The sequence below is a fragment of the Aptenodytes patagonicus genome, chromosome 8 (genome assembly GCF_965638725.1).
Source record: "Aptenodytes patagonicus chromosome 8, bAptPat1.pri.cur, whole genome shotgun sequence".
Lineage (NCBI taxonomy): Eukaryota > Metazoa > Chordata > Aves > Sphenisciformes > Spheniscidae > Aptenodytes > Aptenodytes patagonicus.
Window position 1 is genome coordinate 24,991,593 of NC_134956.1, and position 205,679 is coordinate 25,197,271.

The 205,679-nt window shown below is 48.7% G+C and overlaps 9 protein-coding genes and 1 non-coding gene across 17 annotated transcripts; 4 read left to right on the forward strand and 6 right to left on the reverse strand.

The window, feature by feature from the left end:
• Positions 1-10,819: 10,819 nt before the first annotated feature.
• SEC13 (SEC13 homolog, nuclear pore and COPII component) lies at positions 10,820-18,374 on the reverse strand. Of its 2 annotated transcripts, none has more exons than XM_076346738.1 (9): positions 18,351-18,374; positions 17,002-17,046; positions 16,094-16,209; positions 15,479-15,630; positions 14,586-14,719; positions 13,621-13,754; positions 12,993-13,113; positions 12,034-12,180; positions 10,820-11,671 (listed from the first exon to the last, which is right to left on the reverse strand). In XM_076346738.1, exons 2-9 carry the CDS (start codon positions 17,005-17,007, stop codon positions 11,561-11,563), a joined length of 921 nt encoding a protein of 306 aa, XP_076202853.1. In that variant the 5' UTR covers positions 17,008-17,046; positions 18,351-18,374; the 3' UTR covers positions 10,820-11,560. The 2 variants fall into 2 exon arrangements, with proteins under 2 accessions (XP_076202853.1, XP_076202852.1); XM_076346737.1 differs by lacking the exon at positions 18,351-18,374 and adding an exon at positions 17,505-17,586.
• Positions 18,276-43,846, forward strand: LOC143164290 (cullin-associated NEDD8-dissociated protein 1-like). 3 transcript variants are annotated; one of them, XM_076346734.1, is made up of 15 exons: positions 18,276-18,400; positions 21,357-21,500; positions 28,786-28,940; positions 30,702-30,873; positions 31,456-31,712; positions 32,307-32,412; positions 33,103-33,251; positions 35,386-35,678; positions 37,033-37,174; positions 38,433-39,938; positions 40,314-40,409; positions 40,860-41,029; positions 41,149-41,313; positions 42,066-42,173; positions 42,393-43,846. In XM_076346734.1, exons 1-15 carry the CDS (start codon positions 18,333-18,335, stop codon positions 42,618-42,620), a joined length of 3,759 nt encoding a protein of 1,252 aa, XP_076202849.1. In that variant the 5' UTR covers positions 18,276-18,332; the 3' UTR covers positions 42,621-43,846. The 3 variants fall into 3 exon arrangements, with proteins under 3 accessions (XP_076202849.1, XP_076202850.1, XP_076202851.1); XM_076346735.1 differs by having other exon boundaries at positions 30,702-30,825; XM_076346736.1 differs by lacking the exons at positions 18,276-18,400; positions 21,357-21,500 and adding an exon at positions 22,193-22,239 and having other exon boundaries at positions 30,702-30,825.
• Positions 43,847-44,533: 687 nt separating this feature from the next.
• RPL32 (ribosomal protein L32) lies at positions 44,534-47,026 on the reverse strand. Its single transcript, XM_076346739.1, has 4 exons — positions 46,943-47,026; positions 45,815-45,915; positions 45,392-45,573; positions 44,534-44,709 (listed from the first exon to the last, which is right to left on the reverse strand). Exons 2-4 carry the CDS (start codon positions 45,908-45,910, stop codon positions 44,580-44,582), a joined length of 408 nt encoding a protein of 135 aa, XP_076202854.1. The 5' UTR covers positions 45,911-45,915; positions 46,943-47,026; the 3' UTR covers positions 44,534-44,579.
• On the reverse strand, positions 45,985-46,123 carry LOC143164339 (small nucleolar RNA SNORA7). Its single transcript, XR_012996050.1, has one exon. It is a non-coding gene; the product is annotated as a small nucleolar RNA SNORA7 (small nucleolar RNA).
• Positions 47,027-49,699: 2,673 nt separating the features above from the next.
• Positions 49,700-53,998, reverse strand: EFCAB12 (EF-hand calcium binding domain 12). The gene is made up of 5 exons (XM_076346799.1): positions 53,948-53,998; positions 52,434-52,722; positions 51,456-51,682; positions 50,714-50,955; positions 49,700-49,908 (listed from the first exon to the last, which is right to left on the reverse strand). Exons 1-4 carry the CDS (start codon positions 53,996-53,998, stop codon positions 50,719-50,721), a joined length of 804 nt encoding a protein of 267 aa, XP_076202914.1. The 3' UTR covers positions 49,700-49,908; positions 50,714-50,718.
• A 931-nt stretch (positions 53,999-54,929) lies between these two features.
• Positions 54,930-59,801, reverse strand: MBD4 (methyl-CpG binding domain 4, DNA glycosylase). Its single transcript, XM_076346800.1, has 9 exons — positions 59,776-59,801; positions 59,405-59,599; positions 58,256-59,010; positions 57,545-57,619; positions 57,002-57,136; positions 56,601-56,750; positions 55,839-55,942; positions 55,275-55,321; positions 54,930-55,171 (listed from the first exon to the last, which is right to left on the reverse strand). The coding sequence occupies exons 1-9, from the start codon at positions 59,799-59,801 to the stop codon at positions 55,147-55,149; spliced, it is 1,512 nt and encodes a 503-aa protein (XP_076202915.1). The 3' UTR covers positions 54,930-55,146.
• Positions 59,802-60,045: 244 nt separating this feature from the next.
• On the forward strand, positions 60,046-93,797 carry IFT122 (intraflagellar transport 122). Of its 5 annotated transcripts, XM_076346741.1 has the most exons (29): positions 60,046-60,109; positions 60,890-60,956; positions 61,924-62,008; positions 62,840-62,918; positions 63,720-63,796; positions 64,239-64,305; positions 65,338-65,484; positions 67,448-67,523; positions 68,054-68,245; positions 68,984-69,122; positions 69,747-69,949; positions 70,438-70,575; positions 71,343-71,507; positions 72,372-72,569; positions 74,189-74,329; positions 76,046-76,099; positions 78,373-78,534; positions 81,487-81,653; positions 82,559-82,730; positions 83,887-83,989; positions 85,538-85,678; positions 86,727-86,824; positions 87,769-87,869; positions 89,059-89,224; positions 90,199-90,310; positions 90,760-90,888; positions 91,763-91,842; positions 92,473-92,637; positions 93,355-93,797. In XM_076346741.1, exons 1-29 carry the CDS (start codon positions 60,069-60,071, stop codon positions 93,442-93,444), a joined length of 3,555 nt encoding a protein of 1,184 aa, XP_076202856.1. In that variant the 5' UTR covers positions 60,046-60,068; the 3' UTR covers positions 93,445-93,797. The 5 variants fall into 5 exon arrangements, with proteins under 5 accessions (XP_076202856.1, XP_076202855.1, XP_076202859.1 ...); XM_076346740.1 differs by lacking the exon at positions 60,046-60,109 and having other exon boundaries at positions 60,806-60,956; XM_076346744.1 differs by lacking the exons at positions 60,046-60,109; positions 60,890-60,956 and adding an exon at positions 61,424-61,457.
• Positions 93,798-98,675: 4,878 nt separating this feature from the next.
• Positions 98,676-101,437, forward strand: RHO (rhodopsin). The gene is made up of 5 exons (XM_076345881.1): positions 98,676-99,036; positions 99,969-100,137; positions 100,255-100,420; positions 100,643-100,882; positions 101,312-101,437. The coding sequence occupies exons 1-5, from the start codon at positions 98,676-98,678 to the stop codon at positions 101,435-101,437; spliced, it is 1,062 nt and encodes a 353-aa protein (XP_076201996.1).
• Positions 101,438-104,748: 3,311 nt separating this feature from the next.
• H1-8 (H1.8 linker histone) lies at positions 104,749-106,073 on the forward strand. The gene is made up of 5 exons (XM_076345882.1): positions 104,749-104,764; positions 104,989-105,272; positions 105,360-105,492; positions 105,588-105,646; positions 105,720-106,073. The coding sequence occupies exons 1-5, from the start codon at positions 104,749-104,751 to the stop codon at positions 106,071-106,073; spliced, it is 846 nt and encodes a 281-aa protein (XP_076201997.1).
• A 2,784-nt stretch (positions 106,074-108,857) lies between these two features.
• On the reverse strand, positions 108,858-194,916 carry PLXND1 (plexin D1). The gene is made up of 36 exons (XM_076346745.1): positions 193,570-194,916; positions 173,615-173,791; positions 170,574-170,705; positions 168,659-168,759; positions 167,867-167,996; positions 166,399-166,573; positions 164,778-164,886; positions 163,692-163,794; positions 158,509-158,613; positions 156,041-156,130; positions 155,056-155,149; positions 152,470-152,633; positions 150,510-150,661; positions 150,085-150,184; positions 146,582-146,721; positions 145,603-145,770; positions 143,183-143,273; positions 142,725-143,000; positions 141,650-141,799; positions 137,608-137,722; positions 136,423-136,530; positions 135,594-135,706; positions 134,235-134,342; positions 133,541-133,671; positions 132,920-133,118; positions 126,926-127,072; positions 124,695-124,851; positions 123,504-123,607; positions 122,388-122,451; positions 120,442-120,476; positions 118,565-118,669; positions 117,578-117,741; positions 115,980-116,127; positions 112,692-112,832; positions 111,658-111,732; positions 108,858-110,976 (listed from the first exon to the last, which is right to left on the reverse strand). The coding sequence occupies exons 1-36, from the start codon at positions 194,914-194,916 to the stop codon at positions 110,860-110,862; spliced, it is 5,835 nt and encodes a 1,944-aa protein (XP_076202860.1). The 3' UTR covers positions 108,858-110,859.
• Positions 194,917-205,679: the final 10,763 nt, after the last annotated feature.

Genomic DNA, 205,679 nt, shown 5'->3' on the forward strand with positions numbered 1-205,679 from the left:
AGGTTTCTGCCATCATTTCCTTTTTTGCCAGTCAATAACTCTTGGAGGGAAATCTAATGTCATCTGTTCACTTACTTGAAAGACTTCTAGTGTTGTTCCTGTCACTCCTATTTTTAGTTATGAAGTAATGTTTCTTTGTGGAAGTCTTTCAAATCTTGACTTCCTGTTCTTGCAACAAGCTGCGAGAATGAACATAATGGATTGAGAAAGTACTTCACTTTAATTACAAAGCTGAGGTAAAAATCCTTTGTTGCAGCAGAGCTACTTTATTTTTTTGTTTCGCTTACTGTAGTTGGTTGCTTTCTATAGACCCTCAGGCTTTCTAAAAGGCAGATTATCTTAACAAGTCAGGCAATGAAACCATGACATACATCAAGTTTGCATTTTGTGTTGGCCGGTTGTATTCTCTTGAATTATTTACCCTTTTTGTTATCTGTATAATTCGGTAATGTTGTCTGAACCTCATTTAGTATCCTGTAATGTCTGATGGTCATTTAATACTTCCACTCAGGTAGACAAATACTGATGTGTGTTATTGTAAGCATAAGCGTGATGTAAGCAAAACTGCAGGGACTCAGACTGCTCCATTTCCAGTTATCGCCCTGGCTAGACGCAGAGTTCTATAGCACCTTCCCCTTTCTTGGGAGGGAGGGAAAACTTCTCATCCTTTAGGTTGTTCTTCTCCCCTAGGTCACATGCTATCTGTTTAGTCGTTCATAACCGCTTAAACATGTTACTAACAAATACACTTTTTCATTTATTATCCAGCTTGAAAATAAACCTGAGTGTGACGAGGTAAATATTGTGCAACTAACAGAAAATAAGTGCGACTTGAGAGAACAACAGACTGAAGATCACAGGAAGAAGAAAAAAAGCATCGGTGATCCACAGTAACGTGCCTTGAGGCACTCAGAGTGTGTTCAGAAAGCCAGCGGGGGAATGGTCAGAAAGGAGGTATCTCCACCAGGTGAAGTTCAGGCTGATAGCACAGTCACTGGAGGAGCCTCTCCAAAGTCTGCATTTGTGGACGAACCAAGTCTGAGTTTTGTTGTTTGGTTTTATTTTAAAAAAGGTGGTGAGTATTTCTTTTTTGAATGGATGTGTTGAAATATTTTTTGGGATCTTAATGGTTAGCAACTTTCTGAAAAATTTTAAATTAAGAGGATGAAATGTTTTTAGTCTGTTTCTTACTCTAGGAATTTCCTGGTTTTGAAAAGCCCAGTCTAGTGATGTACCATTATGGGGGGGGGGGGAAGCATTAGATCATTCTTTAGATTGGGGAACTATTACAACTGAAGTGACTGGATATTTTCCACTTACCTAATCTATAAAGAATTAAACAAGTAAAGTCATGATAAAATAGTAGCTGCTTATTTTGAGAGACTCTTGATTGTTATTTCTTTAATGTGAAGTTACTATCAATTTTTTTTTTAATAGGAACTGGATTGATTATAGCTTAATTAGTTACTTTATTTCCTTTTCACAATTGAATAACCATCTCAAATTAGTGGAAGAAGACAACTTTTACTTCTCCTAAGGGTTTTGGAAAACAAAAGTAATACTGCATCCTCTTCAATTTAGGGAGATTGATTACAGCTGAAGGTGAGTCCCGTGGTGGCTGCATTTGCCTTTTCCTAATGTGATATATATGTTATTTTAATATATATATCAATTTCATCCATTATCTCAAATCATTAGTAAGAACGAAATGCAAAGAAATAAGTATATTCAGCTGCAGCATGAAAACAATCTTAATTGTGGGCACTTAAGTAATACTGGAATGGTGCCCGACCCCAAGATAGCTTCTGGTTAGGGAAGTCTGGGTGAATGACTTGGGACTAACACAGAAATGCATTCTTCCTTTTCCTCCTCCCCTGCTGCCCTCCCATCCAAATAATACTTAAGGATGTAATCAAATACTTGTGTAACTTTGTGGATGGCTCCAGGTCACGTAAGAGTGCTTTGTCATACTGCTACCGAGTGCATAAAGGAACATTGTTTTAGGGGTTCTTTTGCTTTTCAACCCTGTGAGAATCCATTCCTTTTGGTTGCTGAAATCTGAGGAGAAAGATGAGTTTGGTGAAGTTCTTGACTTGATTTGAAACATTATTACCAAGTGAATAGACACTGGATCTGGGTTGGCAGAGAAAAAAAACATGCTTTTACTTTGACTTTTGATTGTGGGGGTTTTGTTGTTGTTGAATAATTCCTCGTGTCTTGGCTAGATCACCTTCTTGGCATTTGTTGTATGCAGTATTTGGCTTAGGACAACCAGTTGTAGTGAATACCCAGGTAATTACCCAGCTTCTATTAGATGTTTTTTACCTCAATGTCATTGCTCAGAAATAAGATAACAAGAATGCCAGTTTTGAAATTATCTGTACTGTGTCAGAGGGTAGAGATCTAGCTTTTTTTTTTTTTCAAATAGATTGCATAATTGTTTTGGAAAAATCCTAGAGCAGATGTCGTAGGAGTAACATAGGATATTCTGTTTTTCTGTACCAGTCCAAATTGTACCACACGAGCACTTCCTGAGCAGTATGATCGCAGTGAGAGTTGAGGTTGCCTTTTTTAAAACTCATGTCAATATGGGCAAAAAGAAGAATTTTAGGAATTTTTCAGTTATTGATGCTAGCTTAGTTCACTGATGCCAACCCAAATATCTGTGTGCCAGCTCATTCTGATAATCATGCAACTTACTGTTCTTGAAAGTGTTCTATCGACATTTTGGTTCTTTTTTCCATTTGGTTTGCAACTCAAATGGAAAGAGATGCTAGAGCAAATCAAATTTAGTATAAAGTTTTAATTGAAAAAAGTCTCCTGAATTGTTGGTACTTAAGAATGAGTTTTGCATTGAAAATGGCATGTATTCCGTGATGTACACACGCTTTTAAGAGAAGTCTAGAGATGGGCAAATAATGATACACCAGAAATACTGAACTAAATCACTTCTGCCTCAGTATGCAAGGAACCTTTAATATATTAGACAGTTTAAACTGTTGAAATTGTGAGTCAGGTGCTAACTGCCTTCTGTGGATGTGGTGATAGGACAAGTGGTAATGGTTTTAAACTAAAAGAGGGGAGATTTACATTAGATACAAGGAAGAAATTTTTTGTGATGAGGGTGGTGAGAAACTGCAACAGGTTGCCCAGAGAAGTTGTGGATGCAGTCAAATTGTAATCATGCTAGTCCAGTGCTTTGCTCTTCAGGCATTGCTTTACTGGCAGCTACAGTGTCGTAGAACTGTTCCTGGAGCACTTCTGTGGAATTTACTGCTTTGCTTACTTATTTTTCTGCCTCCAAAGCAAGAGAGACTGTACAAAAAATCTCTCTGAGCAGAATACTTGGAACAAAATAGGGAGCATCCGTTTCTACTAGGCAGGTTAGAAAGCACCCGAGACCTGTTTTGTCCTACTTGTCCTCTTGTGCACTACTAGGTTATACTACCCTCTTGAGGTTGATGTCGTATTTGCAAAGGAGAAAATACTGCACACATTGATAGGTCCAAAGTTTTTTCTCTAGATCACCAGGAAACATTGTTGGGGGGTTTTTGTGTTGCCTTTTTTGTTTGTTTGTTTGTTTGTTTTTTTTTTTTTAAAAAAAACCTTAGAATGTTCTGCTCAATAAGCTGAATAAGCAACACAGCATAATAGCCTGTGCCTCAATTTTTATTCTGTAGACTAGCTTAGCCATATTTTTTCTTCTTGGTGAGTAGACTGTACCCTGCACAACTCTGTCAGAATTCTAGAAATAGCGATCCTAACTACAGTGCTTCTTATTTTAAGAAAGGATTTATGCAGTATCTCTGGCTGACAGTTTCCTTCCTGTACTGTTGGGCAGCTTATTGGCTGACTGTTTCCATGGAATATGCTTGGAAAACAAGTGTAAAAATAACACAAGCAGTAGATCTGTTGTGGAAGTGAGGATTAGAGTTCAGCGTAATAAATGCAACTTCAGTGCTCTTTCTGACTCTCCCCTTTCATAACACTTCTGCAGGTTTCAAAAAGTACGTGTCTACATCCTTACCCTGGGCTAGTCTTGTTTTAGTCTAGAACTGTTTACTCTTTTCCACTCTGCTTCCCCCTTCACTTATAATTCTCATTTGCCTTCTGGTGGAGTATAGCACAAGATGGGGCTAGTGGCATCAAAGGGATCACTTCATTTAGGTGATTAATTCTGTGACAGGAAAAGGGAACATGTCTAATAAAACTTGCCGTTGTATTTACATGTATCACATTAGCCTGTTAAAGAGTACTTTATAGAATGTCTTCAGGAGGAAATTCTAGAAAATGTTCATGGATTATCAGATGTCCATCTGGGCTGAGGTACAGAAAAGAACATCTACTACATTGGAGCATACTGGTTTAGGCATTTGAAGGCATGAAAAATTACCTTGTACCTCTGATGTATGCACCAGTATGGATATGGTTCTGAATCCAAACAAGCTAACTGGAAACATTATTTTCTTTTTTTCTTTTTTTAACTGGAAGAGATATTAGATGCTTTCCTTGATATGATTCATATTAACAAATCCCTTGGCAATTAAGCTAATTTGGCAACTGAAAGTTGAGTCCTTGTCCATCTAGTTTGTGTAGTTTATTACATGAACTATCTAGTTTGAGCTACTCTTAAAAACCAAAAAACAATGCCACAAGTAATTGCAGTTTCAGCATAAGCTTTATTCTCTATTATAGATGTGTATAGAAGTGTAAGAAGAGGTTTCCACCAGTTTTAGAAAGGATTCATATAGCCTTCAAACACATCATTTGGAATAATCACTATATTTACTAAGGAAAAGAGAGAAAATAAGAGAATAAGCCTACATGTCGGCCTGTGATTAACCTTGCCCTTTTATTATTTTTGGCTCTAGGTCATATTCTTCCTTAAAAGACAATCTGTTCCAGTGTCTGTCAGGGCAAACTGCTCAGGTTCGCATACTTCTTTCTTCTTTAGACTTGTGAAATGAGTAATAATTTCATTTTTAAATAAAATTTTAAACAAAACAGGCCATCTAGTGCTATCTTTGTCCTTCATTTCCTTCAAAAAATGAAACTCATTTTTTCATCTGAGTTTCTAAAAAGACAAAAGATAAAGATTATTTTGACAGATTATTTTGATAGTCTTAATATTTTTCTGAAAATCCTGTTTTGATAATCTGTCTAGAAGTTCTACAAGTGCTCAACCGAAGGTAGAAGATAAGGTGGCTTTCACGTAGTTACATTCTATAAGGACACATACGCATAAGACTTATTTGTGTAATGGCCATAGAAGTAGCCCTTCAGAAGGAATTCAGAGGAAAACGGAAAGAGGAGCTTGGGGGAAGACTTGGGAGCCTGAAAAGCAGGGTGAAAGTAGAAGCATGAAGTGATTTGTAGTTGGAATGTGTAATGCAGATATTAAAACTGACATAAACATTAAAACAGAAGATTCATAAAGATCAGCTTAACATGGGTGAGTGCAAATAAAGTATGACAGGCTATAAAGGTAAAAAACAGGCAGCATGCAGTGGGAGTTGGTCACTAGAACTTTAGTTATCAGTGAATCTGCTAGAACTATCTTAGTTACAATTATGTTTTTAATACTTTGCACCATGAAAATTGTGAAGGTCTTAGCTGAGAAAACAGGGAAATGCTGGGATTTGAGGGAAGGGGGGAAAAAAAGATTGGTAGTGTAAGGAAAGGAAGCCTTCCCCTTCTGCCTAATATACTTGAATGTGATTCTTCAAAATTCAACTAGCAGTTTCTGAACATCAGATACTTAAGTGGTTCTCTTAGTGGTAACTTAGTCCCAATCACTTGTGAAATGCTGCCCCGAATGTCTTGCATGACAAATTAGATGACAGAAGTTGTTTGGTTTATGGTGTTGGTGTTTTTGTTTGGGTTATTTTGTTTGTTTGTCTTTTTTAAAAGCTCTGCTTTAATGACTTGGTTGGCAGTACCTTTAGCATTCTCTTCAAGCACGTTCCCTAGCATCTTCTCCAGGGCTTGTCCACATTCTTGACACTCTTTTTCTGTTATCTTGACTCTGATTTCAAAGGGAACATTAAACTATAAAAACATTAAAAGGCAGAGTTTAACAGACAAGTTCTGGACAAGGACAACTTAATTTTATTCACGGAAATGATGATAAGCAAGAGGTATAAAACGTTATTCCATCTATTTGCTTATTAGTGCTGAGATGTAATCAAAATCTCAGAAACAGGGTGTATAGCTACTGCAGACCAAACTACACAATAAACTGGAGGAAGGAAAACTTTACAAGGAACTCGCATTATTATATGTTCGTTCTGAAATGTAAGTGAATCCTAAATAGGAGATTGTGATCTGAATCACTGCTGCTAATTTTCAATTATTTCATACTATCAATGCTGGCAGTTTTCATGTGCCCTTTCCTAGTTGTCTTTCAAGTTAAAAATGACTGCAGTTTTAATTTGTACTGCCTCCTGTGACAGAAATTGTATTACCCAACCCCATCCCTTAAATGTGTATGTGAGCAAGAAGAAAAAATACAAACCTTAATTTCAATACTGTTACTGTCGTCTTCTGCCCCTGCTTCATCTGTATCCCAAAAGCCTTCTGTGCCTCGACGATGTAATTGTGCTGTGGGTTTCTTTGGACCATTTTGTTGCTAGAAAGAAAGCAAAATAACATTTATATACTCTTTCCATAGTCAAACTAGTGTGTAGTGGGGAAAATAGAACCCCTAATTAACACAGATGCAGCAAATTAGCTGAAGGCATTACACACTTATGTATGTATGATATGTAGGTCTATAATAATTGTACTACCATTGCTGCATGCACTTTAATAGGAATTTGGTTTAAGGGTTCCTTAAAGAACAAGCACCTTACAGTTAATTTCCAAAGAAGATGCCAACAAATCATTTAAATGAATGCTTTCTCTTCAGTTGTTCTTTTTTTCCAGATTATTAATTCTTAGTGAATGAGATTAGATACATATTCTCATAGCATGAATACAATGCTAATCGTTTGTTACAGAAGTTCTCTGGAATAACTCCTTCCTCTTCCAGAAAATCAATCTTCTAAAAGCTTCTCTGAACACTGTAAAGAATATTGGTTTTAAGGACTTATAGATGAGGACAATCTTGAGAAAGTATTTTTCTGAATTTTTTTACCTGCGCTTTTTTATATTCAGGGCTTAAAAAACTAGAGCCAGCCAGAGTAGTTTCTGTCCAGAGGATGCTGTAAAGAATAATTCCCAGCAGAGTACCTCTGAGAAACATGATTATTTTTGTGAGGCAGGATGTCAAACCTGAAAGCATAGGTTGAAAAATTAAATGTATTTTACAATCTTTGTATTTAATTGAATCCAAATCCAGTGAAAATCTGTCTCCTGACTTGAATGACTTGAAATTATTTCTAAAGATGGATGTATAAAGCAAACATAATCTTTATATGCTAAAGGTAAAAATATCCTGTCCAAAAGAGATTATTGTTTACAGTGTTTTCTTCTCTAACTAAGATATAGTAACTGGAACAGACAGGTTAGTGGAGAGGAATTACACAGGAAAACCGGCAAAAGCTGAAAATGCTGTAAAACTTTACCTGGTTAGTTTCGTGGCTTCACCAAACAGCTGCTTTCTGAAGCACTTTATATATTGAGTGGAGTATTTGTTCTGCATTACAATATTCCTGGAAATGCAATATCTGGTATGTATTTAAATTCCTTGGAAACTTGGCCTGCTTCTAAGATAACAAAATTAAAAAAAAAGTGAAAACAGTGCATAGATCCATTGCTGCACTTATTTTTATGTATAGTGAAATTGTGTAGGGAATGAAGTGAGAGTTTCCTTTTTTCCTGTGGCATTAACATTGTTCCTTTTAAAAATTAATTCATAGCTGTAACATTTATTTTTCAAAAAGGAAAAGCCCCAAACCGTTTTTATTATCTGAGGTGGTGTAACAGAAATGGAGAAGTTGAGCTTTATTCCTGACCTGCGGTGGCAGCTGTGTTTCTCATTTTCACCTTTAAGTGCATTCCCTCACTTCTGTATTCTCTCCCAGGTTCTGTTTTATCAGATTTTGTTGTCTTTTGCTGGAAGACCGAAACTGAAAATGATACCTAGGAAACTTGGCTTCCATTACTCTAAAAACAGAATATTAACAAATTTTTAAAACTTCAGTGAAAATTAGTAGCAATGGCTGAGGGTCTATAAAAATCCCATGAAGAGAAATTGGGAATTTTTTTTTTTTCAACTTGAGAGAGAGTAAGAGAAAAGGAATATATGATGAAGGATGACAAATTTGCAACTTCTGTTGCTCGTGTTCTACTGTAACTTGAATGACATAGCTGATTTGTAGGATCCATTTTACACCGCAGCCTCACAAACTTCCAGTAGTAGGATTGAGGTAGGCATGGGAAATGTGCAAAGATGGGAAGATGAGGAGGAATTTAGTTAATCAGATTTGCTATTGGAGAAAATGTAACATGGAGCCATTTATAACCATCTTAACTGTGCTCTGGCCAAATAAGACTCTGTATCTTTAGCCCATCTGTGGAGTTGGAAAACTAGTTTTATTTCGGGATGCACTTCCATTTGTTTTCTTCTGCAAACATGATTTAAGAGCTTTCCTCTTTCCGTGTCTCATGTTGTGGCTTTCTGGTTGATTATTTCAAATATTGTGCAGTCATGCTGTAAATCAGATTTGTGAAATGATCCAAATTTTAAAAGAAAATCACTTCTTAAATGTGACTGGTATCAACTGAATTGGTAAAACTGAGGAAGCTAGTAACTGTGATAAGGGAGCTGAAAACAAATGGAGGTGATGGGTCAAAAACCCCGCTAGCAACAAAGCTAGGTTAAAAAACTGATAGAGTTAATCTTCATCTTGGCTTTTATCTGAGGGCTTGTTAATAAAAATACCCAATAGCACAAAGAAAGCAGGCAGAGCTTCTGGATCCTACCAGAAACCACAAGGAGGCAGAAGGCCCTTGCATTTTCATAGCACACTTGTGTTTTGTTCTGGGCTGGCCCCAGAATCAAGCTATTTCTGGATTCCAAACACGACAGGGAGATGTGTTCCCTGTAGCTTCCGGGAGCTTGGTCTTTGGCTCAGCATCTTCTGCTTTATTAAGGCCTGTCAGGACTCCAAAGTAGTGAGGAAAACAGAAGTGTAGGATATGAATTTAGATAGGCTGTTGTACAAAACAGTGTGGTAACTCCTGTGGTTTTGTTTGTTTTCTAAGTTTCAAGTGACCACATTTGCCATTAAAGACAGCCTAGTTACCGGTGTATTAGTAGGAGACATGCCAGAAACCATAAACTTAACAATGCAGATTGAAAGACAGAACTTTATTTCTTCTGTGGAAACTCCTTTCAGTCATCACAAGACACAAACTTTTCTTCTTCTCAGGCTAGATAGTGAAAGAGAAGAACGATGGTGCACTCTGGGCACAGGAAAGACCACGCTGGCGTTCATCAGACTGAGTAGCAATTTTAAGTTCTTCAGTGTGAAACTTATGTTGAGTCTATTCTCTTTCTCTCTTTCTTTTCCCCAATCCTGACCCCAAGTATGAGAAGGAGGGGATTAGAGATCCAAAAACATGAAGGCTATTCTCAAGAGCAACTGAAAAACTTTCACCTAATGCTTATATTTGCAATGAATAAACTGTATAACTCTTAAATAATCTTTTATCAATTGTAATTGTTGGGGATACTTTGATCATTACTTGAAACAATTTTAATACATTTCATCTTAAGTATGAAGGGATAACAGGCTCAACTGGGCCTTGCTGCTAAGTAGGTTTGAATTCTTAAGTATTAAAACTCATAAAATATAAGGATAACTTTTAATAGGGTGAATTGTGGAACCTAATACCCCCACAGGCAAAAACTTTTCTTGTGTACTTAAGGAGTTAGTGCTCTTTTTCCTTAGAATGAGGTGTGGTAAAAGCTAACTAAGAATGAGGTTTCATTTTTGAGCTTTTTTATTGGAGGTGATGTGCTTGATTTCAAGTTTGTATAGTTTCCATAGCAGCTAAAGCCAACCCAAAACCCTCTTAGATGACCAGGTACTCTGTATCAAAGAAGAACAAGTGGGTATGGCACTGGGAATGAAAGGCTGCCTGTTCAGCTTTGCAGTTATGATTATGAGCTTAGTAGAAATGGAAAACAGCTTGAAAGAAAATAGTGCTTTGCTGTATAATTTGAAATGGAACTGTTTGAATGTAATGCTAATTTCTAGAGGAGTTGATTCTTTTTTTGGGGGGGTAAGGCTACAGTGCATTTAAACAAGAACAGGAATGTTGCATACTTCTGTTGGTATACAGAAAGATAATTCATGTACGTGTTTCTGTGAGAGCAACTAGGATATTATTTGGCTAGTACAGATAACTATCATAACATTAGGTTTGTTTTTCTAGAAAAGAGGGTATATTATCTTGACTATGCCAAAACAAAGACTGTGTCTAGGAACCACTACCTTGGAGAAGGAGGAAGGCTGTGAATTGTTCACTTGTGTTGCTTCAGCGCAACTGAAGAATAAAGGGAAAATGTGACGTTTAAGTACTTTCTCTCTTGGAGGGGAAGAGTGCTTCAGCTTTTAGCTGAAGACATACTGAAATGTGGTTTGTTTGAGCCTAATATGTTTGCCTGAAGTGCAATGGCACATAAGTTTAACAAGGCAAAAATTTGTTTTCTTACACTATATACAGTGTTAGTCTCTAGTGGACTAATACCTTCCCAGCTATTACAAAACCAATACCATGGATGGGAGGACACCACAACTGTGGCTTGACTGAAGGCAGACAGCTTTGACAAGTCCCCTGTGAAAAGATTATTAAATACAGCACACCAGGCTTTAACCAATAGGACTTTATTCTGTTGGTAGCTCAACAAAAACAACTGAGGTACAGTACAGAAGTGTGTCTAAAAGAAAGAAATCTTCAAATTATGGTTTGATTTATTGATGTTGGTTAAATAACCAAGTTTGAGATTATTGCAAAGCAAAAGACGTATGCATTCCACTACTCCTTTTCATCTTCAGGAAAGCACAGAGACTTTCACATATCCAAGCACATTATTTTCAGGAAGATCTAAGCACTACTTCACTACTACTAGAAGGGCTAGCTGTCATCTAATGCTGAGAACTCCACCAGCCCTTCCCCTTACTTGAAACAAAGTTCTGGCCTTTGAAGGGACAGAGTATTTGTCCCCTCGCACAAAGGAGTTCACCCCTCACCACTATGATAGCCTCCTCCTGTTCCTACTCGAGTGCCTGAAGTCTGACCACAGCATATCCAATTAAATTTGACCCCTAAACCAGAAAAGCAGGGGACAGTTTCTACAGCATCAAGGAGTAGTATAAGGCACAGCACTTTGCTATGCACTTTACCTTAAATTTAAGGGAATGTCAATTAAGGCTGATTATCAACATATTGTAGCCTCCCAGTAATAGTTATAGAGCGCTCATAAAATTGGATAATTGTTGTTTCCCATGTTCATGTCCAGTTTAGATAAAATCAGTTCTCATCTGGTTCAAGAAACATTGCAAATCAGGTATAGTGATCACTTGTTGCAGCTGGAACATTCACTCATGCATCACTGCTCATTCTGCTGCCCCTCTGTAACGGCAGACACCCCTCCTTGGCCCTTGTTGACATCACTGATACACGCCCACAGTCCGTCTACTGATTCCTTCCATAGCGTCACCTCAAAAACAGATCAGGAAGAAGTTTCAGCCTTAATACATTCTCAGTTTCCCATTTCCTTGCAACCACCATGTCACTAGTTGGTGATAGTCTACAGTTACAGAAGTCAAGTGTCGCAGCATTGTTCTAAGTATCAAGTTAGTTGTTGCTGTATACTGAATAATCATCCAGTGGTAAAGGGAGAGCATGTGAATTCTGCTGTTAGTACCCTACAAAATGAAGTTAAGCCTGCATTTCTAATCTCCAGTAAGGACTAAGAACGCAGTGCAAACAGTTTGCCAAAGGTTAGGGTCTTCCTCCCCTTTTGATAAGTCAAAAGAAAAAGTGGCATGAGGGAGTAAAAGCCAAGGCAACAGTACTCACTTTATTGTCTCCTCCAGACACTGCAAGAATATTTGCAGTAATGGACCAACTCACATGCCAGACAACATCATTGAACTTGTGCAGCAACTTTGGTGACCATGAATTTCCAGAGGCATCATCACATGTCCATATAAACACTCTGCCATCCTACAAAAGCAAGCAGACCGAGGTGGTTGGACCACTAGTTATAACACAAAAAAACCAACCTTGATTGCACTTAATGGCTACACTTCCAAATCACAGCTCTGATATGAACCCCACATGTGTTTACATGCATTTTTGCTCAACACAGCAAAGGGGCTGTTTTCTTACTATAGCTGTAAGCAAGACAGGAGTACAGCTTTCTGATGAGAAAAGCTACATGCAAAAGGTGACTTGTAAACACCAGGGAAGAGCTCCCAAAATCCATATGTATCAGCTGAATGGTTCCGCAGAATGAGATTTTGCTTTCCAGTCACATGACAGCAAGTTAGCAGCTTACTCAGTAGTCTTCCTGCTATTAAAAAAAGCATTTACAGAATTATTAGCAGCAAGAACGCTACAGTCAATAAGGTGGTTGAGGACACCAGAGCTGATTAAGAATGCCAGTTATTAGAAAACAGTATTTTTAGCTGGAAGTTAAGGAATTTGATCCAGAGACATTAAAATACAACTTTAGTTTGAAGGTCATCCTCATAGTGAGACCATCCTGCTCATGATTTTCAAAATAAAAGATAGTCTTTGGTACAGAGCCACACACACAAACCTTTGTCCAGAAATGCTTCCACTGGGCTTCTGAGTTTGGGAGGAACAGGAATCAAAGGCTCTTATGCACAGACCCAGGTATAGCAAAGGGTTGCCAAGAGGACCTGTTACAGCAGTTCTATCCTTACTATTCCTTTACTTCCTTCCCCTTTTCTCTAGTAAATTGAAGCGAGGGCATTGAGAGCCTGCCTCTGCCACTCCAACAGAAGCCTCACCTGTGAGCAGCTAGCAATGGTACTTGTTGGCAAACCTATGGATGGAGCCCAGGCTACATCTCGAACCCAGTCACTATGAGCCTCCAGCTTCTGCTCTTCTTTCCACTGACCATCTTCCTCCCTGAAAACACATTTATACAGTCAGAAGGGTGGCAGCAGCAGCCAGTCATATTTCTCATCTCCTGTTCTGGAAGGCTTTGGTTTTGTAGCTTTCAGACTCCTGATTATCCAGATAGTACAAAGCACAAGTGTTCCCCACTCTTCTCCAAAAAGCTCTATGGCTTAAACTGACAAAACCCCTTTCAGGGGAGAGAAAGCAGCATAGGCAAAGAGTATTTGATCTTCAGTGACCGTACAGAAATCTGCGATTGTCCAAGTGACAGAGGTAATCAAAGACAATTAGAAAGCAACTTTCCAAGACAAGATTAAGCAGGGCTGACACAAATTGCTATAATCATGTGAGAGATAGTACATCACTAAGTTGTCTCAATTTTTAAAGCACTTCTCTATAACAATAATTCAAAGATGAAAGCACAGAGGTGCCGAAAATATTACTAACAGGGACATTCAAAGACTATAAAGGATATCACGTTTTCTAAGTTCTTAAGTCTGGCAATAGAGCACTTACTTCCAGATCTTGACAAGGTTGTCACAGCCACCAGATGCAAATCTTTTGATGTAGTTTGGTTTTTGACCAGACGGTTGTTCTATAAGGCTTCCTGGTACAACAGCAGGAGCCCAGCTAACTGCATTACATCCAATCTATTTAATGAAGAAAAAAAATCATTATTAGAAGTTGCTTACGTTAAATAAATAAAAACTGCTGAGGGGGCAAAGGACACCTAGCATACTCTCTATTGGGGGTGGGGTGGGGGGGTGGGTGTTGGAAATAAGCCCATCTTAGGAAAATCGGAGTCTTGCACAATGCTGGATGGATACAGGATGAGTAAGAAATCCAGATACAGTCTAGTCTCAATAAGGCACTTATTCAGAAAGCCTTAGGTAGCTAAGTAACTGTTTTATGTGCAAATATTGTCTTGGATATGTAAACAGTGGGGACAGAGATATAAACTGAAAAGACCCAAGACATACGCAGTTGCTAAGATTTAGGAATGCAGGAGTAGAAGCAACCTGTGGGTCCGGAGCCCAATTTCCTTTTATTGAGAGCCACTGCCATTACCTTATCAAGTTCTGCGTAAGCAAAAATCTCCACTATTTTGGGAAAAACATGAGTCCTGCAGTTTTTCCAGCTTCAGTTTATTCAGTCGGTTGGTACAGGTGTTCTTAGTACCAAAGCCATTTCCTACCAGGTAATTTCCAGAACTGGGTTTAACAATAACGCTTAACAAGCAAGTATTATCAGTGCTGTTTAGTAACCTTCACCTGTCTTGTTTTCTACTTCATTTTAGTGACTACAAAGTATACCTTCCCACTCTGGATTAATTTAAAACAAGTTAGTCTTGATTCTGGAAAATGTTTCACATCATTTCATTGTATTTCAGTATTTACCTAGTCTACAAGTTCTTTGAGGCATCAACTTGGTGCTATCTGTAGCTCCAAGAACCCTGTACTGCTCCAAAGGAACAGACTTACCGTATGTGCATTGCTGATCTTTTTGACTTCCCATTGCCCGTCACCTGTGTAGCTCAATAACGAAATGGCCCCATCAGAGCTCCCGCAGGCCAGAATCAATCCATAGTCATGTGGTGCCCAGCAGACAGAATTCACTGTGGAGGGTGAGACAGACTGGATTACAACACGGTGACTACCTAAAATTGACTAACCAAATCACTGACTAGTATTAGTGGAATAGTCACTAAAAGTGAGCAGCTTTGCAAGCTAAGAATAAGAGTCTTAGCATTCCTGAATTTCAGCAAAGCCAGTCAATTAACATTGTTTACTGAATGACAGAAAACTGCCTTTATTTTTGGCACCCTTTTAGAAAGAGAACACCAAAAGAGCACTCTTAATGAGAGATTAAAAACTCTTGGCTATCCCCTGCAACAATGAAGAGTATCGCTGACTCCAGAACAAAAGCTGAATGGCAGGCATAGTATTTAAAGTCTAGATTAGCAACAGAACAAAGCTGGAGACTTCTCAGATCCGCATGTAGGAGGACCAATCGTCTGAACAAAACAGTTTCCACCATAAAACAAAACGCAGCATGCTAAAATACACTTTTTTCCTTTCTTCCTGTAGTGGATACACACAGTATTTTCCGCAAGAACCATCTTGTTTATTTGAAAGCTGATTTATTTGTAAAACAGCTCCTACGCAAACATCATATGAATCAGGACAGGAGGTTATCCAGCAATATGACATTATGTGAATGTTCTGTTTATGCTGAATAGACTTACTGTCTCTCCACTAATTTATCCCTGTCTGTTTGATAGAGGCTTTCTTCCGTAACACTGATGGGTTTATTTCAACCTTTCCGAATCCTCTCATATCCCCAGTCTCACTTCCCAGCTCCAGACCCCACATACCTGAGGAATCATGCCCCGTGTACTCATACGTCTTTTCCCAAGTGCCATTTTCTTCCTTCCAGATAATAACCTTCCTGTCATAGGAACAGGAAGCCAAGATATTTCCATACATAGGATGAGCCCAGGCAACCTGCCACACGGGACCTTCGTGCCTGCAAGAAACAACGCTATTTGGAAAAGCTGAGAGAAACCCATTCCAGTTGCGGCTGTTTCGCAGCCATCATTACTGTGAATCGGTGTTCTGCAAGCGATGAATGCAGCGACAGGAAGAATATGAGTAATGCCAAGATGAAAAACAGCATACAGGACGGTCAGACAAAGCCACTGCCATCAAAAACAGTTCCAAACATTTATCCTTGTATCAGCAATTAAGATTGTGAGTTTACTTCTTGAAAATTATAGGTGTCAAGTATTTAACGAATGAAAAAGTCCCAGTGTTATTTCTAACTGGCTCTCTGTCCCCCCCTCACAGCTCTGAAGAGTTGTTTAGCAACAGCCAGCCATAGCAATTATTACCTTGGAGGAATTTAGCACGCATCTTATGTTACCAAAAGGCAAAATGACAAAATATTAAAGATTTCCACAGATTAAAATCTTCTGTTCACGACACTTTACCCTCTCAGGTCCGCAATGAGGATTTGCCCTCCGTTCCGAACATCAAAGATTTTCACGGATCTGTCTGAAGAGCAGGTCGCTAACCGCGTGCCATAGTAATCCATCTGAGCATCATGCTGCAAGGCGACGGAAAAGCTGCTGTCAGCACCCGTGAGTTCTGCTTTGTTAACCAATCTTGTGACATTTTAAAAGTAGCTGTAGGAGTTGGACTGAGTCCCAGCATGGCCAGTTAAAAAGGGTAGTTTTTAAACAACCCAGACAAGCCACGTAAGTCATTATTTCCCCAACTGCTGTTTTCGCAAACCATACAAACGTTACGCGGAAGTAATCTAGGGAATCCCGGGCAGTAATGCACAGCACTTTCAGGAGAGGACAGGAAATTAGTGCCACTGACTGTAAAGCCTCGACCAGTTATGTGGTTTTGTTTAATATGTAAAGTGGATGTAAGAATACTGACCCCTCTTATTTATGTTTGAAACGTCATTATTTAACTGGGCTCCTTGATTCTATGAATTACTTTGAAATGTTTCCTCCTACCCGTACGTACACATCTGCTCCCGGAAACATCCACACAGAGGAAAATCAGTCTCATCTGCTCAAGTTCTGTACCGTTTAGTATATGCATACATATTGTGTCATAGAAACGAGCAGAAACAAGCCTAGGCATGAAAATTAAAGTTTTAAACAATTTCTCCTTCCCCTGGTAGCTACGTTTTCCTGTCTGCACGGCACAAAATAGCGTATCAGAATTTCAGACAGTATCCTCCGTCTGATATCCCCTGTGCCTCGTTTTATACAGGTACGTACATCACGCTCCTCACCCCCCATAACGTAGTTCTGTTAAAATGGGAGAGGGCGCAGGCGGCAGAGCGAGCGGTGCTCCTGTTAAAGCCCCCCAGCACACTTACTATCATGTCCTCGTGAGAGGTGTCCACGGTGTTAATTACCGAGACCTGCGGGGGAGGAGGAGAAACAACGACAAGTACGCCGCACATCAAAGCCTGGCGACTAAAACGGCAACGCGCGGCCGAAGGCGGAGAGCCTGCCTCTCACACCCCGCGCGGCACGCCAGCTCCGGGCCGGGATCGGGACCCCGGAGCTCCCAGGCCGCCTCTGGCCGGCGCGGCCCCCCCGGGGCGCCGGAGGAGCGGGCGCTGGCCGGGGCTGCCGTTAAGCAGCAGCCGGGCGCGTTACGCCTTGGGCCGCGCCCAAGTGCGGCGCGGCCTCCCCGGCCCGGGAGGCCGAACCCGGCTGCGCTCGGACCGAGCACCGGCGACACCGCCACCTCTCCCTCCTGCTCCGACGGGCGCCGCGGGGAGGGGCGGGGCGGCCCGGAGCCCCTCCAGCGGCCGCCCCACGGAGCTGGGCCTGGGCCGGCGCCCCCCCCCTTCGCCCCCCGCCCCGGGCCTACCATGGCGGCGGCGGACCCCGCGCTGCTCCCCGGCGGCGAGCGGCCCGGCCTGGCCTCCGGCCGCGCTCCTTAGACGTGGCGCGGCGGTCCGACGCCCAAACGGCCCCGCCGCGGCGCGCGCCCCGCCCGCCTGCGCGCCGAGGTTCCGCCCGCGCCGAGGTTCCGGGGGCGGGCGGCGCGCTTGCTCCGCCGGCAGCGAGCCGGTGCCTCCGCCCGCGCGTGGGCGCGTACCTCCGCGCGTTCTGCGCTCCGCAGAGCCCCGCCGCAGCGCGCGGGGCCCTGGCCCGCCGAGGGCCTCGCCGCGCCTTGCGGGCAGGGAACGGGCGTCTGGCGGGAGGCGGCCGGCGCCGGCTGTGCCGCACGCCTCCCCGGCGGCCCGCTCCCGCCCGGGGCACCCGGGCCAGCACTTGCGGCCGTCCCGACCCTTCTCCGTGTGCGACCCCTAAGCCGCCCCCGAGCGCCGAGGCGCTCCCCGCGGGGCGCCGCCCCGCCCTGCCTGCCGGTGTGCGGCCCTCGGCCGGGCCGGGCCGAGCCTCGTGCAGCGGGGCAGGCAGCGGGGAGAGGCACCGGCCGAGCACGGAGAGACAACCTGGCGCCGCCGCCGCCCGCAGGGCTCCGGGTTGCCGCGGGCCCCGCCGGCAGCCGCCGCCCCGCCCCGCTCCCGGCCGGCGGGGCCCCTCCAGGCCGCCGCCCTCGGTCCCGGCCCGCCGCCTCGGGGGGGCGCCCGGCCGGCGGCGGTCTCGAGGGGAGCGGGCGGGCGGCGGCGGCGGCGCGACCCCGGCCCCTGCGCCCGCCGCCATCTTCCCGCGCAGCCCCGGCGCCGCCGCGATGGCCAGCGTCTCCTACCACATCTCCAGCCTGCTGGAGAAGATGACCTCCACCGACAAGGACTTCAGGTGCGGGGCCCGCCGCCCCCGGCACGGGACCGGACGGGACGGGACGGGCCGTGCGGGCGGCAGCCGCCCGGGGACGGCGCCTTGGGGCCCTGGGGAGGGCTGCACGGGCGGGGGGCTTCCCGCTGCGGGGGGGAGTCCCTTCCCGCGGGATCCCCCTTGCACTGGGCGACCCCCTGCGTCGGGAGCCGGCGCGGTGCCCCCGACCCTGCTGGCGGGCAAAATCCAACTGCAGGCGTGCAGGACGCTTCTGTATCAGAGGAATTAATCAGTTTTATTTACAATATTTCAAGCCAGCCGCGTTCTTCTGGCTGAGGGGGGAATGTAGAGAAACCAGCAACGTCCCCCTCCCTCGCCTAGATTGCTGCGTAATGGCAGTGAACGAGCAAGCGAAGTGGAAGGGGGAATGAAGGTCTTAACGGCTAGACTTTAAATTCTTATTTGTTTTGCAAATGAAGAACATCGTAGGAAAAATTCTGGAATACTTCTTAGTTTGTTTTTCCGCTAGAAGGTTAGATCGCCGGTGCATTAAAAAGGCTGAGAGACGCCAGTCTGAGCAGCCGTGTCACCCGGGTGATGGGCGCTGCAGATACTGGCTGCGCTCAGGTTGCTTTAAGAACTATTTCTGTGCAATGGGAAAATATTCCTCCCTAGCAGGACTAAGATTCTTTTATTCTCTTTGCTTATGTCAGCAGAAAAAATTGACATCTTTTTAGGGTCGGGGCCGGTGGCTTGATATTTAAGGTGCTCTATTAAAAATTGTTAAAACTAACAAGTATGAAAGATTTCACCCATGAGCATATCGTTCTCTCAGTATCAACCTGGAAGGTAATGTTTGTGCCAGACTCGATATTTTGAGGTCTTTTAGAAGAGAGGGGTTAGTAATATCCTAAAAGTAGGTTGATTTTTGGAGAGGCTGCTGATGTTTTTCTGATGTTAAAATAGGTGCTTCTTAAAGAAGTCAGTGATGGAGTAGTTGCACAAACAGTTTGTTCAAAGAATTCATGGTTAATACTCCAAACAAGATGTGCCCAACACAGGGCATGTGTCATGCTATGGAGATATTCCAGGGCCATTTCCTCCCAGCACACGGTCAAACGTGAGCCCGTTGTCTGTCTTCAGTTGCATGACCAGTTATAGGACCAGGTTTCACGTGCTTCCCTCTCATAAATGGATCCATGTGCCAGTTTCCGAGGTCCTGTGGGCAGGACGGCAGCAGGTAGCGAGTCAAAAGCTGGATGTGTTGCCGCGGAAGACTCTGCTCAGCCTGTGGCCATAATTGGTCATGCTTGTTCTATGCAGACGTTGAACTGCAAGTGCAGCTTAATAGCTCTTGCAGAATCAAAAATAGATTGCATGTCGTTAGCATTATAGGTCAGAGTCCCTCTATTTTTCTCATTTTGGATTTCAGGCTGGCTGTCTAACACCACAGCAGTCCTTCATTCCAGATGTACCTAGTTGCTACTCCAGAGCAGGCTTGCAGGTTGAAAACACAAATGTTGCCCTGGTACGTGAGGACTCTTACATGCTGAATGAATTACGTCAGAGCCTAATTTAAAATGGAGGTGTCATTTCGTAAATGAGAGGGAAGAGCTTCCCTGTGGTTCCTTTCAGACGTCCATCCCTGTGTTGGGGCTAACATTAGAAAGGAACTAATATACGATAACCACACTTACATTTCTCAGAATCTCAGACTTCTATACTAGCACCTTTTACATTTCCTGCTCCCAGGAAAATAGATACTTTCCAGAACTTCTCGATATCCATTTTGACATTGTCCCCGTTAGAAAATTATATTGACTAACAGTCAGCTGGAAGTTTGTTTTTCCTTTAAGCTGGAATGATAAATACTTGCTTGGTTTTGCTCATGGGAGAAAAAAAGTACAATTGGAAATGTTCCTTCATGCCAAATATTATCTTACGTTGTCAATCAAATGTGAGTATAATTAATTGGACAGTGGATAAGGATTGAAGAGCAGACAGGTGCTTCTTAATAAAGGGACACCAGAGAATCAGAAGTAGGAACTGGGGTGGTCAAGGTTGCAAGTATCCTGGAAAAAAGTAGCTTTTGTAGAGGTCTTTTCAGCAATGGAAGCTGTGGCACAGGTGCAGCATCTGTGATTTGTTTTGTACCCAAGTGATAAAAAAGTCTTGCACGCCATTGTCAGCATCGCATCCATCACCAGCAATGCCTCGGTGTAGCAAGATGTTTAGTATCTTTTCTCTAGAACAGAGGAAAAAAACCCAAAACTTTGAGAGGGAGTTAAGCAAGGAAAGAGGTTGAGTGTGTGGATGACACAACTGTTTGGATTAGTAAAGGCTCCCAGGAGCAGAAGGATATAAACAAACTCTGGCTGGGCTGAACAATAGCAATCTAAATATAGCCTAGGGAACTTCTAAGGTATAGTTTGCATGGAGTCTTGACTTTATTTTTCATTTCTGAGCTTGATAGCTTGATCCTCTTCTCCATGTGTGGGATCATACTATCGGTGTTAAATAAGCCAGAAAGAACACAGCCAGGTGCATTCTTGGACCCTAGACTGGTTTTCCTAGGCCTGGCAATTGGTGAAAAAAATCACCATGATTTTTTCTAGCATAGTTAACCATCTTGATTAGTCACTGAGAAAAAATACACAAGCTGGGTGCCAATTTTAGAGTTTTAGTTTACCCCATCCCTGTTACATATTTTGAGGAGGGGAGAGAACATATTTCTCATTTTCACAGATTCCCTAGCTAAAGCCTTTTCAACAGCTACCTCTACCTGAGTTTTCCACCTGTAAAACAGTAATAATTCTTTGTACCTTATTTTTCAGGACAGCGTAAAGGGTTGTAAGTTACTCTTTGAAAGTGTGTTTTCATACAAGCACTAATTGTCAAGTTTCATTGTCCAAAGTGATGCAAAGGAAATGCATTTGTGTCTCTATATCAGCCAATCCACTTTTGCTATATCTTCTTTCAGGTTTATGGCCACTAACGACCTGATGATGGAACTGCAGAAAGATTCGATAAAACTAGATGAAGACAGCGAGAAAAAAGTGGTGAAAATGCTTTTGAAATTGCTGGAGGACAAAAATGGGGAAGTACAGAACCTTGCTGTCAAGTGGTAAGAGCCTCGGCAGTAATTACCATATTCCTTGGCAATAATAAAGCTGTCACAGGCTGCAGAGAGTCCGTTAGAGTGGAGCCTGGCCCTGCAGTGTTGGCACCTTACTCAAACTCCCCGTTGTAGGGGCTTTCCCTCTCATGCCAGGCACAGCGGTTTCTTTCTCTGTTGATATTCGAAACGGGTGAGCATACAGATATCTTTGTAGAAGCAGTAGGTGATTGTGGAAGTAGTTCAGTGTTCGTGTTATAAATCTTGCTGTATTAAAAGTAGCACGCCTAAGATTTTATTTATTCAAAGAGAAGCCCAGTTTAAAATTTTGGTCATCAAGTTCCTCTCCTTTCTCAGGCTTTGAAATCCAGTGCTGACTCTCCCAGTGGTCCTGTCTTTGATAGAGATGGTACTAAACATGTATAGCCCTTCAAAAATGGCATTTGAATTTCAGGTCCGAATCTTACTCTTCAAGGGCATATTCATTAAAGTTTATAATGCACTTGGGTTTTTTCCCTGCTTTGACTCCAAGTGTAGCCTGTGCTGTGGCTTTGCCTTTGACTGTTTCAGTATTTTTTTTAATCCAAATGAAAACGGCAGAAGGTTCCTTTATTACTGAATCATCTGATGAAGTGATCCTACTGCTGACATATCCTTTCCTGTCTCTTCCCCCCAGCATGTCTAAACGGGAGTGTTCACTCTAGAAATGAAATTGAATGGCTCAGTTCACGCACAGGGCTCCAGAAAGGTGGGCCATTTAAAGACAACTTTGGGTTCCTGTATTTTTTCCTGCTGTGGATCTTATTCATATTCCCTTCTTTTTAACCATATATTGCTTCTATCCCTGTACTTCCCTGTGACCTTTGGCCCTTTCTGATTCCCACTGTCCTGACTTTTTCTGGCCCTGTTCCTGGCTCTGCCTGCTTTGGGTTTGTTTACTCTGTTCTTTAAAACAAAACGGTTGGGCAATGAACAGAGTACAAATTTCTTTGCCTGTTTATCTATGGTTGCATTAGCAATAAGTCCATACTCATTACAATCTCTAATTCATACAGAATGTGATAATGAGAAGGCCTCAAAATGGAACTGGTAATGTTTCCTTTTTATACTTACGGAGGTACTTATAATGGTTAATGTCCAGTCAGTTATTCACAGCCAGCTGGCAAGGATCTCTAAGAAGGAGAAATGCGACAGTTTTAAGGACACTGGCAGTTGGATTAGGCCCAAGTGTGGATCTGTGCAGCCCACATCAGGATTCAGGAGCAAGTTAGGAAACTACTGAGAGGTCTTGCAGTTGATTTTATCATCTAAAACTGTGATCTTATTTCTTCAGAGGAATGCTGAAATCACACTTCACACCCAAAAAACTCACAAATTTGAAATCCATATAAAAACTTGTCCTGTTTCTAGTTCTGTGATTTTTGTTTTTCAGTTTAGGTTAGTTCCTTAGCTTCTCTCTGCATCAGTGTCCCTGCCTGTGAAACAGGGATAACCATCGGTTCTCTTCTGCATGTTGAGGTGTAAGATTGAACACTACTTGCTGAATGGAGTTCAATCCAGTTGGCGGCCGGTCACGAGCGGTGTTCCCCAGGGCTCAGTTTTGGGGCCGGTCTTGTTTAATATCTTTATCAATGATCTGGATGAGGGGATCGAGTGCACCCTCAGTCAGTTTGCAGACGACACCAAGTTGGGTGGGAGCGTTGATCTGCTCGAGGGTAGGAAGGCTCTGCAGAGGGACCTGGACAGGCTGGATCGATGGGCCCAGGCCAACTGTATGAGGTTCAACAAGGCCAAGTGCCGGGTCCTGCACTTCGGCCACAACAACCCCATGCAGCGCTACAGGCCTGGGGAAGAGTGGCTGGAAAGCTGCCTGTCGGAAAAGGCCCTGGGGGTGCTGGTCGACAGCCGGCTGAACATGAGCCGGCAGTGTGCCCAGGCGGCCAAGAAGGCCAATGGCATCCTGGCCTGTATCAGAAATAGTGTGGCCAGCAGGAGTAGGGAAGTGATCGTGCCCCTGTACTCGGCCCTGGTGAGGCCGCACCTCGAATACTGTGTTCAGTTTTGGGCCCCTCACTGCAAGAAGGACGTCGAGGTGCTGGAGCGTGTCCAGAGAAGGGCAACGAGGCTGGTGAGGGGTCTGGAGAACAAGTCTGATGAGGAGCGGCTGAGGGAACTGGGGTTGTTTAGCCTGGAGAAGAGGAGGCTGAGGGGAGACCTCGTCGCTCTCTACAACCACCTGAAAGGAGGTTGTAGCGAGGTGGGGTCGGTCTCTTCTCCCAAGTAACAAGCGACAGGACGAGAGGAAATGGCCTCAAGTTGCGCCAGGGGAGGTTTAGATTGGACGTGAGGAAAAATTTCTTTACTGAAAGAGTGGTGAAACATTGGACCAGGCTGCCCAGGGAAGTGGTTGAGTCCCCATCCCTGGAGGTATTTAAAAGACGAGTAGATGAGGCACTTAGGGACATGGTTTAGTGGGTGGTGGTGTTGGGTCGATGGTTGGACTTGATGATCTTAGAGGTCTTTTCCAACCTTAATGATTCTATGATTCTGTACTTGGACTTGCATAAAATCTTATTGTTTAGTATTTCTTTTCTAATTCTTGTCTTTCAGAGTAGCTACTCAGACTCTAAACAGCTATTATTGTCCCGATTGTTGAATTTAGGAATAGTCTTATACAGAACAGGCTACATGTGAGTTTGCTTTGTGTAGTCTGGGAAACACTGCTCATACAGTGTTTGTTAAGCATGCTGTCAGGGGTAATTGTGGTGTGCCAGCAGGGAGACAACTACCTGTGTGTAGGTAGAATCATAGAATAGTTTGGGTTGGAAGGGACCTTTAAAGGTCATCTAGTCCAACCCCCCTGCCGTGGGCAGGGACATCTTCAACTAGATCAGGTTGCTCAGAGCCCCGTCCAACCTGACCTGGAATGTTTCCAGGGATGGGGCATCCACCACCTCTCTGGACAACCTGGGCCAGTGCTTCATCACCCTCAGCGTAAAAAATGTCTTCCTTATATCTAGTCTAAATCTACCCCCCTTTAGTTTAAAGCCGTTCCCCCTTGTCCTGTCGCAACAGGCCCTGCTAAAAAGTTTGCCGCTGTCTTTTTTATAAGCCCCCTTTAAGTACTGATAGGCTGCAATAAGGTCTTCCCAAAGCCTTCTCCTCTCCAGGCTGAACAACCCCAACTCCCTCAGCCTTTCCCCATAGGAGAGGTGTTCCATCCCCCTGATCATTTTCGTGGCCTCCTCTGGACCCGCTCCAACAGGTCCATGTCTTTGTTATGCTGAGGGCTCCAGAGCTGGATGCAGTGCTCCAGGTGGGGTCTCACCAGAGTGGAGTAGATGGGCAGAATCCCCTCCCTCGAGCTGCTGGCCACGCTTCTTTGGATGCAGCCCAGGATACAATTGGCCTTCTGGGCTGCGAGCGCACATTGCTGGCTCATGTCCAGCTTTTCATCCACCAGTACCCCCAAGTCCTTCTCGGCAGGGCTGCTCTCCATCCCTTCATCCCCCAGCCTGTATTGAGACCGGGGATTGCCCCGACCCAGGTGCAGGACCTTGCATTTGGCCTCGCTGAACCTCATGAGGTTCACACAGGCCCACTTCTGGAGCTTGTCCAGGTCCCTCTGGATGGCATCCCGCCCCTCTGGCATGTCGACCGCACCACTCAGCTTGGTGTCATCTGCAAACTTGCTGAGGGTGCCCTCAATCCCACTATGTCACTGATGAAGACATTAAACAGTACCGGTCCCAATACGGACCCCTGCAGGATGCCACTCGTCACCAATCTCCATCTGGACATTGAGCCGTTGACCACTACCCTCTGGATGTGACCATCTAACCAATTCCTCACCCACCGGACAGTCCACCCACCAAATCCATACCTCTCCAGTTTAGAGAGAAGGGTGTTGTGGGGGACCATGTCAAAGGCCTTACAGAGGTCCAGATAGACGACATCCGTAGCCCTTCCCTTGTCCGCTGATGTTGTCACTCCATCATAGAAGGCCACTAGGTTGGTCAGGCAGGACTCACCCTTGGTGAAGCCATGCTGGCTGTCTTGAATCACCTCCCTGTCCTCCATGTGCCTTAGCACAGCTTCCAGGAGGATCTGTTCCATGATCTTCTCAGGCACAGAGGTGAGACTGACTGCCCTGTAGTTCCCTGGGTCTTCCTTACTTTCCTTTTTAAAAATGGGGGTTATGCTTCCGCTTTTCCAGTCAGTAGGAACTTCACCAGACTGCCACGACTTCTCAAATATGATGGATAGTGGCTTAGCAACTTCATCCGCCAGTTCCTTCAGGACCCACGGATGCATCTCATCAGGTCCCGTGGACTTGTGCACCTTCAGGTTCCTCAGATGGTCTCGAACCTGATCTTCTCCCACAGTGGGCAGCTCTTCATTCTCCCAGTCCCCGCCTTTGCCTTCTGCAGCTTGGGCGGTGAGGCTTGAGCACTTGCCGGTGAAGACTGAGGCAAAAAAGTCATTGAGTACCTCCGCCTTCTCCGTGTCCCGGGTAACCAGGTCTCCCGTTTTGTTCCGGAGAGGGCCCACATTTTCCCTTGTCTTCCTTTCATCCCTGACATACCCATAGGATCTTTTCTTGTTGCCCTTGACGTCTGTGGCCAGATTTAATTCTATCAGGGCTTTAGCTTTCCTAACCTGATCCCTGGCTGCTCGGACAATTTCTCTGTATTCCTCCCAGGCTCCCTGTCCTTGCTTCCACCCTCTGTAGGCTTCCTTTTTGTGCTTGAGTTTGTCCAGGAGCTCCTTGTTCATCCATGCAGGCCTCCTGGTGGTTTTGACTGACTTTCTCTTTGTTGGGATGCATCGCTCCTGGGCTTGAAGGAGGTGATCCTTGAAAATTACCCAGCTTTCTTGGGCCCTTCTTCCCTCCAGGGCTTTGTCCCATGGCACTCTACCAAGCAGATCCCTGAAGAAGCCAAAGTCTGCTCTCCTGAAGTCCAGGGTAGTGAGTTTGCTGTGCTCCTCACTGTGCGCCCTCCTCGGTGCCCTAAGGATCTTGAACTCCACCATTTCGTGGTCGCTGCAGCCCAGGCTGCCCTTGAGCTTCACATTCCCCACCAGCCCCTCCTTGTTGGTGAGAACAAGGCCCAGCATAGCACCTCTCCTCGTTGGCTCCTCTACCGCTTGGAGAAGGAAGTTATCATCAGTGCATTCCAGGAACCTCCCAGTGTTCCATACAGTTTGCATTACTGGAGCTATGCCAAAAGGAAGAAAGAAAAAGAAGACAGAAAGTGCATTTTTGTAAACTGTGTCCAGCCATAAACATTGTAGAGTGCTAGCACCATGTCTTCTCACACAAGCACTTAAGAAAATGTAAATCATCAAGGCCAATGTTTTGACAATCCTGTTCAGCTCCCACTGAAGTCAGGGACTTTTACCACTGACTGTTGGGAGCAGAACCTCTCCTGTGTGTAAGCTTCAGTGAAAGAAGTGTATGTTGAAAGCCCTACATGTCTCTCTGTCTCTTTTTGTACTCTATAGGCAACTGGTAGCCTTTCCCTTTGAGCCGTATGGACACGTAGCAATAATGATAGTCCCCAGGGATCAGCGGCTATGCCTTAGTATTATGCAGCATACAGAGCCAAAACCTCTAGTCCCTCTTTTCTGTATAACGTAAAAAAAAGAAAAAACAGAACTCCAAAGAGGCAGATTAGTCCTTTCCTTCACTCTATTTTCACTTGGCTTTGTGAAGGAGAAGAGAGGGGAAAAAAGAACTGTGAAGCCTTCAGGAACTGGTTATTTAAATATATTTTTGCTCTGGAACAGCAGCATGATGGTACTTTTAAAACTCTAGAACCCTGTTTAGAAAAACGGTTGTGCTGCACATGAACCACAGGGAGCTGTTCAATTCTTATATGTTTTTTGAACCCGAAGGAAAAGATCTATCTTACTTGGTTCAAATCATTCAGTTTTGACTAGTCCCCACAAGAAAGGGAACAAGAAAGCAGTGACTAACATTTTGTACCTGGCACAGAAATTGGAGCACAGCCACATCACTGCTACAGCAAGTAGCTTCTTCTCTCCAAGGTGGTATCAACTCATGGGAAATAGAAAAATACCTATAGCATCTGCCAGAAATCTCTGTTCAGGCCCAAATCCTTCCAAAGTCATTTCTAGATTCGAGGCATGAAGAATTGCCTAGCGGTGTTGATCTGCAAGCTAGGGCCCGCAGACCATTCAGTGGGAGAGGAGGGGTGGCAGAACCACGGGGGCTTGGGCGTGGATCTCTGCCACTGGTGGGTTGTGGGCCGTGGGCAAGCTCACTCAGCCGGTAGAAGAGTGATGTGTTGTTAGGATTGAAACTGGGCTCAAAGCATTTTCTGTGGATGTTCACAGAAGATGGAATTTTCTATGTAGTATGATGTTTCCACTCATCTGTGTTTGCTTCTCGTGAAAATTCTAGCAACCAGATTTGCTGTCTGTGAAACAGCGGTTTCTTAGTAAGGGATACAGAATATTCATGGGAAACAAATGCATTTTGAATTCATTAACTTAATTCAAAGAGTTAGGTGCAGCCGGTTAGGGAAGGAAAGACGTAACGTGACTTGCTGAAATACAGTTAATGCTTTATAATTTAGCTAGTTACGTTGTAAAGATAAAAAAATAAATAGTTGCATACAAATGCTGACAAACAGCCTATGCACAATTTTGAATACAAACTTACCAGCAGGAAACATAGGTTATTAACAGAAAGTTTTTCTAATAATAATAATTAAAAAAAAGTGCAGGGGAAAGGGAGCAGTCTTTCCTCTGTTGTAATTCTGAGCCTTGGCTCAGGTAGAGGTTTTCACACACGTGGCAGAGGGCAATAGGTAGCTAATTGTGAAAACCCATTTGGCATTTCCTCCTGAAAGTCAGTTTTTGATGGTTGGTTTAGTTTTGTTTTTTTCCAAAACCTGACTCTAGATTTTACTATTACTCTGTGTAACATGGCTGCTTTGGTTCAAATTCATTGTGTCATAATTTCTGAGCTGCTCCTTCCAGTAAGATATTAACTGGCCTCATGTTTGCAGTAGTTGATGTGAAATGTCCTCCTACAAATCTGATCTAAAATTCACTGAAGTCCGATACAGAGTTAACTGAGGCAACAATGCAGAGTATGTAAACCTAGGGACACGACGCGCTGCAGCATATCGGTACTCGATACTGATGTTTTGGTAATATTTGCACTTGGGGCTGAGCTGCCTTTAAGGAGGAGTGAGCCTGAGCATCCCTTTTGATGGTGGAAAGCATCTCTCTTCCTATTCATTCTGTCTGGCTTCTCCTGCAGTCTGGGCCCGCTGGTTGGCAAAGTGAAGGAGTACCAGGTGGAAACCATTGTGGATACGCTGTGTACAAACATGTTATCTGACAAGGAACAGCTGCGGGATATCTCCAGCATTGGACTGAAAACAGTCATCTCTGAGCTGCCACCAGCTTCTACAGGTAAAATGTCTGTCCCTGTTTGTCAGACTGGGGCAACAGGGAGTCACAGCCTTTGGGAAACAGGAAAACGTGTAATTCAGGGCCTGAAGGATACAGATTCCTTATTCACCTGCTAGAGGACAAGTAATGAAATAAGGAGGAGAGATAGCAGAAGTTGAGACACCGATGTGATTAAAGATGGGATGAAATGAAAACTTGAGCTGGTCACCCTGAGGATACTTACGTCTGAAACTGCATCTGAGTTCCTGGAAAAATCCATTTTTGTTTAGAGCAATCCTAAAGCATTCAGTGTGCATCAAGATATTGCTGTTCGGACAGTCTTGCAGGGCCGTTGGTCTCCACATCAGCAATGCCACTACCCTCTGCGATCTCGGCAGTGCCAGCTCTGCACCACCTCCTGTCTGCAGCCCGGCTGGACCAAGTCTTCTGACTGCCACAGCTACCCTGGCTGCTTCTCCTGCATTTGGAACTACGTGTCCTGAAAATGCAGCAGCTATTCAGGAGATACCTGAGCCTCCCAGCAATTTAAGTTTCCTCTGTGGCCATCTCATGTGTCTGTTCCTTCACGGCAGGTGGCCGTGGCAGTGCTGCCAGGCTGCTGGATTTTAGGTTGGGAGGAGAACTAGAATTAGTATGCAAATACTTGCTGAACTCTCTCAGTTTCTGCAAAATGTTAAGCTCTTGTGAGCCATCCTTTCAGAATTCTTTATTTAACATACATCACATGAACTGAAACTGTTTTAGGGTAGCAACAGATAAGTCATCTCCTTAAGGGTTGGGATTGACACTGTGTGGGTAGAAGGCAGCAAAAGCAGTGTGGGTTTGCTGCAAAATTGAGAGGTTGGACATCTCCCCATGTGCTTTCTTCACCCTAAGCCCCACTCTGTGTGGTTGCTGTTGCTGTAGTGTTGTCTGGAGCAAAGGGAAGGTTTGAAATAATAGTCCAAGAAACAGTGTGGGCCTGAGGCAGGCTCCTTTTTCAGTGTTGTACAGCAGTTAATGATGCTCCAAGGACATTCCATTTCTGCTTTGTCTCTGTTGCATCACGGAGGCTGTTCAGAATGGTGTGGGAAGCAATTGTTCCTTCCTTTGGAAGTTTTGTGAAATTTGAAGTTGCTTATGCTTTGCACTGAACCGACTGGGAAAAAAACCACAACAAAAATTGGTGTTGGAACAGGCACACCCCAGCATGAAGACTAAACTTGTATCTAGACATTGATCTGGACTGTAGGAGATTGAGATTCTAGACTGTGGTTGTAATCTCAACACGTTCTTGAACCTGGGTTATATATTATTTTGTGACAGATTTATCTAGTTCTACCCTTAAATTTCATCTTGGAGCTGAGAAACAGTTTCTGCCAAGACTGCTCTTCCTATGGAGAAAACCTCGATGTGTTGAAACTGAACATTTTCAGGTTAAAAATGGGAAAAAAACATGCCAGAACCTTCCCACCCATTTCTGCTGCCTGCATGGCATGGGCCTGGGAGCTGTCTGTGAGACAGCCAGGCCATTTTAGGGTAAAAGACACTCCCCAAGAAGAGAAGCTTCTTCCAAATAGTTAATGCATCATACTGCAGAGGGAGATACATCGCTGTTTGCAGTATGTATCCACCATCTCAAACAAAAGCTAGTTGACTGCTATTCTGGTTAGGTCTCCCAGCGGTGATTTCTTTTTTTTTAATGTAGGAGGGATTAAATGGTTCTTAGGAGTAAAAAGACTTCTTTGTAACTGACAGTGGGGAAAAATCTCTCTCTTGCAGGCTCCGCTATGACAGCAAATGTGTGCAAAAAGATCACAGCCCAGCTGACAGGAGCCATTGGCAAGCAGGAGGATGTATCTGTGCAGCTGGAGGCTCTTGACATCCTGTCAGATATGCTGAGCAGGTACCAAAGGATTTCCTTCTGGCAGCTGTGTACGGCAGGGGGCTGCGTGTATGTGTTTGCTTTTGATTTCTGTATTTCCATAATCCTACTAAATAAAGGATTTGGGTTGGCTGCCACTGGGGAATATCTCAGCAGAGCAGATTCCTCAGCAGAGATGAGAGACGACATTCTGTGCTTGGGAATGGCAGTAACATTGGTGATGGATCCCACAGAGGCTCAGTTCAAACAAATGTAGGGAGGGAGAGGGCAAAGCAGGGAAGTTTATTTTAGCCCCGTGATATGATCACACACGCATTTTTTTTCCTGGCTGCCTCTTTCTCTTGTTACATAAGTCAGAGTGACAGTGTCATATGTCAACTGCGTGCAGGAAGTTACTGACAAACCCCCAGGTCATCCAGAAGGACACAGTCAAAATCAAACTCCTCCATGATGGAGACAAATAACCTCTCCCTGTGTTATACAGAACAAGTCAGTGTTCAGACCAAAATGCCAAACCCACCCTTTTCCTCTCTCTCCCCACAACATGCGTGAAGTCTTCATAGCTGAAGGATTTTTACATTTTTTGCTAGCAAGAGGGCTTTTTCTCCAAGGCTTTGACTTTCAACTTCTGTCTTGTGCTGTTGATTGCAGACTAGGGGGAACACTCTACTCTTTCCATTCCTCCATTCTGAACTGCCTCCTTCCCCAGCTGACAAGCCCCAGGCTGGCAGTACGCAAAAGGGCCATCATTGCCTTGGGTCATCTTGTCTTGACCTGCAGCGGAAACATCTTCTCAGAGCTCACAGAGCATCTGCTTGCTGAGCTGAAGAGGAATGAGTCTACTTCTACTACCAGGACGTACATTCAGTGTGTCGCTGGCATCAGTAGGCAGGCTGGACACCGCATAGGTAGGACGAGTAGCTTGAAATGACGCTGGGAAACGTGCATGCATTTCAGAGCAGCTCCTTTTAGTGGTAAAAGAAATGTGCTTATTCTGTTCCTAATGTATTAGTGGCTTGTGCTTTGTGATTCCCTCTGTGGTCCTGACCTGGCTCTCTGATCTCCACTTGGAAGGGAGGAGACACCAGAGTAACTCTCTGGCTGCCCTTCTGTAGTGATTTCATCTTGAGGTCTTGCAGCGCTTCCCTGGTCTGAATTAACACCTCTGTGAAATTAGGTCAGTGGCTTCACCCCATTTTAAATGAGAGAAGAAACAGAAGGCAGCATATTGTATTACTTCTCTAAAAGATCTGCCAGAGCTGAGATTAGGTCCTAGAATATTTCTAATCACAGCTCTTTCCGTGACTGAAATGCCAGCAAGGGGCTGAAGACAGGGAGCAGGGGTCGTCTGCTTAAAATCCCTGCGAGGCTGGACCATGAGGTGCAGGGGAGGAATGCTCTCCCAGGCACACCAAGGACGTGGCAGATGGCTGAACTGTTAGCTGCTCGGATGAGTGAAGGCTGGAATGATTTCTCACTGCTGCTTACTTTGCCTTTCCCAGGAGAACATCTGGAGAAGATAATTCCTCTGATTGTTCGGTACTGTAATGTGGAAGACGACGAGCTGAGAGAGTACTGCTTTCAGGCCTTCGAGTCTTTTGTGAGAAGGTGTGTGCCCTTGAGGAACAACTGTGCACCATCCTGTGCATCAGTGTCCTCCTAATGTAATTATCTATCCATTCAGGATCCAGGGTTGAGAACCTTCCTATACGCGTTCCTGTTGGGAAAGACAGTTCACAAATGAAATCCCTTCTTTACATGCAGAGTTGGGCTTGAATTACGAGCTATTTTACCTCAACATGTGAGAGTGTGTTTCTGTATTGGTTTTGCAGGAGTGGGAGTCTTCCTTGTCCTTGGAGGATTCCTCAGCAAGAGGGAACTGCCTCACTCCTGGTGCGTGGAGGGAGTGGGTGGCAGGAAGGGGGCTCAGCCAGAAGAGCTGCTGAGCTGCAGCTCTCCTGTTGTTTGGTCAAACGTTTACTGCTTGTCTTGGAAAAGGAGCCCTGCAGAGCTGCTGAGGTTTTCTCCCATGAAGGGAGGATTCAACCAGGTGGTGAAGGCAATTTATTTTTTTTCCTTATAGAAATAATTGCATCCTCCTCAGGGAAACGTGGTCTTGCTTTGTGCACAGCAGGAAGGAGCGGCTCTGGTTTAACTCAAGTTAACAAAATTAACAAAATGTTCACGTAGTCTGTGAAGCATTTTGGGATCCTTTTGAGATGAATTATGTTATTTGGATATTTAAAATTGCTTAGTCTTTAATTTATTAACTCTTAGGATTTTTATTTGTCACAATAGGTGCCCAAAGGAAATTGATCCTCACATCCCTAATGTGATGGAGTTATGTTTGAAGTACATCACCTTTGACCCAAACTACAACTATGATAATGAGGAGGAGGAAGAGGAAGAGATGATGGAAACTGAAAATGGGGAGGATGAAGAGCAAGGTGCCTGCTTGTGAGGATGACTGTGCTCAGCAGAACACTGGGTTAACATTTCTCCCCTTCCTGCTTTCTCACCCTCTGTGATACTACTTTTCAGATCTGTTTCAAGACAGTCAGTTCTTTTAAATGGGTTATTTTAATTTACCAATGGTGGTAATACAGCTGTGTGTGCAAAGTTCCAGCAGTAGTTCTGAGTTTGTTAGCTTTACTTTTTTCTGACAAAGTCCTCGGATCTCTGCCTGCCTTAGGCGACAGTGAAAACACTGGAACTTCAACTCTGAACTAGCTTAGTGGAAAGCTAGACCAAGGAAGCACTGTTTTTCCTGTGCCTGCTGACTGCAGGAGTTTCTTAGAGCACATCCAGCAAGCAGCCAGGCTTAGCCTGGAAATCCTGAGGAGCAGCCGCTCTGCCATCCTGATTGTTGGAAACGCTCCCTTGTGCTCCCAAAGGTGCCGGTGCTGCTTGCAGCCTGCCAGGCAGACCTCAGACCCCTGCTCCAAGCAGTTGACTTGATACGCATGGGTTGTTCTTCAAGGGAAGGCGTGAACACTGTCGCTCTTGCCTGCTCTCTGGCTTGTCCAAACCTCAGGTGGGGACACCAAGCGTTTGAATGCTGCTGTAACACCAGTTCCTGCCTGTCCTCATAGTTTAGCTCTAGTAGGCTTAGGCTTATGTGAGAGAGATGGCTCCTTACTGGGGTCCTGACAAAACGGTATTTCTTGAAAAGAAAGATGTTACAGGCAGATCTAGAAATTGCAGTTAAACAGTTACCCTCTTACTGCATCTACTAGGGTGTTACGCAGCGTTACCTTTTTTAACCAGGCAGCTAGCCAGCATTTGTAGCTTACTCTGGTTAGACAAGCAATCGGAAATCTTTCATGTAGTCTCACTTATTTACAAGACTGGACAAACTCCTGTTTTCCCTGGTCGCAGGGGAGGTCAGGCAAGCAAGCAGTACTTCCAGGCTGTCGCAGCCAGCACTCCTGCCAGGGTGTGTCAGAACCACGTTGCTTTGTCAGGCTGCAGCTTTTTCTTGGTTTCTGCGTTGCTCCCTCTTATCTCTCCGTCTACTAGGGTGTTTTCCGTACATACACACTGTTCCTGAGCACAACAGCCAGCCAAAGCCGGTCTTTGCAGTCACCTAGAGGCTGCAGAGCCTGTACTTGTGCACTTGTGCCCCTCTTTGTGAGGCTTGTTGCTTTCTTTTGCAGGAAGAGGTATATGCTTAACTGCTATTTTAAATGAAAGCCTGCAATTTTGATTTAACGGTTTCAGGGCAACTTAACTCAGCCTACAAACATAGTAGCCACACAATTATATTTTTTACTATAAGGTAGCTATTTTTCACTACTTTGTAGCAGAAGAAAGCAAAGCTACAATCCTGAACAAAGTGCCACCGTTAAAAACATCTTGGTCCACTACTAAAAACGCCTTAGTCATCAGCGAAAGCAATCTGATACTGTCTTCAAAAGAGACCTTTCACTTATTTTCTGAATCGTGTTTAGTTTGAGGTGGATGTCAAGCCTTGGTCAGATAGGAGGGGTACCTTTAATGCCTGTTAGCTATAGACAACATTTCATAATGCCTCTATTTATAGTTGTATATAGTGTGGCAGCTAAGAGCAAAAGTTAGAACAAGTTCCCTGGCAGAAAGGCATTTTTGTTTACTTTCATACTAATTGGGGTAAGATCCTGGCCGGCTTCCTGGAGAATATGTTAAATGTTCTGCCAATAACATAGTAAATTGTTACGCTGTTTTGTGCCATTCAGGAATTGCTAAGACAAATATTTGCATATTTCTGGCTTTAAAATCTGGGAACCTCATTCTCCCTTCAAAACAAAAGCCTTGATGCTTGAGCTGAAGTGGCCAGTAAGGGTAGTAACATTAAGGTTTATTCTCCATCAGCTTTTACCTGGAACAGAATAATCTGACACAGGGCAGCCCTGGGTCATATTGGCTGGTAACGACATCTGTAGGGACAGGCTATTCTGGACAATTTCATGTTCCCAGATGTGTGTGAGTTACTGGCATCTGTTTGTCTGGTCAGCCTGAGAGGGAAGCTCTGAGGATCAAGTGATCCTCTAGCTCCGGTTCTCTCATAATGGTGCACCTTCTTTTCCCTTGTCTTCTTTCCAGAAAGCGATGATGAGTACAGTGACGATGATGACATCAGCTGGAAAGTCCGCAGGTCTGCAGCGAAGTGCCTGGAGGCCATTGTCAGCAGCAGGCATGATCTCCTTCAGGACTTCTACAAAACTCTTTCCCCGGTTTTGATAAGCAGATTCAAAGAGAGGGAGGAGAATGTCAGAGCTGACATCTTCAGCGCTTATATCTCCTTGCTGAAGCAAACGCTACCCATCCAGAGCTGGCTGCATGCTTCAGATGCCTCTGGCAAAGATGACGTTCCCCTGACAATGCTTCAGAAGCAGGTGCGTGAGGAGATGGAGGGCTGGATTAAATCAGAAAGCAATGAAAAGTACGTACCATGCCACCGATGAATATGCCTAGTAGTTAAGCTTGAGAACATAGCTAGCTGAAGGAGCCCTTGGGCACGCAACCAGAGGGGACAAAATCCCAAGGGCTGACCATTTGCTGTTTGTCTCCCGCCATTCCCAGGGAGAGGGCGCTGAGCCAGTGCAGGAGCACTGAGGTATGACCTGCACTGCCGCCCTCCGCTAGCCTCTGGCACGTGTTTGCAGACTGTGTATGAGACAGGTTAGCCTTTGGGTGAGGTGTCAGTCTGTTGCCTGACAGCTGCTGCTCAGGAAACTCACCGAATACATGGTGGTAGAAGTGTACCAGAGTCAGCCACTGGAAGCTCGATAAGGTTTGGATCTGGTCAGTAGGCGTATGAGAGCATGCAACTCGGTTCATTATGGGAAAACAGCCAGTGGCTTCCAGGGTAGCTTGCTGTGGTTGTGCACACAGTCTGCACATCACCGCTGATCAGAGTGGAAGCGATTTTTCTGATGCACTGCTTTAATTCAGAAATATGCTGGAGTAATTCCAGTGAGAATAATTTAGCCACACATGCTGATCAGGGCTCTGCCTAGCCCAGGATCCTTGCCAACACTGTGGTCCACACATGCCATTTTAGAAGATGACAAAAGAAACATTGGAAATAACCATGTTGTTATAGAGTAGCGTGACTGAGAGCAGCTTTTTCTGGCTGATGCTACTACTGACTGGTGAGTCCTTGAAGCAGAAGGGTTAAAACCCCTGCCAAAATGTAATTACATGACTGATTAATCATCTTATATGTATGAGATATTTATTTAAATAACTTGCACCTCAGCCCTGTGATTTGTTTTTTGGTTTCACTGAAACAACGGCAGGGTATCCAAGTTGAAATATAGTGATGGGACTAGATCCTTAAATAGCAGACCAGGAGGGAATCGTAAAACTCTGAGCTCTTTTAGCAGTGTGTCCTGGTCTGGTCATTTTGTTGTGTTTCTTTAAGCTTCTGTGTTAGGGGATAACACTAACTTCAGGAAGGGCTGCTTGGCAGTCTGTTTGTAGAATATGGAGAAGAAGAATAAAGTCCCCTCCAGCTCTTCTGTTCTTGTATCTTTTCTTCACGTGCACTGTCTTGTAATCTATCCCAAGTCCGTTCTCCTCTGGTGAACAGGTGCTAACTAACTGTTAACTAACCCTGTTAGTTCTCTTGCTGTACTGTTAGTGCCTCTGGCTCAGCTGAGCAAGCTGCTTTGGTAGCATAGCTCTGTGCCCTGGGAGCTGGGATGACTGATGTGTTTCTTTCTGGTTTTCTTCTCCAAACTGCAGGTCCCCAACATCGTCAAGGCCTTGCACAAGCAGCTCAAAGAAAAGAGCATCAAATCAAGACAGGGTTGTTTCAGCCTCCTGACAGAACTGGCCAATGTTCTTCCCGGTTGCCTGGCAGATCACATCCCTGCACTAGTCCCTGGTAAACTTGTCCGTGGTCTGGGGGTGAAGGAGCAGGGTTGGCTCAATCCATTCCTAACATGTATGCTCCTTGCCTGCGTGTTCCAGTTTTATTCCTGTATATTATCTCTGCTCAGCATCAGGACATACACATCGAGTTCTGCTCCATGTTAATGTGCTAAACAGCTCCCAGATCAATCCTGGCTTCTGTCTACCACTGAAAGCCATGATAAGAATATCAAGTTCATTTCTACAGTTCCCTGAAGAGATGCTTTTAGGAGGGCCTGTTCCAGCCTCCTTTGAAACTAGCTGGAATTATGCTGTTAGCCCGCTGAGACACGAGTGACATTTTCTTTTACAAAATGTAGTGGCATTTTAAAAATTATTTGTATTGACTGATTATTTAATTTGCACCGCCACATTTTTCTCTGAGCTTTCCTGCCTATAGGTTCATGAAGCATCCCACACTGCTGAAAGGCTCGCAATACTAAGGTCCTGCCTTTGCTTTTGGTGTGATTGCATAGTAAATATAAAAAAAAGTCTCCTGTGATTGTCTCTGGGCCTGATCCATGCACCTCCCTCTTATGAATTAATAGATTGGAAAAAAAACATTCAAACCAAGAGTCAGGTGTGACTTCAGGGGTGGCAAGCAGTATTGTTGTAAATGTTTCTCATTAAGTCTTCTGGGAAACATAAATATGTGCCACAGAAATTGGACTTGGAAGTACCTCCCTTCTACAAAGGCAGTCCATCTTTAATGGTCCACAGTTATGTTCCAAACAATACTAACAGAAGTTGTAAAACTAGATAAACATAAGAGCCCCTGCTGCTTTTTTTTTTTTTTTTTTTTTTAAAGACGTTCCACGGAAGTATGAAGGGAAAACTCATGAAGAGGCACTCCTGCTGCCTGGAGTGCCTGTTGTTGAGACTAGGCTTTCCCAGTCTTAATTTCATGCCATTTTGTCATACTTATTTGCGCTTGACTAACCATCCCTTCTCGTCTCAGCCCAGGATGACTTTTCGAATTAACTTTTTAAAAAGTTTTCGTAGCCAGCTATCCAGGACCGCTACAAAGAACAGTTATGTCTGAATTGCCACTTCCTGGAAAGCAGAAAGACAGCAAGGAGAGTAGCTCTCTTTAATGGCATGTGTCTTTTGGGTGGGGAGAGGAAAGAAAAAAAGCAGATTCCGATTGTGTCCATTTTTTGAGGGGGTAAGTAGGTTTGATAAAAACCACTTGATGAAATAAGACAGCAGTCATTCTTGTCTCTTCTGCACAGGTATTGTTTTCTCCTTGGCCGATAAATCCAGCTCCTCCAACATGAGGATTGATACACTGTCTTTCCTTCATGTTCTTCTTTGCAACCACCAGCCGGAGGTATTTCATCCTCATATCAAAAGCCTGCTACCTCCTGTTGTGACCTGTATTGGAGACCCCTTTTATAAGATCACTTCAGAAGCTCTGCTGGTTACTCAGCAACTTGTGAAAGTTATCAGGCCTTTGGACAAATCTTGCACTTTTGATGCCAAGCCCTACGTGAAGGACCTTTTCCCTGGTACTCTGAAGCGACTGAAGGCAGCTGACATCGACCAGGAGGTGAAAGAGCGTGCTATCTCCTGCATGGGACAAATCATTTGCAATCTGGGAGACCATTTAAGCACTGATCTCCAGCCAACCTTGAAGATATTTCTGGAGAGGCTCAAAAACGAAATCACCAGATTGACAACAGTCAAAGCGTTAACTTTAATTGCTAGTTCTCCACTTAAAATAAATTTGAGACCCATTCTAGGGGAAGGTTTCCCCATTCTAGCTTCCTTCTTGAGAAAGAATCAACGTGCCTTGAAACTGAGCACTCTGACTGCTCTGGACATCCTGGTGAAGAACTACAGTGACAGCCTCCAGCCTGCCATGATAGAGTCTGTCCTAACGGAGCTCCCCGCTTTAATTACTGAGAATGACATGCATGTTTCCCAGGTGGCTATCATGTTCCTTACTACGTTAGCTAAGGTTTATCCATCCTGCATCTCTAAGATCAGCGGTTCAGTTCTTGCTGAAATCTTTCAGCTTGTCCACTCGCCTTTGCTCCAAGGAGGGGCGCTGAACGCTATCATAGACTTCTTCCAGGCTCTGGTTCTGACGAAGACGGCCACCATGGGTTACTCGGAGCTGATGAAGCAGCTGACTGCGCCTATTTACTCCTCAGGTTCAGCTGAGGCATCAGTGATGTTACACAAACAGGCGTATTACTCTGTCGCGAAGTGCGTGGCAGCCCTTTCCTCAGCCTGCCCAAAGGAAGTCCCTGCAATAGCGAACCAGTTTATCCAGGATGTAAAAAACCCCAAGTCCAGCTCTGCTGTTAAAGTGCTAGCTTTCCTTTCACTGGCAGAGATGGGGCGCACCATGAACCTCAGTGCTCAGAGAGAGCTCAAAACCGTCATCCTGGAAGCATTCAGTTCCCCCAGCGAAGAGGTGAAATCCGCTGCTTCCTATGCGTTGGGGAACATCAGTGTTGGGAATCTTAAGGAGTATCTTCCCTTCATGCTGAAAGAGATTGGAAGCCAGCCCAAGAGACAGTACCTCCTGCTGCACTCTCTAAAAGAAGTCATCAGCTCCTCCCCGGCCAATGGCCTCAAACCTTACGTGGAGGATATTTGGGCTCTGCTTTTCAAGCACTGTGAGTGCACAGAGGAAGGGACGCGCAGTGTGGTGGCTGAATGCTTGGGGAAGCTGACTGTGGTGAACCCCTCTGAGCTGCTGCCCCGGTTGAAAAAACAGCTGTCATCAGGTAATGGGAAGGGCAGTGGTGAGAGTCGGGAAATGCCTTGTTTTGCTGGAAAGTCCTCTTGTAAACTGCTGGTGGTTCAACAGGGAGAAAAGCCAGGCTGCAGAGGCAAGAAGGAAACAGGAGGGATCTCTGCAAGGGGGGATCAGAGGAGCACTGGGTTGCATGGTGTGCAGGAGGGTGTTAGGAGCAGGGACTGCACATGGAGGTTGTGCTGGGACAGGATTTAAACAAGGAGGTTGTTAAGACGAATCCTCTGTTCTCTTATCTCTTGAATGCGTGTGTAATGTGACCAAGAGCAGAATATGCACTTCAAAATTACAGCAATGATTTTGTCTCTTGATCTCCCACTGTTTTTTCTTTCCATCTTCATCGCAGGCTCTCCACATGCCCGGAGCACGGTGGTAACTGCAATCAAATTCACAATTGCAGACCAGCCTCAGCCTATTGATGCTCTCCTGAAAGGCTGCATAGGTAGGCTAGTGTAAATAGCAGTGTGAGCTGGGAACATGAGATGTCTTAGGCGTCATTAGCAGCTTGGGGATTTTTCACACCTATGTGAACCTCATCTAATCCAGTTAGTTTCTGTTTCAGCGAAGTCTGAGCAGATGAGATCTGAGCAAGAAGAAAACAAAAAACAACTTCCTTGAATACCAAAGCTTCTGATTTGACTTTAGGATGAGGTAGCTAGAATCATGTGGTTTGGTTTTATGCCCAAACGCAGGAAAGTCATGCTTCTTCCATTTACTATATCCCAAATGAAGGGAGGGAAAGCATCTCTAATGTCTCTGTTAGACTGCGCCCCTAGAGTTATTTTACTATAGGTGCTTTCATAACCAGGCTCCTTGAAATACGCTGTGATATACTTTTAAAATACTTTTAAAACACTGCAGCAGGACTGACTGGTGTGTTCTTATCCCACAGGTGACTTCTTAAAAACTCTTCAGGATCCAGACCTGAATGTTCGACGTGTGGCTCTAGCCATGTTTAATTCTGCTGCTCACAACAAACCTTCTTTAATCCGAGATTTACTAAATGCAGTTCTCCCCAGCCTGTATAACGAAACGAATGTCAGAAGGGAACTCATCCGGGAGGTATGTCGTTAGTTCGGCTTGGGTGCAATACGGCAGTGACTCAGTGTGTGGGAAGCCGAGATGAAGCTGTCACCCTGTCTGCTGTTAGGTGACAGCTGTATTTTTTTTTCTTGTTTAAGGTAGAAATGGGGCCATTCAAGCACACAGTGGATGATGGCCTTGACGTGAGGAAAGCTGCTTTTGAATGCATGTATACACTGCTGGAAAGCTGCCTTGACCGACTGGATATCTATGAGTACCTGAACCATGTGGAGGATGGACTGAAGGATCACTATGACATTCGGGTAGATGCTGTGCCTTAACTGCTGGAGGGTGGTGACGTCACTGATGTTATTCGTTCTCTGGGGGCCTGGGCTTGAATTGAGCTGGTGTGTCACCACAGCACAGAGTGCCCCTGCCGTGCCGTCTCCTATTCTCTGCAACCGCTGCAGCCTTTCATCTGACATTGTCTAGCTCTAGTTTGACCGTGGTGGCCTTGAAAACACAACCCTGGTATAGCTGGTTTCATAGGAAATTTACCAAAGTCTAAAATAAGTTCCTTCTGCCTTTAAACTTATGATTGTCACTTGCTCAGTGTGGCCAGTGACACTATATTAAAAAAAATTTAGCGTTGTCATTGTTGATGGCTTAATAGGAAGTGCTACATCCTTTTCATACTATCATTTGATTTACCTCCGCTTAGACGTGGGTACAGCAATGGCACAATCCCTGTGCTGAACGTTGCCATTTCTCTCAAAGGTTGTCAGCCCTTTACAGACACCCGAGCGCAGGGCACCACATGCACCTGGGACCAGAGCCCGGCTGGTCTGGTCCCAACTCCTGTACGTTGGCTGCCAGCGGGTCCATTTCTAATACGACCAAAGCTCTTACTAAAAGCCCTTGCACAAGCACCAAGAAACTCACCACCGTGTGGGTACGGCACAACACCACAGGGAGAACGACCACACGGGCTTCAGCAGAGAGGATCCACACTAAGCCTGGGGGATCGGAGGGTGCCGTGAAGCAACGCCTGTTTTATCTTTCCTCCTTTGTCTAGATGCTGACTTTCATAATGTTGGCTCGGCTGTCCACACTCTGTCCCAGTGCCGTGCTGCAACGACTCGAGCGGCTGATTGAGCCACTCCGGGCAACTTGCTCCACAAAGGTAAGATCAGGCAGAGAGTGTGACGCGCTGGGGGTGGGTTCTGCCACAAAGCCACCTGTGCTGTTAGCCTTCTCTGTCACTGCTTCTGAGCAGCCCGCTGCCCACACTCCTCCGGTCAGAAAATAATCTGCTTGTCTCCGTCTCTGCTGGCATGTCTGATTCTTTGTGCCTCTACTGTCTTTCCTAAACGCCAACTAAAGTGGTGCTTTGGATTTGTAGGTAAAAGCTGGTTCCGTGAAACAGGAGTTTGAGAAGCAGGATGAACTGAAGCGATCTGCCATGAGAGCAGTAGCTGCTCTCCTGACCATCCCTGAAGTAGAGAAAAGTCCAGCGATGGCCGAGTTTTCATCTCAGATCAGATCCAATCCCGAGATGGCGTCACTTTTTGAGAGCATTCAGAAAGATTCTGCTTCTCTACCCACCTCGGAGTCGATGGACATGAGCTAAGTAAGATCTGCCTGTTTACTCCGCCACCTTCCTGCCCTTGCAATACATTAACCGAACGGAGACGCCACAGAGAGGCCAAGGAAGAACATCATCGAGCTGGTCTCTACTGCAACAGCCACTTGCAAGTCACTGGGCGCCAACAGGAAAAGATGGCTGGTTCCAGCTGCACTTGCATCAGACACCTCGCTGAATTGTAACGAGACATGTGAGATAAGGGAAATGTGTCCTTATGTAGGGGAGGGGTTGGAAGACGAGTATTCTAATTTTTCAGCAAGTTTTTAAGGGGTGTACAAAGCAATCGAAGTTGAGCGTGGTTCCATGAAAAAGGGAAACTACTTCCTGAAATATTTCCTTACTGCAGTACAAAGAAAAATAGTTTAAAGTTTTTTTTTAACCACTGCACATGCACTTTCTACCCCAAATTGCTTGAAGAATGTATTTATATTGTTTCACTAAATAACATGGCTGAAAACTAGAAGTCACGTCTTTAATTAGTGATGAGCATCATAACCATAGGCCCCGTTTCAAAAAGAGGAGAGTTGCACTAGCCGAGCTGCACGGGGGTGGCTTGTTACCCAGACTCCCCAGGTTTTCCACCTGGGGCTCAATTGACAAAACTGGCACCGATCGGTGTTTCTGCGGTGTTTGGGTGCTATGAAGCTATCTTGCTTGACTTCTGTTTTTACAGTTTCAACTGCAAAATACCTCAACCAGCCGTCTTCCAAAAGAGACGATTACTTGATTGCGTTACAGTAACAAACCTTACGCTAAGCTTTTCTTTGCATTTAACACCGGCTTAACTTTCCCCCTTCGAGCAGCTCGGTGTTTGTGTTGAGCCACCAGCCACGAAGGCACTGATCTACGCTGCAGTCTGGTCACTGAACAGCAGCAGACATTTGCAGGAAAGCTGGTACTCAGTATTTTAGCATCGCAGAAGAGGTGCAAGCACACAAGCGCCACACTAACCCTTCTGTCATTTGAAACTTACTCTGTAGTGGCCATTGCGTTCAAATCCTGCCTCGCAGAGGGGAAAAAAAGCCTTAAGAGACAGAGAGCAAATTAGAGAACAAGGCCACCACGACACACTCCTTGTAGCCATGGAGCTGTAATAAGCTTTCATTTCTCCTTTTTTGATAGAGTGGTTGATGTGAAAAATATTTATAGTGCTGTGTGAAAGAACGTCCATTCTGTTGGAGTGGTATAAAAAATAAAGATATACTTGTCAAGCTGCGTGCACTCCTGAATTCATTTGCACATCACTACCACGAGCAAGTGCGCTGCTGCGAGTCCACCTGTGGACAGCCGGGCTCACGCAGTGGTTGCCCCGGAGCCACACCACTGTCCGATGAACCCCAGCAGCAGGCGCCTGCCCCACCTGCACACAGGCACCAAGCCGAAGTCATAGAATCATAGAATCATAGAGGTTGGAAGAGACCTCTAAGATCATCGAGTCCAACCGTCGACCCAACACCACCATCCCCACTAAACCATGTCCCTAAGCGCCTCATCTACACGTCTTTTAAATACCTCCAGGGATGGGGACTCAACCACTTCCCTGGGCAGCCTGGTCCAATGTTTAACCACTCTTTCAGTAAAGAAATTTTTCCTCACGTCCAATTTAAACCTCCCCTGGCGCAACTTGAGGCCGTTTCCTCTCGTCCTATCGCTTGTTCCTTGGGAGAAGAGACCAACCCCCACCTCGCTACAACCTCCTTTCAGGTGGTTGTAGAGAGCGATGAGGTCTCCCCTCAGCCTCCTTTTCTCCAGGCTAAACAACCCCAGTTCCCTCAGCCGCTCCTCAGCAGACCCCTCACCAGCCTCATTGCCCTTCTCTGGACACGCTCCAGCACCTCGACGTCCTTCTTGTGAGGGGCCCAAGTCTTTCCCTTTTGGCCATTCAAAACATCCACCAGTTTGTTTTTACACTTTATTAAATACATCTCGGATGTAGAAGCCAGTTTATTCATTCTCCTCACTGCGCAGTCTGGCGTTGGGGTTGGTGATCTTGATGGCGAGCTGAGCAGCTCTCTCCACGATTATCTTCCGGTTCTTAGAAGACACGTTGTGAGCGATCTCTGCGCAGTACGACCTGTCGGAAACAGACCGCGCTCAGGCTCGGCCCCAACAGCGCTGTCAGCAGACAAGGCAAAGCACTCCAGAGCCATCCCGCCGGCAGCGCCCGGGTGCACAGAAGCGTCACGGCACAAGAGCTGCACCACCTGACTCCCACCCCCATCGCCACGCCCGACCCGTTCTGGCCCGAAGCAGGAGCTCACCTCCAGAACGGCTCAACCCGTCCACTCGCTTTCTTGCGAATGAGGAGTCAGGAAGAGGTACTTTTAATGGTGTTAACTATTACTCTTATTACCTTGTTAGGTAGTGAGAACGTGCTACAAGTAGATTTAGGCCTGTGTCTGAACAGATGCGAAGCCGCAGTTCTGACGCTGTTTTGTCAAAGTGATGTAGCTACAGTGCTGTTTACCACCGCTATAACGTCATATTTTTGCCAAAGGTGCAAGTTTGCCAGCCCCGAGCTCTGTGCCCTCCCGCCCGCGGCACTGCAGTGCTAAGGAAACCAAGACGACCTTCGTGCTCTTAAAAGCAACAGCTTCCCTCGTCCGCCGCCTACGTCTCGCCCCGACTGCGCTGCCTTTTCGTCTTCCAGCCCCGTGCCGTGAGGGGACAGGCAGCGCACAGCCCCAGCGCAGGTGGCAGAGCTGCCAGCGGCAGCTCCGCTCAAGGCGGGGAGCACACGGGCCCTGCAGACTTACTTGTTGCTCATCATGAGCACTTCCAGCTCTTTGACGTTGTGGACCAGGAACTTCCTGAACCCGGTGGGCAGCATGTGCTTTGTCTTCTTATTGCTGCCATAGCCGATGTTGGGCATCAGGATCTGACCCTTGAACCGCCTGCGAACTCTGTTATCAATACCTCTCGGTTTACGCCAGTTGCGCTGAAGAAACGCAGAAGACATTTAATCGTTACAAAACGAGATCAGTCTGAGAACGCCTGCCTCAGTGTAACAGCTCTAGCCAAAACCGATCTCCAGAAAGATCCCCTGTGCCAGGCTGTTACAGCACGGCCCGCTGTTTCAACACTGACCCTTTACGCTTCAATTCGCCATCAACCCTAAAGGCAGCCATGTCCGACTGTCCCAGAATTCGTTTTCTAATGAACTTCCAGTGACTTTTTACCTTGATCTTGACATAGCGATCAGACTGATGGCGGATGAACTTCTTGGTCCTCTTCTTGACGATTTTAGGTTTCACGAGAGGTCTGAGGGCAGGCATGGTGTCTACGATAAAGAGAACCGGAGTGAGAAGGGAGACCCGACAGAATGGCGACGTGTTATTCCACTTACAGCACGTGTAGCAGACTACCTTCCACTCGCTGGCCACTCTGGAGGCTAGCGAGGGAATGGGTGTTCATCTGCAGTGCCTCTCCCTCCCGCCTCCGAAGCTGGAAGAGCACCGAAAGCTCTCCAGATGCGATCCTGGGAGGTCACGCGTCGCTCAGAGAGCTTCCACGGCCGCCTTCGCAGGCACTACGCTCCCCGCCCGTTACTCTCCCGCCCTAACAACTCGAGAGCCCTTCCAACGCCGGAGAACCAGGCTGCTTCAGCGCAGACGGACAGGCCGGCAGCGCTGCACGTTCTCTTCTTAAAGATTACAAGCGATTGAGACTCACCTCACGCAAACCCGCGGGCTCAGCTGCAGCCGCCTCTCCGGTCAGCGCCCCGCCAGACGGCACAGCCCGCCCCGGCACTAACGCTAAAACCGACGATTTTAGCTCATACCACCCGCTTCAACTTTGCTGCAAACGAATCGCCCAGCGCCGCCCGCGCTCCCTGCCCTGGGCCGGCTCCCGCCCCGCGATCGTCCCGTGACCGAACGCCTGCACCGTGAGCGCGGCCGAGGCGGCTCCCCGCCGCCCGGGAAAGGGGCGCCGGTCAGGCCCCAGCACTCCCCAGCCCACGGACGGCCCCGCTCCGCGGGTGGGAACGCGCAGCCCGCCGGCGGCCGCCCACGCCGCGGCCTCGGAGGAGACCCCGCTACGCGGCCGCGGCTTTCCCTCACCCGCCGCGGGCAGGGCCCCCGCGCCCCGGCGGGCAGCGCCCCCGGCCGCCGCCTCGCCGAGGCCCGCCCGGCCCCGAGAGGCCGCCGGGGAGGCCCCGGCCCTGCGGCCCGCGGGGGGCCGGCTCCCCGCGCCCCGGGGAAAACGGGTGGCGGAGGGGAGGGGGGCGCGCCGGCGGGGGGCGGCCGCGCTGGGCCGGCGGCCCCCGGGGCGCGGATGGAGGCGGATGGAGGCGGACGGGGACTCACCGGCTGCGCGACCGCGCCTTCCGCGGCAGGCCCCGCCGAGAGAGGGAGGCGGCCCCGCGCGCAGGGGCTTATGGGATACGTGGGCGGTCCTGCCAGGTCCGCGCGTCGCCGCGGCTGCGCAGAGCGGACACCGGGCCCTCGCGGGGCATCGGGCCGCCGGCGGGCGGTGGCGCCGGGCGGGCTCTATCCGGCGGGGACGTCCCGAGAGCACGGGTCGGTGCTTCCCCCGGCCCCGAACCGTGCGTTCGATACGAGGCTGCCAGGACCCGGCCGGCGTCACTTCCGCCAGGCTGCGCCCGGGCGCTGCTTCCGCCAGTCCCGCTGGGCGGACGGGCGCCACCTGGCGGGGTGGCGGCGCGCCCCGCTACCGCCGGCTCCGCGGCGGGAGCCCCAGCCCGAGCCGCCCGGGCACGGCGGCGTTCGGGCACGGCGGCAGCGTCGCTCTTAGCCCCCTTTTACCGCCGCCCCCAGCTGGCGCCAAGCATGGCCGGAGCAGAGCGCCCTCGCCTCCGGGCCCACGGCTGCCGCCGGGCTCGAGAGAAACCAAAATGATCTGCCCCAGCCCCTGGGGTTCCACGCCGCGGCGAGGACGGCCAGGACGGCGCTCCCGGACCCGTCTGCCCGGGCACGTGCAGCCACCCAGGGCGGGCGAGAGCCGGGGGAAGAGCGAAGGCTGAGGTTGTGGCGTCCCCGGAGCGGCTGCGGTCGCGGGGCAAGGCTCCCCGAGACGGGCCCGTCCTCAGCCTGAGCCCACCGGCTTGCTTCTCTCCCGCGGCCACGCCTGGGAATGTGTCCCGAGGCGTCCGCGCCAGCCCCCAGGCTGCTGCGCGGTGGAGGCCCCAGGGCCGTCACCGGATGGGGCCAGGGTGGGAGCTGGCAGCACCCGCGGCACCCGGGGAAGAGCAGGAGCCGGAGCCCGGCAGCGGGCGCCGAGCAGGGTCTCCCTCTGCCAGCCGCTCCACGCACACGCCTTGACTGCAGCTCTTGCGCTTAGCTTATGCCCAGGGAGCACGGGGATTGTTGCCTTTCGCAAACACCGAGGCTGTTACTGGAGGAGCCCAGGAGCTCCCAGTTGAGAAGTGTATTTTGTTGCCCGTCCAGCTCCTCCACCTTTAACCTGAACACGTGGTTTGATACCGTCGTTTTCTCCATCAGCGGGGCCCAGATCCCGTGAGCTGACTGACGGGTCACAAAGCCGCGCTCACATCTCCCACTGCCGAGAGAACAACTTCGGAAGAAACGGGCCTGTCCGAATGCAGCACCTCCGTAGGCTGAGCACCCTCCCTGCCCCGAGGCAGCTGCGGTCAGGGCTGTAGAGGCCGGGACAGACGGGCTTGGTTGGACGGATGTAGCTGAACAAGGCACGTGCCCTGCCAGGCTCCATTTCAGGTAGGTAAAGGCGTATCTTGTCCAGAAGATGACCTGGCCAGAAGTTATTGTTATTTGACTTGCTCACGTGCACAAACTGCGTTTGCATTTTATTCCTTTGAAACTGCCTAAAAAAAAAAAAAAGATATAATAATATGTTTTACAGAAATTAAATTCCGGGCAGTTTCACTGCTGCTGCTATGAATGGCAAAACCGAGACTGACAAGAACCAGCTACCAGGGCTTCCAGGCTCTGGGAAGCTCTGCCAGACCCGTGCCCTTTCTGATACTTTCAAGATTAGAGTTACGAATGGTTTTGTTTGAACAGACTGAGATGATGATCCCCAGTATTTCCTCAACGGCATATTCAACCTGCCAACCTTTCAAACTGGGCTGCCAAATGACCTTTTTGAAGATAATTTTAATCCAGCTTTCCTTGTGTTAGAGCCAAATATTTGCTGCATAAATCCAGTATGTCTGTCATTATTATACATTATTTACATTAGAAATGCCAACTTGCAAAGCTATCTTAAGAGTTGATACATTGCCCATCACTGCAGTATCTAAACACTCTTTAACTGAGGTAACAAAGAAAGTTGTGCTCTACTTTGCTCTATTTTTTCCCTCTAAAAGTTTCTCCACGGATCCAGTTTGGCTTGTTCAATTTTTGCAAAGAGAAAGTTCTTTACCGCTTTGGCAGCCCTGGTCTGGTAGGAGGAAGGTGGGATCATGCTGCTTGCCTCTGAGAACCAATTCTTGTACCCCTGTAACATTCAGGGTAAACTCAGAACAAAGGCGTCACTTCTTAAATGGGAGTCCAGTCATTTAAGACCTGGGCAGAGCTTTTGTTTTCAAAGTGCTATTTTACTGCTTTCAAAGTCCTATTTACTGCTTTCTGAAAAAAATCAACCCACGCAAGTGTCCGTGAGAAGTTCTGACGTTAGGTTTAACAACTGAAGTGCAGTGTTGTCAGTATAACAGCAGAAGGGTAGCTGCAGCTGTAAGGCCACCCAAGATCAGAGAGTAAAGCTCGATTCTTTGGGATTGTCTTTCTTCCACAAGAATAAATATTCTCTGAGTGGATTTCAGGCAGTGTAGGGTCAGTCTGAGGAGGACCTTCCGAGGAGAGAAGATTGTCACCTCTGCAGCTCTCTGCAAGTTCAGGGTGCAGAACCAGACCCAACTAGACTGTAGTGCTCCGGCCAGGCACCACAAACTGCTCACTGGCACCGCTGCAACCCGACGCCTCACCGAAATACAGAAGCGGCCGTGGGGAGAATCTGCCTCTTCGCTGTCACTGGCTGCTCCCTTGCAGCATCCTGACGTTTCACTCCAGCACCTCAGTACCACCTCCAATGCGGTGGGGGCCAAGCACAGAGGAGCGACACGCAACAGGGCAGCAGGAGGAGATCCTAAACCCTCTTTGAGCAAACCTATTTTCTGCCTCTTTGGCCTGCTTTCTGGATGCAGTTCTCGATGTGGATGTGCTCACAGGCGATGGAGTGGGATCACGTGCTGAGGCGTAGGATCCTCCAGGCTGCCTGATCTGCCTTATGTTTTCTCCCTCTTTGATGATCTTGTCTCCCGGGTGCAGCAGGGCTGTTGGCAAAGTGCACAGTGAAAAGAAAATGGTCATGCTTCGCCGTGCCCCGCGATGGGGTGAGGACAGAAGGTGCTGAATGTCTTTACCCAAGAAAACCCTCGAATTCTTCTGCTGCCCCAGGCCCATCCCCCAGCTGCCCCCCCATCCAATCCAGATCACCTCTGTTCTAGTCTGCGATGCTGCCCAGGAGGGGATACAGCCACAGTGCAAAGGAGGAAGGTGTGAGGGCCCCAAGTGCACTAATAGGACTTAATGGCCCTGACCAGCTCCCCCCAGGACCCTTCCCACAGGCCCAGGAGCCCCATCTCAGCTCAGCCCTCGCCCTTCAAGTCCCACTGAACTACGCAGTAGGTGTAGTGGTCTCCAGTTCAGCCACAGCCGTGTCTGTGCCTGGCCAGGGACCCCGCTGACCCTGACCCACAGACTGACTTCCCAGCTTGACCTTGGACCTGCCACATCACCACAAACTTGCCTGATGACGTGGACTCTTGGTTGAACCTGGCTACCAACCCAGGGGCAACGGGAGAGGGCCCTGGCTGCCAGGCTCCCGCCCAGCCAGCCGTGGTATCGCACTGGGCCATTGCTGCACCCAGAGGCCGATGTGTAGCGCCCAGAGGCCGATGTGTAGCGCCCAGAGGCCGATGTGTAGCGCCCTTTGCTATCTTAGCGCTGCTCTGCCCGTAATGATTGTTTTCTGATCCTAACCAGCAGCATCCCATTGCCCTGCAGGGCTGCAAACGTGCTTCATCACCAGCCCCTCCTACATGAGCTTGGGAAGAGGCAAGAACATGTCAGATTTACCACGTTCACATCAAGCCTTTGGTCTCTGCTTTACGTTTTTGCAGCATTAGCTCCGTGAGACAGCTGTTGTGTTCTCCGCACAGGCTCTTCAGATAGCTCACGAAGCAATCCCTGTGGTACCAGTCCACCAGTGCTCCCACGTCACCCTCTGCAGTTGATGGCAGGCAGTGCTCATCAACGGCTGCATCCCCAGATCTCACCAGACGACACTTTTCTTTCCATTCTAGCGGGCTGTCTTTGTTCTGCAAGTAAAGGACAGGTCCCCGTTAGCACTGCTGGGCAAATGCATCTGTGCACTTGCCAGGATGCTCCAAATGAAGTGTTTTGGGGCGAATTAATCGGTGTTACATTTTTATTTGTTCATCTTGCACTGACCCCGATAACTGAATAGGACAAAGTGCTTATCAGCATCTTGCAGGACAAATCGTAGTCTGGTGGGCACGTCAACACAGTGATCAGGAAGACTCCATCCCCAGACATAAAAATTGTTTCAAAATCATCTTTTTCTTGCCATTTACCCATAAAAATTGTTAATCTCACCCAAGCATTCAGAAGCTAAACCAATTGTTTTAGAGGGCTTGTAACACCTCAGCTGCAAGTCCCACGTGGTCAAGGGACTACTAAGAGGTTACTATTCACAACAGCTCCCTGCCCCTTCCTTTCCCGCTGTACTGTCCTCTAAACCACCCCACACTTGCCAACGCATGCAGGTGCGCTTGTGTTCCTGCCCCATACACCATACCTTCTTCCATCGCCTCCTGCCTCTGAACCGTTTTCCAGTCTCTTCCATTTCATTGTAGCTTAAATATCTGCGTTCTGGCTCAGTGTCGGCTGGGGGAACTTCTAACAGCGTTAACTGTGTTTCAGGCTTGGTAGGAGCACGAAGCTTCATCTCTTTGGCTTTGCCCCCAGCAGAAGTTACACAACTGACAGTTGTGCGAGCGGTCGTATGGAACTGAGCTTGTACACCTGTGGTAAGTCAAAAATGAAACAAACAAAAAGCCCAGAGAAACTGCGTTAGAAACTAGCAAAAACACCAGGGCTGATCAACATTTAAGACAAAGGGCTTTTGCATTTCATGCAAATTGGAACTCCAGCAGGCTCAGATCTTTGAATGAAAACATCCTTTAGCTTTTGATCCGGACACAAATATTACAGACTGCCCCATCCCTGCTTTGCAGTTTCCTGAAGTGTTTTGCTGTCCACGCTCAGTTCTGTGTTTCATGCTTACAAAGTCTGTTTAATCTGCAAAACAGTTAGTGCAATGCAACGGCAGCAAAATGCCTCTTATCTCACAGATGTGAAAACTGCAGCTTAAGATGACACGGGTACCGTGAGAAGCCTTCAGGTTTGGGTTAGGTTTTAAAAGATAACCTCTTCTGAATCTGTGTTTTCCAGCTGCCACCAACAGCTGGAGGAAGGGTCTGCTTTTGATCAGCTGGATGATCAATGCTAACTGACAAAATCCAGTGCAGTATGTTACACCTCAGGGTTCAGATCTTAAGCCAAACCCAAAAGATTGGATAATCTGTCTCCTGCAGTTGGGATGACTACAGTATTGCACACCTCCTGGACTCCTCAGCTTTTCCCCCAAGAAGTCTCCTTCTGTCCACTCTGCTACAGGGCAGTGGCCTCAGGGAACCGTATTCTGGATGCAGTTCGGCATTTCCTGTCAGTAAGGATACGGAGCCGCTTTCCCAGCACAGTGCTCTCCTCTCACCTGTTTTCATCTCTCTGGATTGTCCTTCCATCATTTCCAGCCACTGCTTTTGACATTCAATCAGATCTTCATTGCTTATAAAATCCCCCCTCTTTGAGGAAGCCAGGAAGATGATCACAGCCTCCAGGTCCTTGTCGCTGATGGAAACTTTGGTCTGGCGACCAAAAGCAAAATGGCAGTGTTGTGGTTTAACCCGGCAGGCAGCTAAACACCACACAGCCGTTCGCTCACTCCCCCCACCTCCCCAGTGGGGTGGGGGAGAGAATCGGGGAAAAAAAAAAAGCAAAATCTGTGGGTTGAGATAAGGACAATTTAACAGGACAGAAAAGGAAATAATAATAATAATAATAATAATATACAAAATAAGTGATGCACAATGCAGTTGCTCACCACCCGCTGACCGATGCCCAGCCAGTTCCCGAGCAGTGGTCACCACCCCCCAGCCAACTCCCCCCAGTTCCTATACTGAGCATGACGTCACATGGTATGGAATATGCCTTTGGACAGTTTGGGTCAGCTGTCCTGGCTGTGCCCCCTCCCAGCTTCTCTGTCCTGGCTGTGCCCCCTCCCAGCTTCTCGCTGGCAGCGCATGAGAAGCTGAAAAGTCCTTGACTAGTGTAAGCACTGCTCAACAACAACTAAAACATCGGTGTGTTATCAACATTACTCTCATCTTAAATCCAAAACACAGCACTATACCAGCTACTAGGAAGAAAATTAACTATCCCAGCCAAAACCAGGACACAGAGTCATCATAAAAACATCAAGGTTTGGCCCAGAGTTAGGAGTGGCAAACTCTGCAGTTGTTCCAGATGCTTTTGCAGGGAAGGATGGCAGAAAGAAAACCTGGTGAGGTTTACTTGGGTTTATCAAGTATTAACAACTTTACCGGACCTTCGCCACCCTCTGCAGAGCTCTCAGCTGTTACCATCCCAAATTTCCCAGCCCTCGGGGTTTCGAGAAGATACCTTTGCTTAGGCTATAACATCAGACTACATCTGAACTGCTAAACCCGAATAGACCTGAAAACGCTCTTCAGTGCTCTGACCTGCTGTAGCCTGTGGACAGCAAGGCTCAGCACGAGCGGTGCTGTACGGACACGCGCTGACAGGCAGTGCAGCGGGGATGTACATGGGACTGGTGGGGACAGGTCAAGTATCGACACCAGGAGACCTGGTGCCAGTTCAGTGCCTACAGCAGGATCCCAACAGCCACGGTACTGAGCAGTGACTCTCTTTAGAGACTCTGAGGCGATAGTTCCACTCCCTCCTGGGGCTCGCTCTAGGTGACATCCAGCTTCTCCGCACCTTTCCCTTCCTTTTTGCCCTTCAGCTTTCCCTAGGGTGTGGGAGCAATTCTCTGAGGGTAAGACAAGAGAAAATGCCCCTTCTTGAAGCTCCGCCATTTGCTCCATGAAAATTAAATAATTTGCCCCATTGAAACCACTCTGAGTTTGCACGCAGGAAAATACGGCAGAGTTGTGCCAGTTCATTCCTTTTCAGCTCCCTCCGTACCACTTTGATGATGTGAATGAAGTCTGATCTCGTGATCTTCCTCCTGTCCATACCAGCCCATCCATACGAGCACATCCACCATTGTCAGCTTCTGCTTGCGCAGCAGGTTACACAGCGTTACAAGAGCCAGGGGAGGGCGACCTCCCTGCCAGGGCTGGCAGCTCGCTAGTGGTGAGCACTGAAAAAGAGTGGAAAATACCCCGAGACCACCATTACCCAGAATCACCATGCCATGCCAGCAGGCGCTGAGGCTGCAGCAGGGCCCCAGGAGACGCAGTGCAATGATCCCAAGGACAGAAGAGCACCACAGACACTTACGCCCAGGCTGTGGGTCACAGCTGATCTGCTTTCAGCCCTCCTGTCTGCTCTGCACGCCTTTATTCTTTCCCAGACTCCTTCTTCCTGACCGCTAAGGGAAGGCTTTCCCATCAGCCATTTTTCTACATCTGCAACGCTCTCCAGCTGAGATCGGAGCTGCTTCCTCTCCTCAATCCAAGCCTCCAGCTTCTGTGGGTCACCTTCTGCATCAGAGGCAATTTCTGGAGACCTGAGGCTGTCTCCTCCCTCCGGGGGCAGCTCCAAGGCAGGCGGGTGGCAGAGTCTGTGGCCCAGGTCGGCTGGGAAAAGGGAGCAGCTGCTTTTGCCATAGGTGGAACAAAAATAATATGCCACTTGGATTTGGGCAGGCAAAGCCTGCTTGCTTTCAACTGAGAGCAGGGATTTGGGTATCTATGTTTTGCATGATGTGGTTTGAAGCAAAGCTCCAAGGCCACCTCCAGCTTGACATTGGTCAAACCCCGGCCGGTCACGCAGGGGCTGTGGATGACAACAGACGCACTCATTACAGCCGCTGGCCCAGACTCAGCCAGACAGCGACAGTGCCGAGACCCCGGCCCCCGTGGAAGGTGAGCTGGTTTACCCCCAGCCACCACCGAGGAGCTCTGGGGCTGGCCTGCGCAGCCTTGAAGGAACAGACGCTACAAAAACTGGGATACATTTATTAAAAGAATACAGAGATTTTAAACATTCCATTACAATGATGACCTGAGCTGGCTATATCACACAAATATTTAAATTAAGAATACATCCACTGCACAGAGAGCAAGTCGGGGAGGACCAAGAGACGAGGTGTATTCACGGCTCTTTTCAGTCTATGCTCAGTCTCTCCCGGTTCTCCCAGAGCCACGCGTGGTATACGTTTAACTTGTGGTCCTGTGGCTGTACCTAAAACATAGCGAAAGCGTTTAACATCTACTAAAAAACCCTCTCTTACAACACCTCACTGCTCTGATGTTATTTCCCCTCCCAGCTCAGGACCTCTTCGTACCTCACAGGGAGCAGTGAAACACCATGCCGCGGCAGGCCGGCCTCCGCCTACGTAAACCAAGGAATACAGTGCTTGGTCAGCCCTGAAACCACCCACCCCCTCGTGAATCGGGAGGGGGGTCCCACACCAGAGAGCAAAATGGCCCCTCGACTGCCCCTCACAGCCATCCGCCACAAGAGGACCCCAGTGTGGCAAAGGCCCCACCAACACCTATCTCGGAGGGATGCCAGGATCTGGCTGGCAGGAAACACAGGAAACCCGGTTCTTAACGAGAGCAGGGAAGAGACTCTCACCCCCACATCAAAGAAATAAGAAAAAGGACACAGTGAAAGTGGAAAATTACAAAAAAAAAAAATCAAGGTGACACAAGTCTTCGTTTACAGATTCAGACTTGTAAAAGGTACATTCTGGGAATTCAACCTACTGAAGATACAAAAATCACTATCTTTTATTTTTTAATCCAAGGGAGTCCATGGGTATGAGCCCAACGATGCCAAAGGACAGAGCCCCGCTGCCGGCAGTGCGCTGCAGAGCAAGCCCTGGCAGCACGGCCGCACCACCCACCTCCTTCCATTCGTTGACGCAGAAGATTCTGTAGGAGTCGTTCCCGTACTTCCCGATCCCGTGCAGCTCGATGGGGTACTTCCACCGCTTGCTCAGGTACTCATCTGCAACGTACGGTCACAGACTTCACTGCCTGCAGGCATGCAGGTCGCAGAAAGCAACTCTGGACAAAATGCTGATTCTCTGCTGTTGTAACACATCTCCACTTTGAACATTTTAAACGAAAAACACAAGTTTTAGCTATTTCCTGGTGAAAGTAGGTGATGAATCCCTACGGGGTGTATCTTAAACGCCTTTTAAACAAATCACTGAGGGCGAGTTTTAATTAAATTTCTCTCCTCATAACCCACAGAGGAATGCTTTTATTCTAAGTATAGAAAATATCAGAATCATAGAAAAATTCTGGCTGGAAGGGCCTTCTGGAGGTCACTTGATGCAAAACAGAGCAGAGCCACCTTATCATAGTGCTGCAAAACACTAAATCAGTCTTGCAGGTGTTCGCATCCCTTTCCACTCAAAGAAGTCTCCCGGACAAAGGTCTCTTGCAGAACTCATTACGTATGTTATTTCATTCTCAGTTAAGACAACAGGATCAGCAGCTTTGCACATGTAAGACCAACATATCCCAAAGTTGCATAAAATAAACCGCCACCAATATTTGCCAAAAAGAAGGAAAAGTCACAGAGCAGCGTTTGAAAATAATGCTGTTTGCCTTGCTAGTATAATTTAGACCATTCCACAGACGTATTCAGGAAAACCTACCGGAGAACTTGATGATAGTTTTCGCTCTGAGCTCGTAGAGTCCGAGAGGTTTGAGCAGCTCTGACATTTCTTTCCAGTCTGCAGTCCTGGTTATTTCAGGAGAAGGATACTTCTTAAGGAACTCCCAGAGCACAGGAATTGCCATTTTACCTAGTGAAAAATCATCTTGAACAGAAGACCACGCAGGTAATTCTCTTTTTTCATTATCTATGCATGCTTTTTGAAGTGAGCTTTTTCTGAGGCAAGAGTTACAAATTAAAAGATTTTTTTTTTTTTTTTACACTGACACAAGTTAATATACATTTATTCTTTCATTAATGCCATTAAAAAATGGCAGCTGTTCTGACCCTACACCACCACCTCAACATTTATACAACATGAAATTGTATTACTCTATTTACCTGAAGTTTTATTGAGAAATATGGTTGCAATGAGAAGTTTCCATGGATCATGGAACAGTGTTTCTTGGACCAAATTAAAAGGAGAACGTGGAGGAGTCCATTTTCTGAAGGCCTTCCTTCTAGGTGGGCTGGGAGCTGTACACAGAGGCAATACAGGAAAATTTATTGGGCAGTAAAGGATAGATTTACCTAATTAAATGAAAATAATTTAAAAAACAAAGACCTTTTGAAGCAGATGCATCTTTGTGGGGGCACTGCAAGTGGATGGAGCAATGGCAATTCACACAGAAATTTTACAGAACTGCAAGGGACTATGCATCCCCTGGCACAGACTGCGGTAAGAGTCAAGGCTGCCTGCGAGTGCCCCCATGTTCCATCTACTTTCTGAGAGGCCCTCCCCAGCTACCGCTAAACTACTTTCTGAGAGGCCCTCCCGCTACCCAGCCTACAACTGGAAGAAATTTTCCGTAGCATCACTTGATCTTGAGCCATCCTACTCCTCCCCCCATAAAAAAGGATTTATTTCCCTAAAGAATATTATACCTTCTTTACTGTATTTACTTGAAAAATATGGACTCGTTTTCCTCCTATCCATTTGTGTTCGTGGGATAGACTCTTCTGTAAAGAAATAATACTCTAGCATTAAAAAGAAAAAAATACAAGTATTTTGCTGTCACGTTTCATACACCATTTCCACTTTATGTTGTGAGGGAAATATAAGGATTTCTTGTAGGTGTACAGAACATAAATGTGCTTTAGATTTGCTCCAGAACTCCTCTGTATTTCAACTCTCTGAAAAATCTTCAGAAGATAGACCACAGTTACTTTGCCACAGTCTGAGGAAACAGATTCTAGCACATGAAACAAGCTAAAACTAGCCTTTTTTATGAATCAAACTGACCAACTGTGCAACAACATTAAGGGAGTTAGTGCAGCGAAGGTAGCAAACGTTATTGTATTATACTATACAGCTAAAGAGCTCAGCAGAGTAAGTTCCAGTTGTGAATAAATCTGCGTTACGTTAAATGCTGTTGGATAAAGAAATGAGACGGATTCAGATGTCAAAGCAGCTTGACCTGAAACAGAATACTTTGCTCATATAGTTAGGAGAAGCCCCGGCAGAACGTCAGGATAATATTCTGCTCAAAAACACACAAATACCTGGCGGCATTTTAACTGCTGCGAAGCTTTTCTTGTCACATGGCTGCAAGAGGTTAGCATCTGTTTCAGTGTCAGATTTAAAATCCTGGTTACCTGGATTCCCTCGATCTGTCTCTTTCCCTATTTTCAATCCATTGGTTTTCTCCTCAGATTTTGCAGAAGATGCGTCACTAGAACCCGTCTCCACACATTCCTCCTCTGCTAGGCTCCCCAACTCCCTTTGCGAGCGAGCCGTCACTGACCTTAGCCGTGTGTCTGACCGTGACCTGGAAATTCTTAACAGAGTTTTTCCTGCATCCACAGGGTCTGCGTTCTGATCATCTACGCCCTGGCTGTCAGCGACACCCAGGTCTCTCTGTCTACAGAATTTCTTGTTTTGAATGCACTCAGTTTCCTGTTTGTTACGTACTCTTCTCTGTCTTTTGTTTTGGGTATTATCTCGGTTCCTCTTTTCTGAGCTCTTTCCAGTTTTCTTATTCTGAGCACTTTTTCCACCTGCCCCCTTTTTTTTGGTTTTCAAACAGTCCTCTGGGTTTATGCCTTTCACGACCAAATCTTTGCTTTCCAGAGTGGATGTAACGCCTTCCGGGTGTTCGTTTCCCGTCTGAATGTTTCGAATTCTATCCTCTTCACCGTTTTGTATACTGAGGCCTTGCACTTGACTGTGACAACCCTCGTTCTCTAGAACGGTTCCCACAGCTTTTGTGCCGTATCTTTTCACCCTCGAACGGGTAATCCTCTGATAAGGAGCTGTAAAACCGAAATCTTCTGCTTTTAGCGTCGTCTCCCCAGTTTTCCGAAAATACTCCGCAAGTGCACTTTTCGATCTCGTCTTGTTTCCTTCAGGACTGCGGTATGAAAGAAAAGTAAATTAGCGATGACTTCTTCATTCTCGCGCTCTTCACTTAAAAAACTGTTCTAGCGTTTAAAAAAAACCCAAATGACAAGAACAGTTGACAGGGCCGCGTCCAGACGGGTTTCTGTGACCCGACCTTACACGAAGAGTTTACAGATAACCCTACACACACGACGCGCTCCACCTCACGGGCTCCGTGTGCGGCGTGCACACCCGCCAGCGCAGCCGCCTGCTACCGGGCGGGGAAGCGGCGCTTTGCCCGAAGGCGGGCGGCGCCCGGCCCTTCCCCTGAAACCCGCCGCCGGCCCCGCTGCGCCCCGGCCTCACCTGACGAAGCACACGCCGACCTTCCCTGCCGCCCTGCCCGACCGCCTCCGCCCGGTCACCTTCTGCCGGCCGCCGGGGACAGCGCTGGGCCCGGCCGCGGCCGGTCTCCTCGCAAGCCCCCTCTCCGCCGCGGCACCGGTGCCCCCGCCGCCGGGGACGGGACGCGCCGCGCCGCCGCCTCCGCTGCCGCCCCGTCGCGGCTGCCGCCCGGGGAAGGAGACGCCCGGGCGGGGCCCTGCTCCGAGCGGGGCGCTCTGCGGCGCGGCGGGGCGGGCCCGGGCCCACACGCTCACAGGGCCCCGGCGGCTGGCCCGGCCTCGGGCCCGCCGCCCCGCGGGCGCCACCTGCCGCCACCAGCCCCGTACCGCTGACCAGCCCTGCGCTTCACCCCCGCCCCGCCGCCATCCCGCCCGCCGCCACAGACGCCCACCCGCCGGCCGCCGCCGCCGCCGCCATCCCGGGCGCCTCGATCACGTGACGCCCCGCGGCACCGCCCCCCGTGCGCCCGGCCGCCGCTCCCGCGTCCGGTGCTGCGCAAGCGCGTCCCGGCCCCGCTAGCGGGCGCCCCCTGCCGCGGCGGCGGGCCGGCAGGCCCCCAGGCGCACGCGCGTTGCCCGTGGCGGCGGCGGGGCGGGTGCAAACAAGCGCTCGGCGGCGGCGGCGCTGAGGCGGGACGGGCTGCGGGGGGCGGCCCGGCCCGGCCCGCTCCGCTCCGCCCGCGGGATGCGGGCCGCGCTCACCTGGCGTGACAGGGCCGAGCAGTGGTGAGCGGCCCCGGGGACGAGCCGGGCCGCCACGGCCCGCTCTGCAGCGAGGCGGCCGGGGGCGCGCCCCCCGCGCGGCCTGCGGAGGAGCCGCGCCTCGGCCCGGCGGTGGGGCTGCGGGCTGGGAGCGGGCCGGGCGGCCGCGGCCCGGCCACCGGGGCGCCGCCGGAGAGCGGCGGCGGCGGCGCCGCCTCCTCCCGGCGGCCGGCGCGGGGGGCGGCCTCCCGGGGCGGCTCGTTCAGGCGGCGCTGTGCCCGGCCTCGCCACCGCCGCACGGCACATGGGCCGCGGGAGGGGACCTGCGCCGAGTGCCCTGTCTCCAGCCGGCCGTTCTCCGTCCCCTTGGCAGGCCAGCCGCGGCCTCCTGGCTGATACCCGTGATCCAGTAACGCAGAGTCTTTTTGGGGGCTGTTTTTGCTTTTTTCGCTTTACGTTTAGCCGAAGGCCAGCAGCCCGCGTCTGCGTTTGTGTGGTTCTGCCGCCAAGGTTCTGGCCACCAAGCCAAGCTTGCTGGCTTCTTCCCAGCCTCCCATCTGCGTATGCTCAGGCCTGGAGCCTGGATGGTGGCCAGTGCTTGGGCTTCTTCCCGCGCGCGGGGAGACCGTCGCAGAGGGTTCTTCTTGTATGGGGAATTTCCTCAGGAATCAGATATACTCTCAAATATGCAATTAACGATTTTTGTTATGTGGCATCTTTGACATTAAAGGAAATATATTTTCTGCCTGCTAATATGGGGTTTTCTTGGGGGGTTTTTTGTTTGTTTTTTTTTTTTCCCTTTAGTATTTATGATCTTGCATTCAAACCGGATGGGACTCAGTTGATAATTGCTGCTGGAAATAGGCTGCTGGTAGGGAAGCTTTTTTTTTCATCTTGCATTTACAGCTCTATGAATATGATTTCTTTCACATTAACTTATGAATATAACCTATCAAAAATCCTCTTATCTCTACTAGTCCAGCCTCATATCTACATACATATTAATGCAGGCTAACTGTAAAGTGTTTGGAAGCTTTTTAACGTTTCTTACCAAGTTTTAAGCTCTATTTCCAAAAGTAATGAGATTTAAGTTACTTGCGTCATCTCATCCTCTCGCACCTCAGCCGGTAGTTTGAAATCCATTAACCTGCATCCAAACTTAGCACAGTAGCATAGTGTACAAATACTGTGTTGTTACAAGTTTCACGCAAATCTCTGTGAAGAGGGGAAAGAAACTCACATTGATGTCCCTGCTTTGTGAGAAGCTTCAGCTGTAACTTTTTGCGGTTCCCTGGGTCTGTTCGCCTGCTGCTAACCCATCAGCAAGAGCAGCTCAGGACCACGCTTCTCACGGTTCCTGCAAAGCTTTCAGGTGGGGCGGGTGTAGAAACTGCAGGGAGGGAGGGATGGATGGATGGATGGCACCATTATGGAGATGTAGCTCAGCACTGCAGGACAGCAGCCTTTACTATTTTCAGCGCTCACAGAACGGTGTATTTAGTGATGGTCCTTTCCAGCAGTTTATTATGTTTAAACATCTAATGCGGGGAAGGAAGTAAAACAAGCTGGCCAAATGAGGTGTTTGGAAATTTCTTTCGTGCATGTAATTTTCTAATACTGAGTCGTCTTTCATTCCGAGAAGTATTAAGGAAAGCTGCTTCTACACTTTGAAACATTTTGTCTTGCATGGACTGTATGCTTTGCAAAAAAGCAGACACAAAAGAAAGTGTATAATACTGTTGGCCTTCGCTAATTTTATATCCTAGTCTTCACTGGAAGATTTTTATGTGTGTTTTTTTCTTTGTATGTTTGTTTTTGTATTCCCTCTGTTTAAATAGGTATATGATACTTCTGATGGAACCTTAATTCAGCCTTTGAAAGGACATAAGGACACTGTATACTGTGTGGCTTATGCTAAAGACGGTAAATATCACTTTGGGGGGCTTTGTTAGTCTGATTGGTAAAGTGAATATCTTCCATTTCTTATTGCCAATTGATAAATAGAGCAATCAGGGCTGTTTCAGTAACAGTATTTTGAACACGTGTGTGAGTGCTGGTGCTTTGTTTGTTTTTTAATGGAGAGTTTGAACTACCATACAAATGCTACATGCAGAAGTACTGTATTTTTACATGTAAGGCTACCTGTTAATCCAAGAACTGTAGTCCCCACTTCCCCTCCCCTTCTACTTCAGTGAGGAGAAGGCTTACCCCAGAGATCCCTCTTTCGAGTACTCCACCGGCCTCTGATTCTGATTTCCATAGTTCCTCTATCCCAAAGCTTCCTGATCTTCTGATCCTTCACACATTACCATGCACGCCACAGGCCTTATTCTGCTTCCAGTTCTTTCGTTGCCTCCAGTTCTCATTCTGTCGGGACTTACTGTGTGGGGACTCAAAGGACTTCCTCTCAAATACTACTGTTTAAGTTATAGGGGATACCTGTGAAAATGTTCCATTTTTCCCTTGACACTGTTAACATAAATCTCCAACCTGTGACTGACGGTGTTGGAAAGACTGTCTACTTGCTTGCATGGCTGGGCTTTAGTGAGGTGCTCTCTATGGGAATAACAAAATAAAGTCATCGGAGTTTCACGTAGTTGGAGAAGCGCAGTCGCATCAAGGCACTTGCAGTGTTAGGCCCTTTATTACTTGAGCCTTGTCAAGTTCAAGAACTTCTTGATCTCTCTTTGATTGAGTATTTGGAGTTAAAGTGATTCTTGTATGTGTGGGATTTAAATTATACTTAATTCCTAGGCAAACGTTTCGCATCTGGCTCGGCTGATAAAAGTGTGATAATTTGGACTTCAAAGTTAGAGGGAATTCTGAAATACACGTAAGTGATGCCTTTCAGTTCTGTGCCTCTCAAAAACGGACTTTGATTATGCACTTCTGCTGTCAAAGAGTACGTGCTGTTAGATTTGGAAGAAGGTTGACTAAGGTCAGAGGAAGTGCTAGTGAGTGGGTAATAGGAGAGGGGAGAGGAAAAGAACAGTCAAAGTATCTGAATGAGGCAGGAAAGCAATTAAAGGCATAAAAGAGGGTGGGAAGTCTAGATAAATCTCTGAATTTAGAGGGCTGGCAGAGAACTGGGGAAACGGTGTAGATTGAAATAAAATTAAATACAATATGGCTCTGATCTTGTATAATAAAATTAATATAATTCTAGTTCAAAGACCAAACTAAAGATAAGGTTTGGTACTTTCAGTATATTTCCGTCTTTCTTCTGGCTTTGTTTTTACGTCATCTCTCTTAAGCAACATCTTCAAATTCTGTTTCTGAATGTATGTGTACATTTATTACTGGTTAGTGTGCACAAGCTAGTGTACTACTAGGAGCATACACAAGCATACTTGTTTTAGAATTTGGATATAACCTTTAATCATATTTCACAAACCACCATCTACATACATTTTTAGCTAATCTTGATGAAATACAGTGAATCCTTCCACTTAGAGACAATTTTTTTAAGGTTTATTACTGATTTAGTTTACAGTAATTGCAGATTAATTTGGTGTAATAGAAACTGATGAAATTATTTCTGGCATCTGGTAAACCTTTCGGCTATCTTGCTGAAAGTCAGAAAAGGGGGCATTTAAGAATGATTTATTGAAATATGATTGTAACTTCATTCTAGGCATAATGACTCTATACAGTGTGTTTCGTACAATCCTCTTACTCATCAGTTGGCATCCTGCTCTTCCAGTGATTTTGGTATGTCTTCTTACTCTTAACTTTTCCATTAAGCCAGTAAATTCTATTAAAGTTGTGTAGCTAAGCTAACTACAGATAGGTACAGTTCTTTATATTTAGAAGAGATGAGATATAAAGCTACCTAAAGTTAAGTAACATTAGATACTTATTTAAATCACTTGAACTTAGTTGGAAAGGACTATGTAGTGAGGTGCCACAGGGTAAAATGTACTACTTCGTTACTATGATTTTTTTGCAGAGACACCCTCTGTATTATTTAGATGGATTTTTTTTTTGCCATTTACTGATAAATAATACATATTTAAATGTCCTTCTAGCAGTGGATGAGACTTTGATCCCTCTGAAGTCCCAACTGAGTTTTCTGACAATATTAGTTTCTAATCTGAACATTGGTAAATGCTTACTTGTAATTTACTTTGGCTTTTTGTTTGCTTAAATCAAGGCTTGTGGTCTCCTGAACAGAAGTCAGTCTCTAAACATAAAACCAGCAGTAAGATTACTTGCTGTAGGTAAGTTTTAAGGATTACCTGTGTCATTTAAGTTACTTTCAATACAAACAATTCAAAATAATATGCAAGCTTAATGAAAAAAAATTCAAGTAAAACAGTTCAACGTATGCAGAGACAGTACCTAGTAGTATGAGATAGGCTGTCCTACCTTGCTGTTCAGTAGCATTGTGTACTTCATGCTGTTTCTCCATTGTCATCATTAAAATACCTGAGTAGCGTTTATAATGCTTCAGTAGGAATATGACTAATATTTATCAAAGATGATTCGTTCTTTCTTGTGTAGTCTTCTCAGAGAGAGCTTTTTTCTTTTTTTCTTCTTTTTTTTAATAGCAAAGGGTTTTGCTTTTTATTTGGTACTGTTTATAACTGAATTATTCTGAAAGTGTCAGAGGTGTTCTGGTCTTGGAACAAGTGTCTTAACTTCTCTCTCCCTCTGTTTAGCGATCTTGTGCAATAACAATAAAACAAGGAAAAATAATTATACTTTTTGTTTGTAGAGCTGTTCGTCTTCTGTGTTGTTGGTATTTTCAGTAGAAGGAGGTACTACCATTATGGGGAACCTGAAGCAAGGGTACATTAATTTGTGTAAAGTTATCCATCTAACTACAGCAGAGACAAGAATAGAAACCAGGTCTCCTCTGTCCCAGCACCATGCAGTTTTATCTGATCAGTGTTCTAAATGTGGCTTTTAAAACAGCCTGGTCTACTGCCAACACTGTCATCCCCAAAATGTATCTGTTACTTAACACGTGTTAGAAGTATTGCAAGCAGATGATAGCTTTAATTTTTTTTAATTTCTACATTTTTTTTATTTCTGTGTATATAATAAAATGTTCTTGCTGTAGTGCATGCTGTTGCCATAAATGTGGATTTAGATGCATAAACAAACTGTAGGATTACTGGCTATCTCCCAGAACTCCCTCTTAGAAGTATATTTCAATCTATCATCTCTATTTGAGTATGCTGTACCATCCTACCTTCCTGCTGCTTGTTTTTAGTAGTTTGCTCTTCAGTATGTGTGTGTTTTATCAGCTGGACAAATGATGGCCAGTACCTTGCTTTGGGGATGTTCAACGGCATTGTCAGCATAAGGAATAAAAATGGCGAAGAGAAAGTTAAAATAGAGTGTACGGGGGGTGCTTCATCTCCAATATGGTCAATTTGTTGGAATCCATCCAGGTAAATAATTTCATCCTTCCTTTTTTCATGCTGAATAGATAATCCTTGGCTTATTGGTTGCAGAAAGGCTTGACTTTTATCCCTGCTGAAACAGATTAATGCCAAGTACGTTACCGCTTTTTAAGTGATTACGTATTGGGGTTTTGGCTTTGCTGCCAGTCTTTAATTGAATGGAGAAACTGGGAACAAGTTCCACTTAGATCATAGAACCGTTTAGGTTGGAAAAGACCTTTAAGATCACCGAGTCCAACCGTTAACCTAACACTGCCAAGTCCTACTAAACCATGTCCCTAAGTGCCACATCTACAAGTCTTTTAAATACTTCCAGGGACGGTGACTCAACCACTTTCCTGGGCAGCCTGTTCCAGTGCTTGACAACCCTTTTGGTGAAGACATTTTTCCCAATATCCAATCTAAACCTCCCCTGGCACAACTTGAGGCCGTTTGCTCTCGTCCTATCACTTGTTACTTGGGAGAAGAGACCGACCCCCACCTCGCTACAACCTCCTTTCAGGTGGTTGTAGAGAGCGATGAGGTCTCCCCTCAGCCTCCTTTTCTCCAGGCTGAACAACCCCAGTTCCCTCAGCCGCTCCTCATAAGACTTGTTCTCCAGACCCCTCACCAGCTTCATTGCCCTTCTCTGGACACGCTCCAGCACCTCAATGTCTTTCTTATAGTGAGGGGCCCAAAACTGAACACAGTATTCGAGGTGTGGCCTCACCAGATCTTAAGAAACATTTCTTTTTTCTTTTGTATTGTTTGGTTTTTTTGTTTGTGGGGTTTTTTTGGGGGGGGGCAGGTTCTGTTTGGATTGCTGGAGAGAGAGGGGAGCTGTTTGTTCACTTCAATTCAGAGAGAATATTGTCCCAAATATGTGAATAAATGATTGCTATTGCAGTAGGTGTGAGAATTTTTGGAGTAGAGGAGATGAACAAGAGGAGTTAGTTCACAGCTATTTAGAGGAGATACCAGCACTGAAATCCAGGCATGGCAGTAGGCAGTATAGTCAGACAGAGGGAGAAGACCATGAGGAAGAAGAGACCTCTATGGATTTCAACTTGTGAGTGAAACTTCAAAGGAACGTATATATCTATATTATCTAGAACAGTAATTTACAAGAAGGACCAAGGGCGGAGAGTATTATGCAGGGTGCAAAATCAGACATTCAAAAGTTAGGAAATTCTAGATTAATAGTTGCCTGTATGGTCTTTAATTTATTCTGCTAGTATGTGTTCATTATGAGATGGTTCTGAAGTACATGATAGCATGTTGCTTTTCCCCACAGGTGCATGCATCATGCATTGAGCAAAGGGAGGATGCTTACTAAACAGTTACCTTTTTATTAGGTTTTTTGTCTGTTTCCTTTTTGTTCAGTTTGTGGCTAGAGGCATTATTTGCAGCAGAATGTTCAGATTACTATCTCCCTTCTTCCTAGGCAAGAAGCTTGGAGAAGGTGACTTTCATGTTTTGCTCCAAGCTGAACCAAAGTTAACAAGTTTGAGACCTGAAGCCTTTCCTTGGTCTGCTGCCGGTCTCACATAAATTACTTTTTTTTTTTTTCTTTCTTCCCTGCCTTACACTGATAATTGTAGTTCACTCTTGCTCAGCTGTATTGACTTTGATGTTATGGTGGCTTTGTACTACTGTAGCTAAGATCGGAATCCGGGCCCAGGTGCTTCTTCTGTTTAAGGGACCATTAGCTTCGCTGTACCCACTGCTTATATAGCTGTATGTGAAGTTTTGCAGTTATTCCTGTAAAGGAGACTGATTTTTCTTTTGTGTCTCCAAGCTGTCTTCCTCAGTTTTAAATGGCAAGATGTATCTGCTGTCCTTTCAGTTTGTGTTTTTTTAAAGAGTAATATGAAGTAAATTCTGCTATCCTATTACTTGGTTCTATTGCTCTAAGAAATTTATTGATAAATTGCTGTAGAATTACTACATAATTCTTTTTTGTTGTTGTTAGAGATGAACGCAATGATATTTTAGCTGTGGCAGACTGGGGTCAGAAACTTTCCTTTTACCAGCTTAGTGGCAAACAGGTATGTTTTAGAAAGTGCATTCAAGAGTGGCAGGGTATTTCTGATTCTATTTTGTGTCCTATATTCAAAGCGTTTGCATACTAGTGCTTTATTAGCTACATTAAATGTTTTCCCAACCTTTTATGAGCCTGCTTTTTTTTTTAACCATCTTTTCCTTCAGCTCTTTTTTCTCCCATGGCAGCTCAGCTGTTGTCTTACAATCCTTGTATTAAAGCCCTTACAAGTTTGCTGACTTTTGTGATATGGTTTACTGGTCTGTAGAGGACATCTTTGTATTTTTTTCAACTGGTTAAAGGGGGTTTTGTGAGTTGCTTGCATTCTGAATAGACTGGAGGGATTCTTGAATGCATTTTATAACTGTCTTTGGGAATCTTAATATAGGCAGTGGTTCTGGGGTATTGAAAAGTTGTGCATGGCCAGAGAGAAGAATGGTATCAGTGATGGCACTTGTTGTCTTGGGAAAATATTAAATGATCCTTTTGTTAATGTTTTGGGGTTGTTTTTTTTTTTTTTTTTATTTTCCCTTGTAGATTGGGAAGGACAGAATGCTCAATTTTGATCCTTGCTGTGTTAGCTATTTTACTAAAGGAGAGTATATTTTACTGGGAGGTTCAGATAAACAAGTTTCCCTCTTCACGAAGGATGGCGTGCGTCTTGGTACCATAGGAGAGCAAAGCAGTTGGGTGTGGACATGCAAAGTTAAACCAGACTCCAACTATGTGGTGAGTAGGAACATTTCTCTGACATTTTCACAGACAATTTGTCATATGAAGTAAGACTGTAAATTTCAAACTCAGCTGCTTAGTCTAGACGTTCTTACTGAGGCAGCAGAACCTAAGCAGTGTCTAGTGAGGTCCTAGAACTACCACCGAAATTAAAAATATCCTGCAGAAATAAAACTTGGGCTGTAAGAAGGCTGTAGATGAGCGTAACACCTGTTTTCAGATGGTAAGGCATTTGCTGCATTTTGATTAAAAAAAGAGAAGGGAAAAGAAGACAAAATGGCAGCTAATAACTTCTAGGTTGACCAAATCTAATTCCATGATGGGAAGAAAATGTTCAGATCTGTTTGAGTTTCTAGCATTACACCTTGTAGCATTACACCTTGTGGAAAATGCCTACAAGGCAACTGTTAGCCATAAATGCTGCACTCTGTGTTATTGTACAAATGTGAAGAGATACACAGTGAATTTAAAAACACACACACCCCTGCCACGCCCCCCCCCCCAAACAACAACAACAAAATAAAACCAACTCTCCCCCCCCAACATGGTGGTCTCCATAGTCTATGATGAGATCAGTCCTCGTTTTGCATTGCACTTTTACCACTGTTTAAGTACAAGTAGGCTGTAATTGGTATCAATCTATACGTTATGCAGGAAAAGGAACATAATGTTGACACATTTTGCCAATTCTCAGCTACGTGTACCAATTAACTAAAATTATTTTCTTATGTTCAGGCAGTAGGATGCCAAGATGGAACAATATCCTTTTATCAGTTGATTTTTAGCACTGTTCATGGCCTTTATAAAGATCGCTACGCTTACAGAGACAGCATGACTGATGTTATTGTCCAACACCTCATCACTGAACAAAAAGGTAATTTCACACTTGCAGTCAGGCCAAAGCTTCACTTTCATTCTGTTTTGTTTTGTTTTTTTTAATTAATATCCATCAGAACACTTGGAATATATGTTGCACGTACCAGACAGATTGTTGTCACTTTGACAGTAAAACAGGAATACTGTTTGCAGGGTGAGTGTGCAAACTTGGATTCTGGAGGATCAGCGCTGACAAGCTTAATGAAAGATGTGGGGATTTGAAAGGACATTGGGAGGGGCAGAGGCTTTTAAGATAAGGTTTTAATCTCTGTGAATGAGATAAGAATACTGTACATCATATTTAGCTTTTTTTTTCCTTACTTGCAGCCTCAAGGGTTTGTGCTGATTTTGTTTCTTCGTATCCACTGGCTTTTTATGGCAAGGAATCAAAAGTATTGCTCCAGAATGTGCTGTTGACAAATAATAGAGGGTGATAAATTGTGACGGGGATAGTAGATTACATAGATGCAGAAAACAAACGTATCTGAGCAGGAATCTGCTTTTAATTTTAGAGGTGCTTTAGAAAGATTCAATTTTAATGTATTAGTAAGTTTTCTGATTTCTGTATCCATTATTTTCATGTCAGCCTATACTGTATTGTTCTTGTGTTTTTTCTCTCTAGTTAGAATAAAAGGCAGAGAGCTTGTAAAGAAAATTGCAATCTACAAAAACAGATTAGCAATCCAGATGCCAGAGAAAATCTTGATTTATGAGTTATACTCGGATGATTCTTCAGATATGTATTATCGGGTGAAGGAAAAGATAGTAAAAAAATTTGAATGCAACTTGCTGGTTGTATGTGCAGATCACATTATTTTATGCCAGGTATGTGCCTTAAAATCTAGAGTAGTCTTGGGGTGCCTTCAGACTTTAAGATAGCTGTCCAAATAGCTGGTAGGAAAAGATTTTACTGTATAATCTATTACAGTTTTTCCCCAAGGTACCAATCTGTAGTGCTGTTGTAATGTGCAGCGCTAACATACTTCTAAGCAATAGCTGTGGCATGCCACAGGTGGCTCTGTTTCAGTAAAACAGTCTCTGTAGTGAATTTGATAAATTAGCACATAATCCAGGGGAACTTTTGGGTGGGGGTGAACTACTAGAAAAAGGTGGGGTTTTTTTGGTTTTGTTTGTTTGTTCATAGCATTGGAAAACCTTAAAGAATTCATCCTGTTAAATTGACTATTTGACATTATGATTTTTAGATGTAAAAGTAGGCACACATGCTAGTACAGGTATAAACATAGCACATCAAAGACACAGGGTTTTATCTTTACCTCCGTGCAGTATTTTGTATGTTATTGTGTCTTTAGGAGAAAAGATTGCAGTGCCTCTCATTTAGTGGCACTAAAGAACGAGAATGGCTGATGGAATCTCTTATTCGTTATATTAAAGTAATTGGAGGACCTCCAGGAAGAGAAGGCCTCTTAGTTGGTCTGAAGAATGGTCAGGTAACACATAATGTCTGGTATGTGTCTTTTCACTGCAAGTAAAATCTGTTCTGTGCTCTTAGGGGGAGACCTTAGGAACAGCATGCTCTTTTACAACCTAGAATTTTATTTGACAGAGTCTCATCTTGCAATTAAAAACTAATTACTTCTACCTTTCTCATTGTCTGGCTGTAAAATTCATGCAAACATGTTTAACTTTGTCTAAAGTCCATAAGGTGTTAGGAACAACTGACAAAAATGGAGTTCTTGGTGAACTGAGAGAGGGTGTCTTTAGTGGGGGTTGGGGTGTGGGTGTGTGTGTGTGTACACTTCTGACGACCACTTGTGAAGGTGTGGATGTTCTAGAGGTGAAATGGCGAATCACAAGCCAGTTAGCAGCTGAAAATTTCAAACTGGAGCCCAGAGGTATTGATATAGAGAACAGGAATAGAGAGGAAGTTGAGATCCTTTGTGTCTTCTGTATCTAGGCTATATATTCCTGTAGTATTATATTAATGTAATTGTTTAACTAGTGGAGCATTAAAAAATCCAGGATGTATAGCATATGATTTACTTGTATAGGCTTGCAACCTAGAGTATGGTGTGGAAACAAGTCTTTTCAAGATACCTCAAACTGAAAGCATTTCCTTAATTTTATGCACAGTTCACATCTCTGAAAAAAATTGCAATTGCATGCTTTAAACAGCATTAAAGTTTGTACCTGCTATGCTATTTCTAGTTTTAGGAACAAAAATGGATGGACTGACTTTGGTTTCAAATATGTCTAGATACTGAAGATATTTGTTGATAATGTCTTCGCAATCGTCCTGTTGAAGCAATCCACAGCTGTGCGCTGTCTGGATATGAGTGCATCCCGAAACAAGCTGGCAGTGGTTGATGAAAACGATACCTGCCTAGTATATGATATTCATACAAAAGAGTTGTTGTTTCAGGTAAAATTCAAAGTTTAAAAAAAAAAGGGGGGGGGGGGCAGGAAGTGATTTGGAGCACAGAACATACCAAAAGTGTTGCTGTGCAGAAATTCATGTAACTGTCATTTAAGCCATTAATCACATTTTGTAGGATTTAACTGTGATCTATTTCTCTATCAAAACTACCCTTTTAGAGATGGTAGACAAGGAATTAGAAGACAGGAGATACATGTGAGCAACAGCTGAATAAAGAGCACTTAAACATGTGACCTTTTGAGTTTAATTTAGAGCTCTGTCCTCGTTCTCTTTGAAGCATTACAGTTAATGAGCATTTTGGCTTTATCATTAGTACGAACAGAATTAAAGCCTAAACTACTTTGTTCGTCGTGTATTCCCAGACTATAAAATGAATAATGATAATTCTTTCTTCATTGGCAGTTAGCAGTCACTCTAAGGGTTTACTCATTAATGTTGATGTAACATTTTCAGAGAACACTGGATAGAAAGTATGAAATGCTACAAAGATAGGGTCTGTAACTTTCTTTTTGTAATGGGCAGAAAAATGATCAATTAAATGTGCTAGCTAACTAACAGTGTATTATTGTGGAATTTTATATTATGTTCTACAGTTTGATAGTACAGATCATTAGTAAACACAAAACAAAGGAAAGATAATTACAGATGTTTATTAAAATGTAAAATATGTCCCTGTAAATCTGTTTAGGAATATACTAGGCTTTAGAATATTACAAACGTAAATAATAAGAGTGTCTGTGTACGTACCCAGCCTATAATAAGTCAAATGTTCTAGCTGAAGGATGCATATTTCTTAGGAAAGACGATGTGATTGCATCTGTTGTAATCATCAGTTATTTTGCTCGTTAGGAACCCAATGCTAATAGTGTGGCTTGGAATACACAGTGTGAGGATATGCTTTGCTTTTCTGGAGGGGGTTACCTCAATATCAAAGCTAGTAACTTCCCTGTCCATCAGCAAAAACTTCAAGGCTTTGTTGTGGGTTACAACGGCTCCAAGATCTTCTGCCTTCATGTTTTTTCTATGTCAGCTGTTGAAGTTCCGCAGGTAATCCTTTAATCTCATTAAGTTTTGCCTTTACATTTCATAAACATCTATGTTTAATAAGTGAAGAAGCTTTTCTGAGATTTTCTCGTATTCCATTACCAAAATGTTTGCAGTCCACACTTTCTTCATTGTTATTTAAGTTACGTTGCATGATCTATCTTATTTTTATTTGGCATTAATTAAGCTAACTTCCTTTTTGCTTTGTTGATTGTTTCTAATTCTCCCTTTCTACTTGCAAATGCACATAATAAAAGCGAAGATGAAGATATGGTGCGGGTGTTACCTCTTTCTGTATTTTTACAGTAGTCTCTCTATGTACCTTTTCTCAAATTGTAATTTCATTTTACTTATGAGTAAATCAAATGCTGTCTTATTGTTGCTTCATCTAGATGTGTTTAGGCAATGTTTAAGCTGTATATTTTAGTCAGAATGTATAGTACATGTGTAGTCTTTACATTCTAAATTTAGAGATTGCCTTCTACAAAATGCTATTTTCTGCGTTATGGGAAGCAATGAAAGAGTCTAAAACAGTCCAAGAAACAAAACAAAAAAAGGAAAAGGAAAAAAAAATATTTTTGACTTCCGCACCCAAGTGTGGGCAGGATTTGAAACTGAGAGTCAACGAAGGTGGCAAAAGTGCCATGTGCTTTTATGAACTGATGGATACCTGTGTTACAGACCCGTGTCTGTTCCTCTGATCCTTAATTAGGCTCTGGGTTGTCCATTGTGGTTGGCAGCCATGAGATCGACCAGGCCTAGTACACCATTTGTCTGGCTTTGGCATGCTGTAGGCACCAGTATGCCACAAAATTATTGTGAAGTATCACAGAGGCAGCTTTTTCAAAGCTACGCTTTTGGAGGGAGGGAGTACCACAAAGCGTACCATTTTCAGATAAATTGATAACATAGAAATCAATCTGCATACTGCCTTTGGTTGCAAACCCAGAGTCAACGGTAATCTAGCTGTAGTGCTCCCTGTTCGTTCAAAGGGTTTGAGCTGTAGCTGCAGATCGTGAGCCTTAGTCTATCTGTGTCAGCCTGCAGTTGACAGTTTTTCTCTTTAATTCCCTTTTAGGGTGGGTCCTTGAGGTCAGTGTCTTTTGGGCTTAATAGTTGCAGTCTTGGTAAAACAGCTTTGTCATCATGGATGGCACAGAAGGGTGTCTCATGATACCCCTTCCTGTTGTGTCTGAACATTTCCAGGGATGCTTCACACTGGGCTGTTGTGCCACTTTTCATGCTTTTAGCCTTTGAGAACAAACTACCCCCTCCCTTGCTCTGCTTCCATAGTATTGAGGGGGAAAAAAAGCTCACTGTACATAATATTTAGCATGTACAATGCTCAGAAAAATTCACATTCTTAACTAGTATGCAAGGAACTGAAGATTTCAAGATGGATTAGTTTGGAATATAATTAACCCAGCTTGTCTAAAGATACAGTAATAATCACCCCAGAATGTTGTTCTGTCTGTTATACAAAAACCATACATTTATTCTCTGTGGAGCTTGTAATGGTTGTGATTGGAATTTTTTTTTTCCCCCCAATGTATGTAGAGAATTTCACTAATATATCTCAGTATTATGCTTTCTAATACATGTTTTTCAATGGAAATCCTCAGTCTGCACCCATGTATCAGTATCTGGAACGAAAAATGTTTAAAGAAGCCTATCAAATTGCGTGTTTAGGAGTGACTGATACTGACTGGAAAGAACTGGCAATGGAAGCCTTAGAAGGGCTGGAGTTTGAAACTGCTAAAAAGGTAAAGCAGACATTTACTTATTTATCAGAAAGCTTGTTTTATATTTTTTAGAGAGAGAGAGAGTGTGTGTATAATGTATGTTTTATGGCTGGAATACAAAGTGGTGTTCCTGGGTTACTATCTTGCTTATCTTTAGTGTATACGTTATTCCACATACCAAAGAAAGTGTTGGTTTGTTACATACTCAGGATCTTGAGATGAGGATTTAAACTGAAATCGAATTTATCTCTCTAGATAAATGCCATGTTCTAAATCAAAGTGTTAAATGCAAAGAAAATGGTTTCTTTCATCTGCTGGAAAATGCGTTAATGAATTTGAGGGAAATAGCACTGGAAAGTTGTTCAGTGGTGCTACTGACCACTGGGTGGCAGCAAAGAATGACTTAGCTGACTTCCCCCCCTTCCTCAATGCTATAAACTTATTTTTTCCCCTAAGTATTTACTATAACCTCAGTTCAAATGTGTAGGTTTCATATTCTTTTGTTATTTACACACTAATGTTCTTTGAAGGCAGTAGTGATGGGATGTCATCATTTTAGTCATTTTCTATCTGGCATGCCTTGTTTTTGGGAGTGGTCTATAAATGGCATATACTGAAGAACGGAGTTTTCTCTGGCATAAAATACTCCCCTATTTTCTTTCACAACCTTTTCTCAAATAAGAGAGGGCGAACTGAGTTCAGTGTCATGAATATTGTATGAAAGACAAAACATTCTAAAAGTATGCAGAGAATGGCCTGTAATGATAGACATCTTTTAATAACAGATTTTTTTTAAAGGAAATTAAATGCTTTATTTTTCTTCTTAAGTGGAGGCATCAGAATAATTCCAGTTTCATAGATGGCTTTATGCAAATAGATATTCTTAAAAAGAAGTTTTCAGTGCCTCCTTGGAATTTTAAAGTAGTGCCCTCTTAGAATTAGAGCGGATTAATTTGAACAAAAGCAGCTTCTTGACATTAAAGGCTCTCATAGTTCCTAGTCCGATCTGGTGTAAGCAGAATATTCTATGCCCTCTTAAGCATTAGGTTGGTTAGAAGTCTTGAACGTGTGGTCTAAAGGGTTAAATTTCTATTTTTTTGATGCATGTCAAGAATAAGTGCTAAGCTGCTGTAACTCGCACGTGACTTTGCCACTTGAGACTTTGGGTTGCACATTTATCTCCATTTGCAAAAGATATTACGCTGTCTTGCAGTAGTTTTATCTTACGTCTTCTTATTTCCTTTTCTCTCCCTGAGCTACTTCCATACTGAATTTTCAGAATGGTATAAAAGCTATAAGCATATACAGTGTGCTTTGGCAATACGATCAATTATATGTCCTACCTTGTAATCGTTTCTGTAAATTTCCTTGTTTGTATCATGCCTCACATCAAAATGGAAAAGCTATAAAACAGCCAGAATAAAAGTATGTAATGTTTTAAATGGTATTTTGCATTTCTTGGGGGACTGCCATACGTACACCTACTAGTCCCTGCCTTTGCTGTTTATTTTCAGTGATAAGCTGTTTGGATTATACCCTTGTTTTACTTACTGTAATGCCTGAGGGACCCCAGTTGTAGTCAGAGCCCATCAGGTGAGGGACTACACAAACACAAACCTCAGCATATTTCTGTCTGTCCTGTTTGCATGAAGGCAGCTTGATTTATGTGTAACAATATTCTGTTGCTTTTTCTGGCTTTTCACGTTAATTCTTTTTATTCTTTTTTCTTTTCAATAGGCATTTACCAGGGTACGAGACCTTAGATATTTAGAATTGATCAGCAGCATAGAGGTAAGACAATGTTAAAGGCAGTGTATTTTCTTACACTTAGTACTATACCAAAATCAGTACTTTCCGTTTTGGAGGGACTTCTGTTCGGATAGTGCTCTGACAGTTGGAGATGTGTTTAGAGTGAAATATCCAGATTAGCAGAGATGACTCAAATTCTAGTCATATGACTGAAACTTCACAGGGGAAAAAAAAAATGGGGATGTGGAACAACAAGAATTTATGAAACTGTCTTCAGGAAAACTGGAAAAACGTTCAATATTAAAATAATAATTGGTAGAATACTACTGTGCTAACAGAGCTTAGTACAGAATACTTCATAAACATGAGTTAATTAAGCCTTTCCTTACCCCCTGGAGGTGGGTAATTACTATTATCTCCCCTTTGCAGAGCCAGAAACAGGCCCAGAGAAGTAAGATGACAGACTCAAGGTCTCATGACAAGTCTGTGGCAACTGGAAATAGAATTTGGGATTCCTTGCTTCCATACTGTGCTCTAATCACTAGTTCTTATTCTTTTCACACTTCTTGATAGAATTTCACTAGACAATAACTGTCTGTCATAAGCACATTAAAAGACATGGTATCACCCTTGTCCTTCTACAAAGACTGCATGATAATACTTAAAGATCTGTGTTGAGATGGCATAAAGGGAATTCCTCTTTCTCACACTAATTAGATTTACACCTTCTCTGAAAGAATACATTCCTTGTCTTCCATTTCTGCAGAGCTGTCCTGGTTCTGTCAAATAGCTAGTTGGTTGCAGTTAACTTTTCTTGGTGTCTAACGTGGGACAAAGTTCTGCATTAGGACATGACACCACCACCCCCCCCCTTTTTTTCAGCCTTTAAAGGGTAGATGAGAGCATTCTCTCACCACTACTAACCTTTCTTTTCCACACATGCTTCTCCAGATCTGTGTCTATTGAGGATATTCTGGAATTGTCATGTTATATTCTGTTTAATGAGAAAGACTCCTTTTGTAAATAGGCATAAACTTACTTTCAGACTGCTTGAAAATGCTCCTTCTGAAGTGAGAGTTCTACATCACTGTTTACTCTTGCTTGTGGTGTATCAGATTACTTTTAAGGCTTGTAAGGGTGTAACTGAGCACACATGTGCCATTAATATGATGGTTTTCTCTCAGTAATGACACATTTTTTTTCTAATTGAGGACAGCAGGAAACATAACTGCCAGATCTCTGTACCTGGCAAGATTCTGTGAAGTCTTTAAAAAATGGTGTAACAATTCCTCTGGCTATCCTTTTAACCAAGTTTTTAGAGGGAACTTTCAACACCAGTCCAGTATCGGCCCAGTCAATAAGTGTGACCAGGAGGAGTGATGGCTGAGTCTCCTTTGGCAGTAGAGAATTGAATTTGTATGCTCATGGAATGCTTTTCCCCCTTTCGTTTAAGTTTTCTTTAAATTCAATTCACATCTATATATTTCCATATGAGATGGGCTAATAGTAGTAATAATTTTATCCAAAGCGGGGTAGTAATGTGTTGCCAAGATATAAGATAAATATAAATACGCACATTAAAGCACATACACGCGCACATACATGCACGTGTGTGTGTGTATGTATGGCATTGGTCCCTTGAAGTCAGCATACCCCTATGGGTCTGATTCACGTAAAGGGTTTCTGTGGCACTGCACACACTTTGCCTCTGTGGTCCCTTCCCACACAATCAGAGCGAGCAGTTCCAGTTACCAGGGGAGCACGTGCAGGTGCTCTGGAAGCAACTGCTGCCTACCTGAAATCGTGAGCCCTTGCATGTGGGGACAGTGGTGGTGACACTGGTTTTTATTCAGAGGCAGGTTAACATACTTTTTGAATCTGCTTATTGCTAGCAATTATTTTCATGTTTGTCATCCCACCCGCACATATTGTTAATTTAGCCAAATTATATGCTAGTGAGTTTCTACAGGAGAAAATAAGGAACCCATCAGATGCCTTTTTTTAAAATAGCATAGCATAATGATAGCATGTGTTCATTTTCCTATGTGAAATCAAGAGAAGTGATTTTTCATCACTGGTTTGTATAGTGACATTTAATTTTGCTCTTCCTAATTTTAATTAAGAAGGGATTTAATCCTTTAATTATAAATTCACCAGAAATGTAGGAGATGCATAATTACCATATCCTGTTACAGGTTTTTATTAACAGTTAAAATCTAAGCCTGAAAATCTAATTCTTCAATGGCTGTTTCTCACCTAGGTCCTGATCACCTAGAATATTTTTCTATATCTCTCTTTGTTTTTTTTTTCTCCAGGAGCGGAAGAAGCATGGAGAAAACAACAATGAGCTGTTCCTAGCAGATGTTTATGCCTACCAGGGAAAATTCCATGAGGCAGCGAAGTTGTACAAAAAGAGCGGACATGAAAACCTGGCTCTCGATATGTACTCTGATTTACGCATGTTTGACTATGCAAAGGTAATAGTTTGCAACTGAATATGTAAATGCAGAAATATTAATGTACCTGTAACTGTTTTCAAAGTATGATCCTACAAAAGGATTGGATGAAATGTGGGCTTTGAATTCCAACTTTATTTTCTCAGTTAATTGGTTGAAGTTTGTTTGGCTTATAAGGGGAAAAATGGCTATTTTCTGTGTCTTGATGTAATGGTAGCCTTTTTCTTCAGAGTCTACTACTGAGGTAGTAGATTGTGCTTTGTGTAGTCTCAAATGTGTCCATGGAATTCATGGCTTTTCAGTGGATTTTTTTGTTGGACACCACCAAAGGTGATTATACAGTATTATCCATAGTAATTTTCCTTTTTTTAAAAACTAAAAATCTCATTTTTATGACTGTTTCTTCCTCATTATCTCACTCAAGAGTCCCTTTTTATCTTTTTGTCTTCCAAAGACAATAAGGTAGTACACATGCAAAGTGGAGGTGAGTGCATCATGCGTTTAATTCACTTCCGTATTATAATAAAAATTTTTCTTTCGGAGTTTGAACTTAAATAGGTAGATTAGTTCTATATTAATGTATTTTATAAAGTGTATAATATACTAACCTAGTATATTTTTGTTTACTGGAGAATTTTCTTCCGAAGATTCAATGTCTTGGCTTTTTTTTTCTTTTTTAAAACTCTGTTTCCATGTAGAAATAAATTGAATATGGTTTTAAAAAGTGATGGTTTTATATGGTGATAAGAAAGCATTACTTGGCTTTTAAGTCTATGGTGTTTTCTTATCAAAATCCCTAAAAATGCATGCACTGTTTAGTCTCATTCATCACTCATCAGAGCCTTATTCTGCCCAATACAGGACAAAGACTTTACCATGACATGCATATAAACTGTTTTAGCATAGATTCCACAAACTGTGCTACAGAGAGATCTTTTTCTTCCAAGAGCTTAACAGAAATACTTTGGGGCTTTGCTGATGTAAGTCTGACTTCCACTATTTTTGGCTGATGAGTCTTTGTTAGCTTCAGTGTTTTGGCTCCTCTTGAACATAAATGTAATTCATAGATGAAAATTTTCCCATAAGTCTTCATAAGAATCTTTTAATTCTTGGCTGTAGTCGTGTCTATATTTAACTAGCAGAGAGCAAAAGGTCTTGTGTCTCCTATCCTTGAGAGTAACTCCATGCAGATGAAATTAAAGGTACTTCATAGCGTATGAAGGAAACTTCTTGTGCAGGGAGTGCACAATACGTGGAAGAATATGTAAAACCCCCTTGTTTGCCAGTTATTTTTCCAAGGAAAGATATATGGGGGGGTGGGGGGTATTTTTGTGTTGGTTTTGTTGTTGTTGTTCATGCTGCCAGAATTATGCAAAGGCGCCCTTACAGAATCTGATTTCTTGTGCTTGTGCTTGACTTTGATTAGCTCTGGCTAGAGAGTCCAGACTGGAGGCAGAGGTCAGGAAGTCCTTTGATATCTGGTCATAGGCTTGTTATCGCAGTACGAGATCACAAATTGCTGAGAACTCACAAAAAACTCTTTATCCTGTAAGAAGCTGAGCTTTTGATTTTGGGCTTATTTTGGTAACCTAAGCTGGAAAACAAGTTGTGTCAAAGATGTTCTTCAACTTGATTCTTTTGCTTCAGTTTTTCATATTCGAAGATTATCGTGACATCTTTATAGTTATTCACTTGAATCAGGGCTGTGTTGCAGTAGATAATGCTAGAGCAAAATCCCACATGGAGCTCATTTAAGAGCTGATGTAGAGGTGGGGTATAGTTCTGTATCTGTTGACTGGCTGCGTCAGGGAAACTGGTGAATTGTGGTAGTGGAACAGATCTGTTGTGTGGGTCCTTTTTGTGGGTTTTTTTGCCTGTTTGTTGTTTTGTTTTTTTTTTTTTTAAACCTCAATCAGAATTTACCAGAAACACAGAGGATAAGGTAATTTTCCACTCTCTTCTCACCTTTCCATTTCTCCTCTGTTCTAATTTTTCAATTGATAGAAGCCGTTTCAATGGACAGTAGCCTGTTCTGTTAACAGACGAAATTGCCCTTAATCGATCTTCCGGTGTTGAAGTATGAAGTGCCTTTTTTTTTTTTTTTCCCCCCTCCCTTCCCTGGCGTATGATGTCAACAGATGTGAACCATATGGTGCCAGGGCTTTGGTATTGGCAGAAGAAGCTGAACAAACTATTAGAAATATTTCCAAAATGGTCGTCGTCACAGCATCCAGGCTTGGTGTTTGCATTCCTTGCAGAAGTCCAACCAGTAGTTCAGAGTCGCTCTCACTTTTGAGCAGCTGTCATTCCGTCATAAAAGAACTTATTTGAGATGATGTAATATAATTATCAGGTGTCTTTGCAGAAAATGAAATTTCAGCCTTCAATTGATTTGTGGCTGGGCATCCTGATGCTAACATATGATTAAGTGGGTATGCTATTGTTAACTAAGCATGGGGTGGGGCTGGGTCATCTTTGAGAATGAAACTGTACCTTCTTGGCTTGCAAAAGAAAACCTGAAGCTTGGAATTGATCTATTACAGTTTTTGAGATTAGTACTATTTTGTTTTGGAAAGACATGTTCCTGAAAAGCATGCAGAAATCATCATTTGTATCCACTTAAACAGGCTCAACAGAGAGCAAGCTTTCCAAGAAATCAAGTGGGGACATACTTACTACTTCTGAGGCATCTGTATCGTCCTTCTCCTGGCCCTCCCAGAATCTCCCACTTTTCTTTTTTTTAATTGAAAACTATCTAAACGGGAGACTTGCCATTGTTTCCGACCAAACATTGGGCCTTGATGATAAGGTGCTGAAGGCTGGATCGGTTCATGTTGCTCTGTATGCACTATTTCTTTTCTTAGGAGGCATAACAATATACATTAAAAAAGCCTTTATGTATTTTAGAATTTGGACTGTAACAATGTTTATGACCAGAAGGTAATACAAACTTTTTGTATTACACTGTTTCAGGATTTTCTGGGATCTGGAGACCCCAAAGACACAAAGATGCTAATAAAAAAACAAGCAGATTGGGCCAAGAATATCAATGAACCAAAAGCAGCAGTGGAGATGTACCTTTCTGCAGGCGAGCACATGAAGGCCATAGAAATCAGTGGGGACCATGGCTGGGTTGATATGTAGGTTTTAGTTCCATCTCAAAGATAATATATAATAAAATCTCAAATGAGTTATTATGAATTATGCATAATTTTAAAGTAAGACAAAACTTGTTTGATGTGTGCCTTTGTTTATATCAGATTGAGTATTTGAAGCACATCTACAATTAAAAATGTTTTAAAAGTTACATATATTTAGAGGGTAGGGACATAAATATGTTACGAAAACAAATGCATTACAGCAGTAAAGAGAATGAATGGGTTCATATGTAGTATGAGACTGTCTTCTAAAATATGCATGCATTAAGCTTTTCAGAGTAATCATCACAGCAGTGCTTATATGTGATAGCCTATTTCTGTTGTTTTAAGCTCTTAAGGATAATCATCTAGTGGGTAGAGAAGACAACTGGAGCACAGAATCCCTAGAAATTCTGGGACTGCTTCTGTCATTGGTCAAATTCTCCTTGATTTGCAATAGGTGACACTTTGGGTCATTTGCGGAGTTGCTGTAAGATCTTGGGCAGGTCACTCAGCCTTCCCTTGCCTCAGTTTTGCTGTGTGGCAAAGGGGGTAATGTTTATTCAGGAGTCTTTTGTTTAGGTCTGGGTTGAGGAAGTGTGTCCCATGTCACTTAGTCATGTAGGACCTACTCCCTCTCTCCGTCTTCATGACTGTGCAAAGAGTCTGAGATACGGAATTGCACGTGTGAGTAAAGATTGAAGGAATGGGTTTTGAGTTTGTAAAAGGGAAAAAAAAAAGAATTTGGAATGTTTACTGAAAACTGTTTAAACAGTGTTGCATGGTACTACTATTATGATATTTATTAAATAATAACTGATTAAAGATGAAGTTATTACAATAATTAAACAAAAGGCAAAACAACAAGGCAGAACCTGAAACATCTGGCTTCTTTTTACTGGGTCTAGGTTAATTGAAATTGCTCGAAAACTGGATAAAGCTGAGCGTGAGCCTTTGTCAAAATGTGCCTTCTATTTTAAGAAACTTGATAACCCTGGTTATGCAGCAGAAACCTACATGAAGGTTGGTGACCTGAAAGCATTGGTCCATCTCCACGTGGAAACTCATCGCTGGGAAGAAGTAAGCATGCCCTTGCTGTCTGTGTTTAAAACCACTACTTCTTATTGTCTCTGGTTGCAAGAAAGGGAGACAAATGTCTGGCTCCCCCACCACTGTAGTGAAGGGAGAGGCAGGGAGGTAGGCTTCTGTAGAATGTGATTCAGAGTATTTAAGTTAATTTTGTATGCTCGGTGTTTCTTTGGTGGTGGGTTTAGGTTTTTTGGGTTTTGGGGGGTGGGGTTTTTTTGTTTGTTTTTTTGTTTTGGTTGGGTTGGGTTGGTTTTTTTTAGTTTCCTGGCTGAATATTTCTTGGTCTCACTTCTGAGCACCTTTTTTGCCTCTTGAGTTATAGTTGCCCACTTCCTATGGTAATCCATGGGGTGCTTCTAGTCCATCAGAATAAATAGTAATTAACATAGTAATTATAGCATGGGAAATTCTGTTTTGAACTGTATTATTTATAATTTGGACAGACCCGAGTGAGAATACCATACACGTAATTTAGATCTGATGAATGTGTGCTGAGTTAATGTGGACCCCACTCTATAACTGGATTTATGCTTCTGATTAGGTAAAGTTCTGACTTCACTGGGTTTTTCCATAAAAACATGGGTCTGCCAGTACCACCCACTTCACACCTGGGGTCACCATTAATTTTGTTCTTGTTTCTTTACATTAAGTTTTTGATAGGTGTAATTTCTTAAGGAAATGTTTTCAAAGTGCTGCTGCAATGGACAAACCCCTTCCCCCAATTATATGGGTACTTTGGAAAATTGTAGACTTAGTCCTTTATTGACCAGTTACCGAGTTTAGAAAGTGAATCTAAACTGTATTTATAGTGTTACTTCAATTTCTTAAAAGATATGTTCAGTAAAAATAAAAATATTTTTTGCCTCTTGCTGTGAAATCTACTAAATTTCCTGGATAATCACTTTCAAGTTTCCCTGTTTCAATAACCAGACTGTTACTATGCTTAGCTTCTTTTCTTTTGTTGATTGCTTTTTATTTTAAAATACATTAGTTTCATACTGGAGAAAATATGGATTACTCTCTCTATTCTGTGTATTTTTACTGTGAATTTACTTAGAGCTAAAGGATTGATCCCATGGAATAGTCTAAACCCTTTAACTGTTTAAACCATGCAGTATTCTAAAAATGAATTTTTTATTTACTTCAGGCATTTGCTTTGAGTGAAAAGCATCCTGAATTCAAAGATGATGTCTATGTCCCTTATGCTCAGTGGCTAGCAGAGAATGATAGATTTGAAGAAGCCCAAAAAGGTAAGAATGTTACTGACAGATCACTGATCACTTGAAATTTACTCCCTACTTTTCCAATACAGAATATGCAGTCTCTGCCCTGGAGAGTTTCTTATCAGTGGGATTCAAAACCAAATAGAGTCCATGTTTTCATACTGGTCTTAAAGTAGCTGGAAGTCTCCTTATTTGATAAGAAAATGTGATGGATCTATCAAAAATGATGGCATCTAAATACAGGTCCAGATTTTCCATCGCATCGTATATCTGAGTGTGGCACGTGGCAACGGTATTTGGCATATAATCTGAACTGTTTTTATTAATATTTGAATTCTATTGTGATAAAAATATGGCGTCCACCTTATAGAGCTGAGTGGAAAGCATAGTTTTTCCTTATATTTAGGTAATGTTGGGTTTGTACAAGTAAAATTTTCATGTATTTTGTTAGGCTTATAAAACTACCTTTAAAGAGAACTGTCAACCTTCCATCATGTGGACAGGCTTCAAAATTTAATTCATAAACTATTCCAGGGACAAGGAGATGTTGAAGCAAGCTTTATGTGGAGCCAGCACATTTTTAGTATAGTTACTTTTCTCAGGTGCAGCTCCATGTGACTGTTGCATCTGCTGTTTCCAGAGCCAGCTCAGATCTAAGTGTATAACTGCATTTGCTTATAAGGGCCAAGCTAGTGAACATGCCAGACGTGATCTGTCTCCACACAAAGTAGTTTGTGTCTCTCAGCACCAAACCTTTGAGCACCTGGTTTTAGGGCAGTTTGGTAATTTGCACACAGAAGTCTGTGAATATAGGAATATTGTTCCCAGTTTGTTCCACAAAGCTCTCTGCTGCTGTGGCTTAGCAAATATAAATACCCCAGAATTGGGCGAGCTAGAGATCATTGTGTAGCTACGTGAGAATTTGGTTATATCTGGGCTAGCTGAAGTCAGGAGGCAACTGTGCTGTTGGGTTGGGCTTTTTTGAGGTTGGTTTTCCCCCTTCCCCATCCCCATTACGCTAGATGAAGACTGTGTTTGCCAAATGCATGTTTACCAAGGGAGAATTCAGGATCTTACTTTACACTGGCTTCTGAGCACCAGATAAAGAAATGCTGTTAACAAACAACAGAAGGATATAGTAAATGCTGTACTCTTTCAAAATATTCAGCATTACAAACCAGAGCACTAACTTCAAACAATAATTTATTGTAGTTTTGAATGAAATTGTGATTTGCAGTGTTTAGATGGCCATTGTTTGTATAGAGATCTAATCATCATAGCATTTTTGCTCTTTTTCTATGTTTAAATGAAAAGCAACCAGTGTTGTACAAAATCTATGAGCTCAAGAGCTGCTGAGACAGTGCAAAAGCCACAAAATACCTACAGATGCTTCTCGTGTTCCATTAGTGTCGCTGCTTTCAAGGAGAAAAATACCAGTGTGTAATCCTTTTTATCCTGCCCTGCGTAGACTATTTGATATTGGCTGAATAGACTGCTCTTAATTTAAAAACATTAATTTCAGTTAATTGATACAATCACACTGTAAAATCCTTGTTGTTTTGGCCTTCTTTGTAGCATTTCACAAGGCTGGCAGGCAGAGTGAAGCTGTAAGAGTGCTGGAGCAGCTAACACACAATGCTGTGGTTGAAAGCCGATTTAACGATGCAGCCTATTATTATTGGATGCTTTCCATGCAGTGTTTGGACATAGCCCAAGGTAAGTAACTGAAAGGAAGTTTATATTTGTTACCTTCTTGTGCACGTAGACAAACAATTACTGAATTGTGATAGCATTGCTGCAACTACTTCACTGTTGTGTGGCTTTGTTTTTGGGGGGTTTTTTAATGCTGTGCATAACTCTGGCTTGTGCTATTTTTGTAGTCCCCCTGGTTTTCCCATGTGCTTATTTAAAACAAATAAGCAAAACAGCAACATCAGCATGCATAGGCCTCCTTTTGAAATCTGACTAGAATCAAAATCGTGTCTCCTAGGACCATGTATCCTCATGTACCTTCCCACAACACACTTTAACTAGTGAAGTGATTGGAGGGTTAAAGTACTAGTAAATAAAAGATGATCTTGGAGTGTAAGATATATCTAGTATTTGAACATTGTTTGGAGAGGTACTTTACAAATTATTTCTGCCAACAGAGATAAAACTGATAGTTCGTTAGCTATCATCTTGTCTTCTGAATGTATTTCACTGGGAGAGAGGTGGAGTCAGTAGTTAATAGGTGTAATTTAGTAATAATGAATACAAAAGATTGATAATACTGCCTTTTGCCTGGTGCTGTAAGTACCTCTTTTTTTTTTAGTTCAGCTGATGCATGATAGTGCTGATCTGTTACCCCTCAGGTATTTTATACAGATGCAAACTTTTCCAATTGGCTTAGTAGTGTATTTAATATTTATGAAATAAATGTTTCAAAACTCATTTTATTTGTAAACTCTGAAGTTATGGATGAGGTTTCCAGTGATGCACACCTACTATTTTCTACCTTTAACTAAGCTATAGCCTCTAGCTATGTTAAAACCATTGCCTCAACTGTTCTGTTTTTTACCATGCTTGTTTTAGACCAGAAATTTGCTCAGAAAAACGGCAAGTCTGTATAATGTGTGGTTTACACAGGTAGGTGGGGGACACCTGAACTGGTACATACCTCTTTTGGAAGCGCTGGCGCTAAAATCATAATACGCTGTTTTCTTCCAGCTGAGTCTCATAGACTCATCTTGGAGACTTGTACTAATGCCTTTGCCTCCCGCAGAGAATGAACAACAGAAGACTGAAATGTTACAGAAGTTTCATCACTTCCAGCATTTGGCAGAAGTTTACCACGTCTATCACTCTATTCAAAGATACACTGTAAGATATTAACTTTAGAAGTTGTGTATTTATGCTTCCTGAGCATTTTTCTTTAGGGAGTCCAGAACTAACTAGGAATAATTAATGACTTTTCAGGCAATTAAATATTGAGTATAGATTAGTGATACTGTATAGTAACTTTATTTCTTTATTTTATTATACAGCCTTCTGCTGTACTGTACATGAACTTCTGTTGTCCTAGCTCCTAAAAACTGCAGTGCAGTTTTAGCAGATCTGTGCTTGTCTCGGTGTGGGTAGAAGATACGATGATGACTGACTTCCCACCCCCAGCCCTTTTTTGCTAGCTGTATTGGTTTGGTTCCACAGTGACCTGAGCCTCTGGTCCTACGCAGGCTATGGTCAGGTTTGCCTTTAATCATGGGAAAACAAGATTGAACAGAAGAAGGCACCCTAGCTTAGGGATTTCCGCAGTGTGGTACGTGTATCAGTAGTGATGTGTGTAAACTACTCCAAAATGATAAGCAGTCATGAGTGAGGAGCTCCTGCTACTTCCAGCAATTATAGTAATGTTGCCACCACTGTTGGTGAAAATATCTTTTGTAAAACAATTGAGAACCCTTGATCTGTGCCCTTGCCCAAAAGAAGACTCTGTGCTATGGAGGTCTTTGCTGGTCAGACTACTTCAGACCTTACAGTGGTGGAGACTCTAAACTATTGCTGGCCAGTCTGCCCTCATTTTTAAATAGCCTGTTAAAGAGTATGTTTTAGCTACATGGATCTCTCTCTCTTTTTCTGCATGTAGTAGGGATGAGCTTTGGTGAGAAAGTCATGCAAAATCCACTTGCTATATTCTGTCAGCACCTCTTCTTTCTGCAACTGTATGAAAGAAACAGTACTTGAGATGCCTAGTGCTGTGATACTTAGTGATACGAGTTGTTGATTTTCCAGCTTAGAAATACGTGTCCGTATTTTTAATACTGCAGGAGGAGCCTTTCAGTTTCCACTTGCCTGAAACACTCTTCAATATTTCCAGGTTTCTGCTTCACAGCTTAACAAAGGAAACTCCTTTGGGGATCTCAAAAGTGTATCCTTCCAATACAGTACAAACTCTAGAAGTTACCTTGTGAGATACATGAAACGAATAATTGATGTTGATCCATAATGCAGAGAACTCCTGTAGGGTGTCTTCAGTTTCAGCTGTTGGCTATAGTTAATGGAAACTGACTTTTGTCCCTAAGGAAACAATCGGCATCTTCAAACCATTGTGTGTTTAACTGCGCTACCTTTTTTTTTTTTAATAGTTTTGGAGAGCTGTACAAATCAACTCACATGTAATTCTCAAAACCACCCACCCAGTCTGGTGTATCACCTTTGTCAGAGAAGCAAGTTCTAGGATACCAGTCACTGCAACAGGATGTTGGCTCTGAATCTTCACAGTGTTGTTGCAGGGAGACTGAACTGAGACAGGAGGGGGAGAAAAAAAAAAACCCAGGAGCTTTTGCTTCACATGAGGCTGGTATAGCTGTGTAGTGTCTGTCAGGCTAACATTTTCACAGCTTTGTTAGTGCATATTGCATCTTTGGAGAGTTCTTCATAAACGCTCTGTGTGAACCCTGTGGAAATGCACCTGCCTGTAAAAGGTAAGAAGAAGGGTCACTGGATGCCACAGGGAGGCCCGATTGTCTGGTTTTCGCTTCATTTATGGCTTTGGATGGGATGTTAGCTTTCCTTTTCATAAGTTCCTCACTTATAAATGTATAATCTTTCATAAAGTCTTTCATAATATGCCTTGTGATCAGTAGCTTTCTAAACAGCAGTTACTGTTACACACTGATGTTTCAAGGGAAAGACAACCCTTGGTCGATGACGCAGAGCATATGCTTTATTTCCAATAAGTTCATGTGTATTTAGTTGGTGTCTGTGGGTTGCTGGTGTTCTAAGAGGTTTTGGGTTAGGTTGGGTTTTTTTTTGGCTGGGGGGAAAATCCATTCACCCTAAAATTACTGAAATTTTGTAAATGGAGTCAGAATATTTAACCAAAGCAATGATTATGTAGGGTCAGTTCCTTACCTTGCTGCTAATTGCCCACAGACATTTTGATAGTTCTTTCACACTTGTTTTTAAATGGAGTTATGTAAATAGATTTCTCTTGTTAAAGCCTGTTTAAAATACCGGTGTTGGATATGCTTTGTTGCACAGCTTCTCTGATTAGAAAGAGTATTACAGTTTTTCCTAAATGCCATTTGTATTTTTATTCCTTAATTAAATTATAGCAATACGTTATTTGCCCTGGCAAAGCAGAGTAAAGCTCTTGGTGCATATAAACTGGCTCGTCATGCCTATGACAAGTTACAGGGACTGCAGATCCCAGCTAGGTTCCAGAAATCAATTGAGCTGGGCAGCCTGACAATCCGATCCAAGCCATTCCATGACAGTGAAGTAAGTTGTGATGTGTTTCATGTTAATCATTAATATGTGGCCTAATCCAAGAATCTGAGTTGCTGTATGCACAAAAAAATCTGAAATATATTATGCATAGCTCTGTGATATAATTACATTTCTGCTGGAAACACAGTCCTTTTATTATTATTCTTCAGGTCAGACTTCCTTTTGCTCCTGAGAACAAATTAAAATCAGTCCTTTCTTTACGGGCAGCTTCCATCCTCCCTCTCCTGTCTTGCATCTACCTTCCTCTCTGCCTATTAATTCTTTCAAGCCTTTTTCTCTCCGATCCACATGCAATTATTCCACAGTCTTTGTCTCTCTCTCCAGCTGGAGGTCACTTTCATTTATCCCACTCCTAGCACTCCTTCCCTCCTCCCCCCATCCCTTGAATGACCTTCCTTCCATAAGTCTTATTTTAACACCTTTTCTTCTTTAACTGAAGTCTGACTTTCTGCAGTGCTCTATAAAGCCATGTCTTACGGAGTACTCACTAAAAATAAATTGCATTGTGCAATGCACCTGGCCACCTGAAATAATAGAAATACAGTCTTAAGAACTGCCTAAAATAACTGTGCTCTTGAAAAGAAGAGAGATGAATTAATTGGAGAACTTGAATTTGACCAAACCTTAGGGCAAAAAACTTTGCTTCGGTAACATTCTCTTTGACTTCTTTTGTCACTGTGTATTTGATGCAGAATTCTGCTCCTGTTACTGCAAAGGCAAGGTAAAAATTTAATTGTTAGAATGGTGAAGACAGCTATTTTTGATGTGAAAACTTGCTGTTTTTTATTAAAAAGGGAAAGCATTTTCAGATGTTAAAGGATCTGATTTTACAGCACTAATTCCCTGATTAGCGCTGATGTAGTATCAGTGGTGTAAACCTAAGGAGCCCATATTTAATTGAAAACAAAGAGTTCAGGATGTGCTGATCTGTCTACGATTACTGTGCTCTGTATGTGTTTTTGCAGGAGCTTGTGCCCTTGTGTTATAGGTGCTCTACCAACAACCCTTTGCTAAATAACTTGGGGAACGTCTGCATTAACTGCAGACAACCTTTCGTCTTCTCTGCTTCCTCCTATGGTGCGTTGGAATATCACGTTTGGTTGTGCTTTTCAAGTAGATAAATGTTAACTGAACAGAGTAGGTTAGTACTTAATTTGTTCACTCTGCAATGTTATTTGGACAAACACTTCTTTCCTTTTAATGTTGTTAGATTTGACTAAGTGGCTGCTTCTTGTCTCAGGGATAGTTGGATTTCATTGCAAGATAGCAGCAGCAGTAAAGCATTGCTTTATTGTGAGACACCGAATTTTTAAAGTGTTTCATTAACACAGATGCAATCCTTTGAGAAGTTGAGGCATTTTTGGTTTGGTTTATTTTATTTAACTTGCTTCATGAGAACATGTGGGCAGAACACCACCATCATAGAAGCCAGAGGGTGTTCATTTCTTGAGGGGCACAGTATCTTCTAGGAGGCATTTTCTGAGTACTTGCAGGTCAAATGCTCCTTGCTCTTCACACCCCTTTAGAAGTACTGCATCTGGTTGAGTTCTATTTGGAAGATGGCATCACAGATGACGAAGCTGTAGCTCTCATTGATCTTGAAGCTCCAACACTGAATAAGAGAGAGAATAAATGGCAAGAGATGATGAGTGACCGTATCCTTTTGATATTGGTTTCCAGCCCTTTTCTTAGGGGGGAAAAAAGCAACAATTTTGAATTTCTTTTTTTCCCCCTTAGGTTTAAAATTTTCTTTTTGTCATATGACTGATGTGAATACGATTGCATTGTGTTTCCTTTTCAAGTTAGGATAACAACCAAAGTGATGTTTTAACTAAACCTAATATTTTCATAAAGCTTTTTCATCAGGAAAATTTGTTTCTAATCATGCAAAATATTTCTTTTTAACAGTGGAATGCCATGCTTTAGCTATTCTGTTTTAATTGCTTTCTGTAAAGAAAGGGGAGAATCTGAAGTGTGTTACTCACTTGCAATGACGGCTTGCTTTAGAGGCTGCCTTCTCTTAGCCGAGGGAAACCAGCGTGGACTTTCTTCATAACCGTTCTTGTTGGAATCTGTTTTGTAATGCTTTGGCATCCAGAGCTCCCAGTTGCTGTGGGGGCCATATAATATTAGGTGCAGAGTAATGCACAAGAAAACACTATCTCTGACTAAAGCAGCTCAAAATGTAATTTAAACAGGTCGCTTCATTTGTTTTTTGTCATCTGTCAGAAGGGGGCAGAGAGGGAAGGAAGGCAGAGCTGATGTCATACTTGGTTGTGGTCAGTTTTGCCATTCTACAGCAGCTGCAATGATAAATTTCCCTAGTCACTGTCAATCGCAGCAAGCCCGTCTCTAGTACTTTCTATAATAATCTAGGCACTGTAGCAGTCTGAGAATACTCTGACCCTCTGGAGCAACAAGGATACCGGTCCTGCTGGTATGCTTTCATATTTATTCTGTGAGTGCTAGCTACTGTGAGGACAGCTAGTTTTATAGGAACTCTGTTTCTTCCTTAAGAAATGCATCTAGATGCACAGAGTTTGAGGCTTGATGACAATACAGATATTACTGAAGATGATGATCCCTTTACAGCAAAACTGAGCTTTGAGGTAAGAGCCTTACCTGCATCTTCCAGTTGTTTGTTTCTTGCTATCAACAGAAATGAATAGAAAATTTTAACTTAAAATCCATGCGCTCTTCTGGTGTGAATGTGTTACAAAGACAAGAGAGATACAAAACAGGGGACTGGAAGAGAGGGATGGAACTTGAGAGGGAAAGGGATTTACCAGTTAACTCTTAAAAAAAAAAGCAAACAAACAAAAAAACCCCACAAAACAGCAAAGATCTTAAAGTAAACATTCCTGGAATTTGGGTTTATCAGCATAAAATGATACAATGGGGCTGTCCCCCAGGGTATTTCTGTGTCGAGGCAGTATACCTATAAAACAGTCGTTACAGTGAGGTTTTAATAAAGGCTGTGGGTATGGGTGTTATTTACAAGGAATTGTGTTAAAATGAAAAATGGAAGCTCACTGAAACCAGGTTAGAGATGCGGCTGGATGCTGCTGTCGCTGAAGGTATTGATAAAACTGACAGTGAGTTTGGTGGGACTAGACTCAGGCCAATTCTATATTAGCTTTTTCCACTGAATTTTACTTCGCTTCTTACAAGATCTTACTAATCCTCAAAGGGCTTTGCAGTTGGTAACAGTAATTCTTTCTAAACCTCCTCTCCTGCAGCAAGGAGGCTCAGAATTTGTTCCAGTGATTGTGAATCGTGCTGTTCTCCAGTCAATGAGCCGGAGGGACGTCCTGATTAAACGCTGGCCAAAGCCATTGCGGTGGCAGTACTACCGTTCCCTGCTACCAGATGCCTCCATTACCATGTGTCCATCATGTTTTCAGGTAGTGTTTTCATGGAGAGGTTTAAAAAAAAAAAACAACAAAACAACCCTAATGAGAACCCTATGCCTGAAACAATTCTAATCATTGAAACCTCATACTTTAAAATGTATTCAACAAATTCCTGAATGATGTAGAGACAGAGAAAGCAATGAAAACCAAAAAGTAAGCTGTGTGATGCACAGAGGAACAGCTGCCTTCTGAAAACTTTGAGGTAGCTGAATTTGAGAAGTTGCACTGACAGCAAGTCAGAGCCTCTCGAGCAAACCTTGGCTGAACAACAAATGCTGATTTGTATTTACTTCTTTTTGCTCTGCCCCTCTGACTTTCAGCCTGGTCTAGCAGGGAAAATCAGTCAGTAACTAAGTTAGCTTGTGGTTCAGTCCCTCTCCCTCTCCTTCCCCTCTCAGGTAATGGCTTTTTGAAATACTGGAATTCAGTCACGTTTGCTTACACAGAAACTGTCTAATTTTTGTCCTTTCTTCTGCAAAAGTAAGTAATTGGTTTGTGCCTCTTCAGCAACATGGCAGTGGTCTGTGAAGTGCTTGCTGCTCTATTCCAGGTTACAGCTCTCTCAAGCAATTGAAAGTAAGAGGACCAATTCTCCTGTAAGGGTAGCTTCAGAATATCTGCACCATAGAGAAGCCGTTGAGCTCAGTTTGCATTTTGTTTGAGCTAGTCACAGTCTAACTTGTCCCTAAATCTGTTCCTAATTAACAGATGTTTCACACAGAAGACTATGAGCTTCTCGTACTCCAGCATAATTGTTGTCCGTTCTGTCGACGGAGAATAGATGAGTCAAACCAATGAAGAAAAACAATCTTATACCTCAACTGACAGACGTGGCTTGGCAAAACACTTCTTAGATTCATAGAGTTTTCCTAACAACTTAGTTAAGTCATCTTGTTCCATTTTGTACGAGTGGAACTGAGTTGAAGAAATGTAACTTTTTTTTTAAATGAAAGTGTCTGTTGTTTGTGAACGTCCTCTACATTTCCCAGGCAAGCAGCTGAAGTGCCACAGATTTTTACAGGAATGTTTCTAGGGTCAAGTTCAGCCTCGAAGTAATCGTTTTTATTCCAACTTGTGTTAGGACTCAATTTGCTCCTTGATATGTACCCGTTATTGACAGATCTTCAAATAAATGGGACTATTTTTCACTACTCTTTGTCTTGGCATTTGCTATAATGCTGCCCCGTCTGAGCTTTTTTTTTTTTCTTTTTATTCCATTTAGGCAAGAACAGCATTAGAGTTTAGAGCTCTTAAAGTATGATCTTAAGAGTTACACCGATCTTGGCATCGAGGACCATCTCACAGCCACATTGAGTGGAGAGGGGTCGAAGCTTTTAATCTGTGTAGAATTCACCCTTGTTAAAATGCAAAATGCCAGGTTGCGCATGGAAGCATGCACTTCATGCTAACCAAGCTACCCAGACATAAGTACCTCAACTGCCCACTGCTGCATATGTCATCCTAGTAACAGTAGCCTGTTTACTACTAATGAAAGAAACACCACTGACCTGATGGGCTAAACTGAATGTATTTGCACGCTTATAAATATGTCAGGGTGCCAGGCAGGAATACCAAAGCAGCTGAGGGCTCACAGTCCGCCAGTGGTTTCCCACAGCGCTGCCTCTGTACTCAAGATAGGAGAGTTCTTCATTGTTGAGAAAATTGTAAGTGATGTAACTTGCTGTGGTACTGAAGTCACGGGATAGTTCCCACGATTCCTGGTGTCCTGTCAATTCTTGCGACATCTGTGATCTGAACGTACCTTTGCTGTGGACGCACGCGCCTGTCTGAGCTCACGCAGATCTCTTGGCCGTCATGCTGACCAGTGGAGTGATGTGCTAAAGGAGTATTTCTGAGCACTATTTCCCCACCATTGTTTCAGTCCAGAGCCATGGGCAAACAATGTGTAGAGGTGAGAGGAGATGGACCTGCCACCTTTTATTTCAGCCTCTTGCTGAGGCTGAGGTGTTTCTAATGATGCAGCTGCTTGACCAAACATGGTGGGTCAGTCCCAGGCAGCCACTAAGCCCCCACACAGTAGTTTGCTCACTCCCCCTGCTCCCTGCAGGACTGGGGAGAAAATCAGAAAAGCAAAAGCAAAAAAGCTTACGGGTTGAGATGAAGACAGTTTAATAAGTGAAGCAAAGCTGTGCGTGCAAGCAAAGCAAAGCAGTAAGGCATTTATTCACTGCTTCCCAGTGGCAGGCAGATGTCCAGCCTGCTTCCTGGAGAGCAGGGCCTCAGCATGAGTAATGGTTACTTGGTAAGGCAAACACACAAACACAACATCCTCCCTTCTTCCTCCTTTCCCTGAGCTTTTATTTCTGAGCACGACATCATCTGGTGTGGAATACCCCTTTGGCCAGCTGTCCTAGCTCTGTCCCCTCCCCACTTCTTGCCCACCTCTGGCCTATCGCTGGGGGGGACAGAGCGGGGAAAAAGAAAACCTCAGTGCTGTGGAAGCACTGCTCAGCTATAGCTACAACCCTGGTGTGTTACCAACACTGGTTTAGACACAAATCCAAAACACAGCACCACACGGCTGCTGTGAGGAAAGTTAACTCCATCCCAGCCAGACCCAGCCCGCCATCGTACTCACGGGTAGTTGACTCTCCTGAGGACAGTCACTGAGTATTTCTCCGACGGCAGGAGAATTTGCGTAGGTAACCAGATGGGCTGGATTTGAGCTGGGAAGCGATAGGTTTCTTGACTTTAATCCAGTATAAATTGTGCCCATGTTACCATGAGTTCTATTGTTGTTATGACATCCCGTCTGTCACAGCCTCCCTTTGTTTTGAGTGGGAAATGATATTCTACTTTACTGTCTTAAGCTATTGGCTGAGGTTGTTGGGTGCTGGTAAAGCAGCCACCATGTAAACAGCACTTTGCACATGAAACTAGTGATGTCTCTCTGTCTGCTTGAGTTCCTCTTGAAAGTGACACTGCAATGGCACTACAGGGTCTCTGAGTCCCTCAGTGGTTCCTGACCAAGTTTGCTTAATTTACCACTTCAAAAACATTCTGTTGTAATTACCACTCGCCTGCTTTTTGACTCATCTGTTACTGTTTGCAATGAAGGCTTCGCGATTGACATGGATAAACAATGCTGTTTGAGATGTGAGCCAGAATGGAATTCGGCTTGTTCTCCTGGAACTGAGCTGGCTTTGCAGAGCTAGTGGGAATGAAAAATTATAAAAATAAATAGATAAGGTTTGTCATGACACAGAGACAAAATGGATCAAGCAAGGAAGCATTTTTCTTTTTTTAAACAGCTCTGTGAATACAGTCTAGGTTTGAAAAGTATATTGGGCTTTTCCAGGCAAAAACATACTCGGCACATCTCGTACATTGTAAAGACGTTCTAGTTCCAGACTGCCCTGTGCCATTGAAACTCTCGGGTAACTTCATGATAAGGAGTCCCTGGACGTACAAGAAGTCCCACCACGGCGCTTTTCTCTGAAGCGACCGTGAGTGATTGACCAACTGTTTTCTTCCATTTGCCCTGTTCTACCTCATGACTTCTTGCCTGTCCTACTGCTGTACTCCAGTGGTGACGCACGCCAGGCCCTAAGCTCGAGCAGCAGCGGCTAACCTCAGCAGTGGCTTATTGCATCAGAGCTTAAGGTGGCATATTTGTGTATTGAGAAGATAAACCTTTAATCCTTCTTGTATGCCCAGGTACAACTATGAACAGCTGCATTTGCAATTAGATAATGGCACTGCTCTGGCCTTGGCAACATGAGTGAAAAGTTAATTGAGAGGGAATTGGGATGAGCGGAGTGTGTGTAAGGACGTGGTATTTTCATGTTGATGTGAAGGAAGACCTTTGGGACTGTCTGGAGAGATTGTGGCCTGCCTTTGGTTACAGCCAGCCAGGTCTTCCTTTGTCTGTGGTGCCAGCACTTTAGCTCCTTTAGACCTTCCCCGCTTAGAGTGAAGGTTTCCCAGCTTGGTATCTTCTTTAAAGAGAGTACAGAGCTTTGTGCTTTTTGCCTTTAAACTTTTTGCATGTGCTAAACTAACCCAGGGGGAACACTGGTAAAAACTAGGCCAGGACTGGAAGAAGTTTATTAAGGCCAAGAGGATGTGAGCTTCTGCCCACCTCAAACCCGTGAGCTCCAGCGGTTCTGGCACATCCTCCTGTGCTGGATGAGGCACTCACAGTTACCCACTCCTCTGCTCCTGGCTGCAAGGAATGCTCAGCTCAGCCCCCAGCTGCAGCCAGAACGGCAAGGGGAGGTGCTCAGGTCCCTTCCAGCCTCTGTCCCCTACCAAGGGGCAGAGCAGACAGTCCTTGCCTAGCCTCTGTGGGGGAACCAGCTGGTACCTGCCTGCCAGCTGGAATGTTACTGACTGCTAATGACAAAGGTGATAAACAGTGGGTGGAAAAAAAGAGAATAGATGGGGAAAATAGCTTTGGAGTGTAAAAGATTAATCACGATGGTGTGAACTGTAAGGAACCACCTTCTCCAGAAGAGACATCCTCTGCAGTTGGCTTCGTTGTGCTCACTCTGCTGTATATGTCTCATTGCCTCTGAAAATTAAGAAAAGATAATGTCTAACTCAGTTGCTGGTTGGCACAAAGAACGTTTTAAGCACAATTGAGTGGGGAGGCAGAGAGACACAGAGGACATGGGAGGCTCCAACGACAGCTTCCCCTGTGGAATCTGATGATTCTGCAAGGTTTCGGGGAGACCGAAGATGTCTGTCAATTGGCATATGAAGTTGAGTGTTGGCTTCAGCTCAGAACCTCTCTTCAGTGCCCTTGTCCAGCAGCCTTCTCAGCACCAGTGCAGAATGATACCTGTCCAGGACAGATGGACTAGGTTATTTGTTAGGTGTTACCAATGTAATTGGCATGACCCAAACCACATACAAAGCCAGGCACAGAGGAGATGGTACAACTGGAAACCTGCCAGCAGGGTCAGTGTTTCACTGTGGTGTTCAAACCTCCCCAGCCAAATCCTGTAGCAGAAAAAGAGGTGGCTGAGAGCATGTGGAAGAAGGGTTGGTGATGCTCGTCCTGCCTGAGAGCACCCTTCTGCAGCCTCCCACAGGGAATGGCAGTTATGGTGGGGACGGCTCTCCGGTGGGGATGGCTCTCCAGTGGGGACTAGCTGGTGTCGTGGACCCGCTTCCCCTTGTAAGAACACGATCACTGATGGACCACACCACACCTGCCCAGCCCAGTCACCTTCTGCAGCCCCCAAACCTACAGTCGTGGGGTTTTGAACCACAGACTTCCCTCCTGTTAGCAGGGGACGGAAAGGAGCTTCTGTTTGTTGGCGAGAGCCGAAAGCTCAGCCTGGGGGCCTTGAGAAAATGCAGCCAAGGGAAGGATCCCCATGTGCCTTGTCTTTCCCTGGCACCCTCCGCCTGGCAACCCGATGGTAATGCATCCTATTCCCAGTATCTCTCTGTGGGGAAACTGAGGCATTTCACACAGATGGGCAGCAGGCCCCTGAGTGCCCATGGAGAGTGGACTGGGGGGGGGGGCAAATGCCTCCCCCTGGGCAACAGCAGCATGAGCTGTGGATGTCCAGCTCTGGATGATGGGGTGCAAAGACTGCCATGGATGCAGGGCCCACCCCAAACCCTTGCTCCCTGGGGAGCACAGCCATGCTGAGGAGTGAGGCTGTGCGAGTGGAGCTGCCATCTGCTTTGGGCCACCCCAAATGAAAGGTGCGGTGCAGAGCTACCTCTTTATGTACGACCGTGAGCCATGGTGTCCAACAATTACAGCGTGGGCCAGAAACAGGTGTCACCTTAATACCTTCCCAGGAAAGCCAATTACCCCTGGATGATTATGATTAATAATTCTCTAAGCCCTAATCGCGCTGACACCAATGCCTGGAGCTTACCCCAGGGGGCACTTTATAAGGGGCGCCCTGCGGAGGTGAGCGTAGCCACCTCTCCTTGGGGTGACAGCGAAGGCTGAGAGGTGGCAGGAGCCCCATTTCAGAGGCAATCCCCCCACGCTCAAAAAACACCCTTGAGTAAGAGCCAAAGGCACCTCACAAACCGCAACCATGAATGGGACAGAAGGCCAAGACTTCTACGTGCCCATGTCCAACAAGACCGGGGTGGTGCGGAGCCCTTTCGAATACCCCCAGTACTACCTGGCTGACCCCTGGAAGTTCTCGGCGCTGGCTGCCTACATGTTTATGCTGATCCTGCTCGGCTTCCCCGTCAACTTCCTCACGCTGTATGTCACCATCCAGCACAAGAAGCTCCGGACGCCTCTAAACTACATCCTTCTGAACCTGGCGGTCGCTGACCTCTTCATGGTCTTGGGAGGCTTCACAACCACCATGTACACTTCGATGAACGGGTACTTTGTCTTTGGAGTAACAGGGTGCTACATCGAAGGCTTCTGTGCTACGCTGGGTGGTAAGTTTTCCAAATATTCAAAAATCTTCTGCCAGGAATTGCCCCAGATTTTAGAAGGGGGAGGGAGGATGCCCAGATGATCTTGAAACAACATGGTATCTGGAAGGTCCTTGGTCTGCTGCTGATGTGGGCCAAGGCAGTTGCAGTGTTTCAGGGTGGGAGGTGAAGAAAGTGACTAATGACCCTTTTTTTTTTTTTTGACCTTATTTTGGTAGCCACCTGCTCAGTACCCTGAGAACAACAGTGCAGTAATGAAAAGCCACCAGCAGCAGATTTTGCAGCTGTTGGATTTGCACATCTTTTTGGCTTGCTTTCTGACCTGAGAGATGACAAATTTGTTCTTCCTGTTCCGTGGGGCTGAGTCTGTCATTCGCTCTGATGCAGTGCATGGTGGTGCAGGCTAGCAAAGCTGGCTTTCCTCCCCATGCCAGCCGGGCTTTGACCAAAACTGATGTTAAATAAAACTTGTGTCTAAAAACGCCCTCCTCCATTCAGCTCAGCCTTCAGCCGCAGGCAACTGTTTTACTGGTTTGGTCCTTGTGGCACAAGTTTCCTGGGAAGCTGTGGGTAGCGAGGGGAAATCCTGGGATGATGGGCACTCACTGTATCTCAGAGTGGGACCGTAGGCTTGCAGGTGCAGGTGCTGTCCGGGATGAGTGGTAGGATCCAGCCATGGATCTCAAAACACAGCAGCAAAGTGGTTAGTGTGGGTCAGCAGTGCAGTGAGGCCGTGTCTTCTCATGCCTCCCTACTGCACCTGCACTTGGCCTTCGTTCATTTCTCTTTCCAAACCCTTGGTGGAAATTTACCTGCTGCCAGGGGTCTTCCTCAGGAACAACAGTCTGAGGAGGCCTTGTGCTGCCATCAGGGCATTTTTCTCCTCCTGTTGCTCAAAGTCTCTGTGTCCCCATCCCTCTCTCTCCCTGGTGTAGGTGAAGTTGGTCTCTGGTCGCTGGTTGTCCTGGCTATCGAGAGATATATAGTGGTCTGCAAGCCCATGAGCAACTTCCGCTTCGGGGAGAACCATGCCATCATGGGCGTTGCCTTCTCCTGGGTCATGGCCTTCGCGTGTGCGACTCCCCCACTGTTTGGCTGGTCCAGGTAGGGAGGGTGCTGTGCCCGGCACCTGAGGCTGCGGGAGCCTGGCTGGCAGCACTCGGCCATGGCTTCCAGCTGGTCTCTTCTGCTGGGCGCTGACCTGCCTCGCTCACCTTGCAGGTACATCCCCGAGGGCATGCAATGCTCGTGTGGGATTGACTATTACACTCCGAAGCCAGAGATCAACAACGAATCCTTTGTCATCTACATGTTTGTGGTTCACTTCACAATCCCGCTGACGATCATTTTCTTCTGCTATGGGAACCTGGTTTGCACTGTCAAGGAGGTGGGTACCTGCCAGTGGTGGTGGGCCAGGGGCCGCCCCCGTCCCCAGTGCTGGGAAGGAGCCCACGCCAGGCTCCAGACTGGTGACAGAAAGGGCCCTCCACGAAGGGGGAAATAGCAAACTCCAGATGGGCAGCTCAACTACCCCAAGCCCTGATCCCACGTGGCATGCCAGCGCAGCCCTCCCCAGCTCCATCACATTTCCATTCCCTTCTGCCCGCAGGCTGCCGCCCAGCAGCAAGAGTCTGCTACCACCCAGAAGGCAGAGAAGGAAGTGACCCGCATGGTCATCATCATGGTCATCTCCTTCCTGATATGCTGGGTCCCCTATGCCAGCGTCGCTATCTACATCTTCACCAACCAGGGGGCGGACTTTGGGCCCATCTTCATGACCATCCCGGCTTTCTTTGCCAAAAGCTCCGCCATCTACAACCCTGTGATTTACATCGTAATGAACAAACAGGTAACTGGCAGGATGCCAGGCGATCTCCTTTTTTGTGTTTCGCTTTATAACAGCTTGCAGAGAGTTACAGCACCTCAAGGTACCAGTGGTCTGGGAGGGGAGTTTGTTTCCAGGTGATGTTGTTCGGCATGCAGGAGGGTGACTGTGCAGCTCATCCTTGGCGTTGCATAAATCTCATAAATGCAAGCCCATCCTGTCTGAAATGACCCAGGCGCTAGGTCGGTGGAGGAGCTGGAGCTGCGTTCACGCCGGCCCTGAGCAGCAGGCAGGGCAGGCAGCAGGCAGCGGGGAAGGAGGCTCCACTGACATGGCACCTCCCGCACTGTGGTGGTGGGGGCTTCCAAGCAGCTCTGCCAGGCTCGGAGGCAGCCCCGCAGCCGGAGCCACCTGGTGTCCACCTGCCTCACCCCGGGCTTCCCTCTCTTCCAGTTCCGTAACTGCATGATCACAACCCTCTGCTGCGGCAAGAACCCGCTGGGCGACGAGGACACGTCTGCTGTCAAGACAGAGACCTCGACCTCCTCCGTCTCCACCAGCCAGGTCTCTCCCGCGTAGGCCCCGCTGGAGCGGCCAGTCCTTGGGGCGTGCGTCGCCGCCCCGGGAGCACGATGCTGCCACCACCCGCCCCCGCTTCACCACGGCCACAGCCCCGCAGGGCGGGCTCCTCTCTCCTGGCACTAGGAACCCTGGGAACAAGGCTGTAAATGTGTACACACGTTTTGTAATTAAAATGCAAAGGCTTAGCTCCTCCACTGGCGTAAATCCATGCTTTTCTTTTGACTTGCTGAGAGCTCGTGCCCCCCCTGCTCCAAGTGCAGACCCCTGGGTCTGATGCCCCCATCACGCCTGCACACCCTGCACCGCCATGCGCGAGCCCCGGGCCGCGGCAGAGCCACCCTCGCCTCCCTCACCCCACTTCGACAGCCCGGCTGGGGCCTGGGCGCATCCCTGCCTCTGCCGCTGTGGGGGCCAGAGGTGGGGCCACCCCCCGGCTCTGCTGCCGGAGACGGAGTCTGGCCAGTGTCACCCAGCTGCTCAGCCCCACCGTGCGCCAGCTGCCCAGGGGCAAGTCTGGCTGCTGCGAGGTGCCCCCAGCCCTGCCAGGTGCTCCCAGCTCCAGCCCTGCCCCACCTCCAGCATGTCAGAAGCCCCGGCAGGCACCATGACCCCTCCAGGGGCAACAGGACAGGGTAGCGGTGTACATGGGCCCCTCCATGCTGCAGAGGTGATGGCTGCAATCCTGCCCAGCAAGCAGGTGGCACAGATGGGACCTGGCGGCACAGCATGGCACGGCATGGCACAGCACAGCCATGTGCAGCCACAGTCGGATGTGCTCAGGGAGGGCTCGGTGCTTGCTGCTGCAGGCACCCGGCACAGCAACATGCACACGGTGTTTGCACCCTCAGCAGCAGCCCCACTTGATGTCCCCCCAGCAGGAAGCACCCCCTCCCCATAGTACCGCCGTTCATCCTTAGGCATCTTTGGGCCCCCTGTGGCCCAGGGCCATGCCCCGAGGCATGCTCCTCCCGGTCCTCCCACACACCTCCCCGGTTCAGATGCAATCAGTTTGGCATCAGCCCAAGTAGGAGGTTTTGGCCAGTGCTTGTGCTTTTGAGGATTGATTGGTGCATCGCTAAGCTTCCCTCCGCGCTGTAGCAGGCAAGACATGGGAGCATATGGCTCAGAGACTTTGACATATGTTTTAAGCACTACAAGATGGCATATTGCAATTGTAGCAGTGTTCTTCATTTTTATTTTTAGCTCAGTTATACAAATAAGATATTTTTCTCGCTGTTCAGTGTTATCAACATTTGAAACTATTTTTGTACATTATTATCCTCTCTGATTTCTAATTCTATGCAGCTTTGCAAGGTCTAATAGGGAATGTATAGAATCCATGCAAGTTAAACCTTTAATAAAGAGCAATTTGCAAGTACAATTCTCTCATTTTTTTTATCGATACTTCTGCATATTCAGTGAAATCTAAAGATTAGAGGTTTATGAATAATTCAGTGTTTAGGCTGATGTCTGATTCATGTACTTCAAATGTGGGAGCTAGTTTTGGAGGGAAGAGGAGGAAGGATTTGGTGTTTATTTGCTGTCCGCGAGGCTGTGCCCCACGGGAGCCGTGCAATGCTTGGCACTGCAGCTTTCCTGCCCACACTGGACCAGCCCCAGCACATGCTAGTGATGTCCTGGCCCCGAGCCCACAGGCTGTCACCCCATGTGATGCCCAGCCCTATGGCTGCTGCTGGCGGTGGTAGGGGCAAGCGAGGGTTTGGGACTGCCCTGCCAGCCCAGGCGGGTGCTGGAGGCATCACGGAGCTGCCGGAGAGGTGATGGCCAGATCCAGGAAGAGCAGATGGTTGGAAGAGATGCACCCATCCCTGCTGTGGTGCCAGCCCCTGCAGCCCCCCCCAGTGTCCCCACTGCCTTCTTCCCGGGGAATTCAGAAATGGACTGGAAGTGGAGCAGGGAACAGGCTGGTGGTGTTGGTCCGGGGGGAGCCGGGCATGCAGGGCTCGGGCAGTGGGTGCCTCTCCCAGCTCCTTGCTCCAGACCTGGCTCCTGCTGGCCCCTCGGTCCCCTGCCAGGGTCTGGACCTCGGACTCAGCAGGTGGGCGCAGACCTTGACGAAGATCTTTCTGGGCAGCGCTTTGCACGTACATTGGCATGGTAACATGTCTGCTAAGTTGGGCGGTGAACCAGCCCTGCCATCACGTAATCCCGTCCCTTGCTCAGGCTTGCAGCTCCCCCACGGCTTTGACAGACGATGTGTACAAAATCCCGGTGCCTCTTGTGTAAAGAGGAAGGGACTGACATGGCACACTGTGGAGAAACACAGTGGTCCCCAAGGTGGGGACATTCGCGCTGTTCCTGCACCAAGGAGCAGCTGGTGAATTACTCAGGCTTGCCTTGCGAGCCCAGGCAGAACAGAAAGTAGCACAAATATCCTACCCCACTGTAACAGCGGGGAAAGTGTCCATAGGGCCACAAGAGGGCTTATTTTTAACACGGCCATGACACAGAAGTGCCCTGGGCGCCTCGGGGACCCCAGATGGTCGAGGGCTCAGCTCACACCTGGCCGATGGGACGATGCTGTCCTTGGCATGGGGCAGTTGCTACGCCAAGAGCCAGCATGGAGGGGACATGGAGGAGCTACCCACGTGTGGGGCTGGGAGTGCTCTCCCCTGAGCATGGTGGGATTCGGCAGGCAGGGGTGAGTGGGGGTCCTGCTCATGAGTGCACACCTGGGGCTACTGTGGGAGAGTCGCTCCTCCTACCTTCGCTGGCCAACAAAGCAGCTCTCCATTTTCCTCCTCTCGTTTGTGGGATCATTTCTGCCCCCCGTATCAGGCTCCCCTGGCAGCGCAGCCCCCAGCTTCCCAGTGGGGCCATCCCCGGCGAAGGGAGCCGGCGGGTCACACCAGCACACCAGGAACGGGTCCCGTGTGGGCCCCATGCCATGGGCTGGCTCCCCATCCGCCCCACAGCGAGCACCGTCAGCAAGCTGCAATCCCAGCACCCCACCACCAACCAAGCAGCGGGTAGGTGCCTTTCCCCTGCATGTTTAGGGCAATCACCCCGCGAACCCCTCATCTCTTGCCCCCCTCCAAACCCTCAGGGCTCGGACATGCCCCTTCTCCCTCCAGCCCCTCGAAAAGCTTTGGCAAAGGGCACTCAGCTTCCCAGCCACCTGCTCCCACCGGGGCAGCAACCAGAGCAATTAGCAGCTGCTAACTGCCCCTGCAGTTAGGGTGCTAATCAGATAAATTAGCTGGAAGTGAAGTGAGCCTGTGAGCAAGAGCTGTGGCTGTCTGGGCCTGGGGCTTTAGGCTGGTGTGCTCAGGTGGGCGTGCGCTGCCATGGAGCCTCAGCTGGGTAAGGGATTTGCCAAGCGCTGTGGGGTCCCGGCAGAGCTGTGGCCCCTGTGGGGCTGGGGCACTGCTCAGGCTCGAGCTCTGGTGGCCATGGTCCCTGTGAGGCTGCAGGGATGAGCAGGGTCGTGGCTGCTCAGCTTCTAGGGGGCTTTGCAGCCCTTGGGGGTGTGAGTGCCTTGGGGCTGAGCCCAGGTCCCAAGGGGTGCCTCTTGCCTCTCCCAGCAGCCGAAGCTGCTGGCGCAGCCCGGCTCCCGGGTCTGCTGGCCCGGGGCCGGCGGCCCCCCCACCCTCCCACCCTGCACATGGTCATCGAGGCTCTGCGGGCCCAGGATGAGAGGAAGGGTGCCTCTGTCATTGCCATCAAGCGGTTCATCCTGGCCAAGTACCCCACCGTGGACCCCGTCCGCCTCAAGTACCTGCTGAAGCAGGCACTGAGCAAGGGGCTGAGCCGTGGGGACCTGGTGCGGCCCCACAACTCCTCCGCCATGGGGGCCACTGGCCGCTTCAAGGTGAGCAGGGGTCTGCTGGCCCTGAAGCAGTGGGGCTGGGGGCTGAGGTGCTGCCTGGCCTCACTTCCACCCCTCTCTCACCCCCAGTTAGCCCCCAAGAAGCTGCAGCACAAGCAGCCACCGGGCCAGGTGGATCCTGATGGAGGACAGGCCCCGAAGCTGGGACGGAAAGGGACCACTAAGCCCCCCCGGGCCCCCGTGGCAGGTGTGCGACAGCAAGGTAAAGGGCTGGTGGTACCACGAGCCACCCCGGGGCTGCCCCGGCCCCATGGAGAGGCCCTTGCTTGGGCTCATCCACTGCCCCTTCTCCCACAGGCGCTGTGGAGGAGAAGCCGACAGCAGCGAAGCAGAAGCCGAGGGCGAAGCCCACAGATGTGAGTAGGGCCCAGCGGTGAGGCTGGGTGGCTCATGGTATGGCGGCAGTCTGAGGTGCTCTTTCCCCTCCAGGCCCGGCCGCCAGCAGCAGTGAAGCCCAGGAGCGATGGAGCGAAGACCCTGCAGGCTGCCAGCCGTGCCCGGGCCCCTGGCAAAGGGCGTTCAGGGCCCCCTGTGGCTCTGGCTGCGGAGGATGCAGGAGGGGGCGATGGTGACAGCCTCGCGGGTGCTGGGGCAAAGGGGCCCCGAAAGGCCCCAATGGGAAAGAGCAAGGGGAAGGCACCCAAGGGAGCACAGCAAGATGCCCCCAAGGGGAAGGGGGGTCAAGGCAAAGCAAGGAAGCCCCAGGCAGCCCGGGGAGCCAGTCAGGGGGAGGCCAGGCTGCAGAAGGCAGCCCCCACACCAGCAGGCAGGAAGGCCCTGTAGGGGGTCCCAGGCAGCCCCGCTCCCTGTGGGAGCCCAGCCCTGCTTCCAGCTGGGCCCGGGCCCTTGGGGTCTGGGTCGGTTTTAGTCCTCAGGACAGGTTTTAATTCTGTGTTCACCTCCTGATAATAAAGCTGCTTCACTCCACTCATGAAATGGTGTGACTACTGCCCTGCTCGTGGGTCTCTGTTGCTGGGAGGTAGGAGTGCAGGGGCAAAATGCCCCCCAGCCCTGGCCTTGTCCCGTGTGGCATGGTGGTGATCTGGTGCTGCAGGCAGCTGCCTGCTGTGCCTGCTGTCATGGAGAGGTGCCCTGTCTGTACCCATGTGTCCCCAGCTGCTGGCTGCAGTGGTACACCTGGCCAGCCAGCAGTGCCAGGCTCTGGGGGGCTGTGTGTGTGTGCAGGCTGGTGGTGAGCCCCAGTGCTGGGTGATGGCCCAGGCAGGGGGCCCTGGGAGCCTTGGGGCGCAGCACGGTGGCACCCCTGGGCACTGCGAAGCTCAGGCTTGGCCAGCCCTGCTGGTGCGGGGCCGTGGCGTCCACAGCCTTGGTGTGGGGTACGTGTCTGGTCCTCTGCCCTCCTGGTTGCCCTTGCGCTAATGCCTGGCTGAGCTGGGATTACAGGAGTGCCAGGGCAGCAGGTCCGGGTGCATGCCATGGGCAAGGGTCCCCAGTGCCAGGGGGAGCTGCCTGTGCTCTAACCATGGTAAGAGGAAGATAGAAGTGTTTTAGGGCTCAAAAAAAGAGTTTGGGGTGTTTGTTGTAGACTGCAGCATTGCTTGTGCTCTTGTTATCTATCAGTGGCACAGTGCCCACCTCTAAACCTGTCTTCCTAGCTCCTGTGGGTCAACATATGAACGCTTTCCTTTAATAGCTTCAAATGCCTGAATTTCTCTCGTTCCGCACAGAACAGAGCCCTTCTGAAGGTCAGCCTGATAATGCAAAGGGTTACAGTCCTCCTGGGCAGCAAAAAATAAGTGGAAGTAAAACTCTCTTCCTAAAGAGGATTTTGTTAATCTTCAGCTGGCTTTGCCAATGCCCTCCAAGGCTCCTGGCCTTGCTTTGGGGCTTAAGCAAGAGCTGAGCAAACTAACTTCTCTTTAAACTTCAGCCTTGGCCATGTTGATCCATCTTTAATGGAGCCGAAACTCATGTCCCCCAGGGACAGGGTGGGGGATGCTGTGGTAATAACTGAGCAGAGGTCACCTGGCCCTTTGGTGATGGTTAACCTCACAAAGCACTGGTCGCTAGCATGGAAATGTCCCGTAACAGAACCGGGCAGGAGCTGTGTCCTCTCTCGCCAGGCACCCAGTGTGAAACACAAGGCTCTTTTGCTTTGAGAGAGGCCAAATAATTTAATGGCTGGATTTAGCTCTACTAAGAATCAACTTTCTAGTGGGAAAAGAAAATCCCTCTGGTGCCTGGAAAGAGCAGCTTTTACTGGGGGAGGTGGAAGAGAGAGGATTGAGCAATGACATGGTTATTAAGACCTATGGGCCACGGCTGGTGTTACGGCACTGAAGCCAGAAGCCTCGAGGGCTGGCAGCAGCTGTGGGGCAGAGCAGGCGCTGGGCTCCCCAGGGCTGGGAGAAGACACCGTCTTGTGGGCTGATGGCACTGGAGATGCAAGGGTGCCCAGCTCCTGTGGTGTTACTGGTTGTGTGTGCAGCACAGCATGCAGTCAGTTCAGGTGCGTGGTTGTGTCCTCACGCAGATCTTCCCCTTTCTGCGCCAGCTCCTTTTCTGGTGGGAGCTGTGGTACCAGGTAGGAGCGGTGCGTGGTCACAGCGTGCTCTGCAGGAAACCAGGGCTCTGCAGCCCAGAGGGGTAAAAGCCCATCTCCTATGGAAACAAGGTGGTTATCGGCTGAGCTGCCAACCCTGAGCATGGTACGTCTTGTACATGCAAAGCTCGCTGTGCGCACCCGACAGCTGCCCTCCTCCTTGTGCTTTGCGCTGGGTGAGTGCGGTGGTCGGCAGGCCAGGGGGGGGACGGCATGGGAGGAGAGGCACCCCGTCCTTGGGCAAGGGACAGCAGCCTGACCTTGTGGGTGGCGCCGGGTGTTTTCCCCAGTGTGTGTCCTCTGTGTGCACACAGGCAGGAACTTCACTACACAGGTTTCAGCACCTTGTTTTATTACAAAGATAGGCTTTTCCAAGAGTCTGCCACTTCCACTACACAGCAGGTAAGGGCACTACACCCACAACACGTGCCAAAGTTTAAAAACATGTTACAAAGGGCTTGGGGGTTCAAGGCAACACTAGAAACCCTCAAGCTTCTGCTCCGTTAAAGTTGTTCCTTTAAAATGGTTGTAGCAACTACTTTCTTTTTTTTTTTTTTTTTTGCTTTGGAAAAAATTAAATAATAAAGCAATAGGCCCCAATACATGGCACCTGGAGGCAAACTATACTGTCGGCTCACCTGTATCCTTTCCTTGTAACAACATGGGGCTATCGCTCCATGGCCCTTTCCCCACCTCCAGCCAAGCTCAACGTTCTCTGCTACCTTGGTCCTTCTCAACCTCGCCTTCCCTGTGCTGGGCCTGCCTATATCTCTGGCAGCTATTCACAGTTTCTAAAAGAAAAAAAAATTCAAGATTTTTTTGTGAAATCACTTTCAAAATAAAATGTAGCCCAGCTACATTCTTAGAGTTTCTATTCTGAAGCCACATCCTCAGTAAAGACATTGAAACCTCCACAGTGTATGTACTTTTTCTGTAGTTCTAAAAAAAAAACCAAACAAACAAACCTCTGTTCTTCCCCTTTCCCTCCCCTCCCTCCCCTCCCTTTTAACATACAGGATAAAGTCTATCATTTGTTTTAAAATAGATATCTATATACACATACACAATTCTGATGTTCCAATTTCTGACAGATGTGGCATTACTGGAAACAATGGGATGGAGGCCACCTGTCCATGGCAGTGAGTCACCCAGGAGGAGTTTTGGTGGACCAAAGTCATCTAATACCAGGTTGCATCCTTGCCAGCTGGATGAGTAACGGAGGCTCACCTTAGACCCTGCCTGGAGTGAGGTAGTAACTTTTTTCTTTTTTTTTTTTTTCTTTTCTATTTGGCAGTTTGACAATGCGGTGGCTACGGCTGGGTTTAGCTTTCATGGGCAGGTTGCCTTTGCCTGCGTGTGAATGCTGGCTTCAAGCACGTGGTGTTAGCTGCAGTCCAGCCTCTACAGAGGGGCCTGTGTGACACTGGAGAAGACCGGAGCAGTCACAGCTCCCCTGGCTGCAGAAAGGACAAAGTTGCCAGCAGAAAGGAGAATGGGCCACCAAGCTGGGACAGGGGGTTTGCCCCAGCGCAGATGCCACAGGACAGCAGTGAAGTTTCTAGGTCTGCGCAGTGGGACCCTGCTCACTGACCCCAGTGTAAGGAGGCATGGGACACTTTCTGCCTTTGTTTGCAGCTTGGGGTGCTGGAGCTGCTCTGCTGGCCTGCGTGAGCGAGAGCATTGTGCTGCCAGGTGGATGGGGTCCAGTCCCTTTGCCTTTATGGGCCGAAAAAAAGACTGGATACACAGCAAAACCGCGCACTCTTGGTTGCTCTCAGGTGACAACCATGGTGGGCTGGGTCCGAAGCAAGCAGAACAAGCTGCTTTAGGAAGACACCTCTGCAGCACTGACCTTGTTTTCAGTGATGATCACAGGGAGATGCTGGAGCATATGGGGCAGAGGGAGGGAAGATGCTACCTGGTGTTTTGCCCTCCACGTGGCTCAAGCCCGCTCTGTCACGGGGCTGTCAGCAGGAGCTAACCCCTGCTGGCATGAGCAGCGTTACCAGGGCTGAGCTGGGGCAGTGCTACAGATGTGTGCACAGCCAGCATAGCAGGGCGACCGGAGTGCGAGGCAGAAGTCCTTCCCCTCACCCACTGCATCTCGTCTTCTGCTTCTAGGCAAAAGCCGTGCCTGTGACCAGCTGGCTGAAAGGTGGGTCGTTAGGGGATATTTGCCTACCCACTGCAACTCCAGCTCACTGTGCATGCAGATCTGGGAACCTGGGGAAGGGGAAGCAGCCCTTCCCACACTGTCTGACATGTAACACGCTCCCTCCAGCTCCGTAACAGCTGTCTCTGTTAGGGGATAAAGTGCTTTCACCATGCCTTAGCTACTTGGGAAGCAACTGCTTTGTCTCAGCCCTGAGTTCCCCGTGTTGCCCAAGACGATCCTCAGATGGAGGAGTGGTTATGTTTACACATACAGCACAAAAATTAAAAGGCACAAAAATACACAGAATGCAGCAGATAGTGAACAGCTGATAGAGTCCCTGGTGTTGGAAAAACAAGGATGTCAGAGGGATGGTGTGGAAGGGAGCTCAGGTGTTGCTCCGATGGCCTTTGCCATCTCTGCTCATTACTCCCTGAGGCTACCCTACTGTTTTGTGTCTATTGTTATGGCTTCTGCAGCCCCGTCTCTCATCCTGAGGAACCACAAACAGGGATGCAGGGAGCTGCTGACCGCTCGGACGCTGATCAGAGGGAAGTGGTGAACTGAGCTTGCCACAAGTGTCTCGTCTCCACTTCTCACTGGCAGCAAATAAATTATGGGTGCCACAGTGCAGACCAGAGGGTTTTTCTGCTGCTCGGAAAGGTGTCTTGTGGCTTCTTGTTAGGTGAGGGAGCCCTTCAGCCACGGGCCAGGCCCACCCCCACCACAAGGCTGGTTTGAGAATGACCCTGGCGGAGATGATCCACGGTGGATCCATGGTGTATCCGCGGCTGAAGGCAGGTTCCCTACGGCACTGCGCTACGGAGGAGGTCACTTCCAGGGCTGCAGTCAGCCTAGGCTTCACTGCAGCACTCGTAGATGTTATCCTCCATGAGCGCAATCACTTGCTCAAACTTGTGCTGGAGCTGGGTGCGCTTCGTCGTGGGGTTGGCATCCAGGGCGGCCACGATCTGCAGAAGACACGGGCAGATGGGTGGCTGAGGCAGTGCAGGCAGGGGTGCCCACCCACCAGCCCAGCTCCCCCCGCCAGCCTGTTGAGCCCAAATCCCAGCCGGACCTCTGACAGGGAGAGCCCACCCTGCCCCACAGCCCCTGTGCTCACACACCCCAGCACCCTCCGGCTGCTCCAGGGCACAGCTGAGTCCCTGGGCAGGGGATGGGAGAGGAGGGGGATGCAACCAAAAACCATTGTAATAATAAAGCTCACAGCGCAGAGCCAGCCCACAGCATGGGAGTGCAGGGGGTCAGGAGCCAGCCAGGGCCAGTGCCTCTGCTGGGGGTGGCGGGTAGCAAGTTATTTTGGGTGTGGACTGTATCAGCGTGCTCTGCCCTACTGAAAGCATCTGTGGGTCTACACATCGGGCAGCCCTGCTTCAGCCCGGCCCAGCCAAAGGCTGTTAAAATCAGTCAGGAATAGCTGGCCTTCTCTTCCAAGAAGTCGTCAGCCAAGGGATAGGAGAGCAGGTGCATCTGTGTGTGCATATATTACATATGTGCGTGGGATTATGCAAAAAACGATAATCCCTTTTCTGTGGGACTGGATGCAAGCGTCTGACCGCTTGGTTACAACATACTGCTTGTTATTCCCTCCACAGGTATGCTGGGGCCTGAGTGCAGCTGAACTCACTTACCTGGGAGCGGTATCTCTTGGCGTATTTGTATATCTCAGCCATGGCGACGTTGGTGTTGAATTCGTTCCGATATTTCTTTATAAAGACAGAACAAAGAGGCGAGGAATATTAACGTGATGCAGCAAGTGAGTTCAAGCCCAATCAGCAGGCATTAACTAGATTAAAAGAAGGTTTTGCCCGGGTATTTTTGTTACTGTTGCATTGATGCAGCTGGACTTTTGACTTACTCCTTTAAGGAAGGTGCATTTGCTTGCATCAGAAACGGTCTTAGTCTTTTTAAAGCCAGCCTTAAATGCCCACACTTGATAACACTGTTTACCCCTCCACGCTCAAAGCCATTTCAAAGGATGGGGCAGCGTGAGAGCTGGGCAGAGGAATGCCAACGGAAAAAAATCCGCTCGGTGGCTGAAGCTAAAATGCCGCAGGGAGATGGTTTGATTTTGAGGAAGCTGTGGCGTATCACTGGCAGGACTCGGATCCGGAGCGTGGCTGCCAGCTCCCGTAGCTGATACCAGGGCCGGCATCCCGCACCCGGGCCAGCTGCCAGGGCTGACTGCCAGCGGGCTGCCTGGGACTTGGGGCCGGCCCTGGCAGTTGGCGCCCGGGGGCCAGCTGGCCAGGGGGCTGCAGGGCTGCGCAGATCCTTTTCTAAACTTCCCGGCTCTTTGGCAATGAATTTCGCTTTCAACTCCCAGTGGTGCCAAAGCTAGTTAGGTTCAAGCTAACTCATGGGTGTTTACTGCAGCTCTGGCAGTAATTGAAGATGCTTGGAATTAGGTCAGATGAAGTTTGTGCGTGGAAGTTTGAGGCAAAATATCCGTTCGTTTGCTCCTTCCAGCATCTAATCAGTAGCTGATTGCAGCCTATCTGCGTTCCCTGCCACTCCCAGACTCCTGCTGTCAGCCAGAGCAGAGCAGGCTTGGTGCTCCTCGCTCTGGCAGGGCACTGAGACTGCAGACCCGACCCCATCCCCGGCACGGGGGCGCGCACCGGCTGAGCCCCCCCTCCACCCGCTGCAGCCCAGCGCGCCTTACCCGCGACTCCTCTGCGAGGTGGGCGTTCATTTCCTGCTCGCTGAGCGGGGGCATGTCGTGGATTTGCTTGTAGTATCGCTGCACTATCTTCCTATACTCGGGGATCTCCTTGGCGTACAGCAGTTTATTGGTCGGGGAGTCCTAGAGTGAGGGCGAGATACCAAAATCAGACACCGTATTGTTCCTGGCTGAAAACTTTTTATCCTGTTTGTCTGACCAAAGTGCTAACCATCAGACACTGACTTCAGCTACAGCTGGGTTCAGGAAACAGCTACGTCTTTGGTCCTGGCTTTACACAGACAGGAGTGCGATGGGACGGCACTGAGGCACAAAACAGCTAATGACAGAGGTGCTTGCTCAAACACATCAAGGTGCTGCAGACAGGTACCACCCGCCTGTGGAGCCACAGCACCATCCCTCTGCCCTTCTTCCTAGCATGAGCTAAACGTTTGTTAGCTACAATGCCAGTGAAGGTGGTCTATGTGAATGTGTTTTGATGTGCAGCAAGGGCAGGCTAAAAAGCATGCACAGGCTCAGGTGAGGTGGCTTGCTGCCAGGTGATGCTCTGCAGATGAGTGTAGCACAACCGTGTTAGATAAAACACTTGTGCTCCATGGCTCTGCGTGTGGAAAGTGGTAACAAGGGAAGGGCTTCTGCATGCCTTTACTCGGGTCTCTTGAGCAGCCAGCTTGATTTAAACTGAAGAACAAAGCTCTCTTACAAGCTGAACTTTGTCAGTTGAAATGTTGCTCTTGGATTTTTCATGTAGCTTTGATTTATTTTGCATTGGCTAACCCAGCCTGCCTGGCCTATATTGAGTGCATGTAAAGTAATTAACAGAAAATACTGAGTTCTCTTGATTAATGTCAGCTTGGACAAAGCAGTCTTAACCTCCCAGCCACACGATCGGGTTGTACCAGTGAAGGCATAACCCCTCCTGCACTCCTTGCAAACACAAGCATGAATGATTTTAACCTCAAGGCAATCCTGCCCCGCTGATATCATTACCCCGGGAATGAACCTGGCTGAGTGGCCTAGCGCTGCATCCCGAAGGGAAACAGCCCCAGGCTCGGGGACACAGAGGGGAGTAAGATCAACGTGTCCTGCCGCCCCGACACTGGAGTGCGGGACTGCTCCCTGATGCTCTGACAGGTGGAGAGGGGAGGGAGGATCTTCAGAAGAGACAAGCGTGGCAGGGCTCTAGCCGTGGAGGCAGCATCTTCAGCTGTATCGGGCAGTAAATAAGGAAGCCCAGGGTAACTGCAATCTGCTGCTGCAATATGTAGCGTGGCTAATGCTGCAGGGGAAATGGGAAATGGGCACCAGGCTGTGGCACCAGATCCCACAGCAGTTTATTTTCAAACCCAATGACAAGGCATTACAGGAATATAGCCAAGTTACAGAGCCTGCTCACAACATTTTTTTTCCCCCTTGGAAACACAAAAGAAACCCATGCTGCCTCTTTTTTAAGTTATTTTTTAATTCGTGTCTGATTTGTCTGTATTATGAAGAGATGGGTACTGGTTTATTAACTGCTTGCGCACTGTAGATGTATGGAGTCTGAGTCTGCTCTCGCATTTGCAGTATCAAGAGCAAAATGCTGAAACCAGGGGAAGAATCCAGCCTGGAAAACATTCAGTGATATACTGGGTGTATATGCAAGCTGATTTTTATGCTGAGGATTTATTCTTCCCACATTACTCAACAATTCCTTCACTTATGCTATTGTATTCCTGAAAAATGTTTCCATCTGCTGTCTGACTCCAGCTGACCCCTCTTCCCCTCATCCACAGCTTGACAAGGACAAATTGTAGGTGTTTCGTAAGACATGCAAAAAAAAGTCCAAAACCCAAACAAACAAAAAATCAAGTGCTCATTAGATCTTCCTCCAGTATTAACCTCTCCCAGTGAAGGCTTCCTGTTGCTCTCAGTCTGGGGGATGCACTGAGCAGCGCCCGCCTCCCGCCCCTCTCTCTGTAGGGTCCCCTCTACATCACACACCGTGCTGCTGCCAGCCCCTGGGGCGGGGGGGTGGCGGGGGACGATTTACAGCATTTCTTAATAAAACTTATGTCGGGAAGTTTCAAATGTCAACGCTGCACTCAGCCAAGCAAGTGGGAGAACAGAAAACATGCGCGCTGGACGTCTTGCTGCCTGCCAGCCCCGCAGGATGGTGTGTGGGAGCCCGATGGCAGAAGAGGAGACCTGGCCCGCGCAGGCTCGCATTTGCTCGGAGCAGGCGTAGCTTCCTAGGCAGGCGTGCCGAGTCCACTGGGCTCTGACCACGCGCCGGAGGTGGCCAGCGTGTGATGGAGACACTACCACCGGAGGGGAGCACCCACCGGAGGGGAGCACCAAGTGCTCCACAGGCAGGGCTACGGCAGTGCCTGCCAAGTGCTTCCCATGTGCTGATGGATGGCGTCAACGGGATGGCCCCAGACAGTCCCCACACCTCCACGTGAGCCGGGCTGGGTCTGTGCTGCCTGGGCAGGCGCAGCCCATGTTCATGAAGGCTCGGCTCGCCTCCCGAGCTTCTCACGGCTCTCCTAGGTGAGAGGCTGTGCAGAAACCACTGACAGCAATGATTAAAGCTTCACCTGAAGCTACGTCATTTTCCATCCTGCCACTGGGAGTTTACATCGTCCCTCAGCTGCTGTTACGGGATTGTTAGACTAATGCCGTCCCCTAAACCAACCCTGACTGAGGGAGCTGGGCTCCCGTGCTGAGTCTGCCTGTGCCCCGTGCCTGTGCCCAGAGCAGAGCTGACACCCACCCGTGCTCGCCTTGGTACGTTACACCCCTGCCCGAGCGAACAACAGAGAATATTCGTCTGCTCATGCACCAGCTCAGCCCCATCAGGAAGCGTTACAGACATTGCGCTAAGCTGGGTGCTCTCCTGGGACTGCAGGACAACTCATACAGCCACTGGGTAACACCGAACACATAAGCCAGCAGCTGGGTCTCCCTCCAACCCCTGAGCCTTCCGGGCTGGGGCCTTGCCCTTTGTCCATCCTGCCTGTGACCGTGTGTTCCCACTCCCTGACCACTGTTTGTGACAGAGGGGGTGCAAATTTCAAGCTCAAGCCTGAACAAAGTGGTGGGGAAGGGAGGCGGAAAACTCATTCTTGGAGACAGCCAAAACTCAACTGCATGAACCTGAGCAAGTGGCTCCCAGCCAGCCCTGCTTCTGGGGGAGGCTGGACTGGGTGACCTCTGACAGTCCCTTCCCGCACTGGTCTGTGTCTATGACTGCCCGAGCAGGAGTGAGATGTCGTCTCTGGACAGTACCTTGCCCAGCTGCAGGTCAGACAGGGAGCAGGCGTCAATGAAGGCCTGGGCTATCACAGAGAGACAGGCGTCAATGTGGTCTGTCTTGTCAATGTCGAAGACGAACTGCGGGTTCTTCAGGATGTTGACCCAAAACCTCAGAGGTAGGCTGCGAAGAAAACAAGCCAGGAACACACACTGGGTGTACTCCAGAGGGAGAGGGGAGGAAATGCAGGAAAGATGATGACAGAAAGTGAATAGTGGAGAGGAAAAAAATGAGGAGCCAGGTTCTGCTATTTAATCACATCCTGGTAGCATATGGCCCTCTGCCTAGCTAGAGGGGCAGGCACACGTCTTCACCCTGAAGAGACATTTCTTCAGGCTGAAGCACGTGGCACGGCCAGGAGACTTCAAGTACAGCCTTGTCTAGGCGAGCATACACCCTTGATCCTTCAGCAGCTCCCTGAGCCACTGGCAGGTTTGCCTGCATGGGGCTACTGAATCAGGCTTCCCCACTTGCTGATTTTTGTAGCAATGGTGTCAGCTCCTTTTCCTTCTTCCCGACAGTAACCATCATCTGGTTCTGTTGGTAAGCCTGGCCCCATGAAATGCATTTCATGTGTCTTTTTTTCTGCTCTCTCATCATTTTCTCCTCCAGTTATTTCACTGCTCATTTGGCCACAACATAGTTTCAGTACATTGCTCGCCCTTCCTACCATCCCTCCTCAGCAGCTGAGGAGTTGAGGAGTGAAAGCTGCTATAAGTCTTTGCTCTACTGGCAATTAAAGGTAATGAAGGGTAGGCAAATCTGTAGCTCAATGGTTGTGTCTGCACACCTGCTATCCCAGCCAAATTTGTTTTGAATTTTCACATGTTGGGCTGGAAACAGTTACTGTACCTGCAGCCTCAGAAGTGCTGAGTGTCTCCTCAACACTCCCTCCAAGCTCCCTGCTCTCCCCGGTTAAATCTTCTGGTTTCTTCCCTGCTCTATTTCCCCCCTTCACTTTGGCTGTCCCACCCCATTCCTGCTGCTCATCACGTCCCTCAGCACCGCTCCTGGCTGGTCCCCAGTGCTGCGGTGCCTGCCAGCCCACTACTGTCACAGCACCAGCTCCTGGAGTCCTGTGAATACCCTGGAGTCTCAGCTTGGTTACAGAGGTAAGTTGGGAAAAGTGCCCCCAAGGGCTGAAAAGCCAGAAAGCAAATGAAAAGGAGCCAAATATGTTGTTTTTAAAATCTCCATGATGTTTTAAGATCTGACATGATTTTGGATTCTGTCTCAGATCTCCAGTGCTTGGAGCTAACGCCATCCCGTCATCCTGTCGCCCTTCTGTTTCTCCTTTAATTATTTGTATTAGTGTGCCAGTTTGTTCTGCCCTTTATCTGCCTATGCCTCCTCTTCCAGCTCGCCGTTCCCCTGAGCTCTGTGTTTGTTCAAAGCTCTCCAAGCCTGTGTTTGGCCTCATCTTTCGCTGCCCCCTCCACCACCCTTCCTATTTTCCAAGTCCCTCTTCTACTTTTAGCAACTTAATGATTAGTCCAGGACACCAAGGCTTTGCAGCTGCTGCTCCTGAGAGATGGGAAGGAAGGAAAGAAAGAAGAAATTTCCTCTTCCAAACCTGTTGGTCTTCCAGATGTGCATAGTGTCAGGGTCTGTGATCCCTCTTTTCTCTGCTTGCTCCTCTAGGAAGTCAAAGAAATACTTCACGGCCACAGGTGGTTTATCATCTCGGATACTGAGAATGGCTTTGAACAAGTCGTCCAGGAACTTCTGCAGCGTGCCCTGTGGGACAAGCACACATGATGGAGACTGGGGAAAGCAGCAGCACCTGAGCCCAGGGAAACAGTGTCAGGGGCTGCGACTGCTGTGCACAAGGGGAAATCCTTTGCTGCCAGTTGGATAAATCAGAAGAGAAAGGGGATGCCGAAGCAGGGAGGGAAAAGTTTGTTTGTGCATAGTGATATAATTAGCTTGCATTTGGGTTTAATTTCTTTTGGCATCAAGATTTTCTTTCTTACTGCTAGGATATCACATCTGTGATTGTTCTGCACAGTAAATACAAAGAAGACTGTAGACTGCTGGCCATTCTTGTGATCTCTGCTCCAGTGAAGCATCATGCTGGGATTAAAGATGGGCTGGGAGCCCAACTGCTGGAGCTGAGCATTCGCGGAGTGGGGAAGTTCAAATCTGAATTAAGATTGCACAGACATTCCCCCTGCTCCCAGAGCTGAGCATCTTCATTTCCTTTCCCAGCAGGATTTCTCGCTGGGGAGATGGGTTCAGCTCTAAACTGTGCCTCATGAGCCCTGAGGTGGTCAACATCCCTTTCATGTGCACAGACCCCAGACCAGCCCAGGGAGATCGTGTGGGGCTTCACGCAGCAGCACTGCTGCTCAGAGGGTGAGCTGGAAAGCTGGAGGGAACCCAAGGAGCTAGTGGTGCCTGGCAGCCTTGCTAAACACGTTCCAGCCGTCCAGGACAGAAGAGTCCCACTGCCTCTCGAGAGCGACCGGCCCTGCAGTGCTCCTTTGCTAGAGTAGGCTTCTTGCTACAGACCACAAACAATAATCCCACCTGCCATGAATGAGGCTGTCCCGTCTCCTACCTTTGTGGAGAGCAGCCTGGTCAGGTAGATCTCCGGTAGGACTTTCTTCCTATGGCTCTGTCTGTGGGACTTCTTATGTTCAACTGATTCATCAGTTGGGAGAACCTGGTCCGATATAAAACACATGTTCAGAGAGCTCCTCTCTGGAAGTGTCACACTGAATTTTCCTTTAAGTACAGAATTTCAACTGTATATAAAATTCAATTAAAAAGCAGTTACTGTGTTATAAATACACCCTTATATGGCTTTAAAAAAGCGATTCATAATACACAGTTTTTCTGACATTTGTTTCTCTTGCGCTCTTCATTGCCTCTCTCAAGCTAGACAAAGAAAATGAAACAATCAATCTCACTTTGCATGTTAGTCTGCTCGCCTTCCTGGGCTCTGTGCAGTACTCCTGTGTGGCTGCAGTTTAGGCTCCCAGAAGCAACACACTAGGCTTCCGTGGAAACCAGCTTTTCTTAGATTTGGAAAAAGTGCAAGAACGATCAGCCAATATTCCTACCCTGGGCTTTTTAAAAACAAAAATAAATATTCCACTGGTCAGGTCAGTTAATTACTGCTCTATAATGACGTAGCAAGCCATTTAAGTCCGTCTTGGCATTGTTTCACATGTCGACATTCAGCTTCCCATCCTTGCTCCCTCCTTGCTCTGCGTGTACGTGTGAGTGCATGCACGCGCGTGCATGCATTGTGTGCTTGTACTCTATTTCAGCATGGAAACTTTAGCAGAGAAAAAAAAAAAATCAGGCTATAAAATATTGTTGTTGTCCATAACACTTTTTTTCATAGCAGCTTTTAGCAACGTTTAGCACTTCGTACTTCTAGCATGGCGCACAAGCAGGAACTAATAAATCTCCCCAGCCCTGGGAAGCAGGCGGCATGCCAGGAGCTGCTGGTAAGTGACTTGACCAAGGCTGTGCAGGGTGCTGCCAGCAGCGCTGCGCCACGCTCCGACTGCGCTTCTGAACTCTCTGTGGCTGCTGACAGCTAGATCAGGCACAACAATTGCTTTGCCATCCTGGTAATTTTTTATTATGTCCCATAGTACTAAAGCTTGTCTACAGATAACCTTTCTGCGCCTCTTTGAGCCCCTCTGAAGAAAACTAACGAGCCCTGATCCAGCTTGTTCATCACATCTGACGTTCCAGCCCACAGAGATGAATTAAGTTAATATCAGCAAGGCTGAGAAGATTTTCTCCTCTTTCATCACATACACTGAAAAAACAGGACCCATAGACTTAAATGCAGGAGAGATGAGAGATCGCTGTGCGCGCACAGCCTGACTGGTCACCTCTTTGCTCCCAGCACTTTCCAGGCTGCTGCCTTCCGGGGGCACGTCCGCCCGACAGCCAGCCTGGCAGCAGAGGACAACCTGACCCCCCTGCCTGGCTGAGGGTTCACCACAGCCCAGGGCCTGCCTGCCCCAGTGCCACAGGGGCCAGCTGCTGCTGGAGACGAAATGGCCTGTTCAGTACCCATTTGCACAGACGAAAGCAACAGCTTCCACTGTTTGCTAATGGGCAGCCGTCATAAAGGTGAAATATGTCGAAATATGCAGGAGATTAGACAGGCACCCCTCCACTGCTGCAAGGAGCCCTACCTCCAGCGCCCCTCTGGCTGCCTGGGCTGGGCCATGCTGCCCGCCTGCACCCTGCCAGCATCCTCACTGTCAGGGCGGCAGGAGGGGTCTGGGGGAGCGGAGCTGCCGCTGTGACCCATCCCCTGGCATGCTGGTGCCGCGCTGCAGAGCAGGCATCCTGGAGCGATGGCTCTGCTCCCCAGCAGCACTCCCCTGGGAGGGCTGGAGGGGAGAGTGGCCCCTGGCCCCCCGCCACGCAGCCACCAGCCTCCACAGCTGGGAGCAGGGTACTTACCAAGTGGAAGTACTTTTCAGTGTCCAAATCCTTCACTGTGAAGCACAAGAGAGAGAGAGACACAGCAGCTCAGCCAGGGGACCCAAACCGAAACCCGCCTCTGCAGATGCCCTCCACGTCAGGAAGCATTTCGCTTTCCCCAAGAATCCCAACACCGAGCTGGCGTTCCCACCCCAAGCAACCTCAGCATTTTTGTGATGGTGGTGTTTATCGCCTTCTGGGGTGCATGGCGAGTACCTCAAGAAGTACTTTAAGGAGGACTCAAAGTCTCCCACGGGGTCTTTTAAGAGGGACCCAAGAGGGTGCAAGAGCAGGATCAGCACAAGGGCACTCCTGCATCATGATGCTCTGCGATGCCCTGTGATGCCCCGCAATGCCCCGTAGCCCCACGCGCCCTGGGCCATCTCCCAGCCTCATTACTGGGGCAGCCGCAGCCCCGAGCAGCTCCTCGCTCCAGCAGGCAAAAGGACTCCCACTGCAGAGACAGGCTCAGTGTGAGCAGCCTGGAGACAGGGTTTGAAACTCCTTGTTCAATGTGAATTTTTGTCTCCCTTGGTCTGTTTTGACTCTCTGCACAGCCTGAAACCTTGAAATACGCCGGCAAGAAACTGAACATGTGTAACTGGGAGGGAAAGGGCTTTTCCAATCAAGTGGTTTTAGATCCTTCTTTTTTTTCACTTTCTTAGCACTGATTGCAAACCCCTAATAAGGATGTGAGATGAAAGGTGCAAACACCTCTAGCTTAAGGGCTGGGAAAGCACTAAGCACCCCAGCAAGTGGAGAGAGCAGGATACTGGATAACACATTTTTAAAGCAAAACCACAAGCATGACACTTGCATCTCCTGCAGTGTATATATCAGCAATCTATACTTCCCAGACCTCCTTCATTTCTCCTACAGAAGGAAAAGTGGGCACAAAACCCCACTTTTTTGCAAGTGACACAGACAAGCCTTAAAGTTAGAAGGGGTGTGGAAGCTGCCCACTCTCCAGGATCAGTCCCAGACTCGGGGATCTATGACCTCTCCAGTGGCCACTGCAGCTTCGACCTGCTGCCCGTCCCCCGAGTCCGTCTGGAGCTCCCCTGCTTGCGCCCGGTGGGGAGCATTTGCTGCGAAGGGGAAGGGGCAGCGCACAGCCCAGCAGCAGCCTTGCACGGATGGGCAGTGACAGGCGGGGCTATTCAGCAGCACTGACATGGATGTCCTCGTGCTGAGGCTATTACAATCCTGGCCACCTGCGGGCCAGCGTGCCTGCTCTGCCCACGCCCTGCAGAAGCCCTGCTCCCAGCTACCCGCATCCCTCTTCCCCCCCGGGTGCTGGCTGTGGTTCAGGCAATGCCACCACACATGGCAGCCATTACAGTGCTAAGTGTCTCCACTCCGCATGTCTGTCTCGCCATCAGTCCCACCTGGGACGGTTGCACTGCCGCTACCTGCATGGCAGGACTCAGACCTTTGGTCCCCGCAGGGAGCACGGGTGCGTTGCTCAGCCATAGCAAGGGGGAGCCCTGCAGGAAGGACGGAGGTACGTCTCCTGCCGCTCCACAGCTATCTCTGCCCCAAACATACGCCACAGCATGGGCGAAGGGGGTTTGCAGAAGAGCAGTGGCGACCCTGCAGCACCCAGAGGGCTTCCTGAGCACGCCCTGGGCTGCTGGCTGGCCAGCTTGCTTGGCGGTGGCAGTCCCAGACCACGCTCAGTGTCTTCCCAGGCACAAAGTTGGCCCGACCGACGCCCAGCTCTGCCCAACATGCCACTGCAAAAGGGTGCTCTACGAGTGTTGGCAACACCAGACCCAGCCCTGCACAGGCTAACACCACACCTCAACATCCAGGCAAGGGGGCTGGTAGATGGCTCTCAGCACCCCTGGCCAGAGACACCCCTCTAAAAACACAAGTGTTTCTGCCCAGTCACCAGCAACAGGGGAAGAGAGGTGAGACATTACCTCTGCTCAGCGTGGTGTCTTTCTTGTCCGACAAACTCATGGCCAATGATGCGCCTTCGGGGATCTGCAGAGGAAGGGAAGAGCAGATGTTGATGACAGGGGGCCTTAATGGTGCCTCCCACGGAGCTGGGGACAGCCCCGGGGAGATCCCAGGAGCTGGGAGACACGGGTGCAATCACTGCTCTGCCATGAACGTCCTCCGTGCCTGCCCTGCCCCTGCTTCCCAGCTTGGAAACGGGCAGTAACAGCACTGCCCTACATGGAAAGGGTTTTTTAAATGCAAATCTGACAGGAATCAGGCAAATACATGTATCCAAGACGATACATTTTTGGATGTCGACACCAGGTAATTTGAAGAGCAAAGAGTGTTACGCTGTGCAGGTGCTGTTTTGCCTTTGCCCAGGAGGGGAGAAGGAACCCAGCTGCAGCCTGGACCTGTGGGGCAGGTACCACATCTCTGTGCTGCAGCTCCGTCTCTCAGTGCAGCAGGGCACCGTGCCAGTAATGGGGCTCCACAGCATGGCTGTTACACAAATAGTAATATTAATAAGTACTCAGCTCCGTTTTTGATTTTCCATGCAGTGTTACAGACCAGTGAGGATTATGCTCCCAGGCATACCAGGGAATATGGAAATCATGTAAGAATTTCTGGTTTCATTTTATTTTAAAAGGTAAAATGGTCAAGAAAACAATTTGTTTTGCCACATTTCCCCACACTTTTGGCCTCCACTCCTTCATGGCATCCCTAGCCCCTGCTCTCAGGGCAGGCAGTGACAATTGTGCCAGTGATTTCAGCAGGAGCACGGATCAAGAGCAGAGTGATACTAATCAGCCAAGCTGGTGGCCGTTGGGAATAGGAGCTTTTTTTTCCTTCTCTTTCTGTTGTCAGTAATAACTTGTTTTGCATGATGAGTGTTTAATTAGTTTCAGTGTGTTGCAATATTAACAAGCTTCTCGCCAGGGCAGATGTCTATTCCCCGGAAGCTCTCACGGAGCTATGGCAACCTCCCTGCTTGTTCCTGATAATCCTGTTTTTGGAGGGGGAACTGCAGCTCGCCCCTGAGGCCAGGCAGGCTCCAAGGAAGCAAAGCTTTCCTGCAGCACTAGCAGGTTTACCTTGTAGTGTGCTAATGTGTTGAGTTTCTTCCTGCCATCCTCCACCACCGAGGTGTCATCAAGGTCCCGGAGGATGTAGCTGTCAGTGCTGGTGGCAAACCACTCTGAACACAGAGAAGGGAGAAGTGAGACACCAGCCCAAAGGAGGCACGTGCAGCAGGGTCTGGGGGTCCAGGGACCAGCCACGCAGCGCTGGGGGGCTGCACAGCCCTGCTGCCAAGGCCTCCGGGGCTCTGTGAAACCAGAGCAGATGTTTAGCAATGGCCTCCAGGGTTAGCCCCTGGAGTGGGGATTTCCAGACTAGAGCAGACTTGGATGGAGCTGGGAGAGGTGACAAAGGCTCTGCTCGGAGAGACAGGGAGGAGCACATCTCCCCCTTCCCCTCTCCCGCTCTTGCCCCTGAGGGTCATGTGGGACCTGCCTTGTGGAGCACCAGGCAGGTGAGATGCTGTGTTGGCCTGCACGTGGCCACCGAAGGTTGGTGGCAGCTCCCCACAGGGCAGAGCTGGTCATGTATCTGTGACCGGGGGACATGCCACATGTGCCAGCTGAAAGGAGTGGGGGCCCATCACTGCTCCAGCCCAGGGCGTTCTTCTACGGAGACTCGCTCTGGCACTGACTACATTGAACATCACACCTTGTGACTGCTGCCAGGTAGGGTGTGTCTCCATGGCCCGCTGCATGGCACGGAGGCACCACAGACAGCATGGGTTTCTCTTGCCAGCACGGGGCTTGGATCCTTCTTAAATTTTGGGATAAGAAGTTGGCCACTGGGTAGATAAATGGCAGATCTGAATCTATGGCAGGACAGGAGTCCATGGGCTCAATTATAGCTGCTTATGGAGAGACATGTATTAACGAGGCATGTGCAGGCTCAGCACTGTTTTAGAGGGTACCTGTTCTGGGGTTAAGACTATAGGCTTTAAAGGGTGCAAGTCCAAACATCCCTCTGCTCAACTTGGGCTTTCCTAAAGCTTCTTTCCAGTTACATGGCTCCCTCCTGCCCACCAGGATCTGGTCCCATCACTCATTCCTGAAGACCGTCCTCAGGAAAAGGCTGCCTTGATGTCTGCCCTCTTGTCAATGCTGCTTCACCCATTGCCCTCTGATAAGACACCAAGAGCTACCATGCAACATCAGGTGCTTCATCTAGTTTTAAGGACTGGGTGGTCCAATGCATCCGGTCCTTACCGAGGTCGACATCTTCCACCCTTGGCCACTGGGAGTAGGGGACGTTCTTGCAGAAGGCCTCCAGAATCTTCTCCTTCACTTGGCTGAGTGTGTCTGTGTCCATGGCCCTGACGCTCAGGGAGTCCATCCCACAGCCTTGGAAGGAGACGTTGAGGTTCTGCGGGCAGAGGCTGGGTTAGGGGTGATCTGCCCAGCTCTGCTGGCTCCCAATGATGCATGGAGGCTGCTGCGCCTGCACAGCTCTCGCTGGTGCGCTCTGGGCCCCGCACTGCTGGAAATCAGGCTGAACAAAGGCAGTTACCTAGGCTTTACCACTAGTGAAGGGCGCTGATTTATAGCCCCTGGAGTCTGAAGGCCCCTGTTTGTTGATGGAGCCAGGAGGACACAGGGAACAATACTGCAACCTCCCTTCATGGCTGCCTTGCTAATGGGCCTTAGCCCTGACATGCAGAGACCACCTCAGGGGTGGGAGGAAAGGTCAGCCCCCGTAACCAGTCATGTCCTCAGCTTCTTGGCTCCGACTGGTGACAAATGGGACTGCCAAGGCTCATTGCTCAGCCTCTCCCTGACGCAATGGGCCGAGCTCCTTTGTTTAAATAAGCTTTAAGCACGCCTCAGGCTGGGTCTGCTGCAACACTGGAGTCCACCACCAGCACCACCCAATAACCTGCTTGAGAACGTACTGAACAGCAGGACAAGCAGCTGCAAGGGGCTGCAGGCTGCCACCAACACCAGCTCAGACCTCAGAGATGCCCAGATACTGCTCCAGTCACAGCAGAAAGCTGCAGGGCAATTAGAGTGACTCTTCCTATAAAAAAACCCACTCCTCTTTTGGGAGCTGCTGCCACACCAGTCAAGCGAGGAGAGGCAGAGTCCAGGTGCCTCCTTCTTTCGCAAGCTGTGGAGACCCAAACGCTACAAGCATGATGTCTTCCTCCTGCCCGGGGGCTTTGCTCTGGGACAGCCTCAGCTCTGCCTCTGCTTGAGTCCTCCACTCCTTGGTGTGCCCGAACCTGAGGGCAACACTGCACCTTCATTTAGTGGTGGATGCAACCCTGAAGCCATCTCACTGCCTGACTGGCAAGCCCAGGGCAGGAAGCTGCAGATGCCAGGAGCATTGCCTGCGCGTAAGCACAGTTGCCTCTTAGACGGACACCTGGTACACGTGAGATTTACGGCTGGGATATTCACAGCCTAGAGGTTCCTTTGCAAACACTGCTTTTAAGTATCAGAATACAGAGTTAGCATCCTTGACTATGAGAACAATGTGAATGCACAGATGAAGTCCAATTTTTTCCACAGCATTAAATGAAGATGTTTTTTCACATTGTATACTGTGCAGGTGTTTTTTAAAGCAGAGGTTCAGTTACCAGCAACGTGGGGGATTGCCTGTGAGTTAGCACTAACCCTGCATTGCTCTCCTTCCTCCAACATACCCTGTTCACTTTTGTTTCTCTTCTTGCAAACGAAGTAGGAAGCAGCCACGCTTCCCCTGCTCAGACTTATGAAGTTACCATTTCTGCCGAGAAAGCTAATACTTTGCGCCCTGCTGCTAACCCCTCTTGGTCTGCACTGTAAATTTACAGGTCAGTTGGTAACAGGAATCTGCAGAGGATGTGGAGCTTGAACCTGCTCTGAGTTACGGTGATGCACATCTGGGGTAACCCACTGAATTCAGTGAAGCTGCTCCAGATTTATGCCAGGTAATTGAAAGCAGGATTTGACCCAGGCTCTGGAAAGGCGTCTGCTGAATTCTGTGTCAGGCACTGGAGGGAACCGAGCCCTTCACACGCACAGCCCTCATCTGCCCTGTTCCCACAGGAGGCATTTTGCAGAACCGCTTTTCAGCACCACTCCTGTAACAGCCTGGGCAAAGCCCTCACCCCGGGACTCAGGTTTGCAGCCAGCACCTTCCCACTGCTTGTGAAGATGCTCTTTTGCCGGGAATGGTAAACCTGTTGCTTTAACTCTCTGAATATGACAGAACAAATTTTCTTACCTCCCTCCACCCCTAATCTGAGGTACTTAGGTGACCCACCAAGGGATGGACAAGAAAACAAACAGTCATTACGAGCCTTGTTCTGTAGTCGTGTGCTTAGGCAGCGGCAAGGTGCCTGTGCAGGTGTATAATTTACGTGGTTATTGCACCTGCACGGGTACCAAATCAGCCACTTGCACAACCACCCCGCCGAGGTACATGTCTGTCAGACACCCGGGGTGTAGGTACTCACCCTTGGCTTTGCCTCGATGTTCTCCCTCAGGAGCCACTCCTCATTGAGGGTGTACCTGGCTTTCCCCGTGATGGCATCGATGGACCCTTTGTTAATTTGCTGTTTGATTGCACAGATCAACAGAAAGAAGGGCTCTCCGACGGTCTCCTGGGGGAAGGAAAGAAGACCAAGTAAGCAAACTGGACCTGGTGGCAGTAACTCCTTCCAGCAGTGTGGGGGACTGGCTCTGCATGGACACTGAAGGCAAGCGAAAACCCTGGTGTGCCTCCGCGCACCTGGAAGCAGGATTGGTCCATGCCAGGTGCTGCGAACCCCTGGCAGGTGCTCAGTGCCATCGCCCACCAGCATCTCCTTGAGGCTGCTCAGGAGTTTTCAGACTTGTGGCAATGTGACAGCGCAGACGAAAAAGAGGACATAACAACGGACAACAGCCACAGGCAATTTCTGGGGAGGGTGAACTGTGATTGTCAGCACCAACATACGCCATCCAACTTCTACAGCAAGTACTGTAGGGCTGTGGATTGCCACCAACAGGCTGTGCCAGCATTTGCTGTCTCACGGACAGAGTGCTCGGGTACTGCTCAGAAGGTAGGGGCATATGTGTAGCTGTGCTGAGTGGGTACGTGCATGCACGATGCTCAGCAAAATACAAATGTGCATTAATTTACATGTGAAATTACACATGAACTTCAGGAAGAATCTGGCATACTCCAGTACAGAGATGTTTCTTGCAATCTGACAGAGCACATACTGTACAATGTACTGCACTCAGCAGGACAAGGATAGGGCTGATGTGCACAAAAATCCAGGTCTGCAGAGATATTTGGGCACCCAGCTTTCTCATGAAGGTATCAGCTGAACCCCTCTTTGCACTGCCTGGTTTGCCATTGAAATCCATGGAAGTGAGCCCACTGCGTGTGCCTGTGGCTCTGGGAACTAGTGTTCATACTTCTCATACCACAGCACAGCCCTCATCACAGCAAAACAGAAAGGATCAGGGTCAACAAGCTGTTCCCATGCGACAGCAAGCAAACACACCATTTAACTCCTTACATTCATCAAACTTCGTCTTACGGGAGAGAGGTGAATTGTGACACTGCTGCAATGAAAACAAAAAACATAACAGGGACCAGCTATTTGTGATGCGGTTCAGCTACATGGTTTAATGCCAGATTTCTGATCCACTTCTGTCTGCTACGCTGATGTGCAAGTAAAACATAAGCTATTTTCTTAAGAAACTTTTCAGTACTGGAGTACATCCCATTCTCCCTAATGTTCATGTGCAATTTCCTTCCAATGAGGCAAGTGCAAATTATTGCACATTTATGTACTTTCTGAGCATCACACACACCCCGCACAAACATTCCTGCCATCTGAAATCCTACTCAAGACAACAGATATCAAATGGTTTTGATATTTCTCAGCTAGGAGCTGCTAAATCCTGTTCACTCTGCTTCTTAATTAAGACTTGGTGATTCTTTTATTCTAATTGCCTTATAATTGCTAAAGCAATTAGTTTGACGTCAGTTTTGATTTGGCTGCATTCATTGCAGTTGATGATAAGACGCTACAGCAGGGCTGTACGTGGGCACACACCATCTGTGCCAATGGTGCACCCACTTTATTTTCTGAGGGCAACTTTTTTTATGAACACAGGGAAGCTCCTTGGGCCTTCTGCTGGGGTTTAATGACTCCCTGCAATGCTCCTTCTGAGCACGCAGCATAAAACGGGCTCAGCAGCAGAGCTGCCGGTGCTGGAATGGAGGAAGGCACGGCTTCCAGAAAGCAGAGAAAGATGTGAAGTCGTGGGATGCGGAGAAGTTGAGGATTGTGAACAAAGTGGAGAAAGCATCAGAAGACATGAAGAAGAGTTAGTTTCTGAGACGAAGGCGGGAGTGTGAGATAAGAGGCAAGGGGATGACACTGACACCAAGACATCCCCAGGCTGCAGTACCTGCTTTCCCCATAAAGTGACGTGAACTGTGGAGCGCTGCCAAGCTGACCCTACACAAGTGCTGACAAATCCTGATGATGGCCCTGCTACGAACAGGAACTCCGTTTACGTTGCATGTGCATGAGCACACAGCGGGGACAAACCCAAGGCTAAATTCAGCACCGGGTTTTGGACCCTGCCCTGTCCCCCCATGGGAAGCTCTGGCCCTGGCCGTGGCTCCGGCCACAGAGAGACATGAGGGGGCTGCCAACGGCTACGTGGCTGCCTCCAAAAACAAAAAAGTGTGACTCCTGCTGATATAGGACCTCTTTATGGCTTGAAACCAGCACAGGCTGCACGGGTCGGGGCTGACTGTGTGGCACCTTCCCACACACATAAAGCTGCACTGGAAAGGGCAGCCTGGGGAAGCGGAGGAGCGGGCGTTTTGGACTCCCCGCAGCATGCATGAGCAGGATCAGCCCCAGGATTGGCCACACGGGAAATAACGACACCGCTCCGCCGGCGAGATCCTATTTCTGTTTGGCTTTTTGGCTTTCAGGCTCAGGAACTGTGGGATGTTATGGAAATCTGCAAAAGTGCTAATCAGACAGCAAATTTCAAAGAGGGGAAAGAAGGGCTGGCAGGCAGGGACTAGAGATAAAATGGCAAACTTGGAAACCTCAAGCATTGTTCAGAAAACTCATCTGGAAACAAATCAAAACTGTCTTTGGACTTGGCTAGTTGGGAGAAAGGAAGTTTAACTAGAAGAGATCAGTGCTGATTCAGGACAAAAAAATACTTAAAAAAACACAGTCTGGGGCCTTTTTTCCTCCTATTGTGAATGTATTTTAATGAGACTTCATTTTCATTTTTGGCTGAACTGTTATGGGCTCTTAAAGCTACCCAGGGCACCGAAATAACTTTGCAGTAATGGAAAGCACAGTTCAGGCTGGCATTACTTGAACTGTTTCATGCACGATGAGCGTGGGAGGGCTTGGTTTTTATATGCTTGGGGGAAAAAAAACAGTTTAGAGCACAGACTGGATTCACATGTTGCTGTCTTATTAACAAGGCTAACAAGTCATTAGAGATGTCCTCCCAGGAACACGTTACAGCCTTTCCAAAACGTCTTGGTGAGGCTGGGGTGGGAAAAGCACAGAAAACAGCTGCTTATCCCAAGTACCTGCTAATTTTGGGATGATTATCTATTTGCATTCTGTGAAGAATCAAACCTCAGCTCCAGCCCACATGCAAAACTTTGGGAAGCTTGGACCCAGACCTAAAAGCTGAATTCCAGGACCTTAATTTTCCTTTAACTCCCAGTCCCCTGATCCTGTTAGGAGCCAGGCACAATGGTACCAAGGTATCTCATGGGGAAGGCCTTTTTCCCAGCATTTTCCACCAAAGCTATAGCAGAAAGTAGAGACATGGACCATTTTATCTACGATTCTCACTCAGTTTGGCAGAAACAGAGGTCTGCACTGATTGTGCAAATGCTGCAAGTTTCCTCTGAATCCAGTCCCAAGCAGCAAGCCTCCTGCTAGTTCTTCATCATCTCTCCTGCATGCACCAAGTCAAACCTCCCCCTGTCAGAGTGGTGACTCCATTGCCTTCAGGTGCCCTCCACATGTTCAGACCACTAGTGACTGTGGCCTGCAACTCCTTCCCAGTTGAAGACAGCTCCTTCAAATCATTTTCCCCCAAAACACAAATGGACGGACTGTTAGGCAGAGCATTAATACGAAACAAATGTTTTGAGCATGTAGCTTTGACTTACAAGGGAAAATACAAGCACTTGGAATTTTTCCACTGCACAACGGCAGGGACCTTTGCAGCAGCTGTTTTGAATAGACAGTGTGATTAATGGGGATAATTCAGGAATGAAAACCAGACCCATCGTCACACGTCTGACAGACCAGTGCTACAGGCAGGCAGGCAGCCTTTTCTTTTAACCAAGAAATGCCGCTCTGAAGGCAACGGAGTTTGATCCAGAGGAACGCAAGGCACATGGGAGGCGTTTGACTATCGCTAGTTTTTAAATCACAGCCCTGAGTTGAAACCAGCCTGTGTGTAAGGAGGTGCCGTCTGTCTGACTGCAGTGGCTCCATGCTCATTTGTGCAGTGGGGAAGGTCCCAGCTCTGCCGATCCGGACTGAGACCCCCCGTCCCTTTGCACAGCTGAGCTCGTGTCCGCCTGGGACAGTCAAAGGGCCTCTCTGGACATTTCTGTCTGATCAATTCTCTTCCTCCTCTGTATTTCAGCAGGCAGCATGGTTTCTCCTCTGATCAGGTCCCCTACCCTCACTGTGGAGCACATGTGATGTGAAAGTCTCTTGGAAATCATCTCTTTGTTGCACTTTAGTATGGAACCGTTTGCTTTTCAGAAATGGGAAATAGGCTGCGGTAGAAGGTGCCACGATGGTCTTCACTGCTATGGCTTCAGGCTGAGCATGTGAAGCAAGGAGGGGACTGCAAACCCAGTGTGCAACATTAGCCCCTGCTGAGGACCCATCCACAGGCGGATGGAAATGCAGGTTCAGCTGGTGGCCTGTCAGCTCTGCGAAGGGCCACCACCCCCTGCAGACCCGCTCCCATCTGTACCCTGTCCTTCCTCCTCCCTCCGTGGGGCAGGCCAGGGCTGCACGGCAAGGGAAAGCCAGCCCACAGCTCGCACCAGCATGGTCTGCACCGCCCCAGCCACAGGACGGCCACCGGCCCTGCCACAGACCCTGGACAAGCCTGCAGTGATGGGCACCTCCCTACCAGGCGCCCCAGGGAAGGGCAGCGTGCCGGCACTCGGGAGCTCCTTACCATTAATTAGCTATGTAACGTTCCCAAGACTTCAGGCCCGCGTGATTAAGACTCGACTTTCTTTCCTCTTCCCCCCCCACCCCCACGAAAAAGCCTTCTTGCACAATGTCCATTTTTAGCACAAACTGGAGTTGGATCAGATGCCTCACATGTGGTCTCCACTCTCTGAAAGGAGAGATCAGCACTTTTTTTCTCTAATGGTTTAACTACAGGCACAAAAACTGAAGATTAAATAAATTCACTAATTCACTGTTTTCTGCTCTTACAGGCTGGATAGTCGTGCTGCATCGACACAGCCATCCTCATTCGCTCCTGTAACTTTTCTTTCATTATACTGGCTAATTATGCGAGCTAAAATGAAAGATTATGAACTACAAATAGTAGTTCTACAAATAGGGACAATACAGCATTGCTTCTGTGGCTATAGCAAACACTTTGGGAAAAGAGATTTTTCAAAGGCTTTTTCAAGGCTCTCCCCTGTGGGTATAATGGGGTGTCCTCCAATTAACTGCCATGGAATCAATTAAGTTATTGCTCAATTCTTCTGGGAAATTCCAACCAGAACTGGCAAACGTTGGAGATAAAGCAGCGAGCAGATGGACTGCTGATGTGCTCTGAGATGCCAAATATATTCCTTTTCGTTACCCTCGGAAGACAGTCAGGCTTCTGGGACAGACATCCCACTTCTCCTGCTAAGATCTGTCTGGCCAGTGTGGAACCACGAGGATGCCTCCCATGCGAGAAGCCCCACATACCAATGGGCATCAACATGGAGCAGCCCCCTGCCCCAGCACCACCATCCCTCCTGACAGCTGGGGCTCTCACGCTCAAGACAGACAACGCTGAACTGGCTGGCAACCATCAGTACGGCTGCACGAGCTGGTCAGAGAAAACAACAAATAACTGGAACGGTTTCCAAAACCTCAAGCCGTTCTGATTGTTTTTTAACTCCCCTATGGCTCTCTTCTCAAGCATGGTGAAAACGTTAGTTTGTGCTCTGGCCTTAGGAAAGGCCTGCCGCGAAGTCTGATCTCACCAAATCCCCAGGCAGAAGTGGAGAAGCAACTGAACTTAAGGTTGCTTTTCCACACTCAAACCTTTCAATATACTGGAGTTTGTCAACCGTTAGTGACCGTTCAAGTGGCAATGCTGGCAGGTATTTAGGTCCTCAGCTGTCCCACGCATCCCTCATTACCGCTGCACACAGTGCTGAACTCGCACCCACAACAGCAGTGATCTGGTTCTCTTACTCTGAGATAGCTGTACATGCAGATGGACATCCAGTTGGTGAGCATCTTCTCCACCACGGATTCCGTTCTCCTCAGCATCAGCTTGGGGTTTTTGGAAGCTGAAGCATCTATTAGATCCACCAAGAGGTCCTTCATGATGCTGGTGTAATACTCCAGTTTCCCATGCAATGCAATAGTAAGCAGAGAGGCCAGGTTACATCTGAAACACAGAATTGTGATGACTCAAGCACCAATCCAACAAGACTGAACTGCCAACTGGCATAAAAAAACTCCAAAACACAAAAGCAGTATTTCAGACAATTTTCATGAGCCTTCTCAACGGTGTTAAAACTTCAAATCCTCTTTCAGTGCTGCAGGACCTTGGGTCAGATCACACCCTCTTACTGGTAAATCTAGTGTTCAGGGATACAAACACTCACGAGTGAGTCACTCATTGTACCTTTTGGTGCTCTTCAGGATAACAGAGGTTTATGGCCGTCCATTTCTAATAGAAAAGTGGGAGGCAAGTGTAACTCAACCTTCAACTGAAATGCACGGCTCCAGACATGGGCTGGATTGCTTACAGGTTAGGAATAAATCAGTCTCCTCCAGCTGCCAGGTCTTTGGTTCTGAAGCTCATACCTGTCTCTAACAGCAAAGTCCTTCTGTTGCTCGAGAGCATGGACAAACACAATGAGAAAGTGCTTGTTGTTGAGTAAGGTGGAGAACAGCGAGATTCCTTCTTCCATATTGGGTCTGCAGTTTTCAGGAATCTAAAGAAAAATTTAGAAAGCAGAGTGAGAAAAACCCTGCTTGTTGTTTTCCTCCAGCTTTTATCCTTCCTGACTGCAAGAATGTCCCTGCTGAACGCAGAGATACTGAGCTGAAGAACCCTTACTCCCTCTGCTTGACACAAGTCAGCAGCATGCTTTCCTGGCAAGGGCATGACTGCATCCAGGGCTGTATCAGAAGCAGCTCGGCCAGCGGGGCAGTGGCAGTGGCCATTCCTCTCTGTTAACCACTTGTGAGGCTACCTGGAGTACGTGGCCAGTTTTGGGCTCCCTGCTACAAGATGGACGTTGGCAAACTGGAGCAAGTGCAAACCAGAGCCGGGGACAATCTCGGGACAGAGCTCCTTTGTGTGACAGCAGATCCACAGGTCTGCCTTCTCTGATCAGCCAAAGCTGATCCGATGCTGGTATGTGTTAATTGTTTTGAGTGATCAAGCATCCCCCACGCACCACAAGAAAACGCATGGCATTGTCAACACACACAAGTATGGTTAGCAACCACTCAAGAGCATTTGTTTTGTTAGTGCTACTAAAGTGTTACTCACTTTCCATTCCCCCACCAGGAGAGGATGGGTTTCTTGGACCTGGGAGCCCACCTGGGAGCTGAGCTGCTGGGACGGGAGGATGTAGCACTCCTCATAGAGCGAGGAACACTGCAACCAAGCACAGTGTTAGGGGAGGGTGGCTGCACCCGGCTGGGGACCTCCTCGTTTGCCGTGCACCGCAAGAGAACAAGATGGAGAGACATGTCATCGGAACTGAAGACCACCCATTATGAAGAAATGCATTGGTATGGTTTACGAAGCCTTTAAACACTTTGCAAGAGTCTCTCGAATGAGCAAACACCACAAGAATGGGGGGAGGCAGATGTCTGCGCAGACACGAGGCTGTTAGGGTAGGGAGACTGCAAATAGACTAATTTGACAGCTAGAAAAATCCCAGAAGAGAAAGCATTATAGAAGACTAAGTCAAAATAGAGGAGTACTGGGTGTTTTAACATATGTAACTTTTGAAACAGATGGGAAAAATGTTTAAATCTCTAATATTCATATAGCAGCCTGATTCTTAAAGACTCTAGTGTGCAGATATATAGAGATTGGATAACTTAAAAACCTGAGTAATAACTACTAATGAAACACTCTGCAGTCATAAATCATCATCTCACTCCTCACCACTGAAATGCAACTGCCTCAGGGGTGAAATACAGCTGCTGTTAAGGGCGCACAGCGACACAGCAGAGCAGCTGGTGACGGGAATTACGGCACCGGCGTGTCTGGTGCGGCCCTGGAGGAGGACTCTGGGTAGACAGACTGGGACTGGGCGCCCAAGGGGTGTCTTACTGGGAGCACCACGTGCCCAGCCTTTGACAGAGAGGAGAGAAAGGGGGAGACAGAGACATCTAACAAGCTCCTGAGGACCGACAGAGCAGCTGGGGATGCTCAGTGGCACGCTGCATGGAACAAAAAGCCTCCTCTCCCTGAATGCCGATGGCAGATATGCCCTTCAGCCACCCTTCAGCCTCAGCCCCTGCCAAACAGAGTGGGGTGACATTGGAGCCCCTGGGGAGAAGGGGGAGTCCCCAGCACTTTCTGCTCATGTGAAAGAGCGCTTTCAGAAGAGGGTGTCCAACGGCATCAAACGGGCGAGCCAGAGCAACTCCCAGGATGGTGCTGCCGCCGGGCTCCTATTGTGTGCGAGCAAGCCCGACCTTACTTCACACCCCAGGAGCTGCGGCTCCACTTTTGACGATAATTGAGGCTGAAATATGTGACAACTAAACATATAACAGTGGAATGATTTTGTTACACTGTAATAACCCTTTAGCAGAGGGAAAGCAGAGCCCTGATCTGGTTAGGAAGGAACTGGGAGCGATTAGATGCCCATGAAATGCGGTATCGCCTTACTTTGGGGAAGAACGTCCGGGTGACAAAGTGCTTGTACTCCAGGAATGGGATCCCCTGGCTGCGGTTTAACTCCTTGGTCAGGTCTGTCATGTCTGTCTGCAGTTCCGCAAAACCTTACACAAAGAGACCCACAGATGGTAAAAGCTCCGATACTCTACCAGCTGAGACAGTAAGCAGGCTGGCACTGAAAAACATGGCATGTCTCATCTCTGCCTCCTCGAGCCTTTCCCTCAAGTGGGCTGAAGCAGGGTTTCTCGAAGAGCAGCAGATTACCATCAGGGTGTAACCATCAGCACTATACATCACATCCCGCAGCACTGGCAGAGAGAACATTTCCCCTGCCTCCAGGAGAGCAGCCCCCAGTCTCGTTCTGCAGGAGGAGGACCTCAGCCTATGCTGCAGAGTCACGTACCGCGGGGACGGCAGATGCAGACGCTTGGATTGCTTCTCCCATTGCTCTAGCAGGAGTGTGCTGCAATTTTTGTTGCACCCAATCATAAAGCACACTAAAGATTAGTGTGGCCTTCACGCAACCCTCTGACATGGCCAAGGGCCATTAACCCCGAGACAGGGAAACCAGTGGCACTGAAGATCAGTGGCTCGCCCAAGTCAGGCAGCAAGTCAGGCAGCAAGACAGTAGCAGAGCCACACTTCTAGCCACTGAGCCTCATTCACAAACCCTGCTGAAGCTCAAAGGTGATGACAGAAATTCTCCTATAAATAATTCTATAAACTTCTACAGAGTAGAAGATGAACAGCTTCAACCCTGCTATTCCAGCATCTCCCTCCTAGTCCTGGCTCCTCCTCGATGCCCAGCACAGCGACTTACCTTTGCGGATTTCCTCCCGGATCTGCGACTCCATCTCCTCCATCTGGAGCAGGGTTTTCTGCCAGTAGCGCTCTGCTCTGCGGCTCTTTGTGCAAAACACAAAGAGAGCTGGAAAAGAGGAAGGGAACAAGCCATTGGGACTAGGGCTTAGGAGCAGCTGCAGCTGGGATCAGAGCAGTCCTCTGCTGACACGGGTGCAGAAAGCTAAACTCGGTGTTGGTTTAACACCTACAACAAGACTGGTATCTGATCAGGCAGTTGTCGATCATCTGTAAATAAGTAAAACCAGCTGGAATTTAATGATCATGCTGTAACTGTCATCTTCAATTTAGGTCTGGTCTGTCTATATTCAGCTTAACTGTATATTAATGTATTCCAGCTGATTAATGAATACAGATTTAAAGACGATTACCACCTGTATTACAGTGTTCATGTCTGACAGTCTTTCCATGCCTCCAGAAATATGTTTCTGATGAAGGGTGGTGCATTTAATAAATAGTGTGCATTATAACCTTTATCAAAAATAAATTAAATCCCTATTAGAAACACCTCATTTGCTGTGAACTGACAGGTTTCTTGCTGCACAGTCATTCTGGGCATGCGATGAGAAGATACCCTAGCCAGAGGACACAGGTGTGTTGCACAGCTTCCAGTGAGGTTAGCAAACTGTTGTGTCTGCTCCAGATCTGCAGCTAAGGATGCTTGCTCTGTTCTTCATACTCTTTGCCAGGTGCCTGTCACTGGCTGTTACTGATGACAGGACCTCGGGCTAGGTGGACCTTTGGGATGGTCTGGGACAGTCATGCCTGTGAGTAAGCCCTGTTTAAATCAGTAAGAGTCCAAGACCAGTTTCTTACACCCTTCTTTATTGTATTGTATTATAGTAGCTACTAAGTGTTTGGGGGAAAAGGGTAAGTTTATAAGTATCACAGGCTCAAGTAACAGAGTTGAACTACGGATTCAGCCAGCAAATGCTCCATGCTGCAGGAAGCTTTGATCCTGGGTACTGGCTTGGTCCCGTACAAAGAAAAGTGGCTACTTGCTGCACCCAGAGCAGTTTCAGATACTGCACAACTGCAGCACTCAGAGGTTTCCTAACGTGTGAGTGAGTCATCTTCACCCCTCCACCTGCAATGAGAAAAAAACCTCGGCACAGCCTGGAAACTCATCGTTCTGTTCCCTTACCTACAACAGAGAGGACCAGCAAGATGCTGCAGATGACAATGGAGACGATGATTGCAGTCTCTCCTCCCCCAAGGTGCAGCATCGCAATTGTGTAGTTGAACTTTCCAACTTGGATCTAGAGAGGGAGAAGGAGGGAGGAAAAGCAGGAGCTGAGCAGCACGTTGCCAAGCAGCTCAGAGGTCGAGCAAGGAGGGAGCACGGGGCAGTGCTCAGCAGACCTTTGCCCAAGGATGTACTGACCACGCTGGCTCAGCCCACCAGGCTTCGTGGGGGGGCTGGGCTGTGCCTTTCACTGCTGGACCTCAGGGACTTTGTGCCTCAGAAGAGCCCAATTCCCTTCCTGCATGCTCTGGCAGAAAGCTGAGGCCAGCTCACAGCAGGCTGCGGTACCTCAATGGTGCCCATCCTAGGGCCACCACAGGGCTTCGGTGGCAGAGTCGCAGGCTCCAGCCCACGTCACGGCCACACCGAACCCACCTCAGAGCATGAGACAACCCTTTCTTAGAGAGCTCACTGTACCATATAGTACTGCCTGTACTACTTTTACTAGAAAACCACTTCCACTAATCATCCGACTTTGTTATGCCTCTGAATGACCTTTGAATCCCAGCTGCACTCTCCTTTCTCCTCCAAAAGCAGAACTGCTGCCACTCAGGAGAAGGAGGGTAAAGAAACTTTAAAGTCTTTGAAATACAAATAAAGTAAGGGAATAAAAATAAATAATAATGAGACCAGAGACGAGTAATGATCTTGGGGCTAAAGCAGTGGACTGGGTGTCAGGAGGTGCTGGCTCTGCTCCCAACCCGTACTTCTTGTGACACCAAGCACAAACCACTTGAGCTCAGTCCTTAGGTATCCTGATCACCAGAAGGGAAGAGGCCGACACACATCACAGGCAGGCTGGCAGGTTTACTCGGCGCTGTTTATAAACAGCTCTCTAGGCCCCTAGGATGAAAGGGTTCAACAGCATCATCTGATAAGGCAAACTCGTGACCACGCCAAGTCTTTCACTTCTGGAAATGTGAGTTTCACTTCTCTCAAGGAATGAGAAGCGAGAGAAACTTGAGCAAAAAAACTGAAACGAGGTAGGGAAGAGATGGAATAATCTTATGATTACATCTGTGTCACGGAGCATCTCCGGGAAAGTTGCACACTGTGATTAAATTACAGCCAGCTCTCAGCAGCTGGGCCAAAGTAGTGCCACAAGCAGGGCCTTCCCACCATGTCCATGCATCAAACACAGCGTAGCACACAGCTCAATGCCTGCCGGGAAATCCAAGCCCTTGCTCTCAGGAGCGCTGGTGAGGGCACTGATGCTGCCAGCTGAAGGCATCCGGACAGGCCTGGAGGTCTGCCCCTGCACTGCTCCCTCCACAGGCAAGAGAGGAAGGACTGCCCTGCCATGGGCAACGCCGGTTGCCATCACCCGGGGTCAGGAAAACCTTCAGCACCTCCGACCATCAGTGCTGGACCACATGGCCAGGCTCCTGTGGCTCCAAGCCCCAGTGTGCCCTTGTACCAGCCCTCAGACAGACTCTGGCGCTGACAGTTTCTGGGGTGCTGCCTCTGGGCAGTGTCCAACACTAAGAGCTTCAGTCTCCTACCCGGTGCATACTGGCTGGGAGCCGAGATGCTGGATGGAGACAGGGAGCCACAAGCGCTGCACAAGCATCTGCGGAGGTTCATTTGACTGTCTGCAGAGCACCCTGCCTAGCCTCAAGATTTCCACCTCTGTGGTCTGAAATGCTGCAAAGTCCTCGATGCGTTTTGAGTCTTTTTTTTTCCCACCAACTCAACCTTTTGCATTTTCCAGAGGAGAAATCCCATGCTTGCTGTTTAATTCAGTGTTTAAACAGTTTGATCATGAACAAAAATGGGTTTGAAGGCCTCAGCAAGCTTCTCTTGTTTATTTGGACAGGTCTACTCAATACAATCTTTTGTAAGGGGAATTAATTAGGCTGCAGGTTAAATGGCAACATTTCCTGTCACCAGCACGTGGGGGGGGGGCAGAAGGGGCCGGGGCTGGAGGACACCCCACTCCCGGGAAGAGCTGTTGGGGCTGGGCAGGACTCCTGGGTCACGGGGCTGCCTCGGGGGTCACTGGGAACCGCGCTCCGGCTTACGGGATGGAGCCGTCTTGCAGCCTCCCAGGGTGTGAATGGGATCCCCTTGGGACTAAACTAGACCAAAATCAAGCTTCAGCTCACCTAAGGCACTCCCAAAAGAGCTACTCGAAAGTGACCCCCAAAACACGGAAGCTCAGGAGCCCCGTCTTCATCACCGTCTCCTTCTCTCTGCAGACAGCTCCTGCTGCCCTGTGCGACTTGCTAACATGGACCTGGCCCGAGAACACCTTCACAGAACAGGCATACCCAAAATCACGGTCAGAATTAAGATCAACAGTGGGACACGTTTTAAAGGGCTGTTTTCCTGTGCTCTGATCACTGCAGATGTGAGCTCTACCATCTAAACAAGAACAAACTGGGCAGTCACAACAACAGGCATCTCAGCTTGCCAGAAGAGAGAATTTGCATCAGCAGGTGAGGCTTCTGCAGCCCCCGATAGCTGTCCTTGATGCAGATCAGACAAGGACCACTGCGCAAGTCTGGCCCCATGTTACCAAAGCTATTACAAGTATGTTAGAAAGGCAGCTGTTGCCTATGAAATGGCCAGCAGGCGATAACTCAAACCACGTATGAAGGTTTAATAAGTGCACACAGACATGAATACAAGTTGATTATTTAGCTGCACTCTCCCTGCTGGTACGCTCTTAATAGCTATGTCATGCTTTAGGGCTGGGTATCATTCTCCTGCTTCCTAGGGACCTACTAGGGCATTGCCCTGAATGTTTTATGTCAAACCAAGACTAGGAAACTCATAAATTCCTTTTCTTCCCCAAAGGGATTTCCCTGTTTCTCAGTTCTCACTAAAACCAAAATTACCCTATTTAAAATTTCCATTAAAATTACTTGGGAAATTCTGCTACTTCCGCATTTCCATGTTTCTAGTTTGCAACAGAATTTCATATACCACAGACTGTAACCAGTAAACTGGACAACCCTGTCAGTGAATTGGTGGTGCATCTTCCTGCCTTTCTTCTGGGCAGCGCAAGTCCACAGCCTCCTCAACTCCCTTCACAGCCTTCCTCCTCCTCCCTGCCCACACCGCAGGCTCCCACCCATTCACTGTTAACACACGGACTGGGAGGGGGGCTGCAGGGTCTCAGACCATGGAGATGGAGGCATTTTCTCTCCAGATACGAAGAGCCGTAGTCACACCCCTGCATGGCAATGGGCTGCATATGACATGAGGGAAACTGAGGGCGAGAAGAGCAGTAAGTCAAGCCCCCTGTGGAAAAAAGGACAGTAACAAAGTATTTTGCAGAGGCAAAGATGAACAACAGCCCTGAACACCAAACTCTTCGCAGCAACAAAATGGCAGCCCCTGGGAAGCTACAAGAAACTTTCCAGCCCTGAGTACTCCTCTTCCCTCCCCGGTCACACACAGGGACCCATCTCCAGTGGCTTATTGGTGCTTTGTAAAGGTCGGATTCTCATGTCCACTTGTAGCTCTTCTGCTGGCAGTAAGAGGCCAGCTGACTGAAAACTGTATGGAAATCCCCAAACATATCTCATGAGGGTCAGAAAGAAAATTACTGCAAGTGACAAAAAATCACATGCCTGGGATTTCACAGTGCCTTACAAGAACTGACAAAATCTCCCCCCCGCCAGCTTACAGCACAGTTAACTCAGCAGGCAGCTGCCGGTGCCCCACGATTCAGAGCGTGGCAGCCCCTCTCCATGACTCAGGGCAGCCTTAGCACTGACTACGCCTGCATCCCGCCAACGAGCCGCCCTGGGGACAGCTGCAAGCGCAGTGTGCTTTGTCCACCCTTCTGTCTGTGCAGCTTTCTGCAAGGCTGCCTGTGAGTGTGCCTGGAGGTCCTGCCCGTGCACACAGCTGACTCCTTCGCACACAGGGTTTGCAACAGGGACCCCTTCTGCCCCACGCACTCAAGAGCCTGGAGGCTCCTGGAACTCACCGTCACGGGTAACTGTCTTTCGGAGGTGCTCAGCGACTCGTTGACAGAACAGTGGATGACTTTGTCCGAAACAATCTGGATCTCACACGAGATAAGGCCAATTTTCACTTGGTACTCATTGCTTTCCAGGCCCAGGCTGTCAGGCTCTTTCTAATGACAGAAATAGAATCAGAATGTCAGTCTTTACAGTAGCAGTCGGAATTGCAACGGATTTTCCTGCTTTACTTTCCGTATTCCCTGCTGTTTTTCAGACCTGGGGGGACTCTCCCTCACCAAGGACATTTTTCCAGCACTCCACAGGAAACCCAGAACCAGGCCATTCCCCATTTTCCTGTTTCCCATTCCTCACTCAGCATGGGGCACGGGATGAGCAAGCCCCTCGTGGAACCTGGAAAAATCTGCTTTTGATCTGCTCTGGCTGTGCACCGCAGATAAGGATCTAAGCGCCCACCTGGGAGGGGAGAAGGACGTACAACAGAGAAGATAGATAGCCAGGGGATGCGTCTGCAGAGCCTGAGAAAGGGGGAGTGCGTTTCTGAAGCACGTTGCAAACAGTGAGGATATCCTGCAGTGAACAATGGCCTTTGAATTACTATTGCACATTGTCCGAGCCACTCAATTGCTGTACCCCGACTTCCTTGTTAACTGAGCTGAATTCAGTAGCCAAAAGAGAAGAATGCGTGACCTGTTTCTGCAGGAATAAATATCTATTGTCAGGACCTTCTGGAGTACCTGCCTGATTTCAGGCCAGTGCATTATCATTCTTTTTCATACGTCCAGTATTTTATTTAGCTTCTTGCTATTACATCCTTCAAACGCAGCTCTCTGTCGTCATGCCTCAGAGGGCAACCTCAGGTCAGGCTGCGTCTCCTGGCGAAGACTGATGCAGGTGCAGCAGGCTGAACAAGAACTGCCTGCTCCTGCACGGCTCCTGCCTCTCCCGTCCTCATCCGCCCCCCTTCTTTCTCCTGCGTTTGTGGACAGTCACTGTGCTGGCACTTAGGACTGAAGAGCTTCCCAGTGGGGAGCAGGCAACACCCCTGAAGGAGCAGAGCTGTAAATGCCACTCTCTTACATGTATAACCAGAGTTAAGGGCTCGCCAGGATGGTGTTTGATCCACTTTTCCTTCTTGGCTGTGAAGAACTGGGGGTCAGCATAGTACTCCAGGCTGAACTTGCTGATGTGCAAGGCCTCCTCAGGGTACATCTCCTCATCCAGAGCCGGACGGTCGTCTGCATAGAGGCGACCGTTGAGGTAGAAATCAACAGGTGCAGGCTTGCTCCCCGCAGTGATGTTGGAGGCAGCTGGAGAGGGGCAGGTGATCACAGTGTCGGTGTGAACCTTACAGCTCTGAAAGCCGGAGAGAGCATGTACATCAAAAAACCGACATCCTGAGTGCTCCCACCCAGCCTTGCTCCCAGCCCAACCTGTAGCACAGGCAAAGGCCTCAGCTTCACACCCCAAACGTCTTCAGGCACCAGGCATGCAGCCCTGCTCCCAGTTACCAGGTGATACCCAGCAGGGACACCCACCGTTTGCTCTCTGCCGATGCCACGGACCACCATGGACACATTCTGGACCAGCTCAAAGCCTCTTCCTTCCAGGATGATGATCCTGCCCCCGCTTCAAGGAGAAGGGAAGAAAGAGAGGGTGATTGCAGAGGACAACACAGAGCAGCGAGGTGCAATGGCTGGGTGTTGCCTGCTGTCATTTTCCCAGGAACTTTTCCCAGCTGCTTGAGCAGAAAATGTAACCCAACAGCCAAAGTCTTCCTCCTACTTGCAGCAAGCACTCACACTTGCTACCAAGATATCAGGGAAGGAAAGAGGAGCAGCAGCTGCTGCGGTGGAAAGGAGGGAGCTCTTCCAGCAGCAGAAAACTGTCCCCCCTGCTCCCACCCCCCAGAGGAGCAGCCTGCCTCTGCATGCCAGGGGTATGCAGCAGGTTGCCCAGGCCACCAGCGGTGTAAGAGGTTAACCTCCAACCCCTCAAAGCAAAAGCCAGGAGATATTCCCTGTCCCTACCCTGCAGCGACCTGCAGAGAACTGTGTCTTGGAGAGGGAAGAGACCCCTTTAAGGCTGACAGGGATCCTGCATCTCCCAGACACTTCTGATTTAGATCAAAATGTGAAAGTTGTTTTGTGTTTTGGATCTGCTGCCTGGGGGATGCGAAACACGGGCCTCTCAATGTGCAGTCAATTAATGATGGTAATGAGGGCCCTGATGCACACAAGGCTGCTAGGCAGAGCAAGGGGTGGAGAACCAGCACTGCTTGTCTGCTCTGGACAGTAGAAGCTATATCCTGGGTTTACCTTCCCTTTCCTCCATATCACATTTGATCTGTTTGGAGTATCTGTCAGGAACAGTCAGGACTTACAAATCCTATTATCTTAAGACCGCTCCAGACACAGTGACTTTGGGTCCAAGGCCCTGCAAGTCAGCTTGTCCGAAATCTTTTACAACGCTGTAGGTATTACCATGTAGTTACGATCCAAGTTTCTAACTAAGAGCCTGTCACATCTGCAGACTAGTTTACAACTTCTGTTTTATTTTAAACTTTGCTTACACAGATTATTTTAGCAATATGGTAAGATAAATCAGATCCAGCTAAATTTTTACACAAGTTATTGAACCCTCATGGTCAACAGCCCAGCAACGCACCGGAGCAGTCAGGCTACATGAGCCACCAAGCAGTCTGAAGAGAGAGACTGCTATCATGTTGTCAATGGTCTGAAATTTGGAAACTGCTGTAAATACTAAGAAAGCAGACTAAGGTGACGGAGAAATACCCTGGTGGTTTCCCTTGTGAACATGGGCAGTGACATTCTTCCACTGTCTCTGTGTTTAGATACCACTCTCGCCACTCAGCATAGTTCGCAAGCCTGCTAAGAGCTGAGGTTGGCTGAGTCACTGCTGTGCCTTGTCATTAACTTTCCCACAGCCTGCCTCTTTGGCGCTGCGCTTGGGAATGCTGAGACACGGCTTTGCTCCAAGGGGAACAGACCAGCAGAGCCTGCTGCGGGCTCGTGCCCAAGTGTGCTGCTTTCAGCGTGGTCCTGCAGGCACAGGCGCTGGACTCTCAGATTTCTTGGTCAGCCCCGGGTTTTCCAGGCCTCACAGCCGAGGAAGGTGGGATTTCACCATGGTATCCAATGGAACAGGAGCCTGAGAGCTCCACGGAGAGACATGAAATTAAAAGCAACACGCTTTAAAAATGAAATACTGTGACCTCAGGGAAAGCTGAAATCCAAAATTACAAATGTCAGCTTATCCTCCAGAAGTTTTACTGCCAAGAAAAATCCTCAGGGTCTCATAGACACCCCCACCTGAACCTCCCTAAAGCACCCACCAGGTGTACACAGTACAGTTACCAAGGCTGACTTTTTTCCATGTCTTAAATGCACTGAAATGAGCTACGGACAGTCCTGGTGTGTGAGACCTCTTCTGCTCCAGTGCTGGGGTACCCCGAAGCACCCTGAGAGCACTCTGCGGTGCCCCTTTTGTACCAGTCTGCAAGGCAATGTGTCAAACCCCAGGGCTGAGAAAGCCCCTTTCTCCCTGCAGGACCCTCTCCCTCCAGCCTGGAGCTGACCCTCTCTTTTGCAGGCAGATGCAGACACGTGCCAGCTCTGAAATGGAAGTCATGATGTTACAACAGTGTGGCACAGGGCCCCGATACCATACGCTCCCTCCTGGCTGTGCTTCAGCGACTCCTGGGGCTCCTTGACATGGGGTTTGCTTAGGATCTACTCTGCGTCTGGATGGCTTTAAGCACAGACAGGGCGAGCTCACGTTGCCTGCAGTGGGCTACACCAGGATACTCCAATTAGCTCTGCGCTTTGATGGAAGAGCATTGTTCACTTTTGCATCCAGCAAAAATTAAGACGCTGATCTCAACAAAGGCCGCAAATCCTGGCAGATTTGGCTGTCTCTGCTGGGGGAGGGATCTCACCTGATCTGGCTCTTTTTGGGGTTGATGTCCGATATAATCGGGTTCTTCTCATACTTGAATGTGATGTTGTAGCTGGCACAAGACTTGTTCTCGAACTGGACACAGACTCGCACGGCCGTGGTGAGCTCCGCGGATGGCATGGTGCAGGTGATGGTGCTGTCGTTGCGGCTGCGCAGGGAAAGGCAGGGTAAGCTGCAGAAAGCCACAGCAGACAGAGCGGCCGGAGCCAGGTACTGTGGACCTGAGCTCCCCCGGGGAAGCGAGGTGGTCAGCAGAGACAAGCAAGAAAGAGCTTCCAGTCACATGCCAATCACCTATTAATTACATTGCCTACTAACAAGCAATTGTGAGCATATACCATCCCAGGCTACCAGACTGATTTCCCAAACAGCCAAAGGAAAAGAGCAGGCTCCTACTTCTTTCCGCTGATGAGATGGGAACGTACAGGAGGAGGGGTTTCTTCCAACCAGCGAGCTGCCGCAGGAGTGGGACCCTGGGCGTGCAGGTGCCTTCTGCCTCCAGCAGATCTGGGAATGAAGCCCATGTCTGCTTCGCTCCCAGGATTTTGGTCCTGGTCCCAGACCACCCAAGGGGCCTGGCAGTGTCCTGCGAACGGTGCATGAGAAGCACTTCGTTTGCTGCTGGTTGCTGCCGCCACGTCACGGCAACACCAACGCCATCACTTTGCCAAAGAAACTCGCCCCATCCTGGTGTCAGGCACCTGCACCGCAGCTCTGCCTCACTCCTCACTACCTCTCCGCTCCGGGGATACCAGGCTGATGGGGTGCTGGAAATGGAGCAGGCAGCAGCTAAGTGGGCCAGTGGGGATGCTACGCTAGCTCCAAGGCTAGCAGCAGCATGCAGTGGTGCCCCCCACCCAAACCCCAGCTCTTCCTGATCTCCTGAGGGACAATATCATCCTTCCTAATGCTTTGGCTCTTGTCACTAGTTCAGTGCCAGTCCCCAGTCCCAGTCCCACCTGAGGTCAGTGCACTGCTTGGAGGTATTGACAAGGACACGGAGCTCAGAGCCGACATCCAGCCTGCTGCCTCTGATGGTCACTCTGGTTCCTCCAGCCTTCGGGCCATTCAGGGGAGCTATGGACTGCACCACGGGAAGCTAAAAACAAAGGGGAAATCTGTTTTCTAGCCTGGCAAATTCACATTTGGATACTCCACACTGCATGGGGGAATTGGTTCAGTAAATTTAAGTATCCAGTATTGTGAGGCTCTGAAACAGCAGCACAACAAAAGCTTTTGCTGGCAGGGTTTCAGAACAAGGAGAGAGGTACAAGTGCTGAGGAGTGAGATCATATAAAACCTCTGTGACTCTCTGCAGTCCCTAAATTCTGGCAATAAATGAGACATAAGTCCAAACTGGAGCCCAGGATCCCACCAGTCCCTTGAGATTTCCAGTGGAGGGTCCAGAGCTGGCGACAGCTCAAGGTCCATCAACAAAAGGAAATTTCTCATTCATTCCAGCTCCCACCACCTCTGTCCTTCCAGATCCCTTTCTTCCTGAATGCGAAGGTAATGCTAAAGCCCTGCTGGATGATGGTCTTGAGATCTGTGAGAACAGCCACCTGGGTCTAGATAATTGAAGATCAAACTCCTTCTTAAGGAAGCTTCAAATCTGAATCTCTTGAGGCGACAGGAACTAAGGGGGAAGTTACTTTGCCTCTCACCATTTTCAGAAGAAATTAGAATGTATGTTATCTGCATTTGCAGCCCCTGGAAATCTTCCTGAGATTGATGAGCTTGAGGCTTTGATAACTAAGGCAGTGCTGAACCCTCATGCCTGCTATGCAGAGCGCCCCAGGAGAGTCTGCTGGGCAACTTCCCTGCTCCGGTTTGAATAGGACACCAAGGGCAGAGCAAATAATTATTTCAAGACCCTTCCATAAGACACTTGGTAATTCCCGGTCAAACACTGCAAACCCTGGAGGCATGAGATCTGCCGGGCTGGGGAGCACGGCTGAAGCCTGCTCACCGCCACAGCCTGCCCCTCGCTGCAGCCGCAGAGCAAAACTGACCGAGGCAGACTGAAGAACATGGGCTAAGCTGCTTCATACCGCATGAAGCGGTATGCCCTTTCCTGTCAATCCCAGCCACACAAACATGCTTATTAATAGCTATCCTTGCCCTTGTCCTACTCTCAGACTGCTTTATTTCTCTACAGCCATTTCCTCTGTTGTTTCTGACCATTACCCACTTCCACAGGATTCATTTTCTTAATTTGTATTTCTCTGCGTGTCTGCAGGCAGCTGTCTCCTGCCCTTGGCCCCTAACCTATGCATTCAAATCTGCAGTTACAACAGCATCAGAGAGGATTATTCATGTTCCCCAAAGACCTCCAGCTCTTCCCCTCAGCAAGAGCCAGTGGTTACTGCTCTCAGTGCATTGCCAGCACTGATTGCCGCCATCGCAACTTTTGCAAATTCAGCTCATTTGGCAAATTCAGCTCATCCATAGCCTGATATAATGTCCTGGAGAACTCTTTCAATCACGTTTCTCCCTCCTCCTCAGCAGAATTACAGCTGAACACTGTCTCTTCTAGATATGTCTAACAGGGGCTTTGAAAGATGTAGCACACAAACAATATTTGGTATTTTACAAAGCACTTTCTTTGGAAGGGCAGTTCTAAAAGTCTTTTAGTCTTTTTCAGGTAAACTGCTATCAAGCTCAAGCTCAGGTCTCACTGAGACCAGCCTTGAATGGTGTAGTCCATCTTCATGCCATTGTATGTGAGAGGAGAATCAAGAAAATGAAACGGCATTGCTTAGTTTGCAAATGGTGCAGAAGCCACTTTTGGTGTGGAACACAGCAGCAGCTACACATCGTGCAGCTTCACTCCCTGACATGCATATGCACAGAGCAGGGCACCGTCTCATCTCTTCTCCAAGCTTTGCTGAGATAGGCACAAGACAGCTTTCTGCTGTGCCACCCAAGCAGAAAACAGCTCCTCTCCTGCTCCTGGGAGGACAGCCTTTGCCATAAAACTGCTCAGGAGCTGCCAGCACAGAGCTGTCACGGACCCAGTCCGAGTTCAGCGACTGGCTTTTGCTCGTCTTGCTTTGTTTAGTGCTGGTGCTTTTACAGGTGTTTCCTGAGAGGGCTTTTCCTTGCACACCGAAAGCTGGTGAAGAAGCTGCCCAGCCCTTTCCCACTCTTCGGGCCCTTCTCCTCTTTGTCAAGAAGACAATTGGCCTGGCAGTGGGCGATGTGGCCGAGACAGCACACACATCCTGATGGCAATGCACCAGAAATCCCAAACCCAAGGTCCGTTACTGGGTCGTACCCCAGCTGTACCTTGCTCCACTCCAGACTGCTGAACCTCCAAGACGTTTCGGATGTGAACACGGATGCCTGGAAATGATGGGAATGGGTCCCAGAGCAAATGTCTAGGAAACTAGACATTTGTTTCCTATGTCTGAAACTGGGAACTACCGCTGAGGCAAGCCTGGCAGTGCCCTCGCCTCACTGCTCCCCTCCTCATGCGCTGCCAGGCCTGGCTCTGCTACAGGGCGCCGGGATGTGCTGTGCCTGCGCTGGCTGCACTCTGTGCAAACCTCTCTGAACTAAATACCTAACACGTGATCAGTTACAGGGTGGGGGATTACACTCCAAGATCCTGCCCTAAATTCCTCACAATGGCTACCAGGAATCAAATGTCGTTTCCTGGGGCTCAAGTCTTCTTTCAAGCCACTAGACTGCAGCACAGTCTATTCTTCTCCAGCACAAGCACAAAGGCCCCGAGTAAACAGCATGCCCTTGGCACCCATCCTGTTGTGTTTGCCCTGGACACATGGGGTTGCCCGTGAATAGCGTCTAGCCAGAGACGAGGGTGCTTGTAGGAAAGAGAAGAGCTGCATGGATTTCTTTCAGGTTTATAGAGATGAAAGTTAACTTTGTGAGATAGTACAGTACAAAGCTATAAAGGGCTTTTCTTTATATAATGGCACAGGGTTAGCTCAAGTCTAATCCCTGCACATTATTCTCATGCAAAAACTAAGACAATCTCTGCAGCAAAGAGTATCAGTTCTAAATAATGTGAGTCCATGGTACACAACTTACATAGCACAAAAAGACTTTGCAAGGTTCAAAAAATCTCACAGGTTGTAACAGCACTTTAGCAAAAGAGGAGGAAGAAAAATGAGCTCCTTTTTATAGCAGAAGAAATGATGATACAGCCAGGATAAGTGATAAACCACTGCAGGAGCTGAGACTGGGAGCGAGGTTGTGTGTGACGACACCTTGGCTGCAGTCCTGCCCCTCGCACTCAAGCCCGGATTTGCCAGACCTTGCTCAGGTAACCACAGGTGAGGAATCATGTCAGCTGCTCCTCAAGGACCCTGACGCTTTTTGTCATAGATCCTCTTTCTAAGCCAGCTAGGGGCACGGGGGGCTGCAGGCTTGTTTTAAAGGGTGCAGGGAATGTCAGCGTGAGAATCACCAAAGAAACATCCAGGAGGCAGCTACTCACCACGTAAGAGTACCGCTCCCTGGACTTCCCTTCCCGGCTCACGTTAACTGTCACCACATCAGAGAACACCTCCTGAGCCTCTCCGGTCTGGCACACAATCCTGTGGACAGGAAAGGGGAGGTTGGCGGTCGTGCCGCCCCACCAGAGCAGAGGGGCAGAGCCCACGGCCTCCTTGTCCTCCCGGCTCTAGCCGGCGCCTGCTGCAGGGGTGGGCCGGGCAGCATCAGCTGCCCCATGCCTGCGGAAGGCACCCGCGCCCCACCTGGGCCAGGTCACCGCCCCGCTCTTGCCCGGGGGCCCGATGCGCCAGGCAGCCCGAGGCCAGCGGGTGGGAACGGGGCGAGCGATGGGGACAGGGAGGGACAGGGACGGGCAGGGGACACGAAGGGAACAGGGACCTCCTCCCCAGCTCTCCCGACACTCACGCCTCAGAGACGACGTATCTGTCCGGCAGTGGCACGCACTGCACGCTGCCTATCCTGACAGCGCCGAGGACATCGCTGAAACGGCGGCCCAGGTTCCTCCCACGGATGGTCAGCAGGGTGCCCCCCTCCAGCGGCCCGCGCAGCGGCTCGATCTGCGGCACCAAGGGAAAGGTTGGAGGAGAACCACCAGGAAGCTTCTTGCCTTCATCCCTGAGCCTGTGCCTGTGTCCACATCCCACTCGGTCCCCCATGAAGAAGACAGAATTGCTCCTCATGCTTCTGCTCCCCCCACAGCGGGCCCACTGCCACACTCCCCTTGCTGCAGCTTTGCAAACAAGAAGTCATCACTGGGTTTGGTACTGGGATTTGGTCAGGGATTACCCCAGCTGCAAACACATCTGGGGTGAAACATCGCTCCTTCCACACCACAGCTTCAAATGGAGTTGGGGCAGAGACAAACCCGGAGACTTGGAAACCCAGAGGATGCCAGTGTGCTGGAAAGAGAGAGTCCTACCACATTTTTAAGGGCTGTCCTGAATACAGTGGGGCCTTTCAGGACAAAAACAAGACAAAAAGTGCCCTGATGCATGGAGCGTGGCCAAGACACCAGTACCGCGGCACCCCAGGGCGCAGGACGAGTCAGGTGCTGCGAGAGGAGAAGGCTGCTCCCCATCCATCTCCTACACCACTTGTTTTTCACCTGGCAGCTGCTGACCCCACCGCTGTGAGGGGACAGGGTGCTGGGCATGATGCCGTTCCAGCGCGCAAGGGGCATCCCGGGCCAGTGTGACTGCATTATTCAGCGGGTGAGACAAATCCCTCCAGTTCAGAAATGGCTCTTTTCCCTTTGCAAAGGCAATGGCACACAAAGCCAGCGCAACGCGCCTGGTGGCACCAGCTGGCCAAGCCAGCCAGGGCTGGTCAGGACCCACCACCAGGCTCAGTGCCCTTCTTCGCCTGCTGCATTGCTCTCCCCTCCAGGAGGGCCCTGTGAGCGTTTGTTTGCTCGCGTGACTCTGGAGGATTTGGATTTACCAGCTACTGTTTGCTAAGGAAATAGCGACAGAGTCCTGTGACGCTCTGTGACCTGAACTGTGGTTTCCTTCCATTATTTTCTGGCAAGGTGCTGATAACACTTGATGTGTGCTGGGGAAGGACAGGCTCACGGGGGAGCACCCCTCTCCCACAGTGACGAGAGGGAAGAGGCAGGCAATGGGGATTCTGCAGTCCCTCCATGCAGTGTTACAGCACCCAGATTTTGAGCAGCTATTGCTACACGCCTCCCTAAGAACAGAAATCCCATATCCTTGACGATTTTGATGTTCACATTAGCTGTTTTGTCTCTCCAGCTTCTCCTTTCCTAGGGAGCTCATTTTAAGATTTGCTTTATATGCTTTCTTTGCTACTTGTCAGGGACAAATTTGTTGGCTCATACCATATCTCTAAGCAGAACCCCAGATCCAAATGCCCCCAACAAACATTCATTCAACTACAATTTAAATAAAACTCATTTCAAAATGCATAATGCCAAAAGTCCCTCTGCCAACTCTCAATCTCAGCAGAACTGCAGAGCACATGTGCCTGGAGATAGGGCTCACATTCACATTTCAGCTATGCTCCATTAAACGCTATTGCTGATAAGAATCCTTCAGCCAACCCTACAAATCTTTCTCGCTTTTACCAATCCCAGGAACTCTGGGACATTTTGATTGTGCTGGCGTTGTTTTTCCCACTAACACGATGCAGACTGGATCTTGTCACTAGCAAAATGTCCTTGGCATCAGGTGACTCAACAGCACAGAAAGTCAGTGAATAATTCAGCACTGGTCTTGACCCTGTCCTGTGCCAGGGACAAAGCGCGGTTCATCCTTGCCCCCAGCTGGGGACTGTGCAGCCAGTTTCAGCCCTCCGCACTGCCTGCCGTGCCATGCACGCCCTCCACATTGCATTCGGGTCTTACCTTCTTAATCTCCGGAGCTGGACAGACATCTGAGATCTGGGGGTGCTCGCTGTGCAGCCTGCAGCTGGAGCTGCTCTCACTCCAGACACAGCGGTGCCCCAGGTCCTCCCTCCCCAGGCACTGAGAACAGTCAGCACTCCCAGTCACACAGTTGTACACCTCCACTAAACCACAAGAGACAACAGAAAATGTGAGCTCCTGGGCCTCAGACTTTCATAGCTTTGCTTAGCTTGAGGCAGTCAAACACCCCTCCGCCACCCCCCAGCTATATTAATCCAAGTTACATCTGAAATCCAGTGGATGAGCAGAGCAGCTTGCACATACAGCAAGATGAGGCAGCGCTTGGCTGCCATCCTGAAGATTTCCCAGAAGGACTGGGTGCTTGTTCTCACTGCAATATAATTTAGCACTTTCTTTTCCTTTTTCCTCCCCTTGAAAAACAAACAACACCCAAACTCGGAACCTTTTGTCAATTTATGCTACATGTTTCCAACTCTCAGCATCCACATGGGAAGCTGCTTTGCAAAGCTGGCTCCATCCTGTTAGTAAAGCAATCACGTTGCTTCCACACTCTGACAAAAATCAGATGGTTACAGTGCTTTGTACAGTGTTTACAGTTCCTTTCCTTCCCCCTGGTGACCACGGGCCCCTTTCATTGACTTCTCCCTTCAGATCTGCCCAGCTCAGCTTCCACATCATTTTCCTACACTGCTTTCACCTCTTCATTAGCTGGTGCCCTAGGTTACATTTCCTCTCCAGCCTAAAGACTTCTGCCGCTGGAGTGTGGGTATCCGCTGAGATAAACAGCCAGAAACACTCAGGAAACGTTGCTTTCACACCCTTTTCCCCAGAGGAGACTTTGCAGGAGAACATAAAACAAAGAAACAGTCACATTTTGCACTTCTGTTCACGAGAGGATCTCAAGGCACTTTATAAGCAACTAATGAATCCCTCAGCCTTCAACGGTCTGCCTGTGCTTGTGCTAATGAAATGTCATTGGCAAAAAAATGAGCAGCTTTCACCTCGTCTTGAGTCCACTCAGTGAGTTACACTGGTTGGTTTTCCGCCCAACAGCAAAGAGCTGGGATTCCTTCAGTGGACTACCAAAACGCAGTTTACAATAAAAGCTAATAAATATTGAAATAATAAACACTAATAACAGTAATTCCATTAAAGACAGTACAAAAGATCCACACATTTATAATTGGCCCGGCAGATCTCTGTCTCTGCTTGCAAGTCAGCCTCTCTAATTTTACTCACACCAATCTGATCAAGGCAAGGAGGAGCCAGAGCAGTCTAACAGTCCCACAGGATCTCCAAATATTCTGGCAAATTCAGATTGATGCAAACACAGTCTGTGTAAGCGAGCTCTTTCTCTGTGCAGGAGGGGAGGGGATTCCACACTCTTTCCGCTGTTGTTCCCGCTCCCAGCACCACCCACACTGAGAACTGAGAGTCTTCTCTTGCACATCAAAATAGCCTTAGCTCATATCTCCCACCCCTCTCCTCGGGGTTACCTCTGTATCTCAAAAATATGGACACCCGCTTCCTTCTGCAAGGAAGTCACGTCTCATGCCTACCCATGCTGGTATTTCAAAGGTTATTTCACCAACGTGGAATGCTTTGCAGGATAAGCCTCCTTTATACACTGGGATTTACTATGGGGAAACCTTTTTATCCTGGGTCAGTGGCTGATGGTGTTAATGTCTCTCTACCTATTACAGCTATCCTCCAAAGAAAATCTCACTTCAGGCATCTAGTTCTCATTTGCATCTAGGGTAAATCAGTTCCTTCTACTGCAATTGCTGACACTACTGAGAGGGAAAAGAGCCCAAAGCTGCTGCCTCCAGTGAGAGCACACAGCTAGGTGCAACACCGAGTCTCCAGCCAGGGCAGGGAGAGGCGGCTGTTGTGCAAACGCTGGCTCTGTTGGCCGACTGGCTGGGCTTGTCCTATCTAAATGCCTTGTCTGAGTGCACTCTTAATCTGACTCTTTGCCTGCCTTCCTTAGTCTGCTGATGTAGCAAGGGCTTTTTTCGGAATCCGAGCGTTCTTCCCAGAGACAGAGAGTGGGCCAGGGGTGAAATGTGTTTACACATTTTATTCTTTCTCAGCACAGGAGGGAAAAAAAAAAAAGACTCAATTTTTACAGCATGCTGAACCTTGATGCCACGCTCCTATAAGAGCTCACAGCAGAGCCCTCCCCGGTCCCTTATCTCCTCCAGGAGGAATTCCTCCCTGACCCTGGGGATGCCCCACATCTCTGCTGTGACTGAGAGCACCAGCACACCCCATCCCATGCACCGCTGGCCGGCGAGACCTCAACCACTGCCTGCACTCAAGGATGGGGCTTGACTTTCCCTGGGTGTAAAGGGGATGTCCATGGGCATCCGTCTGGTTTCTGGGCACACATTCACATGGGTGCAACTCTGCGTAAATATGTTTTTTGCGTGTGCCTGAGAGAAAGAATGGAGCTGTGCCTGGCTGAGCCATGGTCTCTCTCCTGAACCCATAAACTTTGTCAGGATTTGAGAGTCATTCAAGCTGACCAGATGAGAGCAGAATAAAAATATTTTCAACTCAGACCTGTCATCATCTCTGGACTGTCGATAAATCTGTCTGGTCTGTCCTTCAGCTGAAGGTTCACTGGGAAGAGATGGCTTTTTTCTGATGTGTGGAGCTGCACACAAAAAAACAAATAAACAAAAGCTTAGGAAATTTAGTAAAATACAAGGTTCCATATGCACACTACATGGATTAACATTCCTTGTGAGGCTTCTCTGACCACTGCTTCTCAGTATAGGAGGGTGTCATCTTTAGCAGAGAGAAAGAGAGGGAAGGCTGTTTTCTGTTTTAATTGTTTTGCTGAGGTCCCAACGAAGGGCACCGGGGCATGGTGCACACCTCAGTGAGAGCAGAGCCCTGGCTTGCTGCTATTTTTAGTAGAAACGGACAGGAAAACTAACAGACTGGCCAGTCTGCACATTTTCAGTGCCGGGCTACAACACAGAGTTTTGCAGGTGACATGATGGGAAAGTGCTCCTCTCCAGCTTCTACTTGCAATATTCCCATCGGTGGAAGCCCAAACGTTTGCTGCATTTCAGAGGTGCAGTTTGCCCTCCAACAGCCACAGTGCACCACTCTTCGGTGAGCGTCTGAGCATTTTCTCAGGCCAATTCCTCGTTCAGAATAAAAGCTACAGAAATAGCAACACTGAAAGGTGGCCAAATTTTTTGCCTGAACTGAACTCTTCCCATTTAAAAAGGTAAACAAGCAGCTCCTTCCCAAACCCCAGCAGAGCAGGGGCTGGAGCCACTGCAGACACCCACGGAGCAGACAACGCGGCATCAGCGACTCATGAAAGCCCTTACAGCATCAGCACACGCAAAGAGCCTCTTGCCAGAGGGGCGAACCTGATTTGCACTTTTTTCAGCTGGAAGCAGAGGGAGGGAGGAGGGGAGGTGGTGTCCCAGCTGCTGGGTAGGAGGCTGGGAGCAAGACCCTCCCTGCCCTTGGGCCTGCCCCATGCTGTGGGGGGAACAGGGGCTGGCAGCCTCACCCCGCGACTCACCAGCACATGTACACACTCCACGGCGGAGGAGTTCAGCCACCGGGCTTCAAATGTCCTGTCTGTCCCAAAATGGCACTCCAGAGCTGTCTCCTGGGAGAGGGAAGACAAGGGCAGAATGGTTGCAACAACCATTTTGTGCAGTTCCCCATCTCAGTTAACCGATACGGCAGGCACAGTGTCTCACCTTATTTCTGCCAGCAGTACCTGAACTGCGTTCAAGTCAAATAAGAGATCAGAACCCGGTATTGTAAACAGGGCTGGGATCTGTGCCTAATTAATCCTGCTCTGTTACACACCTATACATAAAACTGCTGCAGGCTGAGCATCACACGTGGAGCCAAGCCCTGTCCCTTGCTCTTGCCCAGTGTGCTGCTGTAAAGTGTCATGACCAGGCGTGGGGCAGCCGCTCCTGGAGCCAGGGATATGCGGCACATGCAGACCAGGAGACGTGCCTGACCCACGGCACTCACAGACCAGGAGACGTGCCTGACCCACGGCACACGCATGCCAGGAGATGTGCCTGGCCGGGCTATGCTCTCGTAACCCCCACCAGTGGGGTACCTGGGTTCCTCTGGACCGGGGGTGTTTAGAGCTCATGCTGCAATGCAGACCGAGAGCCAATGTGGTCCCAAGCCACCTCGCCCAAACCAGACCAAACCAGTCCATAATCTGGGCTCAAAGTCACCTTCCTTCTCCTCCCAACAACTGCACCGAGCAAATCTCTAATTCAAATGAGGACCCAGCCAGGAATATGTTCAAAGGCACATTTTCTGTGCTGTTTTCCTGATAACACAAGGATAATATCCTGCCCCGAGTTACTGCTGTGCCCCCATCCTGCAGAAAAAAATCCTATCTCCAAGCAGGTTGATGCTCCACCACTACTGAGGTCTAACTACCCTTTGAAAACTGACAGATCTGATAAAAGACATGAAAGAAAGCGCCAGACTCCTGGCAGGCAGCTGCTGGCTCAGTGAACACACACACGGCCGTGAGGGGGAAAATGGAATCTCCTCCAGTGCATCGCTTGTGCCCAGGCAGCTTCTGCTCTGCGGGCTGGCCCATGCCCCTCGCCCCTCGCCCACCGCCCAGGCAGTCCCCCTGCAGCAGCAAAGGTGTCAGGGCACGCATCTCCGATGCTCTGAGCTCTGGCAGCGCTCACAAGCTCCTGTGGAGAGGAAAGGAGAAGGAATCCCGCCCGGCGCCCCAGGACAGTTTGCAGATGATGGTGGGAGGAGGCCGGAGCCTCTCCAGCCGCCCCGGCAGCGGCGGTGCCTTGGCCCTTTTCCTGCTGACTTCATTTCCTATCGGGTTACATGCAGTATTGCTTCCTCTTCAGCCACCTCTGGCAGCCACAGAGGAAGAAGGATTTCTTGCCCTTTTTTGCTGATTGTGGAGGGCACATCCTCGTTTGCAGAGGCCGGACCTGTGCAGGAAATGGCAGCCCCAGCCAGGCAGGGAGAGCTCGTTTCTGCCCCCGCGCTGGAGGGCACGAGGTCCGGTGGAAGCGGTGCCTCCACAGTGCCTGGCAGGCCCCCCCCAGCTCCTGGCACAGCAAGCTGGGCAGCACCACCAGCATTTCCAACCTTCTCCTTTCCCTGCAGAAAGAGGAGGTGCCTGGCTGTCCAGCATGCAGGTATCCTTCACAGGGGCACAGCGATCCAGGCCCCACGGGCCCCACGGAAGACTTGACCCAAAATGACACAGGGCGGCTTTCTACAAATATCAGAGCTTAGTCAAGTATTTTTCCAGTGCCCAGCCTCCCTGCCCAAAATTCCTCTGGTTCCTCCTGGCACGTGACGCATCTCCAAAGGCACCATTTGACGTCCACTCCTGCTTTTCGCCCTATTACAATTCACATGCCAGAAAATTTCACAGAAAGGATTTTTTCACAAAAAAAAAAGAGCTCTCCAGTGACCACCAGAAGTTAAGTTAAAACATATTTCTATGCTGTACTCCAAGCAGTGGCTTGGCCAGCACAGGGCTCTCTGCCCGCAGCTCTGGGCTTTGTCCTTCATTCCTAAATGCGGGGTGGTGGGGCCAGGCTGGCACACGGCACTGGGAGAGCGCGACACTGGCACGCTCTGTGGTGGAGCAAACACCCACAAGGAAACCAGGAATTTTATTTCCCCCAAACATTTTATTCTAGTGACTGTTTTACAAGGTGTATAAACCTCCTTTTCCCACCAAATGCAAAGCGCCTGTCACTAATTGCAGGAGATCCCTGGAGAATGCTTGTGCACAAACAGCATCTCCCTTCAGCTTTGCCAGGCAACCTCACTTGCCATCGGGGTGGCTGCTTTCCACCAACATCTTTTATTAATACAGTGATTTCGGCTGCTAACGCAATCACCTGCTCCCAAGGCAGAAACCAGCTCGTACTTAAACTCCCTTCGGCTGACCTGGCCACCTTGCTGCACACCAACCTAGGCTCATCTGAACCTTCCTGATCTCTCCAGGAACTCATTTACCTTAGAGAAAGTCGCGTTGGCCAGTGAGATTGTAATGTCCCGAGATACTCCCGTGGGCATTGGGTCCAAGGAGGCAGGTACAATTCGCGGACAGTCAATTTTCTTCTGTTAGGTACAAAACAAGACAAAAAAAAGAGAGGTTAGCTGGGTGCATGCTGAGCATCCTCAATGATGAAGCAAGAAGACACATCGGTGCCATTGATAAAATTAATTTCACTACATCTTTAAAGTCAGATCACACTGTAACCCCAGAAAGTGAAATACCAAAATGGCACTATGATGCACAGAGCAGTAATGCCATGTGGAGCCTTCCTCCCCCGAGTCACCAGCTTTGGCACTGCCTTAAGATCCACCCCTCTGCTAGCGGTCAGATAACCACAGCAGGGTGGCCGGGTTTTCAGGAGGGCTCATCTGCAGCCATAGGCTGGCAGCCATGGGCCAGCAAAGGAAGGAGTGCAGCAGGAATTCCCCCCTTGCTCCTGACCGGCTCCTCTGCCAGCTCGGGGACATCGGCAGCTCCTGGCTCCTGGGCAGCGGGGCTGCCAAGCCTGGACTCTCATCTTACTGTGCTGGAAAAAATGTCCTCCCAGGTAAAAAGCAAATGCATATGCACTCCTCAGCTGCCACTCTGGGCAGCTCCCTCATTACATGTACGTAAATGTTAGAAGATGGGGCCAGAGTGACACTAAAAGGAGGCACTGCAGCCTACAATGGCAAATCTGCTGGTGTGACCCCCCTCCTGCCAGCGGGAAGATGATGCCTCACACATCGCAATGCACATTTCTGCACGCCCCTGCAGAGATTTTGCTTTCCAGCGATCTCCCTCCTGCACAGTGTCATTTCAGAAGTGTGCACGGGTTTGTGTGTGCACGCGTGTGCGCGCAGAGGAAAGGGTATAATGAGCTGTAGGGGCTTCAGCAAGGGGACTGCAGCAGTAGGACAGCTGAAATGAAAGACCTAAATGAAGCTGAAAAATGATTTTAAAAGGTCATCTGTCCCCCTACTTTTGTTCTCACTTTAAATTGATGGCTCAGATACTGGCGCTGACTCAGAATTCAAGTCTGTATGACAAGCCCATCCTGTTCTCTCATGAGATGTAAATCACACTGCAAAACTACAGCAAAGATGAAGCCACATTCTCCGTTGCCCCAGGGTATATCCAGATTAATTCCTTTAACAGTGGAGCCATTGGGGTAAAAGACAACAAAATATTTGCTGCATTATGCAGAATACTTTGCAGCAGGCAAGATTTCCTTCTCATTTGCACTAAGGGTTACCCCACTGTGACTCTGCTGATGACAGTGCTGCTGCTGCTCTGATGAGGCAGAGCCTGCCCTCCTAGCGCCAAGATGCCCAGCAGGACACATCCCGGGTGCCAGACACGCAGTGAGCATGAGGTTTCTCTCTTGCCTTCCCCAGATCTAGCTAGGGGCCAGGGAACTGTTTGACTGTGGAAAACAGCTTCGTTTCTATCAGGACACTCATCTTAACCAGGCACAGTTGGTGCCGCCTAAACAAGGAGATTAAATAACAGAGATGCACGTGATAAGAGAAGTAAAACAACAAAGCAAAGCACTGGAGAGAGATTTCAGTCCCAAGCCTCTTCTAGGAGAATCAAAAGAGTTAAAATAAAACCAGCAGGGCTACAACTGAAAATTCATGCAAAAGCTCCTATGGCATGGTGTGTCCTTGCATGTCACAGCAGCTGGCATAGCTTGCTAGATAAATACACTTTAGAGGACTGATTAACTTGTTGTCTTGCAGCCCCTTCTCCTGCTGTTCATCGCGGCTAGAAATAGAGCTTTCCAGCTGATTATATCATTCACGTCTGGATCAGGGCAAAGGGTCTGAATGTTTAAAATGCTGCATATGAAGCCAGTATGATGCCGGCTTCCCAGCGGACCAGTTTTCAGGTGCAGCCATGCCAGCAATGGTTTGTTTACTGAAAGACTGTAGGAATAGGCACCATGTTTCCAGGGCTACAGAGCACCTCGTCCTGCAGGCTGCTCACTGAAATCAGCTAAGAAAGGCACAGAGATAAAACAGGAATGTGCCCAAACCAGGTGCAGCATCCAACCGAACTGTACCTCTGGAGTAGGAGATCAGAGGCGAGAAAGCGAGGATAGGCACGGTTATCCTTAAGGAAGGATAGGTACAGTTATCCCTGCCAGAGGGTAACCCTGGCTCTTGTCATCTGCTCAAGGTGATGGGAGCAGAGTGGGAAGAGTGGGTGCAGCTCTCCCTAACACGTAGATAAGGATCCTCAAGACAGATGTCCATGACCCTAATTTCCTCCCTTTGGGCAGAAGAGCAGCTATTCCCTGTGACAATACGCGAGCACCCCATGCCATGCTGTCCTGCATGGTCCCCATGGCCAGGGAGGCAGATCCGACACTAGGCTGCTGAGGTCCAGCCATCCCAGCATCTGTGGTACCCCCCCCTCACACCGGCACTGGCGCTCAGGAGCAGAACAATGTCTCTGTTGGGTTTGATTTCAGCAGGGCTGGTTCCTCCAGCACGTGGCTGCATGAGCACGGGGTGCTGGCATATACACAGGGGCAGGAGCGAGCTCGGACAGGACAGGGATGCCCTGCCAGCTCGGAGGGACCAGACGGCCATGGTCCCTCCAGCCCCTGGCTCGGACTGCTCCCCGTTTGCAGCACCGCAGGCAATGCCACCTCACCTTCACCCCACTCTCCGCTTGCTCCCATGTCCCGGGATATCCTCCAGTCTCATGCCATGGAGATCCACCAGACCTGATGGTTGGCACACCAGGTCCCACAGCGACTCCAGCACCGCGGGAGGCATCACTGACCGACAGCCACAGCCTCGGGTTTGGCTTTACAAGGGATCGTTTGGGTCTGGCCCCAAGAGGCTCTGTGTGAGAAGCCCCGTGCCCTCCCACCAGCAGCACAGGCACTGCAGGAGGGTTTTACCCCGACACCGCCAGTTTTACTGCTTATCCCCCCTCCAGGAGCCCTGCGCAGGGGAGGGGACAAGGCCAGGTTCTGCCTTGTGGGGCAGGGAATGAGGGGGCAGCCAGACTCGGCAAGATCTGGTTCTCAAATCCGCCCCAGTATCTCCCCAGACGCGGTCTGGCAGGGAGACCTGGGCTGAGCCAGGAAAACACACCGCTCCCAGCTCCGCTGAATAACTGCTCTGCCCCTGCCTTTCAAGCAGCCGCTACACTTGAGTCAAAGGACACAAATTATCTCAGACAATTTTTGCGTTTGCCAGCCAAGTTGCAGGCTATGCGGTGCTCTGTCAAGGAAAAAGTCAATCCAAAAATGTGGGACCTTCTTCAGAAGTCCTCTCACAGCCCAAGCTCTTCCTCTAGGTTTAATGAGAAACACACCACATACCAGCCATGACTAAAAACACTGACGGAGGACCAATCCGTGGCGGTCCCCAGCCGCCCCCACAGCCCTGCCATCACCCAGTGCCGCTGGTGGGGCCGACAGCCCCCACAGCCCCCGCCCCCAGCGGCAGCCCCGGTGCCCAGGGGCAGGCACAGCATGAGCATCCGTGGCTCACGGACCTCTGCGTCATGAAGCCTCATGCCCCGGCAGCCCGGCACGCTGCCAGACATCCAGCACAGCTCCCCATGTCCTGGCACAGGGCAGACACCCCACCACACAGCCTCAGCGCGTGGGTCCCACACGAGGAGCAGCCATCAGTGATGGTTTTCAAGTGCCCAGCCCCCACCCAGACAGCAAGAGAAAACACCAGATACTTTCTGAAACCTGGGAAGTTGACAAAGCGAGGGGTGCTTCCTCAAACCACCCGGTATGAGCAGCCCAGACGTTCACTAGGAATCACAACACATCCAGACACACTTCATAAGCCAGAGGACAGACCAGCACTGCCCTGCGCTGCCGGGTGCCATCACCCCGCTGCCACCCAGCAGGGACGGGAAACATTTCCCAGGGTTTTACACTAGACATGACTGCGCGGATCTGTGACATGGTGGCCCCATCTCCTTCCCTGTCCCCTGTACTTGCAGCCACCCACCTCCTCCCCGCTGGAGGGGAGCAGACGCCAGGGCCGGCCCCGCGGTTGAGCCCGGGGGGTGAGGGTGGGACGTCTGACATGGGGCCAAACTCCTGCCAGCGATGAGCGTGGGGAACCGCTGGAAGAGCTGAGATGAGAGCAGAGCACCAGTGCCAAAGGGATATTCAATTTACAGTGTAAAAGCTTGGCTTGGATCTACGGCAGATTGATTGCTAAAAAGCCAATTTTATTTAAATTAACTTCAATTTAAATTTCAGAAGCAGGAACACACTGAGCCTCTGGGTTATTAAAGCTATAATTTGGAAAGGGGCGATTTTCTCCTTTAGACAAGCACTACCAGTGGTGCTCCAGCAAATTATTAACATACCGCAACAGACTAGTCAAAGCTAAACGAATTGTAAAGTATTGCTATGTTTATTGTATTACTCAAACCCAGGCGTCCCAGGATGCAGAGAAGTAGTGGCATTGCTCCAGACGTGAGAGGTGATGAAGAGCCAAGGGACAGCCCACTGAGGGCACTGGGACAGCCGAATGCTTTAGCCAGGCTGCCAGCCTCCTCACACACACGTGCCTCCAGGCACAGCACGGCACAGCACTGCACGGCTGCAGCTTGCCTGCCCCACATGGGTCCCCCTCCTGGACACCAGCAAAGGAGGGTGCCCCAACTCCAGCCCGGGACAAGCCGTGGCCAGCAAGTGCCAGCCGCTGATGGAGGAGACTCAGAGCCTGCCGGGACAAGCGGCTGAGACCACGCTGAGCACCAGTGCCTGAAGATCCTCCAGGGTCGCTAAGTAAAGCGAGGCTCAGCCTGGGGACCTCGAGGTGAGATGGTCCAAGCCTGGTCTCAGCCCTACACTCACCCACGCTGCTGGGGAGTGCTGCCAACACGATGCACGCAGAGCAGCACTCCAGAGCGGCCCTCCAGTTCTCCATCTGCTGAGCCTTTGGAAGTGAGGCATGCATCACAGCATTTCCGACTGCAGAGACTCCCCAAGGCCAGGCAGTACATCAGTGACACCGAGCAGCACCATCCTTGGAGCTGCCCCCCACTCACTGGGGCAGCGCTGCCAAACCCAGGCCATCTGCCTCCATCCCCAGGAGAAGGAAAACAACAGCAACAGCACAGCGACATGGGAAGGTGTCCCAAAGCAGCAAAGTTTGACGGGCCTTACCTTCATCTGCAGCGCATCGTCACATTGCGAGTGGTTGGAGACACAGGCGTAGGTGGAGGGGCACCAGTGACACTTCCATCTGGTCGAGAGGCAGCTGGTGCATCTGAAATGGCAAAGGTGTGGTGAGAAAAGCAGATTTCAGGCTGCTCAGGGGAGCCACTCCTCAGCCATGCAATCAATCTTCACACATTGTGTTCAGTCTTTAATGGTGCCCAGAAAAACCCGTCTATGGCAGGCACTGGGCTGTCCTCTCCCTGGGAGCTGGCTTGGGACGCAGGCAGAGCCCATCATCTCCAATGCCACTCCAAGGCAGCTCCATGGCGTCACCACCTGTGGTGCCACCGCCTGGCCCCAGGCCACAGCAGACCAGAAGCCACTGGCTCTGGCTCCTCCCCTACTTAGTGAAAAACGCTCTTTTCCCCCAAAACGCTCTTTCCCCCCATCCGTCTCCCTGTGGAGCCAGGCACGCTCGTGCCCAATGAAGCCTCTCCCCCACGGTTTGCGCAGGGCTTGGGACCGCTGGTGGGCAGGATGCGGGGATCCCCACGGTCAGGCTCCGTTGTTACACTCCTGAAAGGTGGATGACTTTCTGTGGGTGGCACCAGACCCCTCCCCTCCAGCCCACCATGCTCATGAGGGGTATGAGGCTGCTCCCACCTGGGGCAGAGGGAATGCGCCCCTCCCCACACCCCTCCCTCACCGCCCCACAGACCCCCAGGGATCGCTCGGGAGGCTGGGGAGGCTGCCGAAGGGTTAACAGAACAAGATTTATATAAAAATATTATTCATGTTTAAAAAAAACCCCAACATGTCCAGATGGCTTGAGACACCACGAGGACCCTCCTTTGTAAATCCCTGGCAGCACAGCCACTACGCCCCTGCCAAATCCTGCCCAGGCCCCCCTGCGCTCCCCCATTAACCCCACGCAGGGAGACCCTCGTCCGGCTGTGTGTGTGCACCCTCCCGGCTTCAAAACGCTCCATCTACCTCCATTGCCCCGGTGCCACGCAGCCAGCGCGGCACCACCCACACCCTGCCACCGCCTGCCCGCGGTGGCCTGGCTGCCTGCACACCGGGGTCACTTACGCTCTCTTCGGGTAAATGTTTCCAGTTCTTTTGCAATCGTAGATGGTGAAATTGGCCCGGATAATGTTTTTGCTGTTGACCCGGAGAGCAGTTTCAACGACCACGTGGTCTGAGAGAATCAAGCCAAAGAATATTGGGTTGCAAGAGCCTCTTGCTTGCGCTCACGCTTAGAAGACAAGACAGACCCTTGGGAAAACAAGGGCTAAATCTGATTTGTTTTCTCTAGGGCTTCCTCCAAGCTGCATTTCAGAGCTTGGACCATTCATCTTTTGCCCTCTGACTTTCAGCTCTTCCCTCTTAAATCAACGCTTTACATCACCCTCGCCAGAAAAGAACATTGCGACTTTCAGCAGAAAATTCCAGCGTGTTGTGCAAGTGTTAATTACCAGAGTTAATTATTGTCTTCGCTTACAGTTGGTGTTAAATGATATTTAAAAAAAAATGTGGTAATTAAAACATGTTAGTTATTATGTTTTAAAATCCCGCTCACTTTCCCCATGACAACAAACCCGCAGAGAAGAGTGGAAATCCCTTTTTTGGCTACTTAACATGCTATGCTAACTCCCCCTTCCCCCAGAATTGCTTCTTTTTTTTTTTTTCCTTTGCAATTTTGCCATATAAGCTCCAGGGACAAGAGACAATGCCTCTTTTAGAATATGTACAATAAATCAGCGCATCGGATTCCAGAAATTCATTTGGACATTGCCGTAACCAACAATACAGAACAGTTAATGATCTCCCATTCTTTGGATAGCTAGGGAGAAAAACAACACAGCTTTATAAACTTGCCTATGAGAAGTGGGATTTTCAAAAGGACTGGCTAATTCTTCTCCTACTGAAGTCAGCCATCTTCAATAGAGCATTCACTCCAGGCTTGGAAGATGAAGATTTAACAAGCACTCAAGTCTGGAATGAAGCATCGAACTTCTCAGAAGCAGCTATAAAATGGGGCTGTCTCCATCGCTAAGTGGCCAGCATCAGATCTGGTCAACTCGGCCATCAAGGCTCCGTTGACTTCAAGCAGATCTGCAGGTGCTTGTCACCTCCAGAATGCAGCTCCATGGAGCTGCAAGATGGGCATCCCATTTGGCACCATCTGAAAACAGGCGGATACTAGAAGACCGCAGTCTGGCTTTTAACTGCATAAATGGGATTAAGAGTTTCTGAGCTGCCTTTAGGTATGCACTTGCTCTTCTTCCAGAACTTCTCCTGAAAGGTAGTGCATGTTCAGGAGGAAAATTAAACAAAAGCAATTGAAAATATCAATATAAGTAGCATTATTATTATTTCCCCGGGGCTAAAACATTTTTGTTTTAGTACTTACTAAATCTAAAGCAGAAGCTCTAACCAGATAAATCTTAATAAAATAAGTATGTGAACTGGCTTTCAAATTCTGATGGTTAAAACAAAAATTGATAGATTTGAAATACTGTCAATTCATGTTAAGATGGTGGAACTCCCACGCTTTAAAGTCATATGCCCTATAAAACAGAAGCAGCTTGGGTTTTCTTTTCCCTGTATGCATTATCTGCACATACAATTGGAAAAAGAAAAAAAGCCTATGAAAAATTATGTCCACAAAAGTGGTTAGAGTGAACCGAGCTTGTTTTCCTTTACATACCTTGGTCGTCTGGAAACGTTGGGTATTTCTCGCGTGGAAGTAAACTGCAATAAATAAATTGGTTTACATAATCTCCTGCAACTCTGGCTACTGTGTGGATATTATTTCCATAGTCACATGAAATATTTGTTCCATTCAGGTTCGGGATAGTCCCATTTATTTGTATTATCAGGGCCTACATTTGGACAAAAAAAAAATCAGTTATTATGACAGAAAATTGTATTTAGAATTTGTCAATGTTTTACAAGCTTTTCATAAGCTAGCGACTCCAAAACAAGTCCACAGATAGCCATTTTCTTTCATTTTATGCACTTTGAACTCTAAAAGCCATCCGCATACAAAACCTTGCTTCAGCAGTAAGAGCTCTGTCACCACAAACTCCAACAACTGTAGCTGGTGCGTTACCAGCTGGCATGAAAACCCAGCCCAGGGCTTTCTTGGGAGACCACTCGGAGGAAGCAGGATGCAAAGGCTAAGCCCTCCCCAGCTGCCCAGGCTGTCCTTGACCCACGCCGCCTGCATGAGCAGAAAATATTAACCCCTGCTTCTGAGTGCCTGAACCTCCCGGCTTGCACCAGTCCGTACCAGGTCTGGTGACGAGAGGTGTCTCGTGGGAGCCTGCCGGGAGGGCTGCTGGGGGACAGCCACAAGCCAGCGTCCTTCCCCGGCACACCAGGGCCGAGCGGGCTAGCTGCAGGAGTTTCTTTTTGCCCTCAGTCTCTGAGGGGAAGGGATGGGAAGTTTTGCAGAAAGGGAATGCTTTTGAAGAGGGCGACTCAGGAAAACATGCAGCCCACGTGCTCGGCTGGCTTCCCCCGCTGTCAGCGGGGTGACTCCCTAGGGACCCCCAGCCCACTGCTCCTGCGCAGCAGAAGTGGAGCTGGACCTGTGCTAGGGTCCCATGGGATCCCTCTCTCCAGCTCTGGTCTGGGCTCTGCCCCAGCCGCTGCCTGTTTACGAGCAATTTCCCCATGTTAGGGCTGGCCAAGAACTTTGGCACAGAGAGATTTTTGCCATTGGGAGAGGGTCTGTCTTTAAACAAAAAATATTTTGATGAAAACATTTAAAATATCATTAAAATACTGTTAAAAATAGCAACAATAGAAAACCAGAAAATGAGCTGATTTAGCTGTCTGCAGCTGGTCTTCTGTATTTTGAAATTTTACAGATCTCTCCAGTGTGTTTAGTTTAGCAGCTTTAGAAGTCCTGTTCACCTACAGGCTCAGCAGCTGACGTCCTGCTGCCTTCTAGGGTGTCGAGGCGCAGCAGGTCACCTCCAGGCGCTTTTGAGAACCTTGGCCTGACTCGGTAGCATACAACAGAGCTCAGCATCCCCACGACCCATATCTGAGCCGTGTGGAGCTGTGCTGCTATGCTAGAGGAGCATGGATGTTTATCAGCCCTGAGAGCAGGTAACGACTCTATGGGATGCTGTACATAATTAATTTGGTATTCACATCAAACATACCGGGTTCTCTTTGTCGATATTAATCTCGGGCTCCAAGATGGTCATGGAAGGGCACTGCTGCACTCCTTCACTTGTACTCGCCCAGAAGTTGGCCCCTGTGAAGTTCGTGCACTCGTGCTGCAGAGAACACCTGCAACGAACAGGGGAACAATTCATGGTTGATTATTTTTAAAACAGGTGATAAAAATGTTGACTTCCTTGTGAGGGAAGATCCTCAGAAAATCCTGTGCCTACACCTTTTTCCTCCATCCATGCAGCTAAGCCTAAAGCTTTGCTGCTATATTTAAAGTGTCTGGTTGCCACGATAAGAGTGCATATTCCCACCAGCATCAACAGAGCATCAGGGTTCAGGATAAGCGAGAGCAGGTAGGCTGAACCCAGAACCAAAGAGGAGAAGGTGACATTTTGTCCGATTTCAATTTGTAAACACGGAGTCCAATTTTGTAAATCCCTTTTTGAGTGTTGTCTCCCACACATAAATAATTGCAAGGGTAAAAGACGGTCTTTAACAGGGTGTTGGCTCTCTCAATCCCATGGTTGGATGCCTGCAAGATATTCTTTGCACTGGCAGCTGACTGCAGCATAACAATGCAGCTACAGTTAAATCCTGTCTCTGAAGAGCATCGGAACCATTTGAGGCCAGATGCAACTGTTTTTAAAAGCACGTATTTCGTAAGGAATGGACAAAGACTAATGGTAGTGTGACTGTGTGGAAATATAAAAGGCATCAGAAATTCTTGGCCTGGCTCGAGGGACAAAGGACATGCCAAAGTGTACTAGGACCAGTCCTACCTGGTCTCCATCGTGCACCACCCGCAGTAAGCATCAGCGGCGGCCAGGCACTCCGTGCACGTCGAGTACTGGTTACAGGCAGCCACCTTCACCCGCGTCATCTGCACAACAACAGCACAACTGCTTCCAAATCGTTTACAACACCACAGAAACACTCTACCTGACTGGGATGTGCCGGTATGGCCGTGCGTAGCTAGCAACAAGACACCAGCATCTCGGGCTACTTTACCGTTAGCCTGGACCAAGCCTTACAGAACAGACAAGGAGCAGACCCTGGCACCGCCGTCCTCTGCCCCACACCACTCAGAGGTGGGTGCTCTGTGTACGACCAGCCCGCATGGGGACCAGCACAGGCAGCTGCCCACTGCCTTGCCAGTGCCCCCAGCAGAGCCTGTCCCAGCCTGGGGGCCGTGTGCCCCAGGGCAGGTAAGGACACCCAAGGGATGGGGCCTGCTGCCGCCGCCAGCATAGTCACCCCACAAGGTGCGCAGCTGAGCTGAGCTGCTCCTTTTCAGCTGGCACCTTGGCAATAGATGTGTGACGGTCAGGCTACGGAGAGCGACACCACACCTTTCTGATGCATCCAACAGAGACGGTTTCACAGCTTGTCCCTCCCTGTGAAAAGCTCTCACTCAGACCTGCAGAAAGCGCGTTTCTAGACAGAGCTGAATGCTATCTGGCTATTTACAAAATGACCAGAAAGCAAAACCACTCTGGAAACCTTAATTTGTAAAGAAATCAAAGTACCTCTGGGGACTTGCTCAGCAGGAGCAGTTGGAGGGAAAGCATGTGTCAGTTTCTGCTTTTTCCTCCCTCAATTTCTAAACATTTGGGAAGGAAAACTGAATCGTTTGGTACAGCGGGGACTGACAACGTGAGGTGCTGAGAGTCCTGAGCTCTCACCAGGTGAGCGCACCTTGGACCGTGGGCTCTTTGGCCTGACCCCTGCTTTACCCGCAGCACTTCCCTGCTCCCCAGCCCTGCGGTGCTCAGCACGCCCCCAACCCCATCGAGCTCCCAGGGAGCTTCCCAGGATGCTAATTCCACCAAAGAAAAATTAACTCATCTGGTTTATTGGAAAAGAAACAGACAGAGGACAGTATCACAAGTGCTGCACGGGGTGTTTGATCAAGCCCGAATAAGGTGCACAGCCCAGCCTGGGAGCTGAGATGAGACAGTCTGAAACATCAGCTAAAGAGGCATCCCAGGAGGGTTCTGTGAAATGATAATGACCAATCTGCAGGGAATTAGGGCTTGGAAAATATAAATGCAACATATAATATTTGTGGTTGTGCATCTGTTTTGACAGATTAAAATGTAATTCAGGACAAACCACCAGCGCCTGGAGCGCTCAGCTCTTGTCTTCCTCCTCTGCTCACTTGACGGAGATGAGACCGTCTGTTTCTACCTGGTGTGGTGTTCCCGGTCTCCACAGAGAGCCCTCCTCCCATCCAGCCCTCCTGCCAGCTAGGCTGAGCAGAAAACTCCCCCAAGGATCATTTCTGACAGGCAGACTTTTTGTCTGTAGGATCTCCTAAAAGCCTCCTTAAAGACTGTGTACCGTAATTTTTGGGTTTCTATACAGGAACAACCTCTGCTTATTTCTGCACTCCCATAAGTGGGATCTGTTTTGATATCTTTCACTCTTCTTTTTACCTTGCCACTGCAAAGACGAGAAAGCCTGACAAGCCGGTCTGCTCAGTGTGACCCCCACCCTGTGCAGGAGAATGGACAGGCACGGGTATTCCCCCTGGAAAGTCCTTTGACACCCCAGCCAAAGCCCTGAACTTCTTGGCTCTGCCCATTAATGTTAAAGCAAATTTTATTGTCCCTTCCTGCTCCCAGCTTAGTGCTGAACGCTAAATCAAATGCATGATGCTCAAAGGACTATTTTGCTGAAGACTAAAGGTCTCACCTGATAGGAGGTCATCAGATAGAGGTACGTGGAATCAGAAGGGTCGAACTGCATGATGGGGTGGACAGGCTCTCCGTAAGCCACCGAAATGGATCTCCTGCTAATAACCTTCATGGTACTGTCCAGATTAATCTGTAGTGAGAAGAAGCCACTCATTGAGACCATTCTTCAAACACTATGGGGAGAAGATTATTTTTCCTTGGTTATAAACAAGAATCAAAGTGATATGGAATGGTGTTCCACATTTTCAACCGCTGTAAATCCCTACACGCTTCGCAAGCTGCACACACAGAGCTTTACTGAAAAGCCAGCTCTGTGCTACAGGGAAGGCACTAAGTGGTCCAGAAAGCTCAGGCCATGGCCAGGAGCAGTGCCCAGTGATGAACAACCCTCACAGCCCTTGGTCCCTCTGTTCAAAGTCTTCTGTCTGAGAGGCTGCCCGCAAAACTTCTAGTCTAAGGCTCTACCCACTGCACGGCTCGACTGCACGGCTGTTTCCAGCCGGCCACAGCAGTGTTACTCTTGCTTAACCCTAATGTAAGTGGCACCAGCCTTCAGCCCTCATTACATACGTATGTGCACTTCTGTTACAAAGAACACTGCATTTCCAAAGCTTAATGAAAAACAGTGAAAATCAGCAACAGGGCTGTCCAACATGGCATCCCCTGTTCCCTGCATATTTGAAAAATAAGTGTTGTCATTCCTGGCCAAAAGAAGCTGTTATCCCTGCTAACTCCAAAAGATGATGGCAGCTGCCACAAGAGAGACAAATCCTACCTTGCTTCATGAATCACCAGCTGAAGCGCTGGCAGTGATGGAAGAGGCTGCAAAGCATCAGCCTGCCTTTCAGATCCCAGAATGTCTTGGCATTTGACTTGAAAACTCAGCAAATTAAATGTGGCATTGCTGAGAGGAAGTAACAATAGGGCTACACAATTTCATGTGACAGTCACTTTTCAGCTTAAAACAGAAAGGGAGCGAGGACTATTCCTACCTCCTTACTAGCAAGGGAAGGCAATGATTGTAAGGACCAAGTGTGCCTCTGCTCTCTAAAGTCTGGATTAATTAATTAACATAGGATTAATTAATTCTTACACTAGAGCAGCACCAACATGTCCTAGTAAGATAGCACAAGCTCAAAGCAGAGGGCTTCCCTCTGCTAAGAGCCGTATGCAAGCACTGCAAAATACTATGCAGAAAAAGAAGGGAACTATCATCTCCCCATTTTAAAAGCTGGCTATCCAGAAGCTAAATGATTTGCCTGGGATCACCCAAGACGTCCATGAACCGAGTCCCGATGCCTTCCACTTTAGCCTTGCGACCATCCTCTCTCCCTTCTTGCTAAGATCTGCTCTACGCTTGGCTGTTTCTAGGCGCCTGTCCCTAAGTCCCTCTGCCTCCTGGGCTCATTTACCCTACGCTTCCACTGCACAGGCACTTTCCCTGGATCCCCGTGAACTGCGGGCCCCTGGGGGAGAGCCACCGCAGCGGTGCAGAGGGGCAGAGACCATCAGTTCTCTCACCGGAGCAGGGCTGGGGTGTGCTGGGGGACACGTGCTGCACTGGCACTGGCAAGAGTAGAGTGGTCTGAAGTTCTGGGTAACCCCACCACAGCTCCTCATCTACAGCTTTCCAGACCTGGGGACTGGCCAGAACAGACCCTTCCCAGCTCCCATCTCCTTCGAGGGCATTGCACCCTGGCACACCTTGCCCTGGCCACCGCTTCCCAAGGGCTGTTTTTCCTTTAATAACTGCTGGACATGGCACTGATAATGGCTCTCACGAAATGCCCGTCTGCAGACTATCTGATTAATTCCTCGTACATACCCCTGGCAGCCATAATTGCTGCTGGCAGGAGCTGGTCGAGCACTATTTCTGCCTCTTTGCTGTCTTTTCTCAGGCAGCAAATCTGAATGATAACTCACGCAAAGTATCTTGTATCCCATGCCAAATAACAAGGAGCCCCGAAGGTAAAAGGGCTTCTGGTTATGCAGCTGTGTTGTGGAATTAGATTAGAGCTATCTGAGCAAATTATCCCAGCAAAGGGTAGCCAGGAGCCTCTCCCTAATGGAGGCTCAGCAGATAAGGCTGCTTTCTCCGAGATAATGGAAGCAGAGCTGTTAATACTGTGTGAACAGGGTCTGCGCTGCGTGTGGCATGTGCCTCTCCAGCCCGCTGTACCTGGCTGGGGTGCCAGCTTCCTCCCACCCTCGTGAATTACCTGACCCTGTGGGCAAAAATCAAAGCAGTGAGTTTCTTTGTGATTGTTCCCACATTTCTGCCAGGAGCACTTGGACGCAAGGGAAGAGATTGGATCAGTTTTCTTCTCTCCAAGTAGTTTGATGCAAAATTCCACATTATGCACCACTCACCCCAGGCTGAGACAAAGCAGGTATCAGCCGTGTCTCTGCTCCAGGGCTTTTTTCCCCTCTCCTCTGTGGACTTTCGATGCTGAGAGTACACCAAACTGTTGTGGCTGGCTGGAATCAAAACTTTCTTTGGCAAACGTCAAGCGCTAAAGTTACTGAAACCTTGGCCTTGTATCTTGGCTCTGGAGCCAGGGTATTGCATTGCCCTACATTGCCTTTGGCACATTATTTGAAACAGATACTCCATCAGATGCGTGGGTTCACACCTGCTTTGGACTCAGCTGTGATGAAGCATCTCTCAGTGATTCCCCTGTCTACATGGAGCCTTCAAAAGCCATCAGCTCGGAGGGAGAATTTATTAGAAGAGCTGTTAATAATTAAATGCTGCACAATAATATTTCCAGCATAGGGTTCATCAAGAACATCCTGCTCACATGGCAGCGTTGAACAGTAATTAATGGCCACCAGTCACCAGGCAGCATATATTACTGTACAGATTACAACAGCATCCAATTACTTCTTCATTGCCAAGCAAAAGCAGGTGCTCAGACAAACTCGACAACAGACATTGTCCTCTGTGCAAACCAGAGGTGCTGGAAGAGGAAGCCCCGCCACCTTCTCTGTCCCTCCAGCCCTGCCTCCCCCGTGCTGGTGCTGCTGAGCTCCACTTGCCTTCAGGAGTCCTCCGCTGGCAGTGCCCAGGAACACAACGGTGTAGTTATTGACGCTGGCCACCGCCACCGCGGTCAGGCCGCTGTAGGTGAACACGGGGGTCGCTGTGACGGGGTTCACGATGGCCAGCGGGTGCTGAAGGTGCGCTGCTCCACAGTCCAGCTGCTCCGGCTGCAGCTGCGGAGAGACACGCACATCAATGGGCTGCAGCAAACACCAGCAGGTCCCCCCCCGCCATCACCGCCTCAGGCTCAGTGTGGACAAACTGCTGACGGCCCTGCTGCACCCAGGGGAAGCTCCTCACTACCAAGTCATGGAATAGGAAAATGTAACTGGTTAATACGGGAGCAAAGAGCTGTAATAGAGCTGCCTTTCTGCTTGCCAGATCTACCCTCAGAACCAAATCCAAACCAGGCTTCGCTGGAGGTGAGCTGCCAGAGGCGCTCTGCCCTTGCCCATGCTACGAGCAGGATCAGGGCAGCACCAGGACTGCTGCTGGAGCCATCCAGGTGCAGGGCACCCCAGGAGGGCATCCTCCAGCCAAAGGCCCATTTACTGTAGCAGCACCCTCATCTCAGCACAAAAGTCGGGTGCAACAGTAAAAGCGGACAAGGGGGCTCCTTGCCCCCCTCTCCCACCGAAGCAGTCAGAGGTCTCTTCTCCGGCACAGTGCTGGAAGCCCCTCGCCAGTGGGTGCTGCTGTGAGGTTTCTCAGCCCGCCGGAGATAAGCCATCCCCAGCGGCCGCCTGCCCTCACAGAGGCAGCTGCTCTGCCCACAGAGGGCTCGCCCCGTGCGTGGCCCCAGCGCTGCGATGGGTCCCCCTTCCCGCTTGTCAGTGCTCGGGATCAGCACTCGGGAGTGCACGGAGCCACGCTCAGCAGGGGTGGCTGCAAGCCCAGCAGCCACCTCTGGCTCCTTCTCTCTCAAACAAAAGTTGAAGCAAAAAGTTTCTCCAATAAAAGAACTCAAAATATTATTTCCCTGCAAGTAAATGAGGAAGTGAGTGAGAACAGGGCCAAGGGAGCGGGGGAAAAAAAGCTTGCTGAAGACTCTCAGGACTATAAATCCTGGCTCTGATCTTGCTGCTACTGCAGTCAACAGCAAAATTTCCACTAGTCTTCCACTGGGACGGGACGGGATGGAGGAGCTGCTGAGTGGGAGGAGGCACCACACTGTGGGACACGGAGGGAAGAGCAGCGGCTGCAAAAGTCTGCCCAGAAATGATGGAGCCACTGACCCCATCCAGCCTCAACCCACAGCCACTCACTGTGCCCCGGGGAACAAGTACAGCTGTGCCCTGTGCCCAATACCACAGGATGTTCATTATTTGCCTCTGGCTTCTGCATTCAAGCTGTTCCTCAAAGCTCTGGGGGAGCAGGAACTGCCTTTGTTACAGAAAAGTTAAATTCAGGACAGCAAGACTGCAGGCGCTGCAGCTCGAGCAGGCACCTGGCTCCGCGGCGGTGAGCAGCACTGCTGGGGCTGGCCCCGGTGGACGAGCTGCCCCGCATGAGGGCTGGCCACTGGGGCACGAGGCTGGAATCAAGGCTCCCATGTCAATTCTCTACCAGGTGCCAAGGGGCAAAGGCAGAGGACAATTGTTAAGGACTCCTCACCTGTGAGCCTTGTCTGTGAGCAGGCATTTGGCTCATTGGGCCCAAAGCAAGACAACAGCTTTACTATCCTGTGCTAAATTAATTAGCACAGTTGCTGCATGACAGCAGCATTTGAAAATGGGACTGATGCTTCATGTTCCTCCTACCCTGCCAAGATGCACCCAAGATTTATGACCACTCTCACCCTGAATCCTCTGAGACTCTCCTTATAATTTCTGCTCAGACAACGTGGATGGATTCAACAACGTCTGAATATCACAACAGCCTCGCTGCCAACAATTCACCTGCTGTCACTCCTACAGCAGCTTTTATGAAGTGCTATGGTGCAGCCGAAGCCGTTCAAATGATGGGCATGTTTCAAGGGCCATTACCACATCATCTACAGTGTCATTTCAGGCTCATCTTAAGAGAAGCTGCAATTGCGCTGTCACCCTTCCTGGGTGCCGGCATGCAGCTGCAGGGCTGACGTGCTGACAACTGCGGGTATTTGCAGGCTGCCTGAAAGCACACCAAATTAAGGCCCTGATTGTGGCAAGTGCTTATACAAAACTCTAGACAAGAGACCGCTGGCGGACTGCAACCCACACCCCTAAAACTAAGCACATTTTACACTTTACTGAACTCCACCATAATGTGGATACCCCTTCCAAAATAATCGTCAGGAGCGCTAATTTAAGCAGAACAAATGCAGGGATTTGAGGCTGTATCTGTTAAGAAACTGGACCACATGCTTCCACCAGGCAGGAGAAGTCAACAACCAGCCTGTTTAGCATATTCCTTCCTCCCTGGGCTGAGTGCACCAGGGCCTGTATTTTAATTCCCTTACTATCGTTATTATTTCATTAATGGAACCAGACTAAATCTTCAGCTCTCCCCTCTCTTCAGGCCGTTTAAGAGATTAGGCAAATCTTCACGCTTTGCGGCGAGTGTGTGAGAACCAAGCAGGACCACCCCTCCACTCCAGCCTTGTGCCCGGACCCCGGTTTGGGGTGCACCTCCTGCCTTGTGCCTGTCTCCTCTCCCAGCCGTGACCACACGTCTTGGGTTGGTGCCACATTACAGCAACACATCCCTGGAAAAAAATGGGGAAGAAACTTGCTAAAACTCAAAACATATACGAAGCAACTGGGCTGTGTCTCCGGGAGCGAGGGATGGTGTCCCCCCTGCCAGACCACGGCAGGGCTGGTGACCTCTCTGCAGGGGCTGGGGCCGGGGCCTGTCCATGGGGGGGCAGTCGGCAGGCCGTGGCACTGCCCCCTCCTCCTCTTCGCATGGGAGAAGACAGCAGCAAACCCCACCGGGTTGGGTGTCAACTGTAGGTGCCAGCCAGCTCTCCGTCTTTTGTAGCAGCTGGTCGGCAAACAGCACTGGCTTCCCCAGTACCTGGTGCCATCACAAACCCGCAGTATCCTCTGTGCAATGGCACACAGAGCAGACAATTCACCTGTTCTGCAAAACGGCTCATCCCCCCCTGCCTGGAGGGAGCATGCTGCCGCAGACGTGTCCAGGGCTCATTTCCCTGCTGCTGGACCAGTGCAAGCATGCTGCTGCAAACGGCAGACTGGGTCCTCTCCACAAAACCATCCTGACCTCGGTCCCCTGCGCGCCAGCAGACACCAGACCCTGCATCCGCTGCTGCTGCCAGTCGCGTCAGATGTGAAGCAACAAAGACTGATTTGAAAAACTTCCCCTGCTAAATAGAGTGCCAACCAGGAGGCAACATGTTCGGAGCTGCAGCTCGGGTCGCATGAGACTGAGACGAAAGGATCAAGTGTTGTGGATGCAAGTGACTTTGCTAAATGCATTTTGTAGTTTTATGGTATTTTGTTCTATTAAAAAATAAAATCGCAGCCCAAATTCTTACGTGTGTATGTTTCCCCCTGTAACTGGGCAACACAACTTTTTTATACCATACAGAGGATACAGCAAGCCATTCGTGTTTCTGATTTAATGGTCCCTTCCATTCACAGCCAGACCTTTAGAAATGCACTTGGGTTTATTTGTCTTGGGGATGATTATCTCTAGCCCTTCTTCATTACTCTTTACCAATATTAACCACCTAAAGCTCACAAGGCTCCTTCCAGCTGGGAAACTGAGGCACAGAGGCACCTCAGGCTGCCTGGGAGCCCAAGGGATGCTCAGCACCTCGTCTCCGCAGCAGCTGCCCAGGGAGCTGGTACTGGCGTTTGTCTGCCGGCAGCTTCACCACTTCCCAGCCCGAGGGACGCAGCCCTTTCTTCTCACAGGTGGCCAAAATCACGGGAAGCTCCTTATCTGCTGCGCCTGCCTGTGTATAAATCACGCATTTCAGACCTAATATCACTGCAAAGTGTTTTCCACAGTAAACAGGATGGAACTATTCTAACACAGACCAAGCTTTATTTTGGCCACATACATCCTTCCTCTGAAACACCTTTCTTTAAACGACATCAGCTCTTCCGACGGATGGGCAGGAGGAAACATATGGTGTTTCCCTCTCTCGGGTCTCAGGGTGGGGTGACACACTGTGCTGCTGTCTGTAAACCACAGCACCAAGGGGACATCTTAACTCTGCCACGTTATGGTAAACAGGATACGGCTAAGTCACATCCTTCTGCAGGCACCAGGCAATCACGGCAGCTTGGGAAACTGCACTTCAAGGTTGTGCTAAAAGGCTTTCTCCATGCGGAAAATGGGTTAAATCTTGCTCCATCTTAAATCAAACTGCCCTACCCTGAAGTGGAGAAAGCATAAACGTTAAGTTTTCTTCCAAAACCAATCTCTTTCTATCATCTGCATCTTAAAACAACCCTGTGGGCATTTACTGTATTGCCACTATTTTTTTGCTAGACATCCTGGATACTCAGTAACTCATGGAAATACAGGGTGGGTCTAGATTCGGATCCTTCTGCACCCAAAACATTTGACTCTGCCACTTTGACCCCAACAAAGAGCCACCTTGGGTGCAAGCTGGAGACAACCCACAACCGGCACCGGCCGAGCAGCGTTGCTGCCCACGCACTTGCAAGGAGGGTGTACTTGGTATTTTTGCAAAATTTCACAAGTGATGCAAATTAATTCAAACCAAGGAGCCACATCCAAAAGGAGGGTTAGTCAGATTAACCCCCGAGTGTGATCGCAAAACCAAAGCGGGACAGAGATAAAAGATTTCCAGCCACATCAGAGCTCAAGAGTTCAGCTATTTTCATGGTGCGAGTTCAGTTTTTTATCACAGGCCTAAAAGGAGCAGAAAAAGCAATTTCCCAGTATTTCCATTACAGCCCCCCAGCCCTGGGCGCTGCGCCCCAGAGGCAGGCGCGCAGGATGTCCCTTCGGGAAGGAAGTCTGCTGGAAACAGAAGGAGGAAGAGGAGTGGTGAGGCAGCACTCAGGAAAAACATGAAACGTACTGATTTCTGCATCCTGTGTTTGTGACCTTAAAAATAGTTCTTAAGCAAAGATGGAGTTTATTTCTGAATCAAAAGCAGGCTGCAGTTCAGAAAAAAGCCCTGCAGCTTTTGCTTTCAGCAAGGCTTTTCTGACTCTACTACAGTGGGTCTGAAAGCTTCGCAGAGCACCCGTAAGTGGAAAGGGAGTCTGGCCCCTTTCATGCATCGTATCAGAGCGGATTAAAGTGTTGGCTTCTAGCATGCCTGGAGTCCTGGGAAAATGACACAGCCAGCATCCAATAATCCGCTCCAAACTTGTTGATTTGTGGGACTTAGCCATCATCTTCATAGGCTCAAAATTTGGCAGTTGCTCCCACACAACTGACATTTTCAGGCCATTAAAGTCTGTGATAAAAGGGCTCTAGTCTTATCTCTTGCCTTCCTTAACATAAACCATTAGGCTTTTATTAACATTTAGGTATGACTCAGGGAAATCTCTGATTGCAGAGAGAATATTCAAAATAATTCGGACACTGTTTGAAGACAATAGCAGGACATGGACTCAAAGCTGAACAGTACAGAGAGGCTAAAAAACAACATGGAAATACTGCACAGACACCATAGGAAAATGGGCAGAGCAAGAGATGGTGGCAAACCGGCCTGACTGCATTACGAAAACAGAAAGTACAAGCCCCACTCTGTGTCGGGCAGAGCTCAGACTGGCCACGAAACCCCTCCCAGGCAGAGCCCATTCATCCCGGAGTCCCCCCCACCCCACTCCCCCCTCCCCGTGCTGCCAGCAGTTTGTACACACAATCAGGCGTTTATCTGCTGGAGTGTCGCGCAACCAGAGCTGTCAAAAACAGGCTTTTTGGGATGCTTGGAGGAAAATGTCATCCTCAGAAGAGGACTCTACTGTTAAGGCACTTGAGACGTAAGCGGTCTCTAATTGTAGTGCTGCCGCAAGGGCAGGCATTATCACGGAGCTCCTCTAAATTCCCATATTTTTTAGGCAATGGGAGGCAAATCAACGTGCACGCTTGGCCAGTCGAGGCACTCGGGCTGAGAACCTCTGATAAAATGAATCTTGCTGAATTTTTCTCGAGAATCATCCACACTAAGCAATCAGCACACCCCCAGCACAGCAGACATCCTTAAAAAAGGCTTAAAATAAGATTTGCACCCTGGTTTCACTGGTTACTTAGACCACAAGTTTCTTGAGCGAAGAAGCAGTGGTTTTGCTGTGTTTTGCATGTTTGCACAGTGCCAGGCCTGGCCCACGGTGCTCTGCGAGCCACCAGCGTGACACCAGTAACGGGCTGTCCAAACACCCATCTGTCCGCTCTCAGTGGCAACGCGGACCATGTCCCACCTGCGGAGAGCTACAGCCGTGGCTCCACCACGCCAGTGGCTTTTCCAGCCCAACAGCATCTGGACACGGCGGGGGTCAGAGTCCCAGGGGGTAAATCAGCACCACCTGACCGATGCCAGGAGGCCCGTCAGCATCCACAGGACCTACTCAGATGCTCTCCTGAGCGTGCGTGATTGCTGCTCGGCAGCAGCCCTCTCCTGCAAACTTCCGTGTTGGTTCATGCCCTGGGAAACCACAATGATCCACATGCAGCCCCGTGTGCCTCACCCCCACATGGGATGACTATCGCCTCCATCCCTGGATTGGGAAAGTTAGTATCTTGCTGAAGAGGAGTAATTGCTAATGAAAAACTAGCAGCAGATTCCCTCTGTCAAACCCCCCTGAATCACTGCTCCCTGGCCAAACGCGCATCCACCGCACCACAGTCAGCAGCACCAGCAGCAGAGCCGCATCGGCCGCGCGGAGAGAAAAATGACCATGTCAGTGCACCCGCTCCTCCCTCCACCACTGACAAATGTCACCCCCATGCCGAAAAGTGTTCCTTTGGCTTCTGCAGAGCTCCTGATGCCTGGCAGTTTTTCAGCCTCTTATCTTCATTTTTATTTTACAGGAAAGCTTCCCCCCCCATCTTAGAAAACTCATTCTTCCCTCTCCCTACTCTCGACTCCAGCCCTTTTCTTTCCTGCCAGCTCCTGACATTCACTCTTGGCAGCTTCACATGGGACATTCACCTGATTAAAGCGAGTGAGGAATTCAGGCTTGTGTCCCTCACATGAAGTGAGCAGAGCAAACCAGGAGTGAAGCCCAGCAAGCACAGGACCGATGTGGGTTGGGAATGGCTGTTGGGAAAGGCAGGGCACAGCAAGCACTCTGCAGACAAGTGGTTCTCCTGGGACTTTTCATCGCCTTAGACCTGTTCCACGCTGCACAAGAATTACTCAGGAATCTGCACAATCAGAGGCACGAGATGCCCAGCAGCCCTGGGTGCCCGTGCCACTTGTCCTGCCCTTCACCAATTTCTGAGTTTTTGGCAACGGTCGAGGTGCTCGCCCATTACAAGGTGATGGGCTCGCATGCCTGAAGCCGGGCTCAGGGCCAGAGCTGACCCAACTGACTGAGCCCACCAGCCCCCTGAAAGCAAAGGAGAAACTGTTTTCAGTGAGTCTGCAAAGATACAGATTTCCAGCCAGTCCAAGGCCAAGCCTGGGTCAGGCCAAACTGCTGCATCTAAGCGGCAGCAGCCACGTTCACCTCTGCTGCAGCCGCAGACCTCAAACCACCAGAGGTGAGGTGGTTTGAAATGCCGGAAGATGCTCTCAGCACCACATCTCATCTCCGAGGGCAAAACCCAAGCTCTGGCTGCTGTTCAGCAGCGGCAGCCCTGGGCAGACCTCACGTATGCCTGCTTGGCTGCTGCCTGCAAGAACCCATCTCGGAAGGAAGACGCAGTTGAAAGACTGGAACAGGACTAGGGAATAGCCAGGCTGTAGGCGAAGCCAGTCGGTCTGTGATGGTGAGGCCAAAGCCCAACAACGGCTTGAACAAACACAGGCTTCCTGCAGCCATCCATCTTCCACTGTGTCACTTCAGGTGCAAGAGGAAAGGGCAGGAGGTTTCTATAACCGGAGCCTTCCTTGGGGTGTTAGGGAGGATGTAAGAGCTCTGAGTCATTCCAGCCTCAGCTCCAGCAGTGGCACTGAAGCTGGATGCCTGCAGCTAGACAGTGTGATTACCCCTTCAGTCTCCTCTGCCACCTCCTCCTGCAGAAACTGGCCGGACTTGTGGCCATCCATCGCTCCACAAGCCCCAACCCCATTGTGCTGACCCTGAGGCTGAACTAATGGCCTCAAGTTGTGCCAGGGGAGGTTTAGATTGGATGTGAGGAAAAATTTCTTTACTGAAAGAGTGGTTAAACATTGGAACAGGCTGCCCAGGGAAGTGGTTGAGTCCCCATCCCTGGAGGTATTTAAAAGACGTGTAGATGCAGCGCTTAGGGACATGGTTTAGTGGACATGGTGGTGTTGGGTTGACGGTTGGAGTCGATGATCTTAGAGGTCTTTTCCAACCTTAATGATTCTATAATTCTATGATTCTACTGGTAAAGAAAGCTGAGGGCAATGTTGACAGGAGACTGGCAGGACCTGCTCTGCACAGACCTCCCCCAAAACACCTTCCCTCTGGCCCAGGCAGCCCTGGCACAGGTCCCCCTTCCTTGCTCCGCACAAGCCGGGGGTCTGGCAAGCCCCAGCACTTCACCCTGCAGAGAGCTGAAGCAGCACGTGCGACTGCACGGGGAACTGCTCAAAGCGGAGAAATACAAAAAAGTAGCAGTCTTTTAACTGAAATTGCACATCCTTCATGCTGCCAGGAAGACTGGTCAAGCTTATTATGTTAGCCTTCATCCTGCATTAAATACAATACTTCAGATTATACAATCTAATCCCCCAGGAATGGGCAGGCAGAGGGATTAACAAACAACAGGCTCCAAAGGGGTTGTCATAGTCAAAATAGCATGCATTTAAGCAGCGAGAGTTTGTATGTCCTTTAAATTCACGCCCGTTGGAAACGCGCTCTGCGTTTCTCCTTTGCCCCGCTCCCCAGGGACAAGGAGCAGAGCGGATCAGCCAAGTGCACCTTGTCCCAAGGACACTCGCGCTGCTCTGAAAGCCAAACTAACGCATCCCCCTCGAAACTGTTTGGAGTGAGACGCCTGATTTATTCAGGCTGTATTTTCTTAGCTGCTCTTTCCTTGGGAGAGCCCTCCCTTCCACCACTCAAGCTGTGTTTCTCATTTATATTGAGCTTTGGCTTCAGTAACCAATCTCAAACTATTCAAACTCCTTCCCACAGGGAGGAGTCCTGGGTGAACTGTGAGTTTGGCTCCTCAATCTTCAGGGGTTATTTTTTTATTATTGCTACTACTAACACTTGGCACTTTACATGCTCAAAGTGCTCTGAAGGCATATCTGTGCAATTCTGGGCTGAAAAAAGCATCCATTAAAGTAACAACTTCTTCCCTAACACAAAGGGTCTTTTGCATGTGTCAGTTCAAAACTGCTTCATTTAGCAATAGTTTATAGTAAATGTTTTCCTGTATTTTCCTCATTAGTTCTGCCAAATCAATTAAGCTCTGAGATAATGAGCAGAACTCTACTCTTCTTTTACGCATCCTCAGTAAAACCTGCCTCTGAACGGCAGTGCTGCCCCACGCCACCGTGGCGTCCTCCGTGGGTACCACCGCGCGCATCGCCTGCTCAGCAACCTTGGCACCAGCATCCAGAAACAAAACAACGCCACTTGCTTCCAGCACCCAGCCCGCTGTGGTAGTTTGGCATGGAAAGGTTAAAAAAAGCCTTTTTGGTCATTAACCGAGTACTCCAAATGTGGAAGCGACCAAGGCATAAAGACGTGGTCTAAGGGAGATGTGCTGCTTCCCCAGCTCACAGGCATACCCTTCCTCCACCCTAACACACAAGATAGAGACCTCTGCCCTCATTTTTGGGACTGAGAAAATCCAAGTAAACAGGTTAAATGGATGGTTATGGAAAGTGCGAAGAATGAAGGTGTGAGCGCAGGCTCCTCCAACCTGCGGCCAGCCCTTGGACTCGCACACATAGTCTCCTCTTGCAGGCAGCACCTGTACGAAGCAAAAGACATTCTCCAGGCATCTCTCTGAAAGCACTGTGCTTGTTGACTTGCCAGTATCGCACCTCTACAGCTTCTTCTTTGGCGGTCCTCCCTCCCCACCCCGCCCTCCCAATTAGGAAATTAGGATCAGCAGAATAATTTCAAAATTTGTTAAAAATCAGTGGTCCTACTGGATTCAGCAACTGAGCACCTCTCTTATTTGGTCAAAGTATGGAAGGCTTTCCTTTTCTCTACCATTTTATATTTTTCTCTACCTGTCTTCAAGATTTGTAGAAACTGATGTTTCCAAAGCTGTTTAGAAAGATCAGCTGTGCTTTGCAGCTTGCTGTGGTACCAAATCTCAGCAAAAAATGACACTACGGTTAGGTGATCCCAGGGACATAACATTGCAACCCCAGCTCCTCCCCAAAGCTTGAAACCTTTCTTCAGCAGCTTATTTGACAGTGGCCAAGTAGCCTTTCTGTGTTCAGGGAGCCCCAGTACGTCGAGGTGGCCAGCACGGCAGCCGAGTGCTCCCCTGGCAGGGGGAATCCCAGGAGGGATGCACGGAACTTCCACCCATCCCAGCCTTCTGCCATGTGGCTCAACCCAGGGACACGCGCAATTCAAACCAAACAAAAAAGAGTGAGGAGGAAAACATCTGTATCAGTTGCTCTCCAGATGCGGATGTCTGTCCCCTCAAGCAGAGATTTAGCCACAATTTCCTTCCCATTTAATGACCTGCCACACTGATTGCTGAAAGCCCGACCTGAGCCCACTGCCTGCGTGAGCCGGTTCCCAGACCGGGGTGGTGGTCCACTGCTCCCCGAGGAACCCCACGCAACAGCACACCATTACTGGTGCCTCTGTACCACTTGCAGTTAACATCTTGATCTACAAGATATACTGAAGGATGACAGGGACTGACGAGTCAAACAACTTTGGAAACTGCTATTTTATATTACATTAAAAAAACCCTCATCTTTCACATCTCCCCTTCTTCAACGAGTGCTATCATTATACTGTAAACTTTTCCCAACTCCTCCTAAAAAGATTGCTCCACACACAGCCATTTTCTAAAACATTCCAGGTTTTCAATGGCCCCTTTTAATTAGGTGATCCACCAGAGATGGCTTTTGGCCGCTAGCAGCTCACAACCCGTTGAAAGTTGGCAGCGGTCAGCAGACAGTGGGATGAAAATCTAATAGCCGAAGGGTTTTTGCTCCAGAAGGGAGCAGTACGAAGCAGCATAATACTTTAAACAGAGATGAGACAGAAACAGGAAGACAAGTTCCAAATTTCCTTCAAATAATAGAAGTACGTGTTTGCAAATCCAGACTTTCAGGCGATTTTGTTTCTGGGTTAGAATTGAAAGATTTGTATTCCAGTGCTACTTGCAACGCATAAGCTGCAGAAATCTTGTCAGAGCAATGACCCTCCAATGGATCAGGCCCAAAAAATGGGCAGCCTTGTTCCAGCAGCTGATCCCATCTGGCCAGACTGCTGCTGCCCAACATCAGCTGCCTCCCACTGCCTGCGCTGCTGGCGCAACAGCCAGCACAGATTTGGTGGCTGCAGGTGCAAACGCAAGCCTGCAGCTTCGCTGAGGCCTGAGACTTCAATTGGGGTTTGTGCCCTGGACTCGAGCAGCCCCACCATGAGCCCCAAGCTCCCTCGGTGTCCCGCAGCTCCTGCGGCCGCCGCTCACCCGTGTGGTGGCACCCTCAGGAGCATGGCAGCAAACCCGGGGACTGCGACTCTGGCCATGCTGCCTTCTGAGGAGGGCACAGCAGAATGAGACCCCCAGTGTGGAAAAAAGCCTGAATATCCAAGTTAACCCCTATCCCGTTGCCCACCTGAGAAACACCCCAAGCCAATGCGCCTCTTGTCCCACCCCTGGCCTGCAAGGCTGTGCTTATCCGCAGGTCCCTTCCTCCAAAAAACAATGCATCCTGAACTGGAGAGGAAGGCACTGGGGCTGGCAATAGCAGATCAGCTCTGCTCAGACCACAGGCCATCACTGCTGCATCCCTGCTGCTGCAGGACGCCGCGGCCCCTGTGCTCCCGGTCCCTGGGGACATCCTGGTCCCAACCCCCAGCACAGATCTGTGTGAGGAACCAGTGTACGCTCCCCACACTGGACAAGCCCTGCTGACACTCAGCGGGTAATGAGGCGAAATCACCACAGGCTTTGATATCAGCCCTGCTCATCAGCGCACCACATCTATCAGGGGCTCATCCAGGCTCTGTTTGATATGGGCCTTCTCCGGAGCGAGCCATCCCACGCCCCCGCCAGCCTCGCTCCGCTGGAGCGGTGGCTGCCAGCAGAACTGCTGTCCAGATGTTAGAAATTAGTACTGCTCCCTCTGCTCAAAAATGTCAATAAATTCTACTGGTCTCTCAAAGTGGGAGATTGCCATAGACAGTCTGCCACCTCCTCCACTTGCTGCAAGGTGTTAGATCCCAACTTGAAAAGAAAACAAGAACTTGCAATAATTTAACCAACCCAACAAAAACCAAAACCAAAACAGAAAAAAAAAAGCAAAGCAAAGCAGATCTCTCCTGCAGATGCAGTGGTCAGCTCACCCCCCCACTCCACGCTGTGCCCCTGGGTGCGTGTGCTGGGGACAGTGACACAGCAGCACTCCAGCACTTGGGACCTCAGTTCAAATCCTGACACTGCCACCCATCTGATCAACGACAAGGCATCGATCAGGCTGTCTCTTACCACCTACTTTCCCCCATGAAAAGAGGGCAATAACGCTCCCCCAGCCCAGACTGGTGCACTACCAAGGGTTCACAACAACAAATGGATCTGCAAGTGCACGGGGCTGCAGCAACACCGCAGGCGCAGCCCTGTTGCTCCTTGCACAAGGGGCACAGCACAGGCAGCAATGCCTCCAGGCGTCACCACGTGCCCCTGACCATGGAGCCGTTTCTTCTTCCTGGTCAAGAACACTGACCCCCATCCATCACCTCCTCGGTGCAAACGAGCTGTCACACGCCTGTGCACACAGTCCCTGCAGCTGGGGAGACCCCGGCTGCAACGGGCGACCCCTTGCACGTGCCACGCACGAGCCTGAGCCGGGAGGCACAGCCGCACTGCTGTAGGTAGCTTGTGGTGGCACTCAGGTGGTTATAATTGATTGTTTCCAACTGCTGCTGGTTCAGGCTTGCCCCATGTTTGCATTAAATTACCACAGTCAGGGGCTCAGACCTATTATGTTTCCAACAACTTGCTGGAAGAGGTCATCAGACCAGAATATCACAACGGTGCAGTTGCCTATGAGTTTAAATAGATGCCTACTGGGTTTTTCAAGGCGTAGTGAGGTGTTCTTACAGCATCTTCAGGCACCCGTCCACATCTCTAGGTGCCTTATTCACCTCTCCAGGTGCCCTCAGCCCCACCAATCTTCTCTCTGAATCACTATAAAATAGACTTTGAAAAATCAGAAAAGAGATGGCAAATCCCTTCATTTCCACCCACCAAGACCCCGCAGCCAAGCTAGCACACATCGGGGTTCCCAGGGAGCAGGTTTGTGTTCACATGTGGGAGCCAAACGCCCGTCCTGGAAAACGTCTGGGGCTACACAAATAAAAGTGGTTGAAAACCCCCAATGAAGGGACTGCTGCCGAGATACGATCACCACCTCCATACGATCGTATGAGCACCTCACAGAGTCCTCCAGTGTCCTCCTGGCCGTGATGTACCTCCACGTGCAACACTGGACTTGGCCAAAATGATCCTTTTTCTGTTTTCCACCTAAACCATTCTTTAGTTACAGGAGATTTGATGAGCTCAATGGATCAAAATTAATCTGAATTTCTAGCTAACGAGAATAACAAGGTCTGTGCAGCCAGTTGTGGTTACAGCTCTCCAGAAACCCAAGGGGGCAGCTCTGATCCCCCGCTGCAAAAGGACCCGGCGCCCGCCTCGCCAGGCCAGCCAGCCAGCACCAGCCAGCACCACAGGCCCAAGGCTCCAGGAGCAGGAGGGCGCTTTGCCACAGCCAGAAGCCATTTTCTCTTCTCTCACCTAAAGCAGCACAACTTCTGGTTTCCAGGCGCAGAAACTTCTGCCACTTCGACCGAATTTCCCTTTGCAATTTGGGATCTGTTTGAGCTTGAGATGCAAAGCAGAGGCGAGCCCCAGGGCCCCCGGGAGGTGCGTTCCCACCACCCACATTCGGCTTGGGGGCACCAAGCCGTTCCCTGAGAGACTCCCCTGCGTAGCACAAAGTGCCGGGGCCGCGGTGGCCCTTGGCAGCGGGAAAGCCCCTGGGCGCAGGCAGCCCACGGAGCTGAGCCTGCCTTCCCAGGAAGGGCGAGATTCACATGGCTCCTGCTCTCTGCTCCCAGCTGCCTGCGTGTGCCTTGACTGCAGGCAGAAGGTCGTATTTCCACATAAATTCCCAAGGAAACATACCCAACAGTTGGCCACGACTCGCTAATACCAGGTGAGAGACAGAGCAGGTACACAGTACTTGGGTCCAAGTCCAAAGCCTTGCAAAGCCCAGCAAAGCTCAGGCTGTGGCTTGAACCTCTCATCTGGGGCATCCCAGGTCCTGCCTGGGGCATCCCAGGTCCCTCCTGCTGTGGGCAGACCAGCCCCTCACCGCCCAGCCCTTGGACGGCAGCTTGGAGGGACACCGACTTCCCACTGCTTGTAAAACAACATCCAGAAGCAAAACGGATTATGGCGATACAACAGTGTGGTGCAGCTTTGCAGTAACGGGGCATTTGCACCTTCAGGTGCATGCTAGCAATTCCAAACACAACACATTCTGCGAAAAGCAAAAATTGTCTGCCACAAGAACTCCTGCCTCATTTTTAATGTACAAATTAAGTGTAAATTCCCAGTTTCCTTTCTGTGGCTAATCCTCCGGATTTATTTGAGTAGATGTAAGGTTAGAGCACATTCATTTTCATGTTTGGAATTTCTAAATTAGTATAAACCAGCACTTCAAAGTAACTCAGCTCCTATAAAACCCAATCCCACGGAGATGCCACAGTGTATTTGGACAGTAACTAGATGCTTTGTCATATTCCCACGTGTATATGACTTTTTTTCTTTGGGAACATTTTCTGACTGGTTTCAAACCACATTTCTATGCCTAGGCTTACATATATGCTGAGACTGTTTATACAGTCTACCCAAGGAGTTCGTTTTATTTAACAACCCGTTATAGTAAAGCTCACTGGTGGGTATCTCATCATTACACCACAAAACACTGTGCTCAATGAGCATGCAGGATCTGACACAAAGCCACAAGAGCCATAAACTTGAGAATTAATGCTGAAACGCATAATTATCCCAGGCCGCCGTGCCTATGTTTTTCAGCACAGGAAACAAACTGGATTTTCAGCCTTTTTTGAGTTGCAGACCCCAAAACATTTCCCATGAGAGATGCAGATCCCTGGCTAGCAAATCTAGATCTAATGAATACAAGTCTGCTTTCCCTAGTTACCTCCCCAGGAGTTTTTAGAAGGAGAGCGTGGGGCTTACCGCGAAAACTTCAGAAGACGAGAACAGGAGTCCGGCATAGCTGGGAGCGTGGGATGGGGTTACCAGCTCAGCTTTTCCTCAAGCGTGCTTGTTCGTCGCACAGTGTGTTTTATTTTGTGTTAAACTCGTACCCCCACGTCAGCCAATGTTTGGACACCCAGAGTGGGAAGATTTGTAGAGATGCCTGGAAATCCACATTCGCTTGCCCTTCTGCTGCAGCCACGGCCGGGAGAGCGGGGCTGGGACTACCAGCAGCCATCCTCATTTCCCTGGCCAAAAAGGCAGCTGCCAGTTGGAGCAGCACAAAGGTACCCGGTCTGTCCCCCTGCCCCAAACGCCAGCCCAAGAGACAGGGCAGTGGCAAGAGCATGCCATGGGGGCTTCTCTCCACTGTGACGTGGCGGTGATGCAGCATGGCCGCCCGCACCACAGGAATGGCCATAACTTTATTTTCAGTGGCGCCGAGGGGGACGGTGCTGGGACACCCCACACAGCCGCTCCTCTTGGGCCATTGGGAAGCTGGGGATGGGGTCTCGTCTGGTCTGCTTTCACAAGGGCTCTGGCATACCGCAGCTGCGCCTCGTTCCAGCCACACAGCCGGCATGACCTTCAAACCTACTAGGCCATGGTCCTGCTGGGGCAGAATAGTTCAAATACGAAGTAAACCCACTCGGCGTCCTCGGACTTTGATAAGCTCTGTCAGCACATTGCTGCAAATGACGTTAAGGACAGTCTGCTACAGAGAGCTCATACTCCTTTTCTCTCCTGGCGGCTCTGGTTCAAATTCCACCCAGGCTTCGAGCGGGCAAAACGCAGCAGTGACTCCATGCGAGTATTTCAATTTAACTGCATGCGTTACAAAGACAGCCTGGTATTTGACACAAAATTCATTATAAAAAGCTATTTCTGTTCAGAGAAAGCAATCCTAGCGCTCACCCACTCACTCTCAGTATAAGAACCCAATCAAACTAAATCCTTCCCTAATACATCCTCCTTCCCCTAAGCTGCCGCTGAGAATTCACCTCCTCGGTAAGTGACTTTTTCAGCAGCACTCATTGAGAACAACCGACCAGCCTCCACTTCTGACCCAGACCGTCCTCCTCTGCACGTTTTCTCCATGTCTCACAAAGCCATTAAGCATGTGCTTAATTGCAAGTTAGTGCTTCCATCAAAGCGATGGGCCCATTCCCAGGCCAAGCTGGTGACTCCCCTTGCCCAGCAGTGGGAACGCAGGCTAACCGGCCACCCGGGCTCCCCCACTAGCCAGCAGAGACATGCTGTCCCCAGGTCCACTTGCCCCACCCGCCCTCCAAAGCCTCCTGCGTGGCCAGTCCCACGTGGTCACAGTGGGAGCTGAACAAGCGGCTGCCACCACACTGACCGCAACTGCTCGAGAGCGCTCCCCTGCATGGGGACGAAGCCCCTCCGTTCAGTGCCGGCCTCCCGTTGGACCTCTTGTCACGATGCTGAGGGGTAATGAGCCTGGCCCCTCATCGGGCAGCGCTGCCGCAGCGGTGCCACAGGGACAGCCGGGGGTGGCCGGCACACCAAGGGGCCACTGACAAAACCCATCACTGGCAGCCGAGTGCTGCAGCTCCCTGGCTGAGTCACAGCCGAGTGCTGCAGGAGAGGAGCATTCAATTAGACAGAAGAGCACACAAGGGGGCAATGATTTTCCTTTCACACTGCATTACAGCTAACAGCCCATGCTCCGTATTTGTAACAACTGACTACTTCAGCCGAACGCACACTCGGAATGAATCAGGCCATCATTACATTTTTATTTTTTCTTCCAGAAGGAGCTTAAAACCCAACCACCTAGTCCACAGGAAGAACTAATGATGAACCACGATTTTGATAATACTGGAGCACCTATCACTGACGCATAGGCAAAAGAAAACCTGGAAACCCACTAACGGGTGGAGAAGTGGAGCTCATCATGGGAAGGCAGCTAGATGCTGATCTGCTCTGCCGAACCAGCTGCTGCTTTAATACATTTTCCTGCTGCGTTCCCAGGGCTGGGACACAAAATGTATTACAGCATTTCATTGTCTTGAAGGTGGAAATTGATGTTAGGTTTTTGCAGCACAAAGAAACACAGTATTACAACTCTTCTCTTGACACTGCCACTCTGGGACTTGAAAATGAAAACAGCTTGTTAACTTGTTGGCAATTCTAATGATTAAGTAAAAGGCAAAAAAAAATGAAAGGCTCTCCTTCTGACTGGTAGGAAGGCTTCCCAGCAGGCTTGGTCAGCGGTTTTAGAGGAATACACTTCAAATATATGGGAAGTGTAGAAATATTAGGCATGAACAAATATTAATGGTATGCTTCATTTGTATCCTGCTGTACTTGACATCAAAGGATCTCAAAGCAGCTTTACAAATGTAATCTTATGCTACACGTGAGTTAGGTTTCTGAATAACAGTAATAAATACAAGAGTATGCAGCAAATCAGCAAACTGAGGCACCTAGGGTTAAATGACTGGTTCAAGGACAACGACACAGCAGCAGTGGCAGTCGGGACTAGAACCCAGTTTTCCCCGTCCACCCTATATAACCACCAACCATACCACTGTCACCATGTAAACAAATTTTCTCGCAGCCTGATCTCGCCACAACGGTAAACATGGAGGGTTTCTACTGACTTCTGTAGGATTGGAGAGACTCAGTGATTTCTAGCTTGCTCCTCTGAAGCTCACGTCCCTTATTGCTTACCCCTTCAAGAACACTGCCATCCTTCACAGACTGCCTTTGTGGCATCAACGGACCACGTACTCCTAGTCACCTTCCTCGCCTACCCAGAGAGAAGGACTGCTACCAGGAGCACGCTTTACAGCAGAACAGCATTACGGGCCAGACCCAAAGACGGAGTGAAATCTCATTTCTGCGCTGAGTCTCCCTCGAGTCACTGGGGAATTAGCTGTCTAAATACCTTCCTGGATATAGCACTTCGTATTTTAAATGTTAATAGACCGGTGTTAGTCATGATTATTTTCCCTACTGAACAAAAGTTAGAAAAAACAGCATCTTCCCAACAGTCCTGGGGCACTGAGGAAGCTCAAGGGAAGCGGGTGTCTTTCTGACATTGACTTCCAGTTACAACTAGGCTGTTAACTCTCTAAGCACCCTCCAGAAGTCTCAGCCACAATGCCTCCTCTTGACCCACGTGGTAGAGACAGTTCAATCCTGTGAGGGGCTGAGGGGCTGATCGGCAGGGATGCTGAGCTTCAACCACAGCCAACAAGAACTGCGGGTGCTTTCTCATCCTGTAAATAGGATTCCTGACTCCCAGTGACTCCTCTAAGAGCCGTGACCATGCCAAGGCTTCAGGACTGGGCTCCCAGTGTTTAACGCACTGAGTCTTTGTGGAATTAACTCAAAAGCCAGGACAACTACCAGATTTCCTGGCTGTCAGGCAGCTTGTACTTTGCCACCAGGGAAAAACTATTCAACTTTGCTAGAGTAGGTCTATGAACCAGTGCATTAAGACTACATATTTTAACACAGCATGGAGACGCCACACTAAACACTTCGGTTACCATGGGAAACCTTTCTCTCTTTGCCACTGGCATTGCACAGGGAAGCCCAAGCCCAAACGCTCTATCTTGCCTTTGAAATCAAACAGATGTTTTTACGATCTTTGATGGAGTTGAGTTATGCATCCTTCCCAGAGGAAGGGAAAAATGCAGTGTTAAAGCAGCCCTTTTTTCTTTCTTTCTTTTTTTTCCCAAGCATCGCATATCTTTAGTGAAAGGGAAAATAGGCGTCTTTATCTGGCGTTAACATTTACGGCCACTTGGTAACAAATTGTGACAATAGCAAACTTTTACCCTGAACGCAACGAAACAAGGCGGCCTGTGTGTGCGTGCCCCCTGGCAGGGCTGTCCGGCCGCGGCCGCGGGAGGGGACGTGGGAAGGGATCGGCTGGGCTGGCGATGCTCGCCGCCCTCCCGGCTGCGCAAGGGCACTCACCGGGGAGCGGGGACAGCGCGCCCGTGAGTCACCGCGGCTCACCGGGGACAGGGGCGTGGGAATAACGGCGTCCCCTGACAGACGGGGGGGTCTCCCCCGCAACGCGCACACAGACACACACACGTTCTCTGTTCGGCACGACCCCCCCGCACGCTTGGCTGCAGGGGGAAGCAGCCGGGACCCAACTGGCTTTGACGGCGTGACCCAGTGCGACACGGCTCCCGCGCGAGCGAGGACCGGCGCGGGGCACCGAGAGAGCGGAGGGGGAGCGCGGGGCGAGCGGGGCGCGGGGAGAGCGGGGAGAGCGGGGAGCCTCCGGCCGCGGGACGCGCTCCCGCCCGGGGAGGCGGCACGGCAGCAGCGACGGGACGGGGCCGCTGCTGCCCGACGGCCACCGGCTCCCCGCGCCCTTCCCGTCCCGGGACGCCCCGTCCCCGCTCCCCAACCCGCCCCGCCCGGGCGCCGGCAGGTGCCCGCTGCCCGCCCGTACCTGTATGTTCCTCTTCTCGCAGGCCGGGCCGGTGCCCTGCACCACGCTGTCCAGCACGGTGACCATGCCGGCGCCCGGGCTGACGAAGCAGGAGTTGCGGGCAGCCCGGATCGTCTCCTCGATCTCGGCGAAGCGGAAGACGCAGAGGGCGGACTGCGGCCGCCCCCCTCCGCCGCCGCCGCCGGCCCCGGCCCGCTCGAAGACGCCGAAGAGCAGCTCCTCGGCGGGCGGCGGGCCCGGGGCGGGGGCCGAGGGGCTGCGCCAGGCCGCCCGCGCCGGGAAGACGGAGACGAGGCGGGTGAAGGCGTCGGCGGCGCCGCCGCAGCGCAGCCCCAGCTGGATGTAAGACTCGGTCAGCTTCTTGGTCTCGCCGCTGCCGTTGAGGGTGGCCTCGGCCGCCTCGCCCAGGCAGATGCGGGCAAGCAGGCTGTGCGAGGGGCTCTCCTTGTCGCCCGCGTTGGCCTCGCTGTTGAGCGCCAGGTAGGCGTAGGGGCGGCGGGCGGGCGGCGCGGCGCCGCGCTGCAGGAAGGCGCGGACGAAGCTGAGCTTGTGCCGCGCCTTGGCGCCCTGCTTGATCTTGAAGATGTTGTCGTCGGAGGGGTTGATGTCGAAGGTGAAGAGCTTGGCCAGGTCGCCGCGGGCGTTGAGGGCGCGGATGGCGATCTCGGGCGTGTTCTCGAAGCGGTGGTCCTCCAGGCTGCGGTTGCGGGGGAAGAAGGGGCTGCCGAAGCCGGTGTAGGTGGCGGCCACCAGCAGCCGCGCCCCGCCGCCGCCGCCGCGGCGCAGCACCAGTCCCACGGTGGAGGCGTTGGGGTGGTTGGCCGCCACGTTCAGCATGCTGGGGAAGACGGTGACCGGGTCGCTGCCGCCCGGCGGGAAGCGCACGGCCACCGCCGAGATGTTGGCCATGCTGCGCAGCTGGCAGAGGCCCTGGTAGATGGAGCCGCAGACGACGAGGACGCCCTGCTCGGGGTCGGGCTGCAGGATCTTGTTGTAGTTGTTGGTGAGCACCCTGGGGTGCTCGCAGGAGGCCTGCGGCAGCTGCGGCGCGTGGCAGAGCGGGCTGTCCAGCACCGGCCCCACCGCCGCCTCCGCCTCCAGCGCCAGCTCGCCCCCCGACAGCTGGAAGAGGCGGTTGACGGCCGCCAGGTAGACGCGGGAGCCGGGGCCGTCCAGGGCGAAGTTGTTGGTAGGGGTGGGCGAGAGGAACTTGCGCTGCACCTCCAGGCCGGCGGCGCGGCCGGGCAGCAGCGGCGGCAGCAGCAGCAGCAGCAGCAGCAGCGGCGGCAGCAGCGCGGGGGGCCGCGGCTCAGCGCCCGCCGCCGCCGGAGCCGGAGCCGGAGCCATCCCGCCGCCCGCGCCGCCGCGCCGCAGAGTGCATGAGCCCGCCGCCGAGCGGCAGGAGGGGCCGGGCCGCGGGACCGCTTCCTGCGGAGGCAGCGCGCCCGCCGCCGAGCGACGCCCGCGGGAAGTGGCGGCCGCGGCGGGTGCGCGGCGCTGCGCGGCTGGGGGCGGCGGGGCGCGCTCACGGCCGCGCCTCCCTCCCTCCGCCCGCCCCCGCCCCCGCCCTCTCGGCGTTACTCACTGGGTCCCGGTGCGGGCCCGTCATGTGAGTGTGATGAAGTTACCGGCGTTCCCCCGCGCCGCCGGCCGGCCGCGCACCGGGCGGGACGGCGGCCCCCCCCGGCTCGGGAGCGGCGCCTCCGCTGCCGACAGCGCGCCTCCTCCGGGCTTTCCGCCCTTCTCTCCGCCGTCTCCTTCACGTTTTCGAGCAGAACGGGCCGGGGGGTGGTGGGCGGGGGAAGAAGCACTTTTCCCAGCCGCGGAGCAAGCACGGCGAGCCGGAATAGAGATTCCCCCGCAGCCCCCCGCCAGCCGGGCTCGGGGCAGGGACGCGAGGAAGCGGCGGTCGGGCTGGCCGACCCCAGGACAGGCAGCGCCTGGAGTGGACAAATACGACAAGAACGTAAGGGGAGGGGGTCCCCCGGGTGTCCCCCCACCTCCCCCGCAGCACGGAAGCAGCCGCGCCGGGGGCTGGCGGGCCCGTCCCGTCCGGGCGGCCGCGCTCGCTGCGGGCTGCGCGCTTGGGGGGAGCGGGGGGGTTGGGGCTCTCAGCGCGGCCCCGGGACGCTGCCCGCCACGGCCACGGCCTCGGGTCGCCCCCCGGCCCCGCTGCCGCCCGCCCGGCGGGACGTCTCCCCGGGGAACCGGGCGGGGGGCGAAGCGCGGGCTGCCGCCGGGCTCCACCCCCAGAGGAGCTTTGCCCGCACGCCTTGCCAAAAGCCGAGTTCAAAATAGGACTGTGCATCTCCTCTGCCCTCCAACGGGCTCTTTTTTAACTGTGAAAAAAAAAAAGACACAGAGAAAGAAGTGATGATATTCCCAAATTCCACCCGCTGGAATCCACAGCAGGGGGAGCAGCCTCGAGGTAGTGCAGCCTCTGATCCACCCTCCCTTATTGGCGTGGGAGCGCTCTACCTGCATGGGTGAAGGTGTCAGTTCACATCCACTGCAGTTCTTCATCGTCTGCGGGCATCTGAACTTACCCCCTCGTCGTGGAGGGTAATGCACTCCGAGACCAAGGAGTGCTACCGGGCGAGGCTCTACAGAGAAAGTCAGGATCTGTCCTGGGACGGGAGACTGTCTGGGGCCACACTCTGCAGCAGATGCTTTGTTTGCCCATGTAGCTTATGTCCCTGCCATCTAAGTGAAAGAGCCCTGAGTGGTTGCCCAGACCAGCACTCGCCTCCTGCCGCACCATCACAACACGGGGCACAGCCGTAGACTCAGAGTGCACCCAGGAGGGACCTGGCTCCTTGGGCAGCACATCCAGGTCCTCATGCAAAAGGAGGCACGGGTGGGCTCCAGCGCACAGCAGATACCCTGGTCATGGTGCTTGCAGCACTGTGTGGATGCTTCAAGCCGAAGCGACAGCAGAGCTGACAGCCAAGTGGAGCGGTTATAGGATGTGGGCACAGCATCCTTGTCTCAAGCCTGAGCTTCCACTAAGAGCAGAAACCTAGCTGGAGCACCCACACGGTGGAGAAAAGCAAAGGGGAAGCTTGTAGGCTTGGTACAGCAGTACATCAGTACAGTGACACAGGTCCCCTTGTAAGGGTTGAGCCTGGAGGCACCTTGCCATCGACAAATAGCCAGCAGCATTTAAAGCAAGGGTGGGAAATCGAGGCTGGTATTTGGTCAAAACCGCCTGGAAGTGCTCCGCAGGCAAGCCCTGGAAAGCTGTCCTCCCCCTCCCTGTCCCCAAGCATTGCCGCACTGCCCTGCCTGTTCTTGTGGCACATGTCTTCGTTTATACAAAATATGTTAGCGAGGCTGATGAGGATTCGGCACGACTTCTTTTCTGGAGAGAAAAATCCTCTGTTGTTGTCTAATCTCATTTCTACACCTGCCAATTTCCCTCACCCCCTTCCTGTCCTCCTCGCCCTCTTCAGAGCACTAATTAATACATAACGGCCTTGGCCATGCCACGTCCACCGAAAATGTGCATTGAATTAAATGCTGTGCTTTCATGCTATCTAACTCATTGTCTCTGCTAATCATATCCTTAATTAATAGAGGTATTAGCTGTTTTTAAATGTGGGACTCCCAGTTGTTGGTTTTTTTTTTTTAAATTACAAGTTAGCAAGTTTTAAATGTGATCATGTCTTTAATTGCATAGAAATAAACCCCCATGATCCCAAACCCTTAATCTGCCTATTTTAGGATTTCTTATGGCTGCTTATCCTGATAGTAGAGCATCTTCCATGTGAAATCAGCTTTTTAAGGCATATCGAATTAGGTTCCAGATTACAGTCAGTTAAAAAAAAAATTAGGCCAAAGAACATAGAAAAATGTGTGACTTACCCAAAGGTATCCACCACTAGCTTTGTCAGAAAAAATCCACCAGGAGCTCTGACTCCCATTTCCTATGCCGAGCAGTTATCTACACCGATACAATTAAAGCCAAAATATTGGTGGTATTGAAGGATTATTTGACAAAGATTTTATTGTTGTTGTTGTTGTTGTTAGGAAACAATCCTCTGGTAAGATGCTTTGAGGGGAATATTTTCCAGAAATTATTTCCCACCCCTATTATCTGGGCTGTTAGAAGCTCCAGTGAGTATTTCAGGGTAATGCTCCTAATGGAGTAGTAGAGGTTTTTAAACCTCTCATACACAGATCTCACCATTATTTTTTGTTCAGGAAGAAAAACAAGGTCAAAATTAAACCACATGCCTCTTGCTGTAGACCATCACCCCCCTGCCAAAGTCCCTTCCTGTTTGACTCCTGCACAGGTTTAAAGATAACAGCCTTTCAGACATCTCTGTAGGGGAGAGGGGCTGTGTGCACAAGAACTCAAAAACACTTTAATTATTAATAAATATATTTACACGAGAACAGTTTCCCTTTAGGGGAAACATGAGTTACTCATGCAATTACTCAGGTTATATTGACTCAACACTGTCAAAAAACAGGATCTAATCATGTTAATACAGGGAGTATAAACATCTATTTATTTAGCGGGCTTTATCTGCAAGGTAACCATAAAGCGCTCTGCAGATTTGGGAAGAAAGTTTGCCCTCGCATGCCAGAGATGGCCAGGTTTGACTCAGCAGCTCTCAGCGAACACTGGCAGCTGGCAGCAGGGCAGAGGTGAGGCGCTGCCTGTGGGATGGGCATGCGGGACCACTGCTGCCTTGATGCCCGTCGGCGGGGACCCCCTGGGGACTGCCTGCGCGCAGAGGCACGGAGGACTGGCTCAGGAGCTGGCACCTGGGAGAAGAGCAATGCACTTCGTGTCCTTGCTTGTGATACTGAGCACATCGGGAAGGTTTGACTGGGCGGCATGGGCCGGCACGTGGAGCGGCCACCTCTCCTCTGCCCTGCATGGCCCTGCTGCAGAGACGAGCCCTGGGGAGCCAGCCACTGCAGAGGGGCTGCTTGGCGCCCCAGCAGAGGAAAAGCCAACACACAGCCTCAGCCACCCAGGAGCTGCCCCAGCTGCCGCTGCGCAGCAGGTCAGAAGGTCCCTCTGCTCCTACCCAGGCAGCCAGTCCTCTTTTTTTTTTTTTTCATCTCCTTCACTCTTTGCCTCTAAGTGTGCTATTTGGGTCATTTTTCTATATGATTGCAGCGCAGGTTGGCAGGAGACCATAAGGTGCATTCACAAACGCTTAGCAGACACGTGTTTTGAATCCTTCTGGCTGCTCGCTTTCCCTCTCAGAAACCTATAGTGATAGAAAATGGCCATTGAATAGCTGTACTGGATCAGAGCAAGGGTCCAACTCATGCCTTCCCCATCCTGAGAGAGGCCGCTAGCAGTTTTCTGAGAGAAGAGGGTAAGAGGTAGGTGAGAGCGGAGCAGTCCCACTTGGTCTCCACCAGCCCAGCCCAGAGCCGGACAGGACAGGGCTCTCTCTGGGAGCTGAGGAGGCGCTGAGAAGCACTTAGACACAGAGAAATCATTGCCTGAACAAGAGCTGTTCCCTGATCACCACACTCATCTGATGCTCTCCAGTCCTGCCTGCCACCCTGCCTTTGTCCAGTCAGTTGTTAGTGCCTTGTGTCATCAGGCTAGATGCATCAGCAAAGTGCTCGCTAAGGCACTTCAGGGCACTCAGAAATAATAGAGGGCTTGGAAATAGACTGATTAGCAATCCTCGGTATATTTTTGGATGAGCGTGGACCGAGTCCCTGTTTTATTGTTATTAACCTGTATTGCAGGCACTGCTCATGGAGAAGGAGGCCAGATTGTCATTACTGTTATTACTAATGATTTAGCACACTGCGAGTCTGCTAGGTGCTTAGCAGAAAGATTAAGGCAAGGTCCCTTCCCGTCTGTCCTGGTTTCGGCAGTTAAACCACGACACCGTCCTTTAATCTAAGCACATGCTCTGGTGTGGTCTCAGGCTTCACTGCAAATGGCTGTAGCAGGAATCACACCAGCGCAGCATGCTCCGCTGCCACCCTGCTGCTGGCCTCCAACCCTGGTTTGAGCAAGGAGGAGAGGGATTTATGGGGACCTGAGGCACTTTCTGAGTAAAATCACGCTTTTTTTTCCTTAAGCCTCTTTGTTTTCAAAGATGAACCTTTCCCAGTGTAATATAGAGCATTGCTCCCTTCAGAGTATGTAATGCAGTCATAACCTTGTCTGCAGCGTGCAGCCAGCTGACGTGTTCACCGTGAGGGATTCGCCTCCAGAGAGGAGCTGTGCAGACAGAGGTTGTGAGCATGAAAAGGTCTCCTTCTAGGTTAATGACAGATTCGGTGCTGGTGAAAGTTCACACACACAGTAACGGCAGGATTTTCCAGACCAGGAGGTTTATCACAAGGCAATGAGAAAATGTGTCTTTTGTAGCCTGTGCTGGGGTTTGACCCGGGCGCTGTGTGTGGAAAGCTAGGATGCAAAAGCAGCAGGTTCCCCAGTTTCCCGCAGGTCTCCTCAGTGACCTGTTGCTTTTATTTTCCTTAGAGGCTTAGAAAGGGCTTGGCACTCACTCCCCCCAGCTTCACACTAGTCAGGGCTGGAAACATGGCTGGTGAGCTCAAATGCATCTCCAGCTCTGCTCTGCAGGAAATTTAGCATGTGCTGGGGCTAGTGGTCGGACGAAGACACAAACCCTTCGAGCCCCAGCCTCGCTACACTAACAGTCTCTCATCCATACCTGTCCCTTGTCAATGCAGACTGTGAGGCATCGCAGACAGGCATGGGTGCAGGTGTGCATGGCAGAGTAAGTCCCTGCTTTGGCTGGATCCTGACCAGCACCAGCCTGAGGGGGTTTCTGGCCGGATGATCAGACTTGATGCAACTACAGGGTAAAGGAGGGTTTCATCCAATCCTGCTATGACCTTCAGGGAAACTGAGGTGCATGGCACCTCTCTGAGCTTCAGAGGCATGTCAGATAAAGGGTGTATCAAGACTGAGCGCCCCGACTGACATCCTGTGAGGACAGCACAGGTGTGTTTCTTGGAGCACAGAGACAGGAGGATGCAAGCCCCCAGCACCCTGGTGCACAGGCGCTGCTCTGTGGGTCCCATCCCAACACCAGCCTCAACACCCCACTGGGACCGGGCAGCTGCTTCCCACCAGGTCCCAAGAGCTGCAAATGCCGCTGCCCAGCTCGTGACACACCGCAGCCGGGCTGCCAGCTGGCAGAGCGCTGGGATCCAAGGGTGCAGGACCGCAGGCACAGGACAGGCGAGGGAGCAGCCTCATGGGGAAGCGGCAGGGCTGGCACAGTCGCTGTGGGCAGTGGTGGTTTTAGCACAGTTTTGCCTGGACTGACTGAGCAGGGGCTTGTTAAGCCCCCCAAGGGCTGCAGGGCCCTGCCCACCCACACCACTAAAACTCCTGCTGGAGCAGCAGCAGCGCCCGACACAACAGGGGCCGGCCATGTCTACTCTGCATCAGGCCGTCCACACAGGCCCTGTGCGTCTTGACTGCATTCCAGCAGTGTAGGATGCAGTACTTGGCTCCAAGCAAAGGAAGTGAACACAACATAAAGCAGAGCATCCCCTTGTGGGATTCACAGTGGGGGCCATGCTGATTGTTCAAAACAAAGCATGGCTGCGTTGGAAGTGAGCCTGGTTTTTACCCTGGGACTCACACATGAAGGCCCTAGCTGACCCAAACAGCAAAGCCCTGCAATAACAACCAGCGAGGCTGATCCTACCAGCTTTGTTCAAACATCCTCCACCAAAGTCCGGAGGAAGTTTGTCCTTATGAAGTCAGGCATGGTCGTGCCGCACTCTTTGCAATATGCTAACTTTCCAGTGAGCAGTTGCTCAATACGTGCTTAAGTAGACAGGCCACCACTACCCGTTAACCAAAACAAATGGGAAAGGGGGAAAGCTTACAACACAACAATTGCTTTCAATTAGAGGAAATATCTATTGCCAAAATATGTCAGCAGGATTTGACAGACTACATTTTTAACTGTGTACTACTGAAGAACTGGCTGCACTAAAATGCAACTTAAACTAAACAGGGATTTAATCCCCTTCCCTTCCTTCCCACAGTATGATCACCAGGCTGTAAGTATATTATTACAGCCCACATTGCCCTTGTTAATTCCAACCAGTTTAACTTACCTCAGTGGCTTCAACATTATTCTCTCCGATGTTCACTGGGCTTGTTGAGGCTTCAGTGTTGATGCTTATTATGTGCTTTGAAGTGAAAGGGTTAAATGTGGTTAATCATAAAATTATTGTTTGCTTTGCACATCTTAATACAAACCTAAGCATTTTTGTTAAAATCTCATAATTGCTTTAAAAGATATACCATGTTGCACTGAGCTCTGAGTCAACTCTGTATTTGGTGTGTCCAGCTCTAAGCATCTCTGGTCTCCACCTTGCTGAACAGAGTAGACCCCAGACCAGCTTCAGATGTGCCCTCAGCTTGGCAGGGCCTGTCGCTGGCAAACCTCTGTATACCCAAGGTGGTACCTCCTGGCTCCATCCTACATCCTCAGTTCCCTCTGACAGGCCCTGTCCCAATCCCAGCCGAGCGGCCACAGCTGCCACCTGCCCTGAACAAGCTCTGCAGACACTGCTGGACCCAGGGCCTGTGCAAATTCATGGGCTTCTGCCAAGGTCAGCCCCAGCTTCAAGTCACTTGTCATTGCTATGACCCTTGGCCAGGCATGAAGCCCTTGCCAAACAGCCCTGCACACCGTCCCATAGCTTCTGCATCCAGCTGTAGTGCTGACTCGCAGCCTCTGCTATCCTGAGCCTCAGCTGGTTTTAACCCCAGCCTCCTAACGCCAGCCAGCCCCAGCCCCAGCCCAAGCCTTGTTCAGATAGCTGTTGACAGCACCATCTCCAAAACCTACCCAAGCAGTAATTACCGTCAGCAAATCGAGCTGGGTACCGACACCTCTAACCATGACCCTGCCAGGGACCCTCCTGGCGTTTACCCAGCCCTGGCCCATCGGTCCCGTCCTCCAGCACCCTTACCTTCACGCCCTGTGCCATCCCTGCTTGAACTCCAGCCCAGAGGTCCCTGCCAACGACCCACCTGTGGCCAGCCCCAAGCCCTATCCCTGCACCCCACCTGCACCCCAACCCTGCCCACAGTGTGCCCATGCCACTTCCAGTAAAGGCAAGGCAGTACTCGGCTGTTACGGGAAGACCCTCCTCGACCTCACTGCACCCCACATGAGTCGATCAGGTCCTGCAGCTCTTGCGCCACATCCTGGCATTTGAATAGAGGCGCAGGGTCAGCCTCTCCGAGTAACTTATTAGCAGGCATCAGTTACAAATGTATGTGCCCATTGCTTTTTACTAGGAAACCTGAAATGTTTTCCTACCTATGCCTTGCAATGGCCTGCTATCTGCAATTTCGAGATAAATCTTTGATGTGTGGCATCCAGCAGCATGTGTTTTACATTGCCTGTAATAGCTGTCTCTCATTATAATGTCACTTGTGGGGTGTCATCTGGTGTTGTATATTTTTGGACATATTGTAAACAGTGTGATGTCATTCTTGACATCTCCCTGGTGACCCCAACAGTCTTAAAGGTTTACACATTTCTCATGTGCAGTCAACACATTCATTAATCTTAGAGATAAGCTAAAAGTTAAAAGTCACACACACACATATATGTATAAAAAAGACATGTGCGCACATACACATTTAAAATGTCAGCAAGTCCTATACTGGACTAGTAGTATTTTGAATTTTGTAGCAGAAAAGCAGAAAAGGAGAGCTATCAGGCAGTTTCAGTTTAGCCTGCAAAGATACTGTTTATGTTCAATCTGCATGCTTCTGTGCATATTTATGTCTGTGTACAAAATCAATGATGTAAAATATGTGATGTTACAAAACTGCGTACTAATGGAAACTTTCACATGAATCTTTATACAAGTGAAACCAGCTTTTTCTTTGGACTATCTGGATAACCCAGTAGAACAGGCACCCAAAGTGCTTCACCCACCGGTGAATGTGATCCTGAAACTGAGCAGAAGTAGTGGTAAAGCAAAGAGAGATGGAGCAACCTGCTGATACAGCTGAGAAAAGTGGAAAAGAAAAGGTAATCAACAGCCTAAATAGTTAAAATGACCTTTCAACACTCACTCTTTTTTAAAATGTAAACACCATACAGTTAAAGATTGGGGTACTTTTATCACTTGAATGTCAGCTGTTCCATCTTTCTATCTAAGCAGTAGTCTCTCTGCTATTTTCACATCCACATATTACATAGTACATAGGTGTGCTGTGTATCTCGGGGGTCATGGATGTCACAGGGGACTCCCTTTTCTCAGCGTCTTCTGCCCTGCAAGGGTAGAAGGAATCATACAAATAACACTGCCATCCTACCCAAGTTCAATGTAAGTAAGTGATGTAGTTACTTACACAGGGTGCAGAGCAATAGCTTCATTAAATTAAATGGCCTGCTTAGCTCTGGAAAGGCTAGGGAAACGGCAGCAACCCTTCGCTTCATGGCATTCATCTGAAGAGAAAAGCAATAATGAGCTTTAATGAGGACTAACGAGCTGCAGGCACTGGCTCTGCGCTGAAGGTGACAGCCTGGGCACTGAGCTCCTCTGCCTCTCAAGATGAGGTGTGTGTTGGGAGGATTTGATCACTGGACAGAGGCAAACCCAGTTCACTCACACCGTTGGGTCAGATTTGGGCTCCGTCAGCTTTTGTGTTCTCCCAGACCTGAACCTGGGATTTCCCACCTGTTGACTTCCACCTCCTGCAACCAGCAGCAAAACACCCATCCGGGGCAGGACCTGGTTTTGCCTCCCTCCTGCTCTGCAGAGCAACCCAGCCCCGAGCACTCGGGGCCGAGCCCAGTGTTATTCTACTCCTCCCCGGCGAGTGACTCGGCTGTCCCCATCATCCAGGGGAGGCAACCAAGGGTCTGTCAGAGGTCACGGTGGGAAAACACACATTTCACTAGGTGACTTTAGGACGTGGCATGAAATATGGGGCCTTTCTCGCCCCTCCTAGTGAGTCCTTTCAGGCCAGGCGGCTAAATACCCACCCGGAGAGCCGCTGGCATATAGAAATTAGTTGACAGATTTGGGTCAGCTCCCGGAGGAGAGGTGCGAGTAGCACCAAAACCATCACAGCTGGCACTCGTTAGGGTCTCATCTGCAATCCATGCAGAGGTGCCCAAGATGGAGCAAGCCACCGAGGTTTCCATAACCTGGAATCTGACCTCGTAATCTTCTTATCTCCTTCTCGGTGCTCTCTGTCCTCCTGCACAGAGAACAGCTTGTCATGCGAGGGCAGGCTCCTTTAACCTACTTAATGGTGCTTTTCACCTTCAGGGTCCTCTCATGCACTGGGTTTATCTTTCGATCAATGTTCTTCTTCTAAGTGATGTCTATTTAAGCCTGGGTTTAAAAAAAAAACCAACAGCAAAACTTACTTCTGGTTTCAATCAAAACTGTCAATCAATTGCCTTGCTCATTTTAGCCTTGCTTAGCAGTGTTTAGACTTCTCTGCGCAGCACTCATGAAAGAGTCTGGGGGCCAGTCCCTGAGCTCCTTGCACACACGGTGAGGTTTCCTATCTCACAAATGGTTCCATTGATTTTATCAAGCTATTTGCTAAGCAGTTCAATAATCATCACTAGCAGGGATGACAGAGCGTGGCCCATAGTAAACGGTATCTTTGTTTAAGCTCATTCCTGGGACTGTTAGATCCCAGCAGATCTAACATTTCTAGGGCTTTCAGTCAGACATCCATCTCTGGCACCAATTCTCCTCGGCAAAACTAGAACCTCTCTCGCAGGGCCACGTCCTGCACTCCTCTCTCGCTTGCATGAAACCTGCAGAGTAAGCACAGTAGCAAGAGTGGCAGGATCTGGCCTGGTGGCTGTTCACATGCAGAAGGTTGAATAAATATTAGTGGTTAAACTAGTAATTAACCCACCAGTTGAAATATCCAACAGATCCGATGTTTTCCCTCGGTTGATGCAAATGAGAGTTGATTGTAAACATCTCATGCCTAAATTATACCTTAGAGAATCCAAGTAACACAGTTGGTCTTGCCTGAATTATTTCAATGAAAACAAGGCAGACAAATGAGTGTGATTGTCCAACTTCTTTCACTTGCTAGCTTTTGCCTCACTTGGAAACTCTTGCAGCTGGACGTT

Bases quoted from the DNA above. Each gene is read 5' to 3' on its own strand.
- SEC13 (XM_076346737.1), bottom strand. The intron at 15,631-16,093 runs GTAAAGTGTCGT...TGTTTCTTGCAG, and splicing joins CTCATTGCGGACCTGAGAGG to GCACGAAGGTCCCGTGTGGC. The intron at 14,720-15,478 runs GTATGTGGGGTC...CACCCTCCACAG, and splicing joins CACGGGGCATGATTCCTCAG to TGAATTCTGTCTGCTGGGCA.
- LOC143164290 (XM_076346734.1), top strand. From the start codon at position 18,333: ATGGCCAGCGTCTCCTACCACATCTCCAGCCTGCTGGAGAAGATGACC. The intron at 18,401-21,356 runs GTGCGGGGCCCG...ATCTTCTTTCAG, and splicing joins TCCACCGACAAGGACTTCAG to GTTTATGGCCACTAACGACC. The intron at 28,941-30,701 runs GTAAAATGTCTG...TCTCTCTTGCAG, and splicing joins GCTGCCACCAGCTTCTACAG to GCTCCGCTATGACAGCAAAT.
- RPL32 (XM_076346739.1), bottom strand. From the start codon at position 45,910: ATGCCTGCCCTCAGACCTCTCGTGAAACCTAAAATCGTCAAGAAGAGG. The intron at 45,574-45,814 runs GTAAAAAGTCAC...GCGTTTCTTCAG, and splicing joins ATCGCTATGTCAAGATCAAG to CGCAACTGGCGTAAACCGAG. The intron at 44,710-45,391 runs GTAAGTCTGCAG...TGTTTCCGACAG, and splicing joins GTGCTCATGATGAGCAACAA to GTCGTACTGCGCAGAGATCG.
- EFCAB12 (XM_076346799.1), bottom strand. From the start codon at position 53,998: ATGGACAGGAGGAAGATCACGAGATCAGACTTCATTCACATCATCAAA. The intron at 51,683-52,433 runs GTGAGAGGAGAG...GACTTACCACAG, and splicing joins ATCCAGAGAGATGAAAACAG to GTGTACAAGCTCAGTTCCAT. The intron at 50,956-51,455 runs GTATGGTGTATG...CTTTACTTGCAG, and splicing joins GCAGGAGGCGATGGAAGAAG to AACAAAGACAGCCCGCTAGA.
- MBD4 (XM_076346800.1), bottom strand. From the start codon at position 59,801: ATGGCGGCGGCGGCGGCGGCCGGCGG. The intron at 59,600-59,775 runs GTGGGCGTCTGT...GCCGCGCCGCAG, and splicing joins GCGGCGGCGGCGGCCGGCGG to AGCGCCCCGCTCGGAGCAGG. The intron at 57,137-57,544 runs GTATAATATTCT...CTCTGTGTACAG, and splicing joins AAGTAAATACAGTAAAGAAG to CTCCCAGCCCACCTAGAAGG.
- IFT122 (XM_076346740.1), top strand. From the start codon at position 60,840: ATGGGGTTTTCTTGGGGGGTTTTTTGTTTGTTTTTTTTTTTTCCCTTT. The intron at 67,524-68,053 runs GTATGTTTTAGA...TTTCCCTTGTAG, and splicing joins ACCAGCTTAGTGGCAAACAG to ATTGGGAAGGACAGAATGCT. The intron at 82,731-83,886 runs GTAAGCATGCCC...TATTTACTTCAG, and splicing joins AAACTCATCGCTGGGAAGAA to GCATTTGCTTTGAGTGAAAA.
- RHO (XM_076345881.1), top strand. From the start codon at position 98,676: ATGAATGGGACAGAAGGCCAAGACTTCTACGTGCCCATGTCCAACAAG. The intron at 100,138-100,254 runs GTAGGGAGGGTG...CTCACCTTGCAG, and splicing joins CCACTGTTTGGCTGGTCCAG to GTACATCCCCGAGGGCATGC. The intron at 100,883-101,311 runs GTAACTGGCAGG...CCTCTCTTCCAG, and splicing joins ACATCGTAATGAACAAACAG to TTCCGTAACTGCATGATCAC.
- H1-8 (XM_076345882.1), top strand. The intron at 105,273-105,359 runs GTGAGCAGGGGT...TCTCACCCCCAG, and splicing joins GGGCCACTGGCCGCTTCAAG to TTAGCCCCCAAGAAGCTGCA. The intron at 105,647-105,719 runs GTGAGTAGGGCC...TTTCCCCTCCAG, and splicing joins CGAGGGCGAAGCCCACAGAT to GCCCGGCCGCCAGCAGCAGT.
- PLXND1 (XM_076346745.1), bottom strand. From the start codon at position 194,916: ATGGCTCCGGCTCCGGCTCCGGCGGCGGCGGGCGCTGAGCCGCGGCCC. The intron at 155,150-156,040 runs GTGAGTCGCGGG...TTTTGTGTGCAG, and splicing joins TGGAGTGTGTACATGTGCTG to CTCCACACATCAGAAAAAAG. The intron at 150,185-150,509 runs GTGAGTGTCGGG...TCCTGTCCACAG, and splicing joins AGATACGTCGTCTCTGAGGC to GATTGTGTGCCAGACCGGAG.